The following is a 288,358-nucleotide window of genomic DNA, read 5'->3' as shown; positions in this document are numbered from 1 at the left end:
GTAGTAGTAATCCTGCCGTGAACAGACTCTCAAAGGAGAGCAGCGTGATGACAGCAAACAGCAGCAGAGGCTAACGTTAGCTGCTCCTCTCCGTCTCGGGGGTGGAGCAGCAGACACACACACAGAGTTGTCACAACTTAACTCAGTCACTTAGATGCAGTAATTGTCTACTTGCTTACAACATCATTTTAACAATTTATTGATATTTAGAAATTGACTCGCGGGCTGCCCATGCCTGCTGTGTTTGTTGTGATAATAATATAGAGGGCCGGAATACTATCAGCCATGATTACCTCAGTAAACACTTTCCTAATGAGTTTATGATCCTTCCTTAATACAGCATGATGTTCATTTTGTAAATTATGATTCCGTTTAGAGTAAAGCTCCACACTCTCGTCCAAATATGGTCACTTCTCCTCATTTCTGACTGCATAAAACCAGGATGGTGACCATTGGGTGATGTCACATTGGTTATGGCCATTACTTTTATACAGTCTAGGGGACAAACAATCTCTCAAATGGAGCATTGTGGTGAGGGACGTCGTCTGAAGGCGAGAGCGAAAGAAGACTCATTGAAATTGGCACAGCTAGTAATATACAAACCTTCAAAACAAAGATGGTGACTGTATTTGCAACTAAGTTTGATCTGAGCCTGGATGCCGATGCTCTCAGTGACTATTTGAAAGAGAATCTGGGTCAGGAGGTTATGTGCTGAAAGACTAAGATGGCACATAGCAGATTCAGGCCATGTCATGTCACCGCTGAGTGTAACAAAGTAACACAAATGTATGATCTTAGCTTTGGCCAGCTGGGTCTTTTGTTTAGTGCTACTATGAGACAAGCCGGCCTAGAGGCACTGCAGTTGGTGTCTTGCTTGGTCCAGAGGGAAACAGCAGCTCTCAGAACTCTGCGCCTAGTGATGATTCTTGTATGTGCCTCAAATCTGTTGGGGCAGGGATCAGTGGCCAATAGATCCTCTCTAGGGGAATAGTAAGATCCGGGTTGCATCATACAATGTGTGTGGCCTGTGTGTAAGGCACAGTATTGCAGATAAAACAAGATGTTTGGCACACTTCTGAATCAGGTTTACATCCAGTGCCTTGGTCATTGTCTATGCACACAGCAAACGCTCATGCCTCTCTGAAAAATAGATAGATATTATATGGGATGGCCACCTCTGATAACATACCAATTGTTTTTTTAGTTTTTTTATGTATATACCTGTGCTGGCCGTTACTGGCAACTATGCTAATACAGGGAAGATGGACTGGATAAATCTAACTAAGGAGGGTATTAACAGGTCACTGACAACTTGTTATATAATACTAAACTGCATAGGGGTGCTCTGATGTGTTTTAATATGAACTGCAGAAAAACCCACATCATGGGCCCATAGATCATGGTATTGAACTATGGGCTCTTAATGCTTCTAGTCAGTCCTTTTGTAAACATAAGAACAAGGTGAATAATATTAAATCTGGATGGAATGATTGGCTCAGCAACATGCTGCACCTAGAGAAGCTTTTAAACTCTGGGCATAATCAGGAAGGCCTACACAGGGGTCAGCGAACATAAAAATCTTTACACTGCAAGATTCAAATATGCTCTCTGCTTTATTAAAAGAAACGAGAACACAATGAGAGATGATTCACTTGCCAGGAGGCTGCAGAATAATAACCATTATGACTTCTGGAAAGAGGTCAGGGTTATGATTGACTGTAAAACTTCTTTACTATCCAACATTGAGGCTGCATGTGGCCAAATAAAACAGTGAATACTGCAGAACACCTACAGAATGCCAGTCATAGGGTATATCCTTTACTTGCCATGTGTTTTACTGGTTTCATAGTTCATGGTGTCCTTCTAGACTCCATCCCCTCAGGTTATTTAGTGCGTGTCATTAAAGGTGCAGTGTGCAGGATTTAGTGGCATCTAGCGGTAAGCTTGCAGATTGCAACAAACTAAAAACCCTTCTCCTTCCAAGCATGCAGTTGTGTCCATTCTGGGCTACTGTAGAAATGTGGCAGTGTGGACTCCATGGAAGGGAGGGACTGCTCCCTATGTAGATATAAAGGGCTAATTCTAGGCTAACGAAAACATAACGAATCTTATTTTCAGGTGAATATACACTATTCAAACACATACTTATGAATATCACATTTCATTCCTGCTAAGTTGTGCTAGATGCCACCAAATTCTTCACTCTGCACCTTTGATGACAAGACTAGTAAACTAAATAGCATGGATAATTATAGACCTATTGCCCCTGCCAGTAGTCTTTCAAGTGCTGGAAAGAATCCTGCCAAGAAGGGTGGAAATGTTTGTTCTTCCCACTGATAGGAGAAAACATGGCACTGATATGTGTATTTATGCTTTAAAGAAAATAGTTGCTAAAAATGGGAGCCAAAATTTCACTGCATTAATGCGTTTTACTAATGCATCCAAGGCCTTTGACAGAATTAATCATGAAACATTATTTCTGAAATTTCTTGCTTGAAGTGTTCCAAAGTATATACTTAGAATACTAGTCTTCTGGTATGCTCATCAGACAATGCATGTTAAATGGGGCAATTCTGTCATGTTTCATGTACATAACTGCGTTTGGTTATGGTGGAATCTGTGTCCTGTTTTGTTTAGTGTGTGTATGGATGACCTATGGAAACTGAATGGGTGTAATACAGACTGTGACAGGTGTTGTAAACTATATTGGCATGTTTAATGGGTGTTCTGTCAATGTAAGATATTAATTATTTAGAGCTTTCTGAACACCTCTGTGTACACCTCATCTTTGGTGTTGGAACATAGTACTGCATACTACAAGAAAAGTAGTATGCAGAAGCTCAAAGTGGCTTACAATGATGCTATGAGGTTGTTGCTTCAGGTGCTCAGTCGTCATAGTGCCAGTCACCTGTTTATGTTTTCTGCGTTCCTACACGAGACAATTCGGAGACATCTGATGTAAAACTTTGTTTGTCGCTTGAATGAGTCAGAGAAGAGAGAGACCTCAATGAAAAATACCATTGAAAAATGTTTCATTGTAAATCATATTCAGTGACTTACAATATTTACCAATATGGCACTCAAACATGCTAAATTATTTATTTTTTTTAATCATTTTTTAAATATAGGTACAGGTGAAATAGGTCCAGCAACATCTTAAATGTACTTCACCATTGCATAGATCAATAAAATCCTAATTTAATTGATTTTTTTTAATGGATTTATTATCTATTGTTATATATAAACAACTTTTATCAAATCGGGCAACAGCTCTTCAGATCTCAGCTGATTCTGAAGCTCTTTCACTGTTTTCAAAATCTTCCATTACCTCAAATCACCTACAGACTTTTGTTTTTCATTGATATGCAATGCTAATGCCGCACAGTGATGCTGGCTCTCTCTTTTGACTTAATGATTGGCGTTGTCACTTGTATGGCAGGACCACCTACTATAGCTAACACCTCACTAATTACTCAAGGTTCCTTCATTTTAACTACAGGTAGCAAATGAAGATGTACTAATTTTGTTGAGACATGGGAAGTGAGTTCAGACAGGTGAAAATAATAGTATTTGAAGTTAATTAACTTTGCTTTTTGTCCCCATTCCCTCAGTGCTCATTACCTTTAAATGGAGCCACACATTGGCAGAAGTAATTACCAGGCTGGTCAATGCAAGTGCCTCCATTCTTGCAGGGAGATGAAGCACACTCATCAATGTCAAGTTCACACTTGGTACCTTTGACAGAAAAGAACACAGATTGATGAATATCTTATACCAAAGGGTCACTGACACACATGTTAAACAGTTAAAAACTAATCAATATTTAAATAGAAAACACTCCAAGTTTTATCAGAAGACAAGCTGGGCTTCTCTGTCCTAAAGAAGAGAGCTTGTACTATAGTCCAGACTACAGGCCTGTTAAGATCACTCTAACAACAATGTTTCAGAGTTCAAACTTGAGCTGTATGTATAAGAAAATTGAAATTATTGGGTAAATTTTTTTTGCATTGGACTTTTTTGGAAGATGCAGGTCATAATGGCATTTGCAGCAATGATGGGAAAGCTGATGCAGGTGCACTGGAGCGCTAAATGCAGTCATAATACCTGAGAAGGTTCCCTGTGGTGCAGCAAGGTATGAAACAGCAGAGAACATCCTCACAGCAAGAGTTCCATTTCACATATCATTTCTGAACATTCAAGAAAAGTTCTCTCCAACATATTATTCACAAAAAGTTTGAAAACAGAGAAACCAGCTCCTTTGTGTGTTTTGATCCTCATTATGTACAGCGAAGCTTTCTCTGTGGGAATTATTAGCAATTATAAGAAAACAGTTAAAATGCTGTAACTGTGTTTGAATTTTGAAGCTGGAAAAACATGATCTTTGTTTTAGTCTCCTGCAGAGTCATTATTCATCTTTGTACTTTTATCAGTGGGTATAACAATAGCACACGTAGGGAAACATTTTTTTCTGTAACACTACAACATGTGTGCAAGTATTAAACTACTCCACTGCTCTTGAATCATTATGAGCAGCTGCTGATGACTGCTGATTGTGTTAACTAATTAGTAACATACATAAAAACAGATGTAAGTCATGACACATGATCCTTTTATACTTTGATAACCAGGTGTGAACAACTCAAAGTGTATACTCTCACCTGCTAAATGCTATTGTGAGTTACTGGGTCACTATGCAAAACTGGACATGTTCTTTAAAGGCATGCACTAACCTGTAAAGCCAGGCAAACAGATGCATCCATAGCCATGAACAAGGTCAACACACGTGGCATTGTGCAGGCAGGGAGAGAATATGCAATCATCTACATCGACTTCACAGTAGTTCCCTATAAAGATGACATTTAACAGGTCACAAAATTGCCCTGCTGCAGCATTGATTTTTAACATTTTATGACTCATACATATTCACTTTCCCTCATTGCATATGGCATTAAGCCGCTACATGTAGAATATTAAATGTGATAGCTGGTGGCACCTTGAATCCTTCGGTTGCAGTACTTTAAGACAGCTGTCACAAAAATTAAGACATCCAGATATTTCATATGCACATTTTGCAACATGTAAAATAAACAAATTATTCCTGTTATTCTTGCAAAATATATTTGACACTGATACTTTTTTTTATAATTTAAAATAATCGTTTTTAATATCCTGGTGAATTTACTTTATCTCATTGCATTTCTTTCAGAGATCATTAAAGCACTATCTATCTATCTCTATACATCTATTCATCCATCAGTCCATTCATTCATTTCTATAGTCTTACAAAAAGGAACTTTAAATTCAGATGTCCAGATGAATTTAAACAACTGTAATGTTCCTTTATAAAAATAAAAAGAACAACATTAAGAGACTTTATGTCACTAATTTATATGTATGCCTATATTGTATATAACACAAAATAACTGTATTTTCACTGAAAATACTGTATTGTATTTTCACTGAAAATACAGTTGGTCAACTGAATGTGTATCTGCACAAGAGTTAGGCTGCAAGAGGAATTCTTTTTTTGCACTTCCATTAATCACACATCTACAGTCTCTACAAGCTTTGGAACAGGCTGTTATATAGTGCAAAATGAGAACAGTCCTTGGAATAATAGCAGCAACCCATGTAATTACTATGTACAGCTTGTGCTGCTTTGTAACACTTTAAAAATAGAGTTTGTTTCATAACCGTATCGCCTCCCATGTGGACTGGATGTAGCCTGAAGGTAAGCTCAGTTAAAACACTGACGTCCTCTTAGAGTTGTTGTCAATGCTGATGGTCAATGTGGCCGAAAATGTTTTGATTTGTCTTCAATACGCCAGTGACATCCAAAGATTTTTTTATGATTTCACCTTTTAAGAGGTGCAGTTTCAGCTGACTGATAATTGACTACTAACTTTGCTGTCTTACTTATGCAATCATTATTAATTCTGATCCCTGAATCTGTCATCCGGACGTCTACAGGCCCAGATTACCTGTGAGAAGATTTTTAGCAACTAATACAATGATTAAAAAGTAATGGTTTGGTTACTGAGAGTTAAATGAACTCTCAGTAACCAAACCACATCCATTTAGAAAATCCACAATAAAACTGGGGTGATTTCCTCTACATTGTATTGTGAGAGTTTTGGGCCCATTAGTGAAAAGAAATAAAATTGAGTTTGGATGGCCAGTTGGTTGGTCAGTCCATTTTGGTCCAGAGAAAGATGCCTCTCTGACTACTGGCCAGACTTCCATTAAATTTGGTACGGACATTCATGATCCCACATGGATAATTAGTGCTGCATGAATTTACTCTAGTGCCACCATCAGGCAATTCAATACATTGGGCAATATAATGAATAAACCTTTTCCTTTTGCCAACTTGAAACTTGTATTGAAAACTGAATTTACATGAAATTAATAGACTATAATGCAATTTGCTGCGCATATTTATGCTCCCACAGGGATAAACTCTTGATTTGAATGACTCTGTGGCCTTATTTCTAGTGCCAGCCTGAAGATAAACATTGGATTTTAAACTAACTATAAGTAAGCACATCCAAGACCAACGACAAAAATGTTCTTGTTGTTGTTCATTCTAACCAACACTTCTGTATTGTGGGGTTCAATGAATATTGCAAGTGACAATAACAGGGCTTTAGACTACTGGTCCTGTTGATTAACAGTATAAATGTCATGAATTGCAAAACAACAAAATCATTTGCAAAATGAATCTTATAAATACTATTTATGAATATCAATGAAAAAAGAAAACTGTGAGGGTACAGAATTGACTTACTTTGGGCTTTTTCTTTCCAACTGTACCACCCATGTAATTATTTTATAATTTATACTATTTATCAAATACACACAATATGTTTAATTTAACATAATTGACCATGTCACACAGAGCAGGGACAGTTGTTACCCTCTTCACATAAAAAATAAAGCCCTGATGTAATTTCTGAATTTCCCTTGTAACTCTTGCTAGCTTACTTACTTGCTTACTCTTGCTTACTCTTGCTTACTTAGAGTGTACACCTTTCAATTCCTCAAATACATTTGCAGGACCATCTACCACCAGGTAGGTTACAATTTGAATTTTAAAGCTTTAATTCATGGCATGACCCAGTGAGATGCAGTGGACCTTTGTTGTGTCTCTCCCCCCATTGTTCTCTCTCTCTTTCATCTTCTATTTCCAACTGTCACTATATAAAGGCTTAAAATCCCAATTTAACTCAGAAATATATGGGGATTGAAGCTTCCCTTATGTACAGCATTTGATTGGCACGGAAAAAGAGACTGATCAACACTTGGTCCAAGTGTTGATCAGTTGAGTGTGAAAGAAGCATCATGTGACAGTACATGCTGAACGCAGCTTGCCTAAACATGTACAGTACACTGCTGTTCATGGAGTACTGGAACGTCTGTGTCTACACAGTGTTCATCTGCTATATATATTGTATGCATATGACATGACCTTACAGACTGCAGCCGGCATCAATACACTAATTAATGCTCAGAAGGAATATACTTAAACATTTAAAAGCCTATCCATCTATGTTACATTATATTTCATTGCTGTTTGTGGCATACATGTTGGAATTCCATATCTTACAAAATCTTCAATGTGACAGCAAAATTAAAAATGTATAATGTACAATTATTGTTGCATTGAGATCAAACTACATGACACACAGACATATTACATTTATAACGTTGCAAATGTTGCCATGATAACCAAGTGTGTAGTTTTAAAAAAAAAACAACAATAAAACAAATTGTAACAGAAACTGAATTTGAAGCCGTTTCTAAAAGTCATGTCAGTTTGACCACACTGCATGAATATTGTTGATGCTATACTCATAATACCTACATTTTCTGTAAATTTAGAGCTGGGCTTATCTCCTCATTTCCTCGAATTCTTTGTATGCAGTGTGCCTGACCGAGCAGCAGTGATGCCAGCAAAATCTGATTTTGATCTGATTTCAAACAAGGCAATTAAAGCACAGAGGCATGAAGTTGCCCCCCACAATCATTGGTCACATAGAAATTTGAGCAGTTTTGCGCAAACAAAACACAGTCACAGTAAGAATTTTTTATATTTTTAAAACCTGTAATTCCTGGAGGGCACTGGCAGCTGAATGAGTTGAGGTCATCAATGCAGGAGCCTCCATTTCTACAAGGCTGGCTGAGACATTCATTCACTTCAATCTCGCAATTATTTCCTGAGAAAGCATGAAAGGAGAACCACATGTTGACACATTGCTTCTGTGAATAAAAGAAAAAGAAAAGCTTCAAGATAGCTTTTACTTACCAATAAATCCAGGTGCACAGAAGCAATTGTAGCTACTGAGAGTGTCTTTACAAAGACTCAAGACTCCACAAGGCTTTTCTTCACAATCATCAACGTTTATCTCACAAAACTGGCCCGTAAAACCTGTGGAGAAGGGACAAGATGTTTCAGATGGCAATCATTTAACAAAATTCCTGGATTTTTCATCATACTACCTACTGATAAACCCTTAAGAATCACCACTGTAGTGCTGTATGTCTGGTAATCATGTTCGTATTTGGGTTTGACACTTTCAAACAATAAGTATTTAGAAAGGATACTGAATGATTAAAATGTAATGTAAATGGCATTAGGAATGTAGAGCAGGGAAGAGAACGGCTAGCTACCAAACATTCAGATGCATACAAACATACAGATGCAAACAATGCAGGATTTAAAATTTGGCCCTTAGAATGAGAGGATCTGCTGACTCTGTTATGCTGTGGGGGGCATTTAGTTGGCATGGTTTGGGTCCATTTGTCCCCTTAAAAGGAAGGCTCACCGCAAATCAGAACAACATTGTTCTGAGTGATCACCTTTATCCTATGATGAAACATTTCTATCCTGATGGGAGTGATGTCTTCCAGGATGACAATGCCCCAATCCATAGGACACAAGGGGTCACTGAATGGTTTGATGAGTATAAAAATGATGTGAATCATATACTATGGCCTTCTCAGTCACCAGACCTAAACCCAATTTTGGACCAACATGTCAGACAGTGCTCTCCACCACCATTATCTAAACACCAAATGTTAAAAGAATGGTGTTGATCCAGGGTTCATAGACTTGCTATATCAATTCCAAGACGTACTGAATCTGTTCTGTTGGCTCAACGTTATACTAAGACACTTTCTGTAAATACATTGGTGAATTACTGCATCTTTCATGATGAAATTCTTTTTCTTTCCTTTTTCTTTTTTTCTTTTTTTTTTTAAAGGACACCACCTTATCATCACCTGGAAAATAAGCAGTAAAGTAAAATGCTATCTAATGACAGCATATTCCTTTGAAAAAATACCAACAGAAGACTATTGGATCCTATGTTGGCAAACAGACATTCCAAGCATCATCACTGCTTTGAAGTTGGCTCACAACCTGATGAACTGAGTCCTGACTTACACATTTCATAAGGCTGTTACGTGTTGTTGCTTAAGGCCAAAGAGATTACACTCCCACAGAGAAGGAAGCTGAAAAAGTGAAAGCATCAAACTGGGAGTGTGCCTGCCATAAGGAATCGCCTCCATTTGAAACAAGACTCTGCTGGATGGTGAACCTACCTGGTAAACAATCACACTTGAACCCTTTTGATAAATCCACACACACTGAACCATGTTGACACAGGCCATCAACACAGTGCTTGATAGGTGTTTTGCAGTGCGGCCCAGTGTACCCATGTTGACACACACATCTATAAGTATTTGCCAGCCCTTCACAGAAGAAAGTCCCCTCAGGGTCGCAGGGATTTGACACACAGTGGTTCACAGATGAGGAGCAGTCATTGCCATGGTATCCTGTAAGAGGTGGGATCAAAGAAGTGATTGATGTGCTGGGCTGTGTACAGTATCCTTCTGCCTTCCCACGTCTGGCAGACATCATGGGTTGTGATTTCATGTAACGCTGTCATTGCCAGTGTTTTTCCTCCCTGCTGATTTACATATTTTATTTAGCCAGAGCTGGAGCACTAAAACCAAGGAGGGATATCAGCAGCATTACACAACCTACAGAATAAAAAAAACTCTGGTTCAGCCAATTTTAAGTCATATGTGGATTTTTGCTTTTTAGTGGTATTCACACAGATGTGAAAGCTGAAATAGATCACATCTGTCAGAATGATCACTATAAACGGATGATTATTATAACCAAATTTGTATTCTTTTTTCTTTAATTCTCATGCAGATTACCATTTAATTTACATTTGTAACAGCTGACAGCTTCACCATTTACTGATTTTTTGGGACTGTTTCAAAGTACAGTAGAGCTGTTTCAAACAAACTGTTTCTGTGCTGCATCTCGCTGAAGTTTCGCTGCTGTAACTTGTTCGTTCATTTTTGGCAGTTTGTCATAATCTTCGAGGAGACAACATTTTTCACTGAGAGAAAATTACTTTCTTTTTTCTGTCATTATTTCTACGTGTACACAGCACTAGCCTCAGGTAACCAGCCAGAAGCAGACGGGTTACTGCAAGGCAATAATGGTGCCACAGCAGCTAAGTACATATCAAACATGTATCATGGGAGTAAATTAAAAAAACTGAATTACAGTAGTTTCACATTTTTTTCCATATATACTCATCTATGAAAAGCCTAAAAATGAATATTGTAAGCGGACTACTTGATTACTATAAGCAAATTATTTAAATAGCATTTGTACAGGAATGATTCTGTCCTGAGCTTTTTAATCCATATAAGCCGTTGATCACTGTAAGCGGTTTCCACTGTACCACAGTAATCAACACCACTAATATGTGTTTATATGCAGTAACAGCGGAATTTAGATTAGAGGAGGTTTTGGTGTAGAATAAGCTCAAAAGAGCACATGGCACACTGTGGTTTTAATGACTATATAGCTTAGCATTATTTTTACGTAACACACTATTGCATCTATACATGACTGGAGTAAAAAGACTGAAGAACAAAAAGTAAAGCTTGGTTCATATAACAAATTAAAACAGTGAAGAATGATCTTTACAAATGCATTACAAATCAATTGTTAAAATGCATTTCTTTAAAAGGGAAAATACCTGGAGGGCAAATACATTGTAATTCTCCTACTGAGCTGCGGTAACAGGTTCCTCCATTTTTGCAGAACTCAACATCTGATGCACACGAGGAGACAGCAGTTGAGCAATTCTTACCTGAAAGATATATATGTCAGTTTAATAGTACTTCCTAACAATGTCACTTGCAACAATGTATAGTTTGAGTACACAGTTTATACTGCATGTATTCCATGTTACCTTCAATCATTTTAATCAACACCTTATTCATCAATGCTGCACTAGGAATTGCATAATAGACCTCACGATGTCTTATTCTAATCTTTATTTGTAACCTAATTCTCTTCATCGTTATTTGACTGTTACAAATGTCACTTGATCTGTGAACCTTGAAAAGATGATGATTAAATGAGTGCTATCAAGATGAACTCAAATAAGAAAGATCATATCGCCAACATAATGACACATCTCAATAACCCTTCATGCAAATTAATTTGACTTAATTAACTAGATGTAATAGCGTGATGCAAGGTCAGGTGGTATATGTGTGTGCTCAGTAATGGAATTAAAGGTAATACTACAGTATTACTGCCATATATTTGTACTTTCAGTGTCTAACACAGTCAAAGGAACACATTTTATTATTTAGTCTAGTTTCCATGCTGTTTGCAGTGCTGCAGTATATTAATACAAATAAAACTCTATTACTCAACATGTGTAAATATGGGGGCGACGGACACATCATGACAGCAAATATAAAAGTGGCAATAAAATGAACATATATCAGTCATGTATAGCATTTTGTCAACACAAATCTGTATTCATGTATATGCTTCTGTGTTGGCTTTAATAAAAGATACAGTACATAATAAAGACAGCTTTTTTTAACCAATATATTATCTTGGGATAAACACACAACACTGTATTCAATGTTTACAGAAGGAGAAACTAATGTATCTTCATGCTCAATCAGTGATGCAGTGGCTCTGAAATCGGTGAATAAGCTCTTACAGTACGACGGAACCACTTTTGATGGTTAACACAGTTGAAGAGTCATCAATCCACACTGTAATCATTAAAGCCTAAACTATGAAAATGATGACACAGATAACTCACCAGCAAAGCCCAAAGGACAGATGCACTCATAGTCTGCAACCAGGTCAATACATGTGGAATTATTGGCGCAGTATCCATGGACACATTCATCATAGTTGATTTCACAGTTCAGCCCCTCGAACCCTGGTATGGAGAGAAAAAGAAAAATCTCATCAGAGATGGTGTGTGAATGTCAGTAAACACCAGATTGGAGAACATACTAATTAATATCAAATTACACCCAAAAGCAATTTATTAATGTTGTGAAATTGTACATGTCTTTCCAAGGCAAAGCTCATACTAAATAAACAATCACATACAGTGGAGAATATGCCCAGCTATGGTCTGGATTTGAGGAAATAAATTATATACTTTTTTAATATTGTGTGCATCTACCTGATTAGCTTTTTTTTTCTATCAGCACATTTGATATTTCAAAAATAAATGCTTAATGTCACAAAGTAAAAGTGAGTGCTGCCAATTTCTGACATTTTAGTCCCCCCATAAATATATTCCAGCACATGGTCACGCTACAAAATGACTATCATTAGCACTGTCACACACAGCAGCTACAGGAGGCCCATGACTAATGTGTGGCTATCAGCACCATCGATGCAGGTCAAATTCTCATCATTTCTCAAACTGACCATAGAACCAATTTCCACCTCTCTCCATGTCATAAAATTTGACAATTATCTTGACTTCATTAAAAATGTATAGCAGGCTTCACCCGCAATCAACGTTTAATCAGAGGTACGTCTCAAAGGTAAGATGTCAACTGGACCAAGAAATTATTGGAAAAATACCTGAGATATATTCTTTCTAGCTCTAATGATTCAAGTAACAATTTCTAAAAGGTATCAGGCATTTACACGATGGAATGATTTTTATATGATCAGAGAAATGTAAAGCAACTATTTGTTATATTATTAAATATTTGTTACAATAACCTTATAGGTATTAAACTGCAGTCTCGAAAACCACAGGAAATGTGTAACTGAAAAGCATTGTGAATAAAAGTAGCAATCAACATCGCACACTATGAAACACCTTTTCATTGAGAGTTAACAGGTTTTCATTCCAGGCAAAGCAACTCAGTTTACTGATTAGTTCCTGCTCTTTGGCTCAAGTTGTGCTAATCAGCAAAATCACCCGTAGTGTTTGGTTGGAACCAAATACTGTTAACCCTGAGATCTTTATGGCTCATGGTTGTGCAGTGATGCATTTTTATTGTCTTCAGATTGAGGACATGGAGTTGGGCAGAGCAGGAGATGATGATTGCATAAAGGTATGTTTTTGTTCAGTATGTTTTAATAATTGTAATGCAAATCATTATTTTATGCTGCACTCTCATATTTTAAGCTATATTTTAGTCTAGCTTTCTGTACTTTTGTTTTATTTTTATTATAATTGGGTTCTTTTTTTTTTTAATTGTATGTTTTAATGTTTCCAATTTTTATCATAATAGGTACTACTGTGTATGTGATATATCTGAAATGTGCTATATAAATAAAGCTGCCTTGCCTTGCTGTGCCATCAGGACAGAGTCTGCTGTTTAAAAATAATCTGTGTTGAATTTAATGTGCAACAAGTTACCGTTTAAAAAAAAAATCATTATTGTTCATATACTGAGAAGATTGTTTTGCTGGGGAGAGGAAACTGAGGAATGATGTTTTAAATCCATTTTCTGCATTGATGAGTTCTTGAGTTATGTTAAAGAAACTGGTCTGAGATGCTGGTTTCTGTAATTGTTATGAAACCACCATCCATTATTATACCTGAGAGGCAAGTTATTCCTTTTTGATTACAAAGAATACACTTAATGAGTTTAATGTTGATTGTATGGTTGGAAGAGTGGATACAGAGAAAAATAATTTGACTATAATGTTCTTCTCATTTGTTTTCTTACATTATTTTTTTAAACCATTTGAGAGGTAGACTGGAGTTAGTGAGACAAAGTGACTCTGGGTAGAACCATTCTAACTGTAGGCACTACTCTGGGTGCTGAATAATGGTTATGTGAGAAACAGGAACTGAAACAGTGATGAAAATATGAAAATAACTCTGAATGTGATTAGGTTTGTACAGATTATTTAGTTTATCTGGGATTTACGTATGTTACCATTGGTGAAATTCACGAGTGTGACTTTGACAAAATGAGTATTCTCCACGTACATTGGCACAAATGGGAAGGAGGCCTAAATTGTTGATTAGAGTTGTGGCTGCAGTGGAAATAACTCAGTGTCTTTTCATTTCCGTTTGTCCTTTTATCCACAGGAATAAAACTCAGACTACCACATAACAAATTGAATTGAGAAAGAGTGTAAAAGTGTTTTTGAATTGCTTTTTCATTTATGCTAGGGTTATAACTCCAGGACTGAAATCAGTTGGTTGCTAATTTAAAAACAGACACGGGGCCTGAATTAGCTGCATAATCGTATCATCATTGGGAGATCTGACTGTATTGCAACTTACCCTCCGAGCAGAAGCACTGATACAAGTCAATGCCGTCCACACAAATACCACCATTCTGGCACGGCTCTGAGTCACACTCATTGAGATTGACTTCACAAAACGACCCCCCAAACCCTGCAGCACATGTAAAAAAAAAAAAAAGATTTAAAAAAAAAATGGTTATTGGAATCCTTTTGCCTGGTTTCATTCCTCAGCCAATTAGGATCAGCATGACTTTGTTTTCACAAACAAAAGCTAGTTTTCAAAGCTCGTATTGATTCAAAGAGCTTGCTGGGCACATGCAGACTCAGCTCACTGGATCATTTAATCATGTTTAATAAGAGCCAGTCATTGCCCTTCTGATTTATTACATTAAACAAGCCAAATCCAGTGATTTTTAAGATCAAAGTCAATCTATACACAAAGTACACATAGGGGACCACATGAAACAAATAACATGCATGAGAGCACATGTGTTAACGCGCACACACACAGACCATTAAAAGAGAACAAACATGTCAGTGGTTAAGGTGCATTATTGCTGGTGCTACACAGGCTGAATGTGGGTTAACCTAATCCTTGTCTACCATAGATCATGTGTTTTGTGTGCACGATGTGAATGTTTCACACAGTCAGCCCAGGGTTACATAGAGCATAAAGGTCCTGAGATGCTCTCCACAATTAGACGTGTATAAAAAACTGTCACGGAAGCTGTCTCACTGCAGAATAAGCACTTTACCTGCTAAATAAAAATGTAGCGTTATACAAAACAAGAACAACAACAAAACAGAAACAAGTGCTGCTTTGTGAAAAGCTGCTGGTTGAAAAACTGTCTCTTGCCAAGGAGGGCTTTTGATGAAACAACAGATTTTGGAGCTCGTATAATTTTACAGCAAAAATAAGACTCACACTGCAAAGTTGTTACTCTGAAATAAATGCTAATGAAAAATAAAAATATTATATTATAAGATATTGCTATCAAAAAATGTTTTTAGGTTGTAAAAACACGATTATTCCCCGACAAAATTTTTAAGAGTTTAATCATTAAACATTTGGAAGAATTTTCTCCAACATATTTCATAAAAGGCCATTTTTTTAAACAATGGATACATATGAGATACACAAAAAAATCCACCATTCTCAGTTCATTCAGCATCCTCAGTTCAAGTTTATGATAATAGTGAATAGTAGGTCAAAAAGTTGACAGCGTGGGATATACGATATAAGGAGTGAGGGTACGAGTAACTTGTTTTGCAACACATTAGGTTGGCGAGCATTAGATGATATGGATGCCAAACCAGCCGACCTGAAACATCTAGACAAGACAGCATTTCACAGTTTGCCCTTGAGAAGTGATCTGGGGAGAGCAGCTCACTGCAGGTTGCTTTCATTTACATAAGAAATCACTCACAATCTTTCACTTTGACATGTGCCAGCCATAAGTGCAACAGGAGTAATGAAGTTACGGTTATTGATTGGAGTACATGTACTTCCATGTAATAGCTATTCATCTGAAAAAAGATAGCAGAGCTGGTGTGGAAGAGTGCGGGAGGAAATATGACTGGTTTGGCAGGCAAAATGTTTTTATTTCAAGTACCCCAACTACATCCAGGAATCAGCTGCATGATTTTCTCTACATGTGCACACAGTATTATACTGGCACTCTGTCACTTACGGGCACATACAGCATTGAATTGCTCTGGAACCTCTGAAGCCTGGTTACCTCTGGCAAGGCTCAGAGTATCAGGTCAAGCCTCTTCCACTTACTCTTGTGTTATCCCTGTCACTGCTGGCAGCTACTGCTGTGATAACACTGCCATCCTTGTGGTGGGAAATCAGACGGACTTGATTGACAAGCAAACAAAATGTTTTTTGCAAGAATTGTTAAATTAATCAACATAAGAAGCATAACTCAGATTATAAGATCAGTAATGAAGCTTTCAAAAAGATTATGTCCTGTAGCCCTTTTCTCTTTTAAATCAGAGGACATTCATTCATTTCACAGCAAGTAGCACTTTGGGATTCTTGTGCAGTCCTTAGCTGATATTAAAAGAAAGGACTTACTTTTTGATATGCAGAGAGCTTAAGTACAATGAACTTGACTTTGTGCCAGTCAGTAAGCACGCACAAGTTCTCAGTCTCAGCATGGACTCATTTCCCACCTATTATGCCTGCATGATAAATATAACACCAGTTAAAGGTCTTGCTCACCTCTTTCACATGTGCAAGAGACATTCTGTCCACCCTTCGTCTCAGCACATATTAATGTATGTTCACTGCACATTCCAAACGAGCAAAGGTCAATGTCTACTGAGCAGTCTTTCCCCTTGAATCCTGAAATGAAAATTGAGTTAATGGTAAAAAAAGGAACATTCAGGCACCCCTTGGATAATAACTAGTAAAGACTGAATTGGTAAAATGACAGTAACACACATTACGTAACGCATATTTATGTGACTGTATGTTTTATTAGGTAAAGACACCTTTTCTTTAGCGGATTAATGGGTGTATTGATTCTTCCCCCTGCAATCTACCTGCTATGCAGTATGCTAATTGAGTGAATCATTGACAGAGACCCACCCTACCGAATTGATCTATATCACATTTATCTCCTCCACCATGTGCACGCCTGCATGTCACTGATAGATACCAACATCAATATCTATTGTTGTAAATAAAGCACTGACAGATGGTGTGACCAATACTCATTACATGTGTTGGTACATATAAAGATAACTTAAGGGAAAACCCTAGAATAGATAGCTGTTTTACTCAGGAACATCACAATGTACAACCCATGCCTATTAGCTACTATAGATCCAAACAGAATGAAAAACAGCAAATTACAACTTGAATTTCATTGTCACATTCACATGGACTAGGAAACTGACTTCACAAAAAATCACTAAATTAGTGTTTTTTTTAAAGCAAAAAAGCTGAAATTCAAAGTAATGTTAACCAAATCTCTTTAAACTAGTCTTTGAACAGGTAGAATATGTCATTATCTCCATCAAACCAATCTGGGTGCAGTCTGTGTCTGCAAAAAGATCTCATTCAGTGGCACAGGAGTGAAATATTTCAAGTATCACTTTCTGATGCAAATCCCTTTCATCATGACTTGAATATACACATAGAACAGCATTTCAGAATATATAGTTCCTTTAGATGTAAGCTGTCTTCACTTTCCCCACATTGTAACCTGTATTCAAAACAGCGCACTTTACATCAACACATCTATCTAGAATCTAGATGTTTGATGACCTTCCAACTACTCTTTTTTTCTATCATATTATGTATTGCCTTGACTGGTTAATGGACAGCTATTGCCTCCAACAGAGTGTTTCAGAAGTGTTTAATAACCAATTGTGCATGCAATTCACTCTGAGGTTAATGTTGCATGAAGGAATGTCACATTTACAGTGACACCATCACCAAATGGGACTCCCTATTCTATCTGACAGCCAACTGAACTCTACTGCAGACAGAGAGGCAGAAAGTGAAACTCATTGTTTGTCATTTAATCTTACAAAACCACAGTGAAAAGACTATGCTATGTCGTTTTGTTAGTACATTAAAGCCAAGTCCTAATGTGCTCATGTTCAGTGGTTAATGATGAGAACTACAGGTCATAACTATCCCTCGGCTTTGAGAACTGCTGTTCATCAGCATATTTAATTATCTCTCAACAGCGTTTTATATGCATCACTGAGCTGAAAAAGTGAGAACTGTGTTCTTGGATGGAAATCAGCTAATTCAGATGTTTCTTCTAAATCAGTTTAATAAATCTAATGAGACTTATAGTTAAGTATGAAACCTGGGTTCAACTTGTGTAGTTCAATACATCCACCTTATCTGTCTGTTAGCAACACTATTAATTATTAATAATATATGAATAATTAATTCAGTGAACACATAAAGGAACATGTGATTCCTTTTCAATTGTTCAGTGCTCAAGTATTGAATATTATTTTCCTGGTTCAGTTGGTTCAAAAGGAATCTACAGTATGACTTCAGCCCAGGTTCTTTTGAATTCTGATAGGCTATATATAAAATATTTGGATGAGCTTCAGAAAAAAAAAGGCCAGATGACAATAACATGCCACAACATTTTTCTAATATTGATCCCTAAAGTTTTTTTAGGCATTGCTTACTTGACATGAAATGTTAGAATCGTTCATTGTGCTCTGCATTTGCAACTGAATTTAGATGACGTGCATATTTTAACTCAGAGGAACACAGTAATATTTTGTGGCATCTAGCCTGTACGCGGCACCACATTGACATGATGAATTTAAATGGCCATGTCTCAGTGGTCAAAAGTCTAACTCAGCCATGACAGACTTTAGGCATTATCCAAAAATCATGGATGCCATCAACCAATTAGGATGATTGCCACTCACTATGTGAATATTGATGCACATCCAGACGCAGATTGAGCAATTGTATTTTCTCTAATTAACGTTTTCTGGTATTGTTCCAGTCATGGTAATAAAAATAAATTTGAGTTGTTGTTTTGTAGTAGCTCCAAACCAGAAGGCAGTGGCATAAATGGGTCTGAAGCCAAGATTACAAAATACTTTTAGTATTTTCTGATTTTTGTATGATTTCTGTACGGAGAAGAGAGCAAACCTGGCGGACCATTTAGCTAATTGAGTTTCTGAAATAGATAAGGAGATCAAAAGCACCTATCTATAAATCTGTCAATGGAATCAAAACAATAATGGAAGCTTTACTGACACATCGGTGGTCTGTTTTTGCCCAAATCTAATTTGAGCAAAAGGCAGAAAAGTAAGTAGAGCAGATTATTTACAGTGATGGAGTTGCTCTCTCCGTAATGTGATAAAAACACACCATGCAACAGGTGCTGCACATGTTTCAAAGCAGTACATTTTTTCATGACTTCATTTATGTTTGTTTATTGTCCAGTGAAAGAGAGAGGCATATTTAGTCAAAGGGAATGGCACAAACAACTAAAACATGATGCACAATGAAAACAAAAACATGGAGATATTGTTTCACTATATCAAATCCAACCAACTTTAGTATGAAGGTAGACTTGTGAAACAATACAAATGTAAAATATTCAGTAAAATATGTGCAGCTTGTCTGCTTTTGTTGAACATATTACGAAATAATATACCAAAACAGACACATTGCCCTGCACCAGAGTGTGATTTGTGTCCTGTCAACACCTATGTTTTGTGGATTTTATTTCTCAAATATTTGCCCTGTAAATCCTGTTCTGTGGATTGTGGCTGTTTACTATTGAATGTGACATTGGACTTGTAATGCCAGGTCAGGTGGCAGCAGCAGCATTCTGACTCAAGCAATCAAGTGGTGATTAAGTATTTTATTACCAGAAGGCATAGTAAAATCAGCTACTTACTAAGGAATGCAACACGTCCCTCTATTACAGACAGATTCTTTGTGGAACACGTGTTATAAAATGTCTAACATATAAACATTAGTAAAACAGGGTCTCGCTTGATTACAGGACAAACTATGTCTCAGTGTTATTATGGAGGTATGGTGTGGTCTTCACAGGTTTACTGATGTCGAGTTTAACCTTGATTCTAACAGATAAAATGGAAAAACTGCAATAGTTTATCATAAAGACAGATTCAGTTTTTCTATTTGCTTTGTTGTAAAGCCTTTTATATATGCCCTATTCACTGATATCTAGCCTGCATTCAAGCCTTTGGGGATACATCTTAGACAAAATTCCCAAGGTACAGATAATTTATTGCATGACATTTTGGTAAACATGCTCAATAACATACAAATAGTTGGTACTCACCAAGAGGACAATGACAAATGTAGTCATTTGACAGATCCTCACACGAGCCTCCATTTAGACAAGGCTGCGACCAACAATCATTTACATTCTCTGAGCAGGTCCGTCCTGTACAATAGAGAGAGGAATGAATAAAAGTTGAACGCGACAAGGAATACGGCTGGAAATATGTTTCTGCTAATAAATATTATTGTGTAAATTTAGATAGCGAAAAACTGTGAAGCTCTAATTTGTGAATAATAAATCAAACCACAACAACATTCAGAACATGAGCAGCGCAAATATCCGTTTATTTACTACACCTGCAAGACAGGACTTCATTTCATGAAGCAGCTGATTACCTCTGATTCTACTGGCTAAAAATATGATTGGAAGATTATGTGTTCAGCATTCTGTAGCTTCTATGTATGCATAAATGGTGTTATCCCAATTTTAGTATCCTCTGGGCAAGAGTTAGATATGGGATTGATTTAAGATTTTAACTGACAAATTTAAAGCTCCACTAGCTCTGGCCTCTGGCGATACTTCAGACCTCTTAATTGTCTATGAGCCGGGAAGCTCATAGAACTAACAGCCTGACATCAGGCGCTGCTCTTCTATCTGTAATGCTGTCTACACCAAAGGTAATTGTACTTTTGGCATTATGACCTCATACATTGGGAAGTGCTCTGTTAATCACGTACTGTGCGATACTGACATAATTAAGGTAGCTGCTGACTGTAACTGTAGCCAAAATACACTGTACAAGAGACACTTCGTACTACACTCTATGGCCAATATGACTCTTAGCCAGCCCCATATGCCGGCCAATGCTAATTAATTTATCTGCTAATACTTTACTGTACCACTGTTTCATTTATACATTTTCATTGCATATGGCGAAGATTGTAACTATCACATTTTCGTAATTTCTACGAAATATCCAATATATAAGAAATATACACAAGCTAATAAGTAACCACTTTTTCCTATATATAGCCAGGGGATTTTGGTGTAATCAGATAATATTAAAGGGGCGCGCAGGTGGTCGAGTGGTTAAGAGCGCATGCCACATACGCAGTGGGACCTCGGTTCGCCGGCCGGCGGACCTTTCTGCATTTTTACATTATTGAGTCTGCATCCTTTATTATAACATTAATGTGTAATAGCCAGGAATTTTTACTTAAAAGCTTGGAATAGATGTTATAATATTTTTGATTTTTGATAAATGAGATGAAACCTCATTCAAGCGTTGGTATTCAGGGGAGTTATGAATAATTCTAAAGTCATAAGAGTGAATTATATTGGTTCGACATATTATTGCAGTGAAAGGCAAAGGCTTAGTAAACTTAGTTCAGAATAAATTACTGACTACATTCCAAATATGACCAAAGAGCAATAAGACAATAAAATATATTTAAATTATTCACAGTGATACATTTGAATTTCAGTCACTTCTGATTATAACTTCTAATTTTCTGGCTACTTTCCTTTTAGAAATTACATATTAACACGTGGCAACAGTAAATCAGTGGATCAATGTCAAATTTAAATGTGAAAACTGTGGTTCATGTTCAGTAATGCTGTGCAAACTCTGATGAACTTCCTGTGTGAAAACAGCACATTTCTATTTGAACAAATGATTATTTAAGCACCTACTCTAAAACCTGATATTCCATTGGCTAGCCATAGTAATGGCTTTAGATAGGCTCACATTCACATCAGATGGTCTCATACCCTCAAAGCCTGGGGGACAGTGGCACCGATAATCACTGATTAGGTCCACACAGGTGGCACCGCTTGCACAGGGGAAGCTGTTGCACTCATTTGTTTCCAGTTCACAGAGCGGCCCTTCAAATCCAAGCATGCAGCGGCAGGTAAAGTTATACTGCTGGTCCAGGCAAACACTGTGTTCAGAGCAGCTGTGGCCAACACAGTAATCGATGTCCTCTTCACAGTAGATGCCTGTGTATCCTCTGGGACAAAGGCAGCTAGCAACAGGTAAAAGAGAATATCTTAATACTGGATAGAGTTTGAGGAATTCTCTCAACCCTGAAGGAAGAGAATAGTAAATGTCATGGCTTTTACAATCATTGACATTCTGGTGCTTGGATGACCTGGAGACAATCAAGATTTGGAACACTCACCTGTAAGCATCAATCTCATCCACGCAAGTAGCTCCGTTTTGACACCAGTGTTGAACACAATCATTTACATTTGTACGACAGCTCTGACCCGTCCATCCAGGTGTACAGATACAGGAGTAGCTACTGGCATCGCTGAATACACATCGCCCTCCGTTGGCACATAGCTGTTGATAACAGACAAAGCTGTTAGACACATTTGTCATGAAACCAAGAGATATGCTGCTTCATGTGCACAAATGAAATTGCTTCATCTTGTATGGTAATATCTTAGATTGGACTAAGCCTATTCTGGTCAAAAATATAACCATTATTGCACAATACCAACCCTAATCATTCCTTGCTCCTTGCTGCCTGAAAATGAGCTTCATTACAGCCTCATGACACACTCATGAATACTGATTCATGCTTTATACTGGATTCGCTCAGTATTCCGTGAAGCATCTACATCATGTCTTACAAGAGAAGATCAATGGTCATTGAGGGCTAAACGTCCCAGGAGTTGTCAGTAACAAAAAAGGAATGCCTGCTATCTGGTACATGTGTATATATGGTAGTGGAGAAACAAAGGGGCAGAGGAAAAGCTGGCTTGGTGAAAGGTGTATAATGCAGACATCATGACATTTCTGTAAGAGGGCCAACACAAGCCTTGCTCCACAGTGAGTGATCATCTCCATCTGTCATCTGAAGATTCTTCTTTGTACAGGTTTGGATGCTTTTTGTGTAAATGCAGAAGGTCGATTCATTCGTACATAAAGCAACCCGCGCATTCAAAAATAAAGACATTGCAAATCTTCAGTAGCAGTCAGGTGGCAGAGGCCTTTTCAATCCTGTAAATATGTTCCTCTTGTGCATGCCAAAAGCAAAACCCCTGACAAACAATCACACAATTCCAGCTTTGTGTTCTCCCACCGTGCTGCTAGAAAATCTGGAGGATATGCAGCCACAAACAAAATAGAAAAGAGAGACCAATGTGGTTCAGTGCTCTGAATATGCAACATATGTACAGTACATACTTAAAACCTGCGGAAACTAACTAGATGTTTTGTATCGACAGAAGATTCAGATCAAAGGTCATAGTTTGTTACTATGCTATGTTTATGTATTGGTATGTTATGTTTCACATTGCACAGTTTCAAATGTATCAATAAAAGTCCCAAGGGAGCAGTGAATTCCTTCATTAGTCAGGAATTTAATACAACTTTCTTCCCAGTTAAACCATAATACTGTACAACTCCAGCAGCAGCAGCTGATAGCTATGTTTATGGATTATTGCTGTCAATCTTTCTGTGGGAATTATGCTTATATTTATCCCAGTGTATAACAAAGGATTATCCAACGTTTTGTAAATAAGATAGGTATTAATGTTTTATACCTTCTCACTTAAGTTGTCAATGTTAAAATGCAGTTTGTCGTGACACTTTGTAGATGTCTTACAAGTTGTTTCATACATTAACATTAAGACAAAATGTTTTCAGCCTATAACAGATAGACATCAGGCATTTGTATTCAGTCATGGTTGAAGTTCTCATTAAGTCACACTACATATTCAGAAACATATCCATAAAATGATCTCCAAGCATCAAAGGGAATTTTCTGGTCAGCACTGAAATATAAGTTCTGTGTTCTTATGTGATAAAAGGACCAACCAGAGCAAATAAACTCCTCTAAACAGAGTAGGTATGGAACTTACATGAAACAACCTCATTAATTTTCTTGTTATGCTTTCCTGCTGTTGTGATTATGTTGCTGCATTGAATGCATTGAAACTGTTTGAAGAGAAACAAATGTTGGTGACTGCATGGGGCTTTGAAAACTGTATGGAGCTCATTTTTCAAGATAAACGTTTAAAATGTGAATAGAGAACAATATATGAGGATAAACAGTCTATGAAGATCTTTTTACCCACTTGAAGGTTTTGAGGGCAGGGTACACGGCAGGTATATTTAAGGCCGTCAGGAAGATCCAAACACTGAGTCTTTGGTGGGCATATGTTGTTGGGAAGAACACAAGCATCTATGTCCACTTCACAATTCTTCCCCAGAAAACCTGCAAGAAGAGATTTATTACATGCCATCTAACTGATGCAATACTTGACGAACAGAAAGTGGATAAACAATCAGTGCTGCCTCCCTATATGTCACTGTACCAGATGAGCTCCTTCACACATATTTTCAGGTCTATATTTATATTCTTGGCTGTAAAGGAATATACATGATTACAGTTTGAAAAACTCCTATTTATCTTATACTGGGCCTAATTGCAGCCACTCACTTCAGCCTCGGTCTGAAAGGACAAGCCATTTTAGCTCCTGTCTCTTTCCGATGAGCCCACGCAGACTTTTGTTGGGTCTGGAGTTTAAATAAACAAACAGTAGTAGTATGATTTCACTTCTTTTTCTCCTTTATTCGAAATGGAAACTTCTCAAATACATCCAAACTGTTGTCTTGCTTGACACCCACGCCTGCTATTATTATCATTACTTATATTTCTATCATTATTATTATTGTAACTGTTGTTGTTGTTGTGTTTCTGTTTCTCTCTCCTCTCTCCCCATCCCTCATTCTCTCACAACCAAACCAATCAAGGCAGATGTCCACCCACATGCAGCCCTATTCTGCTCGAGGTTTCTTCCTGTTAAGGGGAGTTTTTCTTTGATGTCGCCAAGTGCTGGCTCATGGGAGAATGTTAGGTATCTGTACATTAAAGAGGGTACTGTCTGAGACAACTTCTGTTGTGATAAAAATTGATTTGACGTGGTCAAAGTCAAAATCAAGCCAAAATCTGTGTGGACGATGTGAACAGCAAATTGAACAACATTAGCAACAAAAGATATGGAACAAACAGTTGTTTGTAGCCATGCATGAAGAATTTGGCATCATCACAAGGAAGAAGTAGAGGTAACATTGCAAAGGAAGCGTTTAAAGCAGGCTGAACAAAAAGCTTATGTGTCTTTTAATGAACAAGACGAAGTTAGGCCAATCATGGGTCGGCTGGAGGATTGACACAGTAATTGGAAATAATGTCTGATGTTTGTTCCCATAGATGATACATTTAGCATAACCAATAGCTGAACGAAAAGTCAACATAAATTCATTCTGTGAGCATCTGGACATTGAGCGCTGTGCATTACTTTGTCTTTACACATGTACTCTTGTTGAGGAAATAATGTATTACTGAGTTGGTACAAAATATATTCTGCAGCAGGTAAAGCTAGGGGGAAAAAAGCAGTCATAGGCAACTTAAAATTCCATCCATGCCTTAAGAATTTACAGTGGACCAGCACTCGGTGGACTATTTTCATTTTGTGGAACTTCACCATGAGAAGATGCAGCAGATGAGGCATACGAGTGGAAGAGGCTTAGGTTTACTGAGATAACAGATGAGATTTAGTAGCAAGTCTGGAAAGTCAGGGTATGCCCTGTGGAATTTCGTTACCATGGATCTGTGGCCACATCTAGTACAAGTTTACTCAGGGAGTTAGGGATTCATGATCAGGGATTACAGCAGGCTGCAAAGGCAGCTCAAAAGAGCAAGCGATGGCTCTGGCTGAAAAGAAAAGGCAGAAGCTTGTGTGCAAAGTATGAATATCTATCTCATGTGTAAGATAGGAGATACAGCAAATATCAGTGTCAAGTCAGTGGTCAAAAAACACTCTCTGCTTTGGCTCTCTGTATAACAGTTTTACATGTTAAAGAGCTTTTTAGATCCAGAATGTGCAATTTGGTTAATTAGGTTGCAGAAGCAAGACACTATTATTTTATTGGTGTAACTGGGGTGGCAAATGATTACCGTTGAACCTTCTAAGGTGTTGTGGGAAAAGAAAACAACACTTTTATGATCTTTCTAATGTTTGTTTGTTTTTTTTGAATTGACTATTTTTACTGATCAAATAAACATAAAATCACCGCCAGGATCAGCTGATAAAGAGTTATTAAGAGCCCTCTTAATAGAATGTTTTTCCCTAAATTGTAAATTTATAAATAAAACAGAATTAATCTTAATAGCATTAAAGTGAAAGGCTTAATTGTTATCTTTTTCACTACAAGTTTTGTTGACAGGAGGTTTCTATTTTATGATTGCATTGTTAATTGCTGCACAGTTACACAGTAGTTAAGGCTGTTGCCTCACAGCAAGAAGGTCATGGGTTCAAACCAGCTGGCCTTTAAAGAGTTCCTGTTTTCCTCAAGTCTGTAAAGGTTTCCTCCCCCTGTCCAAAGACAAGCCAGTTAAGTGAACTGGAAACTTGAAATTCCCTGTGGGTATGACTTTGTTTTCCTGCCTGCATGTTAGCCCTGAGACAGACTGGCAACCTGTCCAGGGTGCGCCTCATGTTTCACTGAGTGAATGCTGGAGAGCGCTCTAGCCCCCCACAACCTGGGCAGGATAAGTGGTAAAGAGAAAGGATGGATAGATGAATACTACTTGAAGCTATTATTCACAATCTTTTAAAATATGAAGAGTTGCACTTTAACTTAGATTCAGCTGATGAAAATACAATGCTGTCCTTTAAATGTCACCTTAGATAGTGCCTTGCTTTAGCAACTGATGAGGAAAAAAGTCTTTGGCCCATGTTTCAGTAACATTGGTATTGTCCTTTAATGTTTAATTTAACAAGAGTGAACAAACACAATGTTTCATTACCATCAATGTTAGATTCCCCTTAAGAGCCAAAAGCATTTGCTGAGAACAGCTAAAAATAACAGTGGTAATTTCTTTTGAGAAAAACATCACCTGGCCACTAAGACGCTTTGCCCACAGTGTCTTGGTGTGTATGTGCAGTGAAACCTTCCAGTAAAGTGATCACAAGCATCTGCCAGACACACTAACTGTGCCCTGCCAACAACCTGGAGCTCCCGTGAGTGGTCCATCAGTTTATGTTTAGTGAATGTAAATTCAGACTCAGCCGGTGAGGCACAATAAGCAATTACTGGAAAATTATATTAATGGGAGTTTCATAATGTAATATTTGCACAATTTGGTTGCATTATTAAACTCTGGCAATGAGCTTGGTGGTTTTTCACCACTGTCAATCATAAGTTAGGACGGTAAACAGATACTGTGAATAATGTGAATAGGATCCTGTCTTTGCCTTATTCCTTCAATTGCACAACATAATATATTGTGATCAGCAGTGTTGTGAGCCGTATGCAATTATAAGGGCTTTTTTATAATTTCATGGTCAAAGGCATTCTACTGTTTTTAAACATATCAGAAAGTAGTAAAAAAAATAATTTTAAAAGATATTAATTAAATTAAATTAAAACACAACCCAAGAATAGAATACATATTTCAGTAAAAGGGATAGAAGTAAAAAAAATATGATTCATGTGATGAATTAAATCATCCTGACTTCCTCAGGCAGGATGTGTCACACTCTAGGGACCCCGTTGGCAAAAGCTAATCACCTTTGGCTTTCAGAGTACACTAAAACTGGCCAAAGGGGCACTGGCCGAGGATCTTGCGCGACATTCACTGCATACATGTTTAAAAGGTCTGCAGTACTGCCTGCCACCATAGCTAATACAGATATCACAGTTATTACAAAGCACTAATGTGGCCATAACACAACATACCTGTGGGACATTGGCATTCATAGTGGCCTACCAAGTCAGAGCATGTGCCATTGTGCCGACAGGGGTTGGACTCACACTCGTTGACTTCAGTTTCACAGTTTGTTCCTGAGAATAGATGTAAAAACACAATATGACAATTACTTGTATTTGTATTACATCACTGTCCTCGCTTAGAGCCCCTTTATAAGTAACTTAAAGAACATATTGCATATGTTATAAATGTACATACTGATCTAAAATACAACTCTGCTGGAAAGCCCTTTTCCCTATATGCATGGAAGTTCACAAGACAATTATTCATGTGACATATTCATTAAAGGAATTGTTCAGTATTTTGGGAATTACATTTGTACATTTCTCGCCAAGCGTTATATGAGAAAACTGAAGCTACTCTGTCTGTACAATAAAAAATAAAGCCACCATCAGCAGCTGAATAGCTTAGCATAAAGGTTAGAAGCAGGAGGAGACAGCTAGCTCCTTCCAGTCTTTATGCTAGCTAAGCTAACCTAGCTGGTTGCTGGTGTTACAATAACTTGATATTTAGCATACATACATGAGAGTATAGATATTCCTTAAGAGTTGCCTGTAACACCTTTTGTCCTGAAACAATAATAAGGCTACAGAAATTCCATCACTAAACTGCTGCGCAATTCATGCGGTGAGTCCCTGGAAAAGCAAAGAGAGCTGTTAGAGTAAATACACCCCTAGTTGGACAGGCTCACTTTCATGTTAAGAAAATGGACACTTAATAACGAGCTTGGTCCCCCCACTGTAGAGAGCAGAAGAGGTGGGGGATGCAGGTTTCTTGATGGAGATTTGTTTGGTGCTCAGCTGCCTCAGTAGCTGCTAGTTCTACTGCCACGGTTGGGGGGTAGGTGTCTTCCAGTGCAGGTTATTAATTTAAAATGTCCTATCATCAATAACGGAGCAGAAGTGACATGCAGTGAAAGTCCCTTCTTGACGGCGGCAACCTCACGCCACAGCACAAACACTATGATTGATTTCATCTGCACGGTAGTTGCTACAGGTCATTATATACAAAATATGCCATGCTGTGCTGCAGCAAATTATACAAATTTGTCCAACTAAAATCTGTGAAACGCCTATGCTCATTTATGGCTGTGAATAAAATCCATCATGTAGTATTGTCACCTCCTTTAGGAAACTTAAACGATATGAAGTTTGTTTATTTAAGTTGCACTGTATTTTACTCCGATGTCTTGAAATAAAATAATTATTATGTTGAAGGTTTTGTGGTAAGGGTTCTGAATTTTTATTAGAATATTACTTGCACCTGTGCTCATTCATTATTTACCTACAAGTTACTCAAACCCAACAGCTTCTTATTTGCTGGGTAAAGGTTGAAATTGTACCTTTTAACCACACTCATAGAAATCTTTGGTAGATTTTAAACATGTCTAGTTTCCTTGTCTTCTATTATTATCCACATAATTAAAAGAGAGCATGTGCATGAATAGGACTGGCAAAATATATGCCAACAGTTGTTCGGTGAAAAATAAAGCCTTCCAAAATGAAACCCGATTGCTGGGGCTTGAGTAATGTATCCTGAGTTATGATCTATGATTGAGTACGGTGGGGTTTCTGGGCAAAGCTTGAAATTAAATTGGCCTTCCTATGCTGCATGGCTTGAAATTCCAAAGCAAAAATCCCAAGATGCCAGAAAATGATGAATTCTATCAGTCACTAAGACCTGCCATGGTATAAAAGACAATTTTCCATTACTGAAGTGGCAAAAGATTTCAGCTATGAACAGAAGGAAAAAATCTTGCTCATGTAGTGCTATGTGAGGGCTTATCTGACTGACGGGTGAGTGTGTCAGGACTTAAGGCTGGATGTGGATACACGCTATAGGCCAAACCATGAGTGCACTGGGGAAGAAAAAGAATGTTATTCACTGGTTGTTTAAGCAAAAGAACAAGAGAAGAACAATCATGTGGCATTGTCAAAAATCTTATACAGTATAAACAATGTGTTGTTCCATACTGTCTCTTCTTGGTCAAATAATAGCACAAAGAATCTAAAAGAATCATATTTGAGATGTAAACACATTGTATTCAATTGAGGAGCCGCCTCTGCTATAAAGGTATAATCGAAACATCATATCTAGCCTTGATGATACGACAAGTAAAATACCTGGGCTCATATGTCTACGGCAGGATGAACTGTTAAGATAAGTCGCACATCATTTTGTATTATGGAGGAAAATGGCACAGCTGTGAATGAATGAATGAGCTACAGGCTACAGCATAAAGCCTATTTATAGGTATGCACTGGTATTTTTTGCTGAGCAGACTATCCACCGTTCTTGCAATAAGACCATCTTTCTGATTAACCTCTAATTACTAAAATATGACTGTAGATTGTATTTTTCCTTATTTATGGAAATGATACATAGTTTCTACTAATTTCTTAAATCTTTTTTTAAAGCATGGTATATGAATAGGGTTGCTTTTTTGTTGTAAATCCCACACTAATAATTCCTTTTGTTTTTTTCTCTTTTTGTGTTTTCTCCCTTGTTCTCCTGGTTTTTGTTTTTTTTAGAACAGTTGTCGATGATAGCTTAACAAGTTTCGGGCCATGTTCTGATCTGACAACTAATTAGGAAGCAGTTTGCCAGAGTGCCTGGATTAAATGTAATCAGGAGCAGGCCTTAGAAATGTCAAGCAGGCAGGTCTAGTGGCACATAAGCATCAAAGGTTGAAAAAGAAATCGCTTCATCAAGAGTACAGGCCTTTGCTTAAAAACTGTGGCTGGCTTGTGATTTGTAAATCAGATTTCTCTCCTGTCATTTTTCAATTCATTTGCATTTTAAAGACATTAGTTCCTAGGTTGAAGCTACTTATGGTGTTTCTCTATATGAATAAGTCAAACTAAATGTGTTTTGCCTTTAGGTTATATCAGGTTCCTCTATCTAAAAATACTGCTAATAATAAAAAAGATATTGATCATTGTAGGGAGTTGCTTTGTTTGTCCACCTCATCAGGGTGGTCATAGGTTAGAGGTTAGTTATGGAACAGCAGACCTTGAACTGGGTTACTGAACTGGCCTTCCCTCTTACTATGTCACCCTGCTGACCTATGTGTTATCAATGTACAGTATTAAAGGGCTCAAATATGACCCCATTTCACCAGTGTGACAGGTTAGACACTGTGGTAGCAGGAAACGGGCTTAGTCCAGGGGTACTTCCTATGAGCTACAAATATTAGCAAACCCTGCGACAGGAAATTAAATGGACCCTTTTAGCATTTTTGGTTTTTGTATTTATTTGCTTTTTTTGTCTTTACCATCTGTTTCTTTAGCTTCTAAATGCTCAACTGTGTTCACCAGCTATTAACTGTGTCTGCTTGCCATTTGGTGCTGAGCAGGTAGTGTACAGCAGGTTTTTAGAGCTTTTGATGCCTCCTGCAGCCAAAACCAATGCTAGAAGAGGAACGAGAGTGAACCGAAACTGTTAAATTGTAGCCACACAGCTTAAGTATGAGCTGAAACTCACTATAAAGCTCCATAAAGCCAAGTGGACAGGCAGAATCGGGTGATATTCTCTGAAAGGTAAGAATTCACTGTACCCTGTCAATAAATACATTATAAAAATATTGATTAGAACCACTTCAATGCAGCTCTAAAATGTGTTTGTATTCAGTTTAATCAGTTACAGTAAGTTAGTTCCACCAGTGAGTGATGTTCAGTGAGATAACCTGAGACACAAATATATACAGTGGATCTGGCTGTGGCTTTCTTTGTAGGATGCTTTAGCAGAAATTGGTAGTTGTGTCCAAAAGGCAATTGAGTTATGGTGGTTAAGGCAGCTCTGATTCCCATCCAGTTAGCTACCAGGCCCTACCCTCTTTTTTTAGATGGAAACAGAGTTGCAACTTGTGAAAAGGGTTAAAAAGTCATTATTGTGCAGCAGATGGATTTTTTTTTTTTTATCCAGATGGCATGTTAGTCTATTGATACAACACATTAAGTGTGATTTATGTTAGCAGTGCAAAATGAAGCATCCCTTTTAAGAAAAATAAGTGACAAAGGTGAAGGCCAAGACCACATTTCCTTCCTCTTAAAATGACATAAAATTTTAATGGACAACTGCCAGCCAATCAGAAACAAGCATTTCCTGTGACCATAGAATCATAATTAAATTCATTCTAGCATGCAATTTTAATGGGATACATCAGTTTCTCATGGTTTGTTCATATTTTAAGCCATTTTTATGCCATCTGCTTTAAAACACCAACAAAAGGCAAAATAGATTCATTCATAATTTAGGGATTGCACTCAACATGAGAGCTCTGTGTCAAATGTCTTGCATGGAGACCGCAGATTCACCGATTTAAAATATTCCGAAAATTACTGCCTTCACTGCATATGTTGCGTCCCTGCTCCACATCTTTGCATAACACTGTATATACATAGCATGTACATGGTTTCTACATAGCAACACAATTTGTAAATGCAAGAGAGAACACAAACGTCTACACCATGTAACTGTCAAGATGTGCCAGTTCAATGTCAGATTTTCTGCAAACATTAATCAGTCATCCGGTGGCCCTTAACCAACCTTCCCACAAGGGTTTGTGAAAACTGATACACTTTTTGAGATATCCTGCCAACAGACAGACGCACAGACAGATGGAATGGGGGCAAAAAACAGATAATAAAGCAAAGTTATCTTACCTGTGAAGCCGGGGGGGCACATGCAGGTGTACTGTGGGGGAGATGATGGCTGACCTGTTGTAAAACATGTAGCTCCATTCAAACACCTGTTTGGTTTTATCAGGCAGGCATCGCTTACATATTGACACAACTCTCCAATCCATCCTGGGGCACAGACACACTGCAGGAAAACAGTACCATAATCATGTGAACCTGGTACAATATACATTACACAACATGTGATAGCACGTTAGCAATTGGTATTTATTAGAACAGCAATGCTATTTTCATTGTTTTGGCTCTATTCCAGCACACTGGATTTGACATGAAATAACGACAATGACATTAAAGGAGGTTTGGGAGTCTTCACAGTCATATTAGGTGATAGAGCAGGGATCGCAGCATTTTCACCTTTGTAACCATATAGAAAAAACAATATATGGTAATAAACACCTTGGTTGACACAAATCCCGAAAAACCCCCACATTTTTCTCTCTCACCTCTAATGGCGTCTATAGCCATGCAGAGATTTCTATTGCTGCCTCAATAAAATTGAGGTGAATGGAATTTTATTTCTTGTGCTCTGCTCGCAGCTTTAAAACATTTGTCAAGTCTGCAATAACTGAATTTTTGGCCACTTAGAGGCAACACTGATTATCACCTTTTAGGGTGATATGGGGAACTTGATTGCAAATTGTTGCCTATTTACACATCCAGCAGACACTGAGCTAAATTATTCATTTGGAGTCATGTTTCTGGCTCTCAGGCGAATGCACTGTTCTTTTAGCTCAGCTTTTGGTCTGCACTAACCTCTGGCTTTTTCATGGCTAAATGCTCAACTATAATAATCTGTCTGATATTTGAAGCTGGGCAGGTGGCGTGGAGTGGGATTTAAAGCTGTTGCCAAAAACAACGCTGATTAAAGAGGTGAGTAAACCAAAAAAAGTAAAGTGGTTGGCCACAAAATAGAGACAATGAGCTGAAAGTTTTCATGAAAGCAAATTATTTTGTAGAAAGTAAAAAAATAGAAAGAAAACAGCTGACGATGAGGTGTGTGGACTATCCATAAAAAACAGGTCATTGTTCCTGGCAATAAAAGGTGCTCCAGGATTATTTAAATGTAATTTCTCAATGCTGTGAGCACCACAAATGAAATTCTATATACCTTGACTATACTGGGGATGGAGGCAAAGTCACAGATATTGAAAAATAAGGTAACATATATACTGGCCCAATGTGCTGGAGTATAGAGCTAAAACAAAACTTGCTCTGCAAATCTATCATAGAATCTGTTACGGGTGATCTCTAGTTTTATTCTGTCCTTTAAGAGCATCTTGATGATGACAGTGGACATTAAATGAGCAATCTACCCTTAAGGAACTACCCAATGTTTTTTCATACTGACAGGAAAACCACATTAAAAATATGAATAAAAATGACAAATGAATAAATAAATAAAAATGGCCCATTTTCTGGGAACAACAATTTTTGAAAATGTCAGACCCCCGTTGGAGACACACCAACACAAAGCAGCTTAAAGGGGGGTTTTAGATTAAGAACACTCTCAGTGGTCTAATGGAACAAGATTGGTGGAGAATAATTAGGAGCTATGGGGCATTATGGAGCAGTCTCAGGTGTTGTAAGAAAATCCAGACATTTGAGGAGACTGAGCAATACAGAGGCAAATTAGACCAGAGCCTGTCTGTCTGAGCAACGCGTCCACATACTCACAATGATTAATGGGCTAGAATTGGATTACTACTGTCTGTAGCCATATCCCTCCAATGATGTTTTGTTATTCTCTTTGTTTTGTTCTATTAATGACAGGTTTTCTTATGAATAGAAATATGTAGACCAAAGATGGAAAGACTTTTTTTTTAATGCAGTGCCTCTTTTTTGATAAAAGCCTGATGTGTTCAACAGACCACACATCCATTTCCAATCTAATGTTTAAAATTGTGCCAATCTAAAGCATTTGTCAGTAAAACTCAATTGCATTTACTAATCAATGCATCATTCAAAAACAACATACTAAAATGCAAAGAAAATACATATTAATCATAGAAAATAGATTTACAGCAACTCCGATTTTCTTATATCATTCAGAAATTGAGACAGATTGCTGTTGTTCATCAGATACCAGTGCAGCACACAGTATACACATATTGACTGTTTATAGCCCAATTTACATATGACTTGCTGCAAATAATTATTCATGGACTTCATTAGGCTAATTTTCATTTCAATGTCAAGTCATGAAAAAACTCTTTAGCAAAAGGATTCAAAAAATCCCCCCAACTTAAACAAAAGATTTGTTGCACTGCTGCTACTACTGCTATGAACGTCTTCAGTGTCTGCTCATACTGTAACATCCATTAAGGTGCAGCATGAATCGTATTTTGTGGGCTTCTGAGTATTTCATTATGACTGAAGCATTGAATTACTTACCTGATATCCGCCAATTACACTCAAGCACAATCCCTCATTTAGGCAGTTGATATTGAGCAGCCTGCAGTAGTCAATTATTTCTTCACAGTTCTTCCCGGAAAACCCTCGCAGACATCTGTTGAGAGGAGGTCAGTGTCATCAAAATCAATTCACCCTGAGCCTTGAACACTAACAAGCCATATTTTTCAGTTACAAGATTCATGGGGTTATAATTCTGTTTTCTACAGGAGCAGTTTGTGATATGAACCAAGGTGAAATAGTTTGTTCAAATTATTCTTCCCATACTGTGTATTTTGACCTGTATTGGAACTTAGGTGGTTAACCTATCAGGAAGAATTACAAATTATGCTTTCCTACAACTTTAATAAATCTTTGACCATGGCTTAAAAAGTTGTTTTATAAAAAAAGGAGCAAAGCACTAGTCCAGAACACACTTTCATATAAATCCCTATTGTAAATAAAACATTTAAAAAAAATAAAAAATCTATCTTGTTTTTTAACAAGGGTGTCACATGGATGTTGGTTGAAAATCAATAACATTATACAGTCATATTCATAAGTATTTGAGTCATACAAGTTCAGGCTGGATAGCAGTTTAGTTATGGACAAACACTAGCGCTATCTAAGTACTAGCAGGAGCTCCAGTCTGTGTTAAAAACAGGTTTCAGTGTGATGATAAGTATCTAGAGGGCATCAAAGGCAGACTGTAATCTAGTAGAAGCCAGTATCATCCAAGGGGCTTCGTGAAGCAAATGTTTTAAGACCAAATGCTTTTACTGGTTTAGAGCAGAGCTATGTTAAAGATTGAGAATGCTATGTTGTTGTTATTTCCAATAAATCTGAATAAAATGATTTATTTTTAAAAGGTATTATTATTATTATTAATAATAATAATAATAATAATAATAATAATAATAATAATAATAATAAGGATAAAGTCTGGCACAATTGGATATTCTTCAGATTAATAACAAATCCCGTAAAAACACCAAAATTAACACTTTATTTCTTAATGTTTTTTGATTTCACTGCCATGTTCATACTGAAAATGTGAAGCTTTAAAAATGGCTCATTATATTGTTTTATTGTATGGTTATATTAAAAAAAAAAAAAAAAAAAAAAAAAGGTTCATTAATTTCCTAATATACCTACGCACTGGGCACTGTAGTTTTTAGCAACATTCACTCAAACAGAAGGTAATAATGCATTTGCTGCAGATTAAAACAATGTGATGCTCCACTGAGTGTTTGCTGCACTATGACAGTTTATAAAGGATCTACTCAAATTAAACTACAGTGCACTTGTTCATCGTATTTAAGGAACATGTCATCCAGTGTGGTTCATAGATGGGTTTTTAGTAGTTTTTGGACAACTGTGGAGTTCTATGGCACATAGGAATACACTATACCTGGCTTTAGCTGCACAGGCACCACTTGTGTAATGTATTAGATTCATTCATCATTGGTGTTGGCCTTCCTATGGGATTGATCGATAATAAGAAAAATACAGAATGTCACCAGTTAACAATGAGGCTTGAGGTCTGCCTCACAGGTGTGTGTATAATAAGACCAGAGCTTTTAAGTGAATGTAAATCCTAATCACGTTAAAAGGTGGAGGGAAGAAAAAAAAAAGATCAATTTTTATTCACTCTCAGTGGGAGACATATCTAGAAAGGGGACTATAAGAGTGGCCTCTATTAGATCCCTGTATGCATTTCACCTGCAGACATAATCTTTTCCCTTGGACACACAGGTGGCATTGTTGAGACACGGTGATGAGCTGCACAGGTTCTGCTTCCTCCTGCATGCTGGGACCACATTACCATCTGCACAGACACATTCAGAGGCCTGCATACAGAGGCAAAACAAACCAGGTCACCTGCTCACTTCAGAAAATAAGGTTAGATTCTACAATGGTATGTACATAAGATCACAGACTAGAGTACAGCAAACATAATCATTGAAAGAAACATACACTGTAGTTGGAAAATGTGGCTTGATTATTATTATGTGTTAACTGATCTCTATAATTATATATAATTGAGTACTCAAGTAAATAATAGGGGTTTATTCAAGTTTTAATATTGTGAGAAACTAATAAACACCGATCTTATAAATTCAAAGTTTAAAGTGAGTTCAATTTCATATTAAACTTCTAGAAAAATATCTGTGTCAAGCAGTGGCAATATCAAGCATTATTTTGATAAATGCCCCTTTTAGTCTGGTGTACTCTGGTATTCTTAGGTGGGTAATGAAAATGTGTAATGCGCTCAGTAAACTGCAATGAACAAAAACAAAGGTCGGAGAAAGACAATTAGAGCATTACTGTATTTCCTCTAGTGTATCCTCAACAACATTAGAGGGACTACAACCATTGAAAAATGTATGACCGCTATACCATTTCAAGTGAAAGGTGAAAATTGCAGCAGGCATCCAATTACAAAAAGCTTTTGAAGAGAGCCATTTCAAATTGGCACTTAAATATGTGCTGGGTCATTCAATCAAATTGCTAGAGGAAGCAAACACTCTTTCCCCTTAAGCTCATCTTCAGGGGGGAAATATTAATTGCTGTTGCAGCCTTCAGAATGAAGCCATCTGATCTTGTTTCAAGACACTATATTAATTTCCATGTGCCATTTCTTGTTTATGTCCCACTGAGATAAAACAAATAAGGAAAATTAAGTCCTCACACGCTCCCCAGCAGTGCAAATGTGTTCCTCCTGACATCCATATGACATGCAATCCACATCCACACTGGAGTCACAGTAGAGGCCCCAAAATCTTTCTGGACAATGACAAACAAACCCTTCGGGGCTCTCTTCGCATGTGCCACCATTTCTGCATGGATTTGGATCACAGGTGGCTTTTCTCTCACATGCCGGGCCTGCAAAACAGATAGTACAGCATTATTACAATATGCTCTACCCTATTCTATTCAGACTGAGGCAGGTATTTACATCTACAAACTAAATTGTCTAAAACCATGTCAGCAGCCAAGTATACATTCACAATCTACATTAAACTATTAAACCTCAAGCAGCATGGAAACTGGAAACATGGAACAAGCAGGAAATCACTATTATCATGTACTATTAATGCATTCAGTAACCTACACTTCTTCCCCGGAGTTGTCTGTGCTTTCTCGTCTCACAGGCAATCTGGGCCTGTAGACGTCCGGATGACAGATTCCAGTCCCGGACCTTCTAGCTTCAATGTTTATTTTCTATGTGCTTCTCTCCCTCTCCTATTCTTGCTCTCTCTCCCCTCTACCCCAACCGGTCGAGGCAGATGGCCGCCCACTTTGAGCCTGGTTCTGCCTGAGGTTTCTTCCTGTTAAAAGGGAGTTTTTTCTTGCCATTGTCGCTAAGTGCTTGCTCATGTGGGAATGTTGGGTCTCTTTAAAATTAAAACCTGAAGAGTTCGGTTTAGAACCTGCTCTATGTGTAAAGTGCCTTGAGATAACTTTGTTGTGATTTGGCGCTATACAAATAAAGATTGATTGATTGATTGATTGATCACATCAAAGCAACCTGACCAAGTTTATGCCAGAAAAGACATGACTGACGTGATGTGTAATCCATGGAGGAGGGGCTGATTGACACATTTTATCAATAATTACACAGGAGGGAGGCATGTGCAGGGCCCTCCCTTGTCACTATGCATGTAAAGTGTAAATACAGTTTAAGCAAATATTCTCACAATTAAAGTAAAGGCGAGAGAAATTGCACATTGCTGTCAGAATTTTATCTTGGCTTCTGATTGATGATGGGAAAGAACTTAACTGCCCATTTTATAAAGCATCACACTAAAGCCAACCAACCAAACCAACTAGAAAATAATTACAACCACCAATATTTTAACAAGCTAATGGAAACAGTTCTCAGCACTGCATATAAAAGAGAGCTGTATTGCCAGTATTTTGTTGTGCAATTTTTAACCATTTCATTTGACAGAAACTAAATGTGCAGTGAAAAACATGCCAAATGTCCTAAAAGGCTAATGCAATGAATTATTAGGCGTGTTTCACATAGGAACTACAAATGCATGGATTTGACTGGAAGCTATAAACAGGGAGTTGAGTGTTGTTTATGTGCCCGCCTAGTGTTTTTCCTGCTTAGTCCTTGTGATGGAGAATCACCTCTATCTCGGGGTGTTGTACTTCACGCTGTGTGTGTGTGTGTGTTTGTGGAGGTTTCGTCGTTCTGCAGCTGCCATCCAGTTAAGTCAGGTCAACACACAGCATTAATATAAATGAGCATTTGGGTAGGCACCATAATCAGGCACGCCAGTTGCCTGTTGTGATATGGCAGTGAAATACATAAACATATAGTAATGTGATTGCTGTCACTCATCTGTCTTCTGCTCAGGATTTTGGCTACATCATTTTTGGCTGTATTTTCAATCATGTTTAAGTGAGAGGAGATACTTTTTTTTTTTTTTACTGAAACTAGGAGCCATTCTGATATTTAGCTCAGTAAATGCCAACTGATCCATGTTGTGTTCACAGATCATCAAATAGTCTGTTTATGTATGTTCAGCATCCAGTTAGTCATTTAAGGTGGGGTATATAAGGGACCAAGGCACCAGTGATTGGTCTGCTGCTCTGTATGATGGCTCCACATAAACACTGATAAAAGAACCAGTGAAGCTGCTTTTAGCCACTATTCTACCGGATCAAAATAAAAAAAAAAAACAACAACAACATGTCTTTGACTGACTCATGTCTCCCTTGCACGTTTATTTATCTTTCTGCATTTAGATACGCTTCCTACTGTACTGTTACTAATTACTTTTTGCCAATTTATTTTATCTTATTTATCTTATGATTTTCTAATACACTGACTCACTTAATCATTTAATTGTATGAGAAGCTGTTTAAATTGCCTCTCTATTTTAAAGCTGCTGAACAAATAAATGTAACATGCATTGCCTCTCAACATATCTGTATGAGCATATAGACAACTAATGAAATCATAATGTATCATGTCTCAACATGTACTTAGTTATCTCAAAGCAGTTTTATCTTCTTTGTTATTAAATGCTTGTATGCTTCCAGTACAAATAAAGTATATTTTATCACTTGAATAGCTATGCAGCTAGTGTTATTGCTGCTGCTGCCACCATTATAATATTATTATCATTATCATTTACAGGACTTAACATTAACAGACGTATTCTTCTGAAGACTATTGCAATTCTTAACAATTTCTATATAAATAAAATATATATATTAGGATGTTTATCTGATAAACTATTCAGTGAAATAACTATTTACTTAATTTAAAAAAAAAGAAAAAGCCAAACAGATAAATAATACAAGGGTTCCCAATCTGGAAAGTGTTTCAATCCTTTATGTACACTTAAAAAAGTGAATACTTCTATACTGAATCGTAAAGATAAATACATTATTTTCATAGAGGACTTTTACTGAACTGTACACTAAGGGCCTGATTTACTAAAGGTTGGCGTGTGTAAAAAAATGTGCAAGCTGATCTACTAACGCAGCGCACTGAGGTTTGCGTCTTTCAACTGTGCAAGATAATACGCGCTGTCCATTTAGTATGTTTGCCATAATGAATATGCATTATGGGGCGTTTCAACCCCAGTGTGCAAAATACAGGGAGGAGAAAATGCGTATATGTTATTTAGCACGCGCATTGTGATTTACCAAACCTGAAGGTATTATTTCTGACGCTAACTGCGTCTATAAATAATACCTTTAAAGGGCAGGTATTAACCGGCTGCGCACAGATGACTTCTATTACTGTGGAGAGGAGGAGACGGAGGCCCAATGACAGAATACGCACAGGACGGATTTTTTCCACCTGTGTTAATTTTGGAGTGGAATATTTTTGGTTTTACTAACAGCATTGGGTTTGTCAGAAATACTCTCCCATATGTCGGTTTATCTGGTAATATTTGTTTTTGTTATAACTCAACATATTTATTAACCTCTTCCACTAGAACCTGATCACATTTCATTTTGCGCTTGAGGGCTTTCTGCTCGTCCAAACTCTCCATTAAGACACGCAAAACCCTCACTTAAATACTGCTGTCTATTTGGGATCTTAGTAAATCAGGCCCTAAGTAGTCAGTGCTGCAGCCCAGCTCATAAACATGTGAAGTAAGCTGTAGCCAGTAGTTTTTCTAAATACTGCAGTGCCACAAGACTTTCACCTGCAGCAGCTTAACCACAGATAGTGTACTGTAATGCCACAGTGACATTGTATGCAAAGGATAAAACTAGAAGGATGAATTCACTGCAGGTTCAAGGTGAATAAGAATTTGATGTAATTCCCTGATGAGGGTTTTCATTTTTGTGTTCTTCACAAGATGCCTACACATTTATCTTTCCAGCGACTCTTTCTTTGCATATTTTCTTTAATCCCCCTGCTGATACAAGTGCTCGTGTCCCAGAGGCTCCTCACAGCTTCCTCTGTGGGCATCAATCTTACTGTGTACAACTTCAGGGCTTGCATTTGCCTCAGCTCATATTCCACTAGAAATTGGGATTTCTTAACCGGTTCACTCAAAGTTGTACCAATTCAAACTAGTACATTTCCATTTGTTACATACAGTAGATTTATGACACAGATGATGGCTGTAGTACTGCTTGCACTCAAGAGAAGTTCATAGTCTGTGGTAATTATAGTTTAGGTTATACATGGTTTAATATAACTACTTTTCTTTTAGGATGACTTGTATTTATGCCAGCATTTGTGTCTACCACTGTTCCACTGATCTTAAATACTCCAATTATTGCAGTGAATATGAACTGTGGTGATTCAGAAACAACATTATGTCTAATGTTATAATTATATTGGTTAACAAGGGTAATAATTGCATATACATAACGCAAATTAAACTTTTAAAATGTGATATTACTACCAACAAGAAATTAAAACAAGATGAAAACAATTAACACCTCATACCAAAATGGAAATGGCCCTGTAAAGATGGTAATACCTCGCAACAATTACCCTAGAGGTAGAGCAGAGGAGAGTCAAATCAAAAGAAAATCTCATTTGAAACGTCCCATGAGTTTGGCTCATTATTCTATGCGCATAGACTTTGGCCTATGAGGGCAGCCAGTGCTGGAGCAGCCACTAAACTTCTGGTTGATTAATGAGGGAACTGCAGCAGGGAGGTAGAGGAAGCAAGAGCTCCACAGAACTCCCAAGAAGCTGATGGGACAGCAGGACACCATGACTATGCGACAGCACCCAGTGGAGTCTGCTTACTTAAGAGAGCAGCGGCAATTAACGTAAATTAGATCAAATCTGCAAAGGCAGAGGGGTGCATATAACTCACCAATTTATCAAAGGAATTATCAATTTTTAATCCACACAAGGCCAGACATCTTTACAGTGCCAATAGTTTTGTCTGGTAGTGTTAGTGGTGCACAAGGAAAAAGGCCCATTCTTTTTCTCAGCTGAATGTTTGGTAATTACCGTCTGCTTGGCTTAAAAAATCCTTGCATTTTGTTGAGCAATGCATTATATTTCATTAATGATACAGAGCTAAAGCTAATACAATTTTTGGACATTTTAGTGGCAACAAAGAGTATGAATATATTTTAGGACCGCTTTAAGAAGAAATCCAAAGCATTGCTTTTCATAATAAAGTCCATCGGCAATTACTTAAATATACATTATATCAATGATCAAATTCATCACATACTTGGTAAAGCATTCTTCACATATGATAGGATGACTAACCAATGTTGTTCCCTTGCAAGGATTTTCTTGTGATCTGGTCTCTTCATCTTGAATAAGTTGCGAGATGTTCTCTGAAATATTTAATGCTACCACCCTCTGTGCTCCTATGCTGCACAAGAGCTACATAAAGACACTTTGTTCTTCTAGGGCCTTAATCTGCTCTTGTAAGATCAGATGCCAGACAAAATTGGAAGGAACCTTGAAACCACATCTCCAAAATAATAAGATGAAAGCATGGGCCTGACTTTAAAAAGCAAAGCCATGACACGTCAAGACTGCTGCCAGGACAAATTGCACTCCGACCAATACAATGAATCAATGTGAAGAGCCACCTGCAGTTCTTTCCTCAAGAAAGTTCATTGCAGGCTTGTTTTTACAGCAGACAGTGATATCCAGGGCAACTGGAGGAATATGCAGGTCTCGTAACCCATTTGTGTGTGATACCCATTAACCTAACTGTACATTACTGGAGCAAATGAGACTCATTACCTAAATAATGGGTGAAGCGGTAATGTCTCATAAACAAGCTCACCAGATCACGAGTGCCACCCAATGCTTGAAGATGAGTCTTTAGCCCCAGTCCAAATCACATAGCAAGAAAAACAATTTGGCTGCCAGTGAAAACACGTTACAGTTGTGTCTTATATATGAATCATTCATGGAGAGAGGAATTGGCATACAAACAATGCTTTGATTTAGTTAAATTGGGTATTGTTAAATGATTCACACATTGAAAAGAACAAAATCATTTTCATAAAATGCAGTTATTTGTAAGCATAGAATCTGCATGTTAAGCCCACTATAAAATATATTTTTCATTGGTTTCATCTAATTGGATAAGGATCAATTCAATAATGAAACATTAAAAAATGAATAAATGTTGTTGCACTTTAACTAAGCCTTCCTTCTTTTTATGGACCTTACCTTTTGAAAGCTAACAGAAGTTGACCAGTGTCAAAGTTCTGACTTCATATGATCAGCAGAAACAACATACTATAAAACCCATCTTAATTGATTGCTGTAAACCTTTGTTTTATCAACTGTGATACGCTCAGTTAGCCAGCAGTTAGTCTTGGCTTTTTACAACTGCATGTTACTGGCCGTAACATGAGGTTTTAAAGTATATGATTTGAAGCAGCCACTCCATTTATTATGGTGACTAATATAACATCAAGTGGAACCAAGTTTAAAGGACCAGTGTGTTAATGTGTTTTAATTAGTGTATAATCACCTGAAAATAAGAAAACAAGTCATTTTTGTTACCTGATAGAATGAGTTATTTATATTTACATAAGAAGCGGGTCCTCTTCCACAAAGCCTGCCATGTTTCTATAGTAACCCAGAACATACAGACCAAACACTGGCTCTAGAGAGGGTCTTTTTTTAGTGAGTTTTGCATCCACTTTAGCTTGGAAGGTGAGGGGTTGAGGGGCGGGTTATTCAGTTGGTTGAAATCTGCAACCTCACCGCTGGATGCCACTAAATCCTAGATACTGGACCTTTAAACCCCATGAAGAAATGCTGAACTTTTATATTAAAATGGTTTTTGTACACTACAGAATATATCAAAAATAAATGGGAAAAAGAAGGACAACTTGACATAACCAAAGAAGAATGGCTTAACTACTGCAAAATTCTGTGGAGATGCACAAGTGCACACACATGGAGGGAATTTGCGTGGAAGTGTTTGATAAGATTTTTCACTACTCCAAAGATGAAAATTCATTACACAGGGGAAGACCCCATATGCTGGAGAGGATGTGGAGGTTGAGATGCAAATCATTGGCATATATTTTGGAAATGCCCAGGGTTGCAGAATTTTTGGTCAGATGTTCATAAAACAATGGAGGAGATATTTCATATACAGATACCCAACCAATTTGAAACCTTTATCTTCGGCAAATCAGATTTTATTATTGGAAACACTAATAGATATCTTTTTATAATTATGGTAACTGTAGCTAAGAAAAATATCACTAGACACTGGCTTCACCCCGAACCTCCTACAGTGAGTGAATGGATGGACACGGTTGACGACATATATCGAATGGAAAAAGTCACACACTCACTTAATCTACAGATGGACAGATTTAATAAAATATGGTCAAAGTGGATCTCCTTTGTTGAAAAAAGACGACCTAACTGAAGGGACACGACAGAATGATCCTTATTAAACAACAAAACATTGGGGTCTTTCCTTATCTGAACACACAAAAAGAATATAGGCCTACTACTGCTAGTTCAACCTCCCATATGTGTTAATATTCTCTAATCAACCTGTGTTTTTCTAATATACATCCCAGTTCTTATGTTTCTTCTGTGCTATTGAAGTTAACTAAAAAATATATATATATATATATATTTTTTTTTTTCATTGCTGGTATTGTGCCATATCTTAACTAAATATTTTATTGTTTTGGGGGTAAAAAAAAAAAAAAAAAAAGAAGCACTATAGAGTTAATAATACAGTATTAGACATGTGACTACCAAATGTCCAGTATTTGGGTTTTGTTTTTGTCTTTTTGATTTAAAAAAAAAAAAAAAAGAGAAAAAAAAAAAAACATATTTGTAAGATTTTGGTCGTCTTTTATTTTCATTTATTTATTATTCATTTTTAATTTTCTCATTGTTGGTATTACGCTATATCTTAGCAAAATATTATTATTTTTTTTTTTTTTTTTTTTTTTTCTTTAGGGTTTTTTTTAAAAGTGCCTAGAAAGTGACTACCAAATGTCTACTGAATCTTTGGTTTTGTTTTTTTTTGGTTTAAGAAAAAAGGGGGGGGGGGACAAAAACAAAAAACAACTGGTTTATACCTGTGCAACACAGGTGTGTTCATCGTAGTACCTAATATGTTGTACGCGCTCTTCAGTAAGGCTGAGGTTTATGTGGAGCAGTAAAATCGTCCTCTACTTTCGAAAGTGATAAATTGTTCTGTGTGGTTTTGAAAATACTCAGTACGCCACTGTTAGACTTTGTTCTTTACATTTACTTCCTTTAACAAGTGTAATGGATGTTTCATATGTGTACTGTACCTTGCATTGAATAAAAATTGTAAATTAAAAAAAATAAAAATAAAATGGTTTTTGTAGTTCTTAGCTTTGACCTTTTCCAAAGATAGTCGCCCCCGAGGCAAATGACACAGTCACACAAATGGAACCAATTTTCCCCCACTGCCTTTGATAAGTAACAAATCATGAAAAAACTGTCTGTGTATGATTCACCTGTCAAGGATGAACACTGCGCAATTACATTCAAAGATCAGGTTTTGTTGTCATAGTGACTGACGATCTATCTATTTATTCATCTATTTATTACCCTGCTACCAGCTGAATAAGGGCTGCTTACCAGAGAATCCTGTGTCACAGATGCATTTGAAGGAGGTAGACGACATTTGAACGCATGTCCCATTTTCACAAATTCTGTCACAGTTTTCTTTCCCGATGACTTCAGAGCAGTTAACTCCTAAAAACAAACGACATATCAGTTGACTTCTTCACAGAAACACAGAGATAGAAAAAGATAGGTGAAGTGTGTGTTCATGCACAGAACCCTAGTGCTATTTATTTGAATTTCTAATTATCTAAAAGAGCACTGTGAAAAATGCTGCTGCAAAGAGAGCTGTACATGTTGGCAGCAAAGAGATTAAGAAACAAGTAATTTGGAATTCAAGCTGTTTTAATATTAATTCTGTTTGCCTTACATGTGAGTGTTAATCTGATAAGGGGTCTAAACTGAATAACTATGTGTCCAATAAATAATTAATTGGAGAAGGCGGCTTGCATTACATTTAAAGTTACATATATATTCTTTCAGTTCTGTCATTTCTGTCTCATGTATCAATAAGTGCCTTCTTAATAAACATTTCTCTCAAGCAGACATAACTCAGAGGTAAAAATCAATGAAGTACAGCAAATGTTCAAATGTATTTAGATGTAGCTCTAATTTTAACAAGAGAGCTCAACAAATGGGATGAGTGAGTTTTGTCCTTACCTGTAAAATGTGGAGGACACAGACATTTATATGTTCTGTGGTTTGGATCCGTGGATCCATTACTTAAACAGACTCCTTTGTTTTCACAAGGGTTGTCCAAACAAGCATCAAACTTCTCACAAAACCTCCCGGAGTAGTGGTGGTGGCATCGACAGTAGTATGCACTTTCCCGGTGGCCTGTTTGACAAACACCGTTCCCCGAACACAGTCGAAGCAGAGGAGAAGCCTGACAAAGCTGCGTTTTCACAGACACATTGAGCCTTAAGCCGAACTTGCACAGCTGCGTATCTCCCTCGTGCAGAGCGATGAAGTAACGGTGACCCGGAACAAGCCACTTGGCCTCCACTTGCTCACTCCCATTTACATTGTGAGGGGAAAGAAACTGATCTTCTCTTTGACCATTTGTGGAACAGCTTTCAAAGTTGTCTTTTGACACGTTGAGGATTCTGATGCCATATGACTGCAGCGTTTCATCAGTCGTCATCATCAGTTTGTCTCCGTGTTGCAGCTGAAGTGGGCATATCTGTGGGAAGTTAAAAGGTTGCCCACTCGACTCCTCTCCCTCCTGAGAATCCCAACACTCTGCTACGCTCTTACAGATGTTTCCTACGAGTGTCCAATTCATTTGGACTGAGTGTTGTTTAAGGTGCCACTCAAGTGAAGCTGGTCTGTTGCAAATAGTTTTGCAATCAATCAAGTGGACAGTGCAGCTCACAAAAACAGCAATCAAACGGAACAAAGATGTCTCCATGTTTCTTCTCTCTTCCTATTTAATCCAAACCAATCTGGAGTAGTTGACTTGTGTCATTTGGAGAATGGCTGAGGCAAATTGTGTGTATTGTGCTTCATGAGATAATGTTCCATGTAGCTCAAGAAGTCCACATGACCGGAAATAACCTGAAGGAAATAAAGATTTTTAATGATTTTTGCACAAGAAAAAAACATTTCTATAAAACTGAAGATGTCTAATGACTTAAAACTTGATGACAACTATGCTAGGAAGAAAATAGGCAGACAGAATACTATTATGAGGATAGTTTGTGTCATTGTAACACATGGACTAATGGCTTCAGCGAGTCTGGTATAGCTGTCATAATCATATGCAGTGCTGCTGACCACCTAGTGTGTCACAGCAGCCTCTGCCTCCCTGAGGTTTCAACAGAGAGTGACAATGTCAGATAAAATATTCTCCCTCCCTTGCCGGTGCCTGATACCTCAGTGTCAGGCAGTGAGATGAGTTAAAGCAGACAGCATTGTCTTTTTCCCTCAGGCCCTTTTTTTTTATACGCGTGCACAAGATAAAACAACAAAGTAGAGAAGCCTCCCTGCAAGAAAAAACTCTGCTCCTTGATCAGCTCACAAGGGCTGATATGAATAACTGCATGGTGATAAGTAATAAAACGCTGAATATGGAACACCAATATCAATAGAACGGGGAGTGATAAAGTGAATGAGATTGCAAGTATTGTCATAAGGGCTGTGCGAGCACCCAGAGGACTTCATTTACATAAGATGAGGTTGACTATTGTGCTTCCCTGAACAAATCGGAAAGCTGTCCCCTGATTTTATTAGTTAGTCAGTCAAAATTTAAATTCTAATCAAGCAAACAAATATATAATTTGTTTGTGTACTATGTTGTTTTTGAAGGATATTTACTGCACTAGTAGTTTTCTTTTCATCAATATTTTAATATTAACAATGCATTACATGATGAGTGACAAACCTACAGAGAATTATCACCCAAGTGTGCAACTTTTTAACATCTCTTAACTCCCTGCTTTGTCTTTTTGGGGCCGACTTTCAGCAAAAAAGCTCAACAATTCCACTCAACACAACTTGCCCGGCTACACAAAAAGTTATCAACTAACTGGTGATCATAATGGAGCTTTTGGCAGCTGAAGAGCCTAACATTTACCTCAGGAGTAGGTGGAAACCAAAATTGAGCTAAAAGGAATGAGAACATTTAACTTATGTTGACACACGAGTACAAATGAATGATAATGATGCTCTGTCTCCGCTGTATTTGTAAACAGGCATTTGCTCGCAATATTAACATTAAGAAGGCAATACTAAGTTAATGTTGTGTTTACAGCTTGCTGTGCTGCCCCCTAGTGCTCAAATAATTAATTATTGAAGGTTCAATTGGGAAAGTCAATCAGGAAATCCTGACCAAAACAGGAAGCAGTAACAAGGAGTTACAGACAATTTAGAACAGACAAGATGAAATTTATTACAAAATCAAGTAATTACAAGTAATTACAAAATCATAAATAAATGTACTATTAAGGGGCCATACAAAACATCACATCACATACAAAAGACAGCAAAAAACCTCTTAAATCACACCTGGTACCGAAGATAGTAATGTCATAGTAGCTACAACGACTCAATAATACTGACTGGGTAAAATACATATGATAATACAATGAACCCATTTTCACCTCGTCTACTAGTCATAACAAGAGCTTGGTTACCACACTAGCAACTGTTTCTCCAAGATCTATAATCCAAAATTGGAGCACAGAGAGAGACAGCTAGGGTAAAAAAAAAGGGAAGACGCTTTTATATCACCGCGCATGTGACAGCAAACTGGCAACGTCTACAAACAGCATGAGTAATAGATTGATGCAAGAGGAAACACAGTGACCAAGGAAGAAAAAATGCAGGAGGAAATATTACCATTTTTTCCCCAATTTCCACAGATACTGTACACAGCAAGGACGCAAGTGTGCAAAGCCTGGTGGATTATATTTTAGTCAGTGTATTTTATCCTAGTATTGAATTTTCACACTGACATCAAATGCACTGCTGCTAATTTGTTATATTTCAAAGTGAGATATCTAGAGGCTGTTTCAACCCTACACAGTCTGCATGATGAATGAAATTTACACCCTAAAGATCATTTATCCTTCTTAATTGTGGCATGGTTCACATCAATTTCATCTGAATTACGCTCAATACTAATATATACTTTTACAGAAATCTATACTCTTGGCCGCCGCTTGAATAAACAGGTTTTCTGGGACATTAAGATGCCTTAAAGATATTGATCAGCCGGGATTAACCTGAGGGCCAAACAGAGGAGTGGTTCAAGTAACAAGGGCCACAGGGTTAGAAGCAAGGTCACGTATAGGGGGTCAACTAATTGTCTTCTACAGCCTCCTGCTTTCATTACAGCTCAGTTCAACACACATTTTAGGATGCCAATCACGCAGGTGTGCAGAGGGCAATGGATCAAGGGAGCTGTGTAAATCCTCAAATGATAGAGACGACCGGGAGGACACAACAAATTATCACATCAAGCTGGTGAGCCTACATGTCACTTGTTTGTCATACGAGACAAAAATCAGGTTATTATTATTATTTTTACAATCAACTCACTGTTAGAGTCTTTTTTTAAGTAAAGATTAACTGGTTCAGCTTCTTAAATGTGAATATTTGCTGTTTCTTTAAGTCTTAAGGTTTTGGATTGTTAGTTGGACAAAAAAATGTCTCATACTGTATGTGTTTTGGGAAATTATGGCGGCCATGTTTCACTGTTAGACATTGATTGATCAAGAAAAATATCAGCAAATTAAACTGTAATAAAAACTAATCATCATGTGGCCATGTATTTAAAATATAGGCTTCATATTTGCCATTTCACATGACAGTTTGATCATAAACTAGGCCACGTCTGAGAACATTTGCCTGCAATCTAATGAGAAAAATTACATTTTCTTTTTTCGACACGAGTAGCAAAGTTTGGCTCATTAAGCCGACAGTGCAATGCGGAGACAGCAATGAAGACGTTCTCTGGTGAATGAAGCACAATTGCTAGTTACAGTATAATGGCACTCATGCAAGAATGAGGACGCGCAGGTGTAAGTTGAGGCAAACATTGTTGAGATAAATAGTGCAAGCCTCCTTGTATATGGTAATTTCTCATTATGATTTCCTTGATTCAAAACTTCTAAGGCCCTGACAGCTGCAGTGACTGAATGTTGCGGTGCGTTTTGTTGCCGTGCTGTATTTATGTATACTGCACTTCTGTTTGCCTGCTCAGGGACTGGGAATGACTTCTTGGAAGGTTATGTTTGTGAGTAAAGATATCAATTCATGCTGTAAGCTTCTCAAACTGATGAAATCTGCTGCTTTTCTACATATTCCCCTGAAAACATCCATAAAAAAATTATGAATAAATCTCCACACCTCAATGACGATGCTGAAATTATTAAATAAAGGTAAAAGTAAATCATTGCTTCAGTTATCACGGCAGACGACTCAAGGTACGAGTTAGATGAACTTTACGACAGCATAACAGAGTCCGTGATCTTGTTTTTTAAAACTCACCAGTAATTGGTATGACAGCAGCATCATTTTTCACCAATGTACCAATCAATTCTAAAAGCCCAGTCCTTTTTCTTTGAAAACTAATACAATCTTTGGGAAAATGATTTCACCTGAAAAGTCTCACTGTAAAGTAAACACGCAGACTTTAAATCAACTGGCACCAAACCCATTCCTCTGTCCATTCACTGATATACAATCTATTTCTGACAACACTGCGGTGATGGATTTAGGAGATGATGTCCTGTTTCAGAGTTGGTTGGAGCAGAAAGAGGTCAACAGCCATCATCATTAAGTGTGGTGGAATACCGACATGTTTTTGAACAATTTTGCAAATCAAAACCACTTAGGCTCAAAGATTTGTGATGATGGACCTGAAATATTATCATTATTTAATCATGCAAAACATAATAACTTGGATATCCTACAGCTAAAATTCAAACCCATACAAATCTGTTTATTTTTGCTGCTGCATTACCAGCAGGACGCCACAGAAACAGCACTGAGCCATTGATGTCACTGCAGAGCCACTGGAGGACTGATTAGCGAAACACCAGCAGGCTGCTGGCCACAGCCGCTGCCGGCCTGATCACTTGCGCTCCCTGGGCAGCTATCTGGATCATCACTAATCAGTTATAACACTGATGAGCATCCGGGCCCCGCAACCCTGAAAACTAACCTCCACATCAATTTCCCAGCTTTAAGTGCAGTAATTGATGCCAATGGCGAAACCAATTTTAACTCAAATTTCAGGCTCATTTTATGAATAGCTAACATTAAATCACAAGGTAATGGCAAAAAGAAAATTGTGTCATTTTGGTTACATGGAAAGCTACAAATATAACCCTTTTTTTACTTTCTTTGTTCTCTATAACCCCAAGCAACATTTCTTAAAGAAGTGCAACTGCAGGACTTTTCCAAGACTATAATACCTCAAAGCAGGTATAACCATGGGTTAAATTAGGCCAGAGCCAGCAGCAGCACAGCTTCACCAGCATGACTTCACCTCTATGAATTGCTCATTTTTGTTTGAGGCAATGCCTTCATCAGTCACTAGCCCCCCTGTAGGATCGTCTACATTGTTTCCTGTTTATTTGGTGCTCTGGAGAAGAACCTCAATAAAGCAAGGCTGTGTGTCTTTGTTTGTTTGTAACACTTGAGCAGTGCTTAGGGGAATTGTGGTTTATACTCTTTCAGCCACATAGAGCCTTAAGAGGTCTGGATAAAAGAAATAAAGCAGGTCTACGAGACAGCATGATCGCATAATAATGATCCAGTTATATGTTAGAATGTTGTTCATCCAAAAACCAGAAAATTGCTCTTTTTTTTTTTAGCAGTGGTGGCCAATTCATTGTATGAATTAAATGTTTTGTTCAGTGATTGTTTTATACTCACCAGCACTGTGCTAGTTGCACTCTGGTGTTAACAGGTGTGGTTGTGTTCCACTCACTTCAATCAGGCATTACACACCTTCACCAACCCCCCACCAACTCCCCACCAACTCCCCACCACCCCCCTGCTCCGGAAACCTCTAGTGCACTTGTTCAAAAAAATAATCAGTCCCTCTTTTGTTAGGATTTTTTTCAGTGCTTATCTTGCTCTCATGTGAATTGAAACTCAACACACATGGAGCAAAGACCACAAGGAGGCCTACACCTGCCAAATCTGATGAACCGATATGTGCAAAGTGAGAATTGGGTGACAGAGGTGAAGTTATCAGGAAAATGTTTAACAGCCTCTCAGGGTTTAGAGGCTGATGCACTGAACATAAGCATACAATTCAGTCCCACCACCAAGAGGCAAGAATACAGCTAATCCAGCATTTGTACTGTAGATCAGAGCTACTGCAACTCACAGATCTCACAGGTGTAATTTATGCAGCAAATTAAATATGCAAGTAAGCATGTAGGAGCCCTGAAGTTTCTGCTGATTACCTCTGCAAAGGAGGTTAAATTTTCACTCCTGCTCACTTGTTATTTGACAAGCACACAAGTACTTGTTATTTAACAAGTGCACAGAATGTCTCAAAAACCTCTTATCAGATTTCAATTACATTAGGTGAAAGGTTTGGCCGTCAGCCGAGAAACAACTTTGATTTGTTTTTTGGTGCAGATCCAGATCCATTTGTGGATCAGAGAACCTTTTTTAAGTATTTAACACTGTACAATAGTGCATTTTCATGGCTGTGACATTTACTTGAATTTAAAATACAGATCTGGATCACCTTGTTTACTTTAGTTCCAGATCCACAGTTATTATTTTCTGTCTAAACATTTTCAGTTTCGCATTTTGAGGATCGCGTGCCCTTGGCAGATGTATTTTGTTCTCTTATTGTAACTCATTTCCTTTTCAAATTCACTGCAAATCATATCAACGTCACCCATAAAAAGGCAAATGCTTCTCGTGTCTATAACAAGTAGGTCACGTCTCACTGTTGACCCAAATTAACATCATGGACCAGGCAAGGTGTTTGAATTTTGATCACCTTTGGCAGGAGGGGAAGGCAGCCTCATCACCGGGCCCTTGTGACGACCACATGGCCTCACTGTGTCTGTATTGTAATTCAGCAGTAGGTTCATAGTGATATGCTAACTACTGTAAAGCATGTGTCATCCTGCTGTAAAAAAAAAAAAAAACTGCACAGCAGCACACTGTCGTCCCAAATACTCTGAGTAGGCAAGTCTGTACATCACAGTCGAAGGGAGTTCCAATCAAGTCTATGAAGAAGCTCCACCTGCCCTGTCCTGCCTGTTAGAGTGACGCTGAAACTGACAGAAGACTGGCCAGCAGCTACACTTGCTTCTCACACATTATATAGCTGAAGCAGGCCTACAGCCAAAAGGTCTGCATTAAACAACAGCTTAGCATTAAACTCAGCCGACATGTCTTAACTTCCCCCATTCTGCCAAACGCTAGGCCTGGGATTTACTGTGGACTGGTAATCTGACTAGTAGGGCGCATTCAGGACCATCTGCCGCAACGTCTCTGCTGTCTGGTTAACGTCGTGTGTGTGCTGCATGCTCACCATTAAGTTGAGAAGGTGTTCCGCCCTTGAACGGCGACTTGTAACATCTTTTTTTTTTGGCGAGTTTCTTATTCAGAGCGGAGATGTTTCTCCCTTGGGAATATGACAGCTGAGGCGTTCAGGCGCACACAGGAAGAGACATGTTGCTAAGGAAATGTGATCAGACGCTGAGAGCTGAAGGCGTGTCTGTCGGCTCTAGAGATGGTCCTGTGAGGCAGGACAGGGCGGGGATTCAGCCTGCCTGATTGATTATTTAATTAGGCTAAACTAAATATTCATTAGCAAAGCTGACTCATTATCTTGTGTAAATAACTGAAGCTTATGGAGCAGCCCCAGGTCATCTGAGAAAGAAAAAAAAGTAGGCTACTCTTGGTTGAGAAATCTCATAATCCATGCCCATGGATTTGTAAACTGTACCCTCGGATTTGCAATTCATATAAATATAATTTTATATATGTATTTAATATAAGTTTAATATAAAATCATCCTTCTTTTTAAGAAGTAGTCTTCCTCAAATTAATTTAGCCACGTGTGTGTGTGCGTGTGTGTGTGTGTGTGTGTGTGTGTGTGTGTGTGTGTGTGTGTGTGTGTGTGTGTGTGTGTGTGTGTGTGTGTGTGTGTGTGTGTGTGTGTGTGAAGATGTGGACTCCATGAATGCACAAAAAAATCTTAATTATTTTAAAAATAATAGTAACATTTTAAGTAAAATAAAAGATAACGCAAAGTGGACTGGCTTTGTCTTCATAGCAATGGCTGAGGATCATGGGTAATGTAGCCTCTAGGAAACAACTGAGAAAAATCTGCGTGCATCGAGGCCATTGGTTATAGATCTTAAAGGACAGTCTATAAAACGTATGTGCAGATTTATAAACCTTGAGTAAATCCTGTGGATTGTGGAAGTATCTGTGGATCTTTCTTTTTTTTCTCAACTGACCCCAGGAGGACTCCGTAGGGTGCCATATTGGTCCGACAGCCCATTATTCCGAAACCCCAATTGTTCGAAAAACTTCCCATTGGACCCCATTAGTCCGACGGCCCGTTTTTTTTCTGAAAGCAAAAGCTCAATTTTGCAAAAGCCCGTTGCTCTGAAAATACACACTCTCCCTGGAGTTTTCTGCCCCTAATATCTTTGTGTATTTTGACGTGCAAACCCTAACCCTTAGTCTTAACCTAACCTAACCCCCTTCAATGGCGAGCACCATGGACAGAGCCAGCAGTCACTGAAGTCCAACAACTCCAGTGTGTATTTTCGGAGCAGCTTTCACACCAGGGAGCTGCACTGCAATCAGTCTTGTACTGTTGGTTGCTGAACAACAATACAAGCAAGGGGTTAAGTGCCTTGCTCCAGGGCAATTTGCTGGTGGCTGCCGAGGGAGAGAAGAGTGTTGGTCATTTACATTCCCAGCCCAGATTCCTCCAGCTGGCCAGGGATCCAGCCTGCAGACTGTCCATTCATGAACATGTGACAGGACTGGACTGCTACTGCTGTCTGTCAGCACACTGTCTCTCAGGAAATGTAACAAGAAAAGTATTTAGAGAGACATTTTCCCATCACATTTCACAAAGTCACTAAAGTTTCAATGACATCATCTATACGGGTGGTGGGACAATGTTGGGGTTTTTTTGTCTTCATGAATGGGAAACAGATAAAGAAGAGTCTGATTCGCAGTTTATTTGATTAAAAGCTGTTTGAAGGTAAAGGAAAGAAAGTCTGTTCATTGATAACGGAAACATGTTAAGTTTCAGAAACATAATGAATTTCTTCTAAATGATTATCTGTGCCATTTTACTATAATAAAAATCAGTGTACAGATTTTTATAGGCACATGTCCAAAGCACTGGCATGATTCTTTGACCCACTTTTAAGCGCCCCCACACACCCCCACCTCCTCTTAGTTGAGGAGCACTGCGCGAGATGACAGATGTTTTTATAAAGGTCACAGGCTTCTGTCACACCTTACTTTTCTTGATTGTTTGTTCACAGTAGGATTCACAGCATATTTCATTTTTACAAGTCTCTCTGTGGTTTATGCCTTATACTCACTGCACCCTCGGCAAGCGTTCACCCTGCAGAAGCTCTGCAAATAATAGTCTTGTCAGTAGTCAGTTTCAAGTAATTTCAGGATCAATTTTAGGATGACTGTTCTTATCAAAATACATCAGCATGAAGGACTTGCCTGACCTTAAGATTTGACACATTCTATCTCCCATGCTTATCTTGGTGAAAGACATTTAAGTTCTCAAATTTGGTTTGCTTCCCCGCTGTGACTAGATTAACGAGCTGCCCTTTTGCTGGTAGCGTTGGCCATATTTCCCGCAGCTTTAGGTATCTTCATTAGATATAGAAATATTGACCTTCAGTGCTTTTTATGAGAATGTATAACAGGGTAAAGCAAGCATTTATCTATATAGCTCTGCAAACTATTCTCATCATTCCACATCTTCTTGTACTGTGCCAAGCTCAGTGCTGGTATTTTATATTGTACACTTGGTTCAAATGTAAAGAATATGTTTTACATTTGATGCCTACTTTCTATATTTGGTAACCTTACAACAGAAGTTGGAAAGTGAATATACAACCAGCGCAGTGACACAAAATATGCCCATGCTATGACTTTTATTTGTGTGTGTGACACAAACAAAAGTCATAGCATGGGCATATTTTGTGACTGCATCTGCAATTCTGCATTATCACAGTTTTTCAAAATCACATAATCGCCAAACTGAAATGGATGGATAATAGTATCTATAGTATATTTATTGTACGCCAATAAAACATAATGATTTTGTGTTTATATGATTTGTTAGTTACAATAATGGGGTTCAAATGTCACTAAAACAGGGATACTGTATACTATTTTAACAAAACTTTAGTATTTCCATTATTCCAACATACAAAGAAATCTTAAGAAAGTTTTAGTGACACTACAACTAACTAATATTTTATTAATTTGTCATCTGGTGTACATATAAAGCCAGATAATGTATCTAAAGTAGTGCTTATCAACTGAAGAGCTAGAGTGCAGTTTATTGAAGTTAAAAGGACTATTAAAGAGTTGGTAACAAATTGTTAAGTGAAATTTTACAAGTAAATCAAACAAGAGTTGACGATAATCGACCAGCAATCATTTCTGTTCCTCTTTAGCACCTTGCTGGAGGTTAGAAAGTCTGTGGGCTAGAAGCATTTTACTACAGTATGTGCTGACTCAACAACTTGTTAATCAAGTCCACAGTTATGCACACACAGTCAGCTGCATGGAGCCCGCTGAGAAATACTGGGATCCCTCTTGAATATAGATATAATTAGATTGTTGCACAAGTTTTCGCTGGCTGAATTATGAACTCAGGAGCAAACTATGTTCACTGAACAGAACGTGTTGAGTGATGCCGCAGTGTGCAATCTAAACAATGTCGCTGGAGTATGAACGTTGAGATTTGACAGTTAGAGGTTCACAATATTTATAACTACATTGCGGCTTGTTTGTGAAGAAATCGTAAAAATATTAAATTCCTTAAATTTTCAGCTGCTGTTTTTGGCAGTTTAATTATCTACTAAGTCTAACAAGCAATGCAAACCTAAAAACGAACTCAAACAGCCGACATTTTAACAACTTCCAAGAATGTCAAATATGAAAAGAGGCCCAGAAAAATGAAAATAATGAATACAGACAGACATTATTAAAATGTCACAGAAAAACATTCATAATTTAATTACTGATTCAGAGGCCAAATGCCATATTGAAATTGCCACGAAACTTAAATGTTTAAGCTAATAGAATTAAAATAGTATATTAAAGAAATGTTCCTGAGAGTCGTAGAGATTAATAAAGATTTACATGTACAGTAGCAGCAGTTTCTCTTCCCCTGAGTTATGTGACCTTTCTTACACTCTTAACTGCGTACTGCAGAGCTCCGGGGTAAATTTTGTTGTACTGTATGTAGCTTATGCCTATCTAATGCAAATGCAATACATTTTACAGCCATTCTCCAAATTGACCTACAAAGAATGTATTCCCATCAGGTTTCGAGGAGGAAAACATGTACAAAATGAGTAATTGCTGCAAACGGAGGGAGATGAATTGTGTTTATACAGTTAAAGAACATTTTAACAGCCACACAGCAAACAGGGTATAATCACAGATACCAAAGAGATTGGCAACATTGCCTTATGCATCACTTGGGTTCATTAATTGGGACAAATGTGCAAATGTACAATATGACACATGAGAATAACCACAAACAGAAACCATCAATACTCTGGCAATTTTGCATTGAAATGGTGTCAAACTGTTTTCAGTGTATCGCATTCCTTATACATGTTTGACTTGCATTAATCAATCATCTTGTAAAATATGAATGCTGATTGCAGATTTCGCTTTGCTGTTTGACTGATTACTCTGGACTAATTTGATAGAGTAGAGAGGGCACTTGAAACAAGGGCACCATCTTTCTCCCTTTACCTCTGGGATTTAAATATTAAACATAAAGGATGGCAGATTATTATCCCTGTCACCTTGCCTTAAGCAATGATATTCCGTTTTAACAGTGCCATCAAGTACCTGCTGTGTCACATATTAGTGTGATTTCAGGTTCTTTGAAAAAATGTTTATGAGGCAAGTGAGTTAAGGGACAAAACACATCTCCACAGAGAGTGGTTCCCTCAATCTCATTATCTGTGGTTAGAGTCTGAAATAGTTCACAGAAAGGATTGTTAAATTACTACAATGTATTTTAGGTTCTGATAAAACCCTGCTTACTTGAGTTTAAATCTATCCTTCATGCAGATTAAAAATGTCTGCAGTAAAAATGTCCTTGAGCCAGTCATTTATAGCTAATGTAAATTCTATATTCGGATGTTTTGAGCTAAAATGACTCTTTATATCCAGACTTTTTTCTCGTTGTCCTCATTTGCAAAGTTACATTTAGATGTTACCTTAATGATCGTCGAACAACACAAAGCAGCAACATATCAGGCTCAGAACTATGTTCTTTCCCAATTCAATGTGTTTTGTTGCAACGGGAGCTTTAGATCACAAAGCTATTTTAAAGTTCACACCAAGATGTTAGAATACAGCAACAAACAAAGGAGCAAATGCTGACAGGGAACCATTTCAGTATTGATGTTAAGCTTATTTTTCTCAGCTAAAATGCTCTTTACAGTATATCTGAAAAACACAATTGTGTCTTATGTAATTATACAGACCTTCTACTATTGAAGTGTGAAGCTATTTGGAACACTAAAGTTTAAAGTCCTCTACATAAGGAAAATGAACATGTCAAGATGAGCTGCTGAAACATAGAGCTTGGTTTTCACCAAAACACAGCTCTGCCATATAGCTTTGGGAAAGTGACAATAAAATCAATGCTCAGAGGTCGATGTACTTAGAGTCAGTAAAAATTGCTCGTAGGCACTGGGAATAAAAAGCAAATGTCACATATGGTCACGGTAACTGCACAATGGAAGTGCTAACATTTAGAGCATTTAAACAAAGATGAGTTCTGAACTGTGCTACAAGCTCAGTCTGTCCTAAAAACTGAGAATAGCATGTTCCTGCAATTCATACATCCCTAGAAACAACAACTATATTTTCCCAGATTTGTACATCTCACATGCATTTTTGGCATGCAGCAGAGTATATTTCTAATAGGAAGAGCTCATACACACACACATATAGCACTGATTATGTTTACACATTGCACTGGCTCCCTGTCTCCTTCAGGATTGACTAGAAAGTCTGGTTACTCACGTTCAGATTTACCAACAAACATGCGCCTCCCTACCTACAGGATCATACCGCAAACCTCCACCCGCACCCTCATATCTGCCAGCAGCTTGCTCCTCCAGGCCCCCAGTACTAAGCTCTGCACCATGGGGGACCGAGCCTTCTGCTCTGCTGCACCATGCTTGTGGAACAGCCTCCCTAAATATCTGAGGGCAGCACAGACCCTAGACTCTTTTGAAACAGGCCTTATAATTCAGGAAGGCTTTTTCATCTTAACTCTTATTATTATTTTCTGTATGTTCTATGTTATAAATACTGTAGATGTTTGAGTTTAAAAATGAATGAAAAGTGCAGTAAATGAAATGTTTTGTAAATTATTATTATTATTATTATTGTTATTATTATTATTATTATTATTATTGTTATTATTATTATTATCATTAATAAAATTATTATTATTATTAATGTCATCATCATTATTATTATTATTATTATTATTATTATCATTTTCATAGCCTGTTTCCATGACAACAATATCAAAATTCTGTGGCTGCCATCGCACCACATTACAACAGAGATTGACATACCAGGGTTCATTCAATCCACTCAACATTTAAATTGAATATATTCCTTTGCACTGAATACAGAGTTTACGGATATGCACAATATTCTCACTTTCACAATTACTCTATAGAATACTGAAGTGTTTCTTTTGAGTTGCTTGTGTGTTTGAGACCAGATATTTTACTCTAAAGCAGCTTTGAAGCTTTAGCTGCTCTAAGAATACGAAGAACAAAAAAAGGGTTATCTTAAATTCCACAATAGGATAGGGTAGATATAGTTACAGACTTGACTTCTGGAGCCATAAATAGACTAAGATGTGTAATATTCTAAACCACTTCAGCAAAAACTTGTTTTCACAAACTTTGTTTAGCAAGCTGGCTGATGGATTTCACGCTAGTTTAAGGAAAGCTACAGAGTCAGAGGCATGCTATTACAAGTATCAAACTTTGTAGTGTCCTAAGAGAGATATGTGAAATCCTCAAAGCCGGCAAAACATAAATCATCACAGAAGCACTAGACATATCAGTTACTGAGCTCTGAACTCACATGAAAGTCTCAGTCCACGCTGGGAAAATCAGTGAAGCAAAAATGTCACTACCTGTCTATAGTGGTGTGCTTTCTGGCTGCATCCTCTAAGTCTCTCCATGGCTCCATCTACCCAATCATTTGGATCCGAGCTTCATGACACACAAGGGGACGATACTGTACTGTAGTTTCCCTTATACTGTGACTTATCTCATAAGACCCACCCAGGAAGAACAAATCTTTCAATCAGAATTCACTTTAGTATGTTATTAAATTTCTTCAAGATGTTGATTGTTTTCATAGGGTTTTAATTAGATAAAGTTATTAAGAAATGCATTCTTTCTCTATACCTTTAATTTCAATGAAAAAACCTTGCAAAAACAACTTTTTTGCATCAGCTTTTGCTTATTTTTTTGTGTTTGTTCTGTTTTGGCATCAGCTTTAGTGTTCAGCAAAACATACTTTCTTTAATGGAATTCAATGCAACAAAAGAAGCATGCCAGAAGTCACCCATAACCTCAAAACACACTCTGGGACTGAATTTACATTGGTATAGTAGCTCTATCCTGTGCTGCTGTAGGAGCTATTTTCACTCTGTCTTGTGCCCTTGCTTTGCCACATTTCCTCTGCATTGCACTCACACAAGTAAGAAGTCAGCCTGTAGTTGCAATTGCCAAAATATTATTAAATATGTACTGTAGTCAGCCATGACAACTTCCACGTTGTTATCATGGGATTCAATTTTTGCCGTTAGCTATGCCAACATTGTTTATTCATCTTTACTGAGTGGTATTTTGCAGTAAGTGATGCTCTGAGGAGATCATTTATTCAACTGTGAAGTAGCTCAGATGTACACTTTGGTACCATTTCAACATCTTTGTCATGAGGGGGACGGAGCAGGTGAATCCAAATGCAGACAGAAGCAAGATTAAAATTTTAAAAGAAACCAGGTATTTATTTTAAAGGAGGGGAATGCAGACCTGGGGAAACTGGGGCTGAGGCAGGCTGGGGCAAGGACACCAAGTCCGGAGTGGAATCCATGGAAGCTGGGTAGAGGGGGGGTCCAGAGCAGGGAAGCAAAGCTGATGAGACCAGAGACAAAGCTAATGGGACTGCAGGGAAAGTAGACAGGGTCAGGAGAGAGGAAACAGGCAACAACAAGAAAAACGTTAAAAGGAGGAGAAATGGCTCGAAGCATAGACAGAATGGTGCAGAGGCTACAATCTGTCCGAGCTGAGTATAAGAAGAGGTCTTGATTATGGAACGGGTTGCAGCTGGTAGAGCTCTGCTCTGACTCCAGCACACCTGCTTCAACTCACACAATCACACACACACACACACACACACACACACACACACACACACACACACACACACACACACACACACACACACACACACACACACACACACATACACACACACACACACACACACACACACACACACACACACACACACACACACACACACACACAGGGAGAGAGAGGGGGAGGGCAACTGATAGGGAGACACAGGACTTAGGCAGGGATTGTGACAGTCTTTTAAAAATGGATGGGTGTGAGATCAGAACACATTCTTGTAGTTTTGCGATACTGGCCACACTACATTACATTACAGTAGAGATTAGTTATGGGAGGTCACTAAAGGTCACCACTGAGAATCAGGGCCTATGGTGAGTTGGCATACTGTTGTTCTGATAATTACATAAAGGTAGCAGTGTAGTGAAAATAATGACTCTTGTCTACACACATTGTAAACATTACCTTCAGGTAAACAGGTTTTTATTGAACCACTATTGTTTCATAATCATCTTTCTTGAACCAATTTTTGTGTTGTTAACTCATAACTGAACAGCTGTGAAATATTAAACATTTCTTGGGGAGCAGTCTTTCACTTTAGTAGCAGGACAGGATAAGTTGATGGAAAATGGAACTGAATTCTCATAGTTCACAGAGCAGATGAAAACTTAGTTTCAAATAGACTGTAGGCATTTACATCTTTAACATTTCACCCTGCGATCTTGTCAAAATATAACAGAGCGAAAAAAAATGTAGGCCATAAAGCTTTAATACCTTTGGCTTTCGTTCCAGTTTTGTTATCCACAGCAAAGTCTGGAAACTTTTTGCAGATCTGTCAAGAAATCACACATCCGCATATCAAGGTTGTCCATAACTCTCCTCAGATGTACAAAACTAAATGAAGTCCACCTTTGAAGTGTTATATTTATTTAATAACATCCATAAGCAATTATCCCTGACACATTTATTCCGATCTGCACATCCAATATACCAATTCTAGTTCAGACTTTCTTATGAATATTAATTCACGTAACCCATTAGCAAAGAGAACGTTTTCTGATAGCCTTGAGTTGATGAACGCACCTTCTTTTCCCTATAGCGGATGAAATAGATTTTCTTTCTTGCCTTTCTATTAAAAATGGGAACAAAATAATTGAAGCCAAGTCGTAGCCATAGGAGCAGAGGAAAAGGATCAAGCACATCTTCCTTTTGACCTACATATCAAACGACCTGGCCTCCCTCCACTGCCTTCTCAACTGAATCATTACATCTGTGGTGTGATCCGCACCAAACGCCACTACTGTCCATTACCCACAGGTGTCTTCAAGTCACTTCTGACTTTTCTCAGTGTAGTTACGATTCCCTTGATATATTATGGGATGGTAATTGGATGGGGAGTAGCCATGACTCAGAGTGGCCAGAACATGAATCAAGTTGGACAGAGCATATCTTTGTACCCAATGACACCTGAGAGGTCATTGCTCTTGGATTCCTTAAGCACAGGTTTCATTTTGATGGGCAAGCACTAAAATTTTACTGTGATGATATTATGACATATATTGTGATTTCCTGTGCTACGCTGTCACACTGCTGCTGGCTCAGAAACAAACAGAATGAAGACAATATGTTCAAAACGACACAGGTTGATGATTCCACAGACATTATGTGGTGATTTTCTCCTTGTGGAAACTCAGAAGCCAAACAACCATTAATAGACATATAAAAGATTGTTGAGCAAATGGATGATTATATCTGGCCCCTACAAATTATGCTCATACTGTATACCACTAAATTGCTACAACATATTATATTATTTTTTTAAGTGAAATGTAAAATGTAAAATGATATATTTGAATACTGAATGTAGAATTAATAGATACTGAATATGGCCATGTATTTCATTTGTTTTTCGACAATATCCGTAGCATTATAAAACCTTTTTTATGGTTATGTTTTAATCTCATAGCATTTGGTTGAGGTGAAGGAAAGTTTGTGGTCTTGATACGATACAGTTCACAGTGACTTCAAGCATGAGGCTCAACATGTTTACTTTATTAACATTTTACCAAAACATTTTATCAATATAGCCAGTGGATATAATTCGTGCAGTGAATTGATTTGAAACAACGTACAAGTACAGTATATTTGAACAGAATGTCTTCCCACTCTTTAACAGCTCAAAAAACATACTTCAACCAGGTGCTTGGACTGGATCAATTGTGCCTTTGTGAGGCTTGAGAGGCTGTTCGCCTCAAAGGTTCCCTTAGTCAGCAGACTGGTTCCTTAGATGTAATATCCTGTTTCTATACTGTGTGCTGCAGGTTATTTGTTATATTTCCCCTGATGCTTCATACAATATGTTGTTCAGATGAAGTTGTGTCTGTACAGTCAAATGTTTGCATACTTTAAAGTCACTGTTGCAAAATATTGTATGAAATTAGAAACCAGTGGGTTAAAATGTATAAAGCTATGGATATTTATTTGAATAATATAATCATACCTTTTTGAAATGTGTCTTAAACTTGTGCAGCCCTAGGGTTGGTGTGGATCTTTTTTACAGCACCATGATTCGAGTATTTCTGTCTTTCAATTCCCAACGAGCCGTGAAAGGTAGCTTGAAAAAAATGAATGTGTACATTTTTCCTCTAGGCCTCAGATACATTTTTCTACTACATTGTGCTATACTTTGTGCAAGGTAGCGTAATTCCCTGAAGACATGTACAGTATCATCAAATGCATGAATCAACCTTGCAACTGAAGAGTGGATTATTTAATGCATGTCATAATTTCCATATATCAATAACATGGTTTAACTAGTTTACATGCCCTTGAGACTTACAGTATATGGTTAATCAAGAGCTATGAATCTCAATGTCAATATTTTACCCTACTCAGTAATCATTTTCAGAGCTGTGGGGATAAGAAAAAAATCATAATGTTTTGAAAATGCCATCATTTTGATGCATTTACCCATCAGACTTTATTTGCACAGACAGCAACATTCTCTGCATCTCTTACCCCGCTCATTGCATAATCATTTCTTTCTCTTTGCTTGCTATACTTAGCAAGCAACCTGACGTGCCTCACCAACAAGGCCCACAGACACTTCCATCCTCATGTACTCTTTTCCAAGGACTTTTTGCTTTGATGTACGAAGACCTGGCATTGTTAACATCGTGAAGGTGTGCCTAGCATGCAAATACAAGAAATGTTTGTTATTTGTACAGGAAAAGCACTGCGTTTTTTCAGGATTTTTTTTCTCCTTGCTTTCTGTTCTGAAGGTTAGTTTCTGAATCTGGCTGTGTTCTGGATGTGTTTATGTTTTCATTTACCGCAAAAAGAAATAGTGTTTACCACAGAATGTGTGCTCCATCTTAATACTTAACATATGCATTCTGCCTTATAGCTGTGGAGGCTGTTCTCTTGGCAAAACATTGTCTGGAGAAATATTGACAACCTATTAATATATGAATTGAATAATCTGTTTCATTAGATGCCAGTCTGTCATATCTACTCCCTTGTTTGATACAGATGAATCTTGATTAGCATCTCTTGTCATTTAAATGTATTTGATTACGACTGACTGGAATCTTTATTTAAATACCTTAAATGGAAATGAGGACAAATGATAACAGTTTTATCTTACACGATCTAGGTATCTTTGTGTGTGTCTGTTTGAATTTTTTGTAGAACTAGCACACAGAAAGACATACTTTAGTCAAAAAAATGAACACCTTCATTTCTAATTTATCATACAAAGGCTGGAAGGGCAAGATATGCAGCTCACCTGATTCAAATGTTAAGCATACATGAAAAATAAAACATTTCAATCCCTATAGCGAGTTGCTGTAACTGACCAAGTGCTATAATGATATCATGTAACAATACACAAGTTGCACTTAGAACCTCCTAACATCCTCAGGGGCTGAATAGTAATGGTCTCTCACTGTAGCAAAGCAACTTACAGTTGGACAACAAATAACTAAGAGGACTAAGTATGTTGAGGCAGATTTTTTAAGTAAAGAATTTAAGTAAACATTTCTAAACAATCAAATCAAAGCTAATGTAACCACAGTGAAACAAGGCAAACCAAAGCAAATGGTGGTGCATTTGAACAAAATCCAAATTATTGATCAGAAAAGCTAATCATCACTTAACCTGAGCATCAGACATTAAGTATTATGTTTAACTTGAATGCATGTTGTCAAACAGAAGGTCATAAATGCTTCTTTGGAGCCATCAATTGTGCTTTGTGACATTAATCCCCTTTACAAGACAAATGTTCTTTAAAAAAGCTGCAGATCAATGGTAGATTGCTTTATATTACATGTAAATGGAATGTGGTAAGACAAGAGTATGAGGCAGTGTGATGGCACTGCTCCAACAGGGGCCATTCAAACAGACGGGAAGCAGGCTCTGCTAGGTATGAGTGCGGCAACAATGTCAACACCTCAATGTTATTTGGTGATGCACAACTCAGATCACTCAGTTTAAAGTAATGCATTTCCTATCTTGGACTCAAAGTACTGTCAGATAAACTAAGTTCCAGATGAAGAATATGAAGTACTTGTGTAAGTAATTGATAGAGTGAACACCAAACATGGAAAAAGCACCCATGAAAGATTTTCTGTTGTTTTTACTGGCAATAATAGTAATGTATTGATATGAAAATAACAGTACTATAATGGTCTGACCCTGAATTCTGGTTCCTTTAGTGAGGCAAGTTCAAATGTTATTATCAGGAAATTGCAGACTGGAAAAATGTTTGTGGAATTGCATGTTAATATGATTTTTGAGGTTTGTAAAGCGGAGAGGGCAGAAGGGTCCCTCTCAATAGATGCTATAATAGCTAATAGAAAAATGCTCATGGCTAATAGCTTATAGAGCTTCTGAAAAGTAGAAATGCAGGTAGCCTTTCCAACCCATTACCCAACCTTTTCATCCAATCTTACTCCTGCCATACATTTAAGCCTTTTAAGGTCAATCTGAGTGGCACAGAAAGGCTGCTGCATGTAGAATTGGTGCAGTGATTAAGATGATTGATTATGGTAAAAATGTAATTGACATTACCTTTAATAATGTCATAATTCTTATTTTGCTGAATGCAGTACATTGCACCACATATTACTTACTGCAAAAAGGAAAAGTGTCTCCAGTTTTATTGGGTCCAGTTCTAATGGTTGCTTCATGGCTCTCAGATCACAGTGATTCAACCGTACGGGTGTGTTTTGAAAGCTTTTTCACCCTCAATACTAATGACAGAATGAGCACTCAGACACAGCCACCATCTTCTGAAATGCACAGACAGCGCACTCCCACTCACTCTGCTCCCAGAGTCTATGTTCTGCAGAAAATATCTGCTGCCCCACGCTGCCAGTTTGAACTGCATCCCATCGGGTTTCTGTCTTTGCCGTACCGAGTGGACAACAGATAGACAGCCTCATTCCTGCCTCAGGCCATCCGCAACAAAACTAAAGAGGACAACAACAAAAATCCATGCATCTAATGTAGAAACAGCGTTGCCTGCCTACGAGTAGTCTCTGAATAAATACACTTACCCTTATGACTGATGCCTTTTTATCATTGTAGTTCAGCAGCTGTGAAGTAACCTGCCCAGAAAACAACTACTGATGAAATAGACATCTAGAAAACTGAACTGAATTAAAATGAAATTAACTTACCAACAGACCTGGATTGAAGTGAACTCAAATGAGCCAAGCTAATGAAAATGAGTTTGTGGTTTTAAAATGGGTTTATTGCATGCAATTCCATAAATGCTAAATTAAGTGTTAACTGAATGATATGTGAACATGAGCAATTAAGAGCTTCTTCTCACCTTTTCTCTACTGTTACTGAGTCCAGATATTGTCTCGACTAAAGTGGAAATACACAGTCTGTCTCTGCTGCAGCTCAACCATCTTTGAGAATTGACGATAAACTGTATAGTAGCTATGGACATAAAACTACTGTCTTTCTGTTGCCTGTCGCTAAACAACAACAACAACAGAAACCACCATTTCTCCTGTGTTGAAAAGAAACATGACCATACTTTGTGTTCAATAATTAGTAAATGTTAGCATGATAACTCACTACTCCAAAGTGGTGAACAAAGTAAATGCTGATTGTAGCTGTTCAGGTGCCATAAGACTTTTTGGTGGCTTGATTGTTTCAATTGTGTCCAATGAAAGATGACTCTTTGAAGACACTGCGCTGCATTAGGAATTCAGCACAATAAGACATTTAACCCCTATTGCCTTACACATTGCTCTACAGTGACACAACACAGTTTGGTGTGACAACATTAAAAAATTGCAGACTTTGCATAAATTCATCATAATGATGTGGTCTGTTTACACGGAGCAGAGAGAGCACAGGGCATGAAGAGGGCAAGACACAGTGATTTTATTTTATAAGCGCTCTAATAAAGGTTTTGAACCATACAATCAAGATTTCCAGTGATTAGTTGCTTTAGGTGATCTGCCTGCCCCCCTGTTACTACAATTACTTTAAACAAATACCCAATTCTGTTTTACATGAAGGTGGCTTGTGGGTGAGGTGCTTTTGTTCTAATGATGAATTATGAATGATTGTGAAATAAGGTAGATAACAGAATAACCAATTAACAATCTTCAATGTAAAAACATGCTTAAATCGAGTGCTTCTTTATTTTGTGATTGTATACTAAATTGTAACATTTTAAAATTGATAAGAAATTGAATCCAAGATCTGATTTGAGGCTGTGCTTCACTTCCTGATTAATTAATATGAGGACTATAACTGTGACTGGTTGATAAATACGTGCAAGAATTGGAACAATGTGACCTTTTGCAAATATAAGTGTCTCTCACAAGACAGTATAATTGGCTGCACTGAATACCACGGGGAGAACAATTAAAGATAACAAGCAAATATCTTTGTCCCTAAACACTAATGTGATGGAGTGAAAATAAATGATTCAAAGCTGTGTCTGCAGCCTTTTCCTGTAGCTTTACATGATGTGTAGAAGATGAGAATAACTCTACATTTGAAGTAAATGTGCATACTTTGCTAATTACAAATCATTCTCTTGAAATAGATAAGACATACGGCGTGATGCAGAGGTTAAGCAGAGCGCTACACGTGCAGGAAATGACAATGTAATTACTGAAATGACTGCAGCATCCTGGAGACCTGCTTTAGCTCAGTACTGAGATGACAACAAACAAGCGCAGCCCCCCAAATGTGACTTGTCATGCCTTTGTAGGAGAACCTGCAACACACAGCAGCACATACAAAGCAATCAGACTCAATCATGTTTTTGCACACAATTGTAAAGGCATTGTGAGGAGCATGATAAATGATTTTAACCCCACCTCTGTTTTCAAGATGAATCATTTTGAACAACAGATAGGATGGCAAGGAAGTTTTGAATGTTGTAGGAGACACTATACATACTGTATATAGTGTGTGACATGTATAAGAAGAAGAACATTATAATGTTAATTTATAAATGAGTTTCCTTTGCTTACTTTTGCTCCTGAGGAGTTTGTGGAGCCTGTGTAGTACGGCTGCTGCAGTATAGCTATGCTTGAGGAGTCTGTTTTTTTGTTGTCAGCAGGTTTTTTTTTCTTTACTCCTACATAATTCATAATTCTGTCCTTCACTTTCATATAGTTCTACCTGAATGCAAGTCAACCCCCTCCGCACAGACACGGAAATAGATTTTAGATCTGAGCATCCTTTTTTCCTGCCATGGTAAATCTACTAACTTGAAAACTGAAATCTGACTATGGCAAAGTGAAACACTGTGTAGATTATAATATAATTTCTATTTGCACTGGTTGGCAGTAAATTAGTGCTTTCAATATACTGTACAATGTATACCAATGTGGCAATCAACTTTTTAAACATTGCATGTTGACTCCATTTCAGAATGTGAATGGATCTTTATCAAATCTGCTACACATAAAAATGTAGCTTTTGAAGTTGACTTACCTCAAGGCCCATTTAGTAGCTGCGATGGAACTTTCGATCATATCACACAATCTTCCTCAGCAGATGGAGTTTTCCCAGTTGTTACAGAATTGCATATGTTTAAATTTCCATTTTTCTGAGCATTTCACAACTTCTCATCTGAAGTGCTTTAAGCAAATGTGCACTTCTCTTTAGTTTAAAAGTGTATCTTGCAATCAGTAGTTCACAAAATTCCTCAAGGTTTATTTATTAGTTTAGTCAGCTGCTGTTTCCATAATGTAAAAAGCACTCTTATAAGTAACCTAGACACCTAGAAACCTCATCACAGCATTAACCAAATTCATGCTCATACAGCCTTGATAGTATCCTCCCTCATTAATACTGCTTGTGACAACAAGGCTCATTCTTTCATCTTAAGAAGTAAGATAGAAAGCAACAATTCTCTGTGCAATCTGGGTTAAGAAAGAGCTTATTTTAAGTTATTTAATCAAGATTCAGTCAGATTTAATTTAAAATTGAGGATTACATTAATTGACGAGCTAATGGAAATGGAGCACTAATGGAAAAGTGCACAGTTTCAAAGAAAAAGTTTTTAAAGTCTATTTTCCAGTAAGAACATCAGTTATTGAGTATTAGTGAGAAAAGGAATTTGAGAAGAAATATGTTTTTTTTCCTGTTTACTTTTTATCTTGTGCTATATAAGGAAACACAATAAGGTCAAAGGTCTATCTAAATGTGCTAACTCCGACATTGCATGGTGCTTGTCTCCAGAATAGGTCAAATGTTGCCATTAATATTTCAAACATGCTAAATGGAAAAAGATGTTCATATGGTGGCAGAGTGCAAATAGCTGTCCCTTTTTCTAATAAGACAATACATAAAAAAGACAATTTCCTACATCAGATTGGGAAGATGGCCCTATCTATTTCTTGTTGAGTCATTTATCTTACCAACATTGATGAATTCATTATGGTGACAATTCATGTCGCTATAATGAAATGCCATCCAAAGATTGGCCCCTGGTTGAAATGGAGAGCCAAGATATCTACCCCAATTATTGTAAAATTTCACTCCGTGGGAGATCCATCTTTCGTCTGTGGGCTCATATTACTCAGCACGCTATTGTGTCTGCCATTGCTGAAGGTCTGTTTGACACCTAAATGACTTTAGAACATCCCCCTTTAGCAAATCTCTTTCTTTAATTGTGCCCTTTACAGGTTAAGACAAGGATAGAAAACTTTGATTAAAACTCATTATGGACCAAACTTGTATCATAAGTACCAATTAAGATTTTTATTACAGTATATTATGAGGTTAAAATAGCTGCCTTAGAAACATGGTTTGAATTTATGGTTGTCAGACAAGAACATGCAATACTACATTATGTTAACCAAATTCAGTAATTATATCTCTTTCTAAAATAAACAGCTGGAGAACAGCACTGCTATTATAAAAGAGTTTTTTTTTTTTTTACTTATGGTTTGCTTTTATTTAGATTCCAGTTAATGTAACCAATTTTGGTTATGAAACCATCCCGAACATAAGAAATACAAACCCAAAGCCAGCTCTAATGGGTATGAAAAATGGCTTTCACATAACCAGTTAAGATAAGAAAATGCTCAATAACGTCTTATAAATGCACAAAACAGTCATTTGGATATTTTCCTTCAATATTCTGCTGTTAAGAGAAAAAAATATACAGTTGCCAACATGCTGTCGTCACTCTCTGCTGCCCGGTGCTGTAAAAGTTTTGATGGGATGTGTCACTGGATTATCTCGCCTACATTCCCCTCAGGCTTTCATTGTAGGTCTGTGACATGGGCACAGGCATTTAGTGGGACTCCCAAGTGTCACTGGCAGCACTGCAGGACCCTGCAAGGCTCCAGGAAACACCATCTATCATTGTCATAAGACCAATCATCCACATCGGCAGGGCCTTTCTTTCAGCAGGAACCATGACACCCATTAAGCGCTCTCACTGACCCTGTTCTGGTATATATTATTTCCCCTTTATCTTGTATTTCCTGTGATTGATATAATATAAATTTTGTGAATCGCTCTACAAATCACTATGAAATTTGTTTAGGTTTGTGCTACTTACCAGCTGCAAAATACCATGTTGAATCCATCACCTTTAGATGGAATTGGTTGTAACCTCAGGGCAGAGTTCAAGTGAAGTGGTAATTGCCTGTTAGATATCAAGTTGGATTTGGGTACTTTATGGTCAGGATAAAAGTTGGGGTCATTTGAAATCATGATTCTTTGATCATCCTCTTTTGTTCTTTGGCAGATAAGGAACAGTTTGTATGATAAGACTTAATGGATATTGGAACTTCAATATTTGCCCACCATTGAGGAGGCTAGCTATAATGAACTCTATGTAACCAGAATCACGACAGGAAATGGAACCGCTCAGAAAAAAGGATGCTAATTTCTTCAAAGCAGAGAGAGAGAGCACTCTGCTAATGCAGAAGCAGAAGGGAAAATATCTGAGATACTTATAATGAGGAAGCAGATATGACAAAGGAAAGATGTATTTACAAAAATGTGTAAAACCTGCATTTAAAATCTGTATACATTAACAACTTAATACTACAACTTGTAATATTTGTTTTTTTAGATTTGCTTTCATAATGGAAGTATGTAGCTTAACTATGCTATTACTAAAAGACATATAGTGACATATTAACTGAAGAGGACTTCCTGTACCTCCATGAATTAAGTGGCAGCTGTTGATTTTGTCATACATTTATGCAGTAAACATTGAACCACTCCTCTGCAGCCATTTGACTGTCAGACATTGTGATATTCTAAATAAATAACCACAACTGGGTTAGCGCTACTCATTTTTAAGATGTCTATTCAATTTTCATATTCAAATACATGTACATGATAGACAGACAAATCGAAGCTTTTTAGCACATGCTCCCATTTTACAGGTTTATGCCATGAAGCCCGTAGCCATTCTTTTCTTATTTTGTGATGGTGCAAATCTCGCAACCTTTCAAGGCTGCTGTGCACAGTTATTTAAAGGGAAAATGCTTGGCAAGGAAAGAAGTCTGAGTGGTTTTCAAGTAAAATTCACTAGCTACAGTGCTTAGTGAGCCAAGAAGTTAATTTCAAGGCATGTTGGGAGTACACAAATGAAATGCAGTTTATTTTGCTCAGTTAAAAAGTTTCATGAGGCTATATTCTTTGCATTCTTGTATTTCACTTTGCGTACCCTGGAGTTCAACCATGAAATTCGACTACAAAATGTAAAATTATTGGTCAATCAAAACCACATATATGCTATCTGAACACACTCGCAGTTCTTACAGGACATTCAAAAGTCTTCTAGTACCATACATGCTGAGTTCTCTGCCCACACTGCTCCCACGTTCCTGCAGCTTGTTAATGCAGATTCCAACAAGGAGAACCATAAGCTTTATTCACTTTAAGTTACCTCATTCGGTTTGATGGAGCTTGCTGCTTTCGGCTTACCTTGTCAGATACTGCCTTGGCTAGTCTCTTTGCAAAGACGAGCTCTGGCTGTACACATCTGGAATATTCCACCTGCACCTCTGGAGGGAGGTTCAATTCAGGGCACGCAGCCATGTGTCAGCTGACCCATGTCAAAACAGCTTACAAGCAGGATCATGCATCATATTCTTTGGTTGTCCAAGCAGCAAATGGACAATGACATCATCATCTGTGTCAGTTACATCAGCAACTGTGTCCCAGTATTAGAATTTGATTCCGTAAACAATCAAGGCAAGCTTTTCCAAATCCTAGGATATGAATGTTTTGTAGCACACGTTTCTTTTTCAGTTTTCCTGCACAAATATTTACCATCTGATGTCTGCCTCTTTTCCTACGATACATAATCATCATTTAGGTGAATATTTAACTACTTTATACTATACGAGTAACATTAACATTAATGGATTGTGTGCATCAATCATAAATGAGCACACGGCTGCAGAAGACAGCTGCTTTGCCCGGAGCTGCAGAATAAGTGCTCTTGCGATATCCTTTTCGAAGCATTCGCTGTGAGGGCCTGAGTTGAACAGCAGAGCAAGAAAACATCCTCCAGCCTAACAGCCATAAACAGGATTGATGTCTGCGACCAAGACGTTTGACTTTATCCAGTCGAGCTTGAGAAGGATCATTCGGCTTCATTGAGCTGTACTGAGGTTTTGATAGAATTGTTTTTCCCACAATATTTTCTTTACCTGTTGCCAGCCATTATCACTGGATACCATGTAATGGGAGGATCAAATGAAAGCTAGTATTATTAACTTAAAAGCTATGTGTTTTACTCTAGCTTAAGGCGGTATTGCTAACAGTATTTGTTATTTGAGTAGATTATAGGTCAACACCTTCTCTCATTATGGTGAAGTGTAACAGCAAGACTTACAAAAAATGTAAACTGTGGTAAAGATGACACATTTAAAACTTGGGTTGGACAGATGGATTGCTGCCTACAGCTGTGTCACTCCATCCAACAAGTAGGCTATACCCAGCTCTAAAAAGAAGGTTTGAAAGAAAAACAACATCATCATCAACATCAAAAACATTACATATGTTTGGATCCACTGCAATTCCTTTATCTGTAGTAATTTCTACATTCAGTAAAATTACATTTGTTTTGGTGCATAAGTTTAAAAAACGGTGTACAGAAACACTTATCATAAAATATATACCATATAAAGCCAGCTATTATGCATGATTGTTCCATGCACAGAAGAAGATTTCAACATGTAGTTAAAAGGTTTGGAAAAAGCTAGCAAGTGAACCTTGAGTTAAGATTTTTAAGATAAGTGGTCACTTATGTGTAAAGATGAACATAATCTTGATAATTTTAGAAATATTAAATTCCAGTATTCATAGTTCACTTCATCTCACATGCCTTTTCAAACTCAGAATAGAGGAAAATTCAATCGATGATGTAATCCTTTTACAGCAGAGATGACAGATGTAGAGGGAAGACAAAATGATAGTAATAGCGAATAATAAATGAATCTCAGCTATGTAAAAAGGACAAAGTCCAGCTTTGGCTTTTACTGCAGCAGTAAAACCACAAGGCTGGAAAGTTTTCTTGCTTTTGATGAGAAATAACATAACATACATCTGATCAAGACTTCTTTTGTTTCCATGGAGGTCAAATTATGTCTGTGATGAAAGGAATTTGACTTCTTCCTGGTATATAAGTGGATTTTGTATTTGTTTAGCAGTGTGCTGGGAGGTATTAGCATCCTGCCATATTGGAAAGTAATGAGGGAACACTGCTTGCATCATAGAATGCATCTGGTCCTCTAAAATACTAAAATATTCCTTGGAAGCCACTCATAATGAATTGCAATCATGGGACCTATTGTCTCTCATGAGTAGGCAGGCAATACTATGATAGGATCACCATCATGTTAAACAATCTGCGACAGTCACTGCAATCTGAGGCCAATCTTTTATTTTCTCCAGACTGAAGCCCATCTGGATTTACAAAAATGGCTGAAATAAATGAATTTGACCATGTTATTTTGTTTACTTTTTGTTTACAGGCCTTGCATACAAGACATGTTTGTTTGACCAATATACAGTATCATAACTGGCCATAGCTATAGTTGTCTATTTGTCCATGTGAATTTTTAAATCCATGATTGCTTCTTTTTTTCCATTCATATTTGACAAAAGCTATAGTCAATATTAGATGTTATATGGAGAAGCATCACTATAATAAGAAATATAAAGACTGAACAATAATTTGTTATTGTCATGATTCTGTCATTAATTTCCTCAGCTAGTTCATGAGCTGTAAAATTGTTATTGTCGGGAGTCATAATGATAATGAAAATGAATGATAATGATTTGAATGAGGCTTGTTGTGTAGAAATATTGTGGTTAATGCATAACATGGCACTTGTCAGAGTACAACTTAAGCAAGTAAATGAAATTCATGTTGCACATTTCATTCCAGGTGAAAGCACAATGTGCTTCACAGAGCATTAGCTACCACAGATGTTACAGCTACAAAACCTATGTGGATAGACATTTGACATAAGTAAACACAGTTAAAACAATCTCATTATTAACACATCAAAGGAGAAGTATCTTTGTAAGTATTGCAATTTTTACGAGAAAGCACAAATGTGTTTTATTATATTGAATTATACAGTATCACAGATTGTAAATACATGGTGACTGAAATGTGAATACATGATATTACACCTGTGAGCAGAATTATTGAATCCATTGTTCCAGAAAAATGAGAAGCTTTAGATATTCTTGCATTACTTGATTATTGTTCTGAATGCCTTGGTTAATGTGTCACTTTAAAGATCTTAGAGGTGCCACATCTAAAAAACATTTTTAAATGGGACCTCTAATATTCTCTCTATGGGAATATGTAATATTCACCTCTGCCAACTCAAATGTGTTTGGTGTTTGAGTTGAGGCAGGTGCAAGGGTTTGGCTGGAGTCCCAATTGATTTTCATCTTTGTGAGCAGCATTTATGCAGCGAGTGCTATAATGTGCACCCTCCGTCTGGCTCAGTTTCCTCACTGGCGGGCAGACTGTATAACTGTCGTGCGGATGGAAATGAGCTTGTGGCATAATCCGTGGTAGTATCGTCACACATCCTACATTCAGACATCTTCCAGTCTCTGCTTATCCGAAGCTGCTGGTTAAGTGCTACCTGCCACACTCATTCAATACGCATTTGGGACATTGAAAAAAGAAAACTGGGATGAACTATTTATCCTAAAACTTCGCCTCAAAATGAATGAATGAATGAATTTTAAATACATAATTAACCTACATTCTGTTGCATTGCTTCATCTTATTATATCCAGAAACGGGATGTATTAATAATAACTTTTTTTCTACTTTCCGCGACTCATTACCCTGCCACAAGAGCGTGGATTTGTTGAATTGCAAATATCATAAAGGTTCTATTCAAATTTCATTCCGCATGTATCCTTACTTGCAGATTTTCTATGAAAATGAGGGCACAAAGCCTCACCAGTTTAAAGCAAAAGTTAAGTAAAATGAGAGAGAGAAAATTTAAATGCTGGTCCCTGTTTCCCAGAGCTCATAGCAACACGTGCATGATAAAGTCTACTGGATAAGATTTTTAATGTGTGCAGTGTTTGCCAGAACCTTTGCACTCCACATGTTCAACTCATTCATTGAAGTTTTGACACCTAAAGTCTCACCAGCTGTCTCTCCATGCATCTCTCTCTCTCATTACCACATTTTAATTTCACATAGGACCTCACAAATAAAAGCTAACAAGTTTTTCTGTCATATAATTGTCATCAGTACATTGGATAAATAGGCAGTGGATGAGAGTTTTAAAGCTACTGCATATAATTAAGTATTCGTTATCAATTTCTGTAGTGGCAATTTAACATTGCTGATTCCATGTCCTGGGTGAATACTTGATTGTAATCAAAACTGTCGTATCTAATCACTGCATTACAAATTAGACTAAATTATGCCAAATTACGCTTCGAGCGGGAAGGTTTGAAACAATCTGCCCTGTACCAAGCAGTCAGTATTGTGTTAAGTGTAACAAAACATAATCGATTTGAGACTGTGACAAGAAGATTCACAAAGATGATCAATGGAAATCCTTGGTGCTGATGAGATAAACATTACTTTTGTGGTGACTTTTGGCTAGATTCTTTCCAATATCCTGCCAAGATAAACTTTACACTTGCAACAATTTAGGCTTATGAATGATGTAACATTAATAGGATGAGTCCTACACTGGGAATGTACAATGGCCATTTTTACTGTACGGTAACATAAGAACAAATTGACTGCTGCAGTGCTTTGTGTTCACTGAGTGATGGCAGAGAGCAGATTAACTGATCATGCAGATCATGCAGACACACAGAAGCGATCATAGCTCTAACCCACAGTGACATGTTTACTCTGAGTCTCTGGAGAATCATGAGCACCAGCGTGCTGTAGCCACAGCTTCCGATCACTAATGCACCATGTGATGAGAAGGGAATCCTGTTTGAAAAAAGAAATAGCCAGGAGGCAATATTTAAGCACATTCTTTAACATACACGCTATGTGTGTAATTTGCCTCAATTTACTGCGCATATTTGTCATTGCCTAATAATGCCCCAAATAGATAAAGACAAAAACAAAAATTTGAGTCAGCATTTTCCTTTGCGCATCAATTGCTGAAAGGATGATGAATAATTAACAGGAGCTCCATTAAATGCTAGAAGAATGCAGATGAAATGCCTACCGACATACCTACAGAAATTTATACCCAGCATTAATATATATTGAAAAGGGAGTAGAACACATTAATATAGATTGGTATTTTCTATATGGGTCAGTTTAACTGTTCAAATGTCATTAATGTAACCTGGGTTTATGAACACTGAAGACATCTCAGGAGTTCTAGCTACATAGGATGATCTTGTTATGCAAATATTATACAGCTCACTAAGAAATAGTGAGACGCTGAGCTAAAGAATCATTTTTGTTTCAAATGACAACTTTACAAAAAACAAGATGGCATTATCTGAAATCGACTCCTGTGCATTAAACCATTCTTTTTTATTTTCTGTTCGTTGCTGATTAAATCAACAAATCCATAATCAGGATTTTAGAAATACTCCAAATTCCCACAACACCCCCCACCTAAGAACATTTTGACAGGCCATTCATTTTTTTAGTGTCATATAATTCAAATCCACATATTATTTATTAATGTAAAGTTTCAATTATATCTGTCAAGATTGTTTCTCTGTGCTGATAGGTATGTCATTCTATTGTAGACCTCAAAATCCCTTTAACTGTAAATTATTTAGAATTTTGCTTGGCTTAAAAATTGACATTTGATAAATAACTATACCAGAATTAGCCTCAAACATCGTGAAACACATTTTGATGTCATCACCTCCCAAATTCCCAGAACTATTATTGAAGATATAGAAGAGACTTTTAGAAAAAAGAAATAGGACATTGTTCTCTTGCAAATTAAAAGCTGAATTCATAAGAGATAAAATTCAATTGTGTTCAGTTCAATATGGTACTTTGAGATTTTGCTATCACAGTCTTACTCTGTCTGGTATGACCAGTAGTGCATGGTGGTTAGTGTTAGCAAACTTGAGATAGACATGTCTGTGTAACTGACATGACTGAGTAAGTTTGCTGAGTTTATCACACACTGTACCTCACCAGGATATGTCCTACTCCATTCAGTCAGGTTTCCAAATGCTGATCATATCTTTAAAGGAACTGACTTAAAATAATAAGATTTAAAAAAAAAAAAAAGATAAATCTAGTAAATGGCTGGACCGTGTATGAATGGATACAGGAAGTGGCGACATGTGGCAACCAAGCCACCAGGAAGCGTGCCAGGCTTTGACTGAAGCCAATATGACACAGGGCCCTTTTCAATAGCAAGTACGCTATGTTGGTACCTGCTTTCTTGCTAGTTAGGACTTGGTAAGTTCGACTTGGGAGTACAGAGGATGTGAGGATGCAGTTCGATCATTCTGCAATTGGAACAGAAGCGGACTTGCGGACAGCAGCTTATTATTCAAGTAATAATCCCAACTAAAAGCTCCACTAACACTTTTTTTCACAAAAATAACCTTATTGACAGAGAGATGCAGTATATGACTATTCAGTCTGTAATGCAGCTATAATAAATATCCAAACTATTTAATACATTTATATTTATTGAAATTTGGTGATATATTTATACATAGTTCACTAGAGGCAGCACTGTTGTTCTGTCCAGATAAAACATTTACTGGCTGGGTACCTTCCAGCTCGATATGTTGAGTGAATAGTGCTATTATTACTGACCAAATTTCCAGCAATTTTCCAAATAGGCATTATTTAGATAAACTGACTGTGGAATCTAAATAGTTACTTTCTTGTCACTTCCTAAAGTGACATATTAATTAATGACATTAAAACATAATATGATATAAATATATATAAATATGTAATACAATAAATCCTGTTAAGTTCTCATATATTTGTTGAGATGCAACATGTATTTCATTTCTAAGAGTGATCTGGTAAATATATTCTGTTAACATTTATACACATCAAGAGGAGATAAAGTTAACATAAAACATAAATATTGCTTTCTTCTTGTTAAGGTTATAAGAACCTCTTCTATGAGATGCTTTATACTTAATATGGATATATGAGGACAGTGAGACAACACTATGGAAATGTGTCTATTCACTATTAAGTTACTTCAAAGAAAAAGTCTCCTTGGCTGCTGTAGGCTTTTGGCTGCTTAAGGGGAAGAGACAGCTAGCTTCCCTTGAAATTCACATTGTTTTCTGACAAATCATGGGTGAATGTCATATGCTTTCAAATTGTGCTTGGCATACAAAAGAAAGAGCTCTTAGCAGGTACACATGGCCCTTGCCTTGTAATCACCTCAGCAGGAATTCGAGACATTGGTAAAGAAAAGACGAAAAGAAAGCCTGAAAGACTTTGAAATTACAGCATAGTACTTTTAACATAATGTCACATACATCTGAAAGAGCTTTTGTTTTGAAGTGGTTCATTTGTTTTTTTCTGTGTTTGGAATGCCAACAAGACTGCTTCTGGATATTTTGGTGCCCAGGGCCAGACTAGTGCCCCTGCCGGGATTGATTGATTGATTGCATTGTAATATTGTATGACAATTATAATAATTTCATAATATTTTAGTATTATAAATGCAGCTTTATTCAACTTCACTCAACTAGAGTGTGCAATGTCATCAATATTGTCTGTCAGCTAGTACCTTTACATGCACACATGTCCATCTTATGTCATGTTTATGATATGATATGGAACATTACCTGCTTATTCATATTCCACTGTGATTTTGAACATTATCCAGGTTTCTTATGGTTTATGCGGGAGCATGATTGCCCCCCTTCACATCATAGACAGTCTCTGTATGAGGTGCATGTATTATCAGTATCTGACTTTCACATATGGATGTCCTGACTGTGTTTTATGATCCAATACTTGTTTTAATTCTATTTTTGACTATGTTCCTCCTCCACTATGCAACTTACAGTGCACACCTTATTTATTGCATTAAAATTGTGAGACAATGACAATATGATGTCAGTGACTTAGACCAACACTTCCTAACCAACAAAATACTGAAGTGTTTTGAACAAGTGGCACCTCAGAGATGTGGTTCACCTACAAAATATCACTGAAATAAACAAAAAACAAATGCCCTCAGCAGAGAGGCCACTACTGCGTTGTGTCATCTGATAACATATATGGTATAATATCATATGATATGATACATGAGAGATACAATTGAAACCAACAGCTATTTTAGCCAATTCTAGTGGCTTGGCTCTTGGGATGCTGATGTTAGTATGTTGGTAGGCTTGTCATTAGTTTTTCCACCACTTTGGTACTTACTTATATAATATCTCAGCTACTATTAGATGGATTGCTATGAAATTTCTCAACAACTAGTCCACAACCAAGACATTCCTCAACAACTAGTCCACAACCAAGGCATTCCCATCAGCCTGCTAATTAGCAAATATTTGCATGCTAAGCATAGTGAACATGGTAAACAGTACACCTCAGTCCTGTAGACAGATAACCCTACATTCCTTCTAATTCCAAGGTGTAATTGTTCATAATTATAGGTTTTTCTTACACTTACTGATTTAGTAAAATCAATAATATGACTAATGTGTACCTCTGCACATATTATCTATAGCCCACTTATGAGTCTTTATCCCGGTGTGGATGATATTGGTATGTAAATAATCAGGTTATTCATACACAAGTCTTGCACAGCAGTGTGAGCAAATGAACCATGGGGTCAGAAAATAAGCACCTGCCAGTTTAATTAATGCTATGGCATGTAAGCCTCCAATACAGTGTTCGTCTTTAGCATAGAGAGTCTGCCTCTCAGCATCAGATGTTTAGTGCAGTGCACAGTGTTTTAACACTGAAATGCACACATGGACTTTAAAAAAAAAAAAAAGTAGATTGGGTGTGTGGAATTTATTACAAAATATTTCTTCCTCCTCTTTGGCGCCCCTCCAGCTGGTGATGCTCTAGGCGATCGCCTAGCTTGCCTATGCCTTAAAAATGGTACTGAAAACCACATGCAAATTCACATTAAATTATTCAAGTATCAAGTACTTAAAACTATTTGCCACTCTCCCCAATGAAAAAAAGTCTGAGAACCACATTATTGTCCCCATTCTGACTTTATGCTTTTTATCTTCCTTCAACAGGTATTATCTTTTTACTGTTCCCACCCCTGGGACCCAGTAAATATTGTTACTTTAGCACTCTGCAGCCTCTGAGCGGTTCAACAAGCTTCAGTTTTCATTGGATAAAAGCTAAATGTGTTTGTCTCATAGCTGCCACTGGAACTCAAGGAATGAATTATAAACAAGGAATACAATCCAACCTGCTACACCACAAGGTTTACACAACTGCATGTAGAGTCAAGTACACCACTCATCACCTTGTGCCCACAACTAGAGATGGGTTAGTTTACATTAAAAATTAATGTCCCATAATGCCCCCAGGGCCATTGTTGCTAACCTTGGTCCAGATACAGGCGGCACTGTGTCCTCCGGGAAGGACCCATGCCACCTGGAGTTATTTGGCTGACCTAAATCTGGGGCAGTCATAACGCCTGCTGTGACTCACCTTCTGTCATTTGGTCTCTGCATATAGCAGGTAGCCTACATGCCATTGTGTATGGTGTTTGACTTATTTTGTTTAGCCTGTTATGTCTATAGTAAACATACTAATGATTTGTATGGTGAAATAAATGTATGTTTTATCTCCAGGAAAGCCTGTTTTCACTGATATGAATAGAGGATACTGGGTATTGTGAACATGTCTAGCAAATGATACTGATGAAAGGCTTTTTGAAATGAGACTGACTGCCCTTACAGAAAGCAAATATTACTTTCCTCAAAGGATGAAAACTGCAAAAAAAAAAAAAAAAAAATACAGAATATGGGTTGTGTATATTAAATAAACAAGTTATGTGTCAGCTGTATCTCCATACATATTAAACTGCTAATTTATTTGAATGCAGGCTAACTAAAATAGCGAGATTAAATGCATGAGCCATGATATTCCAATGCCCTAAAATCTGATTTTGCTCAAATAAAAGGGTGATCGAAAATGTTGAGTTTAATGATTTGTGGTGTTCTAATCCATGTTATATGAACACATGGATGACCCTAACTCTAACTTTAAAAATTGACCTAAATCAACTAATTAGAAAATGATATCATCTCAATATTTATTTGAATATTTTTGTCCTTACTTGTCAGTGTTAGAGGTATTCAGATCCCGTTCTTGAATATAAATAGTTAAGTGACACTGTAACTAAGCTATTAAAGGGCTGTCAAACTATTAATGAAAATCAAATAATTAAAAGCACAATTGACTGTGATCAATTGCCATTTATTGCCTTTTTTCTTCTTAATATCAAAGCTTGGTTATTATTGTAACCATAATGGCAAAGGTCCCCTAACTTTAATAAAATGGTCATTTTAACCCAAACTACATTTTCCTGAACCTAACCAAGTCATTTTTGTGCCTGAACCTATAATCAAACTTTAACCATAGTGTTGTCACATCATGAAACATGGCAAGGTACAGACAAATAATGTCATCCTGCCTATTGCTACTATCAGAGGCATCATATCAGAAATTCTTCAATGTGTTGTTCTGGAGTGCATGGACCATATTATGTCCTCTGAGGATTTATTGAACAACAAATTGAAATTCAAATGCTCATGAACTCTATCAGCTGTTTAAATTGATTTTCTCTGCTTTGTAAACCCCCCCCCCCCCCAAAAAAAAAAACAGGATTTACAGGCAGGTAGGTATGTTATACTTGTTAGTAAGGACCAATCCTGGCTTTTTAAGAAATACTGGACAGCTGCACATTTAAAATTAAAAAAAAAAAAGATATAATGACCAGCAACCATTTGAGACTATGCACAACTTCTCGTATTTGTGCATGAAGAAGGGGGAAAGTCATGAAAATTATTTTGGCAAAGAGCAAGTTCATTCTCAGACCAACATGTTTCGGCTTCTTCAGATTGATCCAGGCACTAAGGGGACATATTTCCTAACTTATACTGAGCACTGTCAGGTAATTCTTGCACATGACAAATAGCTAAAAAACATTTCTAACCTGTGTTACTGTGATATAATCACATTTCTTGCAGAAAAATGAGGTGTTCACATATGTTCCACAGACAAAACATTATCTGTGTTTCAGAGATTGGGTTCATGTCATAAACCTTTGTGACATAAAGATGAATTAACAACATCAAAACTAATATGTTGTTCAGAACATAATTTCTATGGTCTCTCTCATGGTGACCAACAATTATTGGATACAACTTCACTGCAAACACTGACAGCTGTGACTTCAAGAAAGCAGTGCAAATATTCTCTTAGGTAAACACACCAGGCAATATTACCCATTTGTTACCATCAAATAAGTTCAAATATAATATATATGTGTCATATCTATTAATGTTAAAGTTTACAATGCAGATACTTAATGTGAATATTTGCATTCAGTCAAAATGTAAGGATATAAAGAAAAACTTGTACTTGGTATAGATAATGTAACAGATTCCCCCATTTCCTAGACTTCCTCATTGAGGTGAGCAATGAAGTGGATAATTAAATGTAAACTGCCCAGTGTAATTTGTCATGTCATGTGAAGGACCCAAGGCATTTTCACAGCGAGCAGATGCTACTCAGCACTTCTCCAGCAAAATCTTTCATATGGGTCACCGTTTCCTTTGCTGTTGTTCATGCCAGATGGCTAAGTTAGAGGGTTTTGCCTTTCAAAACCACCTTTGTGCACAGTTTAATTGCTTGTAAGCGTAACATTAATGAGAGACTGAAATATACCGTTGTTGTCCAGTGTGCCTTTGAGCAAAACATTCGACCTCCAACTGCTCAGTGATCAGTAGCGGGGCTGTGGATATACTGGCCAACTACAGGGTGCAAATATGTATATATTTTGGATAAAAGTTAGGAAGGATGTGGCTGGGAAAGAGAGTGCAGCACATCTAAACTCTCTCAGGATAAATAAAAGAAATAAAATAGCATAAAAATAGTGTATACTCTGTTTAAACTTTGTGTATAGACTTGTGTTTACTAAGAGAAAATAAACAGCATATCATATGCATAAGAGTGTTTTGCTCATCCATTAAATTATACATGGACATAAAATTGGTTATTCTGAAATGTCAAAGAGAATATAAGTGCAAAGCATTTTGTTGTTAAATGTAAAAGGATTGCATTTACATGGTATTTTGTGCACCAACTAAAGCTATAGATGCAACTTTCAAAATAAGTCATATGGTTTACAATGTTTTCAAAGTCATTATTAAAATTACTTTAAACATTTTTTTTTTAATTTTTACTGCAGACAAATTAAATTCATTTCAAGGGGAAGAAAATAAGTGATTTAATTGAAAAGTGGCCAACCACACCAACTAAAAATAGCAATACAATTATCCTCCAAGTGTGCCACAAGAGTGTTTCAGATGGCCTGCTTTCTTGTGGCCACAAAACCAACAAATCAATACCCACAAATGTGAGGTGTCAAATGATGTGCCTTGGAATGAGTTTTGCATTGATGTATACAAAAAAAAAACTTTATTAAACATACACAGATATCGTGTTTGCTTTTCTTATATTGAAATATGTTTATATGTATTATTGTTTTTGGACTGACTTTTTAAATTCAGTTAACAGTTCATGGTATGGACAGAAATCAATCCATTTACAGCAACCACTTTTTGCTATCTTAAATTATGTAAATGTATAGATTTTAATGTAAATGATTTCATTGTGATTAAATATGGCAAAAGCTGGTGTAGACGTGCCAGCTGTCCTTGTTTGGTAGAGATTGCATATACTGTAGGTGTTATTGTAAATGATAATATTTCACAATCCTGTTGACATTCTGTGCATGGATCCATTTGCTGAAAGTGCACTTTTGTTCAAAGTTTTGGTCTCAGTGAGAAATGATTGAGTTTTCGGGCACTATAAGCAAACAAGTAAAAATAAAGCCTTCATTATTCTTGAATCGAAAGTGGAGCCTACTACAGCATGACTGAAAAATATTGAAGTATATTTTTTAAATGTTCTCTTTGATTAAGCTTGAATGAGAGCCAGCTGTGAAACCTGTGCAACCTCTTTGTTACTCTACCTTGTGCGTCAATTGCAGAAAAATCAGCCTGTGATCACATTTTGACCTGTTTTACTTTCACTCCAACACTAGTTTAGCAGAAAATATGAAACTAAAAATAATCAGAGTTGACACATTATGGATATTGTTGCATAAATATTATGTGAATCCTCTAACTATGATTGTGCTTCTGATCAGTCTGACTGCAAAGCATATAAGTGTAACGGTTTCCAGAATGATCCAGAACTAAATAAAAATATATTTAATTCACCGCCATTGTATTGAGATGGCAGCAGAAAAATCTCCATACCTCAGAATACAAAAACTGCAACTAACTGTTTGGGTAGACTAGTCGATGTGTGAAAAGATGTTTTATTGCAGTTTGATTTAAAATGAGAAATATTAAAAAAAATATTACAGTTATGATGAATGTGCAAATGTGCAGGGCACGTTGCCATTTTGGTCTAAAGCAGAATAGTAACCATGAAAAATTCACAAAACTGTCATTTAACACATACATTTAGTGTTATTTGCGGATAATTAATGATGGACTGAGTGTTTTCATTTTTATATAGTCTGGTTAAACATATGCATAAATAAATAGCTGTCTGTAATAAAGAAAGAAATGAAGAAATAGAGTTTGTTAAAATAGAGAATAGAGAATAGAGAATCACTGAATGGTTTAGGTCCAGAATTCATGAATGACATGTTAATAGAATATAAACCCAGTAGGGCTCTGAGATCTACTGACTCAGGTCAGATAGTGGAGCCCAGAGTTCAGACTAAACATGGTAAAGCAGCTTTTAGCTGTTATGCTGCACACAACTGGAACAAGCTACCAACAGAACTGAAATCAGCTCCAAATGTTAACATTTTTAAATCCAGGTTAAAAACATGTGTCTTTTCATGTGCTTATGATTGAGCTCTTTTAAAGCACTTTAAATTGTAATCTTTCATTTGCACTGTATGTTATTTTAATGATTTAATGCAAATCATTATTTTATGCTGCACTCTCATATGTTATGCTCTATTTTAGTCTAGCTTTTTATTTTATTTCATTTTATATTTTTATGTATTTTGTTTTAGTTTTAATTATAATTGGGTTCTTTATTATTAAATGTTTTAATGTTTATTTTTTTACTATAATGTATTCATCTTATTCATTTAATTGTATGTTTTATGCTTCAAATTCTTACTGATAAATGTTTGTTTTTATGTAAAGCACATTGAGTTGCCCCTGGGTATGAAATGCACTATATAAATAAAGCTGCCTTGCCTTGCCCTTACCTAGAGAGCAGTAAATACATAGTTCTCATTGTGGTTAGAAAAAAGCCAAGTTCATGGATAACCATGTTAAAAATGCAAATGCAAAGTGTTATTTTTCTAGAACGGTGTATCTAGTCACGTGGGCTTTTGCTTCTTAATTGGTTGAGGTGTGTGAGCGTGCCCATGAGAGAGTGCAGAAGGAACATGAGACCACGAAGGGGTTCAATGGGATAAAGAATTCAGGGCCCCATATATAGAGGGTAGACAGGCTACGTTCATTATATTTCATTCATTCAACTTTAGTTGAGTCTGACCAATTGTTTATAATAATGACCAGGACATTGGAAAACTCAATAGTGTAACATTTTAAGGTAAAATTATAGCTGTAAAGCATTGGATAACATTTGAATTGGTGTGTTCATATGAGATTTTAGTTAAGTAAAATGTCCAGTAGCCAAACTGCATTTTGGGGGACCGGGTGGACAAATGATTTTATCTGCTCAGCCTGTCATTGATTCCAATCAGCATGATTGTTTCAAAATGGCAGCTGTAGAAGGAAGCCATTGGGACTGTGAGAATCTGACATTGATGACTTTGATCAATGACAGACTTTCTGAATTCAAACTAAACTCTAGATGTGCTGGAATGATGTCACAGCATCTGTATTTGACCAGAAACTCACAACGTCAGACTTCCAGCTTTTTCATGTTGGTTTTCTTTGAGGTTGAGATTTTACAGTGAATAATAAATGTTATAATTCTAGATTAAGTAAGCCCGTGCTCATCTTTTATCCTGTTATCTTTTAGTCATTAGGCCTTGCAGACCTAATTTGTCAATCGTGCCATGGTGAGCCACCGTCTTAAAGATTGGTGGTTGTGTGCAGGCAGAACATTTGCAGTTATTGATCCAACAGACTCAAATGCCCTTCTGATCCATATCACAGTAAGGCCTTATCAGTGACATACAGGGATTTTCTGCGCTTATAGTCTCCACTGAAGTTTCATGCATGAAAGCCTGAAAGAATACTGAAATATCCAAGTTCTCTTTAAAGCAGGAGCCTGAAATAACAAGATATTAGGTCAAATGTATGTACAACATCACACACCATGCATTTAATTGCCCTGAGTGGATTTATGCTCATAGTCCAGCTTTGTGTAACTGCTTAAGGGGTTATTAATATCTAATGTAACTCTGCTTAAGGAAAAATACTGTGTGCGCTCATACACCAGTCAGTCAGTCAGTGTGATATAAGTCACCTAAGCAGGAGCCAACTCTTGGTCGATGTGTATTACATTGACTTGTCAGGAAATAATGTACAGTAACTTGCTGATGTATGACTGCTGGTGTCTCTGTCTTGTGAAAGAGGCTGGTGAGTATACTGAAGGTCAGACTTCTTTGCCTCCAAGGCAACATAGAAAACATGTTAATGTCTTTGCAGAGTTGGGTCAGCTGTGCTCTATGTTATAAAACCTCTGATCAGATTCCCTGCTCTTACTCACAGTAGCTCACTCTTTGGACTCGTACCGTAAGACAATGCCGTTCCCATGGCAATGCCAACTCTCATTTTCTGTCTCATATTGCTGTTTTACTTTACTGTCTCTCAGTGTCTTGTCTCCTGTCAGAGCAAAATTACTACCATTGACCAGCCAAAAAAATGCCATTATGATTTTATTGCCGAAACCTGAATCCACCTCATAAGATACAGAGACACATTACAAAAACCATTAAACAGCTCTCCAACCTAATGACCCTTTTAAAAATGAAGTTTATAGGGCAAAAGAGGCTTTTGACTTAATGCATGACACATACATGATTAATCCAAAGAATCATTAGAATAATATGAAAAATATAATCAACCTCTGGCCTCATTTTAGGAAATGTGCCTCTAGATTTATAGGCCCATGTTAATCGTTTTATTTGTGTTCATACACGGACACTGAAATTGAAGAAAATTAATATATCCACACATGAGAGAAAGAGTGAGTGTGAGAGAGAGAGGTAGATCGTTTTTATGAGTGGTCCAGTCCAAACACAGCTTTGACATTTTGAAATCTGAATTTCCAAACTTAACCTTTTAGCCGGGTGCATTGATGCACTGTCACACAATAGTATCTGTGTTTTCACCTTTCTGGAAAAATAGTCTTAAAAGTTGTGCATGTTCAAAGATTCAGCAAAAAGAGCAGGAGACGACATGTCACATGTTTTCACAAAACTGAAATACTTGAGTACAGCTAAAAAACATGTAAAAGAAAGCAGACACTCTATAGAAAATATGAAAGGAAATTGTTTTTTAAAATGCTAAAATCATCTGCTTTTTAACAAAAAGGGAGGAAATAGTTTTTATTTTCACCATAAAGGATTTGCCAGTGAATAGGAGTCATGATGGAATTTTACTCACTGTTATTTGTTATGTCATAACCCAGCTGCTAGGCCGTGACAAATACAGGGAATTGACACAAATGGTGGTAAATGAAAAGTATTTATTATGATAAAGTTCACAGCTGAATAAATAATTAGACATATGAAGTTAGTCAGTCAAGGACATCAGTGATGCGTAAGCAGTAGCATGTTGAGAGAAAAGAAAATGAAAGTCAAACCTAAAGCAAAAGCCTGCAGCTGCTGGGATGAGTCCAGGTGAGAGAGCATTGAGCTTTTATCCTATGGGAGCTTTAGGCCCCAATGCTCTGAATTTGGCTGGCTGCGACACCCACCCTGGATACCCTTACTAACAGTAACTCATAACCACACTAGCTTCAGCCGTCACACTTATAATAATCTAACAATTCGTCAAAATATAAGCAGGTTCCAACTGAATATGGTTGTTATTATATGCTTTTGTCTAAAGGATTTATGAGTTTTTACAACAGTGAATATTAGTTAGATATGGATTATGATAACATGTAATCTTTAAATTCTTGCAGATCAATGTCATTTTAAGGATTTGTCAGAGATTAAAGTCCATATGTCTAATTACGACTGTACCGTTATGAAAGCTTAATTACATCATTAATATTTGTGAACACATATTTGGCTTCACATAGTACTACACAGTACTCTGTGTGCACTTTGTTGTGAGACTATTCTGTACCCATTGCCTCATTTTCTCAGGGTTTTCATAAAATCCCACTGAGAAGTTTGAAATAACTTCATGCTTACAATTTTGTGTTTGAAATGTGGAACAAATGTTTACCAGTGATTTAGACCGAATGTGTCAGAGGGAAGATTTCTGTCCGTTTGCAAAAAAATGGTAAAAGATTGTGTTCCACTTCCTGTCTATGCTATGCTACATATTTTTTTAAAATAATTATTTCATACACTTTTTTGATCACATCAATGTTCATATTCAGCCCTCACCCCATCAGTGAATTAAACACTTTCTGGCAAAGAATGTCATGATTTACATCATTGCTTTGCTTAGGCAAATTCAAATCCTGGATAGAGGTGAGAGAAGCCGAGACGTCTGTCTATCAAGTAAGCATATTCCAAAACATGCATTGTTTTCAAGCTTCAATGGAACAAATCAGAGACCCAGACATTGTGAGGATTTTTCAGCTTTATGATTGCAGTTGTTTGGAGTCTGCCTTGGATTTTTTGGCCAGAGCAATCAAACAATTCCTCATACCTCAACAACAAAACAGGCTCTTCCCAAACCAACTCATATGATCATTACAAAAATTATTAATATGAGTGTTTTCTGATCTGGTATCTATGGTTAATATTTGTTTGAATTTAGACAGCGTTATGTATTTGGTTAAGAAAGTTGGCCACACAAAAAACAACAAAAACTAAAGAAGCCTGTCTGCTGGTAAGAGACAGGATGCCCAATATGCAACATACAGCTCTGTCATGGTTTTGCTGCAGTATAACAACATTATGCTGTCACTACATGTGTGTGAGAAGGAGGAGGAGGAGGAAGAGGAAATCAGAAGCAGTAATTCAAGTATAGATTTGTAGGTTTTAGGAATTAAAAAAAGGGAAAAAAAGATGCCACTGTTTTTGTTATGAGAACAGCTTCCAGTGGCCACTTATGGTCCTGTACCTTAAGGCGCTTTGGCAATGGCATCCAGCTTTGGCCATGACTGTGGCCACATGGCTCGCTGCCTTCTGTTGGAATCCAGACTGAACATAATGTATGCCTTCCTTCACAATGAAGCTCTTGTCATTGGTGTTTCTTTTGTTGTTTTTTTAAATCCCTGTGACATCATTGGTCAGACCTCAGATCCAACCACCTAACACTGTAACACTTAAATGTAGAAACATATAAGGGAAAAAGACCCTACAGCTGCAATACACTTGATTTTAGCTCAATTATGTTTATTTTTTATCTTTTAAATAATTTATTTTTACACAAATCAGGAAAAACCGACATCAATATACTGAATTGAAAGACTGACGCTACAGACCTACATGATAATCATACATTATAATGCTCTTTTTTTGTCATCATAGTCTGTAGTTTCACATAAAATATTAATGTGTCTCTGAGTCTTTTAAGTCTGGCCAAGTTAACACTTGCAGCACACCTAAACCCCATATCAAACAGCACCAGCTGCAGAGAAGCCCCAAGCCACCTCAGCTTAATCCAATTTGACTGGCCATCACTGTGGGCGATGCTGGATGGAACATTATGTGAGGTGGATAGAGCTTTTTACTCTGCATTAGTGGAAAGGGATTTATCAGTCCACTTTTTGACATTGCTCTGAAAAAAAAAAATTGGTCAAATGCTAATATTTTTGCCATTATGTCCTTCCACAAGGCCAGTTAGTGATAAAATAAATAATCTGGCATTCATCAATATTACTGATATGGAGAAAAGAGATACGGGTGGAGGCTGTGGGTCTATGATGACTCATTTAAAGTAACCATTCATAATTAACAATTTACATTTTTTAAGGAACATTTCATACTATTTTTTACTTTGCATTTTTCACTTCTCGACCTTGAAATGTAATTGTCTGACACTTTCTTCTTTAAGGGTAGATGCACAAGTTGGACAACCTCCATTTCTGTTGCTTGGACGCTTCACAGCCTGCACATATTTTGGAAACTGGTGAATTGTCTGAGGAGTCTGAGCTCCAGTGACAGAGAAGGTGCAGAAATAAGCTTTTAGCTAATCCATGCCAAACATATCAGACATCTGTCACTTGCAGTGCCGGCCAGCCTTCTGCTTGGTGAGCTCATTTGGCACTTGAAATGAAAGATTTCTGTAAGACAATCTTGAGATTATGCAGCTATATATCTCTTGCTATACTTTCATGGTGCATGCACTCTGTACTCACTGCCAACATATCAGGGGCTCCCTGTGGTTTAAATGTCAGGAAGACGCTCATTCCAACCGACAGAATTAACTTACAGTCAGCTCAGCAAGCAGGGGCCCCAAATGATAGGATGCACCATCGGGAGGTAATGCTACTCACCTGAACTGCAGCGACTGTAAAAACAAATACGGATGTGAACAGATGCAGAAGCACTGTGGTGTTGTGAAGACCTAAAACAAATAATAAGCATCCTGCAGTTTTCATGTGAGAGAAAATATGGCAAAATGTGTCATTATCTTTCCATAGCTTTCTCAGCAACAACAAAAAAACACATGAAGAGGTATTGTTCATTTATTACCACATTCTCAAAACATATTTTATATTCTATCACTTCCTCTTGCTCTCTCTATTTCTATGTCTCTCATAACAGATGTTGAGAGGGATTCACTCCTGGGTCAGATGCACAGTAAGAATACTGTAGGTAATGTGTACACTAGCGACTCACTGCAGTGTCATGGAGGACCTTTTTTCACAGCAGCTCAATTTGGAGAACAAAAGTTTGCTTAATGCTATAGCCTGTAATCCTAACAGTGCTTGACACGGTCGCGTTAGCACAGTAACTGTTGCTTCCCACAGTAAGTGAGCGCTAATTATCAGAAATAGATGCTCCGTGAAAGCATTATGTGTGCTGTGTATGTGTGTGTGTGTGTGTGTGTGTGTGTGTGTGTGTGTGTGTGTGTGTGTGTGTGTTACCCTGGGCTTTTATCATTAAAATATTTCTGTGGAATTAGATGGCAAAAAAAGAATATGAAACAGACAGCAGTGCAGTAAAACCCATTTATCTGTATCATGTTTTCATTTGGTCTAGATTGGAAATCTCTACTCCTTAAGAAGGAGAAAAGAATCCTATAAAGCAGACAGAGGACTGGTGAGTCCGCTTTAAAAGCACCTGGGAATGGGACTAGTGAAATACGCTGATACGGAGTAGCTCACAGGGATTATGTAATGTTGTAGAGATGGTTCATTTGACCGCAATGTGCTCATGAGGCCCCAGTAGGTTTTGCCTTTACATTAAGTCCTCCTGTTGAGTTAGCTCAATTGATTCAAGTGAGCAAATTGTATTTCTTTCACATGTAAAATAGAAACATAATATTGTGCCTAAACAGGATAGTCAGAGTGAGATTCAGTGTGCCTTGGAAACACAAAACAGAAAAGCTTTGGCACCCTCTGCTGTTAAACATGATTTCCAGATGGCAGCTATTTACACAGACCTGCTGGAGTGATGCAGACATGGCAGAGGGCAGGAGGAATGTTGAGCAACCTGACAGAAAGCAAGATGAAAAAATAGCTCCTCTGTGATTTTTTTCCCAGCACATTATTATGCTCTAATTGCTTTCCTCTATTAAGGTGCTTTTGTTAATTTTTATATTTATAGGGGGAACTTGTCTCATCTCGATTAATATTTGACTCACTTGAAGAGTTATGTCTTATTCATCACAGGAATATGGCATTCTCTTTATAGAAACCACAGTTCAAAAAGGAGGGAAAACGTGTTTTTTTTTGTTTGGTTTGGTAATGTTTGTTCGAAGTTACTTTTTCCCAGGTGATGGCTCCCATAGGAACCGCAGACTAATTGTTGGTGTTGGTTGCTTCATATTCACCTAATACCTTGCAGCTTTTTCTCGTCCTCCCAGGAGTACTGCACATTTGCTCGGCTGTTATTTGTCGGGGCGGCACTTTGCCCACATGGTGTAGCGTGCTCTGGTTATACGAGGTGAACTAAGACAAACATTAATTGGTGGCACTGGATCCTCTGCTCTGTACCTGCTGGGAGCCCACACCACGCTTTCGGTGTGGCAACCCCATCAACCCTCCCATCCGAAATCTCCTCTGACAGGGCCAGAAGCACCAAGCTCCTGGTTATCATTTATCATCCCAGCAGATTGGCTCATGTAACACACGGCAGACTGACGGGTCATCCTCATGCTGGGGACCTGGCTGGAGTGAAGCCGCAGCGAGTTGTCTGCATGATTGGAGAGCTGAGAAATGGAGAGGATGGCTCGTCATTAAAAAGAGAGGAGGGACACTTCTAATTCATCTCACTAGTCATCGTTCCACAGCATAAGTGCTTCAGACAGCTCCCAGATCGTATTAGCACACCTGCGCAGGCCCCAAGAGGGACGGATTGGACTTCTTAGTGGTGTTCCTCACCAGCTCCCTCAGAGATGTACACCAGAGATTACCCCATTAATATATCCCACTATTCACTGGAGCTGGGGGCGGGGCAGCTCCCCTCCAATGCACATCTGTAGGATACCACAGGTGGCCTCTCCTGCGCACAGGGAGATACCCTGATTGTTTTGTCAGGGCTCATCAGCTCCGTTGAGAATGTTTGGCGGGCTTTGTTGGCCAGGCTGACACCTGCTGTGTTACGCTCTTCACACGCCTTCGAGTCACTTCTCACATTTCGAGTGCAACGCCGTGCAATGTTCAACCAATTTCAGTTTTGACTTAAAACAACACTTTTCATCTTCACTCCAGTTCATTTATCGCGAATGCCTCGAGTTGATCAAAGGATGGCGGCTGACAGGTCATCATTAAGTCATAATCCATCCAAAGCTCCTTTGTTATTCTTAAGATCTCGGGCAAAGCAATAAATGCATACTTATGAGCGTGGACTATTGTTTTGAAAAGGTCAAACCCTACACACTAATCAATGATATCATGACGTGACCTGAGCTGCTCCATCAACCACGAGGTGACTTTTTGGACTCATGGGGATATTTCCTGTAGCCTCTACACATTAATGAGCTTAATTTCATTGCAATGCTCAACTAGGGAATATCTCTCTCTCCTCTGAACGTCACCATGGATACTGACTCTTATTCAGTGTTAATGGGGCAGATATGTACTGTTTTGCTTTGATGACAAATTGAAGTATTGGCTGGCTTTTATCTGTTTTAGAAGAAATACGGTCTCAAACACATGACTAAAATTCACTGTCCAACTTTATAGAGGTAATATAAATTATGTTTTAAAGTGGGTTTTTACTTTAATGGAAATTACTTTTGTATTTCAATTTTTGGCATCCAGAAGCTCAGCTGTCTCTGGTAGCCACAGATCTCCTGGGATGGGCAGACAGGTCCTTCTCAATATTGCAAGGTGAGTGAATCATGCCGGATATTACTACAGGTTTAATAAACTAAGCTGGTGCTCAAACAAGAATTTGAACAGGTGTAAGCTTGTAAAAATATAATACTGAAGGTGACATTATTACAATTCACATTAGAACCAACATTTGAATATATACTATGTAAAATCAAACCTCGCCCACCCACCCACTCTGATACAAAATGTACACATTCAGCTAGTTATAATAGAACTGAAATGCTGCTGTAGGAAATTGCTTGAGAAGCTGTGCAGCACGATTGAAATGGACTGTCTGGTTGTGATGACAGAGGCCCAGTTTACCATGACCATTCATGCTGTTGAAAGCAGCTCTCTGGGCAGATGTGATCAGCAGAGGCAGTGTCTCCCTCCAGCCCAGATTGACAAGCCAGACCAGACTCAGGAGATGGATATCACAGGGGACAGCCGAGCTGCAGGAAACCAGTGGTGCAGGCAGTTTTCAGCCAGTCTCATTACAGTGCACAGGTTGATCCAGGCAATTGCTCCTTAGACAAGGTTGACTCCAAACTACTAATTGCATAATGCAGTAAAGCATGATGATTATGATACAGCTCCTTGATGTTAAAAAAAATTATGGTGAACAATTGGGATGGTCATTTTAACCTGAGAAAATCAAGGAAGGTGTGAGCTTGTAAGCGGCTGTGGTGGTAATAAATAATATATTGTGATGCGATATATTGTATGATTCACTTCCAAACCAAATTCCATGATGTATAATTTCAGACAGGCTACATTAGTCAGAAGTGAAAGTGTGAAACAGTAAATAGGCAATTTATTCGAACTGTGTACACTACAATTGTAATCACAATTAGTGTAATGAAGGAAACATCCCGTCTGCCACTTCCTCATCTTGTAACAGCACATTATTTAATGCTTGTCTACCACTTCATATAAAAGCATCAGATCAATTATATCCTGTGCATGGTCTGTTTGCATTTCAGTATCCTCTCATGTGTCTCACTTGCCATGGCAAAAGCATAATCTCTGAGCATTAATCTTTATTATTCAGCAGAGCCACTACAGAATTCAAATCACCATCCATATACTCAAGGTCATGGTAAAAAATAAGAAGGAGAAGAAGAAGAAGATTAAAAAAAAAAAGATTTTACACGGATTAATAAATCAAAGTGTATGCTCCCAATCAAAATGTAAGTGGAACACTCAGTATTGATTGAGGTGTCCTCAATTTTACTCAGTGAAACTATACTTGATACATATTTCATAACATATCCAAAGACATGGGATCCAATTGAAAGATGTTTTTCTCTTCATTTACCAGTTCTTCTATGCATCTGGCGATTAAGCAGTTTTCATCTACTATGCTCTGGGAATGCAAACTGCCTAAGATGAGTAGTTGTCCCCAAACCTGCTGTGAGAGCAGACGGATCACTGGTCAATTTACTGATTGGGCACTCATCTTATGTGCACTGAGCAGCAGTGTTCAGCCGATACTGACCACATGCATAATATACATATCAAAATCATAGTGTGAAATTTAAAGATGTGTAAAAGATGTTATAGGGGGGGAAAAATTGTAATTAAAGCTCCTAGTGTGCCCTTTATTAAACAACCCATCACTCTAATGGGTTATCTTATTTCTATAGACATGGTAAGCAGCTGAAATTGAGGATTTTGTGTAATTTTTGTTCTTAGGTTAATTTGGCTCAGACTTTGTCGTCATATTAAGTTAAAGTTAACTCTTCTAATTTACCTTCATATAACTTATAGCGCCTTTATAAACAAGCTACCTGTGTGAGTGTTGACCTCTATTCATAAAACACAAGTCTTACCCACTGTATTTTCTTCCAAAAGTGCATATCCACCCACTGGGATGTGGGCACTGATCCAGGTAAAGAACCTTGTGCTGTTCTTTTACAAAAACTAAGAGCATATCTGCAAGTGAAAATTAGTAACAGAGTTGTGATTGTCCTGCATTGTGAGATGCTTGAAAAGTTTCTTATCAGTTCATTTGAGTGATTATGAAATAATTTCATTCTCCATTGTCTGCCGAGGAGGCTAATTATTTTATCATAGAAATTTTAATTAGCTCTATCTCAGAGTTGTCCATGGAGCTACAAAAGCTACAATAGATAGAGCAAATAGTGTATGTGAGGCTTTTCATGGGAAGAAATGTGCTGTTGAAAATATGGACTGTACAGGATGAATGAGGAAACAGTGCTTATGATGATAAAAAAAACGGTCTGCGTGACATTCTTCTATGCATTCAGCACAGCTAAAGGGAATGTTAGTTTTACTGTACAGCTCACCTCACAAGGCAGACTGGTTGCATGAATGTTTGAGTTGTAAAAACCCCACGAGAATCTGATTCCTGCATACAGTAACATCAGTGAAAAGATGAACGCGATGAAAGATTTGTGCTAACACACTAAGATCATCAGTAAATTCAACTACACCTCATTTAGATCAGCTCTAACATTAATATTTTTACAGCAGCAGAGCAGATATCGGGTTAAAAATGAAGGCGACCGAGATTAAGTGGGAGCTCCTGATTGATTAGTAGAGCCTCCAGTAGACAATGGGCGTTACCAGCACGCTAACACCAATGACAAAATTATGGGGTTAACTCACATTCTTCTTGATTATTAATGACTAAGCAGCTCTTATCCAGGCATCCTCAACATTGTCTTTTTCCCCCCCTATCCCACCCCCTCACTTCCTCATTGCATGGGAAAATAAATTATAGACAGGAAAATGAAAATGTGGCAGGTGATTTGTCGGAAAGATAGTTTGTTATTGTGTCTATTCAGGATTGATAATTGCCAAGGTGACCTATGATCTTCTTGATTAACAAGGACACAGCTCTCCATCTGACTGCTGCAAGGATATTTTCACAGCCCTTTGTCAGCATGATTTTGCTGCCTTTTTTGTATTGAATGAATCACACTGATGTGTTATCAGTCATCCATATTTTCTTCCCTATAGTGTTTTTTTTTTTTAAAAACCTGTGAAGTAAAAATGATTTCTTCTTAATTTACTTGTTGGAAATTAACTGAGTTCCAAGTCAAAACGCGCAGTGACTATGAAGAGTGAGGAAAGAAATTGTGCCAATTTGTAAAATAAAACACAGATAGCCCACCGTAGGATAATTATTTTGTTTTTTGTGTTATCCAACCCTGCCATTAAAGATGAAGTTTTCAAGGCACAGTGGCTCATGGAATATTTACATAGCCATGGTGTGGGAGTCTAAGGCCTGGTGGTTGGAACCACATTCAAAGGAAACCGATAAAGACCCTGAGGATTCATGCGGTGCAGCATTGTCTCATACAAAAAAAAAGAAATGCAGGAAGACTGCTGGGGAAAAAATACCTTGATTTAAAATTCAGTTCTAAACCCAGGCATGGGAAAGGCAAATAGAAGTGTGAGTGGAAAGTAAAGCAAGCTGTATGCAGCAGACTGGCATAGTTGGGTCACACATGCATGACAGACCCTACATATATTTTTTTTTCTCCCCCCGAATGACATATTCGAGTCAATTCCAGGAAATGTGCTGGTTAAAGCTTAGTGGTTTGTCTCTAGAAAGCTGATCTGCAAGCTTCTGCAAAGCAAAAACAGGATTCCTAGCATTTGATTTGTACTCATTTTCCTAAGAATCATCTGAATTATGCCTGCTTTCCTACAAATATATTAAAAATGAAAGTGAATTTATTAATATTTATAATGAGCCATATGGTAAACAAGTTACTCTGTGGCTGTGAGATTTGGTCTGGTTTGGTAGATTTCTGAATCATTTTCCTAAAAGGAGAAATCTAATAAGCAAATTCATTTGAGTATACAGCAGTCTGCTATATTTAACCTAAAAAGGACCAAAGAAAGATGCTGATGAAGTGCACACTTGTCATCTTTAAGATCACACAATACTGTGTTGATCTTTGATTACCTTTTTTTGTGACTGCTAGATATAGTGGCCATACAAACGATTGCTCTTTGAAAATCATAGTAAAATGCTGAATGCATTTTATAATCATTCATTTTATGATGTACGGTGATCAAAATCCAGTGTACATAAAAATTACAACCAATGACACCATCACAGATTCCTAAACCCCTCCGTCTTGCTCCAGGCTTACCATCATATAAAATCTGCAAAATTGCAATTTCTAAAATAGCAATGTAGTATGTTGGTGCAGATCTTGGTTTGCACCTGAAAACCTAATTCCATGAGTGTGTGCTAATGGCATGAATGTATTTATTTGTAAAGAAACAGGGTTTGTGATAATTTCCACCCGCACATCCTGCTTCTTCCAAAAATATGTCAAACCACTGAAGTAAGACACCATCAGTTTTTTATTTATTTATTTTTATGATTGTGAGCACTGTCTCCAACCTTTAGAGTCTTTGCTCATTCAAACACTGAACACCATGTGTGGGTGACTCAACTGTGTACCTAAAGTTATTTTGCAGTGATTAATTAAAGACAGCATCCACACTATTGGAGCACCCAAACTCAATTTAAACTTTGTCATCTTTACTTTACACTTTCTGTTGTTGGCAGGCAGTTACCGATAAACACAGTGCTTGTGACTGTGAACTATTAATCAGACAACACACAGTTAGATGTTGTGCTAAAAACCTTCCAAACAGACTAGCCAACCCTCAAATAAAGTGTTACTCGGATAAGTGTGTTTATTTTGCCTCTACAGCTCCATCTAGTTGGTTTTCATCTGTGCTATCACTGTCACGCTCAAGTATATCAGTTAAAGCTCAAGGTTCACTAGCGCTTTCAGCTCTTCTGCCTGGCATCAAGGGGTTAAAAGCTGTTCAGTCACTGCTGTTAAAAGATGAGATCATATCACCCCTATAAAGCATTTTTACACTGTTGACTAACTGACTTTTAGATTTCCATGATTACTGCGAAGACGCTGCAGGGTCAGATACACAGTTACGTTTAGATAGCATACACCATGCGAGATGGACCTTGGCCTAATGTCTCTAAGCAGAGGCATTCAAAGACTCTGCTGTTGTTACCACTGATAGTACCAGAGTGCAGTATATCATTACACCATACATTTCACCTCATTAATCAAGCAAGGTTATTCTAAGTTGAAATTTCAAGTGGATTTTAGGTTGGAAGAGCTTGTCTCAGCAAATGATGTAGTACAGCGTCTGTGAAAACATTTGAAATACAGTACATTTTCACTTATAAAATAGTGAAAGTGTGTTCAAATTTTAATGTTTCAGGGCCATTAAATGTTCATTCACATTAAAATTTTGATAAAAGTGAGCCTTTGAAACTTTAATTTTATTGATAAATGACAAGTGAAAAAGTTATGTGGTTGTATATGTTTGAAATCTTATCTTGTGACAAATTTCAGATGACAAAGGGCTCCTAATAAGGCACCTTGCTGCCCCAAGGGGCTCAAAAAGAAAATGTAATGTATTATCAATATGACAATAAAGGCAAATATCCCTGGTGTTATTGACAGTATTGCTGATGCTTGTGATGCAAAATCTATGGAATAAGTGTATTAATGTCTTTCTTAAGCGTTGCATTTGAATGAATTGCCTACTAGTTTGTTTCATTACATTAGAATTCAAATTGGACTGCTGGCAAAAACAAATGTGGTTAATAATGCATTGGTATTGACTCTTTAAGGGTCTTGTGTGCAGGAGTCAAAAGGCTCATATTCCACACGTGGGAAGTCATTTTGATACATCGATTGCATGTGCAGTATATCTTCAAAGAGCCTCAACTATGCATCTTTTTGACAGACATTGATTATCTCATACAGTTAACATACATTTCCCTTTGCACTCACTTGAAGTGTTTATGATTACCATTACAAGAAGAAGTGCAAGAACTGCCCTCAGCACTTAACCTCATCTCAACCACAGCACTCTGCAATTTCTGCAACAGTTTTTAATTAAATATGAAGAAAAATGGGAAAACAGCCCTTGAAGGGATGCAAGGAAAGTGCCCACACTTTAATTTGTTAATAGAGTGGTACATCATTAGTGTAATGATTGCATCGAACCATAAGACACAAACCTGTATACACTGATAGTGACATCCAGTAGACGTGTGACGCATGAGCAACATTACATGACGCATGAGGAACCTTTAAGCACAAATCCATAATGCACATTGTTTGCGATCGTGTTTAAAGGAGTCAAGTCAACACAACACTCCTACTTCCACAGTGTGTCTACACATCCTCACAAGTGTCTTTGGCATTGTCCTGTCAGTGAAAGTGATTATGCACTTCTATTCATGTCCCACTAGGTTACTGCCTCCTTATTTAATCATGTTGCTCTAAATAGTAAGAGACCTGTGAGTTCATCCAGGGAGATTATTGCTTTTTACATGAAACTGCAGGACAAAGAGCCCCTTTACAAAGGTTCACAACTCTTGCTAGTGGCTTTGTGAGGCTTCAGGTACATTTGTGATTTCAGCTACAGGCTCACAGTGATAATGCTAACATGCTGATGTTTAGCAGATTTATGTTAACCACATTCACCATCTTAGTTTAGTGTATTAGCGTGATGGCATTTGCTAAGTAGCGCTAAGGACGAAGTAGCTAGTTAAGGCAGATGGAAATGTCATTTGTTTTGCAGCTATTTCATCATAAACCAAAGCACTGAGGATGACGCAAAAAATGAAATTTAAAGGATAACTAAAGTTGTAATTTTTCCTTAAGGAGCTGAATAGCTGGACCAAAGTTCATGGGCCATCCTCTGGGGACCATTAATGTGTGTCTGTCTTTGCAAACCATTTAACAGTTGTTGAAATAGTTCAGTCTGGCAAAAGTATTGGAGAGGACTGATTGACAGACCGACACTGCCATTTCTAGAGGCACAGTGCCAACATGGCTGAACTGCAGGATGGCATCTTTTACAAGAATTAATATACCTGATTATTTGCTTATGTGATACTATAGTATATACTAGAGGGTAAAATCTAGCAACACAGTTGTGAAGAGACAAGGAGACACTCCCAGATCTGAGCAATAAAGAAATATATAACTTCTGTAATGATGAATGGAGTGATAACTAATTCCACAACAGCACACAAGACAAGAAACAAAAAAAAAAAAAAAATTCAGCACTTCAAGGAATACCTCTCTGAGATGAGCTCATTTGAGGTTTACCAATAAGTCATCCATCTGAGATTCCTACAGGGAAGAGCTTATTATCACTGTACTTTAAAAATGTAACATATGGAATACCTGGCAGAGACTGAATTGAGCTGAAAGTCTGAATACATTTCACTGGTTTCTGGAAAATGTATTCTGTGTGTGTGTGTGTGTGTGTGTTAGTGTGTGTGTGTAGTGGGGAGGGGGGGCACTGTTCCTGTATGCACTAGTAAGTATAAAGAAAGCCCATCTATGTGAGTGATAGTTCATACTATAATGATTCATAATGGTTGGTTTACATCAGTAGACTGATGTTTATCACATGATCAATAGACTGATGTTTATCGCATGAGATTTTGTAATTGACGTGTATACTGTGAAAAAGCCATTATATCAAACAGATGTTAAAGTCGGCATCCACATACACATGCGTGAGTGCAGGCTCAGTGACACACACACAGAGAAACAGGTGATAATAGGGCTGTTCTTTATGCGAGGTCATGAATAATTCACAAACCATGTGCTCAAACAGATTCTTGAGTTGACAGAATGACAGATTCAGCAACTGCTATTAGATGAGAAATATCACAAATGTTTTAGAGATTCTAGCCGGGCATAAATTGATCTGCTGTGTGTGCTACAGTGCTGATGAGCTCTAACTGAATGCAATCTCTAGATTTTTCATTTAAACATCAAAAAGGCTTTATGTACACTTATAAATATATAAATCTGTTGCACATACATACACACATTTGACATTCCTTTGACTTGAACATAATGCAATTTACTGTACACTTAATCAGCAACATTTTTTCAAAATTACAACACAGACCACATTGTGTTTTTATGTTGTTTATTCATTCATATTTTTACTTTCAAACCACAGAGAGGAATTCATCTTTAATAGGATATATCATATTATCATTGGGTGCATACGATTCCAGTCAAAATGCAATTATAGTAACACTTTCTATGACGCCCTTGTGTCTAATGCATGATAAATATTTATAATGCATTATAATCTGCTTATAGCACTGTATAATTAGAGGTATTATCGATAATTTGAATCAATTTAGTGTTTAGAGTGCATTTTTTGGGAGGAACTATTACATTAGCCAAATGGTGTAATGTCTATCATTCAGTTGTTCATTACTCAACTCAACTCATATCCACTTTATTTATATAGCACTTTAAAACAACCGCAGCTGAAACAAAAACTGTCAAATTGTAGTATTCACTTACTTGTCTGTTATGACCTGTTAAACACAAATTCATTTTACAGTTTGTATTGTTCTTACATACATTCAATTTTTTTTCACTTCACTCAAAGCAAACAAAGACTACTTATAGTGACTTATAACCAGCTTGTAATGTATTATATTTGCCTGTAACTCAAAGCACCCAATGACCACTTAGAGATACATATCACATAATAATGCGTTGTAACACAGATTATAATGCATTATACTTATATGCTTACTTACTTACTTATCTGCTTATACTGTATTAGAACCATGAGAATTAAAATACACTATGACCCTTACAAAAACATTATGAATGTGAGTGCTTAAAACTTAATAGTGCTATAAACACTATAATGCATTATATACACGGGTGTGATAGAAAGTGTTACTGCATTAATTTCTGGTTTGACTTTGACTACACACTGTTGAACTACCTTTTGTCATTAAAAGTGAATTGCATCTTTTCTCCTACTTGCAAAATGACCAAACATGCAGGGTGCCATTTGGACTCTGGAAATGTCCTTGCAGGGGAGAGTGATGGCAGCATTCCTGAGGCTTGGCAATTGGCCTCCCCATGAGTCAGTGGAGAGATACTTAGTGTGTTTTCATTGTTCAATAAGGCTTTGCATGAATTTCTTCCAATTCTTAATTTACTGAGCCAAATTCTCCCTAAATGCCAAAGTCTTCATTATGGCCGCGGAAAGTGGGCTGGCTCGAGGTCACCCCTGATGTTCCACCGGCTGCCTGGTAAAGACTAGAATTAGAACGCTACCGCAGTCACAGGCCGTGGCAACCAACTGCGCTGAACGACTCCAATCTCCTTTATAAGTTTGGCACCAGATTAACAATGTTGTAAACGCTGCATGGTACAGGATGTTGGGGATATAAACAAGTTCTTTCAGATTCTCACATTGCTGTGGCTCTATGTTGTTCTGGAGGATTCTTTGGAAAGGGTCGCTTATAGACACTTCATACTGAAACTTCCTGGAAATAAATAAACAAATACTGTAGGCTCTTCATGCAGCATCTGCTCAGATGGAGCACATTCAGTCAAGGCCTGAACGAGACGGTCAGGCTAATGAGAGTTAACTGTGCACAGCGAAATGGTTAGAGCAGCTGACCCATTCTCCAAAATGTATAAATTTTAAAAAAAATCAGTGGTGAAATTGTATTGGAGAACAAATGCTTCGATCTGCACAGCCCAATCTATCACCTGCCTTTCTGAATATGCAAATAATTCCAAATATGCAAATGAACTGCAGCTCCAACATGAATGAAGGTCATCCAAAATGCATATGGAGATTGCAGGCCTATAATTATGAATCCAATGCTTTATTTGCACCTGATAAAAATGACCCACCAAACTGAACAAAAACCATCCTCCATCTATAATGGGAAGGAAATGTGATCAGCAGGTGATTCAGATGACTCCCCATCCCCTGTCCATTATACTCCCATTCTTTCCATGAATTCAGCCAATAGGCAATGAAAGCTATTGCAGAGCCATTGATGCCGCATTGTCAGTGACCAATTGCTGGAAGCCTGAAGATTATATTGGATTTAATTGACTGTTGCTTGTTGAATGAACGCTTCTCAGAATATCTGGGCAAAGCACTGAAAGAAGAAGAAAAAAAACAACTCAAAGGCTGAAGCTTTTTTAAAGATTTCATTTGTTTGCCAAGTAGCTGGCTCAAATCAATTGGCACCTTATTCTTACCTTGAATAGCCATCACACATAAGCATTTCCCTGAGAGCACACGTGTGTTTTAGAGGAAGATGGAAGGAAAAACACACAGAGACAGACACACCAGGTTTAAGCTGAACCTGTAAGGTGCATAACAACTTTCCAAAGAGGGCTCAGCTCAACTTGCCCCATAAGCATTTGTTCCAGCAGTGTGAAGGCGGCGAACAGGAGGGCGTGCAGCGTGTTATAGACCGCCAACCAGGGAAGAAATCAAAACAACAGCGACTGTCACCCATCAGGAGAGAAGGAAAAAATACCAAGCGAGCTTTCAGGTCCCACTGACAGAGAGCAGCGGTTGTATTCATGATCACACTATCCCCATGCATTCCCCTTTCCACTAAAAAAAGAAGAAAAAAGTCCATGAAATATTCCTGTGTTGGCTGCTGCAAAGCTCGGCGTTGTCTGAGCGCAACTGAGAGGGTCCAGTTCAGGGGGGTGGGGGGGGGGGGCTTTTGACTCGAATTAAGGGGAGGCTGGATGACCAAAAAAAAAAAAAAAAAGAAAGAAAAGAAAAAAATAGAGGGAGGAGGGGGGCAGGGAAGAAAGTGGTGGTGGTGGTGGTGCCAGACGCAGCGACAGTAAGAAGCGTAGGCCTACGTACGTGCTTTATCTTAGCGGCTGAGTGTGTGACGTGATATTGCAGCCTGCTCCTGAAGCTCTGCAAGCACCGGGCAAAGCGCGTCTATTCCTCTCTCTCTGTTGTAACTCACTATAGCCCCCAACATCTCACATCCACCCACTACGGATCTTTTTTTTGTGTTCTCTCCCTCCTTTTTTTTCTAGAGGAGGGGGGCTTGTGCGACTTGCTGGAGAAAACGTTATCAGTGGGAAATAGAGACGTGGAGCCTGCCGAATTAATTTATGGTAATACTGTAAGAATTTCTCTCTTCTTTTCATCACTCCAAGAATTTCTTTCTCTCTGTGTGTGTCTCTCTCGGTCTTTCTTCCAAAAAAAAAACCCCTTCACCCCCCCCCCCCCCCCCCCCCCCCTCTCTCTCTCTCTCTCTCTCTCTCTCTCTCCCTCTCTCTCTCTCTCTCTCTCTCTCTCTCTCTCTCTCTCTCTCTCTCTCTCTCATTCTCTCTCTCTCTTTCTCGGTGGCTGTCGTGGTGTTGTTGCGCTCCGTTTTGATGGGAAAAACCCAGAAGAAGAAGAAGAAGACGGGGGGGATATGAGCGGGCAGACCGGAGTGTAACGCATTTTATTTTCATCCATTGAACCATCTTGTTGCGCCGGACTTCTATTGTCGGGAATGGGGAGTATTGATTCACTGGAGGGCTGCAGAATTTATTTATAAAGGATGTGGTCAAGTATGTTGGAAAAATAGCCATAGCTTCCGCAGTGTAAGGTAAGATTATTATGATTATTATTATTGCCATTCATATTATTATCATTGCATGAAGCCACCTAGCAGCTGAAAAGGCTGATTTTCCTGTGTCATCTGTCAGTTAAAGTTTCGCCTCCCCCTGTTAAATATTTGTCCTGTCTATCCAACATGATGGCTTTAGAGCTTTCATCCGTCCACATTAGTCCAGGGTGCTTAACAGATAATTTTTTTAAAGAGCTGATCTCTCCTAAGAGGCAGAAATCACTTTAAAGTGCCGAGCGAGCGTCGAACTGACACTGCATGAGATGTAGCCCGTGTCTCTATTCAGATTTCCTCTCGAGACGGAATTGCTTTTAGAAGCCCCGGCAATAAAATCAGCGTCTCTTGACGACCGATTTCTCGTCTCCAGAATACTGATTTTTGTGTGTGTGTGCAGCCTTGGTCATGAATCTTGCGCAAGGATGTGGAATCATATGGATTTATCGCGACTAAAAGCTGGTTTCACTCATAACTGCCTCCACGAATCCTTATGTAACACATATTTTATCATGACGTGCAGTGACGGGCTGGTTTTGATCATTCAAAAAGGAGTAAGTTGGAGAAATAAAAGTGAAAAATATCTATTCTCTGGACTCTGATATCTATAGCCTACTTGGGATTTCAACGCCTACACACACACACACACACACACACACACACAAACACACACACACACACACACACACACACACACACACACACACACACACGCATGCACACACAGTTTGAGACACGCACACGCAGGCACGCGCTGCTGTGACACTGCTCACAGCTGCATTGCCTGTAGGATTAAAGCAATCAGGACATCGCGTTGCATTCTCTCTTTCTCCATCTCTCTTTCTCCCTCTTTTTCGCACACAAACACACTTAGGCGCGCGCACACACTCGAACACACACGCACACAAACACGAGCGCACGCACACAGACACACACACTGGCTCTTTGTCAAATTGCATTGTCAAATATGTCAAGCCCTGAATTTCGGAGACATGGACAGAAAGCGCGCAGGAGGAGAGAAGCCACCAGACGGGCACAGAAAGACATTTTTCTAGTCTGTGACTTTGGCCTCCACATATTACCTAACTGTCGTCGGAGGAAACAGACTAAGTCACGAAAAAAAACTGCCTGGTTGTAAAAGGTCCGTGTTACTGCGTAAAATGAGCAGTTGCATACCACAGCTTGCGAGGACTCAGCCGGACTCAGACTGTTTGTCTTTTGATGTCAGATATTCTAAACAGCTATGTTTGAATATCTCCAGGGATTGTGCCACACCAGATACGACCCAATTAATAATGTCTAAATGACTTACATTATTGCACCCCCCGCCACCCCCCATAAAATTAAATTTAAAAACATTTCTAAAAATAAATAAATAAATAAATAATGATTGAAGCAACCACAAGGTGGCAATGTTTGCACAAAGTATAGTAATGAAGGAGGCAGCAAGGGGATGCAGAAGACATGTTGCTGAGGTTACTGTGGCATTCCCCCCCATTTTCATGGTTAGATGTGATAAGAAATGTGTGAAGCACATCAATCAGACTTGATAAGAGATGATCTCTCTTGTTTCCAGTGACCTAACATTCCTCTGTGTCATTCTCTCCCTACAGGCCAAATGACATAGGATGAAGGCTGTTCGAAACCTGTTGATTTATATATTTTCCACCTATCTTCTGGTTATGTTTGGATTAACTGGTGCCCAAGATTATTGGTGTTCCACTCTGGTTAAGGGGGTCATTTATGGATCATATTCGGTGACTGAAATGTTTCCTAAGAACTACACAAACTGTACATGGACGCTGGAGAACCCAGACCCTACCAAATACAGCATCTACCTGAAGCTATACAAGCGAGACTTGAGCTGCTCTGAATATTCTTTGCTTGCTTATCAGTTTGATCATTACTCACATGAAAAGATCAATGAATTGCTGAAAGTCAACGAGTCTATAGTGTACCTGTGCGATTCGAAGAATATTTATGTATTTTTGCTGTATGACAAGAATTTTGTCCAACTCCGGAGAGTTTTCCCTTATGATTATAACGGATTGACGCCACAGAAGCTTGATGAGGAGGAGAAATCTAATGTGGAGTTTTTGGTGTTGAATAAGGCCAGCCCCAGCCAGTTTGGGTGTCAAGTGCTTTGTACGTGGCTGGAAAACTGCCTGAAATTAGAGAAGGGGACAGTGGAGACATGTGGGATCGTGTACACAAAATGCACTTGCCCTCAGCACTTAGGCGATGGAGAATCAGAGAGTATGCTCATGTTGAACAACGTGGTATTACCTTTAAATCCACAAACGGAGGGCTGCTTGTCACCCCAACTACAAGCTGGGCAGATCTGCAATCTGAGTGCAGAAGTGAAACGACCTCCTAAAGAAGGTGAGTATCCTGTAATTTTTCTCCTTTATGCTGACATAGATGTAGAATTAATGGAGTACTGTATGCATAGATAAGATAGTAATCATGTCAGTCAAATGTGCACGTCAATCACTCCCTCTCTCTGCCCTTATTGCATGTTTGAAGTGTGATGGCCCATGAAACAAAGAACACACATAGATGTATAGGCTGTAGTTGGCTCAGAAATGTGTCAACTTCGAGAACAAAGCTGCCAGAGGAGTTGGGTGTAGTAAAGACCACACCAGCACAAAACCAAACCACTAAAAAGGGGTCTTTCATTTGGTTGGACTGAATTCAAAATGCACTATCATTGCTGTGAATTTAAAATGGCTGTTTTTGTACACATCACCACAGAGTTAAAATGGCTGCAAATCCTAAGATAATTTTTTTGTGCTTTATACATTTATGTCAGTGTCATCCGTAAGAGGACCAACAATGGCCAATATGGACATGTCCTCAGGTTTTACAGTCACATGGAACTGTTGGGACCATTGATGCAGGAGCGTCAAATTGGACCTCATTACTCATGCAATGCAACATTTAAAACTTGTGAATTAAGTTTAAAAAACTAACTCCTAGTCAAATCTGTAGAATGGAAATGAAAAAATGTTGTATAATATAAGAGTTTTTGTATTTTTATAGAAGCTTTATTATATAGTGGTGGTGCTTATCTAGTGTTGCCATAGAGCAATGCAACGTGTTTTGACTGCAATTTGGAATTGAGCAATAATTAACAAACAGCTAAGAGTTGACTGAAGAAAACATCTGTAATCATTAGCAGTAGATGTGCTAATGATGTAGCGAAATACGCTACATTTTTCAGAGGTGAGATGCGTGAGACATAAAGGAGTGGCATTCATTCTAGCACACTGAAGTGAAAATAATGAGTCAACCTTTAGATTTTGGGGAAAATAATGACAGCACGGAGAGTTATCTCCCATGTGGTACCAAAATAACAGTTGCAATAATAGCACCCTGGAGAACAGGTGGGAGTTTTCTAATCAAAAAGAACAGGGGAACATCTTTTGCAGCTGTTTGCTTGACTCCTCCTGACTGCTGCAACATGCTACGTCACATTTAGTCATGCTTTTGAAACACACTAATACAGGATTTTACAGATATTATATCTAGAAACTACTACACCTAAAGTCTTTTTTTAATGCTTTTGCAAGAGTTACTTCAAATTTCCACAGGAGTTTTAAAGTGGCTGGCCTCTATCAAGTTGGATGATAAACTCATTTTGAGGAGGTTTCACCTACCCTCACACTAGAGCCCTTAAGCAATAATGCATACAGTTTCTGATGCAAATTACCACTACAACTCACCCTGCAGTCAAGTAGCATGTACAGTAACATCAGTGAGTATGACTCAACTGTGTATTTTTGTCATTTAGTGAATCCTATGGTCCAATCGCAAATATTACCAGGAAACATTACGCTTATGTGCACAGAAAACTCTCTGCTCCAAAATAACATTTGACATTTTTCTATCAGCATGTTAATAACAGCTTAAGAGCACAGCTTATTTTTTTTCTCTCAGAAGATTTTCCACAAGCTTCTATTTATAGGGCTGGTTGATGGGAGGTTTGAATAAATCCGTTTTCATCTGGATAACGGGGATATCACCACTAGGTTTAAAAGAGCACTGTGTCTCTTGTGGCAGCATGGTGACAGAGTGGGTGTTCCTGATGAAGAATAAAGCATTACAAACAGTCGACAAGGGCTCCATTTGATAAAATCGCTTGTCTTTGATCTTCTCAGTTCCTGGTAGAGGATGGCTTCAGAGCACATCAATGAAAAGCAGGGCTTGAGGTTGTATACTGCAGCCATGTCACTGAAATACCCCACCAATGTTTCACCCAGACTGAGGATATCAACATTTTAAAGGTTAAAGCTCTTAACTATTTAAGGTGATTATGCAGACAAAGGACGGACCTGATTCCTTGATACTGTGGCATTTTGAAAACCACCGTGACACAACTAAATCCTAAACAGATGTACTAGACGGATGACTCATTTATGCAGTTTTATTTTTATCACATTCTCCCATTTCATGAATAAAAGTTGTAAAAGGAGACAGCACAGTGGCGCAGTGGCAGTCACAGCAAGACAGATTTAATTTGCGGTCTTTTTTTGTGTGCGTGTGTATGTTCTGTGATTGTGTGGGTTTCCTCCCAAATCCCACACAACTAGTAGACTGATGACTCCAAACGGGCCATAGGTGAATGAGTGATGTCATGGTGACGTGTCTAGAGTGCTCTTTACACAGTACAACCAGACATGTGAGAATATGTTTCCAACCAGATATCTGCCCTTTCCCCACCACATCCTGCACAGATGCTGGTATTTACATGCACGCAAGCCTAAAATCCCCAAATTCACAATGTGCTGTTTAAATCATCCACAACTTGCACTTGGCTGCAGGAAATTAACAACATCATGAGGAATTGTCTTGTTTTGTGGCTCTGTTTTCTAGTCTGCCCTTGGCTAAGGAAAAGAGTCTCATTCTTTGTCTCGTTTTGTTGGAGCATGCCAATTTTTGAGGATCAGGGTCAAGGAGTCGCATTGTTTGAGAGGAACGCGTCACGTCCTCCATGGTGTTCGCTGTTAATGAAGCCTCCAACTGTGATGTTCCTGTAGAGATTTGTCACTGTCTGGTGCAAAATAAATCATGACAATCACATTCTGTTCGCTGAAATATTGTCACTGAAAAGCCTATGTTGTTTTATTTGCTTTTAATGCTTAAAATGAAACTGGCAATATCAATTTTGCAATCTAAACAGTATTTTTTATACTGTCAGATATTTCAGTTCATATACCCGCACCCACCTCTACCCCCACTTCCTATTTCCGTGCTGTCATTGACTTATTGGTGAAAAAAGACGACAGTGACAGTAAGATGCTTTCGGGAGATTAGGGTTTATAATTTACTTCAAACCCAGTAATGCTACAAAGAACTGAAGCTCATAAGTATGCATAATTTCAGATAAATATTTTATGAGTATACAAAGTGTGCCTCCAAATTTACTGTTTGCACAAGAAGTAGGTTAGAAATGACTGTGACATCACAAATTTGAGTCCTGATCTTTTGTTTTCTACTTGAGAGAAATTATTCACACTTACGAACACAGATTTGATTCCCAAATGTACAACATTATTAAATACATCACTTCTTTATTTGGATTTTCTATCTTTGTTTAATGATGAATGATTTGAAGTAACCTTTAATCAGACAAAGAGGGCAATACAATTTCTGTATTGAAATTAATTGGATTACTGACGGTCTTACACTATCTAAGGAACATATGCACTTTAAGACCAAATGCAGGTACTTATTTGTGCAGTTGCAGATACTTATTTGAACATTACGGTTTCTGACTATGCAGACCATGTACCATGTGGAAAATGGCAATAGGATTTTATTGGCAAATGAAATGTGTGTGAAGCGTTCTAATACACTGTCACCCGCCAAAGTCCTGAGCGCTGCAGCAGCTCAGCCTCGCTGCCTCACATAGTGAGGCCTTTTATTCACTTTGGATCTGAGTCAAGTCACTCAGTAGTCACACTGCATTATGCTCACCCCCATTGTTCAGTACACTTGGAGGCCATTTTAGTTCCAATTCAGTGAAGGAGAGAGCTCAGCTCAACAGCACTGAATCTGTTTGTTTTTGTCTTAGATTATTTGTCTTTAGCCATAGTGAATATCTTCAATATCCCGATTCACCCTAAGACTAAGAACTAAGAATTTAAGACTAGAGTAAATATTCTCTGCATGTACAGCTCATGGATTTGTAGATACAATAGTTTCTACCTGTTTTTTTTTAGCTGTGTGCTGTGTACTCATTCATCTGTATTCAACCTTCTGAGACAAAATGCTGAAAAAAGTTGTTAGGGGATGACAAAGTCAGCATTGTTAATCTTGATAGACTGAAAGACCCTGAAGAATCCAAGCAGCCATCTTCTTTGTGCATTAATTGCGCATTCAATTTTTCTAACTCGAACAAGAAACAAAAAAAAGATGGTGCTGAGCATGGAATTGGTACGTTTTATGCTGTAATCAATTACACACCTTTGGTTTAATTTCAGTCAGTTTTGTTATACATTAACTGAAAACTGCTTAAATGAGGTCAAACGTAACACCAAGAATTACTTCAGCTTCTGCAAGATGCAGTAGAACATTTAAATAAGTGAGCACTGTGCTTGGCTCAAAATTATACACATAAACTGTATATTCTTCAAATGGTCCAGGTCCCTGTAAAATTCATGACTCCTCAGTCATTTTATACATTGATATAAAACTATAAAATCTATTGCCATGTTTGATGTTCTGCGTAAACCACTAACACTGTCACACATGGATGCAACCATTACACATTTATGATACAATAAAGGTTGCACCACATAAGGCTTGGTGAAGTTTGTCTTTTGCATGACAAGTTAAGTGATTAAAAGAATAAAACTGGTACAGCACTTCCACATAGAACTTTCTGATAATTGCTTCATTAAAGACTCTGAAAACCTATTTTCAAAATGATCTTCCTGGTATGACGGATGGGGTCCAACATGAACACTTGATTATTTTCTCAAATCTCAGTCAGTTTTGTCTCATTTACAAAAGAAGATGACATCACTTATTTCTTTGCCACAATTGCAGTTCAACAACATTTGAATCAAAATCTGATGACAGCTGTCAAGAGGTTGTTTGTTGATGTAGTCAGGATTCTGTCAGTCAAATCAAATGTGATCACACCCACACAGTCTCTGAAGCTTCTGAAGCAGATTAGTTTCAGATCCTTTCAAACTTTAATTGTTTCTTATTTGGTCATAAATAATTAATATTATAGAGAAAACCATAACATTCAATATTAAGATTTATGGGGCTTTAGATAACAACACAGATGCTACATTTACATATACATTTAGCTATATTGTTGAGTTTATCTTTTTAAAGCTACAGTATATAATCTCTTAAAAATATGTTGAGAAAATATGGAATTGTTGGAATCCTTAAAGACAAGATTTTCCTATTATTATTTATATCATTAGTAATTTAGGTTGAAGCTGCACTGTTTCTACAGTCAGACCAGTATAAAGAAGGTTGACAGTGTCTGTACTAGATACACACAACAGAGATATTAATGGCCAATTATAACTTTATAAAAAATAATAAAGTATCAATGCAGAATGAGTCATTTATGTAGTCCTTTTCCTACTATATATGTATAGTTTAGCATTGGCAAAATAACTAAAACTGAAAAGAGGCATTTTATTTAATACCACCTGCAAAACATTTCAGTCAATTATCTTCAAGCTTAGTGTCTTATTTTCGAATTTTTATATTATCTATATACTTCAAACTATTTCAAAGAGCTACTTCTACCATTCACCAGCCTTGCAAGCTATGATAACCTGGCAGCTGAGTGGATGAAGATCAGCTGTGAATACTGTTGTTCATTTGACATGGATTTGTGATCTCCGTCTTGAGGCTCTGTTTCAGCGGTATGACAATTGGAAGTCAGAGTGATAACTCTCCACTACACCAGAGCATGTACTGCCAAGTGCCTCAGAGTAAATTAAAGGCTGGTGTTGTCACAGCTGAACTGCCGACAGGAAATGCAGGAAGTCTGGAAGAAAACCTGAAATACAATTTCGAAAGTGTGGACATGATTTATGAGTTTCAGGCATCTTGAAATAAATACACAGTGACTACACACCAAAAATGACTGCTTGAATAAATTCAAACTTAAAATGACAATATACATGCTGGATCACCCTCAAACACAAAAAATAATGTTGTAGCTCTAACTACCACCAATACCAAAATAATTACTTTTAATGATTTGTATGAAATTTTAAGACTGTTAATCTCAAACTTATTCCAGAGTCCAAACATAGTAATTAGCTTGACTTGATGCAGAGTAAAAGTTACCCGTATATTGCTCAAACAGACTCAAACCTAAATTTCCTAAATTAGCACATCAACAGACGGCCCATCTCCATTTCTTTTCCATTGTCATGGAGGTGACAAGTGCCGCTTTTTCATTTTACAACCCACAGTAAATACAATTGTCGTAAAATGTGTGAGTATTCTTAACAGTTGTTGCCTATAATAATGTCATATTACAGCAGGAATCGTAATCAGAGTAATGGGTTGCATAGTGTATTATCTAATTCTCTGATGTGAAGCAGCCACACCTCTTGTCCTCAAAACTGTACTGCACTTCACCAGTAAAATCCCACATAAGCATCGAGAAAACTCGCATGTCTGATTTATTAGCGTGCGCACCCCACCTGTATGCATGTTTCTTGTTATGAATTCCAAACAGTGGCAGATTTGTGTGCCGGTATCCAAACTGCAGCAACTCCCACAACTACTCATAAATTATTCTTGAAATGCCACAGATTCGCCTGTTTAGCATTCAAGCTCCTATTCAACTCTTTCAGCTTTGCCCATTAAATAGAAATAACACAAAGCAACAAATCTAAACCACTAGTGTGTTGTATACTGTGGGTTGACACACGATTTGAAGGTTTGACATTACAAATAAAAAGTTAAATAGTAAGAGGTGACACATCTTCTTTACTGATCTGTATCTCATCTTCTTTATTTTAATTGCCTCTGTACTATACTATAATTAGCATATTTTTTCATTTAAAAAATCAGTTTTTAATCTACCATTTATACATATGGTGTGGTCCTCTAAATGGCTGCACTGTAGGAAGCATTTTAACAGTCTGTATGATACGAGGAAATGTATTTAAGGTCTTCAATAGTGAGATTATATTCATGCAAAAGACTGTTTGCGTAATGAATCATTTGCAATGAATAAGTCTTAGATAAAGCACTCTCTGTTATAGACCTTTTTTCTGTTTTTTCACCGCAGAGAACTTATTTTGTATCTCACCATGAAGCACACTGGTGCTGCATCAATTTTGCCGTAGTGTGTGCATGACTGAAGCTGATGCTGCTCCTTGTCAAAGCCTCCATACCGTCTGCTACTGTGCTGTTTCATCACCACAATAGCAAACACATACTTATCACGAAACATTTCCAATTGTAATTGCACATCTTGCTTTGACATCACAGCATCCAGTCTCTATTTTGCAATTTATGAGTTAAAGATAAGTGGACCTTATAAATCAAAGGAATAGACACTGTGTGCTGTTGTTTCCTTTGACTTCAAAAAGGTTTCTATATAAATGCAAACATAACTAATGAGTCTCTGTAGATGAAGAAAGCTGTCTCATCTGCCTATTATACAAATTAGATTTGTTTATTGCCATCATATGCATAATTCAATACTAACCATCATTTCGGATTTGCTGCCATGAAAATATTCCTGCAGTCTCATTGAGGAGGAAAGAGGGAACACGGTGAACTTGTTTCCATTACAGCCAGCTAGAACTGAATGTGAAATGAAGGTTCGGTATCTCTTCTTCACAGCAGAAAGAAGCCGCTCAGCTCATTGTAAAAATAAAATTGGACAACAGCAATTGTGATTCTCATAAGACACATTTATTTAGAATGTGAAACTCTACAGAGTGGGTCTCTGTGCTATTCATCCGTCTACGCATACATGAACAACATTCACATGAGTGTTACAGCTTTGCCCTACAGTTCTGAACAGAGGGTGAGTCTTTGAAGCTGTGGATAAACACTGTCACATGTCTTGAATATTTCTCGCTTATTTTTTTAACAAATGACCTAAAAAATCTTATTCCAACTTTTGTGTGGGCTGGCTTAATGTGGTAAATTTGATCAAGCCCTTGTTGTGCTGTGCCAAAGATGTTGATGCAAATTATCCTCTGCTTTCTCAGTTGCATGTTTCTGCATTTCAGCCCAGTTAGTTTTGGCCTGTCACTGGATGGCTATTTCAGCCCACTGAGGAGAGGAATTTGCATAAACATCCACCCACACAACCTGGGAAATGAGTCTGTCACTCAAAGACACTGTCTATGTGGTAAAGTGGAGGCAAAATCCAATTTTTCTCTCGAGGGGCCTCTAACTGCTCTCACTGGCAGTCCCTCTGCAGGGTATGGCAAGTGTCCTCAAGTAGAAATGCAGCCTTTAAAGTTACATGGTATACTATGATCTAGGGCATCATTCACTCTTATATAATCAGCACTGCATAACAATATCATGTCATCGACACGCTCCTTAAAAACTTTGAATTTTATACGGTACCACTCAAAAGTTTGGACACACTTTCCCATTCATTCTAGTGAGAAAGTGTGAGAAAGTGAAGGTACATTTTTTTCAATGCAGTAAGAATTTAGATTTTTTTTTTTACTGTAAGATCCACCAAAAAGTAATACTAATACTAATAATGCTAGATGGTTGTAGATTCTTATATGATATACTGCAGTATTATTATTAGACCTGTAGTGCTGACAACTGCTGTTTGAATGACTTACTCTAGTATGCAGTTTGGTCAAGGGCATGAGCTAAAGGTGAATACCGCTCAATAATTCACATAATGTCTTGAGATTGTCCAATTTAGAACTTGAAAACGTCCTCTTGAAAATACAGACTAATTTGTATAGATCAGGAAGCTCAGACTGTACTCATGACTCTTTTTTTGGTAATTATTGGATGCCCTCTTTTTCATCCGTTCCATTTACCGTGAACACATCACCAACCAGGATTTTTTAAAATGTATTTATTTTTTCACTTCTAAGAATCACTAGTGCTTCCCATAAAGGAGAAAAGAAAGCAAAAAAACAACATTAGAAGTAATAAGGATACAAACTAATAATAATACTTGAATTTCCTTTGTACACAAGCCTTCCCTTTGATGTAAAAACAAGCCAACTGAAAACAATTGAAGATGAACATTCTGTGTTCTGTAGACAATGTAAAATGGCAGAGTAAATAAAACAAGCATTACATAATGCACTATGCAACAAATACATGCAATGGACGTTGTTTATCTAACCATCAGCATTCAGGCACAATAGTTTTATCTTAGAAGGGTTGCATTGTGCATACTGCACATTGAGCTTAAACTGAATAATTCTTGCAACAGTACCGTTTATCTTCCACATAGTAACCCAAAATGACTAAAAAACATTGATTTATTATTATTGCTGTGATCAATTTGTACTGGATAAATTCACCGTCATATGATGTGAAAATCATGGTTTCCTTTGACCATCATAATTGCTTAATTTTCTCTTTTTTATTTGCAACTATTTAATTGTGAGTCAGGAGTTGTGTTGATTTTACAACTTTAATAATATCACTAATGCATCCTTTGCACTGCTTTTAATAGTAATTGGAAATGGAAAAATGTGATGGGCATAGTAGTTATTTTGGCGATCTTGGTGCTACTAGGCAACAATTATATACACTCAACGGACACTTTATTAGGAACAGCTGTGCAATCAAATGTAATCCAATACAACAGCTCTGCCATAAATTATGTTTTTACAAAGCTTATACGTTTTCAGTTTTTGTTGACATTGTCAGAAAGGTGATAATTCTACTTAATGTTTGTTATTGAGGTCCTAGTGGATGGTGGTGTACTGAAGTGCATTATATTGAAAAGTATTCATAATATTTTTCCCACCTCATGTATGTTAATGAATTGGGCAAAATATGACTAACATCATTCACTATAATACACCCCAGTACACCACCACCCACTAGGACCTCAATAACAAACATAAAGTAGAATTATCACCTTTCTGACAACAACAACAAAAGCTGAAAATACATAAGCTTTGTAAAAACAGAATTTATAGCAGAGCTGTTGTATTGGATTACATGAGACTGTAGAGGTGTACCTAATGAAGTGGTTTGTGAGTGTAAACTGTTATCGTTTAAAACACTTTTCTTTTTCAAATGGAAGCTTGACAGACGCCTGACGAGATATTTCAGTAATGGCCATCACTTACTAAGACAACTGACATTTGCTTGCACTGCCTGTATGTTTCCATGGAGCATTGTGGTTATTGAGCTCCTCTCACTGCAAGGAGAAGTCTTATGTAACAGACTGTAGAATGAGATTCAGAAATTATCACTCTGCAACACTCTTGTGCCAGACTGTCATCTTGTCTGCAGCTGTCTGTCCTTCACAGCTCACAGAGCGACTGACAGTGAGTCTCTTTTAATAGTCAATTACAACTGATGGTAATAATAATAATAATGAGGAAATCATAACTCAACTCATTTATTGCTATTTAAAATATTGGGTTGTCCTACAAAATTAATATTTTAAGAGGAATAGAGATGATCAATTATTTAAATCACCTAATCAGATCTGTCGCATTTTTATTTTTTACTATTAAAATATGCCTTGTGCTGTTGATAACTGCGTGACCCGGAAGAAGTTATAGAAAAAGGAATGATGGAAAGTACTTCCTGGACTGTAGGTGTTTCTTTGTTGAAAATGTCAAAGAAGATTGGGGCCCAATTGGATTTATAGAGTGAAATAACAAGATCCTTATTACAAACAAATAAAGGTTATAGTCAGTTTGGCAAATCCAGACTGAAATCTGAATATTTCATCAAGTCTGTACACAAGGGAACTTAATTCAAAAATCAAATTTGAATCACATTCATAGCTGCATTGAAATCAGATATAACTCAGATTGCTGGACAGTGTCAGATTTCAATGGCCTTTCAAGCCACTGGCACATGATACTGATATCATTTGTCACTTATGCTGTCTGGTGTGGTAGTCTTCACCACAACTAGATATTGTTATGGCTTGAAGAGAGAGGGCTTATCTTTATTATTCATCTGGCCTTCAGCATGCTGATTTGACCTCTGTCAGCAAACATGACTACAAAGTACTGAGCCATTACTACAAAAAACAACTAATTCAGATGGGTTAACAATGCCTGAGCATACAATTCTCAATCAATCACTTGCAAAAAGCTGTGTGGACAGTTACTCCTAATATTAGATTGGAGACACAAATCTGGTTTTCTAGCAGTCTGGATATTGTCTTTTGGCAAGATAGCTTGTATCCACTGTCTTTTGGAAATCATTGTCTGGACCTATACCAACATGACTCATATGAGCGTTTTTAAAGCTAACACACCAGCTGTTAAGGTCATTAGCATTGTTAATTCACTAATATTTACCATATTAGTTTAGCATATTAACATGGTTATGTTTTTTAATTGGAACTAAATAAAAATATAAGCTGATTGTCATTAGTTTTGCAGATATGTCATCATAAACCAAAGTATGGGCAAATTGGAATGTAAACTTCATAGAGGAACAGGACAGGAGATGACCAAAGTCATTAGGATTCATACATTGGGAACCATAAATCTTTGTACAAAATTTCATGGCAGTCTATCCAGTAGTTTTAAAATATTTTAACTGACATCAAAGTGATGGATTGACCACATTTTTGACGGACACTGCGGTTATGGCAATAATAACAACAGTAATGGATTAACATAAAATATAGGCAGTTAAGTGTTAAGACTATTAACACAAACCCATGGTCTGTGATGTCAAAGTCATGCTCCTATTTGTGCTTAAGGAAGTCACACATCTTGTTTTTGGATCTGAACATAAACTTAACTCATTTTCACCTGCTTGATTAAATGACCCATGCTGCCATTTCCACTGAGAGGACAGCTTCAGTGTTTTCCAGCATTAGTCTAACAAAGTGCTTTGAAGTACTGAAATGAAGAACCCTTATTTCTGTCTGTCTTTATCATAGGTAATGTAATTGCACTGCTTGAATATTTCATATCATAAACATGCTCTTTTCTTAAATAATCATTAATTGTTAATTTACTCACAATCTCCTCGAAGTCTCAATGGCAGCGTTAGGGTGAGATCTGTAAACACTATAAATGAGCAAATCACACCCCGCCAAATTTGTGAAAGTCTGCTGCAGAGAGCCCATCCATTCAGCCAATATAGAGGACACATCAGATGGTTAGATGCTCTCTGCAGTATTGTATTAAAGAGAAAGAGCTTCAGAGCAGAGGAGTCATAATGAAATGTGACAGATGAATCAGAAGCACTTGGGAGATGACTTTGGATTACTGAATCAATACTGTACCCCCGCATCTAGTCCAGATTTCCCAAACCTGCCTTCCAGTAAAAGCCCTCAGTCAGGGTTTGGATTTTCTATCCTCGAACATCAACGCTTCGTATTCCAGTTTAATTGTACATAGTTCCCACAGCAAAGTTAAGAAAAAAATGAAAGATGCAAATGAAGTTCTGGGATATTGCATTACTCACATGAAACATGTGATCACATTATTCATTGTAAGAAAATCCAGGACATGTACGTAATCTTTATATGAATCACTGACAATTTTCACATACTTAATTTTAATTCTTAAAATGGAGCTGCCTGGCCAACACTTTCCCACTGCTTTGTAACTTCAGTTTGATTTATGAGTCCTTCTTAGTCCCATATAGATATTTAGATTGTATTAAATCCAGTAGTGAATGCAAATCTTCCTATAAAAGCCTTAAAACCACTCTTTTCAAGGATGTTCATGGGGTAAGACAAATTATCTCAGTATATTCAAAATAAAGACAGTAGTGATGGACTGACACATTCATTGTAAATTAATTATCAGCATTTCATAAATTACATTTCATATTAGAAACATACTTTTTATGCTTCATAGATATTCTAGCAATCACCACTACTTGCTTCATGGTTATGTTGTGTTAGATGTTAGCTGCACATGTCTAGTCATCTACAACAGATCCAGTTAGAATAAGTAGCAGGTCATTTTATCAATTTCACATCTTATGTTGTTGTTGTTCATCTTTAATTTGTTAATGGTTAATTTGGCCACAATTTGATAATCATGTGACAGAATAAAATTATACTTTTGTTTGGAAAAGTGGTTTTGTGCTCTTCTGTGTAGTGGCTGTCACTGTGAGCATGATATAAATCAAATATGGCTGTCGTGTAAACTCTTCGCTCCTTTCTGTAATCAGTTTAGTCTTTGATTTGGTGCATTCAAAGACACCTTTGTTTCCAAAGGAAACATTAATATGTGTGAAGCAGTTTTACAAGCCTTTGATTTTGTCTCTTTGAAACATACATCTATGAAAAGAGGTCACGTGATACACAGCTGCTGTGTGTGTGTGTGTGTGTGTGTGTGTGTGTGTGTGTGTGTGTGTATTATATCAAACTAATGAATATAGAGCAAATGGCACTGAAGTGATAATGTAGAATATAATCGCCCTCTGATTCTTACCCCTCCTCAGAGCTTCATTTTATTTCTGTCACTATTGATAAACATTTCCTGCATTTGTCATTCAGGATGAATTGGTACATTAGAAAATTAACTTTTCTTGTACTATGCATTTGTACCTTCTTTAAAAACAAAATTGAAATGCAGTGCATACTGAGTATAATTTGAAACGTACAGACAATTGTGTAATAAAGAAATGCAGTAAATCACCTAATGTATTCATTTGCTTTAATAATTCATTGCCTCATTTGTTGTAATTAGAGCTACACTGATTTTTGGGGCTGATGCTGATAGGAGGGGGAAAACATTCTGATATTGATCTATTGGCTGATAATCTTATCTATACAAAATATATAAATAAACACATTTTTTGCAATGATCTCTCAAATGTTGTGAAACACTTATGACAAACATATGTAATGGAGGGGTGATACTTTAAAGCTTAAAAATGCATTTTTTGTATAAAATGACATCAGCACTGAAACAATAACCTTTACTGGAAGTATAATAATGATAAATTATTTTATACAAAAACCATATCACAAAAAACAAACAAACAAACAAACAAACAAACAAACAAAAACATATATACATACACTTAACTTGAATAAGAACAAAATATATTACATGCTTTCGACATAACTTAAAAAGACTATTAACACATATTGGACACCTATATGTAATAGGTCAATAACGGCCTATAATAACAGCTGCCTGATATATTAGTCAGGCTGTAATTTTGATGCAGAACAATAAAAATTGAGTTTGTTTTGGTCAGTTGCTCTCAAATCCTTTATTTGTATGTGTTCATGCTATTCGATCACGGCACATAATCATTAATTTAATGATTGTACATTTGTATTTCCTTTTTTTCTGACTGGGAAACAAATCCAGATGGAATTTGAATCATCACGGTTGCTGAGAGTTTGACTGCATGAAAGACTAAACACAGATAAAAGACACTGCAAAAGCTAAAAGCCAAACAAAGCAAGCTTTTTTTTTTTTTTTTTTTAACTCTGCAGCATTCAACAACATCAGTATTCCTCTTTTCAAAAACTTTGCTTTAAAAAATATCAATGTGGGGATGATAGCTGGAGGTCAATATGGTCATCCTTGTGCGTCAACTGGTCATGTGGCCACTCACACATACAAAAAACCCTTGTTTTTTGCACTGTGATACATTTAGTGCAGCCAAGTAAAACAAATATGCCCTGATTGTTTGGGTCCTACGTGTGCAATGCTGTAGATGTAAAAGAAAATCTGAAATGTAGCTTATAAAATATATAAACGAATGCATTGCAGTTTTGGTTTATGAGCAAAATATTTTGATTCACAGGTACATAAATGTATTAATTCAGGCATCTATATTTGATGATGCCCTATTTGAGATACTGGCACAAAACAGATGCCATAGTAGAAAGGCAACAATAAAGTAATATCACTGTGGTTTATTGATTCCTTCCTTCCAGTGACAGATTGTTATTACACCAACAAAGATGAAATGTTATTATGTGAGACATTTTGCAGCAAATTAAACATATCATTGCAAAATTAGATTTAAAAAAAAAATAACACAAAGCTGTAGTTATATTTGACATTTGTATCACTCATTTAAATGTGAAATTTCACAAGTACATGACACCCTCACTCAAAATAGCAATATTAAGCAAACCATCATTTTTGTGTGCACATTCTCTATGAACACTATATCTACAGTATCCATGGAAACCATTGCTACAAATGGATCATGCACTCAGAGACAGTGCAGCCATACTGGACAATCTTTTAATAATCTTGAAGAGAACACACTTACAAAAGGTAAAATGCATGATGTAAGGATTACAGTATTATAGTATGATAGTAGATAGTATGGGAATATGTAAGGTTTATAGACTTTCATTTTGCCCATGCATGTTCAGCATCAAACTGTACTGTATGATGTTAGAGAGTTACAAAACTACAACACTTCGATTCAAATGTATCCTGCCAATACTGTGCTATAATTCTTGTCTCTAGTTTTTTTCAACTGTAACATTTCTACATCCATAAAGTACATTTGAGTCAAGCACAAATTACTAGTGCACTAGTGCATTAGTGGTAGTGTTCATAATGGTGGGCTGTTTTTGGACCTCTGTCCTTTGACCTGATTAAATTATACAGTAAAGTAAGCCAACGTCTTTACTTGCATTAGCAGTCAACCTGATTAGTTCCATAATGTATTTGATGCATCCAATTGGGGTAGTTTTAGCAACTTATAAGCAATTTATTTTACAAAAGCTGATTTTAATATTGTTAACACAGGGTCAAATATTCACCATACTAACATCTCTGGATTTAGGATCTTTTCTGTTAAGATACAGCACTAAAATTTAGCATATTTTTCAGTGATTTATTCTTTTTATACATATGCCATCCAGCATGTATTCCAAAACCTTTAATACACTATTTCATACAATAATACAGTTGAATTTAAATGTATTTCATTGTTGGACATTTGCATAACAAACAGTTCTACAACAAAGAGCCCATTCACTCTTAAAGTGTGTCTAACCATAAGCCACATAAATGAACAACATTACAGTTACTGCTGCTGCAGGGCCACCAAGCAGTGACGGAGGCATTTCAGGTTTCTTTGGGCACTGACACCTGGAACAGCTCTGTGGGTTTACCGCTCCATGGGCACATTCATATGAAAATGTCTATACCCTCCAGTGCTCTCAGACAGGGATCTAAAGCTATCATTCAGCAGGTGCTTTGGAGCTTTGAAATTCTCCAGTTGAAGTGCTCTGCTGCTCAGACCATCTTGCCAAACCATCAACTCAGCGGTGTCCAAAGCTCAACTGTTGTGTTGTTGTCTCAACAGTTACTGAAGTGCAATAATTGCAGCTTTCTTTGTTGATGTGATGTGACAATTTATAGGAAGGGGGTGAAAGAAGAGGATTAGCAGTGAGAAAATACATTGTCATTTGGCAGAACAAATGTACACATAGTGAATTGCGGGAAGAATCGAAGGATATTGTAAATTGTATTTTGTGGGTGTCAAGAGATGCAGCGTTGACATTTTTTCAAGAGTGGCTCGAGATAAGTGATAAGGCCTAGGAATATATTTTCATACTAACACGAGAGCTTATTGTTACCTTTTGTCTTCCAGTTTCAGAGTTCACCTTAGCTTTAAGTTGTTAAGTGAAATCAACATCTTTATGGTCAGTGTTGCCTCATATTTTTGACCCAGGTGACAAATGAAAAATAGTGGCTGAAGAAAGCTGATTTTGTTATCTGTCTGGAGCAGAGGGAGGCATTACAATAAGCCTCGGAGGTCAGGGTCAGTGGGCGGATGCAGAGATTGCTCATCTTAATGTCTATGCTTATTGCAGCAGATTGTTCGAAAGTGTCCATGTCTGCATGGCCCTATTATGGTAAGTCTCCATCTATAGGGCCTTACTGTTTAGCCCATAAGATGAATTTCACCCTTCATCTGCCACCACAGTCTGTAGCCTGCAGTATGCTGTGCACTAAGGTGTTATTAATATGCAGATTGTTGATTGGAAGTGTCTTTCTTAGAGCTGTATTAGCTGTGACATACAGTTAGTTGCTGGCACAGCAGTAATGAGTGCACAAGAGATTTTAATGAATTGCAGATCATTGGCCGATGTTTCTGCGCAGCACTGCTGCCGGTTAAAGGAAATTTAAAGACAGAACTGAATTGGTGCAACACTAACTGAAAGTGTATGAGTGTGTGAAAATGAACAGAAATGAATAGACAACTAGCGCTGCAGCAATTAGCTGATTAATTGATTAGGTGTTAGAGGGAAAATAAATTCCCATAGATGATTGATTGTTGCTAAATATCTTGTGGTTCTAGCTTTTGAAATATGAGGGGTTTACTGCTTTTGTCTGTTTGATATCACTGTAAATATGTATCTTTGGGTTTTTGGACTGTTGGTCAGACAAAACAAGCTAAGTGTACACACTACCGTGAGCTCTGTAAAATTGTGATGGGCTAACTGTTTCCTCATCTTTTATTGACTGAACAATTAATTTAGATTAATAAACAGTTGGCAGAATAATCAATAAATTGGTGGGTTGCAGCCTTATGTACATCATAGACGATGAGACTGGCCACAGTGCACTGCATTATTCATTACACAGGTATTTACACATACTGTACATATGATCACACACAGAGACCAACACACAGTATAATTTAGTCTTTCATTTAGGAGTAATGTATAGTCCATACAGCAGGTTGTAGTGATCAGAACATTAATCCAGATCATCTCATGTGCCGATCCGCAGGAGATTGTGAAAACAAATGTAATGAGCAAACATCTGGAAACAGGCAGCTATAGCCTCCATGGGCCGGATTTTCCCCACAGTTACTTCCCTATTGCTTGCACTTGCTGAGGTAATGCTGTGATTAAATTACATCAGAAATGTTCCTTAGGGTCTCACCAAGCTCAGCGAACCATTCTCAAATGTATTTGACATTCAGATATCTAGCCAGGAGTTATTTTGACAAAGTGGGCAAGGAAGAAGTGTGGATGTTAGTGGGTGGATCATTATCAAAGTAGTGATACCCTCAAACATATGAACACTGTGTCAAAAAGAGTGCAAACAACGCAGTCAGCTGTTTAAGGTTACAGTTTGCTTGGAAATGGACTACACACATAGTACTCTGTATATACAACAGAATTTCATCATAATCAACTTTATTTCTTGATTTAATATCGTGGGACAGCCAAAACAAAATTATATAATCATTCAAGAATATGCATGTTCACAATTTTGTTACATAATAATAATAATAATAATGCAAAAGAACATTGGCATAAATATGGCAACATGCAGCAGCTTATCATATTTGCTTTTGAAAGTCACTCTGATTTGCCAAAAACATTTTGACCTCTGAGCTGTGATTGACTTGACTCGTTTTGTCTTTCTCTCTCACCGTGAATGTGAAACAAAAATAAGTCTTTTTGTACTTCTTTTTTTGTCAATTTGCAATTTTCCAACCATGTCATGAAATTGCTAAGAGGGCTCTCATGTGGTTTACTTTGTACGGGCAAAATAAAAAATTAAAAAAATAACACCGAACAAATGTCTGTACTCTCTGCCCTAAGGCCACACTTGTTCACAGTGAAAATCATGGGACACTGTTTTTGTCCTTGAGGGGAGAACACATTCGGATGTATGGATAGTACTTTATTTGTGCCTATCCTACAAATGTCCTCCATCAATTTTGCTTTTCATGTTCCTCTGAAAAAGCATTGATTTATTGGCCCTACAGCATTTTTGGACATTAACAGTGAAAAAACAAATTTGATCTCAGGGGGAGTGTTGGTTTGTGTCCATTCTTACAGACTGTCAGGTGTGCAACTCCAAGCCTGAATGAATTCCCAGATGGACTGAAGCCATCAGCGCTGGGCCAGACAGATGAATCTAAAGCAAGCAATGAGATTTCTGCCAGAGTCTGCCTTTCAGGACAGAACGGCATTGGTGAACTTAGTGTGAAAGAGGTATTCGGTCTAGACAGTGTCTCCCTGCTTTTAATGCACAAAGCCAAGGCTTTGTTTAGAAGGCCCCTCACGTTCTGGGGTAGGGCAAAGCCTGTCAAACAGGGACTGTCAGAATACCTCCCGTCTTTAACAAAAGAGGAGCATGCCGATCCCATTTAATTATTCAAGACCTCGGACTGGCAAGAAAAATATAAACGCTGCCCATCAGATAATGTCAGAGTTGGCTTTGACAGAGTAAACACCCACACAAATCTGTCACCAACTTGGTATGTCACTGCTGCCTTTCTCATAAGATTTATCTATGTTTTACTGTAGATTGAATGCCTGTGAAGAAATGCTATGTGTATTGAATTATTACCCAACCCCCCCTTTTTTTCCTTTAGTTTTTTGTAGAAATATACAGTATATGTAAAGATTTATGGTTAATCAGGATCTTTAAAGTGGGACACTAATATATAGTAATTCTGATATTAAAAGAAAATAATACTTATTCAGCACCAAAACTTCCTTTCAAACTGTGACTGTGGAAATCTGGTTTCACTGTTTGTATCAAGCAGAGTAGTGAAATTAATACAAGCTATTTTCTACATTACAATGAACTACTTTTCTGTCCAAAATATGCTTACACTGGGACCATTGGGGGGTCGCTGGCTTGATTGAAAATACACTGCTAATTTGCAAAGTAATTTAACCCCCCCCAAAAAACAGCATTTTTTTCACATAACCACTCAAAGCACAGCAGTTATTGCAAAAGGCTTAAAATCGCTTGTCGAGTCAATCCAAAATGAATCTTAAGCATTTTCAGCCTGGCCTGCTTTTAAAATGATACCAGTTTTCTTTACAGTGATATGTACAGTGTGATTCTGTCCTCTCTCCATTCACGGCCCCCCAAATCACCTCAAGGAATGTTAAGAAAAGGTCTTATTCAGCATGGTTTGGAGTTAGATAGTTTTGCCTGTCAAATTCATTTTAGATTTTTTTGACTGTAATAAATTACAGTACGCCCAGAAACTATAACTCAGCCATCAGTGAAATATTTTTGCATTTAAAGGTTAACAAAGGCCCCAGAATCAGGTTTTCACGACAGGCTTTAAACAGTAGAATTAAAGTAGATTGGCTTGTGGGCATTGGTGCATTACATTATGTCCCTATTAGTGTTTAACTTACCCCCTTTAGAGCTGATTTTGGTGTCTGTTATTCCAGTGTTGTACCAGTTGTGATCATCCCCAGGCTTGCTCTGTGAGAGATGGCTAGAATCAGCTCTGATAGACAAGAGTAGATTAAAGTATGCCCTTTAAAGTCCGCACAGCAATACTCGGTGGGAGGCGGAGAGAAAACGAGATCAAAGATCTAATTATAAAGGCACATATTTTAACACTGGTCCCAAAAGCAGATTAATGATAAAAAATAATAAGCAGCAGTGTTCTCATAAAAAGTACCCCTAAAATTGTTAAAATTCTCTACTGTGAAGAGGGATTCTGGTTCAGAAATGTACAAAATTTGACAATACAACTATTCACAGACACACTGCAGCAGATGCTTGATCAGATGTGATTTCCCTTTCCATTCATTTCAGACACTACTCATTGGATTATAGTTTACTGGCTCATAATGGCGTAGATGTTGTCCGAGTTGATTAATTGGCACATAATCATGGAAACAAACACATGTGAAGTCCTGCATGCTGTATTGCATCGTGGGCACTTGCTATGCTGAGTTGGATTCCCTCAATGGGAACAGGTAATAGTAACATGAAACATCTGTTGCCATCTCAGCTCAGTGTATTATATATTCATACAGACTGCAGTGTAAATATCCATTAACATCAGTATGTACTGCATGTCAGGAACATTATCCGATATGTAGGTTATATGTCCTATGTGTATATATGTGTTTTTTTTTGGTTTTGACATGTCATAGAAGTGACCTGAAGGAGGACAGGAGAAGGTGCAAAAAAAAATGTTGTGAGCCAGATGGAAAATCACAGTACACTGCATGTCCCCCGCTTGCTGAGCAACCAGGACACCCCATGGCATGTTATATTTTGATATTTTCATAAACATGTCCTATTATTAGCTTGTCCTCCAGCACTTGTGACATCAGTCTGACTGCAGCAGTCTCCCTTCATGTCTTGGCTTTGCCTATTACACTTCGTCTGACTCACCAGTGGACTGTGCCTCCCAGCTGGCCATAGGCTGACACTCTCTTCCACCTCATTACCAGGGAGGCCAGTGAATGAAGTGAATGCACCTCCTAGTCTAGTTAGAGGTTGACACCTGGGGCTGTACAATACCGTATGTCATTTACCTTGGAAGACAACTGAGCAAACAGATATAATGAATCAGTTATGCAAGTATTGTGAAGCTGTGAGATTTCCTTTGAAATATCCTAGTTGCTTGCATGAGATGAAAATACAGACTGCATTCATTTCCATTTTTTCAATACGCCTTTGCAGAGCAGTTATTTTGTGAGATGCTGACTAGAGGGGGAGATATTTATATACACAAAGCTAGAATAATTCTACTCTTTGCAAAAGGTGGCGGACTCAATGCATATTTTCAAAAATGTAATGTCCCCTCTGAATAAAAACATATACTGATGTCTATGCATTTAGCTAAAAAGTCATTTAAATGTATTTAAAGCAGAAATGAGCATATATTCATGCACACTCTCCTACCACTGTATTGGATTTAGATCAAAAACACTTTTGCAACATTAAACCAGTAATTTGTTGACAAAATGATTTGGGCTGCTCTTTTTTTAAGTCTGTGAGCTTGTTCTGTGTACAGTAAATGTAGTCATAGCTCATTAAATACTTAAACAAAAACACAATATATAATTGTTATCTTCCTATATGTATCAGAACATGAATTATGTTATTGTAATGTTACTATTATTGTGTTTTAATGGACTAGGCAGAATGAATTGCTCAATGCTCAAGTAAATTTAGACCATGGATTCAGGTTCATATTAATCAAATGTAAATCCATCTGCTGCACTCCACTATATTTCACCTGTCAAGTCTTTTTTAAAGGGCAATCTCCATTATTAGTAGGTTGTTTAGAGCAAAAGCATAAGGTCACCTTTGTTGCTTTCATAGGCCACGCCAGCTCTGCAATTTGAAATTTTGCCATTTTACTAAAGAGACTTAATTATGGATGGGCTGAAGCGAGCATTTATCATATTTCACACCCAATATTATGACATATTTGTCAGAGCATTAATTTAGATTAATGGCATGGGCAGGGTTTTGGGTGATCTGCAAAGCCCTTGACAGCTCATCCCCTTAGAGTCAGATGGGTTTTAATGAAGGTGGTCTGTACAGTAGGCAAATGTATAAACCTAGAGCTGGTAAAATGTACTTTAGGTGCACTCTGTTAAAATGACAGTGGCAATGTTCACTGTGCAGTAACTGCTGAGCTTCCATCAACACGTCCAGATATTTGTGCAGAATTGAGAGGAAGCAGGTGCTCAGTAAATAAATGAAACAGTGAGGAGAACAACTGGGAGAACCGTTATTTAGCTGATCATATAGAGAAAATAATGAAAAATAGGTTAGTTAACAGGGGAACAGTCACCTCAGACAACCTCACTAGCCTGTGTTCATCCTAATTTTGAATAATCTTATGTTTAAAATGAGCACTTTCCATTTATTCCATTGTTAGCAAGTGCTCTGTAGCTGCTCAATGAGCTTCCAAAAACATTTTTCAAGGAAGCTCCCATTAAAATAGTCTTTTACTGACTGTTGGTCAGGCAGGTGTTCAAGCGCCAGTTGGACTTTATCTATCCATGTGTCTTTCCACCATCAACCTCAGCTTCAGCATCCCAGCGTGCCCAGAATGCCTGAATTATTCAAATACATTTTGTGTCTCAGTTATCTGTCATGCAGAGGGCTGTCAAAAGCCATAAAAAGGTGGGTGGTACTGTCGTGTGCTTCCCACCCTCTGCAGAACTGAAATGAGCTTGACACATGGGCAGAAGCACATAAGCGAAGAATGGAAATTTGTCGTGAGCATGGATGGGATGGTAAGGACAGATGCTTTCCGGACGTTTACATCCTCTCCTGCCCACTTTCATACACATAATGAGACAGCTGTGTATTTTAAAACAGTGTGCTCATAAAACTGCACGAGTCAGGATTTTTAGGATCTGCTGCCCAGTTGTGACAATACTGTATGGTGTCACGCAAAGTTAACTTTAAAATACTGCTGTACAGATTTAAGAATTTTAGATGAAAATAATAATTATGCTTTGTACAGCTATTTTCTGTCTAGTTTCCAACTTGTTTTAAAACAGTATGTTGTTTACATATTGCTTGAATTAGCACATTTTAAAGCATTTTCATGAGATTGAAATCAATATTATTTAACAAAGCAGCTCATCTGTCTTTTTATATGCACATAATGATCAATGGCTGTTGACTTGTGTCACTGATTACAAACTCTGCATAAATATTTAAATCTTGACACTTCTCATGTCTTATCCTCTTACTCCTTTGTCTCCACTACAGACAAAGGCATACCTAACATCACCCAAATATCTCCCTATTTGCCTCTCTCCCCTGTCCTTTTTTCACTTGTTTTAAAACCTCTTAGGGAATTTATTACGCTAACTATCACCACAGGCAAACTGCTTTGGATTTAAGTCACGTCCAGTTGGGAGTCTCAATAATGTCTCGGAATGAGCCAAGTTCTCATTAAAGGAATTTCAAACACCCCCACTTAGACTTGATCTGCTGTCCACATTCCCATTGCTTTGTCCTTTATCAGGGTATATCCAAAAAGAGAGTTTGGGAACGGACAGGGAGCCCCCGCTCCAATCATTCTGCCTTTAATATGGTATGCACATTGGTTGTCTTGGTTGCTTGGTAACAAGAAGCTAGGCATGCCCCCTCTCTGTTGTTTTAGATTTAATTATACAGCCATTTTATAAGTGATATGCTCATTTTGGATCTGATACATTTGAGACAATCTGAATTAACCCAGTTCAATATCATACAAACAAAACAAGAGATAGTTCTTCCCAGACCAAACGGATTAATATAACTACAGGCAGCAGATTTTTTATTTTTTTTTGGAAGACTCACAAAACTATCACTGAGCCATGTTTTTAATTCTTGATGCAATTTACTCAGTACGATTTCAAGTGGAAGTGAAAATGGAAAGAGTATTGCTGGCTCAGTAGCTGACATTAATAAACATCATCATTTTCCGGGACAGAAGCTAAATCTAGCAGACATCACAGAACTGAGCCCCACCGAGTTAGGAAACAAAAGTCCTCTTGTTCTGACTCCAGAAGCCACACTTTGTGCTGCTTGTGGCATTGCGGTCTCCTTTGCCCTCCCCTTGCTTGCTCAGAGATGCTGCTGAATAGACAGAGGGTGTGACTCTAGTGGGGATAGAGGCTGGAATAGAAAGATGAAAATCATCATGTAAGTGCAGAAAGGTTTTCTTGTTTTTATTAGCTGATTAAATATATTGATTGTTCATGTGAAATGTACCTATTTATCAGCTGACTCCAACTAAATGAATCATAAAAGTTGTGTTTGAGGCCATACTTAGGTATACTTTTGCTTGTTAGCATATGAAACAAAAAGCAAAGCTGAGGGAATATCATTAGTTTTGCGGATATTTTGTCATGAACCAAATAATTGGACACAATTTTGACCTAATGATGGTGCTAGATTACCAGTTCCATGGTGATCCATACAATAGATGCTTACATACTAAGGTTTATTCCGGGAAACAGGATTCCCTTGAAATATATTTAATGACGGGAAATGGGACAAAAAATAAATAAAAAAAAACAGAACATTGGTGAAATATATTTAGGAAAACATAGGAAACCGTTTACTCTCATAAAACATGCAGCATATGTATGTTCGCATGCTGTTCACTGGTAAAACACAACACAGCCTATCAATTAACGCATTAACGCATGTTCTTCTGAGTCTGACCTTGTGGATTGCCTATGTGGTATGGTACCATAACACCTTTCAAAATCCCGTCCATCAAATTCATTCTGTTGCAGGCTAACTACTTTTCCTGTTATAAAACAAGAGATATAAGCCTACCCCGGCCTAATAAAGAAATGTTATGTTGACTTCGAGTGATCATTCATGCTTGCAGCCTCGCAAGCGGAGCAGCCGTAGAATAGACTTAGTTTAACTGAATGCCTTAGAAATCGACTTACTTTAATGAAAATTTGTAAAATATCACTTTTATGAGGGTCACAGTCCCAGACAATAAACTTTTTTATTATTTCATAATTCTGGTAGTTGCAGTGCAGCAGATGTAACAAAGTTCACGCAACATGCTGGATGCAAACTAAGCTTAAGCCTAATCATTATAATGTTGAAAGACATAAATTGCGTTCTTTTGCCTTAATAATGATAAAAATAGTACACAAAAAGGTCAGATTGGGAACCCATATATGCATAATGTCTCATTGTTGCATTTAGTGTTGCTTGAAATGACCAGGGCTTAGCTACTGTTATGCCTTTTTAAAAAATGCTTATTTCCTGGGATTCCAAGGAAAATTGACTTCTTTTCCCATGATTTAAAATGTCTTATTTTCGGGAAAAATATGAATCCCTATTACATGAATACCTGAACAGATTTTGTGCCAGTCCATCTTGTAGATGTTGGAATTTCTCATAAGCTACAAGAAAAACATTGACCTGCTAGTGGAACGAGAGGAAAAGTCAGACGATCACACTAGTCATTAAAGTACCAACCGTACTGAAAGCCATAAGTGACGTGCCTCATTTGATGCTCGTCATTTAATGCTCCTATGGTGCACTTCAGGCATAGAATTTAAAATGCCAACACAAATTTGTCTCTTTTTGTATTTACTGCTGCATCAGTTAGATATAATGAATGAATGAACAGGAAAAATGCAGCCTCTTGACGCTTTTGGTGTGCATTCAGTTAAGTAAAACAATAGATGAACTTAGAAACACAACACTTTCAGTGTGTTTGGGCCTTAATATTCATCCCCTGTACACCATGGATATCCGAGCCATAGGCTGTATAGATAGACGTAGCAAAATCTAATGTCAACCATTTGAGCTGGTCTGAAGCCCAGAGTTGCAGCTTATGGGTTAGCGCCATCTTTTCCATTTGGAGTGCAGGGTGTTGCCTTTCACGCTCTGGAAACATACCCCGCTACCTCTGAGTGACGTTAATGCTAACATACCAGGAATACAGAGTGCTGCATATTTGGGCTTACGTTAGCTAACTAACACGGCAGGTATCATACTCAAGTCACTTTGAAACTTCTGAAATATTGCTACAGTAGTTCAACTCAGTGTGAGTCCTGGAGCTGGGGAGAGCAGCAGGTGAGCCAACTAGCTGTCAATCAGCGCCCACATGACAGACATCAAAGCTACTATTTGTCTTCAAATCTTATTAACGTACCAGTAATCCAAAATGACACCCAACCACTTATGAGAATGCCTAAATTTAAAATGTATAACTATAATGACTTTAAAAATTTATGGATTTAGTATTTCATTAGAGAAGTTGACACCTTTTGAATGGGAGTCTATTGGAGCCAGGGACTTTTTGGCCAGCATCTTGCAACCATCGGTGGCATTGTACTTTCAAGGTACTTCCACACTGCTTCAATTTAATGTCACAGTTGTTGCAGCTTGATCTCACCTCAATTTCATGGCATTCATCCAATAGTTATCAAGACATTTAGCAAGAAATACAATCTGTCAACCTGCTGATGGCACTGGATCATCAAAATGATTCGTTCTTGGAGGTACATGAATGTCTGTATAAAATGTAATGGCAATCCAACTAGCATGGTTAAAGAGCATGTATTCACTCTTTGGGCAATGGTTTTACAGTACGTATATCACTGATTGTGATGATAATGTGTCAATTTTCAAAGGCATGGAAGCTGGGCTGAATTTTAATTTTAATCTTCATTTTATTAGGTGTTTGTTTTTCCAAATATACATGTAAGCAAATAATGGATAACAGCATAGATTTTATGCCATAAATACTTCATACATACAAAAATAAAAAAAATCATTGAAATACCTGAAATTGCTGTAAACATATGATAGTTACATTATGATTACATGAAAATATAAAAGTTGCAATGACAGTCAGGGTGATGTTTTCGACTTATTTTTATTAATTAACTGTATAGTATTTTAATGGTTCATGGAAGAAAGCTGTTTTCAAGACCTTTCAAAATTAAGTACTACACTTAAAGCTCTCTCAGCTTCATCTTTACAATTGGATGTAAAAGTATGTTGACCTTCAATAGATGCATTTTTATAGATATATGGATACACGCAGCCTTTTTGAAACGAGCAGCACATTGAGCACTGAGCTTCAGAGATGCCCCGTGAGGTGCATAGTACACACTGTCTTAGCTTTATAACTTTACTGTACTTTTTTAAGAGGGTAGCGTGGGTGTCATTAATTGTCCAGATCAGCCCAAAGTAGCAGAAAGAACAGTCAGAATACACCAAAAGGAGAAAGTGAGGAGTAAAGCTGCAGCCATGAATAACTGTGCTGCCTGGGATTGGGAAGACAAGATAATGAAAGAAAATCTCCAACTGATTAGTGCTCTTGTGAGATTCCCCTTGGAAGTTACTCATGCTGCATGTGTCACATGCTTAAGATGTGAAGGAAAGAAGGTGTCTCTGATGGGTAGTTGGAATAAGATTTGCACAAAGCAAGAGGTCTCACCCAATCATAAGGTGATCATAGCGGAGGTCAGTCAATGCCAGCTGCCAAGCCACAGTTGACCGAGACATTAAAACAAGGAGAAACAGGAAGGGCTCATTTGTAATGAATTATTGAGAATGTCATAAAATGAATCCTGTCTCCTGTCTCTGTTGGGTGCCTAGAGACACTGGAATTGCTGATTGCTCTAACTTCAAATGAATGTATTGCATTTTGCATTAACTCATAAATATAGTAATGGAGAGAGTGTCTGGGCTCATTAGTTTTAGCTATTTACATGTCAGTGTGTATTAGATGAAAGCAACATATATATATTGTATATTTACAAATGATTATTAACCATAGGAATGTCTTTAGAGACAATGTGTCTATGGCTATGTAGATATTTTAAAGATATTTATTTTTATTTTTTTGCACTGTATCCATCTTTCATACTGATGAACCTGTAATCACTACACTTTGTAGTCAGTTCCAGTGGAAAGAATCCAACATTTTCATTGGATGTCTCACTGATTTTCACTCTTTCTAATGTATGAAGGGAAACTAACCCCCATTTTGTGTTACTCCAGCTGGGTATCTCCCAGTAATGCTCATCTGATGCCTGGCTGAAACGGATTAAGGGAATCTGTCTTAAAAAGGAACTTGCTTTCTTTTTGATTGGTTTTATTGTATGAGTCCAAATGATAGATCTTTGTCCTCATAATTTTAGACTTCAGCACAGCTTCTGTACTGATGGTAAAGAGCCTATGATTGATTAAACATCAGTTATATCTGCTTCAGGAATGCCATTGGACATTAACGGCAGGGAATTGCTAATTGTTGCCAAGAAAAATGGCTATGTGGACACTGAGGAAAAATATGATGCTTTTTATTGTAGGAACCCACAACAAGCAATACAAATTTACCTTGTGGGGCTAGACCAATCAATAATGTTATTTAAGCAGTCCTATTATGAATTTGAATTGCTCTTTTATGTGAAACATACAGTCTGATTTAAGTGATTGTGTTTTAGTACCACCATTAATATTATACACATGTGTAGTAGCATTTTGGTAACATTCTGAGTAAAGTAAAGTATACCAAGAACTGTGTGAAAGCTGTTGGACAATTTCTACCAAAAACGCGAATGAACTACGCTAGTATAGCATTTCTTCAATCTCAGTAGCCTGTGTATGATTAATACCATCATGATATTCATTTCACAATTAGTATTTTGTTTCAGCACCAAGCTACTACAGCTCCCATGAGTCTCAGCCATATGGTGTGCTGTCAAAGCCTCAGAAATGTTGAATGCTAACAAAATAACGGTGATATCTTAAGGTGCTCAGATTGACCTGTTCACTACTGTTTAATCACTGATTTAGCCTGGAAAATGGACAGAGATGATCAAAGAATCTCTCGATGAGAAAAGACATCACCAAGGCTAGTGGAAAGATCACTATTACTGAGGCAAAGGCAGGGCCAGTGAACAACCCTCCCTCCTCTGAAAGGCGATCGACTGTCCTTGATGCCGCCTTGTTTTATTTTGATCAGAGTTCTGTCAATCTAGCTCTTTGATTTCAAAACCATCAGTACACATGTTGACTTCTGCTGTTCTTGCCACAGGAAAATATTCTGTGTTGTAGACAACCAATAAATGTGACGGATGAGCACATTGATCTGCTAGACAGTCTGTCAGTCAGTCAGTCATTCAGTCATTCATATTTTTCTGTAATCTGACACTTTACCCCTAACCTCAAATGGCACTTGCTTACACTGAGTGATGCATGCTTTCCCCCATATTGTGGCCTTGCTAATGTGTGTGTAAGAGGATATTTTTACAGCAGTGTCTCCTTTATGCTACAAGTATTTTATGAGAATCAGTTGAGCTACCAAAACAGCTGTGGAGTGTACATTATAGGCAAAGCATTGTTTTTATTAATCTAATGTGATCAACTAATTAATTATTAGTTTGGGCCATAAAACATATTAAAATAGTGAAAATGCTCATACTTATTTCCTAGAGCTCCAGGTAATGTCTCTTTGGTCAACTGTCCAAACAGTCCAATACCCAAAGGTACAGTTTACCAGAATATGAAACAAGACATTGACATTTGAAGAACTGAAACTAACAAATGCAATTTTGCCATCACAATATGTCCTATTAATTCTTTTTCAATTGACAAATCTGTTAATTGACTAGTTCTTTCAGCTACTGAAGTACAGCAGCACAGCAGGGTGGACTTATTTTTCTTGATTATGGGAGAATTATATGGTTATGCTGATTGTTCCAGGACTGGTATTCATGATAGACAGGCTATTCTTTCACAACTATATGAAAAAAGGAAATTACATCCATTTTTTTTATTTTACAATTAGAAGTTCCTGGTCAGGAAGTGACCAGGAAGTGAGGGATAACAAAGAGGCTATTCATGTCATTCAATCCTAATTTGGCATCCTCATTTATTAGTTTACTGATCTGTGTTTCATATTAACACTGTTGGTTGTTGGGCCCTGTTTTAAAACATGATTTGTATGTTGGACGCATTCTCCTGATGCTGGACTGGAGATATCACATTTTTGATATGTTTTCTGCCCAGATGGATTCTAAGAAAAAATCAGGTCAATCTACTACAGGACCAAGTGAGGACATTAATAGTATCCAATCTAAGATTTACTGTGTGAAAACATGAATTTGACCATATTTTATATACCTAGGTTGCTGTAAATTTATAAAGCACCACATTTATGATGCAAACTCCTAGACAATTTATAAAACTAGGAACTGTATCTAAGTGGCTCCTGCTGAACTTGTTTGTCCCATTTAAGAATTTAAAGCAAAAATAGACAAATAATAGCAAGCTAATTATGTAAATGCAATCATAGGATTGCAAGTTATATTTCTATATTATGTTAGATTCCATGTGAATCAAAGTGTCATATTGCAGCAGTAAAACAAAAAAAGATTGTTTTTAGATAGATAAATTGTGATTTGCTAATGTAAACTTGAGGTATATCTGCAAAATGCATTGCACTATATGTATTTTATTTGTTGAGTTTACATGCAATAATAATGTGAGCTCAACCTCTCTGAATGTGAGAATGTTGAAGTTATGGCAATTTAAAATTTAATTTTTCAATAGAGGCAGCAATCATCTTTTCTTTCTGTATATTATGCATGTAATGTAATGTTAGAGATAGTCTGTGCATTTTCAAATGCAGAGGTTTTATTTTTCATATATACTGTAGCATTTCATATATGGACAGTGTTCATGGGGGATAATCATTCAGCCATAGTCCATGGCTGTTCTTTTTTTTGTCTGCATAGTGTTTCACTAATACAAGAGTAGTACATTGTGCCCTCTGTTTACCCTCTGTTTTTATATCATCTTATATCCGTGGAGATTCAATTACTGGCTGAATATAAGTTGATTTATGTGACCATTCAGTGCTGCCTGATTTAAAATCAGGGGGAAATACAGAAAATATGCATTCATCAGTGCTTCTTAATGCCATAATGAGGTGAAAGGATAGTCAGAACTGATGGTTGCGTCGCCCATTTGGTGTACTAGCATCTTCTGCTATGTAACTACCTAACTATGTGTTTGGAGGAAAATGGAGCTATTGATGTCCTTGAACCTTTGCGTAGTTTAATAAATTCTAATTAAATTAGAGCAAGGGAGTACATGAAAAGACAGTTGTTGTTTTTTTTAATTTAGCTGATTAGAGTGAAAAAATGTATGCACAGGGCTACATTTTCTGTGTTGAGAAGCTCATTAAAGCTGCTCTCACACAAGTTCAAGGGAAGAAGAGGGTAATGGCTTTGTCACTGAGGCTCACAAACAGATCACACTTTGTTTGCTGTGTGAGAAATGCCGACTGAACAAGCGAACGCCTTCATATGAGAAAATAACTGACAGCGTGAAGAATAAATATGTATTGATTATTTAATGCATGTGCACAGCCACATTTATTCATCATCATAAACCTCACAAAATTAGCTCATTCCAAACACTTTGATGAATTAAACACTGTGAGCTATTTTGTATTATTCATCCATGTAAGACCCTGATGAAAAGGGGTAGAAGGCTTGCCATAACCATGACAGATTATTCCCTGCAAATAAACCGCTTCACCTGGTAGCATCAGTGAATTGAAGAAAGGGATATGTTTTAAATCACTTCCTTTTTGTAAGCCTTAAAACACTTTTGCTGAGAGGCAGAGGACATGAGAGCTCTGACTGCATATCAGACAGGTACATCGACAATAACATGAACTTGCCGACAACAGGTCAGACAGGCTATTCAGCCAAAGCTATTGGGGGTCTTGGGTGTCATGGGCCTTTAAAACCCCACGTTCCTCTGCAGTGAGTGTTTCGCCAGCTCCCTATTTCAGCACTCTGCAGAGCACAGCTGAATGGACAGCAGCCATTGTGTGCCCAGATAATGCACTTCAATCATCCTTAATGTCATCATAGCCAAAAAGGCACAGAAGCTGGGCTGAAGCGGTTTTATTTCCCTCCCATATCCTGAGAACAAAAAATGAAAGTTTTAATATGATTTTACGACTGTGCTTGGTTTGCACACTACTTATACTGACCAGCTATATTAAGAGCTATGATGTGTGTGTGTGTGTGTGTGTGTGTGTGTGTGTGTGCATAAGGATGGAAACGTAAAATATTGTTGTAGCTGTTTTTGATTTGCACATTCTGTGACGGCTTCTCGGTAGTAAACGATTAAGCGTCATGTTAAGGTTAAAGTTGATTTAATTTACTTTGTTGAGTTTAACAGATTTTTTTTTCTTCTTTTTACGTAACACTTAATATTCTGGACATGGTGAGCTGCAGGGAAAGCTTGTGGTGTGGTAATCAATTCCATACATTGGCTAACGGTGAGACGCTGAATGGCTAATTGACCACAGTAATGGTGCATGGCTCTGTGGTTGGGGACGATGGAGACGTGCACATTAAAAAACAATTAATTTCCAATACTAATGTCACTCTTGGCTGCCTCTGATGCTGCATATAACAAGGAGCTGTCACTGATGAGTCATTTCATACTCCATCTAGGATTTGATCCAGACTATGCAAAGTTAGGGGGGCCTTACTGTCGGAGTGAAATACACACTTTGGAGTTTTTTTCTTTTCGAAGCCAACTGATGAAAATGTATGCTTCTCATTTAGTGGACTCATTTATTTCTTTGAAAAGCTACAAGGTCGTGGTCTGGTCATGGCATGATTAAATTTTCTGCTTCTAGCCTCTGAGTCAATTTCTTTTACCCTTGTTTACAGTAGTCAAGCTGCAGCAGGCAACTTTGCACTTTTGGCAGCTCCGCATTGGCTACAAGACATCATTTTGAAAGTTGGAATAATTTCACTATCCAGAAATCATGAGATGGCTTCAGTAAATGGCAGACTCTAAGCTCTAATTTTACTGTTAGTAGCTGGGAAATATTGGAGATGATTTTAATAAACGCCAGCAGGTTCAGCCATCACTGATGAGTACTGCTTTCTGGTTGCTGGCGGCTGTGTCAGAGGCAGTTTGTTTTCACTCACATTTTGATTTATTTCTTCTAGTGCATGTTTATTTATTTATTTACACGCACATGGATATTTACTTTGATACTGTTATATTGCACTGTAAGCATATCAAAGTAAATACCCACACTGAGGCAATAGTTTGATTAACAAATCATAGGAACCTAATTTCCATTATAATCTGTGTGTAAATGATGCATTTGATAATCCAGTTAATGTCCGGAAACATCTTTGTCAGTGTCAGGCAAGGAAAATGGCCCAACTTGTTTATTCTTGTTTCTGTTGATGAATGAATGGTGCTTTTCCCCCCCCCCACCACTTTGCATCTTGTTGACAAGACAGCCTTTAGAGTCAAAAAGAAAGACTCAAATATGGTATATATGGAAACGAATGAAAATGTTTTCTTTTTTTTGTTTTTACAGGATGATTACAAAGATGATTCTAGTGGATACTAACCTGAGACCTTGCTCAGTTAACAGAAATGAAAAAAAACAATGAATTAATTAATTACCTTCCTTTTCTGATTTCACACAATTAATGTGCACTGCTGAAAATTACAATCATCCTCCACAAAGACTCATCATAATTTCAACAGCATTATTCAGCGTTATTTAAAATTAAGATAATCCTTTTTTGCTCCATTTACTTTTCCTATTTACGTCAATTGTAATGTTTTACAAAAAGCAGTATGTAGTCGAGGTCACATTTCAGATGTCTATGAGTTGTTAACAACTTCACCAAATAATAGTTTTTCCCTCTGAACTTCTCACATAGTTTCATTTCAATAAATATTCAAATGATCTAAATGTCTTCTTTCCTCTCCCATTAATAATCTCACAACCCCTCAGATTTAACTGGTGACCCTTTGGAGGGGCCTGACCCCTAGGTTGGAAACCACTGAACTAAACTAGCAAAATGTATAATGTAGTTCAGACTATCTCCAGCTACAACAGTACCATGCTGTTTACACACTGATGCCTCAATATTAATAATACACTCATTTCATATATAATACTATATCAGTCAGAGGGACCAAGGCACTACTTTTACTGCAATACTTTAACTACATTAAGAAACACATATGTACTTTTACTTAAGCAGGATGCAAGATTTTAGTGCTATTGGATATTATTACATTGCTGTATTGGTACTTTTATTTAAGTTAAGGATCTGAGTACATCTTCCACCACTGTAGGCATCTCTTTGATATAAGACTACAAAAGTGTGAAAAAAGAGGCTTTGAATACCAGCATTAAAAGTGCATCATGGTTGACCAGACAGTGCAGTGCATCTTTACAGAGAGTTAATACAAAGTGAGAGGTCATTATTAGATGAATGCAGTTATTCAGTGACCTTGTCTTTTTTTTCTTTTCCGAAAGTCTTTTTAATAAGAACATTTGGAAAGGCTAAAAGTGTTGTTTTACAAATGTCCTGTGCCAGATTCACACCCATAACACAGACACATTGTGCGGTGTGCTTGTCTCTGGAATATTTTGGCTTTCCAGAGATCATCAAGTGGTTAAATCCCCTGCCTCCTGAACTAAATACCCCCCTTGTCCTGGGACTAAATCCCGGCAGAGTTTTCTCTCCTGTGCTTCCAATTCTCTGCCCCCCTGGACATTTTACAGCAGTCTAAATAAAGAACAGAAAATACTACAGGTGAGAGGACTGTGAACATTCTGACATTGTGGGAATTCACCTTTGCCATTGCTCAAAATAAACAAAACAGGTTATCTGCAAAAAAAAAAAAAAAAAGGGATAATATAATGTACTGCATATGTTATATGGATAAAGGGAAGTCCTTGTATTCTTATTTTAGCTTACTTAATTCTTAGTTAGGAGTCATCCATGATAAGTTGAAACAAAAAACAACAACAAACAAAATAACATATTGGTACTAAAATACCACAACACTATACGAGGCAGTGATCAATGCTTCAAAATCAAACAAAATCAAAATTATGGGAAAAGGGAATTCAGTAATTAACCCAAAGTCAGGTAACTTAAATAATGTTTGTACAAATAAAATAAAAACAGTGATAAGCTATGCATAGCTTTGAACTTTGTAATAGCTGTGATGGCTCTCATTTTCCCTAACTTGGCATCAGAATCCATTAAGTAAAAAAATCCTATCGTGCTGCTGTTGTGCTCTTGTCTGAGGACATTTCAGCATCACCACTTTGTCCTTGTAATTATTCTGGAGAGCATATTTGCTTTAACATGAGCTTAGTCAATGAGCCAAGACAGGGCATGTTGCAGGCATCTTCCTCATGACTAACTTGCATATGACACAATGTTCCCTGTGCTGATAGATGCAGGGTGGCAGTCTGAAGCAGTGGGTTTTACCACTGCAGAAGGATCAGACATGATTGGTGCTGTGGAAAAACTGACAGCATGAATTATGAAAGTCTCATTAGGGGCTGTTGGAAATGATTTATCTCACTACGAAATATGGTCAGCCTTCCACATTTGCCTCCATGGCTACAGAGTCTACATATTGTGTTTTGCTCTTTTAATTTCTTGGGTGTATCGTTTTCCATTTATTAGCGAGGAATTTCCTTGAACGCCGAACCGTGACTCTATTAAATCGAAGGTCACTACTTGGTATGCCAAGCAAAATGGCTCAGAAAAGGACAAGGTATGCTCTTTAAAAATTGGCTGCAGTCGCAAAGGTGCTAAAAAATGTGTCATGTTTCTCACTTGACAGATGCATTGCTTGGCATGGTGGCGTTGAGCTTGGCAGTGCGTGTGACTGCCAGGTCATCTACTGGGGTTGTGTGTTTCTATACTGATGCCAAGAGCTGCTTCCATAGTTTTACAATGTGCCTTAGCAGGGGCGTAATAGACAAACATACTTCAAAGGGTAATTATGATAAATTTACAACAGTATATCAAGATCATATCCCTTTGGTATAAAAAAAAACATTGTTTTGAGGTGATTGACCAAATCAGACATGAGAGCATTTCATTAAACACTGTAAGCATGAGACTAGAGTTCCAGATTTGAGAAAGCTTCAGCATTTCATTTTGTGTTTAATGTGCTGTTTCTATACTATTCATGTAATCTGACTCTTCTTTCTGAACTGGTTTCATTAGTAATCCGCTTCCATCCTTGTTTCTGTCGGCGCACAGTAGTCCTTTCAGTTGTGTCCCTGCAGCAGCCCCACTTTTAGTCACGGGTGGTTCAGCAGTGTCGCTTTTTGAAAAGGCTGGTGATTTTGCAAGTTATACGCTGCAATCTTGGCATTGCTTTCACTTTAAAATGCTCCATAGGCGGATCCATTTTCTGATACCATCATGCAGCTGAACACGTTGCTCACATTATCATGCAGAGAGTACCTCTTTGTGAACACCTTACCGTAGATGACAAGGCAAAGAGTATCTTTATTTGGTGATGTTTTCCATTCCCCCCTCTTATTTAAAACAGAACAAAGTATACTTTCTGAGGATTGATAAGCAAGCACCTAATGACAGTCACAGTTATATGGATGATGCTCTGAATGATTCGTGCAGTGGTAGTTCATTGTAGTATAATGTTTATACTGGGGAATATGCATCTAAGCAGTCTGGCTTTTGATGGAACAGAGATTCAATTTATACATGTTTGCATGAGTTGACAAACAGACTGCTGAAGCCTGTTCCCTGAAGTGTATGGAAAAGAGCAGGAATGATCTGCTCACGGCACCCAGCAACAGGGCTTCTTGATGCAGTGCTTTGATAACGTCAGAGCTCCATCTAGGTTGCTTTCTGAGGTACTGCTCAATAACCTTGTGATTTAGCATTGTGCTGTAAATTATCAATGCGATCTCCAGTAGCCGCTCATTTGTCCAAACATCAGTAAAACAAAATACATCCTCCCTGCTTACAACAGACTGTATTCCGAACACATGTCTGAATCCATTTTTAGGTGAGTTCACATGACTTTTCAATGAGGTGCAGTGGCAGTTGCACAGAATTCTAATTTGGCTTCAATCTAAGTCATTAGGAGAGTCAACAGGAAACAAACAGATGGCTGAAGGAATATGATGGATAATTGTATGGTCTCAAAGGACAATTCGTAATTTGTATTTGATTCCGTGCAACCCCCTCATTTTCTTAATGAAGGACTAATTGAGTTTTTTAGATTGGCTCAAGCATATGGTACAGCCTTTAATGAAGGGTTTGTGTAATGGCTGTAAAGAGATAGTGAGGATTTTTGATTTATTCTGAATGGTAGTCTGATTTTTAAGGGAGAAGTAACATTTAAAAATCAGTTTGGATGTGAAAGTGTATTTAATTGCTAAAATATAATCCATGATCATTACATCACCATCATCATCAACATAATTGTTATTATTTTTTACATTTAAAAGTAGTCTTTCACAGTTTTGTCCAAATCATCGATACTACTACTACTACTAAGAGAATACAATATAATGTCCTGTCACATGCCTCTAACATGTTGGAAGAAATAAAACATCTTAGAATCTGTATTTTAATCATGAATCAATGTATTTTTGATGTTTTTATTTAATGTGTTCATGTAATTGACTGTAACACACAATGACCGATTTTTTTTAAATGCTTTGCCCTGGAATGTGTTTTTGTTAGTACCACTTTTCTTTATCTCTCTTTTGAAATATACCTGTTGTCAACTGCAATTATTGTGTTTATCTTCTTGCAGAGAAAATTAATAACCACTTTTCTGCATTGATGTTCTGGTTTTAATACCACCTGGGAACAAACTAAATCACAGGAACATTTAGTACCAACAGGAGTTTGTAAATCTGTTTTAGCATGTTGTCCTATTTTACCTTTTAATTAATTAACCTGTTGTTACAGATTGGTTTCTCTGTACGTTATTTATGTATTTCTATTGTAATTCCTGACTTAAACAGTTGTCCAATATCTAAAAAATGTACTTCGAGCCCCTTACAAACCCAGAAATATTATAACATATGACAAAAATTTGCCAGCCTTACTAGCTCAGCTGTTGAGAAATGGATCAAAGGCAGGCATGAGATAGGGAGGTATCCCTCTTCCTGGTCTGCGTGGACTGTACGCTTGTCTCTATTTTGGGAGCTTACACTCTTCAAAGTGCAGTGGTAATGAAGTGCCTCTCATTAAGAGCTACATTTGTGACAGTCAGTCAGTCAGGCAGGAATGCATGGAGGGCAGTAAGTGGAGCGCCCCTGATAGAAGCTAGTCATAGGGGCCTCCAAGTAAAGGCTCATTTCATGCAAGGTTAGACACATCAGTCATTGGACATGGGACTGGCTTTTACTGCCTTTCAATAGAATTACACATGGAACGTGTCCACACAGTGAAAATGAACCTGGAAATGAAATGTCTTCCATTGGAGTCTCTGCGGCTGGCATGATCACTGCCAGCGCTTAAGCTTAAAATTCCCTGCATGCATTGGATCAAAGCCTCAGTGATGACAAAGGTCATGGACCCAGGGAACTTTCTTTCTCTTTGATTGTGTGTGTGCTGTGTCTTTTGTCATTTGTTTTGTAATGTGTACTGCATGTACTTAGTAGTGGGACATTAATTAAATCAAGCGTGAATATCTTTGTAAATATGGCCACTAATTAAGCTTGAAAGCATCATTGAGCTGTGATGGGTCAGTAAAGCTTTTGAGCCACCGAATCAGGCTCACATAAATACTTTGGCATGGGCAGGAAGATACTGTCCAGCACTATCCATGTTTGCACACCTTTAACATTATGCTGAAGGCCTGTGTGAGCCACAGCACATAAAGTAACCCTTTTAACTCACAATTTGAGCCTTGGTAATCTGTTATACTCCTCATTTATTGTCATCTGCTGAGGTCACAGCCCTGTGGTGACTAAACTGTTACGCCTGTGATGCCAGTAATCTGAGCAGGCATTTACCTATATGTTAGCCACAGACATTCACTTTTTTGGTTTCTCCACAGCTGCCGTTGCTGTTTCTGTTTCTGCCTGAACAGTGTTGGTTTTGCTAACAGATGCCCCTCTGGAGATCAACTTCCAAAGCTCATTGAAACAAAGGAGTGATTTTCCTTTCTGTTTTAGAAAGGCCAGGTATATCTCACGGCAAGATCAACTTACAAAGCACTCTGATTAATAAGAGTAGTCAACCAATCGTTTCAGCTTCTTAAAGTTGAGCACAAGGTATTCTTTTTTCTTAAAATAGCCTGATCTCATTCCTCACCTCTTTATTCGTCACCTGATTTGTTGATCATCGCTGACAAGCAGGTAAAATGGCTGCCTTTATAAACTGATGGCACAGCTGGGTGGCAGCAAGCAGTCTTTGCTTATACCTTTTAAATGATTTTTTTTTTTTTTGCACTCACTTGAAGTAATTGCAGGTTTGATGCTGCTAAGTGTTACTGAATGGGGTGCTAATTCTACTTCTTGCTTTAATGAATTAGGAGCTTCTGAATAAAAAATGTGTCGTACGAAACAGGAGAAATGTGTATGCATGCATTTGTGTGTCCTTGTGTGTGTGTGTGTGTGAATTAGGGGACTGGAAATATCTTCATTGCAGATTTAATGTCTTGTGTTTTGGGTCTATAATTTACAGTCACAAACTGTCAAAGAAAACAAGTCAAAAATGATATTTCATAGCTTACAAAGATGCTGGTCACGTTAAGTTTGACATGCTTTAATGCCTGAATTATCTTCAGAATTGAATGCTAAAAATAATTAGATATTTGTGCTGTAACTGACAATCAGCATTTTTGGTTAATGTGTATCTATAGAGAGTCACAAAAATAATTTCTCTAACATTATGTTATTATGATCTCAGGGAGTCAGCTGAGTAATTTCCTGATGCTACAACACATTTGCAACTGATTGATGGAGTTTGCAATTTTATCTAAAGGAAAACACATTGCATAGAGGAAATAATGTAGACACCAGATGGTTTCTAATATATTTTTTGGATATGAGTCTATGAAAGAGGATGTTAAGAGATAGTTAGTATGTATGCAAGTACTCCTCTCCATGTACAGTATCCATATAAAAAAGACAATCATTGCAGTCCAGTATGATGACATGTTATGATGTAAATGGTGGCATTTAGCCCCACTTTGTTCAGTAAACATAGACTGCATTTCTACCACACTCTGCTAGCTACACTATGAATAATCTTTGTTAATGTTTAAGGCCAAATGTTCCCTCAGCTATTACTGATTTCATGCATTTACTGTAATACTTAGTATACTAAATATAAACTAACTGAGGTCTATTTGTAAGAATCATTTGTGGACAAAAACAAAAACATTTGGATCCAGACAGTTTAAGATTATTTTGAATTTGAAATGATTTCAGCTACAGGGTGTGCCACTTTGACCTTGTGCTAAAAGGATGATTCCTGTTCTGGAAGGAACGATGGTTATTTCTGATCTGCCTGCCAAGGTCATCTAAGCAAGTCAGCTCCCTATTTTAAACAAGTATATTCAGTCCTCCACAGATACTTTCAGTATCTCAATTTGATCAATTCTGCTAAATGTAATGGCCACTGCAACAGTTGTAGAAATGCAATTTTGAATTCATAGACCAAAAATGCATGCTTTGTCAGTGATGCATGCAGTCAAGGTTGTGTGCATGCAAAACAAAGTGAATGAATCACTCGGTGCACAAACAGAAAGGCGACTAACAGTGATGGATTTTTCCTGAATGGCATTGTCTCTCCTTTGTTCAAGCATGATGGTTGATGGATGTCAATAAGTATTCTCTTTAATCCTGAATGAAGGACAGAACACCTCATCCGTCTTAATTTCTTCTAAAACACACAGTTTCAAAGTTGTGAATACCGGCCAAAACTTCAAGATTATGCTGTTTCCAACAGAGGAAATGTTTCCAAGTAATGACACATTAAATGCATCATCTGCACTTTCTGCCTTGTAATACAGTTAAGACACCCTGTTTTAGGGCTGCTTGTCAAATCACAACAGCCTGGCCCTGCAGTTATTAAAATTCTGGTTTGTCTCTCATGTTTACCGTGATGTAGCCACAGGCTTGAATACAATCCTGGTAGTTCAATTAAACTGTTGTGCTTTTTTTTAAGTACTTTTTTGCGTCATGTTTCGACATCCTGATCTTTTCCATTCTACCTCAGGCTACCTGAACCACAGCGTTCTGGATTAACATCTTGGCTTTAAGGCATCTAAAGAGTTTCTTGAAATGGGGACTCATTACACACTAAATTAACCAATTCTTATCTGTATACCAACATGTTGAGCTTTTTAATAGATTCCTGTCCAGACAGATGTACATTTGTCATGAAAAGATGATGATGAAACACCTTTATTTTAAAGTTTGTCATAAAGTATGCCTTGTAATGACAGCTTGTCTCTTACGGACATCATGCTAAATGACATCTTTCATGTTGCAATGCTTTTGTTGTATTGTTCATTATGAGCTGTTGAGAGCTAGATTACATTACACATGACTGACTGTAGGGCTAATATCACAGTTTAATGGACTGAGTTGATCAATGTTTTGCACAGGCAAATCATTTTCAAAGGTATGAGAGCATTATGATCAATGATTTGTCAAGCCAGACACGTCGTTGATTAGTGTTTAAAAAGGACAACAGCCTCCAGCTCAATATATGTTCTCCTTGATACAGTTACTAACAGGTTTATTCACATTTGGGTTTTTTTCTTATTGTAAATAATAGAACAGCAATTTACCTGGGGATTATTTTCTTTCAGTTTAACACTGAACTTCACACTGAAGCTCTGTAAGTTCTAACACTGTTGCTATGCAGTGGAAAATATGACATTATAGGTGTCTATATGACATTCTTCAAGTTTTTGCATTATAAACATTATATGTTAATAGTAAAAGCATTAAAATAAGTCATGGCTATTTATCCATCCAGCCCCACAGAGCCAAGTGGCAACAAAGTGCTACTAGCCTTTAGTTTAATTTGTATATCGTTCATTAAAAAGCAGCGTGCCCCTCTTTTTGTATGACTCCCTGCGAAGTAGCAGACATTCATGTTGATTAAATCAGATGGCTTTTTTATATCTGCCAAATGGGGAACTGGTTCCTGATCCAAGACACCACATAGAGCATGAAAACTCAGTAAAGAGATATCATGTCAAAGTATCTACAGTAGTGACTAAACTAATTAGATCTCCTGCCTGCTGTTGACCATCAGGGTACCTGAAAATTCTTTGTCCAGAGTTCACAATGTGCTTTCTGCTTAATTTGGACAAAACAGATGTGGACACAATCAAATCAGACTGAAACACTTCTGAACATGTTTCTGAAGCCTTGTGTGGTCATGGTTCTGAAGTTCCCAATCAGCATCAAAATGCTGTGATGCTTGTTTATCTGCCAACTTTCTCTCCTTTCATTATACCTTCTTATATCCTCTATATGTCTATTTAAAAAAAAAAAAAAAAAAAAAGCTAACTCAAATACACTTCATGCTATATGAGGAAGTTTGAATGTAGCTTAAAACCCAGAGTCACTTTTTTTGGGTCTCAATTAATTAATTGTTCTTAATCCAATTATGGCACATATTTGTTGATCTTATTTAGTTAATGCCAACAGTCTGATGCATGGATCAGACAACTGCCTTCTTTTACAGTCAAGTTATTTCCTGCATAATTAGTCATAAAATTTGAGCTTTCAGTGGAACATGATCAGATGAGATGGCAGATTTCCTCCTCTAGGCCTCACTGCGAGGGAGGTCAGTCTTTCTAGGCTCACAGTCTGCTGTAGGGAATCCAGGAAACTGAGGCTACCAACTATATTAGAATTGATGATTTAAACATCCTCCCTATCATTGGCTGATGCATTGTATTGTCTAATGTACTAACATAAGCTATGTGTGAATCTGTTGTTGATGCATCACCTGCATTGCCTATTTGCAAATGATAAAATCACCTCATTAGGACCACACTGCAAAAAGTAATGCCAGTTTTCAATAAAAAACAGGAAGGTAAAACAATTTGCATGAGCTCTTTAAGTAAGTAAAATATAAATGTTGTTTTACGGTGTGTCAGATTTACTTAAAAAAGCTGATGCAAATTCTTAACCATGCAATGCAATATAGCATCACTTTTCTCAGTGTGGTGTCAGAACATTGTACTCATTGTCTCTTTGTCCCTTTTTATGGGAAACAAAGAGGGCACGCTTTGTAATGGATACAGCTCAGAATACATTTGTCTAATTTTCCTCACAATATTTTGGACTTGGTCAACCAAAACGAAATCCCACAAAGATGACATGTGGATCAATAGCATGTTATGTCCATGACCCCCTCCTCTGTGGCTTTCTGATGGCTTACACATTTTTACTTTCATTTTCTTTTCTTTTCTTTTCTGGGTGTGCAGGAGGGTGGGAGGGGAGGGAGCTGGTTTGATGAAGTGTTAGAGTCTTAAAACCGGTGTGAGTTTATTTGCATGTTTGCTATGTGTCTACGCTGTGCTTTCAAGCTCAATTAATACTTCCAACTCACCCTTATAGATTCTTTGCATTGTTCTATGCCCTAGAGTAAAGGACAAATTAAATACAAACTTGTGTGGTCTTTGTTTCTAGCCATGTACTGCAGTTGGTTTTCCGAATATCCTGAAAAAACAGTATGTAATAAGCTTTTGTTCTCAGAAGATCCTGTTTAAGCCTAGCTTTCATATGAACCTCTATTCTGTCCCATAGAATATGGAATGATCGGAGAGCATACAGTAAAAAGTCAGCGGCCAAGATCAGTTCATGACACAAAGGCCCTGCAGGAGCAAGCTGAATCTGCTAAATTTATGGCACAAACTGGTAATACAATAGTTATATTTCTTTACTTTATTTTTTTTAACTAAACTTAATTTCATCATGCATGCTCTCTCTTGTACTGCACCTTTTAAGTGGAAATGTTTTGCATTATTATTTTTTCCTACTCATTCTCTATTGCTACATAGGAACTAGAAAGATACATTTCCCATTTATCTATGAGTATTTACTTTGAATATAGAACATAATTGGGTTTTGTGGGTCTGTTTGTTTTATTGTCACATAGTGAGTTGGCAAGTGAATTACTCATACAGTATATTCATAGAACATTCAATAAACAGCATTTTAAAACTAAGGCCCTGATGTAGTTAATCACCTCCTCCAAGGCGTGATCAATTTAATGCCATTCGATGCAAAACCCACCCCTTCAGCCAAATATGAAACACATACTTGGCAAAAGATGAGCTGATAGATGCTGCCCTTAGAGATAGAATGTGGCTTAATCAAGTGTAGCATCCAACAAATTAAAAAAGGAAATTATCTAAATTCATAATGACTTTTGTAACTCACCACCTTATCATTTTCAATAATTTGAGAGGGTATTGAAGTAAGTGATAGCAATTCTACAACAAAACCTTAACCTTTGCTTTCATTATTTAGTTGATTTCTGTTTTATTCTACCTAGAAAACACTTTTTCCAGTGGGTGGGTTTATATTTAGCTGCTATTGAGATTTTATTTTATTTTATTTTTAATTTATGATTTTTTGGGAAATGTTTAGATTTTTTTTCATGTGTTGTTCCATTGAAATTGCTGTCATTGTTTAAAAAAACTCCTTTCATTACCATTTTAATTTGCAACACACCATACATACATACATACCAGTACTAACATATACCCATTAACACCTCTCCATTTCATACTTGCTGTTACATATGTTGTTTCCCCGTCGAGTCGCATCGCTGTGCTTTTCTGTTTCTCATTCTCACACAATTTACTCTCCCTGTACTGCCTCATTTAACAAATTGATCCACCTTTCAGTCTATTTTATGATCTACAAAATTAAGGGCAGAGTTTAGATCCCTATTTGGCTGAAACTATGTGTTCTTGATGCTACATGCTGAGAAACTACTTTGAAGCATATTGTGCCTAAAATTCCAACATGATCTGATGACTTCCAATGACATAAATGTATTCAGAGCTGCAATTGAAACTATTCCTCTCTGTATTAAATTTTTGCTCTAATGCACGAATACTTCACCTGAGGGTTTAACATAATCAAACATCAATTATTCGGTGACTACTTGGATATAGGCATTTGATTGTTCATTCACTTGCCACCGAATAATTTATTCTTTTCTCATTTAGGCTACCATTGATTTGGAATTCACCCCACTGCCTCATCATAATATACAGCTTGATGTAGCATTTCATGGCTCTTTGATATTTGACCCTTTTGCACCATGAAGATAGAAATACTTAATGTGGTTTCTGTTCATAAATCTTTTTAATCCAACTAAAAGAGATCAATGTAACTATGGTCCTTTTCTACTAATCTTACAATTACAATATGATTATTTAGTGATAATATGTGAGCATTCAGATTCAAACTACTCAAAAGTCTGTTTGCCAAAACTTCCATTTGATCTCCATGGCACGGACCATGGAAATATAATCCTTTCTTATTCTGTATCTGTTACATTTCCATTTAACCAGCACTGAACTACATCTGGGTGTTCAAAATTTTAATCATTATCCTAGAAACTGCTTTGAGCTACATTCAAACACATAATATGGCTATAATCTGCTGAATAATTTCAGCTAACCACCCCTGGTAGTTAACAGGTTGAGATGGATTTGAAAATAATATGAAACCACTGTCAAAAAACACAATTTCAAAACTGTTGCCAAGGAAACTAGATAGTTTGCTGCAGTGCAAGGGAGCCCATATTTCAGACCTCTCTCTGAACTAACACTCATTAAAGTTCCATTTTATTTTCTCAGTTGTTGCCTTTCTTGCATGTTATCATGTTCTTATGAAGTTTTGTTTATTTATGGTGATTTTATCACTTTGTCTAAACATATTTTGTTTCATTGAGATGCATGAATTATTTCTTTATGAATTTAAACAGTTAGAATGCAACCCTGTCTACTTTTCAATTTTATAATCAATGCTATGCCTTCTCTGTGATCTTTGCATAAATGCACATTTAAACGTGTTTTAAAAAGCTCGATTAATTACACATCTCTCCATTGTTAATGCAGTTAGTCAGTGTGTGCAGATGCAAAACACTTAATTTTGCTGCTCATAAATTAATCATTAGTTAAAAGAATTATGCTGCCAATTCAGTATTTATCAAAGATCACATAAAGGTAGTGTAGAGTGTGCAATAGAGTTCCTGTAAATCTTAAAGACCCCACCTCACCCCAACGTGACTAATGTTGGCCCCTCCCCATTTTACTCAATCCTGCCCACCTTGCCCCATCCTGCCCCGTTAGCCGTGCCCCAGGACCATATTGCTGCATTTAACTAGTGTCACCCTTCTCCCACACAGGTGAATCAGGTGCAGAGGAGTGGTCCCAGTGGAGCTCATGCTCTGTAACATGCGGTCAAGGGTCGCAGGTGCGAACAAGAACATGTGTCTCACCATACGGAACACACTGCAGCGGCCCTTTAAGAGAATCAAGGGTTTGCAATAACACTGCCCCTTGTCCAGGTAGTGTTAGCCGCAGATTCTTGAATATGAATGTTTTGCTCATTTGTTGTTTATATTGGAGGAAATGTGTTGTGTTTTAACAGACTTTTCAATGTGTATATTTAATAATGTATTATTATCATTATTACAGTTATTATTACTATTAATCTGATGCTTTCTCTCTTCGATGTTACTTTGTGAATGTGTTTGTTTTTTTCATGATCACCTTTGTGTTTTCCATTTCATATAACTGTAAGGCAATTCATCGGCATTGAATTGGTTTAACGACATGTGGTTCTGCACTGAGCTCGGGGAGCAATAGACACTGATATGTTGTCAGCTTCATTTCCTTGAAGGTCAGCCGTGAATTTTAAAATTGCTTGGCTGCGTTTTTTCAAACACGCTGTAAGGCATTTCTTCCTCAACCCATGATGGCATGGCAGATGAGTCACTGGCAGTCAGGTATCAGCATCAGATGCTTTTCTGACAGGTGATTGCAGCTCGGCAATGTTTGCCCGTATGCATTTGGTAGGACAGTGTGTTGCTCTAAACAAGTCCAAATAATCAATTTTTGGGATTGTTTACTCAGACAAATACGCTGATTTACTGATGATATTACGAGGCCATGTTGAGTTAAGGTATTTGGTTGAGGTGCTGTTAAGAGGAGTGCTTCTGTGACTGCATCACAAACAGACAGACTGTTCAAAACTACTTTGAGCTGCATTCCTCTAACATTCTGATCTATGACGTACTGTGTTTCATTTTCAGATGTGGCATGAGTAAGTGGGAAGTTGGCAGTTTTCAAAAGGGGCATCCTCATACTGTGCATGGACACAAAGAGAAAGAAAGAGAAGGAGTCATTCCAAAAGAGCAGCTGACTAAATACCAGTCTTAGTATGACTCCACTCTGGCCATTAATATTTAGGTCAGACAGCATCAAAGCTCCAAAGCAAAACAAGCTACATAGCCCAATTCCAGGTATACACATTAATCTGCATGAACAGTAATTAATAATTCAGAACCAGAATTTACAGAGCTACCCACATGAATTTATTTTCCCCCTTGAGTTATCTTGACCTGTAGACATTAGGCGTTTGCTTATGGCTAGTTCTGGATCCAGAACTTTCTATCATGTAACAATGCAGAGACACTTATCACAAAGTAACTGGGCCATAAAACTCTAAAGCAATGTTGGCTTTTCTCACAAGAGTAAGACTACTAGTATTTTTCAATTTCACTGAAAAATGAGAGAGGGAGAGTTCAGATGAGAGGCTTTGTAATTTCTAAAAATGTCACTATTCCTAATTTATTGTATTGTTACATGAGTTTTTTAGTCAGAGCCTAGTCTTGCAGCCTCATTAAACTGAATTGTCTGTAATATCAGACAAATAGTCTCTTCACTTTCATATATATTAAAAGAAATAGCACAGGGATCATAGCATTTTTCCCGAGTCACGCTCTAAAATTGAGCTGATGAAGCACTAACCATACTGAGCTACAGAAACGAATGTGGAAAAAAATCCCAACTGGCATGGTGCCACATGAAGCATGAGGTATATATCTAATATTCTTTAAGGCAGACTGATCGATTCACTTTCTTCAAAAAGCTTGTAAGATGCCAAAGTGGAAGGATATTTCTAAAACAGAGTATGCCTAATTTAGAGACATCACTTTCAGTCTAAAAAGAAGAAACAATCTTTCAATCATCATAACTGAAAATATCAGCATGATCTGTGAACAGTAGTTCAGGCGCTGCAGGCTGAGATCAGGCATGCTGTTATACATTGTGGACCTCCATACAAGTTTAGTTGCAGTACATCCAACATCGTGGATATGCCAAAATACAGTAACACTTCTGCTTTATGATGCCAGTGTCCCTTTTTAACCCAACAGGTAGCACCCAGGGATATTTTACTGTCTTTTTGATTTCTACAATTTGTAGAAGGAAGAAAACAGCTCAGCCATTTATCACACTAAGACATTTATCAGCTAAGGAGCCAGCCATCCTTAGGTAAGGAAAGCAAACCAAAAACTGAGCCAAAATGCGGGTTTGCTAACATGTAAAATATGTTTTTTCATTCTAAATGCTCCCAAGTGGCCAATAAATATGTTAGTGAAGGTTTAGCTATTGCTACTTTAACCATAATGTTATTGTAGCTGCCATTCACAGATACTATTCATATAGCTGAAAAACTTTAGGTTGAGTCATAAAAAATTGTCACATTTATTAGCCAATCTTAGTTCCCTGGATAAGACTGGCTTTATTTTCTTTTAGCTAACCAGAACCTCATAACTCATCCTATTCAAAACCCTGTTTCTAGAACTTGAACTCCAATGACAAACATAAGAAAAAACCACACCTTTGAACTTGGGTGATATTTCTTCACTGCTGTCAGCATGGTGATTGCAGTGTTAAGCAACATCATGGTAAAATAGATAGAAGAATGCCAGCCTTATCTGTTGCATAGAAGTCAAACAAATCCAATAGCTTGAACACACAACAGCACTTAATTAGAAAAGGGTAATTGCCTATAGACATACTGAACACTTCAGTCAATTCATAAAAGTCTTTATCATTGCTAATTATACCTGCTAATAAACTGATATGTTTGGATGGTATGCAGGATTCAATATGTTTTGTATAACCTGCAGCAGCAATTTTATTAAAATAAGCAGAAGGAAAAACTGAGCAATTAGCATGAGCAGCAATACCCTCCATGGATACAAACATAGGCCAACAAATGTCAAGTACATATTTCACAGAAGAAAACTCTGGAGAGTTCAGTCTAATAACATATTAATCATCTAAGATGTTGCATAATGCCTGAAGAACAGAATATGTTAGAACTCTGACAGAAAACTGACAAATCATGCCAAAATCATACCATTATAATAAAGTGCAAATCAAAGGCAAAGACTGGAATAGCTAGTTCATATCTACAAAAGAAACAATAAAAAGTCACAATTAGAGTACAAGTATGAACAGACTTTTCTGTTTGCACATTATTTTAAAATGCCAAATATTGATTTTGACTTGTGACCAGAGAACTAAAGCAATTCATTAAGGATTGTTTTGATCTTGATTTTTGGCATTGTGAATGTGCAGTTGTAAGAGCCAAATGCAGTATTGCACCTTTTGTTTCCCTTTTTCCCTCCAACCGCAGCTTTATAAATTACAAAAGAAGAGCCAATGTTTCTCTAGTGTGGTGCTGACTGTAGGTTTACTCTGTAACAAAAAAGGGAGATGCAACATGAAAATAAATACCGTGTGATGAATACAGTTTGGCAGTAAAGGCTGGCAAACAACTCATAATGGTAAAACCTCATTGGTATGATATGAGAAAGCCAACCGAATCTGAGCTCACCACAAATTAATAAAAACATTCTTGTGAATTGCATTTACTTTTTTCCACCATCTTGTGCTGGTCCAAGAATTTCACCTCTAGCAGCGTAATGCGATTGCTCATGGGCGACCCTCTAAATAAATGGCTGCAGCTCAGAGAGAAAACACACAAAGAGGAGGAATCCTATTCCATCATTGCTAGCTGTGGTGTCTGCGCCTGCTTTGAACTCAAATTTTGCAAAGTAAATGCTTTGGCCACCGTGGGACACTTAGCTAAGAGCATCAAAGCAGCGCCTAGGGGAAGGGTGCTGGGACAGACAGTAGCTTGCCTTGTGGCGGACCATCAACTTGATCCCAACATCCAACTACTCTGTAACAGATTCTGTGATCCAGCTCTGCAGTAACTTTAAGCCCCTACACAAGCTGTGGATAGAAACCCCTCTGAAGAGGAACCATCAATTCCCTCTGCACAAAGTAGTCAGACAATTCCACTTGCAATCAACAGATGATAAAAGGCTATCAGATAAATTGTGTCCCCAGCTAATCTTCATACAGTCTGCCCTTTACTTTGTGGCTCAATCTTGGAATGGCCTCAAATGTATATGAAAAACATGGCATTTACTTGTCATAATCCTGTGCACCATCTTAGCTGATATAATTGTTTTGTGCTCAGCAGATATCCTTAGTCGAAACATGCGTCTGTGATTTGGATTAGATACAATTTCCATCCAACCAAAGTTCATTCGGAGCCTTTAATTCAGTCAGTAAATGTACTTTATCTGTGAGATCAAGAAGCCAGCAAGTTGCTTTGGAGGCTAATATCAGGAGTTAAACTTTTACATTTTGAAAGAAGTGTGTTCATCCTTTCACATCACTGTATGGAACACTGCAAGTGCCAAGAAAGGACAGGAGGTATCTTAATTCTGTCTGCTTCTCTGATTTCCATATTCCCTTCTCCAAAGTTAAACTTTGAGCCAATAGCAAATATTTTCTGCAGTTCTATGAAGACGCACCATCTGTCAACCAGAATCCAGTTAAGCCAACACACAATCCAAGATGCAAAATCAAAATGTGAGAGGAATGATGCTTTTTGCCAGCCATTGTTTTTAATAGATGGCAAAAAAAACTACCATGACTTTAAAGCTGCACTTCTGTCAGGACCTCCTGTCAGCACCTCTATACCTTGAAAATAATATAATATAATGTAATTTGATAAGTAGCTGAGATGAGGAAGAATGGCTAATTTATCAATAGCGTAATAGTTCAGAGATGCATTTATCAGAAATGTATTTACAGTGATATAAATATCAGTATAAAGAGTAGTATCAGTATGTACCAAGCATCCAAACATGTCAACATGCCACATGGGAGTAAGAATTATTTTTGAAAACTGACATTATTTGCACAGAGGTACACATGTGCTGTGGGGACACCTTTTGAAAATGATTAATTAATCTTTTTTTTTTAAGAAGTTTTCTTTTGGACTTGGGGTGTCTCGCCTGATATTTAGACTGAATGGCCATTTCATCAACATGCACAGGAAAACATGTAAAATGTGGCTGGTTATTCAGATTTGTGGAACCAGGTTCGGGGGTGTCTGCTTTGTGTATAATCATTATTAGTATGTTCATGTAATGACAGATTTGCAGAACCATTGTCATCCCATGTTAACCTGCGGGTCCACTGCACTGCTATTAAGAAGACTCAACATGTGCAGACCTGCTGCACCTCACCCACACTTTCACTTAGAAAGCCAGAATTGTTGTCATTGCGATTACATTGAATATGCCATGTGAAAGATACTTATACTGTATACTGTACTATTGTATAAGGCTTGTTTATGGGGTATTATTAATCATTACTGTCAACAAACTGAAATCTGATAATCAATGCCAAATGTAAAGAGGTGACTCATTTGTGGCTGAGGGTTTGTGGAGCCCCACACTGTCTGTGTGCTCAGTGTTTCATTTACATTAGATTTGTCTCTAATCACTTTGATTGATTTCATTCCCTTTATGGCTCTGTGCAGTTTGTGATGGGTTTGTTTATGCTGTAGCACAGGCAGAGACATTGATTAGGCCTGACGCCTTTTCTGTGCCCGCAGTACACGGTGTATGGGAGGAGTGGTCACCGTGGAGCCTGTGCTCATTCACGTGTGGCCGAGGTCACCGCACTAGGACTAGGATGTGTGCCCCTCCCCAGCATGGAGGCAGGGCATGTGACGGACCCGAGACCCAGACTAAGCTTTGCAACATAGCCCTATGCCCAGGTATCATTTGTCTGCTATCTACTGTAAATATATTAAAAAATAATCATATTAACTATTATCCCTGAAGGCATGATGATGGATAGATAAAAAAGGTAAAATCATAAAGATGATTATAAATTAATTTCAATAAATTATTTACAAAGAATGGAAGCAGTTTACCTTACATACAGCTGTATAATCTTATCCAGTACTGCTCTGCAAAGGTGAGTAAAAGCTCTGAATGAAAGCAGGGTTTGTGGTGCATTTAAAGTAATAGTGCTTACACAATAATGTGGTTTAGGGAACCCTGTTGAGAGTCAATACTGTAATACTGACGTCAAAATCACTTACTCGCAATTGCCTATGAATGGTAAGCAGATTAGTGATGATGAGTTTTTCCACACAGTAAATGTTAGCTTTGCTCTGGTAACAGACTCAGTGAAAACCACTCAATCCCAGATGCTTTCCCTCGGCCCAGACAGGGAAAATGAAAGGCAGCTAACAAATAGTTTGAATATTCTGCACTTTGTGCTTTTGATATTTGAATCATCTAAATCTTATTATGAATATATTCTACCAAAATACATTACATGTTTTATTTTCCTTTTACCATTGGCTATTTTAAGAATTTCTAACTTGTAAAAAACTAAACCAGAAAGCAATTCTCCAAAATTCGTAAGTATTAATGTAATTCTTTTCTTTCCATTTAATGTCTGTTTCATTGGCTTTCAGTCTGAGAGAGAATAGTGATCTGAATATCTCCTCCCATTTCTGTCTGCCCTCTTTTTCCCTTCACTTGGGACATGCTTGTTGGGTTGTGGTTGGTGCCTCAGTGGACGGACAGTGGCAGGAGTGGAGCTCTTGGAGCGATTGCTCGGTGACCTGTGCCAATGGCACTCAGCAGAGGACCAGGCAGTGCTCAGCGGCCGCCCATGGGGGATCTGAGTGTCGCGGTCACTGGGCAGAAAGCAGAGAGTGCCATAATCCTGACTGCACAGGTAAAATCCTGAGCCTCTTAATTCTATATCCGCTTTGATGTCTAAATTCAAATTATGATTTAAAATGGGGAGAAGAGAGACAAAGAAAAACAACCCGTCCCATACTGTTATCATCATTATCATAATCATAACTGCCATCATCATTGCTATCAACTGTTAATTTCATTTGGAGCTGGACTTTACTGAGCTGTGCTCTTTGTCTAGTGCGCCCTCACAAGCGTTGTATCAAGAATCAAAGCTGTGTTGTAAGAATCAAGAATAATGTTTAAGACCATGCTCTATCAATTGGATTTGTAAAATCCAGTTAGATATACTGTATGCCTTTCTCATAATTCAGGGTTAGCTGTCCAAACTGTCTGTCAACACCATAGATGTATTAGAGGCTCAAAGATGTCAGCTTAGTGGTCCCCATCAGGCTTTGAATTGTCTGATCATATGAAGGGCCTGAGCACTCTCATAATCTCCTGATGCAATTTTCACTGAAGCAGTGTAAAACAGCTGGGCTTTTTTTTTTTATTGCATTTCATTGGTATGTGTGTGACAGAGAGATTCCTCTCAAATTTTGAAAGTCAGTGGAAATGTTGTGTAACCAGTCAGCCAGCCTCACGCTCTCTCTCGGACCAATGAAGTAGCTTGTGAATGCGTATTTTCAATGTGTGTATGATAATGAACCACGAGATGCTGTTGTTTGCTTCACATTGAAAGGGTGCATTATGCAGTTTATTCTTTTAATGGGGCCTGCCTACGTATTTAGCGATTCCTATTTGTCTCCAAGGTGAGAGATCAAACATTATTGGCACAATACAGTCTTAACCATCATTTAACATGTCGCTGTGATGTCCATGACTGCAAGAGGAAATGCCTTGTTCTGTGGAACAAAAGAAAAAAGGAGTTCAAGGAAGCCCAATATGTTAAAGAAATAGTCAAAAATAATTTTAATTTAATGAATAAGTGAGTGTGTTAAAAGGCAACACGTATCCTCTAAAATATGAAGGGAAAAAAACAGAATAAAGTAAACAAACTGATTAGCAATTACAATAAAAGTCTGTGCAGGATTTGAATCAATTTCACCAGGACTGCTGATACAATGAGCCCTTTGAAACACACGAGGATGCATCTATCTGACAAATCAGGTGCTCTGATTTCGGAGCAGAGCTTTCAGTATCTGCTGGGATTTGATCAATGTCTTGCGGATAGTTTTAGCCAACAGGTCACAGTGGTTTCCACATTTTTTTCTTTCTTCCGGAGGCAACACTGACAGAGGTTAGTTGTAGGACACGAAGTATACCTGCACGTGTGAAGAAAGGGGGTAAGCGTAGGTTAAAATGAATAGAAGTGTTTCCTGCTCACAGGGTATTGTACCTTTCTGTTCAGACAAGGGCATGTGATTTACTACACTGCTGAAGGGGAGCATCTGTTTTTTCTTTGTTGTTTTTTTTGTCTAATTTACAGTTTAACTGTGTTCATTACAAGGGCATAAAACATGCTGCTGATTTAGGAAACCAGCATAAATGCGTTTTTTTTTTTAATATTGGCAAAGTGAGGCAGTCACAGAAGATTTTTGTTAGTCATGAAACACACATTCTCCTGATTATTCAGAGTAAACTTGTTCATATTTGGACCATTACCATCATACTGAATCTGCAAACTGAATACATGGATAGCAAAGGAAATAAATGCAATCCCATATGCTAATTAAAAGCTTGAAAAGCACAAGTATTGCAAATGGTGACGTATCATCTTAGTTGATATCTGTTTGTTGGCAAATTGGATGCAACAAGAGTATCTTTTTCTAACTGAGAATGATTCTGTTGTAGCTAATGGCCAGTGGAATCCTTGGGGTCCATGGAGCGGCTGCTCTAAGTCCTGTGATGGTGGATGGCAGAGGCGAGCCCGGGTGTGTCAGGGTGCAGCGGTGACTGGGCAACAGTGTGATGGCACCGGAGAGGAAGTCCGCAAGTGCAGTGACCAGCGATGTCCAGGTAAGGATAATTGTTCTGTAAGTTTAAATCTGCAGTGGCCACCATGAAGCTGAATATATGGGGGAGATAATAATCTCTGTGGAGTGAAATAGCATGTCTCGTTATATGAATTCAGTTAAAACACAATCTGAAGAGTAGATGCAAATAAGCACATGTAGGGAATGACTATGAATATTTTCCAATAAATGAAGAAATTGAAGTACTGGTGACAGACATGCAAATTTCATCAAAGCTTATTTGAGCAATTTTTTCCAAATAATCTCTTCTTGAAGTGAAGTCTTAATATAAAGTCATTCGATTTTTTTTTCAATATTCTAACATGTAGCGTTCAAACTAAGTTATGATTGAAGAAGAAAGTATGTTTTATTTTAATCCTCAAAAGGCATGCTCATGTTCACCAACACTATACTGTACAGCTTTGATCTCCTATATTTCCATACCTCTTCATATGCAACATGGAGAAATTGTTGCATCACATTGGAAATTCGAAAAAGCTCTTTGCATTGACTTAGTAACAAATGTACCACTTTGTTTTTCAGCACCGTATGAGATTTGTCCTGAGGATTATGCAGTGTCAATGGTGTGGAGACGGACACCTTCAGGGGAACTGGCCTTCAACAGATGCCCACCTAATGCCACAGGTAAGGAACAGATTGATACGTCTGATCTGTTCTTATCTTTGCATAAACAAATGATTATTGCCTTTCTTGTATACTTTAAGGTTGAATCAAAAGAGCCAGTCTTACATAAAAGGTGACAAAATGTTGGAATACATTTTAATATGTATGGTGTGGAGAAAGCCTTTTCCTGAACCATACAATAGTGTGATTGACTTAAATTTTGACATATTTTTAGTGAAGGGTTGTTTGAATCACAGTGATTTGCCATCAAGTGTCTGTCACTTTTAAGTGGTAGCACTGTCGCTATCGTGATGCCAGCAAATTATCCCCAGCAATTTCTCACAAGTGATATTGTATCACTGTTTTAATACACATCACAATGTTACTAACTTTGATAGCTACATTAAGAGTAAGCTGCCCTTCAGTTTAGAAGTTACATAACATGCCTTTCGTTTTTGGAGTTCCCTGCTAGGCACGGTGTTACACCGGGGCTAGTGGGTGCTATAGTCACGTCACAAAACTGCGTAGCCCCAGTTAAGCCCCCCAAGTATTTTGGTATCTTCATTTATTTATTTATTTTTTAAATAAGTTAATAACCAGCCATTCTGTCCCCAATCCGATCCTTGACTGTGTGCTCATGCTGCATATGTACCTTATGTGTATGTGTGAGGAACAAGAAGACACATGCATATTATTGGCCAGTTGACATTTAATCCATCACACTTTAACCAGTGCATAGCAGGATACATGTATGTCATCTGCATACAAGTTATTTTTGTTTGCAATAGAAATATAATTACTAAGATTGTGATGATAGCCAGTTTGTTTTAGAAGTGTGTGTACAGCTAACAGGCATAGACTCATTTCATTGCACTTCTCGTTGTGGCTATCATTTAAAGCCTCAATGAGATATATGGATATGTGGATATTGTGGATATTATTAATTTAATTCTGACGTTTTGATGACCAATTAGAGGAATAGTTGTCTGATTATACATTATGGAATAAATACACTTCTTGTTGCATTTTGGATGTATTGTGTTGTTATTAACTGTAGGTGCATGGGTACTGTCTGGTGTTGAAGTCTTTTACCTTTTCATGTGAAAGATGTTTTTGTCATTGCCTTGTTGTCACTTGTGTTAGGCTTATAGCTATTTTTTGAATACTCTTTGGCCAAATTCAATCAAAAACTGCATTTATATTGAATGTGCTGTGTGCCATTTCTGCTTTTATTGCAAACATGTGAACTTATTCATAGAGTTACTCTTAAGTCATGAAAATAGACTATTTTCTTAGCCCCCCCATGTTTTGGTCAACCTTCCCTTTAGCATTGGGAGAGAAAAAATCTTGGCACTGGCTTTGTTCCCTGCCTAATCTTTGCATGGTGTGTAAAATCTGCAAAACATCATGATAATAAAACTGTATCTGGTGCCAAATCCTGGTTTCACATCTGAGGTGGAGGCGCATATCCCTTCTTCCTATTTCCACATGCAGTGATGTAACTCATGGCTGCACCCGTCAGCTCACAGCTTGTGTAGTGGTTGGGAAAAATGGTTACTGTGACTCTGAGAGCATTGTTTAAGAAAAGCACACTGAGGTCTGTTTTCAGACATTAAGCAGAAGCTTTAATATGTGCACAGAGAGAAGAGCATTAGAGCAGAGGATGCAAGGCGAAACAGGGTGAGAATAACACTCAGCTCTTGAAAGGAAGAGAAGAGAAAAAGAAAGGAGGGGATAAAAATAAAGGCAATCTCTGATAAAGCTGCAGTGATACAGGTTACTTTTGTTCTCGTTGAAGGCCCGTTTGGTAACAAACAGGCAACAACACAATGTGGTGCTGTTGGCTGCTGAAGCTATGTTGGTTTGACACGATAAGCTGCTGTAAAAATGGAAGGCTCTCAGTTGGCATTTCTTCCACAACCATAAAACGGCTTGCTGGCAAACTAGATGTAGTATCAAACACTTTGTCATTTTGTGCACAGATGGCTTACTGTACCTGCAGCAAAGTTATGCAGAGTAAGATTTACTAGCATGACATTAGCTCTACAGCTTGACATTAGTTTTATGGGTAATAACTGTTTGCTGCTACAAAGCTGTTTCCAGCTCTCAGTGAGAGTTTTTTGTTTTGTTTTGTTTTCTCCTCCTGTATGATGAGGTAAATTGAAAAGATTTACTGATTAAGCATCTCATTTACACCAAAAGGTGTCTCTGCTGTTTGTGTCATATCCAGGTCTGTCAGTCACGGTGAAACATTGCTCATTGCTATTCTTTACTGAGCAGTAGCTATTACATTAATTAATTACATTACTTATATGTAGAAAAAAGAAGTCTAAAGGAAGTAGACGCTATATTGTTGTGGACCTTGGCCTTTAAAGATAACGTTGTAATTAGTTCACGCATGCTATTGAATTAAGATGTTGTTACATAGGTTGTATTGACTGCTATAATACAGACATATATGCCATAGCTGTAATCTATGTGCTGTTACTTTTTATGAGGTCAGAACACCAGCAACACTTGTAATATATGTAACAACTTAATTGTTAGACCAACACGTCTTTGGCCTTCATCAGGTTCATTATGAAACACATTACACATACACATGCTTGCACGCATACATACATGCATGCACACACATATCACACAATGGGGCATCTACAAACATTGGTTGCATATATGGTCATGTGTCCCAGACTGGTAGGGAGGAAAGGGGGGTATCCAGTAAAGGACATGGGTGACACCATATTTTTTCCATTAACTGGAGAAGTGCAACTAAGGGGTGGTTCTTGAGTTTCTAAAGAAGAAGCCTTAACCCAAAAATGTGCCTAATTGATGTAGCATACTTTTCACACTTTAATTAAAATGGAAAAAAAGAAGTGCTATATATAGAAAGAGCAGGAAAAGCAACAAGATACATCATAAAAAAGATAAAGACCACTACAAAACCACATAAATGAGAGATATTTAAGAACCATTACAGAAACTCATTAATTGAGAAGTCTTCATTCTTGCCCCCTGGAAATAAACTTATGAAACAGAAAATGCTTTTCTTTTTTGACATTAAAACCTCATTGGCTGAACTTATTCACATCTATGCCTATAACAAATAGAGACAAAATGTGATGTTGTTCGCCATTGCAAAGACTGGTGGAGATACTATGTTCAGTGATACACTCTTTAAGGGAATGGGATGTCTCTCCTGTATATTTTGCCACATGGGCAATGTATCATAAAGACAACATTCTGTATTTCACAGGTATTTAAGTCCTTAATGTTAATGGTTTTTCCAGTGGTAGGATGGTTAAAAGACATAAGGCATTTGTTGTATTGGCAATTTATACAAGCGTCACATTTCAAGTTACCTTGAAGAGTTACGCTTCGGGATTTCAGAATGCAGACATGCTCTAACAACCCTGTCTCCTATGTTTCTTCCTCTTTTAAAAGTTACCATAGGTAGTTCTTTAAGGATTTCTTGCAAAAATATACCAGTGTTTTCAAACTCATGTCACTGATGATATTAGTTTTAGGGATGGATGTAGTGTAGTAAATAAGGTGCAGTTTAGATTTGGAGGATTTTTTAGCTTGCAGATACAAGACAATCTTCTTGGTAATGTCTTTCTCTAAATTAGAAAAACATATTTTCTTTGCTCTTATCATATTTTTCTGGAACATCATGTATTCTTTACAGTCGAGTGAGTTGACTGACAGGTAGACTTTTCTGTAGAGGTATGGGATGAAAGTGTTCAGCATGAAGAAGTGTATTCTTATCTGTAGGTTTGGTGTAAAGAGAGGAAGAGAGGACATCATCTTTTTTTGTTACATTTATATCGGGAAACTTATTTTCTTTAAGGCTACAGTTAAAGAGTGAATCTCAGGCCTGCAAAGTTACCATTTAGAAACTGTAAAAACTCTAATAGAGGGGGGATTGGTCCATTCCAGAGTAAAGACATCTCATCCAAAATAACGCTTTTAAGAAATAGCAAAAAATTGTGTGTGTGTGTGTGTGTGTGTGTGTGTGTGTGTGTGTGTGTGTGTGTGTGTGTGTGTGTGTGTGTATGTGTGTGTGTGTGCGTGTGCATGTGTGTGTGTGCATGTGTGTGTGGTTCATACACCATTTGTTCTTCCAGGTGACCAACAAAGAGGCAGGCAAAACTAAGTGCCATTTTAGTGCCCATTACAGTGCCCGGAATCTGGAGGTAAGATATGTCATTAAAAAAAAGCAGTTTAGAACAGGGAGGTCAAATTAACTAGGAAAGTGGTAGAGGTATTCTTACTGGTCCCTGGTTAAGGAAATGCTCCAGTGTGTCCAGGTCTTGCTGGTAGTCAGCAGGATTTAATGACTCAAGCAGTAGTAGTGCAGTAGAGGACCAGTGTTTAATCTCTCTATATATATATCCCTCTGTCACAGCTGGCACTGACCACTGTAAAAAGACCATGATGGAGAATAGTTCAGATGCTCGGTCAGATTTATTTGTTAGGCTATTAATCACAGTTCCTGTATGAGGTGGCTCACATTATGAAACAATAAATGAAATATAACCTCCCAACATTTGACCTGTAATGAGAACAAGGTTAAACCCACAAAACCCCTCAATGAGCAAAAGAGAAAAGAAACCAAATGCCTCACAGTTGCAGGACAGTCTGACATGTAAAGGCTGCTGAGAGCGGGTAAACAAAGATGAAATATTGATCAGCAAAGGTGACACAACAAAATGTGCGACATGAATGCAGTAAGAATGCTTGGGTGAAGTGTCCAAATGTGTTAGGGGCATCAGCACCTACTCAGCCGTATAGTCGCTGTCATCATCAAGGTCATCATAGGAACAGCACCCAGTGCAGGGGCGTCAGCACTGCCTCGGTCATCGTGGATGACAACTGCCACTAGAGGCGAGAAGGGAGGAAAAGTCGAGATCACGAAGGATAAATACACACAGCAGATTAACTAATATGCTTTATATCACTCTAATAAAGGTTCATACATTGGTAAACACCCAAAGGACATTTACAACAGCCTTCTGTCTAATGAGTCAAACTTCCCTGATGTCAGACTCTGTGACTCTCAGTTACTGTGCAAAGCTCAAACCACAAAAAGGACAACAATGAAGGAGAAAGCTAATTAAAATTTAGATTTCTGCATTTCTTAGATTAACTTGATTTTTTTAAGTCGAAATTTTGCACAATTAATCTCTTATTTGCTCTATTTTTGTGCAATTTGACATAAGAGTAAACCACAATTATGTTATCAGATTCACTAAATGCTACTGCCAAGTAGTAGAATGTACTTCAATGTATTTATCATTTTTATTATTCATAAATTCATAATTGTATGTGATGTTGGACCCCTTTGCCATGCTTTATGCTTTTACTCCACCATATATTTTTAGTTTTACATGCAAAAAAGGTTCATGGGCATGTGACTTGAACTGTTAAAGTTCAAGTCACCCAGCTGAATTAGGGAGCTATTACAGCAACAGAACCACAAGCTATTAAACAAACTCATCACTGGTTAATGCAGAGAAAAATGATCATGCACTCTTAGCAAACAAATGAGACATCATCCTTTACCATGAAGGTGCTCATTTTATTCATAATATCAGTATATTCAGTGACTTAATACTTTCTCTGGTAGAGTATTAGTAGAATGCAGGGTTTTTACTTTTATTGGTGTAGCATATGTAATATAAGGCACCTTAAGTTCACTAAAAGTTTTCTCGGTGAGTATTTGTAGACATGTCTTGGGGGGAGGACTGTTTGAATAAAAATTCTCCTCTAATGGTCGGCAAGTGGAGGATGCTGTAAAACCGGACAGTGACAGGTCAATGCCTCGGTGGAGTGCAGCCTTGGGTTTGATCAAGCACATTTCCACTGACCTATATTTCATACTCAGCCTACTCTACATACATCACTGATGATGCAAGGACAGATGTCAGATTGGTGCAGAATCACAGTGAAAGTTCACGTTGTCGTCTCTGACCCTGTTTGATCCCACCACCGACACGGATCAAAGCACAGATATGTCAAACTAAATATAAATGACATGTTTGTCTGTTACATCTACCTTAAGGGATGACAGGGAAGTGTTGTTTGACTCTGTCCGCTGAGTTTACACGTACAACTTTTACTGTTGCTCCCATGACCACCTAAAACAGCATGTAGACATTCTTATGATGAAATACTACCGATTATGGTGCCGTGTTAGGTTTTATTTTATACAGCTAGTGAACCACAAACATTTTTTTATTTTATTTTTTTATTTTTTCCCTTGCAAAACTGTTTGTGTAAACAAAAAATGAGCTCACATCCAGGCATCTCACATTAAAATGATGTAGGCCTTAGGCAATTTGTATCATCCAGTCTTGCTGAATTCACATTAAAACTGCAACATCGTATAATACTAGAATGAAAGCAGTCAGATATCGGTCATCAGAGGGTCAAAAAACTTATGTCATGTTTTTAAGTCATTCTCTTTCAACAATTTTTAAACTTAAACAAGCAAGTGGCATGTCTATCAATTACTTTAATACTTGTCATTTAAAACCAGTTTTTGAATGTAACCTTTTCTTACTGCTTTGTATCTTCTTGCCAATTTCCACTTAAAGCACACAGTCTTCCTCAGTTTAAAAGACCTTTAGGAATGTTGACAAAAACAAACAATTAAACAAACAAACCCTAAAGTGAATCAAGTCATCATAAAATACTTCTTTTAAAAAAAAAAAAAAAACTATTTTTCTGACTTATAGGGCCAAAAATATAAATATGTGAGAATATTCTGTTGGATGCTGGCATCTTTAATGACAGGAGCCTGAATTAAAAGTATATGAAAGTGAATATAATTGACCAGGTGAGGCCAGTTTGGAGGGAGACAGATGCTCATCACGGTGTAGCAGTGGGCCTCTCCTGCTGCCCTCTGGGTTGTCTCAAGGTGCTGCATGGGTGCTCCTGGCATATAGCAGTGTTTTGTGTGCCCTCATGGCTTCAGTGCACCAGATAGTAGCTGCTGTGGAGAAGGTGTGCATAGGAGGTGTGGTTTTGATCCATCTCTGTCTGTGTGTGTTAGCGTGTGAAAGACAGAGAGTGAGTGAAATAGAACAAGAGATAGCAATGGTTTAGGTGAAGCGCGGATGCCAGGGGAAATGTTTTGTACTGTGGGGGTTTTCCTCAGGATGTCAAGCACCTGTGTTGGAACAGTGGGGTGATGTGTGAAGTGCACTCCACCAGGTTGACAGCTGGGAAGGTGTGATGTTGGACCCCTATGTAGGATGTGTGTGGCAACGTGGGTGGATATTGGGTGGTTCTTCTATTTCGGGATCACTGTTTAAATGCCTGACAGCTATCACAGCTGAGCTGCTGCATGCTTGGATAAGCCACTGTAAGTTGTATTAACAAAGCACACAGTGCATATATTAAAAGGCACGGGACTGTGCCGCTAGTATAAAAAACAATTCTGTTCAAATACTGCAGCACTTTCCTTCCAGAAACTTCTCTCTCCCTCTTTCTACAATGTGCTTCAACTCCACTGCAAAACTGAATGGGTAACAACTAATTTTGATTGTGAGTGATGGGCAACAGATATGGGTATAATGAGTCAGAAATAGAATTAATACTTGTGTCTCCCTACCCTTTTTCTGTCCTTATCTTTTTCCTGTATCCATCCCCCTCCGCACGACTTCCATCTGCCTTTCTTTTGCCTCCCCTTTGGTCTTAATCCCACCCCCTCCATCTTAAACTCTCTATGCCTGCATCCTCATCTCCCTTCTTATCCCTCACTCGCTCCCTCTCCTCTCCAAATCTGTCGCTGTCTCTTTCCCTTCTACAGGCACCACTAGTCGACGCTGCTCTTTGGATCACCGTGGTATGGCCTTCTGGGAGCAGCCAAGCTATGCTCGATGCATAACAAATGAATTCAGATACTTGCAGCAATCAGTAGGTGCAAAGTCAGCTCCCTCTCACAGCCTCTGTTTCCAATGCATAATTTGCCTCCCCAGTGTTTTCCCCATCCTCATCACACTGTAGCCAAAGATTAAGCACTTTCAATAGAGGAGCAAATTGAAACACTAATTACAACATTTTTCTTTATATAATGAATGGTCATCTCCAAGCCCTTCATCTTTTTGATTTTGAGTTTCTGGCAATTCCCATCTGCTTGCCATTACATTAGATATATTACAATTCCAAAATAACAACAACAATAACAACAACAACAACAACAACAGCATGGGTAGAAAAACAACTCATAATTATCATTTGTATTGTAATTTGCATGTTTTACTTTAACATTTTTATGAGCAAATAAGTGTTATTCTTCACCTGCACTTTATTACCTTTTAAATCTGTTAAAGTACATTATAATTTAATTTAATTTAATTTAATGTAATTAAATAAGTAAGAGAAACTAATTGAATTAGTTTTTAGCCAAAAGAAGTCCATCTCAACCTTTGTTTCAATGCATGCATGATGGTACATCTCAATCACAGAACAAAACAACTTTATATTAAAGTGTGAGTTAATTTTAAATATCAGTTTTAAATGGTGTTAGCTTTAGTGTGTTTGCCTATAAACTGGGAGCACAGTCATGGAACAGGTAATTTTGGGAACTCTCCATCACCATTAAAAATAAATTAATTGAGAGCTGAGATACCACATATAGTGCTGCACTTGTGAATGTGTATTTATGAATATAAACCCTGTGTAATGATGTGAAATATCATTTCGCTGTGCAATTTCTGCCTAAATGTGTGTCTTCTGCTCCAGTTAACTCTTTCATTCATTTTGGCTCATTTCAAAATATCCGCCAGGCAGAATACATCGCGGCCTGGCTTAGATATAAGTGTCACATAAAGGGCCTTAGAGAGAGGAGTCTTTCTTCCTGATTTTATGCACTCCATTTACTCCAATGTGGAGCTTAGCGTGTATCTCACAAACATGCAGAGGACACCGATGCCCCACGTTCTTTCTTCTCCTGTTTTTGGAGGTTCAGGGGCACCTTGCAAAGGGCCAGAGGATGCTGGCGGGGGATGGGATGTCCCAGGTCACAAAAAACCTGCTGGACCTCACCCAGAGGATGAACTTCTACGCTGGTGACCTGCTATCCTCTGTGGAGATCCTTCGTAATGTGACAGAGACCTTCAAGAGGGCTAGCTATGAGCCATCTTCAGATGATGTGCAAGTGAGTGGGCAGACAGTGTGTTTATTTTTACATGTTCATGGATGTGGGTCTTTTTTTTAAATAAATTCACACTCTACTGAATGAAGCTTACAAATTGATCTATTTTGAAAAAAAATTAGATAATAACATAGCTTACTACCAACGCTGTAACATGTAAGAGAAGCCATCTTCTAATATGTTGGAAATAGCACAAAGGCTGACAACACACCCTGTGGCTCTATTGTATCAAGAGATCTCCTCCACATCCTAAGCTGTTTCATCTCATCATGTTTGGGTTGACTGCAGTCTTGATCCTCTTTATGTCAATAGGATGATGGAGATTATAGCGAAAGCTCCACCTCCATCCCCAATAAGATAATTTATGTCCTCAGAGCCGAGTCATTTTCAAATACACCCTTCGCGGGGTTTTTTTGTTGTTGTTTTTTTGTTTTGTTTTGTTTTGTTTTGAGTGTGTGTGCGTGCGTGCGTGTGTGTGTGTGTGTGTGTGTGTGTGTGTGTGTGTGTGTGTGTTTGGCTTCCCACTTACCCATTTAGAATGAACTAAGCTTGTTTTGCTGCTGTTCTTCTGCACACAGAGTAATAGTGCAGGAAAATTAGAAATGTGTGAGTCTGGCCCATCAGCTGGTTCCTATGTGGAAGCAAAAAATAATTTTCAGCTGTAATAATGTGAACGTTTAGTGATTCTTAAAGCACCATAACACTGCGTAGTATCCGTATCTGTATTAATGGTTGTTGTTCTGTTTTTCAGATTTTAAGCAAAAACAAAAAAGAAAACCCAAAACAAAACAAAAAAACATTAAAGTACAGAAAGAAAGAAAGAAAGAAAGAAAGAAAGAAAGAAAGAAAGAAAGAAAGAAAGAAAGAAAGAAAGAAAGAAAGAAAGAAAGAAAGAAAGAAAGAAAGAAAGAGGAAATACGTACATTCATACATTGTATTAAGATCAGTGATAATATACATGCCACCAGTACATGAGATAAGATTTCATTGGCAGACAGTTTGCAATTGCCAAAATGGTCACCTTACTTTATTATGCATTTCTAAGGCTTGGTGGTATTAAGACTACATAATTTGTAAAAGAGATGCTCTTTTACTTAGTTTGCTGCTGGTAATATGCATATATAATGCACAATCTGAATTGGATGTAAAGTGTATGGTCTGTTGCTAATATTCTGCAGGAATAAAACCCAAATGTGCTTGCCATGGATGAGAAATCTAGGGCCCATTCAGCCATTTTCCCACCACAGAAGATGTATGAGATGAGGAAAGCATCCTGTCTCTGGTTATTGTGAGAGCTCTATAGTGTGTGTGGGCAGACAGGAGAGCAGTCAGCCAGCCCACCCCCTCCGTGTGTCTCTGCGCTAATGCAGTGTTAAAGTGGGCACATTACCACCAGAGGGAGCATAAGCATTCAAGTAGAAAACAAGATAGCCTGTGTCAAGAGAGAGCCACTCCCTCAGGCACATTGTAGACCAGACGAAATAACAAGGCTAAAGATCAGACAGGGGTCCTATTACTACTGCAGGCATGCACCCCAAGCAGCCCCTACTCTCCACTGCTGAAGAAGACAATCCACACAGCTGCTCAAACATTCCCTTTCATCTTTTTTTTTTCTGATTGCAGCTTGTGCTTCTCTCCTCTGGCGTTAAGTCTTTGCTGCAAGCTGCAGTGGTTCAAGGTGTATTTTTGTAAGAGCTGATCCACAAATTCCATCTTTTCTCTGGTGGTTTCAGTGGGAAATTTCTTGGTGCTATTGAGCCCCGTAGGGACTGTTTTATTTCCCTGTAAAAATCCCTGATTTCCTGCAGGAATGCCAGTACAGTATTTTATCCATAACAGTAATTTCTGACTGCTTAGTGTTTATGTATCATGATTTTAAAAAGCCTCCTGCTGCAGTGCAACACTTGCGTGTGGGTGTGTTACGTATTCTCCCTTTCATCCATTTCCACAGAACTTCTTTCAAATCATCAGCAACCTCTTGGAGGAGGAAAATAAGGAGAAATGGGAAGATGCACAAAAGGTAAGCATGATGCAGTGCACTTAGTAAATAATTCAGGTATCTGCATCAATGTTGTGTGCTTCAGAAATTGATTCAAGACATGTTTACACAGGCTAAATAATAACAGCGGAGATAAGGAAAAGTCAGCATAACATTGAGATAATGTTATATTTACACATATCATGGTGAGAGGTCATTTATCAGGGGTGACATCTGGCCTCATTTAGAGAGTTAATTCCTCAGAGTTCCACTTGATGGCAGCAGCACTGCCACTGACACTGTCCAACCATTGGCACTGCAGGACTCTTTCTTGCTGCACACACATTGTTTCACCTAGTTGATACAGATCATGGCAACCAGTGTGATTAGATCATTATTTAAGTTGAATTTTATAACACACTGTTATATTTTATGTTTAGATGGTGTATTGCTTGTTGTGTAGCAGTTAAAGATCTCTATGTGTTCATGTGTCTTTTTCTGGTAAGGCAGATCTATCTGTATGATGAAGAAAACATTGTCTTAATATCAACTTTAGGGGTAACAGACTGCAGTGATATGCTGTAGATCAAAACTTGTGGTACAGAACTCTTTTGTGCTCATCAGTGAAGATTGGCTTCTGGCTACGTCCTCTGTTAGACACATCTCTCAGCATCAGAGGTGGCAGCTCTCGTTTTCAAAACTGCGACTGGCGTCTTAGACAACCTGAACCCTGAAATCACACACATCCAGACTCTGACAGAGATACCATCTGTAATGACAGCGAGTCTGCAGAGGGCATCTGCTCTGTTGTCACCTTCACTGCTAAATTGGCTTAAATTAGGTATCACCTGCACTGACGCATGACTGAAAAGGTGTCTTAAAATCAGTCTGATCTTTATTTTTTTTGTCACAGTTTCTTCATGCCTATATAACACTAAGATGGTAGGGGAACACAAGCATTTCAAACTCTGCCAGGAGTGCCAGTCCTGGCTGTCTCTGCAGGCAGTAATTAGGTGTTTAGTCACTGCAGCTTTATTTTGGCAGACCCCAAAGGTAGGTTGTCGGTGAGAAAGGCCCACAAATGAGCAGTATCACCAGTAAGAATACGTCAGAGATGGAGACAGACAGATCAGAGAAAATATAGGAACAGGAAGAGTTGTCTCTGTGATTGAACATCCAGAAGAGATATCTGACAAGGTTAATTATTTCTAGTTATTACTGTGCCGGTCTAAGGAGTGCTGCTTCAGTTTCAACTCTCCACCAAGTGGCCTTTGGCTAAGCTCTGTCATTTGATTTCAAAAGGCGATGCCTGGACTTCACAGTTATCAATTTTTCTCACTTTTGGCTTTTCTTGCATTAATGAGTGTTCAGAACTCAGCTTCCACAGCACCCACACACTGCGTGCTGTGGACATTCAAAACACTCACATGAAACACCTCACTATGAGGATTTACTGGCTGTGGAATTGACTCTGTGTAGAGATCACTATATATTCACCTCCTGTCACTGTTACCATGGCAAGGAAAGGAAGAGCTCTGTCTACAGAACCTCCACTGCAGCCATTTCCCTGTGCCGCCTTCACATTCCATGGTTGCCATGGAGACCAGCAGAATGAGCATGACTGCACTGTGCGTCAGACATGCCGGAAGGGGCGACGTGATGTGCTTTTTTTCCCCACTATGGCTTTCACTCTGCTGTGTCAGAGGCTCTCAACTTCAGCATCACTGATCCGCTTGCCTGGCTTAGCAGTTGCACATGTAGAGGCATGTGCAAACACACAGAACACAGGGTGTTACAGAGGAGGGAAATACCTGCCTCAGGTATTTGTTGAATATCAACCCAGAGTTAGGTGTTAATTGCTAAATGACACTCAAAAGCCTTCCTAATTGCCCAGTATCATCATTGTGTGCTCTTGCATTTGTTTAAGTCCTGGAATAATATTTGTATAACATGACACATTTCTCTATCAGACATTTTGAAATGTGAGTACAGACTTGTTCTGTGTAGCTGATACTGCTGTGAAAGAGTATGGCATAAATGTTGTCATACATGGCCCAGCTACACAGTCCCACAATCAGCTTGCACATTGGCCCAGTCAAAGTCAAAGGCCAAAAGTGGTGGTCTACAAATCAAAGCCTCTTATTAGATCTGACCCATCACTACTAGATTGGCAGCCAGGATAGTGGTCCATCTTTTGAAGGTCAATTATTGGATTAGTGTGTCTTTGATTTATCGACTTGGTGGGAAAAGCTGACTGGACCAACAGTGTTACTGGTGGAGCCACGGAGCTATCCATGGTGCTGAATTCCTGCCTTTGCATTCTCTCACTGAGGGCTGATGACCATGAAGCAGCACATGAACCAAAGCAATCACCCTTGACTTGGCAGAGCTTCTCAGAAGCTGGGAAGTGGGAAATTTCACGAAAAGCAAGTTGTCATATTGTCTCCAACACTTTTTTTCCCTTCTGTTTTACACAACTTTTGTCATTTTGTTCTTAAAAATTATTATCAGAATAGTTCCCAGTTTTCTGTTGATCAATTAATTGATGAATTGTTTCAGATATGGATGGGTGTGTTGCAAATATATAGGAATTATGTAACATAATTTCACTGTTTTAAAACAATACATTTTAAACTACCTTTTTTAAATTCTGCTTTATTATTGCTTCATTTTTAAAATGTCTATTACAGTTTTTGGCTGTAGGCTCATGGCAATGTTGGTCTGTCTGTCCTCTTGAAATGGGGAACATTATACCTGCTTAACATAAGTGGCATTTCAGTGTGAACATGTTAGCATGTTGATGTTAAAATGTAGCTTCAAGCATTACTGTGCCTAAGTACGCCTTCACAGAGGGTCTATCCTAGTGGTAGTGGTCTTGTTTATATATTATTTTGTGTTTTTATGTACTTTCTTACAATTTATTTACACCATTAAAACATATATACAGTTTAATATGTATATTATGGTAAAGCTTAATTTTACATTATCTACATTTGAAGTGATACCCTATCTTTCCCTGTTCCTACTGTATACTCCCCATGTTCATTACTCTGACATTTCATTACACTTCATCTAACTGAAAGTGTCTTCTCTTTTTTTATATTGTCCAGATCTATCCTGGAGCAGTGGAGCTCATGCAGGTCATTGAGGAATTCATCCACATTGTTGGATTGGGCATGAAAGATTTCCACAATGCCTATTTGATGACTGGGAACTTGGGTAAGAGTCATCCCACTGCTGCTGAGCTTGTTTTACCATTTATTTCTGCTTGACATGGACACATAATCCCTGTTCTATGCTGACTCCTTGTGTCAATTTCCCCACCATCATTAATTTAGGATAAATGGCGCGTGGTAAGAGTGGGCGAGTAAAATTACTGCTAATCAATAATGTAAATTAAAACAGAGCTTGTGGTCTTAATGTGCTAAATTCCAATGAAAACACTTAACACCCAATCCAATATCTGGAGAGTTTATCGTGTGAACCCCCAACAAGAGTAGAGCTTTTTTTTTAACTAGAGCCATAAAGAAAAAATACACACATTACTCCTAAAACTTTTTATACCCAACTGATATTTTGGATTTAGGTTTGAAGTTATACAAACTAAATAAAAATCACAGATAAGTTTTTGCTATTAAAATAACAAGTGCAGAAGATTGCTTTCCACCATATATTTAATTCATTATAGTTATTTCCGTCCATCCATAATTTCAAAGGTTGACCAAAAAGTCATATCAATATATTTGTTGTATATTTGAAGGTGATGTAATTCTGTATCATGTAGCACTATACTGCAGTCCTTTGAGGGAGACTTGATTATCAGAGCATACCCTGAAGCATGTTGTGCAGAAGTGCAGCAGCATAATAACAGATTGTCAGTTCCTTGTGAGATTAGCAGTGTTAGAAAAATATTGAGGCAGTGTCTGATAAAAGACTATAAAATTGGAAGTGAAAGTTATTCTTTGCTGCTGTAATGAGCTTATAAACATTTTTGGTCTACATTATAACTCCTCTTCTCTGAAAAAGTGTCTGAATATGAGTCTTTGAGCAACATTTGTCTTCCCTAATGTTCTCGTGGGTTCTTTTAGCTTCTGTCACGCAGCTTCTTGGACAATCTGAGGTCTCTGACCCTGTCACTTGTATTCCTTACAATAGCTAACATTTGACCCACTTATAGCAAATACTCTCACTCAGTGACTCTTTATGGTATATGATTTCCATAATAATGAATAGGAAACCCACAAGGAAAGCATACCAAACATGGCACGATGAATGCACCCATCAAAATGCCATTATGAAAAACCGTCAGGGGCAAATTAAGTAATGGACACTTGGAAATAAAGCTTGGATGCTTTCATAATGCCAAGCATTAATGACTTCTTTCACAGATGTGAGATTATTTATCTGCCCTTCTCCTATTTTATACTTATTCCAATTTGGCTTAATGGTAGTCGTCCAATCTCATTGCTACTGCCTCCTCTTTATGCTCGAAAAAGCATTAACACATGACCCCTGCTTTTTACACAATATGCAATCTATTCTGTGAAAATGACTCTAAATTAACTGTTAAGTGTTTTAACCAGATTTAGACAAAGTCCTTGAACAGCAGTGTGTATTGCATAGCTAAACCTGAAACTGTGAAATACTTGATTCTTATTTTACCAGTCATCCATATGACTGCTTGGCCTCTGCTCAAATCCTAAGGATATGAATTGAACCGTGTCAATCCATCAGACATGCTATGACAGAAAATATTTTAGTAAACATAGAGACTGATGCAAGTCTGCATTGTGTTTCAGTCTTAAAGATAGCACTGACTGGCATAATCGGGGCTCCTGCTCAAAGGACCTTACTTTTTTTCATTTTTTTTTTCATTTTCTGATAATAACATATTTTACGGATGAAACTGTCCAATAATATGTTAACATTTCAGAGTGTATTTTTTTGTACTTTCCAGGAAACCATTCATTTCTATTGATTTTATAAAATATGAGAAACTTAAAACTCCACTATAATGATCACAATGACTTAATGTTATGTTCATTCAAATTAGCCTGATACTGTAAAGGGCCGTCAGTTTGAAAATAAATTTGACTGTTGAAAAGTCTGCCCTTCACTGTAATAACTAATGATTATTTTCATTATTAATTAAGTCTATGAGTTGTCAGAAAATGGTAATAAATGTGCTTTATCATTTCCCACAGCTCAAAGAAATGTATTAAAATGTCCTGCTCTGTGTGAACAGTCCAGCATCCAAAACCCAAAGATATTTGGTTCACTGTCACATAAAATAAACAAATCTACAAATTTGAGAAGCTTTGACTATATACTTTTTTAAGCACTTTGTTTAAAAAAAATACTAAAATTATTAATGGATTATCACAGTGTTTGATGATTAATGTTCTGTCGAATGACTAATCATTGCAGCTGTGATTATGATAAACTGCAAGTTGATTTTCATATGTGTAAAAGAATGGAAAATACTGTCTGCCTGTAATATGGATTAAATATATATTTTTATACTGTTTGGCAACAGTGTTATGTGTTTGTACATTTTTGAAATTTGGCTAAATATGCTGATCATCCTAATGAGGAAAATTTAGTGAAATCGCTTTTTTTTAACACAAACATAACTTTAGCACTGAAACTATTTTGAGAACCTGCAGGATCACTGCTGAAGTGTGATGAAACCTGACAGAAAACAACTTGTTACTGACTTGTAACAATTGACTTTTGCTGTCATCTTGCAAGAACGCCTAAGTGAAAAATATACATATGTGCTAATAAGAAATAAAGTTTTCCACCCACACTTCTAGGACTAGAAATAGTTTATTTTTCAAGTTTTATTGAATCATTTGTTTTTCCTAGTTCTCCAAAATAAATAGAGTGAATAAATGGTTTTCAGAATGTGTATACAGTATGCACATCAAAAGTATAAGTCACGGCATGGAGTCTTCCTGTTAACTCTGATTGCACCTTGTTACTCAGTTGCTGCTGTGTTGAGTCTTAGGACAAAATATCTCTGCATAGTTTGAAACCTTTTTAGTCTTCATCCTTTATAGTGGTACATTGTGTCCTGTAGATTTTCTCCCCATTAAAAGGCTTGACGTAAATTGTGTGATGGACTTAATTATTTTATTTTTCTTTTGTACATCAGAGAGAAAGACATCATTTGAGGCCATGTGAGGTTTATATATTTTTTTATTCTCTGTTCGTACATTACATGATAGGGGAAAAACTGGTTTTGTGATGCCTTATTAAAAAACAACAGTATTTTCCATCAAACTCTTGAGAACTATTTGTGAACCTCTTTGTAACACTATGTACAGTAAATGTTGGAAGTACAACATGATTACCATTTCTGTGAGGCAGGCAGATTTCTGAAGCAGCTTTTTCAAAAATCTTAGCATAGGGTCTGAAGGGCCATTTGGCTTTTGAGCAATTATTTGAAGATCTAGCATTAATGAGCTGCCTCTGGCTAGAATCAACCAGAGCCTTAGTGGCTGCTGGTGAAAAATGTATTTTAAAAAGTCTTGTAGGGAGAATTTCTGAGCCAAAGAAATGACTAAATATTGCTGCCATTGTGTCGTAAATGTGAAAAAGTGTTGCTTTTTGTTAAAAATAAAACTCAAACAAAAAAAACATGAATATAACACACTGAACTGCTTTAATGCCATCACATTTTACTGTGGATTTTTTTTAAATAGTGAAAATAGCTAAATTAATTTTGTGATACATGACTGAGACATGGATCCCAGAGTTTTAAGATTCATTATTTTATCCCTGGACACAGCACAGACATTGGGAGCTAGCCATACTGTAATTTTAGCTCAGACCACAGTACCTTGGTGGCCACACGGCCCTTTTGATTAGAGGAATGGAAAGTTTTGTGGATACATCAGTGGAAGCCAAATGGAGAGCATCTGGCTGAGTAAGATATTGCGGCATCATTTCGTCACTAATTTATGGCAGCCCCTTGACACCTAGATAAATACTGACTGTCACCGGTGCATCGTCCTCTGTCCTCCCACTTTTAGTCAAATAACCTTGATTGCAAAAGCTTTCCACTTCAGCAACTTATTCTGTCTACTTACACGCAAACACTTGGAGGACAAAGTGAGGCTTGGGATATGTTAGAAAATTATACACAGCTTTGAAAGTGGAGTACATCATACACTTTTGACATTTTTGGCTTGACCTCATGGCCGAGAGCTCATTTTGACAATAACAGTTCAATCAATTGCAATTACACACACACAGATACAGTATGATTGCTGCAAAAGCTCACTGATTAATCTGTGAATTTGACAGTTTACTGAATGTTGAATCTCTCCTGGACAAATCCAGACATAATGAACAATTCCATTATTCCCCCTCATCAAAATGAACAATACAAAATATTCTCAGTGTACTGAATTTGTGCTCAAAAGCATCACAATCCTAAATGATAGCTTTATTTGTGTTGTCTAGCCCCATCAGGCAAATGCAAAGCTCCATTTACCTGCAGAATTATCCAGCACTCTGAAATACAGTTCTCCTAGCAACCTGAGTGCCCCGTCGTGACCACCAACACAAAGACACACACACACACATAACCACTGCTGCTTCCAACATCTGGTGCTGTGAACGGGCCTCTTTGCAAATGGCATGCCTCGTGGCGCTCTATTATTTCATGCCCCTCAAACACGCAGACACACCCTCGCCATCACAGATTTCACTCAAACATGGAGACTTTCCAGGATTCAAATTGTATTATTGGTAGAGCACAACAAACAATACAGCTTTTTCATCAATGGTAGGATTAGCCTCAGATTCCCCTCTCTGAAGCACCACCTGACTGGGACTGGATGTGATACCAGGTAGAGAACAGTGCAGCTTTATCCTCCCCTTGTAATGCTGAGGCCTTTTCATTTGATCCTAGGAATTTGCCTTGTCGTTGTCGTAGTGCATGGGCAGGCCTTTTATGGCATATCAGCAGGGAGGCAGGGAAAGGAAAGAGCGATTTAGGCGATTACCTGTCTGGTAGTTGTCAAGTCCCAGTTGTAGCTCTTACTGTATTATGCACTTTTTCCTGATGTGTACATGAAAGCATTAAAGACCCAATCAGAGATGTCTTTGACAAATTAAAATTATATTTACACAGACAAGGTAGTTTGACTTACGGACAAAACATAACATAAGACAAAACATCTGTGTTCCTCATTTCATCAAACTTTAAAATATAGACATGTTATTATACTTCTATACTTACAAAAGTTACTAAACAAATCTTTAACTGTATCTGTACATTGATAACTAACTGTTGTGTGGGCGTGATAATTTAAAGATCTGCTGATGAGTATGGGGATTAATGATGGCTCTAACAATGTGTTTTGCAAATGCAATTTGTTTTTTTATTGATCAGAGATTTTAACAGAAAAACTTAAGCCAAAGTGGTGTAAGATGATCTCTGAAGGGGGATAGTTTAAACTCAGCAGGGATTTAGCAGGAGACTAATGTATAGGCCAGGTGTGGAGCACAATAACACAGAAGAGAAAGACAGAGCAAACAGAAAACCAACATTTGGACAGTATATTAAAAAACCTCTCCCAGTATGGTATCAATTCAATACACATTCTCTCATCAGTATATCAGGTTATTTTTACTGTTGTGAGACTTTTAGGTGTGAGTAAAGTTTTAGATCTGCAGGATCTGAAACCATTGTATTTCTTGATTAGCAAATGGTACCAAATATTTTAAAGCAACAATTAATCACATTTAAAAGATGAATATGGAAAAATACATTAACATGAATCTGTGTGTATTAGTTTAGTCCATACTTTAATTCATAATTTACTCGTACACAATCATTATGATTTCATTTTCATTTCTGTGTGGGATCCCTCTCCATGAGACAATCTACTAACCTAAACACATGAATATTGTAAAATATACTGATCACCAGTATTTCTTCACTGGTCTGTTTGTTTGGTTTACAGTGGCCAGCATCCAGAGACTTCCAGCAGTGTCTGTGATGACTGACATCAGCTTCCCCATGAAGGGTCGTAAAGGCATGGTCGACTGGGCCAGGAACTCAGAAGATAAAGTGGTCATCCCAAAGGGCCTCTTTGTTTCCCAGTCAGCAGGTGACTGAACGTATTTCACAGACCCACCTGACATTTAGTCCACCAAGCACAATATATACATAAGGAATTCTAGTGTGTGTGTGTGTGTGTGTGTGTGTGTGTGTGTGTGTGTGTGTGTGTGTATTTATAAATATATACACAAACAGTACCAGTCAAAAAGTGTGTCCAAACATTTGACTGCTACTGTATAAGGAATTGTTGTGCAAATGTAGGCTAAATGCATAGTGAACACATAATGACAAATATAGTGACCACTGCTGAGGAATTTGAAATAAATATCTTGACATATCAGCCAAAGCTGAATGATCACACAGACACATCAGTCTTCTTCTCACTTAATGTTTTTTGCTACGCTGCCCCTTGTTTTTTGAAAGGCTACAAGCCTTTATACAAAGCCAGTTTGCTTGCCTGTACTTGTTCAGTCACTGAGTTTTCCAATCGACTCAGCATATTAAGACATCCTTTCAAACACTGCCAGTTGCCACTGTATACATCTCAATCCAGAGCCAGACAATTTGGTTAATTGGTGTAATCAGTCTTATCTGGAATATATCAACGATAACAAAACAAAGGATTGATTAGGAATGTGTGCCACATGCCTAATCCCAGCCACTTTCATTTAGGCAGCATATTAAGAAGATGATTCTCAGGGAGACTTTAGCACTTCTCACACTGGAGTCAACAAAGCCTGTAACAGTTGCAAAAAGTCCCTGTCAAAAAAAACTTCCTTAAAGTGTCATTGGCAGAAACTGCACTGGCACTGCAAACTGTGTTGCTCCCAATTAAAACCTAACTTCTACTTCCTATTATTGCAAGGCAAAACTTACAGCATTATAAATTGTATATGGACATTGTCCATATACAGTGAAGTCCATGGACATTTCACATATTTAATTAAAAATCTGGGTTGATACAAGTTGACCTCTAATATTGTGATTTGTTTTGGATTAGTATGAAAACCTTACAAATATCTTAATTAAAGTTAATTGTTTCATTTTCCCCTCTAGATATGGAAGGATCACCGGTCTTCATCTTGGGAACAGTTCTTTACAAGACTCTTGGACTCATGCTACCTTCACCAAAGTAAGTGCAGCATATCTCTCGGCTTTATTTTCTGGTCTGCTGGCAAGAGGAAATATGAGATAGATTTAATCCTTTGTGAGCTGCAGATATGTCCATTTTTATTCATAGTAGTAGATCAAGTCTTAAAAACATACTGTGCCTGACTCCGGTGTCCCTGAAATGTTTCACTTTAAAGACACAACATTAAAAAGTTTCCAAAAGGGAGGAAGGGAATATCAAGTACTTTTGCTGAACTGCTATTTCTGTACATGTCAGTCTAAGTTCAAGTTGAGGATTTTTAAGGATGCATAACTTTTCATTTATAATTTTTCTAGTTTTGTCCCCAGTGCAGTTGCTTTGAATACACATATAAAATTTGGATGAATTAGTGTGTTTGTGTTGACTCTAATCTACTTAATTAAACATACTTGCAGTTGCATGGATTGTGTGGTTAATTAGGGATGACATTAGTGCCTGGAAAAAGCAGTGGGATGTCCCAAATCAACACCTGGTGTCAGACCCCAGTCAACAAGCGTCCCAAGGACAGAGCGGTCATTCCAGGACCGGCCAGGCCAGCTGTCACAGGTGGAGCAACAGCCCTCTGTGCACATGTGGAGAAGAACTCATAATGGGATAGTGAAGACCACCCCACTCCACTCTAACAGGAGGATAAATAGAGCAAGAGATGTTAGACTTAAGGATTTTGCTAAATGTTAAGCTTGTGAAGTTTCAAGGAATAAAATAATTTTCTTTCTATGAAGTGTCAGAAGTATTTCAGTTAACTTGGAGTGGAGAACTTGTCCATTTACGCCATAGCTTTAAATGTTGTTTCTCCAGAAGAATCAAACCATATGAAAAAGACAAAGATATTCTCAGCACAAGGGGCACTGGTAGAACGGGGGCTGCTGCCTTCTCATCTCTACTTTCTTTTGTGTTCTTTTGGAGTTGACAGTTTCCTTCCTAGTGGGAAGTGCTCATGGATTTCCACTTCTAATAGTGAGGATATTCTATCTACTGTTCAATGGCTGAAAAGGGATTTTGAAGCAGGACTATAATGTCTGATTTTAAAAGCGTAGGATACAAAAAACATCCTGTTCAGTTCAGGCGAGCCTTTGATTTGTACACTGTGTATTCTGTCATGCTTAGATGTTTTGAACACTATTACTGGCAAACATATTCTATAGTTACTTTCACATCTAATGGGCAGCCCTTTAGGCCTTCCTGGTATAGAGTGTAATATTTGAGGTAGTATTCAATACAAGCTGCACTACAGAAAATATCTTAGCCTAATAATACTGGAGTAGTTTAAGAATTAATTCAGCAGACTTGCACTCCAAATTAGATTATTAGATTAGCCAGCAGAGAGGAAATTTAAATTCAAAGTGCACACAATTTTCTCAGAAACCCTGAATCAGGTTTTAATACCAGCATTCCTTATAGATCCTACATAAGTCTCACTTAGTCTGAACTTAAACCTAATCCTTAAGTGTTATTGCACTTCACAGAGCATGAAAATACACGTCAGGTGTTTGAAGTAAAATCAGGGTTAAGGCTTTGACCACTGGAGATGTTGTATTATGTTCATCCTTTATATCCATAAGCATGACATAACAATTATAGGGATATACAAAATGATACCTTATCAGCAGTTAAGCTTATATAGCCTATCAAATTTGAGCCTCTGCTTTATCGCATTATGTTAGAATGTGAGGTAGATAGTTCAGGGTTTGACCCTCAATGACAAATTAAATGTGACAGGACTGTCCAATAAATTTGATTCATCTTCTCATTTTTTGGGGCATTTCTGTTTGACTCAGGAACCACACTGTCGTGAACTCCAAGGTCATTGCTGTGATAGTCAGTCCAGAGCCCAAGGCAACAGAGTCCGGCCTGGAGATTGAACTGGCTCACCTGGCAAATGTAAGCACCAAAGTCATTCTTTCGTTTTGAGTCATAGTAACTAACATCTTTGTTTAGATCAACAGATAGTAAGGCTGTTTTCACCTATGAATGGTGCTTTTCATGTTAGTTTTGTTATAAAACACAAAAAGGTTCTTTTGTTAGCACTATAGAAAGAGTTTTCTCTGAATGTTCCACAATAACCACGCACACACACATATCACCTCCCATTAGCCGGCACACAATGGTGGTTAATTGGCTTGATAATTAATTTGCAAGCGCCCAGTGTCAGGAGAGTGTGCTGCAGTCAGATAATTACATGGCCAATCCCTTTTATGATCCAGACCTTTTTATTCATTTTAGAGATAAAGCCAGCCTCTCTTTCAAAGAAAAATGACAGTATGGTCTTAAATTCAGTCATCAAAAATGACCTATAGTAACAATTCAGTGACAAACACCATCTGGTGGCCATAGTAATTATGACCCGTAGAAGTGATGCACTTCAGATGTCATCTGTATTAGGTGACACATTTCCATTAATGGATGGATGGATTATCGTAGTGTTTACTGTTGCCATGACAATGAAGGTTGCCTAACTTTAAGGACATAGTAACTTTAACACACACAATCTTTCAGTGATCATTTTAAACCAAACCATGATCTTTTCCTAAAGACAGAGTGTGTCTCTCTGACAGTATATGACACACTTCAGTTTATGGTCTACATATGATCCATGCAACACACACTCAAAGGATTTATGTAGAAAGACACATTTTCAGTTGATTAATAATGATGATCATTATTGTGGCAATAATGATAATAATGGTCAATTATCTTTGTAATTTACTTGTAAACTTTTTGCCCTTTTCTTGTCTTCCAGGGAACACTGTACCCTTACTGTGCGCTATGGGACAGCACCATAATGTAAGTAGGCATGCACTTTTACTTTTTACTTCCTTCCTGGTTATAAAACAGTTTTAAAACATATTGTTTTAAATATCATGGTTTCAGTTTTAGCCACTCACTGCTGGATATCACTACTGTATATTACTTTTTTGTTACACCTCTAAAATTGGGTCAAGTTGCATCCTCCTTTAATCTCCAAAAATCAAGATATAACATATTCTCTTGTGCACTTCTTTGCAAAGACGCAGGCTGGGTAACCAAATAGCACAGAAAATAAACAGGAGAGCTTGAGAAAAAAAGTCTGCATTAAACCCTCCAATTAATGTGCAGTCAAAATAACAGGAATACCTTATCTGAAAATACACTTGAGATAATACAAGATAAGATACAGTAATACAACAAAAGCCCAGAAATGAATGTGACAAAGGTCAAACATAATGATGTTTATAATTTGCTGACACAAGTTCTGATTCAACTCTGAAGGATTTCACTTTGAAAGGTTTTTAAACAAATTATCTAGTCAAGCATCTTTCAAGTATTGGTGTTCAGCATATGTCATTAAGATTTCTTCAAGACGTTAATTAGAGGCTAATATAAGTCATTTAATACTCTAATATTATTTTTAATTACTTTTTTGTATTTTCTCATTATTGACTTACATTGAAATAGATTTTTTTGATTCACAGATCAGTGCATGCCACACATACAATATGTAGAAAATATAAACACACTAACAAATACAAAGGCAAGAATAGCTGATATTGGTTTACAAAACAGACAAGGACACAGATAGGATAACAATGGATAGCACGTGAAGGAGAACCCGGCAGAAACCCACACAAACACAGGGAGAACATGCAAACTCACAAACACACAGAAATGACATGGGATGGCTAGGGGTTCAAACCCAGGACATTATTGCTGTAAGGCAACAGTTCTAACCACTGAACCGCTGTGTTGCCGTGCTGCCTTGCTGTAGCATCAGTCAAAAATACTGCAGAATTATGTAACGCAACGAGGGGGAAAATGCTCAAAAGTCATGAGGACACATGCAAAACACAAGAAAAGCATTTGCAAAGCACAGCGATTAGCAAAGAGGAACACCACGCAAAACACCACAACTGACCTCAGAAATGATCATTGAGATATTTGATGGTCTTTTATTATTGTAATGCATTTCAATAATTTTTTCCACATAGTATACATTTACATTTTTTATAATTTACCTTCTTTGCCCTGCATTTGGAGTTGCGATGCTGTTTAATGTGTTCTGATGTCACCTTGTTTGCAGTGTAATGTTTTTTGCATCTGCACAATTAACATTTGACAGCAAGTGTCACTTGATGTAAGTTGTGGGAGCTTTTCCCTCGAGTGAAAAACAACTTTTGTCCCAACTTTGCAGTGAGACCTGCTCAAGGCCTTAGCTGAGAGACACCTATTCACAAATTATAGTGTAAAAAAGGTTGCAGATAGTTTTTGAATTATTTAAACTTTACAGTTAGATGCTGATTATATCAGACCCCATGTTTTACCCCATTCAATGTATTTACAGTACATGCTATAAGTGTCTTTCTCTGTATAGTAGTTGTAATTGTTGTGCTCCGTTTGTGGGATTCAAATTGTGTAACCATGCACAAGAGATTCACAGGAAACAATTGTCTGTGTATGATGCAGAAGACAAAAGCTGCTTCATGCCAGCATTTCACATAATGTGGGAGAAAATATTTTGTGTCAGACGAGATTGTTGAATGAAGTGTGTCTTCTTAGCCCATGGTTTGTTTGGGTGCACTGTGAACAGACACAGGAGTTGCTCTCCTTATGTTGCACTTCTGAAATTAGTTGCAGCATTTTCAATCAATCTCAATCAATCTTTATTTGTATAGCGCCAAATCACAACAAAGTTATCTCAAGGCACTTTACACATAGAGCAGGTTCTAAACCGAACTCTTCAGGTTTTAATTTTAAAGAGACCCAACATTCCCACATGAGCAAGGTCTGCAAGTTTTTGAACAAAACTTGCAGACCTATGGCATGTTTCACCAGATTTCCAACTTGCGACTTGAGATCATTTCTCGACAAGTTGATTTTGACACATAAAACTAATCAAAAGAAACGTTGTACTGTACTTGTGACCCATGCACTAACATATGACAGGATTGCAGGGCTTAATTTGCTATCTGTAAGTGGCAATCATTTGTGAAAGTGGATGGTGGCATCATTTGCAATCTGCTTGTGAGCAGTGCTCACAAATGTTTGTGAAATGAGGACACAGGTGTTGCCAAATCAAACAGGATTATATCAAAATCTCAGAATGAGTTTCATATTTAGTTTTGTTGATAGGAGGCTGAATTGGTCAATCTTTTAACATTTTCTAGGTACATTTATGGATTTAAGTTTGATGAGCAGATACTGGAACCATATAGATGCAGTAATGGTCACTCTATCAGCACCTGTTGACTAACAGTCAACAGCTTACAGTATTTGTGAATTGTGCATGCTTTGTCCTCTACCATGGTATTTGAGGACAACTAGTCTATTTTTGAACAGCAATTGTACATCTGGGACAACAGTGCTCCACTCTCTTTCCCTGACTTTCACAAACCAAGTGTTTATTATCAGCATTATTATTTTTTTCCTGATCTGCACCAAGTCATTTTAATCAGGGTGCCACAGAATGACTCCATGGTATGATTGCCATGTTCATTTCAAACAGTTGGCCAGCCCTATTATACAATAGCAGCCACTCTTAGGACTCATTGAGGGGGTAATACACCATCTGTCAGCCATGTTGGCTCAAACCAAGTGAGAGTGCTCAATGTAACAGTTAGCTGAATGAAATTGTTGTTCACAAGTGGAAAACTGTGTCCTCTGTGCTGCCCGATGCAGTGACTCGTTGTGATCCAGATTCAGAACATGTGAATGCTGTGCTTAATGCTGGAGGCAGTGACAGTGAGACAGCTGCCACACCTGAGTCTGCTGCTTTACTTTCACCACAGGGGCAGAAATCTGTGTAGCAGCACAAGAAAAAGTTTGTCTGTGAATGTAAACAGCTGTAGCTGAAAAGACCATTTCTCATTAAGAACATACTGTGCTGTTACTGTCACTTCAAAGTTGTATGTTTAATATTATATGCTCTCGCTACTATTTTTGGCTTTGGCTTTGTCATCTGATCATATTGTGTTATGTAGAGTGAACATTACTGGCACATTTTAATAAGGTGTTTTTAAATCTTAATAACAGCAAAATGTGAAAAGTGTTGTTCCTCTTTAGCAAGGGTACCTCATGATTTATCACATTTATTTATTTTAAGAGAAAGTATGCTGTCATTAAATTACTAATAATAAGATGAAAAAAATGATGAACATGGTGATGAGTATGTAAACAATAAGTATTTACACATGTTTTTTAAAATACTGAAACAGAAATCAGTCTTGACAAGATAATACGTTTCTGAAAATGTATTATAGCAGGTATGTGTATCATACCACAAAATAAATGGAATACAAAACAGTACAAAACAATATTCACAATATAACATAAAACAACAATGACAAGACAAAAAAAATAAAATTAAAAAAAATAACGTACAACCTTAGACAAGACATAATCAAAAGAAAAATGATCAATCTGTAGAGGAACAGTGATTGAATTACTGAAAACAATTTGTTTTAAGATAAGAAAACAAAACATTTTTAAATGCACTGGATCATGACAGAGAACACATATTTAGCCTATAACTAACCAATCTGAAGAAGCCAGAAACATAAAAGATTTTAAGAATAAAAGCTAATTTCATTGAGCAGTAATTTACTAACTGACACCCAAGTTTGTGGAATTTAGAAATCAGGTTGCTAGGCCTATTGAATTTGTGATATACATATATATATATATATATATACATACATATATATCGTCTGCATACAGCTGTGCACAAAAATCTGAAACAAAATCTGCAAGGTCATTAATAAAAAATAGAGAAAACAAGTAGTCCTAAAGTAGAACCTTGAGGCACACACATCTGCTCAGTAAACAATTCTCTCAGAAAAACATATTTCTTTTTGTCATGAAGAAGCAGAAGATTTGAATTACACCAATCATTGGTCAAACATTGGTCAACCACTGTTTGGAAAGACCAATAGCATGAAGAAGATAGTGGTCCACCAGGTCAAAAGAACAGATCATTTCTGTTCTTTAAAAGAAGTCTGTAATTATTGGGATCAAGTGTGTCACAGATTTCCAAATAGCTAGTATTTCACATTATAATGAAATATTAAACCGACTGTCCAATGGATAGATGAGAATATGATATGCTAATATGATGAATTCAGTTTCAGTCCCATCCAACCCAGGACCACTGCTCTCTTTCAAATCATGAATTGCATTGAGGAAATGAGTAAGAGTTATTGTATAAAAGTAAAAAATCATTTCGACAAGCTAAAATGGAATTAGAAGTCTTGTTTACACTGTTAGGAGTTATTAGACCAGAGAGAAGGAAAAAATTAATAAATGTTCATGCAATATCTGATTTGTTTTTGTCTTAAATTCCTATGTAAGTGTCATCCACCATTTGCACCTATAAGACACTAAACAGTAGTAACCAGGATGGTCATATTTCCACAGATTCAAAAAGAGTACATTTCAGAGCATTCAGTTGACATGGCAGAAATGTCCTGTTATGGAGCATACAGTGTTCTTTGTCTTCAGCGACCTCTCTTGACTAAGGATAACTGTGCTTGATCCCAGTTAAAGATCTCCCTGGTCAGTCCTCCCCCAGACAAGTGAATGAGGCAGTTCCACAGCCTCACCAATTCACATCTCTGCTTTACAAGAACATGACTCTCATCCCATGTTCTCTTCAACAGCTCGCTTAGCAGTCAATTTATGCAGCCCAAGAAAGCACCTCATGGCTCGATTCTGAATGTCATTATTGTTGGGGTCATTTTTAAAATTTCACACTCCTGTAACATAAAATGAAATTGGGTTTACCATTGAATCATAAAGTTTAGTGACAGATGAACAACTAAGGTCAGGACAGAATTTAATTTTATTCATTACAGACCCTACCACTCTTCCCGCTGATTCTGCTGTAAGTGAGGGATCATTCAGTATTCTATAAGCAACTCTTAATTAACGAGCCTAACATTTATCTGATGTATGAAATGTGTTTTTTATTTTACTCAAGAACTGTCCATTTGTATAAATGATCACTTTTTAAAATTGTCAGCAATCTTTATTTCAATTAGATGATAGTAATTTTATAGTAGTTCTTACTTTAGTCTTGTTGATATTTCTTAATTGTTTGTATGTTTCCCTGTCAGCATGTTTCCTTGTCAGATGAAATTTTGCCAATTCTTTATCTCTCTGCCTAAAAGGAGATATGAGTTCAGAATTGATCCCGGGTAAATGTCTGCCCTTATCCTTTGAAAGTTTCCAGGAAGCATCCACCTTAGTGAATTCAGAGTGACAAAAATCCCAAGCATTTTGAACCTTTGAATCTTATTAATTTGAATATTTCCCAGTTAATGGCAATTCAATCATAAATAAGGTTCAAATGAAAGAAACACCAATCTATCCAATTGTATACCAATGCTAATTTAATTTCTACAGTCAGTGGAATTAATGATTGAAATCAAACATCCAGAGGACTCAGCAGGTGCAGCTAGGCATACATTTCCATTAGTGACATTGATGTTTATTCTCATGCTGTATTCCTTGAACAGAAAAACAAACACTCAAGGTATTTTGGATCCACTAGGTATTGCTAGTGCAGAGACCCAATTTGATGAAACATATGTAGCCATACTACTTCAGCTCTATGTAACATAATATGGTAGTTTGATTTCAGTGTCTGTAATTTTGCAACTCAGTCATGTTTCAGAGAATGTAGTGATGGTTTGGTGAAAGGCACTTCATGCTTTCAGTAAATTAAATTTAGTACAAGGCTCCTAATATGCATATGTGTATTTCTAATCGTTCTGTATTATTCTGTTTCTAATCAATAATAGTTGGCACTGTCACTATTCAAACATAAGCTGAAGACAAAGTTGATCCAAAAATATATAAAAAGGTTGTATAAACAAGACACATTATTAACAGATACACAATAAAACATAAACTACATAAAACGCACAACACAAATAAATTCCAGCCTGATATCAGACCCAAAAGACCAACAGGCCAGGGCATCTCAAAAGTAACACAAAGTAGATCTCTAGAGGAGATCACTGTATAGCATCATACAGTCTATGAATAGGAGAAGGAGGGAGAGAAAGTTGCAGCTATTAGTTCTAATTAGCTCCCAAACAATCCTCTTTTTTTCTCTCAAATAAATGCAGTAAAGAATAACAAAGATATAAATAAACAGACTGATATACAGCCCTCAGTGTATTGTGGGAAATAACAGTGGAGCATCCACACAGCCAATATCTTTTTTTTCCTCCCCCATTTACTCTTCAAGTCTGCAGCTCCATAGCACCAAGTGTAAACAGGTCAGATGCTTACACTGTTATTACTCTTTCAACTGTCAATATTTTCAGCTACTAAACAAACCTGACATCACCAATACCCTATCTCCATGTCTAGGGATACATATTAAATGCAACTCAGTGATTTTAGATAATTTTATTAATTTGTGGTTAGTTAGTTAATTAGTTGATATTTGGGCTGAATTAAAAATCAAGAATATAGGTATCAAGTTTGTTTGTAACTTTTGTTTTGAAAATCACGGAAATTTGTGTTGGAAATGTAGGTAACATTTTGAGGCAAGAATGAATTTAAGATTACATTTCAGCCTTCCCAGGATTACAGTTCATCTTTCTTTAAATGGTTTGAGGAGATTAATTAATTGGTTTAGCCTTTTTTGAGTATTCTAATCACTTGTTAGTGGCCCAGAGTGTCACTAAACCTGCAGAAAAAGAAAATTACAGTATGACATAACAAGCTAGTTCTGGCCTTTTGGCATTTCCCTGCAATTAAATGCTTTTAAAATCCACTAAATCCTTGTAAAGTAGTGCGTACCAGCCAATATGAGTGTCTTTTGACTTTTTAATCACATATGTTTTAGCATCCCTTCTCAGATTATCCAACAGAGTCTTATGAGGCCAAATGTTAAACTGCAGAAGGCAACTTTTATCAGTAAAGACTTGTAGATCCTGGAAAATCTTGCCGCATCAGGATTAACAGCATCTCACTGCCCTTTAAACACATATTTAAAACTCACAGCTTTTTTATAGACTGCTGCACTTATTGCACTTGTTTTTTCACAATTTATTTCTCCTGTTTTTAATCTCTTTAAAGCAGTTTAAAGGGTAATAAATCATATTCTTACTACCATGCTATTGAAAGTACTGCGATCTTGTAAAACCAAACAGTTGTCATCTTTATTGGCAAACATGTATGATGCATCCGTCATAAGTGCAGTGCAGTATAGTAAAACTTTGGTCAGGCCATAAATATAGGTGCTTCTTCTTTTTAAATACACTATCTCTACTCAACTGAATGGATTTTCTCTGCATCCCTGCAGAACATACTAAGTAGTAACAGCCTAAAGAATATAATAAATAATGTAGGAGATGCATTATTGTAAAATAAGATCTTTTCATTTCACATGTGAATGTAATTTAAAATGTTTGCAGTAGCAGTAGCACAAGGCACTGTTCATGTTATTCTTAAATGTATGGATAAATAAAATAACTATTCAAAGATAATGTAAAGATGGTTAGGATTGTAGAAAACCTGCTATTTCCAAGGAGGGAAAAAAGCATTTTCAAACATCTTACAGCTAAAATGGGGTCAGCTAAACTGGTGAATAGTGAAATGTTGTTAATTCAAATTTTCCTAAGGCTTTACCACAAATTACTCAGTGATATACAATTAATATAATACATGTACCAGGATTATTGTGCACCTATTTTACTATAATGGAATAAACACTGCATTCAGTATGTCACTGTCTACATTGCTAAAAGAGAGAAGTATTTTTCATTCATAAACATTATAAATAGGACTGCCTGTCTGGTTTTGTGCTGATTCATATTCTAATTATAGTTAATGATATATAATAATACACTTTAAATCTGTTTAAGATTAAAACTACTTGAGGAGTGAGACATGTTGTGACCAGTAAGTACACCTGCAGGTGGTGATGCATATTAGACCTTGTGATACTCTTTACAGTCTCCAGTTTTATCTTTCAGCTAAATTTGTATTTGATTCAGGTTCAATTTTGCTTCACTTCTTATTCTGTTAAAAGTGCCCTCTAATGGTTTCCTTCTTTGGCGTCAAGCCTCTTTGACATTTCCACATCCAAGTTCAGTGGTTGTCAAACTTTTTTATGTCAGAGACATTCAAGTTGACACATTTGCACCACAGATTTAGCCCCAGGGATCCATGTGGGAAGATTTTGGTTGTTTTTGAGTGGAAACTGTCTGCACTGCAAATAGAGAAATTTATAACAGAGAGAGTGTTGCATCCTTTATTCCTGGTCGATTTTTCCCCCAAAAAAATTAAACCACCTCTGGTTTTTGCTGGAAACCCCTGTTTGTCCACTTTTAGATGATCTCTTTACAAAATAACATCGACAGGCATAAGCAGTGGCAATGTGGGCGATGTTTACAGTAATTCTATACTTCGCTCCAGTGAGGACTGTTGATGGACTGATGCGGACACTAACCATGCATTAGTTGGTAGTAGGAGGTATTGCTGTGTTTGTGTGTGTGAGTGTGTGCACACTATGTTGGGGGAAATCACATGTGCACCCTGAGGTAATGCTGAAGTGCAAGTGTAACAGTGTCACTATGCTCTGATGATTCAGTGAGGCTGCATGCAAACTCTGACAGTTTTGACTGGCTGTGGTCTGTCAGCTTTAATCAATGTTTCTATCCCTTTTTTTTGCTTGTCAACTGAGCTGATCCCTATGTAAGGAGGCAGGATTCACATGTTGTCTTTTTTGTTTTTAAATTAAAACACACACACTTTATAACAATTATTGGCAACTACAGTGAATTTAAATTTAACACAATTAATATGAAAACAGTGGAAGTAATGTTGGAAGTATTACAAACTGATTCAGCTGATGCCTTCCACAGTTAAGCATGCACTGAAGGTCTGCTAAATACACTGATTATAGGCAAGTGACAGGAACAAATGCATGACACCCTCATTTTCACCTCCCAACAAATCCTCCTCCTCCTTTCAGGGTTGTGTCCTGCTAAGGATTAATGTGTTTTTTTTGTTTGTTTTTTCTTGCTGCATAAAAATGTATGCACTCATTTGTCTTCTTTCTTCATTCAGTTAACACGCACAGTGTGGCCCACAGGCTCATATAAATTGCCCGTCATCAACAGATCCAAGATGGATGGAATAATTTCCTAGCATTGCCCCCACCCTCCTCTGCCTGTCATTGTGTGTCACTCTTTCAAGACTTTATAAAATTGCCTAAAGTGCATCGCCTAAGGCTCACTGCCTGGTGTCTGCCTAATGTAATATGGGTAATTTGAAGAGGTTTCTGGATGGTTATCCCCCATTCTTGAAGAAATATATGATGCAAAAATGGCTGGCATGTATAAAAACAATATAGTCCAGTCTGGTCTTCCAATCTATATTACTATACCAGCTTGTTGCATTTTGAGGCAGATGGATAGTCATGAGGCTACGGAGCTTCACTGTTTGCCTCTTGAGTGTACTGTTCAGATGTCAGGTTAAGTTATGGGTTTAGTAATAAGATGGCAGGAGATACTCATCCTGTCAAAGTTCAGCCAGGAACACAAACCTAATTGGAGTTTTGAGCAATGCCTCTCTGTCTGTCTCTGCCACATGTTTTATTACTGGATGTGCCCAAAACTTTTTTATGACACTCTGGTGTCACTCATCTTGCATCGTGACACCCCAAAAATTGTTAAATTGGAGCATGATCAAATTCTGTCAGTTATTTCAATCCTGAACATTTTAATACCAGGTTGTCAATACAGCACTGCATGGATGAAAAGTGGTCAACAAAGGGTATTTGATGAATGTCATGTCATCAGTCTCACTGTGGTTAACATCAACAGTGACACTTTCTCCTGGGGACATTTATATTCTAGTGCCGCCGAGCCTCAATAAGGTCAGACAACACATCAAACGTGGCGTACATAAATCCTCACTAAGGGATGTTCTCCTGTCAGCTTCTCTCACTGGCACAAGAGAGAAGCAAACATCTAGCTAGTCAAAAGTAAGAGACTGATCATGTCGAGGATCAGGTCCTCACCAGGGGAGTTGTGACTTCATTCTGAAGTTATCAAGAAGTAAAGGCATCACACATGCTATCTGTCTATCACATCACAAGCAAGTGTGCATTTCAGAGTGTGACAGTCATGTTTTGAGAGTGCAGCAGCACCCTGCTCGATAAGGTGATCTCAAGTGGGCAGCTGTGTGAAGGGTGTGATGCTTATTGGTCACCCAGCAGTGCTCCATCACTGCCCTTCTCCCTGTCCTCCAGGGATTACCTCAAACAATAAAAAGTCTATGCTACCACCGAAGGATGAGTTCACTGATTTTCAGCCCACGCAAGGTTGTTGTCCATCATTTATGACTGCGCATACCACAGTTTCCCCAGCAGTCACAGTTCTGAAAAACATACCATTCTGCTACAGCTCAGTGGGCTCAAACACAGTCCAATGGGGCTATCACATAGACTGTCACAACACCAGATTAATCTCCTTAACCTCACAGGATAGTCTGACATTTCTATTGATAAAAAAGGTTAAAAAAAACAATGCTTATATGGGTGTGTAACCACAGGAAAACGAAGGTCCACCAGAAGCATGGTTTGGACTGAATGATTGAAGGTAATACAATGATAACCCTCTTTCCCAATTCTCCAAGCCATGGTCTTGCTCTTGGACTTAGTGAGGTATTTATTGCACACACAGATGCCTCCATTTGTGTGACTGAGTCAATGAACAATATTGTCTCAGTCTCTGGCGACTGCAGTGGAAGTCTGCCTTTACATCATGCATTCATTTTATCTTGAAAGTTAATTCAATTATCGTCATACAGTGTATAGATGTCCTTAAAGTTAAATCAACTCATTTGTAGAAGTTCTTTGTAAAACTATAACTGAATAGTGTTACACATAAGAAAAGCTATTCAAGAGCCTAATCACAGACTTTACTTCGATTTATTATCATGAAACGTCATTGTATGTGAATGCTGTGTAGCTATGGTAGAAATCCTTGAAAATTTAAAGCAGGCTGGTGACTCCGCTCTGCTCTGCTAGGCTTTTAAGACATAATTCAGGGCTCCAGCTTTGGCTGTTGTGAGATATTTCTTCCACAGCTTTTCATGTGATGTGTCTCACAACTAGATTCATTGTTGATGCATCTGGTTTGCTTGATTCACAACTACCTAGCCTGCTACTTCTTCCCGGTGAATCCCTTATAATTTAAAACTAATTTGAAATGGCTGTGTGAGAACTCTATGTACGATAGATAAAGCTGTGTGGCGTCTGTGGGTAGCAAAGCACAAACATGCATTGGATGTGTACACAAGAGAAGGACAGCCCAGAGTTGGTCGGCCCTGATGGGAAATTTGCAACAGGCTCCACAGTCCCCTCAAGGAATAATAAATATCTTTGATTGATCACATGACAGAGTAGGATTGCCCTCCACAGCAGAGGCACACAAATCAACATCTAGTACGTTCTACATTGTCCTAAATCACTGGTATCAATCTCGGTCGACCTTTGTCATGAAATGAGTTGGATGCTGAAGAGTGAAGAGACAGCAGACTGTCTTGAGAGACAACAGGTGTTTGCTTCAGCGTTTGTGACAGGAATCTTAATATCAGATTATGTGTGCGGCTAAAGACTGCGCGCCAAGCCCAGTCCTATCCAGTTATTTGCATCAATAAAGTTTTCACATGGGATGTTTAATCTATTAGGATGTTTTTCATAAGATTGAATATGAGTGGGGGCGAATGATAAATGGAACAGAGGCGCTCCTTTCATTTCACCTACTAGTGGTGTGAAGTGGGGACTGGCTGCAACCATTCGCGTTGCTTCCGCGGGGTGGTATTAGTTCTGCAGTGGTTCTTTACAAGGCGCTTCACGCCGACGAGCCACAACTTTCGTGTAAAATGATTTTCAGGAATAATCCAGAAACACTATTTATCCCCGTCATACCATTACACTCCCAGCCGAATAAACTGATCCTGCGACAACGCGCGTTTATTTTTTCATTGTATCAGCCTCCCCCTCTCACGCCAGCAGAGAGGAACAGAGGATCAATCTGATGCTGTCCACCGTTTCCAGGGTGAAAATCCCCCTAAGGAAGCATCTTAAAGCTGCTAATTAAAACAGTTAAGGGAGGAAAAATCAACCGAAAAGGAAAAAGACAGGATAACAGAGGCATTGAGAGGTAAAAAAAAGAAAAAAAAAAAGAAAAAAAAAAAGAAAAAGAGAAAGAAAAAAGGAATACAGACGTGTGGGGGGAAACCTAGAGGAATAGACTATCACGCAGAAAGAGATACAGGTAAATATGAACCGCTCTTATCGACAAGCATTATGAGGGAATAATAGTGTTTTGGTATCAGTTGTTGGTGTTTATCTGCGTATGGAGAATCAATCAGCACCGGTCTGCTTGGACAGCTCCGTGCGTCCTCCCCCTCCTCCGTGTCTCTGCTCTCTCTATCTGCTCCAGCTGAAATGCTGCTTGTAGCCACACAAGAGCCGTGTCGATGTGTCTATTCGCCTTTTTTTTAAATGCAACAGTCTATACGGCTCTATAGCTCTCGATCCAAATAAATAATTAAATGAAAAGCCGAAGCGATGTCGATAAGTCTTGTGAAGTCGTGCCACCGCTGGAATTAAACCTCTAATTGCCTTTGCCTTCTTCTTGCAGGAACGATTCTTGGGGAGCCTGGTCCACAAAAGGATGTAAAACGGTGCTTACAGATGCATCCCATACAAAATGCTTATGTGATCGTGTATCTACCTTCGCCATTTTGGCTCAGCAACCAAGAGAAATAGTAAGTAGGCTATTGGTTTATTATTCAGTGTGTTTTATAGGCTAATGTAAAGGAGACATTCCTGCCTGTGTGTGTATGTGTGCTGGTGCGTATGGAAATTGAATCTTTGCTGTGCTAATCCTGTTAAATAGTAATGCAGCGGTAAAGGGAGATAGTGTTGGGGGGGTGGGAGGGGGGTATTTTCGAGTTTGCACGTAGATTTAGATAACTCTGTGCGCGCGTGCACGCGGGAGGGTGTGTGCATGCTGGTGCTTGTGTGTCAGTGCTTCTTCTCATCTGTCAAATGCTCATTTGGTCAGTGATGAAGTTAAAAGTTGTCCTAGTGAATATTTTGTTTCTTTACTGACATCAGTAAATCTGACAAATCCTGTAGGGGAGATTTCTAAATGTGCTTTTTGTTGTTTAGTTTTTTTAAGATACTGTGTGGGAATGATACTACTATAAGAGAACTAGTAGCCTGCCATTTCTTTAGCAGATAAAGTAATTAACATTGAGAACATGGAGTACTTACACTGTGGCCTCTGCATCAGCACACCGTAGGAATTGAAATAAAACAAAGAACAATCTATTACATGTGTCACTGCCAGGCCTGCATCATCAACAGCAAAATGCAAATATGAATTTATCAATGAAAGTACATTTTTAGTAATAGATCACTGGGAAAAAAGAATTGTGTAAAAGTGAAATGAGTGTACAGTTTCTTTAAACATAGTTCCCAATTGTAGGGCTGACAACACATGATTGGCCGGCAAATGCAATATGTTGATGAATTTGAGCCCAGGTTTCAATGTCTGTGCCCTGGCTATCAGTGTTTTGTAATATCATTTCCTGCAAACAAAGATGGAAAGTTAAGAGATATATCCAAACAATGCCCTCACATTTCACATTTCAAACCTCACAGTATATTAAGGGACCCACTGTGAACCGTTCAGATTGGTAGTGGTTGTTTTGATTGGTTCCCTCTCTGGGAAACAGATTTACTGTCCTGCATGAACCACATCCAACCTCCCACTGACTGGTTTGTCTTGCTCTGTCTCCTCCACAGACCATGCAGTACTCAGGGGTCCCATCTGTGACATTGATAGTTGGCTGTGGTCTGTCTTGCCTCGCCTTGATCACGTTGGCAGTGATCTACGCCGTGCTATGGAGGTAATTACTACACCCTGACAGCATAAGTTGGAGCTACGTAATGATAAATCATTTCAGCTGTGAAGTTTGTGCATTTATCACACTATTTGTTTAATCAGCTGATAAAAGTCAAGACTTTCTAACTGAATATGCAATTATGAAGAGCCATCACTCGGTTTGCTTTTGATTATTTTTCTTTTTTTTTTCTTTAGATATATTCGCTCTGAACGGTCTATCATCTTGCTCAACTTCTGCTTATCTATAATCTGCTCGAACATCTTAATCCTTGTAGGACAAACGCAAACTCACAATGCGGTAAGTGTCATTTAAGAATTTATTAAGTGTGGAGGTCAAATGGTTTTTAATATATCAAAGATTTTAACGTGGCGAAAAGATCCAAGTGACACTGAAGTGTTGCTCCTCTTTGAAAGATTGAGTTACTTTTAGTTTTGTATTGAGTAATGTGAGCAATTATTTGTGGCCTTCAGGTTTGGATTGTCAAGTGTTGTAACACCTGTATGATACAGTTTATCATACATGGCTGTAGTAATTCTTCAGCCTTTTCCAGTTTGGGAAATATTAGTCAACTTTGCTGTTGCTGTGAAAATGCTGACCATTCTTCAACTCATTCTTCAAGGAAGTCTATCTACAAGATAGTGCCTTTTGTATGACAGATGTTGGCTCTGTCATTGAGAGTACAAAAACAAAAATATAACAGCCTCATTACAGCTTCTTTCAGGCAAATTACTCATTTTGGTTTTTGCTCTTGTGCTAAGGAGCCTTTAATGTTTCATCCAAATGGAGAATAAAGTATTTCTAATGCCTCTATAAGATGTAGATCTACTCTGTGTTGGCTCAGGACCATTGGTCTTTACTCATATAGTACATTGTCCTCTGGTAAACTTGAGATAACCCCAATCTGTTGGCACTGAGACAATGATGGTCTTTAATTGCAATTAAAACTGAGGGGCCATAAAGAAAACTAAAAGAATGATTAAAAGAGGACAGTCAGATCACTTTGAGATGAAATAGTGATGCTAGTTTTATTGCTTCAGTTCAAACGAGTGGCACCGCAATCATTAACATTGTCAGAATAGTTTGGCAGTTGAGGAGATTTCTTTTGGAGTGGGAGTATAGGAGCTGAAAAGCAGACATGGTGTACACTGGGAGACATGATGCACCGGTCAATCAAAGACTAACTAATAAAACCCACCTTAAAAGTTGGGTTGGAGGATACAAGAAGCTCTCATATTTTGATTTGCTGTGCAGTATGCATTACTGAAATTAGTCAAAGCCATCACAGATAAGGATATTAGACTTGTTTTTGTTCAGATGTCAATGAGAGCTGAAGTTCAGCTCTAGTCAGCAGGATTCAAAAGGACAATGGCTAGAGTTAAAGAAGGACTGCTTCCAATAAATATGTATCATTTCCTCTCTCAGGCTTCATAAATGGCCAGTAAACAAGTGGCTAATGTAAAAGATTGTTTGGCAAACAGTAGTTGGGATTTACAAGCTGCCCACACAGATGCCCTTTTCATTTATTTGGCAGCACTACAGAAGGACACATTGTCCAATTACACCCATATTTTTATTGTGTAACATTATTTGCAATACACCTTTACCTTTTGCAAGGAACACGCAGGTGTTGTTTTGTTTATCTCATTAATTTATTATCATTAATCCATTGCTTTAGGTTGTTTTTGGCTTGTTTTAGCAGTTTAACATTCTTACATTGTAGCAGTTGCAGATTTCAGAAAATATCAACAGTACATGTAAAAACAGCATCAAATGAATATTTTTTTAAAATGTCTGCATGGGTATTCCATCATTCAAAATGCATTTGTTGGTGCTGTGCAGCATGGCTGCATGGTGTTTATAGGTATGACTTATTCTGGGAGCAGATGGGCTTACCAGCAGTTGGGGCTTATATTGGACTAGACCCTACCCATAAATCAAAATGCTTCCCCCCATTAATTTTCCTATGTTCAATGAAAATTGAATCATGAATAATGAATGAATGGATGAAAAGATCTCGTGAAGTGTGTTTTGTAAAACCTACAATGTGTGGTTTTTGGTGACACTATAGAATAAGTGTGAACTGAACTGTAACAATTCATCAAAAACTGCATTTGTCTATACTATGCAGACCATGTTAATCTGGTTAAAAAACAGAAAAAAACAGCATCCAGAGATGATTCAAATGAAACTTCATCTGTTTTGTGGCTGGCCACTACATATCTGGCACACAGTAGTAGCCAAGAATATGAATGTGTAGGGCATTTTTAAAGCTGAGGTGATTTGAAGTCTTGTCAGATTTAATCAAGGCTCCAGTCATCTTCTGTCTAGATTATGAGGACCACCACTTAAAATGGAATACTCACCCGGCATGCTCCTAAAAGGATATCTGTCTCTGAAATCTGCAAAGAAATGACGTGGTTTTCAGAAGATCTTCAGACATACTGAAGATGTCATTTCAGTGTCTCTCAAAGTGACATGACAAACTACCTTGACTGACTCACAAGGGGCCAAATTTAATTAAGCATTTATTTATAATGGGCTAACATTGTTATTTATACTGAGCATTAAAGCTACACTAACCAATATTCTTATATTAACATTGGATGAAATGATGCATGCAACACTTAAGAGTTCACTTGTAGAGACAAACCCATGGAGAATTATCACCGCACTCTGCAGTTCTTTCAGCTCTATGGAATGTTTTAGCATCTTTCAGCTCATTGTTTTGGTTTAATGACCTCATCTGCCTTGTTTCCAGCACCAGCAGGCATCTGTTTTCAGTAATATCTCTGGTATACTGTCTGTAGACTACCTGACCAGCACCAACTAGCTATTGAAGCTAGTAGAGGATTTAGCAACTAAAGAGTCAGATATTTAAATCAGTAGATGATGTAAACCAAAACAGAGCTAAAAGGAGAGTGCATACAGGACTTACATTTGCCAGGTGGCCAGATACACAACTCCAAATGAAAGCAAATGTTGTTCTACATCTGCTGGATTTGTTACTAGGCAACTGTTTGCTAGCATGTTTGTTACATCAGCTTTTTCAAGTCATGATATGTCAATTGTATTTATTTAGTTAGCAAGCTGCATTTATATTGTCAGTCTCCATTGAGCAATGGATACAACTTCTAGGGCAATGAATGTATTACTATCTTCCATTTGGTTTACCTTGAATGTGTCTTTTTGTCTGTTGTTGTAATAATATTTGAAAATAGTTAACCTGTTTGATCAGCCATACTGTAGAAACCAATGTTTGAATGGTAGGCCAGCATGAGGAGAAAACATAGCCCCAGTGTGGGTTTAATTGCCATGTTTCCTGACACTGCCTCTCTTGTTTTTCTTCCATCTCTTGTAAGAAGTGCATATAATTGGCTCCACTGTTTGTGGATTCAGAGTTGCTCATCATCTAATAGAAATCATCTCTTAGCTGTGGAGGTGTCCTCTGGGAGCAGGAAGTCAGTGAGTCACCTTAGCCTGTCTCTGATTTTTCCTTTGTCCTCCGTCGTTATACATCCTAGTTTATGGAAAATAAGACAAACAAAGAGACACTGTTGGGATTCCCAGAGAAGGTACAATTAGAGTAAGAGACAATAATCATATACATATACACATATAAATATACATTAAGTTGGTGGAAGTCAAGGAATCCAGGGTCTACTGAGTGCCAATCTGTCCTTTCACAAATAAGAGATGACAAAAAAACACATCACCAAAAAATGGTTAGGTTTTATAAAAAGATTTTATAAAGGGGTTCTTAACATGTCATACAGTCACATCTAGTCAGTAACATTGTGAGGAGATGTACTTTTTTTTCTAAAGACAAATGTGGAAGAAGAACAGCCTTGAACTACATATCTGCATTTAATTTTTGGGTGCCTAAATCTCCTGATGCGTCAGGAGATTAGAAACGATCACCTTTTGTTCAAACGCTGCATGTCATGTATCAGCACAGATGGCTTATCAAAGCTGGTATCTTGTCAAAAATTAATATCCCTGTAATTATTAAGAGCTTAAAAATTCTGCTTTTAAATTGAATATTCGCTTAATACCCATGACAATAAATTCAGCCCTTTGCAAATTTAATGGGCAAGATGTTACAGTTAGAGTGCTCAGCATTTTGAGCTATTATGAAAAAAATATAGAGAATAAAAAAAAATGTTTCAAAAGAAATCTTTATACAGTACACAAATATAAAAAAAGGCCTGTTCAAGGTCATGTATGTCACACATGTAGTTACTGCTGTGTACACGTTTGAAGCATCGTGTTTATAGAGAGGTGAAAGAAAGACGGATTGAATTTATCCTCGCCTTCCATTCGAAGGTTAAGCATTTTGTAACTAAATGATTGGTGAGCTGAAACATGAAAAATCAATATACAGAAAATAATCATTTTGGTGATGTTAAGGGGGAATACTATATGTGTAAGTATTGTTTAGGTTATATGGAGCTTTAAGGGTGTTGCGTACTATAATAAAGTAGGCAGCAGTGTAGAAAGTATGTGCTCACTCTAGGCTGGTGAGGTACTTCCACAGAACAGCAGCAGAAGTAGCCATTTTCTGACTGTAGTAGCTTAGCTATTGCATTTTGTTCAATGTTTCTCTATAGTTCAACAACACTTTGCCACCACCACTTTGTTGTTGGGGTTTTTTAAAGCCCTCTTCCAAAGCACCTGCTGTATAAAGCACTGGGCACTTGTTGCTTGATTCAATAGGAGGGTGCTTCAATCAAAATAACAACTAGCCTCCTCCTCCCACACTGATTGAGAACTGTTGAAAGTAATGCTATCAGGTCTGGTGCAGATTCTTATAGTATAGTGTATTTTAAAATAATGTTGATAGTGAAAATATGCATTAAATGCTACATTGTTTATTGTATTCTTGTAGTTGATGTAAATCATGTAAATAACTAAATAATGAATATTGAGTAGCAGATTAAATGGTTGAAACTGTTAGATAAATCATTTAATCTACGAGTTAGTTTAATCAATTTAGAAAGCTAGATTTTTGAGGGTTTTCTTTCTCTCACTAATTGTAAAACTTAAATCCCTTGTTATGTCTCAATTCAGCAATAGGTCATTGCTCCTCTTTCCATTCTACTGGCCTTTCATTGCATTATGAAGCAGAGTGTGCAACAGCTCATGGCAATTAAGCTTTTTGAGATGGCATCAAGGCTCAGCCCAGACCTTTTTGTCTGAGCATCATCAGGCCATGGCAAGAAATTCTTGAAATTTCTGTCCTGACCTTAACCTGCCATTATTGAACTGGCTTGAAGTACACCCCATCACCCTCTACGCTACCTTCACGTCTATCAGCTCTGCAATGTTTTAATGTGGTCCCTTCCTCGGCTCCTCTGTTTCCATGGATACTGACAAAGTGTGCTCAACATCTCCCCGGCATTTGCCTTTCTAAAGGGCAGTGTGAACTCTAGGTTTCAACCTCGTTTTTGTATGACTGCCTACGTTCAACTGGCGCTATCATAATGTCTGCATAATGTACTTTTCTGTCTTTTCAAATGCACAGGGGTTTTTTTTAATTTTATTTTCGAGAGATAATGAGGCTGGATGGTACTGTATAGGCACCCAAGTGAACCATGAAACATAACAGTTGGATATGACCTGTTTCCAAGAGACAAGGCAGGCTCTATTTTCAGCACCTTGGACAGCACATGAGCAACAGCAACACTAGAATTAGCTTTGGGTGTAAGTCGACAGGCAGTATAGCTACTGTATATGCGAAGGCATGAATGGTTTTCTCCTTTCTCTGCTGTCTCCCTCATGTCAAAATCAGCATTTAAAATTACTGTTTTATATACTTACTGTATGAGTTCCCTCATTGATCTGTGGTCATGCAGGTCACTGAATTCATAAATCCCTCTGGTAGGGCTAACACAGCATTTAAGAAGATATAATATAGTATAGCAGACACTATTTCTAATTCAAAGCTTATTACCCAAGGATATATACTGTAGCGCAAATATGTGTTACCTCTACAAAGGCATCTGTTTGCAACTGTAATTAGCACATGGGCAGGTGGCAGCGTGTCTTGGGAGATTCATATGCTTTGATTTCATGTGCTGCTTTGATACTTTCATCTCTGCAGCATTAGCAGCTCTAAAGTGTCATAATAAGTCTTTCACTAAAGCATGATCACTTTCCTGATACCTATGGGACATTTGTAGTAGAATTGCGGCACGTTTCCATTCTGCATCAGAATACAAAAAGTCAAAACTGACTCTAACAAAAGACTGTAAAAAGAATTTGGGAGAAGCAAGCACATTTTAATAGGTTGGAATTATTAGCAGAATGATAAAGCATGTATTTTCTTGTTCTTGTTAACTTCCATATTGTACACCATGTAGGTCTCTGCATTAATATGAAATATTTTCTACAACTAAGCTTGGCCATTAGTTGAATTAGTATATGTCGTATTGACCTTGCACAGTCCACAATGACTCATGTATTAAAGAAAGTGAAGATTTAAAGTTTATCAAAGCACTGGTTCTTGCATATTATGTCGCTGGCAAGTCAAGAAGAAGGCAATCATCTTCACTCAAGGAAAATATATAAAATGTCCTATTAACATTAGCCCAGTTGTATTATTTTATAGGCTACTGTTTTTTAAATTACAAACCACAAACCCACCAATTACATTTAAGTATGAAAGACACTGGATTAAGGGGAATTACGTCTTCGCCCGCACGTACTGCATCTGTTTGCATCCCATAAAACGTGACATTTGATAGATATCTTCTTTCTGAATCCGCATTTACGTCATTAGTGTCCCTTGTGGGTGTAGGTAAACAGAATTACCCACTTCTCAGACATGAGGTAATGCGGGATTATTGTCTCTGTGAACCCTATGAACACTACAGGGGTTAGATGGATTTAGTGTGGTTTTCTCAGTGGGGCTGTAAGGTGTATGGGAGATCTCACAGTATGGTGTGGATATCCTGGGATGTGATGATACAATTCAATCTTTCTCTCTTTGTGCAGTTATCACTGAGATTACCACAGCTTCACACTGCAAACAATCTGCAGCCTGAACTTGGCAAAAAAAAGAAAAAATCTCTTCTCACTCACAAATGTCAGCGTGCAGTGACAAGATTCTTAAAGATACTTCTTTATTTCTAATCCTCTTCTAATCAATCCCATTTGGAGATGCCTTCCCGCAGAACAAAGATGGACAAGCTAATGAAGCTGAAAAGTACCACTGTACACTGTTGAGCCTCAGTGCGATCTGCTGTGTGTGACGACGTGCGTTCTCTATCATTTAAGCAGTGTTGTGGTGTGTTCCCCCTCCTCTCTGTGTAAAACAGTTGACCTTGGCTCACATGCCTCCAGGTGGGATCCCCAGCATACTAATATGGGTTAGTGCGGAGAAATGCTATGCCATGGTTTTCTGTGACATCTAGCCCAGCTCTGATGTCCTTTACCATTGCCACCTCTGATGCTGCAGTTCAGACTGACGTTTTGTTTCATTCACCGCACAAAATGGTACTTTAGATGGTCTAGACAGGCAAATGCATTTGCAATTGCTACAAGAATTGTTCAGGGAAATAATGACATGTCTAATGCTCTATTGTAACACCTGCACATTATGTACCCCAGTTTTTATATTAGCTGCTTTAAAGCTAATGGAGCTTTTGTAAGTTTTGTCAAAATGAAGCTCTTTTTGTACCTGCAGTCAATAAATATGTCTCCTTCTGTCCCTTTCTTCATGTGCTAATAGGGTGTCTGCATCATGACGACAGCCTTTCTACACTTCTTCTTCCTGGCATCGTTCTGCTGGGTCCTCACAGAGGCTTGGCAGTCCTACATGGCAGTGACAGGAAAGGTTCGGACCAGGCTCATCCGCAAGCGCTTTCTGTGTCTGGGCTGGGGTAAGTCAACGAAAAGCCTCTCCATTATGTCCCATCACACCCCGCAGCTGCCATTTCCTGTCAAAGTGTCTTTCCAAGTAACTGTATGTCTTTCCCATCTGCCGTTCTCATCCTCTCGGTGGGGCAGCTAGATCTTCATCCTATCAGGCTCTTTGTTGTGATGCTTTTGTGCTTCAGTCAAGCTCTCTGAGGGATGGGTAAATGGTCCAGCCTTGAGCAGTGAGGGGAGACAGACTGGTGCGGTTCTCCCTTAGTAGGTTGCAATGACCTTATGTCTGATAAAGAGGGTGTGAGCCGAGCATTTACACTGCAGCAGAGTACATTTTATCGAAAACCCTCAGAAAGAGAGCTCAGGAGAGTGAGATGATTGAAAAGCTAAAATGTGTCGAAGCTGGGTTTGAGTATGAGCTATATGATCACACATGCTCTCAACTGCTGTGCTGAGTTCAGTGTTCAACCACTTATAACATTTACCTGCTCAAATCTTACAAAGAAAAGACAAATATACAACGAATATAATGAATTTATCATCGGTATTGCGGCAGATTTTAATCAACCTCAGACAGTGAAGTTTCTACTGCCTCCCACACTGTGTTACCCCTGCACATAAACAATACAATAATGGCAATCATACAGCCACATTTTCCAGTGTATATACATGTGTCAATAAACACAAGCAATCAAATATCTGTATTGAAATTTGAACTATTTCAATTTTTTTTCATTTGATAAATGTCAGTCTGAATCCCTCATCCAAAGGGTTCTTTCTTACAGACTACTAGAAATCTCTCTTTTAAAAAAGATCAATTTGATTATGAAAGAGCCCACACTCATTCTTCCTGTTACCTAGCAACAAACAAGGCTCTCTTAGTCATTGCAGTGCAACTGCTTGCTGCAAGAAAAAAAAAATTGGACAAAAGACTGTTCTACAATCGCATAGAATTCTAAAAAACACCATTACAGACAATTTGATGATAAATAAGACAGTCAGCATCTTTGTGTGACAACAAAAACGAGTTACGTAATATGAATGCAATTTATATATATACTGACTTGAAAATGAAATAACTGATTCTCACATCAATGCCTGTATTCAAAGAGCAGACAGAAATGTTCAAAACTGATTTGTAAACAACACACAGCATGCCGTACCTGTTGTCTTAATTCAGCCTGTTTGAAGTTCAGCGTCTCCGCCAGGCTGTTGCCTGTGCAGTGATTTATGACATGCTTGTGTACACTCGGCACTCTTTACCTCTTCAACACTGCAGAGAGGTACTGGATGGCCACAGGGTCTTCGCCTCATGCCTCCAGGAAACTGATTACATCAATAGCACCTGCCTGTGCTGTTCCGAGAGGAAAAGCATTAATATTCTGAGCACACAGTAGTAAGGACCGAATCCATTACACCAATCTATAATGAGGAGCCATACAGCAAAAATCCCTTCATATAAAAGGTGTGGAGGGCAGTGGAATTTCTTACAGCACAGTGATGAAATTTCACTACGTGCTTTTCTGGACTCGATGCACTGCTGCCATTTTGTCAATGCACAGTACAGTCTGTTCTCTTCTACTTATTGGAGTACTGAATGTTGATTGAAATATTAAAATGCATAAAGTCAGTCATATAGGCTCAGAGAGCTGTATAGGGTCATATTGTAGCTCCTAATGCAGTGAATCTAGATGCACTCTGTTTAATGACTGGAAAGCATAGGAACAGACACATTCTGCACTGAAGCAGGCTCATGCTCTCAGTTTCAACAAGCAACTGGAACTGCTCGAATAACTATTGATTGTTTTCTTTTTAAGGATTACCAGCTTTAGTGGTTGCTGTTTCAATGGGATTCACCAAAACAAAAGGCTACGGAACACCCTTATAGTAAGTTCTTTTTATATCTATATTTGTTATTCAGTACACATGCAGTGGTTTCATGGTTACACTCAAGAGTAATGATGAAGTGCTTCTGCATTGGCTTACTTATCTTAAATACTGCCATAAACAAAGGCCCACGAACCCAATCAAATTTCGATATAGCGCAGCAAGACCCCGATTTCTTGTGAGTTGTATCCCTGCTGGATACCAAACACATAAACACTGCTTAAAATCTCTTTAGCATTTTATTACCCTGTGAAACTTTGGAAATAGAGTAACAGCATATGGCACTTCTCCCTTGACAATAGAGAAAACACAATTGTATGCTAGTGTGCGCCATTAACTCGGATGTTAATGCCTTGGTAGGAGTTAACTGTTTTTTTCCTGCTTTCCCTGCAGCTGTTGGCTTTCTTTGGAGGGTGGGCTCCTGTATGCCTTTGTTGGTCCTGCGGCTGCTGTTGTTCTGGTACGTTTCAATCATCAAATGTCCAGTTCTAACTTTTATATACCTAGGAAACAAGGGAAATGTAGATGTACACATATACAACAAAGAAAAAAACAGCACTAAAAAGGCAACACTTAAGGCATCTGAAAAATATGTAGTCTTTTTAAATACACAAAACTGTGCATAGTTTTGAAATAATGACTACAATGTCAGATGCACAAAAACCATAATGTATCGTGTCATTGTTGTACAGTTGCAATACGTTTAAATTAGAGAAAATGTTCCTTTGAAAATTCCTGACAGGGGGAGCACACTTAAAGTTACTCAAAGTTAAACCTATGAGCGTCCCATCAGGCAGTGTGCTCAAGTTATCCCCTTTCATTTTCCATAATTTAGCTGTGAGGTTCTAAAGTATTTATGCATTAGATATGTTCAAAATCTAATATACTGAAGTATTTTAATCATCTTGTATTTACACTGTTGCACAGAGAAAATTACACAAAGAATGCGATTATGTAAATCACCAAGTCTGTGTCAGAGGAAGAGATGATATTGAATACTGAATTATATCTTTCATTGTCAAACCTTTGCTCTGTGGTGGGACTTTGAAATAATAATAAAAAATAAAGTTCAGATATTTTGGAAAAAGTGACTAAATATCAATGCAACACATATACTTTACTGATTCTTGCTGTGCTGTGGATTTCATTTGTGATGAAACTCAAAGTAACATGAGTTAATCTCTGCAAAAAATGGCAGAATAAGGCCTTTTGCTATGTGAATGAACACTATGCTGCTGTTATTACTTTATTGATACTGTAACATCATAATCAAATGTCTCAAAGTAACAAAGCTTGTTGAATAAAATCTTACCCAAATGTATTTGTATAAATGCTTAATGAGCTCTTTATCTCAGCTGGAGGGATTTGAAATAGATTGTAGCCTAAATGTTTAACTAAAATTTCCACACAGCTACTGTAAATCTCCCTCAGGTTTCTATTAGTGCATGCACTGCTAAAAATAGTAGAAGGTGCCTTTGAGAAGACAAGTGTTTCTTGTCAGGCTTGTCTTTTCTTAAGGCGGTTGCGCTGGGCTGAGTGTGCAGGGCATGCCTCATCCACTGGCTGAAATGTTACAGAGATGAGCAAACAATAGAAGCTAGAGGTCAAAGCTCAGCACAGACGGAAAATCGACAAAAAAATGACATCAATCATTTGCTACTTATAGAGAAAGTCAAGCTGGGAAACAATATCTTTAACATTGAAATAATCTTGTTGCAGTTGATTTATTGAAGACTTATTATTCCTGTTCCCTTCCTTCTGACAGGTCAACATGGTGATTGGTATCTTGGTGTTTAATAAACTAGTGTCCAGAGATGGCATACTGGACAAGAAGCTGAAGCACCGAGCAGGGTATGACAGCACGTCATTGTTAGTACCTCGGTTTTTCTTCTTAACATTCTTGTTCTTAACTTTTCTGCAAAAATATACATATGCTTTGATTTTTTTTACACATATGGAGATTGAGACCTCTTTTTCTGGCTGTTGAAAGGAAACAAGAAGCGTAAACATAAAGAGGTCAGATCTCTCTCGGGAGCAACATGGCTTCGTCTTTCCTTGGCAGAATCAGTCCAAGATGAAAATCATTAAAACGCCCACACATTGGCTGCCTCTACTGTTGCTAATATGATGGGGATATGATGTCGGGGTACTGTCTGTTAGCGTTGTTTGTCATGCTCTTGTCTCCTATGTCCCACAGACAGATGAGTGAGCCGCATACAGGATTAACTCTCAAGTGTGCCAAATGTGGCGTTGTATCAACAACTGCTTTATCAGCAACTACGGCTAGCAATGCAATGTAAGTGCCTGTCGCTGAATCAATAAGACAATGCTACAGGGAGACTCTGCATGTACTGTCCTCACCTCTACAATTTAGACCAACTCTGAGTCCACTGCAGAGAACATCCACAATACATCACTTCTAGGGAATAGTAAAATATTCTATTGTGCATTATACACATGTGATGTTACACTCTTATTTGTGTGAAAATAACCATCTTATATTACTACTAGCCCTGCTGAACAAAGCTGCCAAAGGCCATGATGATGTTACTTGACACTACAGACCTTATAGTTTAATCCACACTAATTTGCTTACTTTTATTTCTCCTACACGCTGCCTCCTCCCTTTTCTCAGGGCGTCCCTGTGGAGCTCCTGTGTTGTCCTACCTCTGCTGGCTTTGACCTGGATGTCTGCAGTGCTCGCCATGACAGACAAGCGCTCCATCCTCTTTCAGATCCTCTTTGCTGTCTTTGACTCACTGCAGGGTTTTGTCATTGTGATGGTGCACTGTATCCTACGGAGAGAGGTAGAGGAGGGTTTTAATACCTCTTTTCTTTCACCAGTGAGCTTTGTTTACTCGGAGAAACAACCAACGCATATTTCTTTTTTCATTTAAAACATGGCAATTACATATTCAATTGCAGGAGAATAAATTGTTGCTTTATCCATTTAGTATTTAACTAGATCTTAACCACCTTAACAAATCTTTAACACAAAAAGTTTTTATTACAAGGAATAGAAATTGTGTTGGTTTTGTGTCATGTTTTTCTGCATGTTTCTTCATGCAGAAGTAAAATATGGTACCTATTTGAAGAAAATATGAACTTGGCATGTCTTTTCGTTGTTTAAAACAAGTTGTACTCATTGTCCTTAGGTCCAAGATGCTTTCAGATGTCGGCTTCGAAACTGCCAAGACCCAATCAGTGGTGATGCAACAGGAACCTTCCCTAATGGGCATGCTCAGATAATGGTAGGTACAGTTACCCCCTGTTATATGTAATCATTAGATCCTCTATAATTTAATGTTCCCTGGTTATTTATGATACATATGCACACCCCCTTCTTCTCCATTGACCTCAGTTTAACTTGTGCTCTTCATGCACCTTTTTTTTAACTCTTTATTTTCCAGTTAAATAGTGTCTCTAAAATATAAGGCATTGTTCCCCATTGGTTTATAATTTTCCATGCAATGCTTTAGTAAAGCTACAATTACATGCAGGGAAGGCACTCAGCCCTCTGATAAATGGCATTAGCTCTCTTTGGTTTTCTTAGGCCCTAAGCCCAATCCTTTATTTCAGTTTGATTGAACTTAATGTCCATGTTTGCTATGCATCCCTCTCATTTCCTCTCATAGGGTAATAGAGGACTGTTCCATGCCTGACCTTTGAAATGGGACACCAGTCTCTTCATCTAGCACAACGATGCCACTGGCACATCATAGAAATGATCTGCCATTAGTATTCTAATACCCCTAAGAGTGAAATAGTTTTCACAATAGCAGAATGGTGTCAGGGTCTCTTTGGTTCAATACAGTCATTAGCAGCAAGCACAAAATGCTTCCCTGCTGCTGCAGTTGCATTTTATTCCATAGCTATTTTATTGATATATTGTTAGGATGAAGCAGAGGGGGAAAAAATGACTGCTTTGCATTTTTTCACAGCTTAGGGAAATAATAAAAAAAGAATATTATTGATCCTAATCTGGCTGCTTGCTTTTACAGATAAGAATGCAGCTGATTTCTTTTTTTTATTTGATATAAGCTGTGTAGCAATACTGATCATTTGACTGTCTTCTACCTACAGACGGACTTTGAGAAAGATGTGGACATCGCCTGCCGATCAGGTAAAGAGCAGATGGTCTCTTATTAACAAGATTCTCCTTGCCTCGAAAAACCCAGTAAAAAATAGCCCAAGTTACATAACAACCAACAATCCCCACAGGAGTTTTTTCACAGCTACCAAAACACTGACTTTAATCTGAGAACAAAACAGTATAAAAAGAGCTGTTGGATATTCACTGTATTAGTCGGCTTTACGGCAGTAAATGACTGCAATAAATATGAATAACAGCAGCTTTTTTTCTACCTTCTGGCAGTTACACCTGTAATCATGTTTTTCGCTAACATGTTGATGCTGTCGTGGAATGGGTGTGTAGGTGCTAAGTTTCAGATTTAGGGAGGATTTTCTTCCTGTAATGTTTCACTTATAGTAATAGGAAGGCAATAGTTCTTCCTGATTCCCACCTCTAGTTCTTCTGTACTTTTAAGCCACTGTAATTGTTTGTAGGCAAGTGTATGGTTTAGTAAAAGCATCATGCAGAAATGTTCCTAAGAGATGGCACAAATTATCCTGTGTGAAACAAGAGGTAGCAACTTGCACAAGCCTGGAGGCTCATCTTTCTCCAATCCCTTCTAAACCAATGAAGAACACATCCTAAATGGATCTGCAGGGAATAACCAAACTGACCATTATTCACAGTACTCAGAAACACAGCTTGTTAAGAGACGAAAGGGGCTGTCTGGCTCATCTGACCCACGTTGCTCGTGCTGTGCAGTCTTGTATAGCTAAAGTGGACATATCCAATACATAAAGGCAGAGTAGACAGTCATTTATAAATCATGACCAGAATCAGAATGAAGTATAGCTGCAGCCAGAGAGAAATGCACTTCACAGATTACTCTCTGGGCTCACAGAGTTTGAGCTGGTTGATTATGAGTAGGGATTATGGTCAGGAGCAGTTTAATATTCTGCATTGTCACACCATACAGTATAAACATTAGATAAACTTTCCTCCCTGTCCACAATAGGCGTTAAATTAGACTGAAAAAAGGCAAGTATTAGATCGCATTTGTTGTCTTTGTAATCTCATTGCAGGCTTTTTGTCAACAGATAACATAATTCTTACAATTAGTCAGGCAAAGATTAGAATACACAGTGTAGAGGACAGGGTGTTCTTATAACCAGAAGGTATTTATGAGTATCTCAGTGCTTTTTCTTGGTTGAATATTTGCTGCATTACAAGGTGATCACCAATCAAAAAGTTAGGATTACAGATGCTACATATGACAGGGAGAACTTCAGGGAGAACATTAAACCAAACCACCTTATTTACTGCTACATTCCCCTGAGATACATACAATATTGCTGATGCATCCCTTTGCATTTAGGTGCAATCTTATACTGTGTGTGTATTCACAGTTATTTGTCCTGTCATTACAGTTTTGCAGTACAGAATCCTGAGAATTGTTTGATATGAATAATGAATAATTTTGTTTTTTTGGTCATATGTGAGATAATCTCAGACAAACTGTAACACTTGTTTCACTATTGAGAATTTTCAACTAATCCTCACATCACTCTGCCCTGCAGCACTCCACAAAGACATGGGCTCCTGTCGTGCCGCCACCATAACAGGCACCCTTTCACGTATTTCCCTTAATGATGAGGAGGATGAGAAGGCCCCTGAGGGTCTAAACTACTCCACGTTGCCTGGCAACATCATCTCCAAAGTGATTATCCAGCAGCCTTCAGCTCTGCACATGCCAATGGGAGTGGGTGATCTGAAAGAGCAGTGCATTGCTGACAGCACCGCTGACATGCGCCGCACAGTTTACCTGTGCACCGACGATGCCATGCGCCAGAGCGACCAAGACATGGGTGTCCATGACATGGAGGGCCACTCGTTGCAGGGCCAGGTGATGGAGACAGACTACATAGTCATGCCTCGTGCCTCTGCCGCAACACTGTCGGGGCAGGGTAATGTACCCACCCTCCTGAAAGAGGACACTAAGATGAACATCACTATGGATACATTGTCACACGAGAGGCTGATGCATTACAAGATGAGTCCTGACTTCAATATCAGCCCGTCGGGCTTGGACCACATGAATGTGAATCTGGAGCAGTATCCAAGTGCTTCAGAACAGATGCATAACCTGCCCTTTGAACCTCGTACGGCTGTTAAGAACTTCCTCGCTGAGATGGAGGAATCTGCGGGGCTTTCAAGGAGTGAGACAGGGTCAACAATATCTATGAGCTCCTTAGAGGTACATATGCTCATGTGGAGGAAGCACAGAGGATACAGAGCTGTAACACATACTTTACCGCACATCTTAAAATATATCGTATGTACATATCTTTCTAAACTGCTAATTTAATGACTTGATACCTTCATGTTATATTTTCACAGAGAAGAAAATCACGATATTCTGATCTGGACTTTGAGGTATGTAGAAATATTTTTCTTTTCATAGTACATGCATCTAGCCTTTTTATGCAGAAAAAAAGACATTTTTTGCAGTTGTGTTTGTCATTTGATTTATAAGTACTTGTTGTGCCTCTTAAGCTTATTGGAGTTACACAGCCTTGACCCAACAAGATTTATTGACATGCTGTGTAGTTAAGGTAAAAGCAAGGCTGTCAACTGACAAACAGGGCAACAGTTTTCATCTACATTTTGTCCTCCTCCATCTCCTCCATCCATTAACTATACGTTGATTTCCAAAAGTCATTTGCACATTTCACATCTGATTTCAAACACTGGTTTCAACAATGATTATATTGGCTTGCAAACACTTATTCAAACCCCCTTTGGCAGGTTGCAGCATTTCCTTTGCATTGTTAAATCAGGTTTTACTGCATGTATATAGTACACACTCTCAAAGTAAAGGAAACATTAAATGAACACTTCTGGCAGCTGTTTTGGCGTGGGGTGCATTTTGTTTTAGCTTAGATGCACACCACCCATTTAAAATGGAAGATTTGTGCCAAGGTTTGATTATTAGGATTTCCTTTATGCCAACAAAACTCTAAATGAGGTAATTTGTCACTGAAGAGTTATTTTAAATCCAGATACTCCAGACACTGCAAATTAAAATAGTTCAGACTTTCAGTGTCCTTTCACCCTTTCCTTAATTATCTTGTGTGTTTCCTTTATTTTGGCAGTTACTTGTATATATGCAGAGACAAGTAAATTTGTTTCAAACCTGGCCTTTTAGTAAACTACCATGACACTAACAAATTGATCAAAGTTGGAGTGGGTGGAGAGGAAGATGCATTTCCATTATTGGCTGTCAATACCAAAGAAAAAACCCTTGCCATTGCAGAAAGTCATGCACACCAGGAAAAGACACATGGAGCTGTTCCAGGAACTGAATCAGAAATTTCAAACCCTGGACCGATTTCGAGACATACCAAATATGGGCAGCATGGTGAGTAACAGGAAACCAGGGGGGTGGCTGTGAGCCAATTAAAGCAATCAACATCCAAATACCCTATTTAGATATCCGGTGCAGGACACATAATGTGTGATTGTGCAAATGAGAGGTTATGTAGCTAAAGTATTCATGCGGAAGTGAACCTTCCTATACATAGAGGGCCTGCCGGCAGCTGGCAGGGCATGAGTGACGAGGCTGCCCCTTAAAAGCACTGAGGCATTTTCTCCACAAGGCCAGTCTTAGGGAAGAAAGACCTTTGGTAATCTTGTTGCAATAGAGTGCATCCATTCCAATGCAAGGCCATGAATGCACTTTTATTTACATGCATATTTATCTACTTAGCAACCCCATCATTTTTCCATTAATGCATGGCAGATTATTTAATGTATCAACATCTATACAAATACTACCTTAAGTTTGCTCTTCTCTTACTAAAAATGTGTGCAAGGAGTCTTTTTTTAATTTTTTTTTTAAGTATTTATATATATATCACTTTTGAGATAGAAGTCAGGCAAATTATAATATCATATAATAATTCTCTGTGACCTTGCTGTGAAGCAAAAGTCCCACCATCTGTCTCCACACCTGGCTGGAGCTGTAGACAATGGGGATGTCAAGCTTTATCCATCCTCTGTCAGACAGGGAGCAATGTTTTCTGTGTGGAATGCAACAAACAGAAATTGGGCTGGTGACCAAACACTGCCAGACTATTAGACAATGTCAGCTACGCGGCAGCCTTTTTGGCTGCATGTTTTTCTTTTTCACTCACATTTCAATCACCCCTACAGCACAATGTAATTTAAGGTCCGTTGCTTAGCTACTTGTGCAAGTTCTTTTGTAAAGAAAGCAGTAACTACAGTACATTTTCACTCCCAATTTTCGCCTTTTTCCCTCCCAAATGAATCGGCTGCAGAGCTGGTTGCAGACATTAGTATCCATTGTATATTCCCTGACTGGGAGCAGCTTCGCTCCATTATTTGCATCAGTGTCTTTGAGCCCATATAGTGCACCAAAACTTGGGGAAAACACAATTCTGCTATGACTCCATTATAATAGTGTGAGCATGTTCACATTTAATACACTACCATTATCTTTTTGTTATTTGATGCTTTTCACAGCATTAATCCATTATTTTCAATTAGCAGTGGGTAGGAAATCACATAATGCTTTTTTGAATGCACTGACTTCACTAGAAAAGTCTTTTTTTTAAAGTTTGTTTGTGTATGAGTTTTTTGACAAAGCTGTAGAGGATGTCATGCCACTAATATCATACTCCACTGGCCATGTTCACAGGACAAGGCAATGCCAAACAAGAACCCATGGGAGAGCTACAATCCAGCCTGTGAGTACCAGAATTACGCCACTATGAATGTACTAGAATCTGACACCAAGGACTCACTGGAGATGACGCCTGCAGAGTGGGAAAAGTGTGTCAACTTACCCCTAGACGTCCAGGAGGGGGACTTCCAAACAGAGGTCTAGAGGTGAAGAACGAGAAAATGCAAACTAGGGAAGGAGGAGAAAGGGATGTATTTTGCACTGAATAAAGCAACAGACTTTTCTAACAGCCTTGGCATACATATCTGGATAATACGAGTGTGGCAGGGACATTATGTGCCAATACAATATAAGGACTGAGGAGAGAGAAAAAAGAAAACAAGGGAAAAAAAACATCAGTGTTACTTTTTGTATTCTCACTAGTGTACTTAGTGTGGGGCAGCCTGGTGTACAATATTTACCATCATGTGTTTCAAATTATCTGTTGAGGAATTGGCTAAAAAAGGTAATCTCTCTAGATGAAACCTCACAAAGCAAATGACATGCCATGTCGTCCCAGCTTCGTTGGGTCTAGTTTTGGTTTCATAAAACTGGACCCAGGAGCACAATGTATATATTTATGCAGGTTTTTAAAAAGTTTATAACAGTCTGTTTGGCCATTACTACACTTTTTACTTTATAATATAAAACATGGGAGGCAAAGAGGATTTTTTCTGTCATATTAAAATGAATGTTTGTCAAGCTACATTCTTCATTGCTTTAAATGCAATAAAGATAATACTCACTTTTATATAAATAATATATTTCACAACTTTAATACTGCAGAATCTGCTTGAAGGATCCCAGCAAGCTCTCTCATCTGCAGCTCTGTATAAAATATTTAAAAACAAAATGTTGTATGGTGTAAATAAACTTTTGTCTACATATGTTTTACTTGTGCCAATTTATTTTAATGAGAAAAAAAATGCCAACCTGATCAAAAGTTATAGCGAAAAATGTTAACATTTGAAAAGGAATGTAAATAAAAGAGGAAATATGTTCGTACTGCTTCAGAGGTTGTGTCAAGTTTATGTGGTTTGTTGGTTGTGGAGTTCATTACTCACCTCGCTTAATTAAGAGCAAATTTGAATATATGACATCAAATCATGGGAACGTGACTTAGCGTGAAAATAGAACTATCCCTGTTTGAGTATTCATGGTAAAATTAAGAAAATTGGACTTAGCTAATAACCTTATCTATAATTCAACCTTTCCTCCACCTTGCTTTAGCACAGACTAGATTATCCTAAAAGAGTCACCCAAGTGCCCCCCGGTGCCTCACATACTGTCCCCTCTGATGACTTTTAGCTCTGGTGAGTCATTCTCTTTATGATTTAAACCCTACCTTTAACTGTAGTTGAAGGTTAGTACGGTAAAGTTTCCTGACTCACCTCATAAATCCACCCCCGTATCTGATTTCTGAATTTGTATAGGAAACATTCAAACTCTTAATAGGTTTTTGTGCCTCCAGAAGGTTCACCTGATAAGATCAGTTAAGATTTTCCTGGGCAGACAGGGACCAGACAGAGTGCAGATGGGAGGAGGGTGTGAGGGCTTAGGGAAAATCTTGTTTGTTCTGTCTGGTGGTCTGCAGTATGGCTGGCACTCCGGCAATGAGAGCATCAGTATGTGTCCTCTCCTCTGGGGAAGCAGTGGTCCACCCAGCGGGAGAAGAGGAAGAGAGAACACAGGAGGAGGAGGAGAAGGAGGAGGAAGTACTGTATGACTTGGATTTACACCATCACTGAAGAATGACGACGAGGAAAAAGGGAGACAATCAGAGGCTTACATGAATGAAGACTTTTAGTCATGCTCTGACGTCATCACAACATACATTAAGTTAATTATATGTAGAGCTTAGTCTAGACATTAATATCTAAATTTACAGTGCATTTCAATTACCAGACATAATTAGGTTAATTATATGCAGCACTGTTGCCTGTTAGAGGCTCTGTGGGAGTTTTTTTTCCCCCCCCTTTAATTTACCAACCTCCAACACAGTGAAGTGCCTCTACAAACACTGTTGGTTGTATTTCTCATTTCTCAACAAAACCTTTAAGAATGTAAAAGTTAATTTGAAAAATAAAATAAAACAATATAGGCTACAATTTGAGGGAGTGATATAACATACTTGTATGTAGGAGTATGAAGGGTTTTGAAACTGCAAAACAAATACATTTTTGGATGTACAATTTTTCAAAATAAAACTAAATGCCTTGCTGAAATGGATGTAGTGTTGAGAGGTCATCATGAACTCAACTTCAGCAAATAGAGTGCATTCATTTGATGATAATATTTGTTTTAACCATCAGGATTTGGAAACTACTACTGCAATGAATGCTCAATCAATGCATAGCTGACAGCCTTCGTCCTCCACAGAGTGAATGTCATTTGGATAAAGATGTAAACAGACAAATCTCAGCGCCTCCAGAGATAATTTACATGTGTATCTGACCTAATGGTATTCAAATGAGGTTCTAAATGCGTTTGGGATCAGAGTGGTTCACTAGCTCTACTGGATGAGTTATGTCACAGTTGTCAGATGAGTGTGCCACATAGGGAAAATCCAGCAACTGAACATGACCAACTTTACTGTACAAATGCTGTTTAACTGTTTAAAGCATCTTTAATTTAATTCCCCTTCCTTTTCTCTTGAATAATTCCTCAAAGAGGGGGTTTAAAGTACTTATGTAGTTACAAGCAGATATAAGTTATTATTGATGACAACCATAACTCCTTTTGTATCTGTTATTCACTATTACACAGTTCTAATAACATAAATTATGTGTTCAAATGAGTCATAATTGCTTGCTAATGCTTTACAATAAAACACTTAAAATGTCCTTAACATTATATTGTGTAATACCCTTTTTATAAATACTGCTAATAAAGTAAAAGTCAAGTAAAATATACCTTTATCTTAGATGAGATTCTCTGTAGCTCAGTTAACAAGTTGACCTGCCCACCCTGCTCACATGTCATACTCTTCTCATTGTAGTATATATCCAACGCACCCTTCTAATCGAGGTGGTATATTCGTTTTACAAACAAACAGAAAAAAACCAAAACAATTTAAATCAGATTTAATACCACATTCTTTGCCAAACTAAGCTCATAAATGTATTGTCAATCATCTGTCTTGCTTCAATAAAGATTGAAACATGTCTGCTCTGAGTCTCATATTTGAGATTTTTATCATTTACATAGCTGAGTGTCTCAGCCATTTGCTGCATATTGGATGGATTGCTGGGTTTAGATTCTTCCATCTTATTTTATTGGATAGCATATTCCCCTCATGGTCTGATGTGCTTAGCAAGGGAATGGCCACATGGCAGCTGGTGCCAGGCCCACAGATAGCAAATTCCTTATAACGGCTGGCACCGGGTTCTGAATGTAATGTGGTTTTGGGAGGAGGATAGTATTGTCACTCCCCATTCCCTGCTGCGTGACATCAATGTTTCCTTGTGGGGAGTAACCATTGATAGTATGATGGCCCACGGGACACATCCTGCCCCCTTGGACGTCAATCCCTCTTTTTATATCATTAAATAACTAATTAAAGGAAAAGCAAAAAAAAAGAGCTTCTACGAAAACGAACACACACATCAGCATAATAATATTTACATGAAATGACAGACACCTTCTTTGGGAAAAATGTATTTAATGTGTATGTTGATTTCTAGTTGGGGTGACGTGGAGGGGGTGGGACTTAACCTATACTGCAGCCAGTCACCGGGGGCATTCGAGATGTTTTGGCTTCACTTTTGGGGAGCTGTCATGACCTCCATATTTCTATACAGTCAAAGGTCAGAGCCTTGACACAAAACACTAATACTGTACATACACTACATTTAAATAATAATCAATTTCACAAGGTTAGTAGACTGAAATGTGGGTAATATAAGATTATTTTATGCAAGGTCCTGTGCCTTTAAAAAACTGAAAGCTTCATCGTCTGGTTGTTGCTGTTCAATGGAGCTGGGACATGCTGACAAGCCTGCTGGACAAGTCTTCATTTGGGAATGAGTGGCAGGTCCCAAAGGCCTGTAAGAGCAGAGAGGTTAACCTGCTTAGGGACTGCAAACACCGAATTAACATAATCACATTGATCCTGCGTCACATTTCACCCTGGGGGCATGTCTTAGGGGTATGGCAAACTGTTTTGTCTATCAAGGGCCTTTCAGAAGAGTTAAAACCCAGAGGACTGGCTGGAGGTACCCAAAACTCACATAAAACAAGAAGTGGAGGACATAATGAAAAAGTGGTAGTTTTTGGGGACTAAAGTTAACCCCTAGTCTCTTTGATGTACGTAAAGCTAACTTGGCATTAAGTGTACTACATTAGGTTAGAAGAAATGTAGAAAGTTATAATGTCTGTTCAAATCTACTGTCTAAATCTATAACATACTGTAGCTGTATGGAAAATATAGGAAACTCTCAACAAAAATGAAACTTTGGAAGACTACACAGCAGGTACGTACCATGCACTGTATAATGCATTATGGTCTTTCATGTGGTGCAGTAAGATAGATGATGGGTACAGAAGCCCCTGGCAATGGCTGTACTGTTCTGTAATTCCTCTTAATATCTATCATAGACTGTAAAACATAATGAATGTAGCTACTGTGACATCACCCATTGGTTTGTGGTCTCCCTGGATGTATAAAGAGAACTGGATACAGTGTCAGAGGTTGGGCACATATATTCCTATGAAAGTTGCTCAGTGTCATGCTTACTACAGACTTCCACCAGCTGAGACGGCTAATCTCCAGTTTAGTTCTCTGGCTAAATTGTATGGGGATAAAATAATTCAATTGTGTAACTCTTTTAGACTTTTGAAATGTGATTGGACCAAACAAATCACATGCTGATAATGAAATGAGTCATTTTGCGGCAGTTGTGATGCTAAAAAAAATTATCCAATGATTTACAGAAGTCTCTTTTATAATGTAAGTCTATGAGAAAAAGTATTTCTGGGCCAGTGTGCATCACATGATGGATGCAGAAGTTATAATTTCACAGTTGCCACTATATCAGTTTGGCACTGTTTCTGCAGGAAATCGGTGGACTCCGATTTTGAAGCCTCCAATGATTTTTGAAGCCGGAAGTGACCATAAGAGAATGGAATGGGGCAATTAGGTAAAGAGACCAAAATCGTTTTTTGTACCAGACTGTAAACATGTTTAAGCCTGCTGCAAAGTTGGCCATTTTAACTTGGGGGTCTATGGGAATTGACTCGCTTTTGGAGCCAGCCACAAGTAGCCATTTGAGGAACTGCAGCTTATTGACATTTCCGCATTGGCCTCATTTTTTAGCCCTGGAGGTTGATGCTTGATATCACAGTACCCCACTCAATCACCTCTGCCTTATTTCAAGACAGGGTCCCCCTCAGAAAAAATCAGTAGCTACTGTCAGGCACCCAAACTGTGGGTGTGTTTTTGGTTAGGTTTGTTTAAGGATTCTTGAGTTGAAATCACACTTCAAAATGGTGTGAAAGACATTTTTCTCAGTTTTTTTGTGTGGATACATTTACCCATTTGGCCAAGAGAATCAAAATTACGATTACTGAAGTGTGTATACAAAAGATGACGCAAACCACATTTGCATAGAAAAAATGACTAATCCAAATATATGTTGGATCAAATCTGGTCATGTTCTTCAAAAAGACAAATGTGTAAATAAATTGTGAAAAAAATCAAATGCATGTGCACGTGTGACCCTCAGGCACATCCAACTTATAGCTGCTTGCAAGAATGTTTTTATTTTTCTGAGCTAATTCATTCATTTATTCATTAAAATTAGTTCTTTGTTCCCAAACAAGCTTGTAAGAGGAGCCTAAAAGCCATACAGGAAGGAAGGAAAAGATGAGACTGGCTTTTGAATAAGGGGGATGTCAAAAAAAGTTGCACTCCAAACAGCAAAATCCTCTGATCTGCCATGTTGATCACACAATCCTCTCTGCTCAAGTTCTGGGGCTCCATGTTTTTGGCTCAAGGCTTATTTGGTTTATTAGCGCATGTGGGGATGGCATATCACATAATTGCTTAAATCAAATAATGCTTGCACAATAGTTATGACAAGGTATGCATACCACAAACTCTAATTGGACATGCACAGAACATTTCATGCAAATTCATCCAAAGCAAGCACTGAGTAGTTACAGGCTTATCCAAGGGCTGGTGTATTTAACTGTCAGTTTGATTTGATACATGTCCTTATTACTGGAAAACTTGTTTTTTTGTCAAAACCTGATCTTTAAACAGCCCTGTATTCTTTCTCATTCACAACATTACTGATTGTGGGTGTATACTTTCTAGCCCTTGGATAGAATTTGTGAAATCTGAACATATTGCGGTCATAATTTCTAACAAGTCACTAACAGATGAAAATAAATATGCATTGCTGCATTAAAGGACATTTTAAAGTGTGATCCTCACCACAAACTTTTATCAGAGACAGAGATTCATAAGAAAATAATCAATCAATAGAAACCACAGACTGCCAATATGCTTTAGAGACAGCGATATGAGAAATGATCAAAAGTTATTTGAAGTCAGCGATGGTTTGGCAATGAAAAATGACAGTTGTGACTCAGACTGCTGAAAAGATGCTCTCCATGCAGTTTTACAAGGGACTGTATGAGTTTTAATAGAAGGAGTCTGACTCAAAAATCATTAAGGGGGGGGGGGGGGGAGTAGTAATATCACTATTGATTTGCAATGAATACTGAAAAAAAAGGAAAAGTTGAGGTGGTTTTGAAGTGGTTTTTATTTCTTTAAATACAGGTATCATTTAATATTACCACAACATCCATAACAGCATCCTTTGTAACCAATCACAGCTGAAATCTATGTGCAATGCTCCTGTCATCATCATCATTTTCATCATTATTATCATCACCATCATCTAACCACAGTCATTTTTGCTTTGGCTTCCAGCAGCTGGGTCCCTCTATTCTAACTGAAGGTTACCAGACTAATATCTCAAAGCAAAACAGATTCAGACTATTTTCTGTGAGGTTAATTTAGGGTTGCGGATATAGTGATGTGTGCCCATCATAGTAAAATACATTCATGAGGCACTAACATTTGACTTTCAACTTAAAACTTCATTCATATTCATATTGCCTGTCAATTAGTTAATTTGTCTGTGAATCAACATTTTCATATTCACTTTGACAGTAAATGTACCAAAAATAAATTAAATATGGCTGAAAATAGCTATTAATAATCACAAGCCTGCTGTTGATGAACTCAAGAAATGCAAAGTACTCCTTAATTAAAAGAAAATTACATCCATTTTTTTTGTTGATTAATTCAATTCTTCCCCTCACATGTTCTTCCAACACAGATAGCAAAAAGCTGTTGAACGCATTTAATTAAAAACCAAGAGTCAATGAACACTTGAAAATCTGCAAATGGTCCTTTACATTTCATACACACAATACAGGTGTATGTAAGTTCAGTAACATTGGCTTACATACTGTAATGGTTTTGAAAAATAGACTGCAAACCACTAAATGAAGAAAAAACAGCAATAAATCCACTCACAGTAGACTTAACCTCAGACAATGACTAGTAAAATAAACTTAGACAATGTTTACGCTGCCAACACTAAGGAATCTTTTTGTTTTGCTGGCTAGCTTTTCAGAAAAGAAGCCAGCAGACAAGTTAATTTAACATCAACTGCTATCACATTGAGGATTTTTATATTAAAAAGTATATGAAAGCAAATACAGTAAGCATTTTAATGGTCTAGAAAGTGCTTAAAGAATGTAAAAAAGAATTTTTATGTCTGTCACCACATAAAGCTTAGACATAAAGTTTTGGAGCAGCCAATGAGTCAATCTGTCTCTGCTGCCGCAATAAGTGTGTGTCCTCCAGTAGAAAAATGACCAATTTGTGTCAATAGCATTGACTGAGAAAGACAGAGCAATCAATCTGAGCATTCTCATTAAAGGGAGAGACCTGTCAACTCAAAACGAGGCTGAAATCCACAAGACACCACTGCAATAACTCCTTAAAACCAATACATTAAATTATGACAAATTCATGACATTCATTTTTTTGTTTAAGAAACTGTACTTTCTAGTCCCTTTAAGTTATGGTTGGAATATCTACAAACCCCTTTGGGTGAATACTGTTTTTCAGTGCACATATTCATCATCACTTATGTCTGAGTCATCGGCCTCCACCTCTCCTTCAATCACAGACTTCTTCCCCCTGCAGCAGGACACCACCAGACCAACGAGGAAAGCCTAAAAAATAATAAGCAGAACACACATTAGGAAATACTTGGTGAGGATCATTTGATTGATAGAATGCATCAACAGCATGAGTAAGAAGGCTATTAAATATTTCGCTGAGGAGATTAACTGTGCGCAGGCTTAGAAAATCATTTCCCTGTAACCTTTTTGTGAGTAGAAATTGAATTATGGGCTTCTGCTCTCACACTCTTTCCCAAAGAAAATACTCTTGAACTGCTTTTGAACTAAATTAAATATTTTATAGATGTTGCTTAATTTATTTATTGCCCAAAACAAAAATAACTAAATTCACTATTTTCTTTATTCATTTTGCTGAAATTATCAAAATACAACCTGTATCAGCTCTTTCCCCTGAATGTCCTTCAGAGAAGATTCTCACTGATCTCATCTTATTTACATTATTGGACTTACCCCAATAAAGGCCCAGTTACCAAAGTAGTAAATGGTGCTGAAGAACCAAAACTTGTGAAGGAAAAGGTATGATCTTGTCACAATGCACTGATCTGAAAAGCAAGATAAAAGACAAAGACTCTCTTAAATATTGCTGATATTCCTGCGTGCAAGTTAACAGAAAATATACATAAAATTACAGACAAACAGACAAATATCAACACAAAATAAGCAAGTCCAATTTGGACATTTTTATTTTTATTCTGGCACCTATCATTTCTTTAAATAGAGAAAATAATCTATTAATCTGAATGTCAGAGAAGATTGAATAAAATGATTATTCAAATGTACACATTAAATATTAATACTATAAATGATAGTTAGAAATGTTGTTTCTTAAATTCAAAACCGAAGCATTTTTGTAACAAGAGTTTCCCTACAATGTAGTGTGCATCTGTACATTAAGATACATGTCTCACAGCCTTTGACACCAATGGCAAATCTTGAACTTGTGCCATCTGATGAGATGATTGAATAATTATTTGTGTATGATCAGATGAACTTGATCCTTTAAAAAAAAAAAAAACATTCCACAACATTATACAGAAACCACTGACATATGAAGGGAAGAGGGGTGTATGTTATTTCAATATGTTTTATGTTTGTTGGCTTTTAAAAAAAATACAATGTTTACACATCTTGTCTGTTCCAGACTAGCCTCCTGACAGGTGTTGAACCAACCAGCTATGCATTAGTTTGCAGAGACATTTACGTGTGAGAGTACCATAACTCTAGTGTGAAGGAACATGATTTTTATTTTTATTCATTGAAAAAAAAAACTAAAAAAAAACTTTGTTTGTACCTCACTGATTTAATCTTTTCTTTTCACAAAAGCCCTTCGAGGGACAGTGTTGCAAATTAGCATCTGCTATAAACACTATGATACTTACACTGGGTAGCTGTCTTCAGTTTATTTATGTACATTGTATCTGTCTCTATCAAACAAACCATAAATAATAAATAAATAAATAATTAACTGGAGGAACGTGAGAAGTAACCTCTCCAAGGTGCGGACTATCATCCAGAAAAGCAGCATGCGTGCAATGAAATGTGACAAAACTATTGCTACATGGTGTTTATAATTGCGCGTGTATACTACTTGTTATACATCTGTGTTATAAAGGGGGTCTGCACTTACTGAAGAGCCCAAACAGGGTGCTACTACTACATGGAGCAGTGCATCGGGCATTATGTCTCTGTAACTAAAAAAGACAACCATTCTTCTGAAAAGAGGAAAGCCATGTCACTGTCAAAGTGAATATAGCTTAAACAATGAATAAAAGTGGAATGGTGTAACATTTAATGGAACCTTGCATCAAATATATCCAGTATTACACATTGAAAAGGCAAAGGTACATGTGAGAAGACACCAACAATTTGTGAAGACAGTGAACCGTAGGTTATGGGTTATGCATGTGACCCCAAATCTCTGATGCAGTCACGGGAACCCAACTTCATTTGGAACCATCCCAAATCCTCCAGATTGTGAAGTGAACTGCAAATCTCAAATGATTTTCAACATAAAATTCATGACATACATGCACAAAATGACCACTGTCTATTGGACCATTCAGTAAAATCTAAAAATAATCTTTTGTGTATGTTGGGGCTCCGCTGCAAACTTTGAAATATGTGGAAGCTATCTAACGCCACTCTTTCATCATCTAATATTTATCTCAGCACTCTTCACTTCTTTGCACTATTCATATCCTGTTTACAGTTCACAGAAACTTCACTTGTATATAGTTATTCCTTGAGTGTATTCCTGAAGATTGTTGTGTTGTTACTCTGTGTGGGTACACTGAAAGCCAAAAAACCTAAGTCAAATTCCTTGTATGTGTAAGTGTACTTTGCAATTAAAGATGATTCTGATTCTGAGCTAATTAGATGATGTTGCCATGGACACCTCCATCTGTATTGACTGAGCACTGTGGTCATGAATATAAACATCTCAAAACCAAACACTCAAAGCAAAAAACTTACTTATTGCTTAAAATATCCAGTTGCTTTTTTTTTTTTTTTTTTTTTTGCCTGTGGAGCAGCTCTGTGCTTGAAAGCTGGTGACATCACCTTTGAGTCTTACTTCTTTAGTTTTTGACAGAGCTGATACTACCATTGATCTGACTGCCAATACTCATTCATGCACATAAAGGGGAATGACTCATCTTAAGAAGCCTCACATTATTCCTGCGGTCCTATGCCAGTCAATACAATCAATAGCGGAATCAGCTCACGTGGCACGGGAAATGCTTATGACGTCAAATGTGTCAATGAAATGTGTACAGTGTCTGGGACTCCAATTGTTTTCGTGTGAAAACACAGGAAGTAAAAGGGACATGGAGGAAAGAAATGCTTCCTCTCAGATCATGTGTTAACTTGCACTCTGAAGGAATAAAAAGACACACGATTTCAACGTACTCCTACACAGAATAGAGAAAGTCCAAATAGCTGAAGTGAAGACGAAACGCACTGTCTGGCTATGTTAGAGAGCCATCTGGAGCATTAACGCTATCCCTGCTGAGCTTCCCCTATCACACTGTTTTTTACACAGCTCTTCACACTGGCTTGAGCCCCATGAACAGGGCAATCAGACTTATACTGAGCTGCATGACACAGACGTCCACTAGAATAACTCAGTGTGGTTTGCAATTTATTCATTAAAGCCAATATTTTCAAAAGCTTCCATCTCTAGAGTATGGACATTTGAAGAAAAAAAGAAGAAAACCCAGGTTTTGTACTGCTTCATTTATAATAAAGATTAGATAGAGTGGACCCTTGGGAACTCTGAAAGTGTAGCAACAATCGGCTTGAACATCACCAGGATAAACAGATAACAGAAGAAGCAAGTCTGTCTTATTCCCCATGACCTCACTATTTTCCTCCACTATACCTCAGCCATCTGTAGCTCTCCAGCTGCTCACCTGAATTGCAAAGCTCCGGGAGGGACCTACAGATGGTTCACAACAGTGGTCTGCCTAAATATATTATCATGTACACCACTGACCTGCTTCACCTTGAAATCATTAGCGTTCTCTGATAAGAGCATGGGGCAGTGTGTGAGTGCAGGTAATTTCACCTTGACTCATGATACCCGGGTGAGTGCTGCTCTGTGTAGCATAATGAATTATGTATAACTTTCATCTCTGCATTCAAACACAAACACACACACACACATAGTGTTCTTTGTAAAAGCTTCTCTATCAGCAAGCATTGTGCGCCTACACTGTATGCTTCTACTCTCTCTCTCTCTCGCTAAAAAGCAACGGAGCACTTTCATTCCAGTGTCCTTTGAGGATGCAGATGTTCCTTCGACGGAACTATTTTAAAATCTCTAGCTTCTCATATTAGTGTTGTCGATGAATGTTCACCAAAAGCATCTATTCTCTGTGTGAAATCTTTGTTTTTCCACTTGCAGAAAGAAATCCGTTTAAGCTGTCCTCTAGACCTCCAAATACAGAAACAACAACAACAACATATAAAATAACCTAAGTTAACCTAACTTGCCCTGATTTAACCTTAACCACTGACTACACCAGCGAGAAGCCAAGAAAAACGTGGTTATTCACAACCTGGTTCATGTTTCCTATTTGTGGATATGATGAAATGTTTTTCCTCAACAACGTTATTTTTGACATATGGGAATGTAGCTACATCTCTATAACTAAGTCCAGTAAGATAAGTGACACACAAGGCCATACAGTCATACAAGTTATTACACTAACCCCTTAATTTAAGCATATTATCTAAAATGGAAATGAAAACAAAAGTAAAATTTGTATTAAAATATGTATGAAAGGGTGACCCTAAAGGCTCTGCAACTATTAAAAAGTAGCACCTTATGCTAATTCACAGAGCATTATGATCCATAGCTGTTATTAACAATAGCTTTCTCTACTCTCTACTTGGTCTTATAAAAACAGTAAAAAAATTGCCTTTGGACTGTTTGCTAACATGCAAACATGTTGCATCAGACATGGAGCATCACTAGCATTTTATTTGGTATCAAGTTTTAGGTAGCTTTCTTTAGCTGTAATTTGGTTTCCAAGAACTCCTGAGGGAAATGTCTGTCTCTTTAGAGGCTAAATGTTCTACTATGTTCCCCTGCTAGTGTGTATGGTGTTTGGTGCTGGGCAGGTAGTGTACAGTGGGCTTATCAGAGCAGCCTGCTGCTGCTGAAAACAGAGGTTGATGAGAGTGAACCAAAACAGTAAAGTTTCGGGACATTAAACCAAAACACTGAGCGGAAGATGCTACACAGCTCTGTAGAGCTGAGGGGAATTGCAGAGTTGGGTGATAATTCTCTGTGAGTGTCACACCTTTCACAAAGTTATTTGACACATTGTTGATATATAAGTATTGCTGCTTTAAGCAAAGGTTGTCATCCTTGATTATATTTCCCTAATGCTCAATCTTAATCAGAAAAATATTTTTATCAATTGTCATGGCCTTTTGATACCTTACCAAGCAAAAACATATGCCCCTCACTAGGAGGCAGGCTGGGGGGGTGGCTAAATAGTTGGATGGCAAAATGTGGACTTTGCGGCAGCACCAGCAGCACTGTTCACTTCCTGTTTCCAACCACAAGTTGTGGCATTAAAAAAAAAAAAAACAACGTAATGTCACTGTGTTTACTGTCGATGAAGGTTGCGTAACTTTAATGGAATATAAATCATGTTTCAAGTGATTATTTTAACCCAAACCATGATCTTTCCTTTAATAATCATAATTATTTTCTGAGCAGTGATTTGTATGGGTTTTGGAAAGCAGCATATGATCCTATGAGTTGTTCTCGAGTGCCTCACTACAGCTGTTAGATGGCATTAAACTTAACTATAGGTCGTTTTTTCCTGGCTGAATTTTAGACCCATACTGTTGTTTAATTATGAGGATGTGCTGTTTGACTGACATATTCCATTGTAATGCAAACTGATGATAATCCCCTTGATGCAAAGAAAATTACTATTAATTTGTGTTGGGGTTAAGGGAGTTGTTGAAAATTGCTTGGGCACCTGACATCTCAGAGGCAAGTTAACACATAAAATTACGACCATCATCCCCCTGAAGCTCTTTAAAACAATGCTGTGGAAACTGGCAAGTTGCTAGGAAACAGACACCAGTCCATAGTTTGGAAAAAGCCCTCTGTACTGGAACTGGAATTTTTATCACTTAAAAAAATGTGATATGCTGTCTTCTGAGGAAAAAAAAAAAAAAGGAAAAAAAAGTGAGCTTATGGTTCAAATTATGCTAAAACTACAAGTAAAACATTAAGCATCTCGCAAAGCATGATGTGCCTCATACAATACTTATAATTTTGTCTCCCATAGTGTTGACTTCAAGGGTGAATTTAAAAGAAATCATCAGCAGAAAACCTGTGGCAATGGCCCAGAGGGCAGTCATTAGTAAAATGAGCTTCAGTGTCAAAAACCATAAAACTTAGGGGTTAGATATATTCATTTCGTGGGAGAAATAAACATTCCTTTTTGCAAAGGTTATTTTTTATACATTATTGAGCTGTGACCCAAATTAAATTATACTGTTGTTGACATGTTTTAGTTTTGGTGGTTTGATGGCTGTATGCAAGATGCACAGGAATTTTTAGACAATCTTTTGGTTTGAGGAAGAAATTGAGTCAGGCATACTAAAGACATTGGTTTGATTGCCAAGGGAGCTAATGTGACCAATAATGGAGATTGCTGATGTGATGATTGAGGCGTTAACATGATGGCAATAAACAACAATGGAGACAGTTCATTTCTTGGGTGAGGGAGCAATCATTAGAGATGGACATGATAAATGACAGATAAATGTGTGATCGGAGGGATCATTATGAAATAAAATCAAATGCATCAATAAATTGGGGGTGTGGGGGGTGTTGGGGAGGGTACTTAAAGCGGTCTGATTGATTATAAATTTTGTTTAAGTCTTTAATGATAAGACAATTGTCAGTCCAAATACAACAACAAAAAAGAAACAAAAAAGGAATATAAAATGTGATCTTATCCAGCTTCCAAGAGGCATATCAGTTACAGTATAACTACATAGAAAACACTCACATCTACACTGACAAGGGCAGAGTGTAGATGTAGATGGACTTAGATGCGAGTCAGAGTCTATGATCAAAGTATCTCCCCCTCCAGTAACAGCAGCATGAGCATCACAGTGGTGAGAATAATCTGATAGAGCAGCTTCATCTTATTCCTCAGGTTTCAACTGGGCTTCATGAAGCCATAAAAAATTTAAATTATGTTCATTAATACAATTATTTATGAACAGAACTTTAAAATAAAGTGATTGAATATACTAAAACCAAACTTAGAGAGATTTAGTGCTCGGAGTTCAAGTTTGTGTCAGTGGCTTAAGAGAAAATGAGTACACAGTCAAATGAAATGCACTGGCTGTAAGAGAAGCAGCGTGGTGGTCCTGGAGCCCAACAGTGCCTGGATGGAGTGGGGGTGCTGGGATATGTACAGGCTTATTGGTTGCAGCAGTGTCCGTCAAACAAAAACAGGTTTTAAGATAGTCCATTATAATAGCATGTGTTATTGTGTGGAAGGCTATTCATGGACACATAGGATTAAGATCCAACTTTTCCCATCAGCTGCTGAAATGAGGAGAAACACCACTGTAAGTACTGTGCCAATGTCCAGACATAACAGATTCAGATTTTTAAAACACCTCTAAAAACTTGTGTTAAAGGTAGAGTCAGTCACTCTAGAGAAAGATTGTTGATATTTGAACTAAACACCCAAACAAATACACCGCTCCCTTCATGCTCCTTCAGAAGTTCCATCCCCCAAATTCATGGACGCACATTGCCAAGGCAGTGACCATAACAGAAATATGGCAGAATCCAGAGTGATGCATCAGCTATAGAGTCACCTCTGTTCCTCTCACACTTTATCAAGGGAGGAAAACAGTTCATCCTGTGGCCTCCATACTTCTCACTCGACCTGTGCTCAGCATCTCTGTCCACAGAAGCAGCCATCTGTCAGCTGCAGCTTCTCGAGGGCTGAGAGAATGGCGGCCCTCAGCTGCAGCTTCTCGAGGGCTGATAGAATGGCGGCCCGGCGACCGGGCTGACTGACAGCAGAAATTTACAGAACCAAATTAGTTTGTATGTCGGATCCAGGAGAAGAAATTGACAGCGTTTGTAGTTACTGATCCACTGATACGGTTCATAAGTTCAACACATGTACAGCGGGACACTTGTGTTATTTAAACAGCTGCCTGTTCAGATTACACTTCACTAAATGTGACAAAACAGACTTGGAGCTTAAAAAACCATGGGGGGTCTCCCTGAGAGTGCCTACTGTGTGGGTTGAAACGTGTAATAAAATGGAAGCATATAGGTTCAATTAGAAAACACTTTAAATCATAGCCTCCAATTCCCCAGCCCTCTCCCATCATTCAACATGTGATTACCAGCACACAAACAGAACAGACAGCTAACAGAACATGAGGAGATAGAGAAGAAGTGTACTGGATTAGAATCGCCGACTATATCTTTAAATGATATACTGAGGAAGACTTCAGGGTTCAGGTTGTCTGGGGTCATGGCAACTAACTCCAGAATATTAATTTCCATTATGGTGATTAAATGAGTAATGGCTTGGTAGTGACCTTAGAGTAGATAATGGAGAGCTTGGCACTGAGCACCTGCTCACCAAGATAGTTAAGTGTCATCAAACCACTGTGACTGACCGGCCAATCAGTCACCAGCTTGACTTCTACTCTCTTTTGCTTTAGCTGGCTGTTGACCCAGTGTCACACCAGGGGGAATTACATAATGATGTCCTATCAGAGCCTGTTGTAGGGTTGATGGCATCTCTACCGAAGTGTATCTGCATTCTTGTTTTAAAAATCGACAGAGAAGGAACCTGAAACTAAGCAAATGTAAATTCATATCCATGTTTGTGAATGTCTTACTGGATTACTACTGAAGCATTGTTATTCCTCCCAGGAAAAAAAAATACAAAGAATAATATCTCTATGTTTACAAATCATATCAATATACAGTAGCACATTGCCAGATTCAATGATGTGACTCTGGGTTGAAAAAAAAAAATCTAGAGCTTCCTAGATTGCATCCAGTGTTTGCCAACATTATGTTATATATGTGTATAAACTAAGGGTTAAGGTAGGGTTTATGGGATGTGAATATGGGAATGCGTGTAGTAGCAGTATATGTGCATCCTGCACACATTCTCAAATGTACTATGTTTTATTTATAAATTATTAAATGTGCAACCAGTAGTGTAAAATCATTACAGTACAAATGATCAGATTATTGAAGTACATTTGTATGTTTGTTGACTAACTGGCATAGACAGTTTCCTCCTCACCCATTCCTTTTCTCCTACCTTTTTGTTTCTACAGGCACTGTAGAAAAAACAACATATACCTAGTAGTAATGAAGTACTCTCTCCATTAGGAAAAGGCTGCTTTGTGTAAATTAAGAGATAATTCCAGTCTTTCACCACACAAATTAAATCTTTCACCTGTTACTGTCTACAGTCTATCAGTCGATAAGCTCCTGATTGTATTCCCTCTCAGTCACATGTGTTGTCTCTGCTTGATACTTCCTCCCCCTCATGGTAGGTGGTACAACGGCTGTTATGAAAGCAGGAGCCATTTCCAATCTGACCAAAACAGGACCAGTTTTCCTATGCTGGTCGAAAGATGGAGTAGATGTACTGTTGGCCATTGTCCTAGTAACTCTGGCACAGTGACTCATTTAATTTAATAGCTCTGGAGAATGCCAAAATGTGTGTAGATGAACTGGTCCCATGGTCCTTTGACATGTGCCCTCAGTGATTAACACTACAAACCCTGATTTCTGCTCTTACCAGCTGAGGATCTGGCAGTGCCAGGGACACATCTGCTATCTATGACTATATTTCCAATGAAATACAGCTTCCAGACTCAAATACACAACGTGATGTCGTATTTCAGAAACATGGCTAGATCTGTTTGGGTTATTTGTAATTGTCGTGGGACAGGCAACAAATTAGTGTTAAAACAAACAACTGCACAAAGACAATCCAATTAACTGCCACAATTCTCTCTGTACAGTCATGTAAACAGGAGCGTTATGGGGACTTGTCAGTTTATGCAATTAAGTTTGCAGTAGTGGTATAATAATCATGTCTTAACCACATTAATTGAATGCAACCTTATTAATCACTTGAGTAAATGTAACTAATTACCAAAACAATGCAATGTGTTTACTTTTATTTGTATTTTATTTCAGACCTAACTTTGTATTTTAATTGAAACTATTATTTCTGTACAGGTTTTTCTGTACAGACTATTTTGTGGATTGTGGTCCTGATTTTTTATGGGGAAAAAGGGTTTTAAGATCAAAAGATACATTCTTGCTTAAAAGGGACAAATCTGCACTAAGCAATATATTATGTCACGTTTATAGAATATACAGTATTTTTCTATAGTGTGCATTCCCTACGCTGCACCTCCCAGTCTCTCATAGGAGAAGCAGTTCTTGACACTCCTTTCCATAAAGATTTTGTAAATACACAATCCCATTGACTTTATGATGAAGATTTAACTGGTCATAGTATTCTGCCTAATCATACCAGTTTCTAAATATGCCTCAACTGAGCGATGGGCCACTGGCCACGAAAATAGTAACCACTGACCAGTAACTGCCATTTGTGCAAGGTGCTGTGAAAATGGGGCCAAAAAGGTGCAGTGCTTTCAAATGTGAGACATTAATCCATTAGCACCTCTATGCTGTATAAAGGTACAATTATGGTTCTTCGAGCTGCATGCTGACAATATGAATGGGTGTTTCTCTGAGACATTCTCTTGGTCATTTCTTTTGTACTTGGATGTAGTACATTTACATTTGTTTTATTCCCCGCTTGATTTAGCTTGGAGTCAAGTCCTATTTAGATGAGCATGGTCACACTCAGGTCACCATATCTGTCATTGCATGAGATTAGCTCCAGTTTTTGCTATGGTCTCAGCAACAAGGTACCCCTTTCAGTTCTTTATTTGCACAGCAATTACAAAACTACACCCCCAAATTAAGTCCTGGTCTTTCCCACAGGAGTGTGTATTTCTAAAACAAAGAAAATTAAACTACAGATAGTATACATCTGTAATAGAATACTACTTCCATTAGACACAGTGCTGTCATATATTGAGGTGCTGAATGTGCATTTCAGTGCTCTGAATTGAGAAATATGTCAGACTCATAAGGAATACAGCAATGTCTTCATATGTGTACTGCCTACTGCATGCCACCTTCATCTATACTATACATGCTATATAATTAATGCATCTGCAACATCTTTGAAGTCAAAAGCAGGTCAATGTCAACTTTGTAAGTTTGTTCAAAGCAGCTAGATCAGTTAATTTATTATGGTAAAGTCTACTTTCTTCAATGAAGAACAAAACTGTTTAGCATACCCACAAGCAAGAAACAAACTAAATGCATGTGAATACACATCAGATTATTGTAAACAAATAATACCCTGCCTCTTATCTCTGCAGTTACTCATCTACTTCTCTTTCTATTTTCTGCCTGTCTCAATCTGCCAGTATGTCTATTTTCAGAACTATTGGATAAAGTGAAAATTATTCATGAAAAACAAGTCGATTATGGCTATCTCAACATCTTTGCTCTATTCCGTCATACTGTACACCTCATTGCCATTCAGAACTTTTCTGTCACAACATATCCAGACTCACATGCTGCTTTAATGGCAATGGAGGCTGTGTAGGGAACTTCTCAGGGAAAATATGGTCTCAACGTTGACCCAAGAGACACAATAAATAATATAATTGGCAATACAATAAAAGACATAAATGAAACTCCTCCCCAAGTAACATATACTGTATAACAAGGCCACATTCTCATTTTCAGGGTGAAGCACCTTGATTTTGGATTTTTTTTGTGATAATCATTCACAGGTCAGCCTAGCCTGCAGTATTTAGTATTTATTGATGTGAGAGCCTTCAAAAGATAAAAAAAAACAACTTGATGCAGTAGAGACAAAACATAGAGTACAAAAAATAAATAAATAAAATAAAAACTTATCATGGTCACAGGTTGTCATTTGCCACTGATTGGTTGCCAAATGTCAAGAAGGTGGATCGATATCTAATATGAGCCAGTCAGAGGGCAGAAAGAATAGAGGAAGAAGAGAGATGCCATGCTGCGAATAGCGAGGAACTCTTTTGTGATGGACAATGAATCATAACCTTCATCGCTGACATATTTTAGTTAAGTTTCTGTCTGCAGCTATTTGTTAGCCTACATGAACAGAATGCAACAGCAAATTTCTGAGGAGTCATTATTGGGTTGGTGACACAAGAAGAAGACCAGGCTGGACCAACCACACAAGTGGTGCTGCTGCAGGAAACTAGTGACGGAACTGTGTAAAGCGGGATGTTTGTTTGTAACTTTTTGGAGGTCGGTTCGTGTGGTGTGTGTTCGGTGATGTTATATGGATGCAACACTGTAATCAACAAAATTCAAATCGAGAGAATAAAATACATTACAAATTACTATAAAACATACTATGATACCATTATCATGATATATACATCCTGCGTATAATTAACTCAACAAAGCATGCAATCATTTAAGACAGACAGAGTAAAATTTAGGAAGACGTATAAAATAAAGAAATATTGATATGCTTAATATTTAATTAATTGTATACCAACCAATTTTCAACCCATCAACAATCATTTGCTATTCTAACTTCAATCTAATTATGTCTTTTGTGGGGTCTGGAGTCTGTGTTGTCTTGAGTGTTAAATGAATTAATATCAATAAAAATCACTCTGAATGAATATGTGGTCACATCGGGATGAAAGTCAATCTGTGTGACAGATGTAATAAAGGATAAAGTGTGTTTATTATGTTGTTTCCTTTAACTGTTGAGAATAACTTGTGATTCTCCGACAACTACATTTTCATGACTGCTTATGTATGATTGATACTATAGATACAGTAGATATTAAAGATGGATGGACAGACAGTGTCTGCTTTACCACGAAGAAGAGCTTAACTTGAGCATTGGGGAAATCAATAAATTATTGTGATGAAGCTCACTGCTATGATGTACATTCACACATTCCTGTTCTCATGGCTGATTTACTATAATAAGCGTTGGCATGGAGACAGCAAGAGACCATGTACTGCATTAGTAAATATTTGTCTGTTTGTTATTCCCTCTAATGAATAATGAATGGTGATAAAGGTTGCTGAACAGTGCTCTACATGAAATGGCTCGATTGTACACTGTCCTTTCTCTCTTCTCGTATAGACTTGTGAGGAATAAATCTTTGATGATGTGTTGTAAGTTCTCCCAACATCTCACGATTTGACCAGTGCTAGCAGAGATGACAGACTTACCCTCAGGTGCGTCAGCATCACAGATCTTCGTGATGGCAACAGTAGCGTTCCCAGATGTAGGATCTGCTGAGGGCATCTGACTCTGATCAAAACAACACAGAAGGCATGTATCCGTTTAGCAAACAAACACTACAAACTACTCAATGAGGTACAAATTGATTTAGGTTTTCAAAGGAAGTCAAAGCCATAATCTCTGGAAATCTATCATTCTCAAAAAAAATCCAATAACAACAGCCTTTTACTCATAAATAATGAAATGACCTTTAGCTTTACAAAGTAGCAGAAAAATCTAGAAGCTTTGATTCCACATGATGTTCTCAATTTTGCAATGATACAAAAAATAAATAAATGTTATTCAGATCCTACCAAAGCAATAAACTGTATATAAATAACAAGTAAGTATAATGTATTTACAGTCATTTTAAGGATCACTTTCAACTAAAAGAACTATCAATGATTACTAAAGTAACCAAGGGGCTCAACTTTTGAGGTATTTACTGTGCGCAATTCTAATATCTGCCACCAATCGCTACTCTGTATATGGCTAGGCTGGTATAAATGACACTGTGAACCAACGTATTTAAATACTGCAGGTGAAAAGACAGCAGCAGTTAGTTATAATGTAAGCCATGTTCACCCTGTGAGTCATATGGAGCTGTTTTTTAAAAAGGTCCCTTTCTCTTATTTAAAAAGCAAAACAACACTGTGGTTCATTTTAATTATGTTGTTTAAAAATATTTTTTGAGACGAAGAATAGATACAAGGGTGCATCTAAACTGCATGCACACACCCACACACAGAGAGAGAAAGAGGAGCAGAGCTACATCAGATCAGGCTTGACTGTCAAACAGCAGATCGACGCAGTAATAGCCATATTGTCTAATATAGATAGACAGAATCAAAAAAGAACAAGAGTCTAAAATCCCCACTACCAGCCCATAGAGACCATGCCGCTGCCTACACCCAGCTGGACCAAAGTAGTTTGAACCCACTGACTGACCAACACTGACATCATTAGAGCCTCATCCTCAGAGCTCCATCTCATCAGCTAGACTAAAACCTAGAAATACACAGGGATATAAATATATAAATACATTTTTCCTCACCTGTGAAAGATATTTCTGGCTGCCATACATGACGTATTGTGGCGCAAGGCTGTAGATCATGTAGCTGGTATGAAGGACAATCAAGAGAAGAATCATACAGAGAAAGAGAAGAGCCTGGGGACGGGTTCTTTTAGGTCTGATTTTGTACAGCTGCAAAGAAAAACAATTTTTATGTAAATTTAATAGTGCATTTGTACCTGCAAAGTTTTGAAAATAGTATAGATGCAGAGCCTTTCCTTACCCTTATCCAGAAAAACCATATACCCATGTGGCGAATACCAGCCATGGATGTGAGTACAAAGTACATTGTGATGACTGTGATCAGGATATAATCCAGTGGAAAAACCTGTGATAGCAGGAACAGAGGTCAGCTACATCCTTCACATGAACAAGTCATTAGTTCTTTCTGAGACCAAACATCAAGGCTGGCTACCTCTAAAGTATGCAAGGAGATATTATCACATGGTCCGCTCTAATAAAGTGTATCTGAGCTGGTCACTTAGTAGGGCATTTAGACTATTTAGATTACCAACAGCTGTATTGCTAACTTTTACTCAAAGTACAGGCCCAAAATATAACTAGTCAGTAAAAGAACCATTTACAGATCAAGTCTAGTAACATAAAAAACAATTGATTGTTGTATGTTCTATACTCTAAATGTTCTTGATTTAACTTTAAATCTGATTCTTATATAGTGTACGCCCTCTTGGTATGGTGAACTTAATTCCTTAAATACCAAGGTCATACTTCTAAACACTGGCCTTAGACATTTAATCAATTTCATTATCTATAAAGCAATTCTTTAATGTTCTCTGCTGTCAGTCATTTTTATTCTCAAAATTCTGCTGTAGAATACTAAGTTCAACAGAGGATGTTCTGTTGAGTCTGCTGCAATGACCTGGAGGAAAGAAGCAGTGATGTAATATGTTGTCCGTGCCAATAGTTCACACTGTTAAAGGCTTAAAATAAGGCTTTGGACATTTAACACAGTTGTATATATCTAGGTTTCTCTAACTTTGTTCCCTCGCAGCTCCAATATAATTTTTTTAACTTTATGTCACTACGGAATGCAAAATGCATGCAATTTTGTTATCCTATTGTTCTAAAATATAAGTTGTGCCTATCGGACCATGTTTAAAAGTAACAAACTGCTAAATGCCATTAAGTTCAAGTTTGCGTTTGTTCTTTCTCTCATTTTGCTGACCTGCAGTAAAGTGAGGCACACACATTTCACATTTTGAACCATATTACAAGTGCATTTCTAAATGGCCAAGAATATAGCTTTTAAAGGACACTTCATCTTGGTTAATTATGATGAAAACAAGAAAATATGGCTTTATGCAAATCTTAATGAAGGATAATCATCGTTTTGACATGAGAGATGATACCAAGGATACTCACAGGTTGTAAGGCTAATAGAAGTTCATTCAAAGGATTGGTCAGGTTGGTGCCAAAGATGATGAATCCAGAGCTGATGCCAGCAGAGTGGAGAGCTTTATCCAAACTGAAACACACACAAAGAAACGTTAATATGAGTATGCATCTCCGATATTACAATATTAACATTTAAATGACAATTTATTTTTTGTCACTTTTCCTGCCATACATTATATAGATTTGCATTATGCAGAGATGTAGGCGTCAGAAGACAAAAGATTACTTACTTTGAAATGAACAGGGCAACAGTGAACAGCAGTGCAACCAGGATAAAGAAAATGCCCAACAACACCTGCAGAAAACAGACCGAATTAATGAATACAATAAAATCTATTACAGTATCAATATATGTGATATGTGCCTACAAACAACAGAGGGATTTTCACTCATAGTGAACCCCAATAGAGTGAAATGTATGTTTTCAAAAACATATACTGGGTCAGAAAATATAACCTTTCTGTCATGTCTTTTGTCAAGGAGAGACCATATGGCCAGCCACAGTTTGGCACTGTTGTGACAGGGGGAAGCAATGGCACAGCCCAGATAGAGTAGGGAGGTTGCAACCAGGGAGGCAAAAGGTGGGTGGTAGCCAAAAAGGCAATAAATCCTGTCAACTGCTAACCTTTGAGGGGCATTTAGGTCTAAAATATTCCATATCAGACAAAGCAAGTGGGAAAAAAACGTACTAGTCAAACACATATAGAAGGAGCCCTTTTGTAGCCGGGTGGTTACCACACATGCAACAAAACCGCAGCCTCCCTGGTTTGTTTCTGCCAAGGGACCTTTGCTGCAGGTCACCCCCATCACCAGCCATGTCTCAGTATAACAGAGTGATCATCAGATGAATCTGAATGTTTACACAAAATGTACATAAGAGTATTAATTTTCTTACTTTAGCGTGCTAATGCCACCCACATATCCATATTATTGCCTAGATGCAAACAATTATGAGGAAATGCAGCAATTGCCCTTGAAAAAAATGATCAATGATTCAACCAAATCAGCTTTGACACAACATCCCTTGATGTAATTTCTTAGTGTGGCAAAGCATAAATTACAATCAAGAAGCTGATAATCAACACACTTTTTTTGACATTATAGTTTTTATTGCCTTGACATGAACAACGACTTAAAAAGTTAGGTGGCCAGTTAGAGGAAAATATATAAAACATTTTTTTTTAAATTACTCTCTCACACATACATATACTTGACATTAAGTATTTTTCAACTGCTGCCCATGTTTCAGCATATTGTATCACATTATTTTGCAGTCTGAAAGCTACCTTTCCAACCATAATCATTTCTAATGCTTCAGTGATCCATTATTTCTGAGTTGGTCTATTTAAAGCAGTCCAGTTATTTCATGATTACTTTTTTGGTGACCATACATAATGAAAGAAAGTACTGATTAAACTACCTGTATCTCTTAATCCGAACAAATTAAAGCAAACAGAAGAGGTTGCCTAAAGAATAAAATATTTGACACGCAGTCTGCTTAAAAAATACTAAGCAAGAAGCCATATAAAAAAACAAGTTTTTGAATCACGAAAAGCTTGATTCTTGTATCTTAAATGAAAAGGTGGAATACTTGATTTTAACAAAGATAATTGCATTGCATTGTGTATTGTCTATACAGCTCTGCTTGAAAAAAAACAACATTTTTTTTATTTTGTTTTATTGTGGCATCAAAACACAGCAATTTTGCAAGGTCCCTGGACTTTTCAACTGTATGCTCCTCATGTTCACTAACTCATTTTCTCCCACCACCAGGGTTGATATAAAAAGGACAGCATTTATTTGAGACACAGTGGTGCCACTACTCTAGAGAAATCACAAACATTTGGCTTATCACTCTACACCAGTGCCTGAGTATACAGTAAATAAATCTCACAACTCATTAGTGTTTAAATTTGAGTTTGGGGACTTTCATTAGCAGCAACCCCCTTGGTTCAAGACAAACTATTACAGACACTGGTTCAAAATGTTTGTGCATGCCTGTAGTGCAGTAAAATACTACAAAATGAATAGCAGTGGGAATGTGAAATGTGAACCAGGAGAATGATGATGGAACTGCTTAACAAAGAAAATGAGATCTACTGAACTGCGTATAACAATCGGTAAGTCATGTATGAATAAATATCAATAAGTGCATAAAAGCACATATGCTACTGTGTTCACATAGGCATAATGCACATCCATGGCAGCGTTGGGTAAAATGAATATAAATATGAGGGTGTGGTGATCATTACAGTGAATCACTCCATGGATCAGTACACACCCTGCTTGAGCTGCATCAGTAACATAATCACAATAAAACTTATTTTTGGGGCATCCCCCGTTGTTTGTGGTGTTTGTTGCATGTCACATGCTGCAGGCTGTCTCATTTATAACTGTTGTGTACACAAAACAAAGCTCCTTGAACATTACTTCCAACAAATAAATTGGAATGTATAAAAACAAATCTGACAGGAGAATGTGCGGACCTGTTCGGAAAATCTGACCTATGTGTTCAAACATTTTGGAGACGAGGCATATTGGTGACACACATGGTGAAGTGGTGAATTGAAGCCAGATTGTATAATGATTCTTCTCACACATTTAATTTCACTTCATATCAAATGTTAATTATAGATACACTTTATCATACATATTCAAGCCAGCAGTGCACTTGTGCTTGTAGTGAGCCATAAGTATTCAATAAGCACTCTTCAAATTTAAAAGATATAAGCTGACTCAAATCGTAACCAATTACATCTGTGATGTATTATTGAACTATTAATGAAATATTGAGCACAATGTGCTGTCTCATCAGCAGAAGAGATGACTGGACTGTAGTGTGCTCAAACTTGTGGAGCAGCACAGCTGTTAAAATATAAGGATGTGGCAGGTGACAGGATTCAGGAAGTGGGAATATACTGATTATTTTTCACCTTAACCATGTGAACCTGCTGATGAAATTATCATCATCAATTGTAGAAATCCAAAATAAAATAAAATATCTTTAAAGAGTTGCAGAATAGAGCATTTATAAATGTTTAATAACATAATCTAATACTGAGCATATAAGTACCATTTTAGTTTTCATATAGTTTCTGTGTATAGAATTGTTGCAGAAAATGACTACTGTCATGTACACAGAGTACAATGGAGACACTGCAGTGGCTGCCACACAAACTGCTGGATTTTGGAGTAAATATAAATGAATACAGTGTTTATTGTATTTTAGATATTGAGTGTGTGGTCTCATTAGTCATGTGTGCATTTATACAGTAGACGCTTAACAAATACCAAGCAGTGAGCTTTGATGTCCCTATGCCTCCAGTAGTCTTTACCCTAAAAGTGTGCAGCAATGCACTTCTTGGCATCTACCTCCATGTCTGACCACTTTAATTTTGGGAATTGACTGCTGCAGCTGTCAGCCTCTCAAACTTTCTTCTGTTACTGCTGCCGTTTTCCACGGGAACAACATGTACATCAATATTCATGAAGGCTTTTGCATTGACCTTGATGGTTAATTGTGGAGTGTAAGGGGTGGGATATGAAATCCGTCCCTTTTTCAAGTTGATTGTGATTAATTAAATGGGGAAATGGTTGCATTCCTGTGTGCGCAGATTTACTATGATGGCAGCTGCCATTTTTGGCATTTGTGTGCTTGTACACTTATGGTATGGATCTGACCCACTAACCAACTAACAGGTGTGCCTTGACAAAAGTAAATGGTGGAATTCTAGCCTACTTAATGTGTTTGAGACAATTAGTTGTGTTGTGCTGAGGTAGTTTTGCTATGCAGCAACGAGGCCTATCCGACTACTGTAATCCAAATTTTGGCAAGAACGGGTCAACTAAGTAAAGAGACCGTCCATCATTACTTTAAGTCAGGAAATTCAGTCTAGAAAATTTCAGGAACTTTCTTTCCTCTTTCTTCAAGTGCAGTCGCAAAAACCATCAAACGTTATGATGAAAATCACTCTCTGGAGGACTGAGAAAACCAGGCAAGGAAGAGCAAGAGTTACCTCTGCTGCAGAGGATAAATTCACTGGAGTTACCAGCCTCAGAGATCACCATTTAACAACACCTCAGGGTAGAGCCCACATTAATGCATCCCAAAGTTGAGGTAGCAGACACATATCAACTATTTGGAGGAGTCTGCATGATTCAGGCCTTCATGGTCAAATGGCTGCAAAGAAACCACTGCTGAGAGAGACCATTAATAATAAGAACATTGCTTGAGCCGAGAAACTTAAGGAATGGACATTAGACCAGTGGAATCTGTAATTTGGTCAATTGAGGTTTTTTGTTGAACTGCCATGTCTTTGTGATATGCAGAGAAAGTGAATGGATGGTATCTGCATGTGTGATTCTCACCATAGCAAACATGAATGAGTGTCCAAACTTTTGAGTGGTACTGTAGATAAACCTTCAGTGTGTAGTATATCCCCATGGATGAAGAGGCTACGACTCCTGACAGATATGTTTAATTGAGACACATGTTTCCATTTGCTTAACTTAACCCCCTCCACTCCCACCACCCTTTGCGCAAAGCTGTATGTTGTAAAACTTTTACTAAAATTGCAGATATAGAGGTCCAGGTATTGGTTGCCAACCCAAAAAAGTTAAATCAAAGACAAGTTTGTGGTGCCTTTGGGTTTTCCTTGGGGAATCATGAGATCCTGCCTGAGAAGTGTGAGCCTCCCTGAGAGACTTCAGAGTAAATTAGGTGAAGAGACTACCCGTGGGAATCATGTAAATATGCAGTTGTGTAAAGTAGAACTAAAAGTAAATCTGGAGCAGTCCAGATTAGAACTTGAGCACACGGAAACAGAGGGGATGATGCTGAAGTTGGTAGACATGAACTAAGGCATGCTCTCTACCCAAAAAATATGTTTTAATTGCACAACTATCAAGTAAAGAAACATACAATTAGCTAACAAGTAGTTAGCAGTATGGCCCTCACCTTCCTCAAAAATCAATTACACAACAATGACAGTTAGCCCAGGATGATTATATCAGGCAAAGTTATTGTCTTTGTAAGATTACACCCAATGTATTAATACAGACAATGGAAGAGGATGTGTCTTTGTTTACAATACTGTCTATATTGGAACATACTGTATAATTTACCTCTGTGAATGGGAACTAATTCCATAATGCAGACTCACCTTGAAAGGTCTGAGAGCACTGCCCACTTTAGTGCAGCAGTTCCTCTCTGCAATTTCCAGGTGTCTCCCCCTGCGCTGGAGGACCTGCAGTTTGCCCTCTAGCTCCTGCAGGTTGTGTCTGTCCCTTGAGGACAGGGGACGTCCATCTTTACACTGGTGAAAAAAAAAAAAAAAATCAGCAGATAAATCAATAACTAAACATGTGCGTATGTATATTCACTTCTGACAAGTTTTTAGCTTTTAACAGGGTAAACTCAGCCCAAATAATGGAAAAAACATGACCCATCCAGCGACTGACAAAAATATTTGACTATTATAACTTGATATTTAAAAAAATAATTAACTTGCTCTTGGACAGGTATTATGTCAGTGGGTGGATAGATGATGTATTAAAACACTGTGGTCAAAAGATTGAGGTAAAATTAATCTGCCAGTAAATAATTAACATTTAAATATATTAAGTTTTAATATAAACATTAAATGACAAGAGTTGCTATTTGTTTACCTTCTGGCTCAGAAAATGACATTATTTAGGCTGTTTTCATAGTTATTTAAGTACACTCTTCTTGCAGTGTTTACCATTATTTACTGTGTATGTAATCTTTAATATAGTCATGAAGGTTTTTCATTAAATATATCTAAGCAGAAGACGAAGGAGGAATGACGACTGCACTGGTCTTTTGTGTTCAACTTCATGTTGCCACTGGCAACTATTAGCAACTAATTGATTTCATTCATTTGTGTTTCCCTGTTTGTGCTGCCTGTATTTGAGAGCTTGGTTGATAAGTGCAAAGTCAACCATCCATAATAGCATGCAAAGACAGAGGACCATGACAGAAGGATAAGAAGCGAGGACTGCTCAGCTGTAGGCTAGAATGTGTACCTTTCACTGAATGTACGAGTACACACTTCTAGGTTTTTTCCATGAAGTTATTCAGTGACTTGTAGATAATTTGCAAAAATGTGTTTATGGGGCATATGCTTGTGCCTTGTGTCATTGGTGATACCAACCTTGGATTTCAGCTTTTCTATCTGATGCTCAACATCATCAATGTCCTCTGTGTTCTCCAGGCGTTCATACATCACACTCCGTGTGCCTTTTATCAGATTCAAAGGCAGCACAGACATACCATATGCCTGAAAGATAATGCAAAACTACCATTATAATCACACATTATTGTCAGAGCAGGATGGCACATATGGCACGTGCATCTACCCACACATACCCACTCCTGCCTAATGACAAACCCATCACAATGTGGAACACAACAACAGTTAAATGAGGGTAAGCAAGCACACAAAAACCGCAAATCATATAGTTCTTGGCCTCCAGGGCTATGTCATTTTTGGTAGAGGAAAATAGATTAAAATTGTGGAATCTATAATTGTGCTGGGGTTTATTGTTGAATTTGCTGCAACCATTTTGTGTTGATATCAGTGCCTTATATCACCCCAATGAAATGTACAGCTTAACAGTGCCCCCATGTGACAGCACTATCCTCTATCCAGGATTTGATGATTTTTTTTTTTTTTTTTTGAGTAGAATTATAGGGAGAAACAAATATGGGTAATAGACAGAGGCAACAATACTCAACACTATTTCTCATTTGTTAAAAGTACATGCAGCACACACATAATAAACAATGACAGACACAGAAAGACATACAGATATAGACAATGTTAGCAAAGGAAGAGAAAGAGAGAATATGTGGACAAAATTCAAAAGGCACCTTTTAACACTTTAATCAGTGGGCTTCAATCTCCTGAAGGGATGTTTGAACTTTAATTAAAAATAAGGGTCATCTCTAATACCAGGAAACAAACCAATCAATACAAATAAAAATAGCAGCAGGCCAGTGATTTCTTTCTCTCCCTGTGCTGTCTTGCTTTTACCAACTTGGAGGGAGTGCCATTTTATGGGTTCATAATAAAACAAAGGGTCTTTCTGTGCAAAGATACTTTCAGTCCTGTCAAAAAATGCTGCCTTCTTTCTTCTATTTTTCAAGTGGAAAAAAAACATCATTCAATATTTTTTTTTAAAACAACTTTTACTAGTTTTTGAATGTTAGGTAGCATTAAGAGAGTCGCATGGGATACTAAGTCAGGGTAGACTATTATTAGTCTCTGCTGTGGATCTCTGCTACGGGCGAATGTCGCCTCCTGCAATGAATCATGGAGCTCTTAAGGCCGGAGCATGTCCCGAATATCAAACACACTCATAAAAGGAAAACCTGTCCCAGATCCCAAGAGAAACATTTCCCTTCCCTTCAAATGTGCAACTACATGAGAGAAATATAAAAGGGGGAAAAAACCCAGGTGTCTCTCCATTGGAGTGTACATTTTTAGTTCACACGTAATCATGCATGCTCATTAAAGTTATTTTAAAACCCACTGTGGTCAATAATAACCAGAAATAGCTTAGAGTAGGGTGGATGGGAGAGTGTGTGTGACTTTATGTGTGGGTTGAATGAGGGGGGAGTGAATGGCTGAAATCATTCAGAGTCATGTGACTGATGAGTGGGAAGAGGGAAAGCTAGGTGGACATAGGTCTCCTACACAAGCCTCCTCTTTGTTGCTCTTCGTACTTGTGAAAGTGGAGCCAAAAGGGAGGAGGGAGAGGAGGTCCCCCCTACATTCTCAATACCTTTTGATAAAGAAGCCAATCCAGTATAACCAAGCTAATTTAAACTACTCAGGATACAGGTGCATTACACAAGTTGGCTTTTTAGATCATTTGTATTTGTATTTGTATAATTTGCATTTCAACATATGACAAACACAAACACATTTCCATAAATACAGCATGTTTGGTTGATCTGCCACATATATTGGTTACCCTAATGCTGTTTGGTTGGTTGATGCATCACAAGCTCCACAAACTTCAATCAGGACAGCTTTGTTCATGTGTCAGTCTATACTAAAACATTAAGTGTGATTGAAGGTCACACAGGTAGCAAAAGCATGCCTTCAGCACTCAGAAAACATTCATAAAACTTTGATTGTGCCTGTGTATCCAGATTAGCAAGTCTGTGCTAGGGCTGTGCTGACTGACGATTCATTGACTGACAACTCAAGGGAAGATCACAAATTGTTGCCTACAGCAATTTTAAGGCTGTTTTTGGGCAGTGAAGCATAATGTTGTGATGAATTATTTTAAAAGTCAGTCAGCTGTGGTATTTCATTAGTCATTTCCTAAATATGTGTTTTACATTTAGAGCTAAAATCTAATGGAAAATAGCCTAGGCTCGTCACCCTCCAGTGCATTTTCTTTATGTTGTTAAATTTGCACATCTGAGAAAAAGTTCCCAAAGCATTATATACCACCACTAAGTGTTTATTTTAAACACTGTAGTCAAGTCACTGCGTGGATGACTAACTAAACAATGAATGTCATATTATTGAGTATTTGCCATACATTTTCTAGAATATTTTAAGTTAAGTTAGTCAATGGTGACACATGAGCTATACAGTACAACCTCAGCCACCTAAAAATGGCGACAGCATGTAAGATGAAGAACCATCCCTCTCCCCCATAGCCAAGCCAATCAGATATTTTACAAATGTGACACACTCCTCCCTGAGCACTTTTATTTATTTTGGCTTCATCTTGTCTTTCAGAGATTGAAACGTCCCTGCAAGATATCGATAGCGTACTGCCATTTTTAAGACTAAGAGTGAGGTAGTGAATGAAAACAACAAACATTGGAGAATGCTTAGGATCACTAAAACATATAGGGGGCCAAATGTGTGACTGCTTGCTTGTCAAAAGCTTCCTGTTGCTAGACCTAACACACCTCCTTCACAGCACTCAACCATGATTGTCAAATCTATTGTCAAGTCTTTTAGGTCAAGTAATGCAATCACATTGGAAGAAAGAGGCCCAATGATATACGCTCTCTTTGATGCAAGCTACAGCTCTTTGTTCTGTCAATGGACATTATCTGTTTTCTCTGAGCTCAAAGATGTTGTGTTTTATTTTCTCATTTGCAATTGTATGAATATATCTAGAGTCTTATTTAAAAAAGGTGAGATGCACATTATCTTTGGAGTAAATGCTTCATTAAGGGAAGTAAATGGTTAGTCTTCTATCTGGACGATTAGTTCCACCTACCTAATATCGAGAATTTTAATTTTAAAATTGATGGGATTGGTCAAGTATTTTATTCTTTACATTCAGGAGTTGAGGGATTGCATCCTTTATTCTTACAGCTAGAATTGTTAATATGATATGATCCAGTGGGAACTTTTTTGTGACACACATATATTCAAACATTAAATTATTGCTTACTGTTTCATCTAAAAATTTAGTTTAAGGAAATGACAAAAAGGGACATAAGGCCACAGTGCAGAGTGTGGCCAGTCAAAATAATCCTTGAGATAGAGAATATTTTTTATTCTCTAGTCAAAAAATCTGCCTTAATTTAAAAAAAACAAACAAACAAAGAAAAAAAAACAACAATTCAATTGTTTTTCACAAACAGCTAGAGGGGCAGGTTGGTGTCTGTGTTTGATGGACAGCAGCTGTAAATGTAAATCAGTTTTATTTTCACATACAATCATACACAGTCGACAACGTGAAATTTGATCGCTGTATTTAATCCATCCCTGAGGAGCAGTGGGCAGCCATTGTGCAGCGCGTGGGGACCCGCTCCAGCTATAAGCTCAGGGGCACTGATGAATTAACCTAATATACATGTTTTTGAAACCGCAAGCACTGGGAGAACATGGCAAGTTGACCCAAAAGGTCCTGTCCCAGCTGGGATTCACAAAATTGCTAACCACTTGATGGCACTAGAAGTAAAGTCAGAGAAAAACCAAATCAGTGGGATTAATACTGTGGAGACCATGAATGTCCTTACAAACTTAAATGGGAATTCTTTCAAATACTTGTTGAGATATTTCGATCTGGATCAAAGAGGTGAACCGACAGACCACACTGCCATCCCTTGAGCCACGCCCCTAGCATTGATAAAAATCTAAAGAAAGGCTCAAAAGAGAGTTAGTTGCCAACCCTTTAGATAACCCAACACTTTAAATAGATACCACTTTGGTATGTGGCATTTGGTATGTGTTTATTGATAAGCTGAGCAAATATATCACTAATTATAGACTGACAAGCTGCCCCTGTCATTAAAGATCAAACAGATATTATAGTAAAGACATTAACAGATAATTTCTTGTAGTTTATTCAATCTTTGCACAAATCTGAGAGAAACTTAAAGTTTGAATGTAAAAATGTTCATCAGCTGCTAATCTTCCTCAAGCACTGCACTACCAGAATGAGCCTACAATGCAAGAGCAGGGAAAGTGGCAATTATTGGCCAAGAAAAGAGTATGGTCCCTTGCCCTGATAGCCAGACTCTTAAGCCTGCTACTTGACCCTTGATTGAAATGTCGTCTTACCATTTTGAATCTGGGTACTATGATGATTACTAACATATGCTTAATACTCAAACAGGGCACACCAGCAGATGGAAGTAGACTGAAAACTTATAGAACAGTTCTTGGCTTGAGGCTGAGACCAGATTCTTCTAAATGTCATCTCTGTAGACCACTTTGGCTTTGTTATAGGTCATAACCTATGCAATAAACCAAAATATGTTGTTCTGTTTCCCTGCAGTTTCATGGCCTTATTTCCAATTATAATCTTTTTTTTAAAAATAACACTCCCTGTATTGACAATTTCTGAAAATTACATGAAATTACCTTAAATGCCTAAAATTACTCAAATATGGTCCTGGTGGAGGTCTAAATAGTGATTTAAGCAATACACGTCTGCTTGAGGAATGAGCAATGGGTGTGAATATTTTATGTTTGTTTGAATGCACAGCAAATTTATCCAATTTTTTACTGAAAGTAATGCACTAGCAGTATTTATCATTAAATTGAAATTGGAACTGATTGACAGGCTTTCCAGACTGCCTCCAACATTCTTTTACCTCCTGTCTATCTGCAGGCAGTATGCCTGTTTGTTAACTGTGAGATTAAAGGACTATGACAATTATTGGTGTCTTTTACATGGCTGGCGCATGCTTAATAAAAGAGAAAAAAGGATACTTACATTTATTTTAAGGGGTGTAATTTAACCTTAGGGGTCTGTGCTTTTGGAACTTGAATTAACTTAAATACAGGTACAGTTATGGTATGCCTATTAAGCCTATAAAACCTACTGTATGCCAGTATCTGTTGATATTCTAGGTAACACAATCTAGTTTTATCAATGTATTAATTTTAATCTCATTCTTTGTTCTTTATTTAATGAATAGCATGTTGCTATGTAAAAATGTTATAATAACTTTTAACTAACTTTTACAATTTAAAAATTCTATTAAAAAGTATGTCAGGGAGACAAAAGTCTAAATGTTGTAAATACATTGGTAATCTAAAATATAGAAATTAAACAAGCATCAAAGGGTTTGTAAATCAATAAGTATATGTGAACATTGTCTCTGTGAATAGCGACCCCCACCCTTCAGGTCAATCTCCTGGCCTGTGATTAGATCAATATACATTAAGTCTTACAACTTTAGATCACCATCAGCCTCTTAGGCTGGCAATTTAAGAGCAAGAAAAAGGTATGTGCACAAGAGACAGTCATGAGAGCCATAAGTCACTATGCTAGCCAAGCTTTTAAATGAAGCCAAAGGACTTCACATGATGCATGAGCTTTGAGATGCGCCTGATCGATCTCATGTCATCACGGCTGGGTACAATCAAACAGAGTGCGGCATTATATAGAGGGAAGATATATACGCAAATATTCGAAATCCCTAAATGATAATATGTTTACCCTCAGACAAACATATATTGCTTAAATCAAGCATTTTTGAGCATCCTAAAAAGTGTTTTGTAAATAAAATATATTATCATAATAACGATAATAATAATGCTCCTCTGAGGAATAGGGCAGTGCATAACGTGTGTGCGTAATGGGTGTGTTGTTGAGCGAGTGACAAAAAAGTGACGATAAATGCGAGCGGAACAGAGGAAACGGTTAGTCCATCGTTAGTAAATGTAGAGTATCGGCTATAATGTGTCATTCAATAAATGCTACAGCTCCTCAAGACCAAAAAAGTCTAGTCTATTGTTGGAAATGTGAAGGGGGACAACCCTGAAGTTAGTGACAATGGGTTAGCCTAACCTGACCAGGCTCACTTAAGGTAGTCTGACCTTTAAGTTGGACCAGCTATTCTCATTTTAGTGTCAATCTCAGCTGCTCTTAAAAACAGAGAATGGAGAAATGTCAGGCTGCTGAGGAGAAGAAAGGTGTTGATATTTGTTTTGGATTATTTGCAGGGGTTGTGAATGTATTTTGTTTTGTTTTGTTTTATATAAGTATTTATTTGAATTTATGTTAAAACGAAAAATAAGTTTTGTTTTTGAGTATTTATTTGATTTTTTTGTTTTTATGAAAAGGACATTTTTTAGTATATTATTTTTGTTGTTTTTATGAAAAGGACATTTTGTTTTGTTAAAATTAAAAATAATTTTATAGTTGAGTCATATATTCTATTTTTCTACTATACACTACTGTATTGTTAAGTTGGTTGGTGGTGGATACATTGATTTGTTGTGGCTTGACCGACTAATAAACGGACCTTTGACTCATTGAAAAAAATGTTGTTGTTGTGGACCTTTAAGATTTGTATTTGAGGAATACTGCTATAGTCTGTACCAGTAAAACAAAGCTATTTATCAGGTCAGTTCAGTACACTATTTACTATCTCAACATTACAAACATTTGACTTTTAAACGGTTTAATGCAGGCACATCCCTGTGGTTTAGAGGCTGGGATGCCAACCATGGGCCAGAGACCTTTGATGCATTTCCTTCTCCCTCATTTCCTGTCATCTCTCTACTGCTGCTGTATAATATAGGCAATAGATATGAAACTTTTTTTTTAAAGCATTAGTTTAGTTTAGCAGAAAGGTGGAAATACAGAAACCAAATCTGATCTAACCAGAAAACCCTGAGAATATACATTAATGTACACCAGTAACAGTAGTAGAAGCTATAACTTGCACTCGCAGGCTAAAATATGCACTAGGCTGCGGGTGTTATATACTGTTTACATCAAAGAACTGTTTGCATTAGGGCAGGGTGGCCACTCCTGCACAAAGAGTAGTGATAAATTAGCCCACGAGTCACAGACAACATTTCTTCTTCATATCTTCTTATGGAGCCCATCACTTAGATTCCATTAAGTTAATCAGGCTTAATAGTTACAAACGGTAGAGGTGGTAGTAACACAAAGAATGATGAATCACACCGCCCTTTGCAAATAAGGGTCAGAAGCCACCAAGAAGAGTTTTGTCACTTACGGATAGGGTTAATAAGGGAGAGAAAATAAAGTAGATGAAAGAATAAAAAGTGAGATAAAAGGAGCTTCTGTGTTTGTGTCTGTGAGAATAAAAGAGGCAGGGGCAGCTGCTGATGTTGCCTACAGGGCGGATTTCTTTGATTGACTTCATCAAAACAGGAAACATCAAAAACAAAGGCACACTGGGAGTTCTGCATTCCACAGGGCATTTGCAGAGTCCACAACAACATGGGGTCAGTGCAAATCTGAGCTTACTTTTCACCCTCTAAATGTGCTATGTAATTATTCACTCTTTAGAGAACTGTGAAAAGCAAAAAGAGAGAACAGTGGATCAAATCCCAGCAGAGATGGATTATAAGATGTTTAAGGGAGATTGGTTCTATAACATACTTGACTAGGTTGTGTATTAGTCATTAAGGGTTCCACATTCAATTGTTGTGTAATTTGTCAAATGGGTCCAATAGGATTCTTTGAGCTCAACAGAAAACTGGATAGATTGGGGTTGGCTGTCACTTTCACTCTGACTCTGTGGGTTGAAACCATAGTAGTTTTTTTGGTGTGTGAGTGTGCGTGTGCGTATGCGTGTGTGTGTGTGCGTGTGCGTGTGTGTGTATTTTTCCCCAGTAGGCACTATTCTGTGTTTCTCCCACCCTGACACCAGAGCCACCGCCTCCAGGGAATATTCACAGTCTAGTTACCAAGATAACAGCCATGAAAAATGGACAGCATTAACAAGTGTTACAACACAGTCAATTTTTCTGATCTAGGAAAAAATGAAAAACTGCAGAGTGCTGAGGGAATCAAAATATGGGCATATATTAATGGACACTGAGGTATATATATATATATATATATATATGTGTGTGTGTGTGTGTGTTTGTATGTATATAAATAGACAGCAGATAAGTGCTTGATAAGATGGTGAAAGGAGCACATACATCATGCAGAAGTCCCAGATTCTCAAGTGAAAGACAGTCTGAGCAAATTGAGCAATTGAATGGAAGAACTTCAGCAGAATCACAAGGCATTACTAATGGTGAGAGGCCACTCCATCACTGGGTACATCTCACCCAAGATGATGGGAAACCATCTGCACACACAAGACTTTAAGACTGCACCTCAAAGAATACTTTACAAGCACATGCATTATCAACCATGACATTTCCAGTGAAAAAACATGTTTGGTAAATCTGACAAAAAGAGGAATCATTTATTTTGTCTTTTTTCATACCTCAAAACATCATTTTTTTATATCAATAAGCACAGGTCCCATTGAACTACAGAGTAGCAAGCTTGGGAAATCATCCCATTGGGTGGTTTCCAAATTAAGAACCTTAATTACTGTGCAGATAAAGCTCCATTGAACAACATCAACTACTTGTCTGAGGTCCAAACTCACCGTGTAAGTGATCACTGCCAACATGCCAATCAAGGTCAAGGAGCTGATGGAGAAAGACAGAGCAGGTAGACCATCTGCAGGGACAGGAAAGACAGGAAATCCATTAGATATTTGACCTTGACCTCTGAAAGAAACATCAATGGCCTCTTTGCCACATGCACAAACTATCAAAAGCCTTCTTTCTTAAGCTTTCTTTGATGGTATTTCAGCAGGCTGATGGGTTTTTAAATTCAACAGTAAAAGCTGAGATGTATCCAGCACTGCAGTGACTGTACAAACTGAGTAACGCTGAATGTACTTGTTCAATATTCTACAGATGCCCCTATAATGTCAATGCAGCACTCCTGTAGACAATCCAATGAAAGTATTTCATTTTTTGACGTAATCTAGTTTGCTCTGAGTCCACATGCAGTGCATATAATTCAAAAGGGACAGCAGTGTTGTGTTGCTTAGTGAAACACAACCTACTGTGATGCACTGGGACAAAGCTGCTGTTGCCAGAGTAAAGCTGGTTTAAAGGCAGGAACAGAATGCAAAATACATATTAGCATTCTAGTGTTAGCTACAGTTAGGTATTACTTTGGATGGGAGACAGTCTCTCTCCTGAATGGGTGCAATCAATGCAGTTCGATGTGTAACTTTCTAATGAAGGTAGACAGATGCTGAAAATAGTTAATGTTTTCACCAGTTAACTGGTGGACACTCCACTGATTGTGTAAATACGGTCAGTTTACTTGTCATGGAGAATACTACTCAGCCTTCAAACAGGTATATGATTTCTTATATGGCTCTGGGAGGAGCTTTGTCAAGTCTGAGGAAATAACCCTACTAATGTCACAGTGATGGCATTAGGGTAATCCCAGTTTGGGATACTAGGGATATCTTAAAATCTACTGTTTTACATTTTGATTTTATTATTCTCTTTGCTAATGCTCAAGTTCAAGGAAGACAAGACTGTTATTAAAAAGACAATGTGCCATGTTGGTATTCTGATACTCTTGGATTTAATATGCGTCTTTAATGAATGCACTGTAGCAAAGCCCTCCTCTGGAGGCACATCTGGTCACCATTTTTTTGTCATGATTGTCATTTTATACATAGATCAGAATCAATGTTTAAACAGCTGGATCTTTCAATGTATGTAGGTTTAGTTGATGGGTGTCACCTTTGATTGAGGCGGAAAGGGGACCACCCATCAGGCAAGGGCAACAGTAGGTGTCACACCAGCTGTCAAAGCTGGAGTTAGAAGACAGGGATTGATGAAGAGACTGATTGCCTCTCTCCCCTGTCAAGATCCCACCTGTCATAGGGCCCCGCATAAAAAGCTACACAGTTGTTCCTTTACAGATAACCCACCTCCTCTCAGCAGTAACTTTATAGTGCCCAGCCCACCTGTCAGCAGGGCCATAGGTGGCTCTCTGCTTGCCTTTCTCCTTGACAGTGGCATTTGATTGGGGAATATGAAGTCAGTATTCAGGGCATGTATAATGTGTGCTGTTTATAACATTTATCACTTTCTTTTAGAGGCATTTCACAAGCAGCAGGACAAAGAGGTGGAAAATGGAGATAAATTATATACCAGCTCCCTATTGTATTCCATGCAAAATGAAAACTTTGAAGTCTGACAGCCGGGCTGAACATTAACATTTGAATACGTATTTCCTATTCCCGAGTGTTTCATTGCGATTTTGCTGCCTTTGTTTAGTGGTGAGCTTGGTAAAATAGACAATAGCTCCATGTTCTGCATGGAGAACATTCTGTTCATGAACTCTACACAAAACGAAGGATAGATGTTTGCTGCCACTCTTCTTGGTTTCTTAGCAGATTTTCCGGGGATTAAACAGAGGGAATATTGTCTAGTATCGGTGGTGTTTCCACATCTGTACAGCTTCCAATCCAACAGCAATGGCATGAGGTAGCTCTTATCTCAACCTGCATATAGCCCTTTAGGCTTGTGTGCATGAAAATAGCTTGTAGAGAGGTGTTTCTTAAGGAGCTCCTTTAGCACCCACTTTCTGTGGAATGACAGAATGATCAAAAGGTGTTAGGAAGCAGCTTTATTTTTAAGGGATGGGATACAGTATACTGTATGACTGAAACAATAACCACATACTCTTATATGAGAGCATTTGTAGGTTTAAAGCAAAACTGCGAGAGTTAGAAGAAGCCATTAAAGTTGTATTTTTTTATCAATTTTTTTTCTAATTTGTGTGGGTGAAGCTATATAAGTAATACAATTTGGGGAAATTGGGTAGATAATAGTTTGTGTTTAAGAAGATATTTTGGGTATATTGTAGCTTTAATACCACAGTTGAGGGAGACCATACTAATAGAGATAAAGCACTAGCACAAATTTGAGGGACAGCAGAAAATGTCAAAAGATCAATCAAGATGACATCAACAGCATCACTTCAACTCCCTCACCATGAATCTGTCAACTGAAGTCTCAAATGCATTGTAATGAAGAATAGCCTCTATTTTTATCTGTTTTATAACTCACTTAGCAAAACAACTTTGGCAATGTACTATGCATATTAAAAAAATCCTGAAAAGAATCTTTGTTTATTAAATTAAACATCTAACCTCTGTGTAAAAAATGTTGCCATGTGACATTTTTCTGCAGTGGTTTTAATTAGAGAAGAATTAAATGTTCTGAACTCAGATTAAAGTAAAAAGATACTGTACTAACATTGAACATACAAAATAAAAAAGGCTTTTATGACACAAAACTTGATAAACTAATAGTTCTGTAGATGTATTCAAATACTGTAAGTCATGTCTTACTTATGACTACAGTTACACTCCATTACAATGCAGTGTTTTAACCCTGATCCTCTCAGAGTGGATTAGTGACAGGTCTAAATGCACACAGATCTGATTTTGCACATTATGCTGTCTCGCCTGTGAAACTTTGAAAGTAGATACAGAAGTAGTCAGGGCTGCATCGTGAAATTCAAGATTATACTTTATGGTCTTGAATAACAACACTAATAGCTACTGATCTGGAGTACATTCAGGCATTGTGGGAGCATTATAACAAATGTAATGTTTGAGCCATTAAAGACGTATCGGTGTTAATGAACAGTCGTAGCAAAGCAGTCAGCAGGGTTATGTGGCAAAAGGGCCTTTCCTTTATACAATTAACCTCCCATCTGGAGAGAGGAGAGATGGGGAATTAGAAAAAGGATGATCCTCACATTTCCTCCTCAGCAGCCTAGCAATTACCCCCTGTGCCAACAGAGGAAGGTTAGGGAGAGAATGTAGGGGTCCACTGTTGTGAAGAGAGGCAGATGGTTCAACTTCCTCCTTGATCCCATATGGCATAAGGCCAGAGGACTGTTAGGAGTCCACATTTGGCAATGTTCCAGCATTTGCATGGAGCACAGGCAATGCTCCATTCAACAAGTGAAGATGCCCAAGGAGGTCCCTCAGTGTTGCAGTCAACCATCTATACCAGATTTTAACAGGTGAATTTGATTTCTTATTGGATGCAACATTTCTATTTAGGCTTTAAAATTGTGTCTTTTGAAACATGTTGTTTAATAGTGTGTCCTTCCCACACTTTCTATGACATCAATATTGGTCAATGAGTGGCCACCAGATTGCCCCACTGTAATTTCTGACCAATCGAAGCATAGACAACATAACTTAAAATATATACAATTCATATGATTACTTTCGTTATCTGTGTTAGAAACGTATCAATAAAGGCAGGATGGCACATAGATCTCATCAGGTAAAATATAGTTATATTTTGAAAATTCAAGATTATACTATATATAAATATAGTTATATTTTACCTGCATAGTAATGTGATCTGTAAGTGGATAAATGCTCCTCATTATGTCTTAACATTTACACTGATTAATGTGACTGCATTATAGCCAGATAATAAAAGAATGTAATAGAAATAATCAGAAAAGTACATAGTATGTAAGAATAGACAGGAGTTGTGGATGTGGCTTCAGGTAAGAAATTTATATGAGTTGCCTTACTTGAAAAAAAAATCTAATTGGCATGGTAACAGCAATTATATAAATAACAAGAGCTATTCTGTTAAGCGGGTATACTTACGGCTACTTCCAAGCTCCTCAAAAAGGTATTGTACTTTCTCCCATTGAGTAGAATTCTGACCAGGGGGGGTCTCAAGTGGAACAAAAGCTCTGAAAGCAAAGAAAACAATATTTTAGTATTAGTTGGTTACTTCTAAGATATCACTGTCCCCACTTTGTGGACAGGTAAGCAGATATACTTTTATATAGTCTTTATATATTTTAGTGCATGGTGCATTTTCCCTACAAGCCCTGCATAGATTCCATACAAGTAAATGAAAATAAAGGAGAGAAAAAAAACACTATCCATATATTTCTTCATCATTCCACAAATAACAACCAAAAGTATAAAAAAGATACCAGTGTCATCACCGTTGCTACAAGATGGTGAGAGAGCCAGAACAAGGAAAATGATTCCTGCTTTAACAGTACAGCTTCTTTTCAAAACCTGTTGTATATTTTTATTGAGTATACTGTCAAAAAGCTGCTAGCTGGTACACAAAAATGTGCTTATTCTCCAACATTGAGTCCCAATACACAAACATTCAAGATCCTGTATTATCTCAGACAAAACTGGGAAAAGAGGCTTTTACAGTATTTTCTGCACTCCAGCAATGGCAGGTCTAAACTCCATGGTAAATGGCCCTTCTTTCTCATTTGCACTTTTGACATGTGCGTCCCTCTTTCACTATAATGTAGTTTGCCAAATAAATTACTTACGTAAATGGGACTTGTTAAATGAATGTTAAATAAATAAAATATGTCATAAACTATATCTAATAAATCATTTCCAAAGCTCAATATGATAAATTCTCTCTGTCGATATTAGAGATGCACTGATCAATCAGTCACTGATGTTTTTTAGCTCATCGTTTTTTTTTTTTACTCGTCAAATGTACAGTTTACCTGACACAAGGTGACATTAATGTTTTATTGAAAATCAACTTTGGTGTGGCTCTGTTGTTAGTACTGCTGTATTACTCTTACTAATGTATTATATTTTATTTAACCTCTTTCTCATCTGAAACACATGAATCCTGCTGCATGTTTCAATGTGTAGGGAAATATAAAAAAAGTAAATTTGAATTAATACAGTTGATAAACATCATTAATCTAGATATGATGACCAATTAAGTACAGCAGAGCACGGTACACCCGTTGAGTGCCTCAAATCACTATTAAAAATGACATAAGAGCTGATAATTGCTACATAAGTGCTTTTCGATTACACTAAAAAAAGATAATATTTTGGAAATTACAACATATCATAGGTGAAAACTAGAGTGGAAAAGTACTTTCTGGTGCCCACCTGTGTTTATCTGCACCACTGACAAATATTTCATCAGTATTTTACTTTGAGTTGACTTCAATGAACTTGAAAGTTCATAATGTAGAAAACCAATTCTGTATTCATATTTTATGTTTTATGTGAACAATGTTTTTTTGTGTTTTTTTTAAATTATGAAAATACATTTGAATTTTCTATTCAAAAAATATTTGTGTATGCTGTCAATTATAATTGTTAGAAAGAATGAAAATCAGAAACAACAGGTCAGGCTGAAATGGGAATTGGCCAAGAAAAACGCACCTGTAGTTGATATGTGAATTTATGGCTTAAAAATCAAGTAAAAGGGATTTTGCAAACCATTTTATTGACCTTTACTTATCCACCTTGGTTACTACCTCACTCCTGAAAGCTGTATTAATTGCTAATGTTAACACAATGTACAGCCTTCTAAGCTCTGTGAGTCTTCCTATCATGTTCCATGTATTTTGGAGAGATTTCTTTTTCTTAAAAACAGAAGTTGTATAAGAGCTTAGATTTTACAGCCACAGTTAGTACTATTGACCATGGCCTGCTACATGACTTATTTGCACAAACCTTTTGACACTGTGTCTCATTCATATCGTTTCATCAGCTAGAGGATTTTACATTTATACCCTTGTTTCTTGGATGATCTAGTGTTTTGTGTATTAAAATAACCCCCTTTTTTAATTTTAGAAGAAAACACCTCAGCAAACTGACCATAACCCTTTATCCAACTCTTCAAAAGTGTGTACAGCAAGACAGTAACTTTCACCAACCACTTCTGATCTATACATTTAGAGTAAAACATATTCAAAAAGTACTTTCTTCGAATACAAAACATGTCTTCACAGCTCAAACAGTGTTGCATCTCTCTTGACTGCTTAAATAAATGTTCAGTGGCTTGGCTCCAGTTGGTGCAGGTCACAGCAGGATGGCTCCAAAAACGAGCTGAAGATCCCTCATCCACTGGACTTTGTCCAATCTGCCCCAAATTCCACATGCTTGATTGGAATCCAGGCCTGAACACATTTAGTCACAGCACCTCGGCACCACAATAATGGCTTCCCTTACTAGCTAACAATGAAAAATATAGTAGAGTATTTTGAAATTCTATGGGGCATCCTCAAAATAATGCATGCGTTACCACCATGTTGTAAACAATTTTATTTAACTTAGTAGCTGATTAGTCCTCTGATTGACTCGTGTTGGCATGGTCTCAAAAAAATTGCAGTCTATGTGAAGGCAGCTAGATTATGGAACCAGACTTTCAAGAAAGCAAATATGATCTGCTCTTTTCATTCTCAGTTGAAACTAAGTTCAACAGCATACAACTACAATTAATGTATTTAAAGCTGCATTATCTGTATCCTATATGTTAACAAAATGATCAAATATCGAATGAAAGGTTGAACATGTGACTAAATGACTTTCAACATAAGACAAGTTATTTGCAGTGTCACCTTAGAACAACATTTCTGAACAACTGTAGCAGAAAAAGGTCAGGAGCCACTGAAGCAGGTTAACACCTTGCCAGGTATAAAGACAACAAACAAAAGCCGTGTAACATCAAGCAAGACCCTACTGAGTGAACAGTCACCAAACAAAGCCATTATCTCTCCAGGTATTAGAAAAGCAGTCCAGGATAAAAGCCATCATGTTGTTGAAAATCAAAGGACCACTACAACAATTCCCAGAACAAAGCAGCAGTAGTTCTAGTTCATGAGGTAAAAGAGGGGCTAAATTACTTCTGTCCATAAAAAGTCCCCACATCCAAACTTTAATCTTGGCAGAAAGTATAGTCATGTGTCCTTTATTTTCTCCAACAGGTAAGCCTTCCACTAGTGCACCATTTAATGGTTGAGAGAGCACATTAAATTGTATAGGCTGAGCTCCAGACGTGTAGCTGTCATGGCTGCACAGGAATTCTATTATGTTGTGTGGGTGGTACTCACAACCAGAATAAAACTTGCGAATAACAGAGATGTAGCTGAGAATGACTATAGATTTGTAGGTACAATGAAAAATATCACAAGACTTTATAATCCCCCCACATCTGCTGCATAGAGAAAACGTAAGGAATCTATATTAGAATCAGAATAACACCTATATTTAGACAGCGGTACATGACTTTTTCCCTGGAATGGCTTATCACAGCCAGACAAATGGCACTGTAGCTGTTTGAAGGGGTCCACCTCTCATTAACTCAACACAATGTTATATCCCCTTCCACCTACCGTGTAGTAGAAGAAGCCATCCTTGTCTCTAACTTACCCAATTAAAAGGAGCACCACGCAGACAATGACAAATCCAATTGTGTACTTCAGAGCGTTTTTCACTTGCTGTAATAAAGGGGAAAAAAATTAAACTGGTCAATCATGGCCATGAAGTGAAATATTAATATTCATTGTGAGTGAAGGAAGGAGGGTCATACTCCATTTAGTTAAGGACTATAGTGATTGAGAGCTACATAGAGTCGGTGTAGATGCAGTTTGACCTGGCAGAGATAACATGTCACTCCCAGTGCTATTCAAGGTGCTTTTAAAGTAACAATACAAAAGACCTTCCTGTCTGTGAGAGAAAGTGCCTCTGTCAGCTCAAAACTGACACACGGAGAAGAGAAAAGGCACTATGTGATAGTTGGTGTGTGGTACATCACTCACTAAAAAGACTTTTAAAGATAGTGATTTAAAATTTCATCGAATTTCAGCTGACAATCTAAGGCCTTTTATTTATAGTGATTGCAGCTGTGCTTAGGGTTTGGACATGTGACTATTTTTACAGACACAGCATATATATTTTAAGCCTTAATAGTCTTTTTTTTTAAATTACATTTATTAAAGAACAGGTTCCCAATTAGAAATAATCAGATGCCCATTTGAGCATTGTAAAGGTTTTACTTGATATAATCATTCCTCCATTGAAATATCTGTTTTTAATGTGCTTTCAATGTAAGTAATGGGGAAATGATTATTTTTATTATCGATTACTCTGTCAATTATTTTCAGGATTAATCGATTAGTTGTTGGCTCCATAAAATGTAAGAAAGTGGTTAAAAAAAAATGTTGATTACTGTTTACAAAATCCAAGAGGCAACTTCAAATGTCATATATTTACTTCAAATTTATATATCCCCACTTAACAGTCCACAACCCAAACATATTCAGTTTACTGTCAGAAAAGACTAAAGAAACCAGAACATATTCACATTTGAGAAGAGTCAATTCTTAGAATCAAAGAATTTGACTTGTGATGACTCTTTTTTTTCTAAAAAAAAGATATTCAAAACTATTAATTGATTATCAACATAATTTGGCAGTTAATGTTATAGTTGGCAACTAATCAATGAATTGACTAATCGTTTCAGCTCTAATGTGAAGCTGAATCTGAGCCTTTTTCGTACAGATGTCCGATCAGCAGGGAAACAGAGTTCTGTGCTAAAAAGATTTTAACTTTGGAAGACATCCACTCGATTTGACTAATTTGTCCAGCTGAAGTTTCATATTAGTTTCAGATAAACTTTTGAATACATTCTTTCACAGAACAAGGATTTTGTCCCCAGTCATTCACATTGAAAGTTCATGGGATCAGCATGAAAAGGAGAAATTATTATAGCAAGCAAAATTTATTTATTATTTCAATCTTCATATGGGTATGTGACTATTGTTTTAAGACAGACTTGATCAATTGTGAACCTCATCTTTAAGCTTGTGAGGCTAACCTGTTACCAATGTGGTGTATCACATTACATTGAAGGTATCAACCAAAATCTTCAAGCCTTAAAAACATGATGACTGTGTTTTCTACCAAAACATCTGCCAAGTTTTTTATGTTTTAAAATATACTTTTTTTTTCACAGCAATGTTCTTCTGGTCTTCTACGGTACATTATCCCCACTAACTGTCGGCATGCATTATTGCACACTGCAGTGAGCAAAATTGTGCATGTCACCTCTGTGCTCATGGTGAATATGAGTGTCCTTTGTTGAGTCATGGGTTTTAAGGAGATTAGGAGATTCAGATACATAAAGATGGAAGGCCATTTGTTATCACTGTTGTCATAAAACGTTAAATTCCTCAGTTTATACAAACATTTGTTTAATGTTGCCTTATAATGACTGTGAAGTTCATGTTAAATGACTTTATCAGACTGCCAAAACGGACAGCTGAAATTTGAATTCCTCAGACATGCATCTAAGCAGGCTGCAACATTACATGTGAAAGTAGATGGATTTTTACCGAGCATTTGTTCCCATTGTCATCATCCCTTTCTTCATAGTAGAAATAAACAAAGGGGATCCATAGGAAGACACAGAACAGTATGATGGAGTAAAGTGCTATATGGAGAGAAAAAAGAAAAATCAAATAATTAGTCACAAAATACTTCATCTTCATCTTTTCGTACCAAATATTTCCAATGCTGAACATCTACAGTATAACCAGGGCTAATATCAAACAGTTAAAATGTTAAAATATTACAGCATTTCTGACAAGTACAGTAAAGTTTATACAAATCTAATGTTTTGGATTCAAATTTGCAATGCAAGTTACTACTGCAGTGCCCATTCAAAACTGTTTAGAAGATATCCAACTGTTGACCTTCGGTATTGCTGCCTCAGTGCATACTAGAAATAATAATACTGTTGATGTGAAGTGAATGACAATTTACATCAACCACATGAAATAAACTAACATTCAGTTATACACAGATGTTAAGTACTTTCGTAGTGAATAGATTATCTCTTCTCATTGTATAGTATAATGAGGTCTGCATTAAAAAACAAGATACACAACAGAGAGATTTTGTAAAAATCCTAAAATAAAGTGGATCGATCATGTTGGGCTCTCAGATCATTTTTTTCTGTAGCTTCAGTTTGGATTATTTGAGTGCTTATATTTACTCAAAAGATTTGTGCTATTATGAGTCACTGTGGTTTTGAACTGCCAGTGGGAAGTAGCCTGTCTGTCCATTCTCGACTAATAGCTCAGTTTTTGTTGTCTGCTTTAGTACAGCATGTACAAAAAACTGTTCTCAAGTTGAACCGATAGGAAAAGGTGGTTTCAGAAATTAATATGTTTTAATTCTCCATATGTGGATATACCCCAGTTATACACTAATATAATTCTCCCTCTCACTCATATCACTATTTTATGAGCGACAAACAGAGTTGTGAAGAGTTCAATTTGCCAGTGAGCTGTTGACTTTTTGCATGCCATGTCAAGAACATTTTTTTATGTAGCCTCATTTATCATTCATTCAGCAATAGCAGATAACAGTTTCTGAAAAATTAACACGACTAATCTAGGACATGGAACATTTATTAATTTAATTTAAAAAACAAACACTAAAAGCACAGAGAAACATTAAATAGTTCATATTCGGTCAGCTATAAATAAATGGTCATAGCCTGCAACCTGTTGTATTACATTAACATGCAACTGAAGATATACTGCAATTTCCATTAGCAACAAAAAGAGGAAGCAGACCCATAGTGGTTAAAACAAAAACAGCATTATCAAAACACACACACACACACACACACACACACACACACACACACACATATATATAAACAACAAACAACTGCAGAGCATATACAGCGGGAGGTCCCATGACATGGCAGAATTTCAGCAGATGTTAAAGCTGCCATCAAGGCCTATCAAAAAGTGCTTTCTATAATTTTTGTGCTCTGAGATCTGTGCTCACTTCCCTGCTCAAATTCCTCATCTGTAATCTGAGTGCAGTGATCTGGAGAATTCATCCTTTACGACAGTGACATATCCATGGGCTTATGAGTCACAGGAGCACAGAATTTCTAATTATTTTAAACCAATGATTCTTATTAAAAGCTCACTTGTGTGTGTGACAGAGTTTTAGACATTTTAGAACATGTTTGAAAGAAACAATTACTAGAAAAGCTTAGGGGAAGCTTCCATCAGAGGCATTTTAACCATGAGGCAAATGTAGGCAACTGCCTTGAGCCCAGCATGCAGTTATAAGTGACATGTTATGAACAATGTTGGTCATTTCTTCAGACGTCCATTAAGCAACAAAGGATCACTTTGCAGAATTGTATATGTATGCCTTTAAAAGATACTTGAATTGGTACTGTACTCCTCTAAAAGACTTTCAACTTTCAACAGCCATTCAATGTATTTGTGTACCGTTAAAGTTCTTTACGTCCCTTATATGGTACTGTCTACTGCTGGTCATTCACACACCATTCACACACAATCATATGTGCATACTTGAACTGCTGTTTTTTGTTTGTTTGTTTTGTTTTGTTTGTTTGTTTTTGCGTATACAGCACAGTAGCAGTGTGATATCTATATGTATTATTTTTTAACCTCAAATGTTTTGTCTGCCTTGATGGATTAGTTGGATTACTTTTGGGTTAAAACTTCTCTGGTTCCGTTTCAAATAGGATTTTCTCTTTCTCTTATTTTAAGCAGGACAGTACATTTCTATGTTTTGGGCTTTCGGGTGCACAATACAAGGCATCACTGTTGGTTCTTAGCAATTTTCATGTTGTAACAATTTTTTAACAATTCATAGAGCAGCAGTAGGCAAATAGTGGCCCGTGGGCCAAATCTCCAGCGCTCTAACACATTTCTTTCTCTTTATATAGATTGCATAATATCTTTTATATGACTCTTCATAAATCTACAGTAGATAATGGGGTTAACACAATACTCATGTAAATACCAATACACTTAACCTCGTAACATCTTATAATCTAACAAAATGCAGAACAAAGGACTACAACGTAATGTGGCCTATCTGTCCAAAACAGATTTGCATCAATAACAACCCTTTACTTCCACCATAAATGAAGCAAGCCGATGTTAACTGTGTGTTGATAAGTTATCAATTAGATTTTGATCTTGTAGTATAACACAGAAGATATGTTCATGTTTGAGGTTTGTTTTGTTTTGATTTATTTTGTAGTTTATTCATAAGCTGCTGTCACTCTGTGAGGCACTCGCTAATTAATGAAATTATGAAATCTGCCCACAGATAAAACCTTAAAACTATTATATAAATACATTTTATTGTGAATGAAAGACAAGAAATAAACATATTATGCCTTGTTTTCACAGTGCCTTTATGTTGTCCCCCCAAAAAGCAGTGCTGAAAGAAGCTGGTTCATGGTTAGACCTAATTGCTGATCGCTGTCATAGACTAACCAATTATTCATTTAATGGAGAAGATAATTGACTGATTACTCAATAATGAAAATAATAATTAGCTTCAGCCCTACTTGAGTTGAGTTATTTGATGAATTGGTTTTATATACATGTTTTCTTAAATAAAGAAACATTTATAATTGCCTTTTTAGAATCCTCAAACAGTACGGTTCTTGCAGTATGATGGGGATTGTTACTGTATGTTTAGCAGGTTTTCATGCTACCACCACACTATAAAAAACTATTAGCAATTTAAAGTTGTGACATTACTGGCAGTCTTTGCTGGTGCTTTCTTATTATAAGTGCCACTTAAAAAGACGAGTTAATACAAAACTGGATGTGTTGTGAGCATTCATGTGAGAATGGTGATGTTTGAGATCCAGAGCACTCAATAATTGATTCAATAAGAAACATTGTCCCTCTGCTGGTGGTGTATTTAACATTGCTTAGGGCAACTCTCACAAAGCAAGTAATCATCAGTCTGTTTTAAATGTTGACCTCATCTGCATCAGGAATACATTTCATTCACTAAAGCTGGTGACCCTGTGTGTGAAGTGGCTGTGATACTTAAGTCTTTCGTGAAAGAACTCGCTATTCTCTGATTTAAGCCTTTTTTTTGTTTGTTTGTTTGCTTGGTTATTTCTGTCCAAGCAGCTTTTTTAGAGAAAAGACCAAACACTCAAAAGCATTAGGTATTCACAGAGTGGAGGTGAGGCAAAAACACTTAAATAGAAAGATGCTATTTCAGGCTGGGGGGGGCTTTTCTTTCTGGAGTAAATGGATGTTGGTGAAGACAGCACAGAAAACCCCAAAATAACTCAAAGACAAACATGTCACAACGATGTGCTCAGAAACATGGCTGCCATGGCTCAATATTTCCTTCAGGTGATGATGTGAATCATAAGCACAAGTCACATTGTGATGCCAGCTAAAAGAAAATGTGCAGTCACATAAACAGCTTACACATGAATTTCACTTTTCTCCCTGTTCTCCCTTCTCCAAAGGTGTTGATATGATGGTCGTGGTTTTTAATTGATCAAATGTAATGATCAATTTAAAATGTCACGAATAAAAAAAAATGAAAACATAAGAGTATAAATTATGAATGGATAAAAGATATGAGCTTAGATCATTCAGAAATGAATTCTATAATAAACTTCACTACTGCAGCTGTGTCTGTTAAATGGCAAACAACAATGCAGTCAGTTATTTCTTCAACTTATAGAGAAACAAAATTAGACAACATCATATTTTAAAATTGCAAATTTGCTCTAATCATTTTATCCACACCATCAGTAATACACTTTCAGATCAACTTACATGTGGAAAACAAGTGGTCCATATCAGTCAAGAATGTATGGCCTCAAGCAAGTACAGACATGCCCCCTTGTGAAATAACTATATTTCACAAAAGGCGCTCTGTGCTGCAGACAAATGAATGTCACTGTTATGGAGGCTTGCTTTTTGCCAGCTGTGATTGTGACAGGGCATTACTTCCAATAAACACATGCTCATTGCTCCACTAAGTTATCCATTTACACTCATTTGCAGCCAGACAAACTGAGTTTAGGATGATGCCAGGAGCCAATAAATGCAAGCCATGCACAGTATGCAGCCACTGGCATATGCTTGGGTCAAAGCAATGGGTAAAATTAATCATAACACCATGAATATTAACATACTGAGAGAATAGGTCATACTGCATTACCATGTATCATCCATTACTCTCTAAGCAGATCTGCAACTAGGAAGAACACCTGACCAGGGATAAAAGTTAGTAGCGCATTTATCCCCCTGACAGAGTGGAGGACTAAATAATTAAATGTACTACCTTGACCCTTTACACATAGTTCCTGTATTTATATATAGTGTATACTCCAATTTACTCATGGGGGAAGAAAAACTAAAGAAACATATTTTGGGAACTGAAGAGGCTATAAAAGCCCACAGTCTACAGATGGAGTCAGAGAAACACATCTGAACACACTGACACAAGCATAGAAAAAACAGAGAAAAAACATTTTTGCAATACTCAGAAAGTAAATAATAAGTATAATTTGCAGAAATGTCATTATCAACTATCATTCAGAGTAGCAGGGTCCCTCCAAGCACCACGGAAAGGCTTAATGAGAAACATTAGACACTTGTCAACACCTCACTGTGGCCCTCCCCAAGGGTATTAGCACCTGGACTCTTGTCCCTTGCAGACAGGTAAAATGTATTACATTTTATGTGAGATTAAATGCCAGGGGAGAATTCTCACAAAAACACTGTCTCTGACAAAAGACTCTGAAAGTTATGGCACTATGAGCTTGAACTCTCATTTCCTGTAATCATCAAGGGAGGTACCAATTTTGGGGGGTGAAAACCGGGGATAAAACACAGTTGTTCGAGGACAAGTTGTCTGCAAAGGGGTCTTTTCTAAGAGGTCAGTGCTCCATGCAAAGCAGACAAATTAAGAATATAGTCACAAGTACATCTGGTGAATTGATATAAGAAATGTTATTTTAAATACAACATGTTTTTGATTTCACTGAATAAATATGAATTTTTAGGACATTATAAAATGATGAGGATGAAAAACCTAAACTGCAACACTGACAAATATTTTATCAGTATTTTACTTAAAGTCAACTTCAAAGTTCATCAGTATTTAGAAAAATGAGGCCAATTCACTGTGGTTCACATTAAATAATAATAGCTACATAACTGGGATATCTAAAATGTCGGATATAAAAAAGTCCCAAACAGGATAAGCACTGAGAGGTAATCACTTAGAAAAACGTTGAACTAACTTTCACTCTTAAAATATCCCCATGAACCTAAACCAACCTCATACCATCATCCAGGGATATAAACTTTTCACCTTTCCTTACCATTTTTTTTTCTATCGTGTGTGTTGTTTGGCTTTAGGTGTGTGTATTTATTATTGTGTCTGTCGTGATCCTTTACTTTACATGTTGCTATCAGGGTAGTGGGAGGGGGGAGGGGACTGTTATGTGAAATCTTTGTTAACTATTGTCATCTCTTGTCTTCTCGTTTACATGAAAATATTAAAAGCAGAGTTTTGAAAAAAGAAAAGAAAAACGTTGAATGAACTGCATAGTCACTGATTACGAATTGTGAAACTGAACTGAGCAAAACAACTGATATCAGAAATGCACTTAAATTTCACAGGCCACATTATGGACTCTTGTATCAAGGCTAACTGCTGTGACTTTGCTTTGGAGTGACAAGAGAGATATGACTGGGTGAAAGAATACATTCTATTGAGCTTCAGATCATAATAGATTCATTTTTAAACTTTGAATGACTCCAGAATCAATATTATATTGCATATTAATGATAAGCAATTGTTATTTTGAACTATAGTTACAGTGGGTGCACAACCAGGAAAGTGCAGAGATGAAACAATATTTTCACACATCCACTTCCCTTTTTCTTATGAGTATGCATATGACAGTTGAAGTATGATTGGTTTAATATCAAATTAATTAGATTATTTGACTGAAGGCAAAAAAACAAACATTGTCACGCAAAGGTCCAGCACTACTTCTCTACTATTTAAAAGACGAGGAGCTTAAAGCTATGAAATTGAATAGCTTAACTAGTTAATTACACACAACCTTTCTTATTTATTAACTTACTGTATATCACAGAATCTCAATATCCTTAAAGTGCATAAGGATTAATACTACATCATATGAGAAGGTCTGTGCCAACTCTCATATTGTACAGTATATTAAATCCATGTTTACATTGACTGACAGGTCTCTCACACTATTATACTCATCTGTTTTGACTGCCACTTGCTTGGCTCACCTCTTCCCTGCCCACATTTCACCCTGTCACCCAAACTGACAAGATGGCAGCTAACAGTAAACCCAACTACAGACCACAAACAGACTCTCTGGAAATTTACAGGTTATGTTCCACATGCTAAACGTGCAGGTAGAATCTCTAGCTTCTTGCCACATTCTTTTTAGTCTGTTACCATCTTCTTAGAAAGTCAAATCAGTCTGTTCTCATATTTTACCATTTTGTTTCACTTCATAGCTCAGTGGCATATTCTAGTTGGAAAGAAGGCACCATATCCCCAGTGGGATAAATGGACTCCACAGGGCTCCTTGTCCATCGTTGCAGGAAGTAAGAAACATCAATTTCTAGGAGTAGCCTTGTAGGACAAGAAGAGTGAACTGAACAACATCTTTATGTAACACATTGTCAAATGAATCCTGACCCAGACACAAAATAACTTTTACAGCAGCATTTGAAGCACACCAAGCTACCTAGAAGGTGTTATGTTTCACATGCTGCACCAAGCCATTTGACAGTATGAAGATACATTTGAATGGCAGCTTCTCATGAGTTCAAGAACATGCATTGTAACACAAATGTTAACACCTCAGTGATTTGATGAGCATGGAGACTGTGTGAATCCGTGTTTGGTTTTGACTATACTTTGCTTGCTTTAGAGAAGTAAAAATCATACATTTCTAAGGCCGTACCCGACTCAGAATGTTGTCAGTTGATCAGATTCGGCCGTTCAATGCAGAGATTCTACAATTGGTTCCTATTTTTAATTTAATATAGACTATCTGTCAATTATTGGCATGAGTTTTGACAACAACACGGACCTCAACATAGTCAAATGCAACAGAGTAGTGAACATATGTTTTAGCATTTAAAAATCAATAAAAGACAGCTACATATGATACAAGACTTTAATTGCAGCCTATTTGAATTTCCAACATATAATGTCAGGCTGACAGTTGAATTTATCAGAACAATGAGTCAGGCAGCACACATTTCTGATTAAATCAAGCTCTTATAGACTTTTTTTATTCCACTTCAAACATTCAAATCAAAGAATAAACAAGTTAAACTGTTTAAAATAAATTCACTGTGTTATCCGCTATGAAATAACCAATATCTCTTCTTCTACTTCTTTATTTCTTCTTAAACGTAAAAACTAATAAACAAAAAAACAAATACCAGCTGATATATTGTCACTTTTGTTTAACTTTCAAATATCAGTATTGTTAACTACCACAAAAAATGGTCTGGCTTTACTGTATATCATCATAACGAATACTTCAGAGGTAAAAACAGGCTTAAAAATGTTCCTATGGTAGACATTTTAAATCTCTCTCTGTCCAAACAAAGGCAGAAAAAGAGAGCTATAAGACCAGAGCTTTTTGCACACAAAGGGAAAAAAGGTATGTTTTGTTTCTAACACAAGCTGGAAAATGTTCAAATTTGAGGGGCTGTATAACACAAAGCTGCCCTCAAAAATAAAAGTGCAATTTGTCAAGGTTTTCAGCAATGCTTTTAAAAGTAGCACTATAGGCTAACACTCGCCAATAAAATTCAGTCAGCACATGTAGGTGGACAAGAATCACAGACAAAAAAGAAAGTACTTATAGCGTATTTACAGGAGGATTGCATCCTCTCTGGCTTCTCTTCTACAAATGGCATTAAAAAAAGGCAGAGAGAAAACCAATGATTTATTTAAAGGGCCCAGGGGTATTTCGCCCCTGTTGCTTAAGGGTCTTATGCACCACTGCTTTGAAGTACTGAGGAGTCCAAGGAAATGCATAAATGGACAAAAACTGGAGATTGAAAGACTACGCTTTCAAACTTAGGGTTCATCAAAGATCACAAAAAGCTATTTGGACTCTTAAAGGATGTGGGTGTTTCAGTTACAGACATTCATCCCCTTTGTGAAGTTGAACACTACACTCTGTAGAGTTTGTGGAAAAAACTGTAAGGTATATTCTCTAAAGACAATACATAACATTTCACTTTGACAGAACATTTTTCCCTTTTTGGGTTTTTTTTTTCAAGGCATCGTGGTCACATTGTGAAACAGCTTTTCTCGCTTCATTACTGGTGTTCAGGTTGTTGCTCCGACTCAAAATGTTTCCTCATGCAAAACTCATAACTCATGCATTCATAAATGCATAACTGTAACATAACTGACATGCATTTACTTGACCTAGTTAAGATGTTGAAGTTAATGTGCATTTTAGTCATCATTAGATAAAATAAGTCGAAACAACAGTGAGATTTCACACTACTGACGGGCTGCTTTAACATAAACACACTTGCAGTTTAATGAACAAAAAGGGTACAAAATAACCAGTAAATATCAGAATGTTATGCAGTCCCACTGATTCAGTATAATTGTGTGGATTACTCAAACAATGAAAAACGCAGCACAGCAGTGTAAAACGGAACAAATCCATTGACATAACAATATAGCATTGTGCTATATTATAATTACCCCGCTATAATTCCCCCCACTATGACGACACTGTGATTGTAAAACTCCACAGGCTAATTATAAGGCAGAAAAGTGAATTCACAACAGCTGCCGAATTGTTGACAGTGTCAGCCATGGGCTTCATTTAAAATGTGTGTACTGAGAAAAACTGACGAGGCCGCACCAAATGACAGATGTGTAAGGCCATCAAATTATTTCAAGTATCAAGTAAATAGTGTATAGAGCGTTCTTAAAAATCACTGCACAAACACATGCTTATTAAGTGTGATCGCCGCTGAATACAAATCAATCTACCTTGGAGGAAAATATGCTCCAGTAGAGGAAAAAGGAAATCTTGATGTGAACCCTGTAATTATTCCATTTGTGAAGCGACAGATGGACAGTGATGTCAAATACAGCCTTAAAGGAAATTCTACTTTAAAGGTTAGATTTGTAAGGAAGCTGTGAATACTACACACATGGAGCTTGGTCTCCACCTACTGGCAAATAAAAAAGGGATGCCCCTGGAAAAAAAAAGAGAGAAATAAGTTTCTGGTTCTATCAGTAACTCTGGAGTAAAATGGACTATGCAGCCAATATTAGATTTATCATATTTTCATATCCAGCCTAATACTGCAGCCATCAATAAAGTATGACTTTGCTCAGCCTCGACACACAGTCCTCTTATATTGTCGTCTTCACAAATGTATACTCGCTGCAGAGATGGATAGTCACACAGAGATGCATCACAAATCCCAACTGACTTTCAATCAAACCAATTGTAGAGCACTGTCTCAAAAATATCACTGCAATAAAGCATTTTGAATTCAAATAAGCCATCAGGACTCAGTCTGTAAAAACCTTACAAATATGACTAAAGCACAGAAAACAGCTTCTAGTGTCGTCACAGAAAGGCAAATGAACATGTCATGATAAATGATGGGTCAATATTTAGTACCTCTAGGCTAGGAATGCAACTGAAATATTTAAAAGGTGCTGTTGGTTTAGTCCAAAAATATGCTCTGACAGACTGAGCATAATATCAATCTAGACTGTAAGGCTCTGATATTAGGCAGTTTTAGGAGCACTCAACCTTATCAACAGCCAAAAAGTTACAAGCACAACAAATTTGTAAGCAGATCACTCTGCACCACACTCCCAGAGCTATGATCACATGTAACAAGCTCGAGGCGAGTAGCAGACTCTTTCAAAAGCCTCTCTTACTCATTTCCCGACTCCTAGAATGTTCACTCTTGGTGTGTCTACGTTTTTGGAGCTAAATAGGAACATTTATATGAAAAGATACTATTTCTTTTTTTCTGTGACTGGCATGAACAAACTACACTCACCAAGCACTTTATTAGGAACTGCTGTGCAATCTTATAGAATCTAATACAACAGCTCTGCCATGAATTCTACTTTTACAAAGTGTATACATTTTCCTTTTCAAAAAGTGATAATTACTGATGTCAAAGTGGGTGGCAGTGGTACTGGACTGCATTATATTGAAAAGTGTTCCTAATATTTTGCCCCTCTTATATGTTAATGGGCTAGACAAAATATTACGAACCTTCTTCAATTCATAATGCCTAATACACGCAATATAAAACCAAAGCATTTATGTGGATAAGACCATAAAAGGGCATGGAACAGTTACTACGATATGAAATGCTGCATGACGCACAGAAAATTTAGCAACCACTCAAATCAGTCAGAGATTGTGAGATTGATTCTCTCAAACCTTCTCAGCTGACAGATATACAAAACTAAAGGACTCCAAATTACGAAAACAACTACATAAGCTTTTCCTTTGATGTGTGACATATTTGTTGAGTGTAACTGTTGCACCATGAATGCGATTTCCAGGCAGTTTGGCCATTAAATGAATTAAATTACTGATGGGACACAGCCCTGCATTTAAGACTAAGCCTACTGAATTATTCATTTTTTTTAAAGTATCTAAGAAGCAAAATTTCCATTTAAGGAGATGTCTAATCCAAACTGTACATAGTAACAGAGAAAATCAATCTTGTGTATGAAATCTTATTTGTGTGTCCAGAAGACAATATACTGTGGCTCCTTGAATGCTGGATTCAAGTGCAGTGTTCATGGTCTGTGAAAGCCAATTTTCTGATGTCATTATACGAGTGGAAGTGGTTTCTTTGATTGGGCTGTCTGGGCAAGGAGACAGCTTGTCTTCCTTGCATTTGGCATTTCTGAACAGACGGTACATAACAGTGTTGCTGACAGGCACTTTAAGCCAGCATCTGGCGGAAAATGTGTGATCTAGTGTCTCTGGCATGACTAAATTTGCGATCGTCAAAGACAACAAACTCATGTCATCCTTAATATGACGATCATGGAGAAATTTCAGTGCCACTTCAGCTTTAAGTTAGGAATTTATCAACCAAACAGCCTGGATACTGCTCCCATGAATTGTAACTATGCACAAATACTACCATTATGAGTGATCTATGGGGACTAGGCTTTCCCCCCGTCTTACAGCAAGAGAGTTAGGCAGGATGAGTCCATGATAACTGATTGAATTTGACAATGCTCAGGTAAAATGTTATAATTTAATTCATGTGACAGTTGTAATGAGTGGAAAAGGGAAACAAATGACTATAAGCATTGGATTTCTGTTTTTCCATGACACAAGTAGATCTGAGTCCAACAAAGTAAGGAGGATCTGTTAGCTACATGTATTCAACATGTTTGTCAAGCCTTAAAGATCCAAATTGCATTTTAGTGTGAAATATTCAATCCAAACAATAATGTTGTCATTTTTTTCATTGGGAACAAATATGTTTCCATTCTTGAAGCTAATCATCTTTACCATTACATCAAACACCATATTGGAAACCTTTCCTGCTGATTCTACGGGCCTTTGCTGCATGTTATAAGAAAATACATAGCATGACTCACAACTACTGCCAATCATAGTGTATCAACAATGACAGTTAGGACTCTATACAAATGCTTGACATTTGTTACTGTACTCTATTAATGAGTCTGCAACATCTTCAGGGAGGCTTTTACCACCTCTTATACTCATCAGTAATTACACACTGTTCCCTAAATTGTACTCCTGCAATCACTTCTGACATTTCCTTCTCAACACTGACCTCACCGAAATGCTACAATCTTCTAAATTGGACTCATAATTAGTCATGGTATTTCTGCCATACTCTTTTTCACTTCTCCTTATAGTAACCCTGACAAACCGGCCTTATCGACAAGGCCATCAACTTCCTCTGTAAGCACATGATTTTCATAAACTCTCCAGACCGTGTACACATGAAGGAGGGGGGAGTTTGTATCAAATAGTTGCTCACATAAAACATCAATAGATACAAAGCGGCATATTTATATGCTGAAACCACTGGGGCCAATGGGGAAGCTATTGCAGCAACACAGATAATGAAGTACAGCAAAGAAAATATATCATGAGTGTAAACACACACAGACACTACAAAATTATACATTTATAAAACATAAACAACCCTAAAATCGCAGAATCATGTAAACATAAGAACTAATAACTAAGAAAGAAATTCTAAAAATATTAATTATTCAAATACATGACCAACAAAAAAAAGACAAACAGCAAAATGTTAACACTGCAGAGTCCACGAGGAATGTATAAGGTGAACAATAAAGAATCAAAGCATGAGACAATATGATCATCACTGTTTATCATTAAGACACAGTGGGCCTAAAAGTATCAATGATACCCAGATGTGTCATGTAAAGGTTATAACAATTCACCTTGTGTTCACCAGTAATATGGTGATGGGAATACTGCTTGTTCTGCATCTAAGGCACAAGCCACAAATCCAACGAAAAAACATTTCAGCTTACTTAATATGCAACAGTAAATGTAATTAATTATTGACAGCTATATTTGACTAATTTAAGCTGCCTGCGATTTGACAGATTCCATTCATTTTATGGCCAAAGTGGGCATTTGGCTGGGAAACACTGTAAATGTTTAATATCTCTGAAATACAGTATTAAATCATCATGGAAATCAAACCACTTCTCTCTATCTATTAACATTAACCTGTGAAAATGGCTTTTCACTATCTATTATTTCAATAGTGTAATAGTCTGCCCATTCATGGTCCCAGTCTGTTGAATTTCATGCTTATGTTTGTATTAGGTTTAGTGAATTGTATTGTATGACAATATTTTTAGAAGGACACAAGGCTCTCTGGAATCAGTGGATTATTGCATAGCTTTTTGAATATTTGAATGTGATAACCTTAATGAAAACTGCTCATCAGGTAAGACATGCAGCCTACGTTACCATAGAGATACACAGAAATAAGTCACCACTGTGAGAACAAAAAGCCACTGTGAATCCCAAAGTCTGCCCGCTAACCCGCTAAGATTACTTTGTGAGTGAGTCAGGCCCCAGGTGTTATTAAAATTGAACTGGCTTCAACTGAGAGAGGAGATAAAGTTGATATAATAGGAGAATGACGTAGCACACTTACAGTACAGCCAGTGATGACAAAACTAAACTCTGTAAAAAAAATATTAAAGCCCAAGAGCATATGTAAAGTGTTTTGTCAACACATGCACATTTTGTTTGTTATGTTTACCCAGGTAGACAAGTATTAAGAAAGTACACTTACTGTAATATCCATATAACACTGTGTCTTCAATTTGTGCTCTCGTCTCATTGTTTGCTGCCCATTCCTGGATGTTAACAAAGAAAAAGTCCATGGTGAAAATTACAATTAAAGCTTGACAATAAAGAGAATAGCACAAGTACAATTATCAATGAAAGGCACCGATTAGATCAAAATTCATGAAAAAAAACAATCAGTATGAAATATAGTATAATAAAAAACAACACGGTATGGGCATCAAGTGTTTCCTGGATATTGTATTCATTCTGTCAATTAATTGTTTACCATACTCATTAAGCATTCAAGACAGAGGCATTAAATTTAAAAAAGAAAGGGAATACACAGATTAATTAATTAATCCAGGACCCTGGATAGAGGTAGGTCATGCCAACATAGCAGTGCTCTGGCAGCTTTGTTTACCTAGATTCACAAACTTCATTCAGACAGGCACAGGGGGAATAACTCAAAACTGACAGACCTTTGTCTAAGTCTATTTTTATTCATGTGTAGCACAGGTGTGGGAAATTGTCTATCATAAGCTTTCATTCCCTGCATTACTTTAAAAATGAATTCTCCAATTGAGAAGAAAAACTGTGAAAGCTGCAAAAAGATTAAAAACCAGGTATTGTTTTTGAAGAGTAGCAACCTAAAGGAAAATGCTTGTGTCATTCCTGTCAGTTTCTGCAGTGTCATGCTTCTCACTCCTATGAGATAAGCTCAAATGATCTGTTCCCATCAGAGGCTCCTGGAAATGTTGTTTCGTGATACTTTTTTTTTTGTTAACATATTTTAGCATAAAAGCCTCCTCTTGCTTTCATGCCTCTTTGCTGATTATTACACTTTTTATTCTAAAACATAATCACAAAGAGATTACCAAGAAATCATGTTTGATTAAGTAAGTGAGGGATTATGTTTCTGATGAGTTAATGTGTGCAGCCTATGTTAGGTAGCCATGACTAAATGGTATAAAAAAAGAGTTACCCTTTAGCAATCAAAGCTGCTCACAACCCACATGAAGCAACAAATTTCCTGCTGTTCAAATAAAGATACCATTACACACTTTGCTAAATCTTCAAAAACAAAAAATGCAATAAACTGGCAAAAAAATTTATGAGCTTTTAGACTGGACAAAATCAATGTCTACATTGCCTAATTCTTAGAAAATTAAAAAGCAAACAAGTTAATAGCTGCCTCAGGAAAACTCATTAGCATTTCTTAAATTGATTTTACTGGGGCTGTTAGCGGAATGGATACTAACCTTGTAGGTACCATTTGGATACTTCATGAACGAAACAAGGAATATATCCACTGGTAGAAGTGCTGATGTTATCAAAGCAATGGCCAGTGCACATATTGCTGTGATGGTTGAAACGACTTCACTCTCCTGACGACTTTGAAATTTACGAATGTAGACCCAACAGAAAGCGAGGATTACCTTAACAGGAAAAAAACAATAATAATCTAATTAAAACAAATGTAGGATAACACCATTATGAGGAATATTAAGAACAAGGAATGACTTAAGAAAACAGCATTTAGCCTGGAGAGATATACTGAATGTATGGCAAAAGCATCAGCATTAAATCTGAGAGACTATGTATAGTACAATGGATCACTTATTTACTTTACATCAAAATACAAATGAAAAACATTATGAATGAACATCCACAGGGCTTGACACATCTGTAAAATATAAAGCAAGTTGTGTTAATTACTATTGTTGAGCATCTTACAATGTTCAGTATCGAAGGGGTATATTTTATTGAGCTGCATGATACGGTGTTCCTGATATTGTGTCCTCCTATGCATGATCTACATTGCTTAGAAACTCTAGCTTCAGTGTGTGTCTCCAGTTGCCAGAAAACGAATACTCAAACCAAGTGTTAACACAACAAGTAGATAATTACACACACACTGAGAATAGCCTGGCTGCAGGTGCTATGGAACAACTGATCTGATTATATAATTCTCTGTCACCTTATCCTCTTTCAGCATGTGAGAGGAAACACGCTTACTGACATTGTTAGGAACTGATTAGACATTATGACAAAATAATAACAACAATTTGAAAATGATTTTAACAAAACATGTATATATTTCATGTAATCAATTATTGTGAATTCTGTTTCTTTTTAACATCAAAAAGACAAAAACAGAGTGATTGTCAGTAAAAGGCAGGAGAGCCATTAGACAGAGATGCAAAAAGAAGAGAGGATCCAAAATGACAAGGTCATATTCCAGGCACACAAGCTGCAGGAAGTGAGGACACTGCTAAAACTAGTCCCTTCAGATCAAGGGCTGCCATTCACAGACAGGATCAATTAGAGGCCCGCAGCCTTAAGCCTCTGGCTGCTTGTTTTGCCAGGTAATGTAGCTGGCTTTGAATTCAAATAAGATCCATTGAAGGGGTTGATCAAATATAAAGGGCTGCTAGTGGAGGATAGGGAGGCAGAGCAATTTATTGGCATCCAGGCATTCTTCTGGACGGCTCCTAATTCAGCCATGTGACTCTGAATGACAGCTGAGATAATGAGTGCTAAACTCGGCAGCAGATTACCTTTGCTGACCAACTTCAAGGCATGTTTCTCTGCACCGCTTAGGTCTCTAAATGGGGCCAAACTATGACTAACAGGAAATGAAAGCTTATATGTGTAGCGTTACATGTGGCGAAAAGCAGCCTTTGCATATTATCAAGCCCTGACGTAGCATATATTTATTCAGAAGACTGTCATTTTCGCCCTTTAAACCCTTGTGGAAAGCTGGCATCCAATTTAAGGCATATATTGTAACCAAGAAAAATCTAACCAGAGATATGAATTTTCTGTATAATAAAGCAAGAATACACGCCACTGCGCTCTCGACGTGCTACTGTTTTACACTGTAACTATTTTTAATCGTATGAAACGTAAAAGTATATCAAATAAACACTGGACGCTTCTATAAAACAACTACCTCTAACTGTGTCGTGGCTAACGTTAGCTAAAACCCATCCAAAGCCAGTATTGACGTTAAGACACCGCGGCCATGTCGGGCCAGTAATACAATAATCAATCGATATATTGGACTGTTAAAACATCTCAAACTGATTACCTAACGCCCCACAACTCGGTGATGCGGTTAGACAACTTTATAGGCGCTTACCAAAAGTATAAAGGTGAAAATAGACCACCCGAGCAAAGACTCGGAGAGGAACGACTGAGCCGCCATCTTCACTTCCTGCAATAACAAAACCACGTGCTCCAGGTGACGTCAACGCCTAGGAGGCTCGAGCCAGCAGCCGTGACGTCTCCGCAGAAAAAGTCCATATGTTTGTTGATAAGTCCATATGTGTGATGATAATTTCAGGGGTTGTATTGAGCTGTGCTTACAGCTTAACGCGTGCTGGGACAAGCCGGCCATGCTAGAGGAGACATTAAAAGCTGACAGTAAAGTGGAGCCTCTGTGCCATAGTCTTAGTGTAGAAGAAAGTCTGATCACTCGATAAAACATATACAACATATGGTAATGTGTTGCTCCTAGTCTGCATTTCTTACATCCTGAAATGCACATTTTAATCCATATATCTCTAATTTTTGCTCTGCTTTTCTGTTACTCTGTTACACACAATCTTGTTTGTCCACAATAGATAGATAGATAGATAGATAGATAGATAGATAGATAGATAGATAGATAGATAGATAGATAGATAGATAGATAGATAGATAGATAGATAGATACAAAGATAGATCGATAGATAGATAGATAGATAGATAGATAGATAGATAGATAGATAGATAGATAGATAGATAGATAGATAGATAGATAGATAGATAGATAGATAGACATTTTGTTAATTTCAAAGGGAAATTAATATGTTACAGCAGCCAATAAATTTTTTTTTTTAAAAAGGTAAAAGAAAAACATCAGATTAAAGGCTAAATAA

The 288,358-nt window shown here is 37.5% G+C and overlaps 3 protein-coding genes across 4 annotated transcripts in view; 1 reads left to right on the top strand and 2 right to left on the bottom strand.

Annotated features, from left to right (window-relative positions):
• Positions 1-47,667, bottom strand: part of eys (eyes shut homolog) — a gene marked incomplete at its 3' end in the record, with an annotated part of 165,495 nt that extends 117,828 nt beyond the window's left edge. Inside the window, 20 exon segments of the mRNA XM_062430919.1 lie at positions 3,622-3,735; positions 4,731-4,844; positions 8,103-8,216; positions 8,306-8,428; positions 9,604-9,837; positions 11,067-11,180; positions 12,159-12,281; positions 14,613-14,726; positions 16,803-16,925; positions 20,389-20,493; positions 22,102-22,355; positions 22,512-22,675; positions 24,418-24,557; positions 28,085-28,189; positions 32,780-32,939; positions 35,207-35,321; positions 36,926-37,053; positions 38,007-38,089; positions 46,272-46,388; positions 46,917-47,667. Coding sequence (XP_062286903.1) covers positions 3,622-3,735; positions 4,731-4,844; positions 8,103-8,216; positions 8,306-8,428; positions 9,604-9,837; positions 11,067-11,180; positions 12,159-12,281; positions 14,613-14,726; positions 16,803-16,925; positions 20,389-20,493; positions 22,102-22,355; positions 22,512-22,675; positions 24,418-24,557; positions 28,085-28,189; positions 32,780-32,939; positions 35,207-35,321; positions 36,926-37,053; positions 38,007-38,089; positions 46,272-46,388; positions 46,917-47,667 — 3,295 coding nt within the window.
• A 61,652-nt stretch (positions 47,668-109,319) lies between these two features.
• Positions 109,320-222,630, top strand: adgrb3 (adhesion G protein-coupled receptor B3). The gene is made up of 30 exons (XM_062430109.1): positions 109,320-110,073; positions 153,661-153,771; positions 156,281-156,442; positions 161,869-162,033; positions 162,846-163,010; positions 164,828-164,992; positions 165,532-165,633; positions 173,429-173,535; positions 174,584-174,778; positions 176,727-176,795; positions 179,864-179,972; positions 185,732-185,862; positions 186,861-186,961; positions 188,758-188,860; positions 189,720-189,763; positions 202,624-202,750; positions 203,796-203,899; positions 204,091-204,193; positions 211,626-211,776; positions 213,583-213,652; positions 214,046-214,112; positions 215,418-215,503; positions 215,850-215,948; positions 216,288-216,459; positions 216,808-216,903; positions 217,736-217,775; positions 219,302-219,978; positions 220,122-220,157; positions 221,038-221,142; positions 222,442-222,630. The coding sequence occupies exons 1-30, from the start codon at positions 109,320-109,322 to the stop codon at positions 222,628-222,630; spliced, it is 4,605 nt and encodes a 1,534-aa protein (XP_062286093.1).
• Positions 222,631-229,224: 6,594 nt separating this feature from the next.
• On the bottom strand, positions 229,225-287,654 carry lmbrd1 (LMBR1 domain containing 1). Of its 2 annotated transcripts, XR_009927031.1 has the most exons (17): positions 287,578-287,654; positions 285,695-285,871; positions 284,440-284,503; positions 270,586-270,683; positions 268,622-268,689; positions 265,064-265,152; positions 260,990-261,063; positions 252,282-252,407; positions 251,271-251,423; positions 246,339-246,403; positions 246,076-246,178; positions 244,916-245,020; positions 244,675-244,824; positions 243,569-243,650; positions 231,142-231,233; positions 229,460-230,721; positions 229,225-229,370 (listed from the first exon to the last, which is right to left on the bottom strand). XR_009927031.1 is itself a non-coding variant. In XM_062430921.1 (16 exons), exons 1-16 carry the CDS (start codon positions 287,641-287,643, stop codon positions 230,611-230,613), a joined length of 1,623 nt encoding a protein of 540 aa, XP_062286905.1. In that variant the 5' UTR covers positions 287,644-287,654; the 3' UTR covers positions 229,225-230,610. The 2 variants fall into 2 exon arrangements, 1 of the variants encoding a protein (XP_062286905.1); XM_062430921.1 differs by having other exon boundaries at positions 229,225-230,721.
• Between the last annotated feature and the right edge of the window lie 704 nt (positions 287,655-288,358).

This window comes from Scomber scombrus, chromosome 12 (assembly GCF_963691925.1).
Source record: "Scomber scombrus chromosome 12, fScoSco1.1, whole genome shotgun sequence".
In the NCBI taxonomy this organism is placed as follows: domain Eukaryota; kingdom Metazoa; phylum Chordata; class Actinopteri; order Scombriformes; family Scombridae; genus Scomber; species Scomber scombrus.
The sequence above is the reverse complement of the archived record's forward strand: the minus strand, read 5'-3'. Positions and strand labels throughout refer to the sequence as shown.

What these genes read in the sequence shown, in the direction of transcription:
- adgrb3 (XM_062430109.1), top strand. Translation starts at nt 109,320, where the DNA reads ATGAAGGCTGTTCGAAACCTGTTGATTTATATATTTTCCACCTATCTT. An exon ending in CAGTGACCAGCGATGTCCAG is followed by an intron (nt 164,993 to 165,531) that starts GTAAGGATAATT and finishes TTTGTTTTTCAG; the next exon opens with CACCGTATGAGATTTGTCCT. An exon ending in AAACGCAAACTCACAATGCG is followed by an intron (nt 204,194 to 211,625) that starts GTAAGTGTCATT and finishes ATGTGCTAATAG; the next exon opens with GGTGTCTGCATCATGACGAC.
- lmbrd1 (XM_062430921.1), bottom strand. Translation starts at nt 287,643, where the DNA reads ATGGCGGCTCAGTCGTTCCTCTCCGAGTCTTTGCTCGGGTGGTCTATT. An exon ending in GTGGTGCTCCTTTTAATTGG is followed by an intron (nt 265,153 to 268,621) that starts GTAAGTTAGAGA and finishes CTTTGCTTTCAG; the next exon opens with AGCTTTTGTTCCACTTGAGA. An exon ending in TGATGCTGACGCACCTGAGG is followed by an intron (nt 231,234 to 243,568) that starts GTAAGTCTGTCA and finishes CTTGCTTTTCAG; the next exon opens with ATCAGTGCATTGTGACAAGA.